Consider the following 288358-nt stretch of genomic DNA (forward strand, 5'->3'; position numbering starts at 1 on the left):
ACGATATGTGAACATGAAAGAGTATCTCTGATCATGTGAAGAAGGCATTTGTTGATGAGTGTGCTCAACTTGCCCTCCTTTACCTCTGGTTGTAGGTAGGTTTTCAGAACCAAGAGCATGGACAGTCTCCATAGACTAATAAAAACCAGGACGGACACAAATCAACAAGATTTTGATTTGACTTGGTATTTTCAATTTTGTTGCACTTTTCTTTTTTTTTCTTTTTTCTTTTTTTGGAAAAGGGTAAAAGTGCAGTTTGCATGCACGCAAGTTAAGAGGGCACAAGGTTTCTGCCAGCAACTGAACTCTCAAATTGGGCTGGGAGAGGATGCCCTGTGCTGAAATTTGAGGGCGTTTGTTTGTTTGTTTGAGGTAGGGGAGGTCTGAAAATTCTAACCAGACAACAGAAACTGGCTAAGTTTTGGAGGGCAGGGGTGGTAGAAATAATTTCTACTACAATAGTTTTAAGCACTATTTAACAATCCTGAGAACTAAGGCTAAGACTACACATAGGGTTTTGTTGTTGTTGTGGGGAGGGTTTATGGAAGATTAAGAGTAATGCACTTGATAAGGAGGTTTGCAAAATTGGGAAGGGGGTTATTTAGTTATTTACACTGGGGAGAACTGATTATCCTTTTGCCTGTGGGCAGTTTTGCAATCAAAGCAATTGCGCGGATTTTGATTGCAAAAATGTCCTGCGTGGAAAATGTTCACCACCACTCAGTACCACTGCTGCATTAAATTGACCAGATTGGTATATTAAAACAAACAAACAACATGACAAGCTGTATCACATATTGCTGCCTTCCCCAGCCGGATGCCCTGCAAACGTTTTGGAATTCAATTTACAGAATTCTCCGGCTGTGGGATGCTGGGAGTTGTAGTCCAACACATCTAGACTACAACCAGGATGGGGAAGGCTGTATCACAGCTCCGTCGGGATCGCACGACCAGCATCCAAAAACTGCAACATCCGGAAGACATCACGAGCCCTCATTCTTTGTGCGGGCCCCCCTCATTTCGCCCGTTCTACCAGTCCCGAAATGCTTTGCGCCGCCACGAAAGCTGTTTAAAGGCAGCCGTCGCGCACAGCACGCTGGGAACTGTAGTCATGGGCTCAGCCAGTCATTCAACTAATGTTTTCTCGCCGTTTCTTGCACCTGCGCCTCAGCTGTCAGTCTTCCCCCGAATTCTCTGTCGTAGCCAACATTACGGGGCTTCCCCCCACTTCCTTTTCTTTTCAAAGACGAGCGCGTTTACCTTAATAATAGGATTTCGCCGACGCTCCTCGGAGCGGCTGGCGGCCTATCTTCTCCGTCCCCGGCTGAGAGAGCGTCGCTGTAACTATAGCAACCAGAAACTCTCGCGAGACCATTGGAGGAGACGCGCGATCTCGCAGCCGTAGCTTCCACGGCGCTCAAAGGCCTGCTTAAGTCGCGCAGGGACAGGAGGCAGAACGGCCAGCCGTGAAGAGAGCTCCCGGTAGAGCACACCGGCGCCACAGTTCATGTATAGTGCCAGGAAAGGAGCTCAGGTGGAAAAGACGCTTGCTGGTTGTGGGGGGATTTTAGCTGGCTCATCTACTGAAATTCCCTCGAATGCCCAGCCAGACGTCCATATTTTTGCGTTTGGTCACTTCCAATGCTCACTGAATACGAAATAAATCCATTGAAAGCAGCAGCACTTACTTCCAAATGACTTTCGTGTAGGTGGGGCAGCGTTCTCTTAATATGTTTAAAATAGAGTGGCCATATGAAAAGGAGGACAGGGCTCCTGTATCTTTAACAGTTGCATGCAGCACTTGGTGAAATTCCCTTTTCCTCACAACAGTTAACACTGCAGGAGCCCTGCTGTCTTGTCCAGATACAGGGCTCCTGCAGCTTTAACTGTTGTGAGGAAAAGGGCATTTCACCAGGTGCTGCATGTACAAATGACACCTGCTGAAATTCCCTTTTCTATACAACTGTTAAAGATACAGGAGCCCTGTCCTTTTCATATGGTCACCCTAGTTTAAACGAGCATTTGCCTTGACAAATGCACATTTCATTTAAAGAGGGACATATAAGCTCATCGGCACTCTCATCGCAAAGTAAAACTTTTTGCTACCAGGAGAGGCTTTTAATGTGTAATCACCCTGTCGAATTAACTGAATTTTCCCATCTTCACCTGCTTGTAAGCCTGCCATATTTTCCCACTACTTTTTTTCTTGCCGAGGGAAAAAATTCATTACAAGATGGAATAGAAACACAATGCCTTGATAGTGCTAGAATCCCATAATGCAAAGTATCAATTGTATCTTGTGTAGTTTATTCCATACTCAATGCATTGCAAAAAGCGCTCCAGTACAGTTTGAGTTAATATGATTACAGTATGAAATATTTCACAAGTAGAACAAGAATAAAACATGCCAGTAAAAAATAAAGCAAGAGATGGAAGCCATCTCCAGAAAACGTGAATAGAAAGATTAAATACAACAGGAATATTTAGTTCAGTCACGTTTCATCTTGATGAAGCATGCAAGAACATTTGTTTAGAATTCATATTTTTTTTTCAGCACTGACTGAGTTCTCATCTTCATCCAGCATACATTCTTTCCAAGTTTAATTGCTTATTACTTTTTAAGACATGATGCCCTCTAGTGGCTTTTCTTCTAAAACATGCACAATTTTTGCAATATGGCAGAGGTTGTTGGGACAAATCTGAAAACATCTTTCCTACATTGTCTAAGCTGGTAATGAAAAGAACAGTGTCTATTGGAAGAAAAAGGTTACTTTATACAAAGTAAGCAGGCAGACTTGCTGTCTCAGTGTTTGCAGAATGAAAGTGAACGCTGCTTATCCCACCAGACGGATACAAGATTTACTTAGTCCTGCCTCTGAGGCAGTGACCCTTCACAAGGATGTCTTTCATCATCAACACAGAATGTAGAATATTAATAGCTGCATATTCTAGAATCTACTAGACCCAATAACCCAGCTGAAATGCTATGCTGGTGTATGTTGCCTGATCGTTCCCATTTGGCTCCTACAAGCAGGAGTGGCTAAACAAACCAGACCCTTGGTCTGTGATTTGGTTATTCTGGCATCTAAACCATGAACTCTGGTTTATTTTCCCCAAAACATGCCAAGAGTCATCATTATTATTATTTATAATATTTATATACCACTCAGTTATCTAACACAGATTCCAGAGCGGTGAATGTAGGTATAAACAGTAAAATAAAGATTAAAGAAGCAAATTAAAATGGTTCAATTTAAAAACAAAGGAACCAGAAAAACAGTGGATACTCAGTTGAGGAAGGCTTCTTGAAACAGAGTTGTTTTCAAGAGGTGCCAGAAGCAGCCTAGTGTTGCCACCTGCCTGACCTCCAGGGGCAGATAGTTCCACAGAGAAGGGGCCACTACACTAAAGGCTCTTCTCCTGGTGGATTCCAATCAGGCTAAAGGTCCACGTGGAACCACCAGGAGCATGCCCTCCAATGACCTCAGTGATTGGGTAGGATGGTAAGGGAGAAAGGCACTCTCTCAGGTATCTTGGTCCGAAGTTGTTTAAGGCTTTGTACACTAGTACCAAAACCTTAAGCCTGGTCTGGTAGCCAGTAAGTAGCCAGTGCAATTCCCTCAACAAAGGAGTTACATACTGAAAAGAGGCAGCTCCTGACAACAGCCGACCTGCTGCGTTCTGCACTAGCTCCAGCTTCCACATAGAGCGCATTGCAGTAAATGTTGGCTTTATGGCTTTAGCTTGGCTGGAGAGAGAAGGCAAGGTTCCTAGTTCAGACCACACAATCAACCACAGACAGGGTTTGTGGTTTGTTATGCTCCTTGTAAATAATAAGCCAGGATTCTCTGAAATCCTGACTTATCATTGCATCCAAATGTAGCCAGTATTTCTCATGTGAGCACAGTGCCTGTGCATATAGAATGGCTGTGAAAATACAGGGCCTAGTGGACTTCCAATTTTACTATCCTCCCACCTGAATGCACCAGCATGGGCACTCATACAAGTACTTTACCAGAGCAATCCTCACTATCCCATCTCAATCCACTTGGTCAAGAACCCAAGCATATGTGCATGATTGTTGTTGAGAATGGAAACAGTGTGCTGTTATGCACTGTGAAAATTCCTACACATGTAGTTATCCATAAAATTTAAGATTATAGTGGATAAACTGCTGAGATCCAGTCCTATGCTACCATAAATTTACAGTGATCTTCCAATTAATATTGAGACAGACAAAAATCTTAAAAGACAGTTTTCATTCATGTCCAGCATAGATTTAATGAAATGTTTTTCTATTCCCAAAACTACAAATAGTGGCAACTATATTGGCCATTTCCACTGGTCAGCTGGAGGTTCTTCAACTAAAGGCTCCCATGGTCGCCACTGTACCATTTTCCTGGCTAGGGAGAGCTCATTTTCAGCCTGTTGACAACATACAAAATTATTTTTAAAACTCTCTCAAAGTTGGTGCACCAAAACTGGTCAATGTACATTTTGATGAGCTTGTGAACTCACATCACTTTAAGAGGGGTCTTAAAACATCCATGAGATCCAGTCATCACATATCTTAGTTGACATTGTTCCTTACTAAACAGTTTCATTTGTACAGCATATAAATAAGCATTGTATATATTTGGTCCAAAGGAGTGGTGCCAGTTCAGAAAATGTAAATACATCAGAAGGTTGTGCATGCAGTTCTGCACCTGCTATTTGGGAAAGCCTATTCAGAACACCATAACAGGCTAACACAAGAAACTTATAATTCTAGTAGTAAAGATTTTAATACTAATATTTCAAGCAATAGTACCTGCAATTTTGAGGGGAGGTATAGATAGAAAATTATTCTGACCATGTGGTTCCGAGATTGAAATGCTGTATTACTTGTTTTGTATGCCTTACGTCTCTAACTTAGTGTGTCACTTATAACAATAGAATATTTAGTTATTTGGGCAACAATCCTATGCATGTTTTGACAGAAAATAGTTCTACAACTCCCAGTATTCTCCAGCCAGCCAACCTTGCTGGGGAATACTGGGGATTGTACAACTATTTTCTCTCTAAACATGCATAGGATTGCGCTCTTGGTGACTAAAGTTCGAGTTGTCTTCATGAAAGTTAATGATGAATATCTGACCAAAGCACACTGAGGCTACAAACCTATATAGACACTTACCTGGGAGTCTCATTTAATATGTCTAGGGCTGTACTATAAATATCACTGTTACTGTTATAGTGATGTTAAATATTTCATTATAATTTGCTGTGTAGGAAAGGTCATTGCCATATTAACAATAAACTGCCTTTCGCTACAGAGTTAAAAAGAAAACAAAAACCACACCCACATCTTCCAGCATTCAGTATATTAAGCAAGCATTTGGGATTCCTTTCATTTTCCTAGTATAGCCTATGCTTGCCACAATAAAAGAAACAATTAGGTCTTTGCTATATATTGTGCAATTTTACCTGCAAAATCACTTCTTCTATCTGTCCACCATTGATTTTGTTTTCCAATTTTTCCACACTGGGTTCCTGCAAGTTCGAGAACAAATGAAAAGCTCTGATGCGTTAAACAGTACATTCAAGCAATACATTCCTGGATCTGATACTGAATGAGAAGTAGCAAAAAAAAAAGTCTTTTCCAAATACTGGCATACAGACTAGCATAGTAGAGCTTTCTTAGCACGTCAAAAGAAAACAAAACAATGCTTAAATATTCCCTTATCAATATTGGATAAGATCTACTTAATGGAAATAATTTTAACATAATTCACAGTTAAGAAACATCTTTAATTTATTGAAATACCAAATACAATAAGGGAAATGAGTTGCTATATGTTGCTTGAATCATCTAATTTGTGATGCTTAAAAGATATGATGCACTTACTGTTTTTACCATATCAAACCGATCACTGATAATTCTCTCCGTATACTTCCTATACGCTGCATCTCTGGGCATAGTCTCCAGAGCAGTAAGAATTTTTGTGTAGAGTATCCTGAGGCGCTGAAAAGATCATATGACAATGAGTAAACTAATGTAAATTTAACCATTAAAATCTATACATTGAACACTAAAGTGTAACAGAAATGACAAGTTTAGTTTTCTTCAGTGGCAATACCTATGATGGAAACAGGGCTCTGCTGCAAAACTACTTGACAACCCCAAATTCAAGATATGTATACAATTATATGTATGAAAGATTGTTTAATGTTAATGTTCTCTTTCCACAAATATTGTACATGTGAAATGAGCTATTTTTATTAGCCTACTTAACATTATTTATGTTTTAATTGTGTATGTTTTAAATTGAGTCCAAGTACTGGGGGAAAAGCAGGATTACTAATACTAGATGCCTGCCCTGATCAAGAACGCTTAAATGCTTAAATAGATCCAAATAAATATCTTATTTTCATTTCCACAGTCCTATCTACATTAAGATAAGATCTCGATTGGAATTTCATCAATATCTCCCAAATTTGTTCATACTTCCAAGGTGCCACTTTTATTTCCAGAAACATTTTCTTCCAGCAGTTTGAACAGCACTGATCTCCTAATTGCCCTCATTAAAAACTCTGATTGCTCACTTTTACACAGCAACACATGCTTTATATATATATATCACACTGGACTTCCGTAAAGTGCTTTATGTGGAGCTGCCTCTGAAAAGCATCCAGAACCCAGTGGTTATATTCATAACCAGAGCTGAATGTCAGGAACATGAGTCTTGCTGAAAAACATCACTCACTTCCAATTCGTTTTCAGGCCCTAGTGCTCTTGTAGATCTTTAAAGCAGTTTATGGTTTGGAACCAGGATACATGAATGATGGACTGCCTGTTCACTATAGTAATCAGGGAAAGTTATCTTGTGTGTTCCACTGACATCTTAAATATGTTTTTTTGAGAGCAGGAAGAGGGCTTCTCAATTACTGCAATCCTATGCATGTTTAGACACAAAAAAAACCCCTACAACTAGGGAAGAAAGTTGTAAATCTTTTTTCTATCTAAACATGCATAAGACTGCGCTTTTAGTGTAATTTATTGACCAGGATGAAACTACTTCATAGAATTTTTGTGAACCGCCCAGAGAGCTTCAGCTATTGGGCGGTATAAAAATGTAATAAATAAATAAATAAATAAATAAATTTAAGTTATGAATCTCAACTAATAAGATTTTCTTTAATTGTCTAAGAAACTAAGATTTTCATGAATCTTATTTCATAAACATTATATTTGGAAGGCCAACACTTCACTTTCGTATATTTCAGTTTCAAATAGGCAGATATGTTATACTTACATCATGTGGAGTTTCACATACAGCTAGCCCCACTAGCCCAGTGGTCTGCAGAGATTAAAAACATATGCTTAATAAGTAGGACTGCAGCCCCATTAAATAATTTTTAATTGAGTAATTATTTGTTTCTGGTTGAATAATCAATTAAATGTGCATATGGATGAAAATAATGTTTCTGAAGCCGAAGATTACTTTGTGGATACTGCTATGTGTCATAGCAAGCATCATCTCAGAAGAGGCTTTCCCTCATATAGAAGAGAAAGGGAACAAATAATCTGCCCAATTAATGAAAGTCACCTTTTTAGTTGATTTAAGGCACAAAGCTATGCATATTAAGGCAGAAAAGGGGCCTACAACTCCCGTGCTGGTTGCAGCATACTGGAAGTTGTAGGACTTTTTTCTGTCTAAACATGCATAGGATTGTGCCCTTAAAGTTATTAACCAATGTAACCAATTATTGATAAGCACACTAATTTGCATCATCATTAATTTCTCAATTTTTCTCCTCCCACATGCTTAAAACAAGATAGGAAGTCTGAGAATTGTAACACTTGCTCCATAGGCATGGCATATCAATCAGAAATACACAAGCATCCATAGCATCCCATCACATTAGAGATCTGCTTGGTTTCTTGTTTTAGTGGAGATCTAATTCATTCTTGTGAATTTTAACCATTTTTTAAAGCAATATACGATAAAATACCAACTTTATTGTATATTGCTTTAAAAAATGGTTAAAATTCACAATGATAAATGAATTAGATTTTCATGTTTTAACGTATCAATATTGACTACGTTCCCACGAAATAATCAATCAACATATTATTATTATATTTATTTGTATCGCGCCTTTTGCCCAATACTGGGCCTCAAGGCGACCTTACAAAGTTTAAAACATACATTGAAAAGAAAAAAAGAAAAAGCATTTAAAATTCACAAAATTGTAAGTCAACATAGATGGAGGGACAGATTATTCTCCAAAGGCCTGCTGGAACAAACAAGTTTTAGCCTGCTTCCGAAAGCCCATCAAGGAGGGAGCCAGTCTAGCTTCCCTGGGAAGAGAGTTCCAAAGCACTGGAGCAGCCACCGAGAAGGCCCTCCCCCATGTTCCCACCAAGCACGCCCATGAAGATGGTGGGACTGAAAGAAGGGCTTCTCCAGAAGATCTCAAAGCACGGGCAGGCTCATAAGGGAGAATACGGTCTTTCAAATAACCTGGACCCGAGCCATATATGCCAAACAGCATTATAGAAAGGTCCCTACAAAGGGTATCCGTAGGTGATTCAGTTTACACACACAAAGAATGCATGAGGTGGATCAGAGGCATGCACTAACCTTGTCCTCATGATTAGTGGACATGAGGTGGCTTTATGCACACAACAATGCATGTGCATAGAGACCCTCCCACAAGAGAGGTATCTTGATTGCGCCAAGAACCCCTAGCATATAGATTTCTATGTGCATCTTCTCACGCATACTGAATGTGCAGATGGTAAGGGAAGTGGCTACTTGGCACATTCGTGGGGTGTGTGGGTAGCCAACAGAACCCTGTGACCACTCACATCATCTGACCACATTGGGGGGGGGGGATCTGAACCTCCCTATTGCCAACAAGCTATTGATAGATTACAGCAAAATAACCATCTGCAAACAGTCATTCAAGGATATGTCAAGAAGTGAGGTGCGAGGGAACCATCCCACCCCCAAAACTTCAGTTTCAGGTTTGGAACAGAGGTGAATCATGCAACATTATTGAAATGCAAACCAGAGTTCAACAAAACAAATATGGAAATTACGCATGGCATACTGTATAGAGTGACCATAAGAAAAGGACGACCCGGCTCCTGTATCTTTAACAGTTGCATAGAAACGGAAATTTCAGCAGGTGTCATTTGTATGCATGCAGCACCTGGTCTGTGGCTTTTTAAAACCAAGAATTATTAAAGCATGTGCTCTCACGAACCCGAGTTTAAAGGAGACACAACTGCCCTTTGTGGGGGCGCTTGTTCTGCCAGGGAGGTGGCCACAGAAGAGCCTTAGCTTACGGGGTTCGTGGCAGCATTTGCCTCTCTCGTTCTGCCTTGCAGGACTCGGTGTTGAACTACAACTCCCATCAGGCCCAGTCAGCACGATCATATTGGTTGGGCATGATGGGAGTTGTAGTCCAACACATCTGGAGGGCACTTGGTTGGGGAAGGTTACTTTAAGGAGACACTGAGTTCTGGGGATGGGGGGGAGGAGTGCTATATTGGGAGTTTCCATGGAGACCAGAGATTCCCCTTTGACAGGGCCAGACCAGTCTCTCTTTCAAGCCCCCATTCCCAACCCGCAGACACTTCTCAGCCCCTGAATGACCACAGCCCCCTCACCTTCTTTAGAATTCCAGCCATAGCCACTGCTTCAGAACCTACATGAAAAGAGAATCTGGGCAAAAATAAGGTTGACCAATCCCAAGAATCAACTGAGACATGCGCGCGCAAGCTTCTGCCTACAAAGACTTTTATGCCAATAGGCAGAGGACAAGGCTAAGGACAATGGAGTGCGCATGCGTTCGAAGCGCATTGTGGCGGAGCGACGGACGACATGAGCAAAACATGCCGGGAATTGGTTTTGACTTTCGATTTAAGCATGCGCAAAAGGTTGCGTCACGTGCGCGCAGGGAGCGTCATTCAGGGGCGGGGACGCTGAGCCGAGCGCCGCCAATCAAGTGTGCGCTGGGAGAAATTATTTAGATTGTTGCGGGGTGGGGCTGGCCTGCCGGGCTTGTTTTCTTCTATTGGTGAAGCTCATCTTCCCTAATAGTGGCTGGGGGTTATGGGATTTGTAGTCCAACCTATTTGGAGCGCTTCCGCTTGAGGAAGGCTGGTGTGGTAGTGTTAGGGAATTTTTGCAGCGACGACGAAGGCTGCGCACCATCGGAGTTAAGATACTGGGTGGGGAGGAGAAGATTGAGCGATAGCGGAAACTGCAAAGGAGCATCGTCTCACCAGAGGTTTCGCAGCAGCTTAGTAAAGGCAGTACAAGAGAATAAAACACGGATACTGACACCCGGAGAATGAGTTTGGTAAATAAAAGTAGAAATAGCCTCTCTACCAACATGGATTGTTTTATTTGATTGCTACTCTGTACGCAGCCCATCCCCAACCAAGGTATTTTAGGGCGCAATCGTTTGTAAGTTTAGACAGAAAAAAAGTCCTACAACTACCAGCATGCTCCGGCCAGCATTGCTGGCTGGGGAATGCTGGGAATTGTAGGATTTTTTTTCTGTCTAAGCATGCAGAAGATTGCGCCCTGATTAGCCTAATACTTAAATTCTGCCTGCTTCTGGTACCATTCCGCTATTGCCTGTACATAAATATCCCCTTCCACTAATCTACAGCATCCATGCCTGATATTTGGAAAGCACAGAGCAAAACAACCCGGACTACAGCTGCTCCACAACTGGAAAGCAGGAAAATATCATATGTGCAGAGCAGTTAACTCAAAAAAGCTATCTATGATGCCCGTTTATGTAGAAGATTTTCCAGGAAACATGTTTACATCTCTCAAGCCTAACACTTAGGCTTGAGAGATGTAAAACAATCTTTTTCAGCCTGAGAGATTGTAAGCCTATTCGGCAGGGTCTTGCTATTTACTGTTTTACTCTGTACAGCACCATGTACACTGATGGTGCTATATAAATAAATAAATAAATAAATAAATAATAATAATGAGTCTTCTCTCTCCAAATTCCTGATGATGGAGGGAAGACAATAGGGGAATGCTATTGAGATAAGGAATAAGGAATGTTATTGACCTTATCTCCCACTTGCGTATGTCTCAGGGACACATTTCATTAAGTTCATTTTTATTCTGTCCGTTTCTCAAGGAGTTCAGGGTTTTCCTCTATCCTTATTTCCCCTATGCTTACTGCTCGTTTTATCCTCCTCTTAACAACTTTGTGAGGTAGGCTAGATTGCAAAAGGAATGACTGGACTGCATTTATCCAGTAAGCGCTGTGGGTAAAAGTATTTGAAGTGAAGTCTTCCCAGTCCAAATTTGGCACTCCGACCACTGTACCACATTTGACTGATGAGCACTGGAAACAGGACATATGACTAGAACAGCCTTCCTTACCTGTGCATTTCAGTGTTTTACTACAACTCACATCACCCCAGCCAATGTGGCAATAGTTACTCCCATTAATTTACTTTCTAGATATTCCCTACCCTTCTGTTTATCGCTCAATTCAGGATATTCCCAAATTCATGCATATATAGATCCTCTTCAGACGACACACTGAGCCACGGTGGTTAAGCATTTTGAGCTAAACATTAAGGCTTAGTGTGTTGTGTGAACAGGCCCATGGGATTGTAATATAAATGAGCAGTATTTAATGGTTTGGCTTATGTCCAATAAAAGATGGGGGTGGGCAGAGTAGCAGAAAAAGAAAACTATCATGTTGGTAGAACGAAAACTTAGTTTTATTTACAAAACTCCATAAGTTAGTTGATTGCTCTCTCATGCTGCGTTTATTGAACTGAGCCTGCTGCTGCCCTACCTCCTGGAAGGGTGAAGAATAGTTGCTTGGTTACAACCTCCATATGAAACAGAGCTTCTGAGGGGGAGAATACCTGCTTCCTGCTCCTTTTCAATTTCCACCCATCACCCGTTCCTTCCTTCTTCTGTTCCTTCTCCCCGCAGGGCCGGCCTGCAACCTCTACAACTGCACGAATAAAAGAAAGCACACAAAAGCAGACAGCCCACCAAAAAAAGGCAACCACACATTTTCCTTGCTGCACAGTGAATTGGCAGTACTGCCACTGGGTTCCTCAACCATTTGCAGCTGCCGTACAACTGTTGTGCAGCACTATCTTAGCCTTAGCTCTTCCCCTCTGCTGCATTCAGTTCCCAGCCCCTCAGATTCAGGGAATTAGTGCAAAAAGTTGAGGGCCATCCCAGCTGGAGGGGAAGGAAGTACAGATGACTTTCTGCTAGAGAAAAAGGAAGTGCCTCCTGATGTTGTCTTGCTCTAATGCGGTATATGTACTGCACTAATGCAATAATGTATCACTGCTCCAGTACTGAAAAGGCACAGATATGTGATTTATGGAACTACAGCAGCATTTATGGCAGGGGTTGGGAATCTCAGGACAGGGGAGGGGGGCAAATCCGAAACATTTAGGGTCCCCTAGTGGCCATCTTGGGTTTCCCAGAAGGCCACTTTCCCTTCCCAACAACTGGTCATTTGGTGGTTGTCTGACTTTTGTGCAGTCCCTGCCCATTTACCCATTCTAAATGGTTGAGATGACTCTTAAAGCTTAGTTATTACCAGTATAAACTACAATATACTGGGATTTTTTTTGTATTTTCAGGCCCATCCTTTTTGCCCTGCCAACCACTTCTCTGAAACTGAATTTGGTACTTGGGCTGAAACTGGTCCCCCATCCCTGACATAAGGTTTAAGATCGAGTGCAGAAAAAATCTCTTCATATTCTAGTATACCAACTCATTTCTTTCATGGATCGGGCTATATGTTAAGCCCTCTGAAGTAATTTGAATATGGAAGTCCCTCCATTGAAGTACCCTAAACAGCACTTGGAGTCTGGCTGCCTAGATTCAGCCCTTTCTCTATTACAGTTAATGGGAATGTTATGATTGCTTTACACTTTTAAGATGATAGATTATTTGTTTTCTTAAAGAGAGATGGCTGAGCCAATCAGGGCGCAGATCGTCTTATTATACCAGTCACACCACAGATTACTTTTGATGAGATTTGAGAGCAATCGTGTGTCATACTTTCCTGCAGGCTGCTTGTGTTTCAGTTGTATAAGGTCAGACCTTAATTTAACTACCAACTGTGTAGTTAATTTTAGAAATACCACATGACCCAACCGCTCACAAGGCCTATGCCTGGATGTTTGAAATTCAGGGCCCAATGAAACAATGGCAAGATTTTGAAAAGGTGAGAAACTCCCATTATCTGTAGATTGCTAATTAACCTAATGGTGGTATCTTAAAACTAGGAGTACTATGTTAGGAGTAAATCCAAACAGAGATTGTGGTTAATGATAGATTGCGTTGCTATGAATAATCAAAGCCTGCATGTTTATTACTGTCTCTATTATCATGAAGCTAAGGGTGCTTAGTTTGCTTATGCGTTAATCACCCCAGATTAACAGATTTCATCCCTTTCACATTAAAAAACCTATCCACTTTGCTTATTATTAACATCACCTTAGTACATAGAATGTCCTGTTCTGAGTATTGAAAATGTTTGTGGCCAATCACTACTCTTGGGGCAATTTTATTTTTAAAAATATCCTCTCTCACTGAAATCTGTGAAGTGCTTAGCATTAGCTGAGTTATAAGAATGTTCTAAATTACAAGAACACAAACGTTTGATATATTTTAAAATCAGTTTGAAGGAGAAATGGAACAATGGTGTTATGCGCTTGCTATCAGATTTCTGTGGGGTGCACAGTCAATGTGCATTGTCCTGAGGCATTACCTGAACTTGGCAAAAGAGTGTTGAGAGCCCATTCTGTTCCAGTTATGTGTCTCCATGGGAGCTGAGAAGACTAGGTGATGGTCAGATGAGATGACTGATTTGGATAATCCCACCCCACACCCCAATGTGTGGTGTGAAAGAAGAACAGGCTGCAGTTTGAGTGAGGCAGAGGAAGAAACAGAGAACTGAGTTTGGACTCTGTAAACATCTTAGCATCCTGGCTGTCTCCCTAGAGATCTGGAATGGGAGAAGTTGATTTTGGCTGTCTGTTGGGGTGTTTAAGTTGTGTCTCTACTTATGCTTATGTTTGTAAATAAATGCAAATATTACAAAATGCTAATAAGCCACCAGTGACCTCCTTCTGAAGAAATCAACCCTGTGGAAGCACTGTGCTCTCTGGAACTTCTCAGCGCTTGGAGAAGTGGGACAAAAGATCCATATTGTTTTGTGCTAACCACTTCAGTAGATATTCAACTGCCATGTGATTATTACTTTTAAAAGTTGGTTATGTTAAAAAAAAACTCTCCTGAATAAAGGAGTCCGAATGGGGATGGGGATTCACATACATTATGACCTACAAAAAGCCATATTCTTCAGTGCTAAAAATTAAGAGATGTACAATTACAAAGAAGCTTTATTTATTTATGGAAATTATTGTGGCCAAAGCAAAGTCCTGTGTTGGATGGGAAAAGAGATGTCACAGTGGTGTTTTTATTTATTAAAAAGAGTTCTTCATAGGAGTAAACTTCACATCCTTAGAATTCAGAATTGGGAGATTCAGCAACTCCTGAAAGTGTCATAACAATCGGATGTACTGTTTTCGAGTCCATTGAGGAAATACAAACACTTCCGTTTATATAGACAGATAGAAGGTAGATGACATTTAATCCTGCTGTTGTCTTTTAAACCACTGCTAATGCATTCGAGTGGCATCTGGCACAGTTATGTCAAAATGTGACCTTTTCTTTTCCTTTTCTTTTTTTGTGGTTTGAAAGCAGCTCATTAACATATGCCCCTAAAATGGAAGGAAATGAGGACTCTGATGAAGACCACCTCACTGGTTTCGCAGTTCAATTTAGCATCCAGGAGTCCCTTGAAAGTGAAAGGAATCGGCAAACGTCTTCCCCCAATCATGAAGCAAGGTATTTGTAGCCCAGTTCTGAATTTCTGGTGCTATAAACCCTGAATAACTCAATACATCTTTCCCACCATCTCTCCAATATCTATGGTGCTTCTTTTATTGTTTTGATTCCTCTAGAAGGCTAGCAATGGCTTTGTTGTTGGGTGTCATCCCTACTTATTCAGCAAGTTGGGCTATAGGGTCTGGTGTTGTTGTTTACTATTTAAATTTATAGGCTGCCTCACTCACTTGAAATGGTTTTGGGTGGGTACTAATGGTTTTGGGTGGGTATTAATACATTTTAAGGGATATATAAAAACCCATTCAAGAGGGATAAAATTCACTCATAGCCAACCTTCTTTTGGTTCAAGCTTGATCTCCAAAACCAGCCCCAAATACTAGGCCTTACACCCCATCCAAAAGATGTGCAGCATTCACTGAAAAGGCTTCTCTGAACACCATGCCCTCTAAACTCGCCATAGAGACAGCAGTGAGAAGGCACCGTTGGTTGATTGCAAATGCGATCGCAATAGGACAATTTGGAGACATGTTGAGCCCAAGTGCAGAGAAATGTAGTAATGCTTTCCTTTGGATGCCCCTGCCCTTTGTGTTGACTAGGGATTGCACAGAAATGCACCCCTACCAAAAGCATTCCAGCCATTCTTAAGATTCAGGCTGTGAAAGCTATAGCTCCTAGTCTTGACAGACATATAGGACCTCCAGTATCAGATGCAGTATGCCTCTGAATGCTAGTTTCTGGGAAACACAATCAAGAGAGTGCTATTACGCTCATGTCCCACTTGTGGGCCTCCCTTAGGCATCTGTTTGGCCACTATGGAAACAGAATACTGGACTAGATAGGCCTTTGGGCTGGTCCAGCAGAACTCTTCTTATAGTCTTAAATCAGCAAGTATATTTAATGTGATAATAGCAAGTGCTCCGTAAATGTGAGATGTTATTATATTTTGTCTCTTCTATCGTCCTTTCAATAGGTTTTTACCAGTCAGTGATCAAAACAGGAAACTTGTAGCTGCCATAAGAGAAGGTACAAGTATTTTATTACTATCTCTTACTATTGTTTGGAATGATCACTGTACTTGGGTTATTTTTTTCCACATTTAAACCTTAATTGTGAAAGATCACAGACTGTATTCTTGCATTTCTTTGCCATTTAACCCCAGCCTTCCCCAATTTTGTACCCTCCAGTTGTTTTGGAGTACATTCCCCATTTTCCCAGCCTATTGGCCATACTAGCTGGGCATATGGGAGTTGTAGTCCAAAACATCTGGTAGGTCCCAGGTAGGGCAAGGCTGCTCTGCAACCATCTGTATATAGACCTGCCAACCAAGGATAACTCATCATTCATCCAATGGAGTAGACACTAATTCATGAAGGCTTATGCCATACTATATTAATTAGTCCCTAAGGTGCTACAAGACTTCCTTGTTTTTGAAAGACAACCGTTGCTCTTCATGGGCATCTGGTGATCATTTGTTTTATTTCACAATGAACTATTATTTTTTCCTTTTAGGCCAAGTATTTGATCTGCAAAACTATGTGAAATACAAATATGCTTTGGATGAGGCTGATGAGAGAGGTTGGTTTCCTATACATGAAGCTGCCATGCAGCCAATTCAGCAAATACTTGAAGTAATATTGGATGGTAAGTTGGCACAGAGTTTCAGATATGTTAGCAGAGATGGAAAATATACAGATCTAAAGCATGATAGGATCAGGGCTTCCAGGATTTATATATATATATATATATATATATATATATATATATATATATTCTAGTCCAAAGATTGTCTGGATTCTCAACTGTATGTAAAAAGGTATTCTTTGATAGTATATTATGTCTACATGAGTGTAGAAGAAAATGATCTTAGGACAAGATTCAAGGGTAGTAGTTAACTTGGATAGGCAGGAAGCACAGTCTGAATCTAGGTCAGAAGGTGGGCACCAGAAAGCCTCCAGAAACAGAGGCAGTATGCCTGTATACACCAGTTGCTGGGGAACATAGATGAGAGGGTGCTGTTACATCACATCCAGCTTGTGGGTCTCTGGTCGACAGGTAGTTGGCCATTGTGGGAACAGAGTGCTGGACTAGATGAATCCTTGGTCTGATCTGGCATAGCCCTTCTTATGTAAGCCTAATTAGAACCTGGATGTGGGCTCAGAGCAAAGGTGGGCAACTTGGGGCCTTCCAGATATTTTGTCCTACAACTCCCATCAGTTCTAGTAAGCATAGCCCATGGTGAGGGATCTTGGGAGTTGTAGACCAAAACATCTGGAAGGCCACAAGTTGCCCAACTTTTTTTTTCAAAGGCTAGGGATGGGAAAGTAAATTTATGTCTGCAGTTAAGCTGTGATGGTACAAAAAGAAGGGAGCCAGAGGAGGCCAGAAAGCTAATAACCAGGAGTCCCGGAAGGAAACAGTGGGTCTCACTACTGTGCAAACAGAACAGGTTGATGGAAGATGGACCCAAGTAGGAGACCCTCTGGGGCATATGTGGAGGCTGTGAAAGGGAAGGAAGGTAAAGGAAACTCCCATTGCCTGAGCAGAAGTCCGCTCACATAACATTGGATTTAGCCAACTATGCAGCATTATATTATATGAGCAAGGTCACATCCAGGGAGCCGGTTTTGTTTAGGTTAAAAGCATGTATTCAATGCATATATGTTCTCTATTGCAGTAGCCTATGGCTGATGCATATGTGTGTCTGTGTATTCATGAGTCTGATTGATAAGCTAGCTTTAAAATTTCTAAAATAATATTCACATGTATTTTCACAACTGTAGAATTTATAAACTTACTGTATGTGTGTGTGTTTTTAAAATTAAATCTAGCGTCTTATAAATCGATGTGGGAATATAAAACGTGTGATGGAGAGACACCGTTAACTTTGGCAGCCAAATCCGGCCATGTGGAGAATGTCAGGACGCTATTAGCAAAAGGAGTCTGGCCCAATACCACTAATAGAAAAGGAGAAACTCCTCTTCTGATAGGTAATTACTTTATTAATGGCTTCCAATGTTTTAGTTTTTTGCCAGAAACGAAAGCTGAACATCACAAGGAAACCTGGAAACTGAACACACAAACCTTTAATTGCATGAGCAATCAGTCCATTGTCTGCTGAACATTTTGTTTTGTTTTACTTTGAGTCTTAATTCCTTTTTGTCCCAGTACTAATCTTTTTTCGTTTTGCGCGCGCGCACACACACACACACACACACACAGATACACCTATACAGGAAGACAAAGGGACAAGCATTTCAGACTGGGGTATTTCTTCAATTGCAGAGACACTAAAGGGTTTTTTCTGCATTAGGCTTTTAACCTGCAGCTTTTTCAAGGCTTCATCTTCCGGATTCTTGGCAGGATTGGTTCTTTACACGTGCTTTTTTTCTTGGGGGGTTTCTTTCTCTGCCTTTCTATATGTTTCATTACACAACCACTAGATGGCACTGTGTTATATAGGAATTGTGCAAATCCACAAGAGTCCAATTCCTCCATTTCTAAATAATACCACATTTTCCTTGATCTTAAAAAGAAGCTGGGAAAGGGGTTGCAAAGAATGGGAGAGGTCCTGGAAGGTGACGATATCATATACAAACAAACACAAGAGAGCAATCAATGTAAGTAACTAACCATGGAAGACAATGAGGATCAGGACCATGGTGGGCAGTGAGGTGGGTAAACCCTTTCCACCCCACACAATGCATCCATGATGAAAATCATCAACCCCTCTCTGGAGCTACTGTTAGCCCTGTGAGGTAAGCTTCCACTAACACCAGTGGAGGCTATCTTCCTGGGGCTAATAGCAGCTGCAGAGGGGCAGTTTTCATCAGGATCATGGTGTGGGAGAAATGGGTTAATTTCCTGTTTTGCACACTGTAGCTTCAGTCCAAGCGCGCACCCCCCCCCCCACAGTTGCTATTTACACCTGGAAAAACTAGACTTGCTAATTGAATTCAACTGCCCTCAACCATAGACTTCATTTCTAGGCTTGCACAGCCTGTCCAGTTCCAGTTTTTATAAATCCTTCCCTGCTCCCCTGGCAGACCTGAGAACTGTCCACAGAATAAAGGAAAATAGAAAAATCAGTAGATTTGAGCATAGCTATGCTTCGGCAGCAGAATGTTCCTGCACTCCCCAAAACACATATCAAATGGTTGCAATAATGATAGCAGTCCCCGTCGTCAGCATTCGATGTGAACCCTGATGCTTACTCTTCAGCCAATGAGTAATTATCTTGTCTTTGCTTTTCTCTATGGTCCCAGCATTCCTGGAAGTTCAAAGGTCCTGGATGCTCACAGAGCTTTTTTGATGATGGTGTTTTTAAAGGCTGCAGTCCTAAATACACTTCCTAGGGAGTAAGCTTCATTGAATATTGTGGAACTTACATTTGAATAAACATTTTTCTTGCTTTCCCCCCTTTTCTTCCTTCAAAGGATAACATGCTAAACATTATTTTTCTTTTAATTTACAAATGTATATACTTTTGCATACCTGGTGAGTCACCTGAGTGGGTAGAAACCACTACTTTGCCAGTCCCTTTTCACTTCCAGACTGGTAGATACTCAGCCACCCAAGTTCTCTATTGGAAGAAATGATTTGTCTTGAAAATCAACTCAAATAATTTCTAAATAACATGTTTCCTTTCAAATTATTTATTCTCTGTTGCCATCCCTTGACTCAATTACAACTTGTTAATTTGGCCTTTATTTCCAGATCCTGCTTTTTCAACCTTGATTGTCAGGACTTTGGTTCTGCCTCCAGTAAGAGACTCACTCTAATCCGTAGCTATAACCATGTAAAATAGTAATTCTTCATTGTTATCAGGAACTGTATTTGTCAAATAAGTTAGAAGAAATTTCTTAGCTCTAGAACTAGAACCCTTGTAAAATTTCTTATTGCCAATATAGATTTTTATAGTAAATCTGAAAATGTTGTTGAATTCTGAATTGCATGGAAATCTCTGAACTAAGCCCAGTTTTTCATTTACCGTGTTTCTTCATTCATTAAAAACAAAGTAATACTTTACTACGCAAATGACAATTTGTTCTTTTTAAGCATAACATCTAGAATGCCATCTTCCTTTTTTCTTTTTTTGTCTGTTAAATTTTTAAGCAGTAAGACAGGGCTCCTATGAAATGGCTTCCACTCTGATTGAATACAACTGCACCATCAATCAGCCATGTGTAAAACGATGGTCAGCTATGCATGAAGCGGCAAAACAGGGTCGCAATGACATTGTCGTTCTTCTTCTCAAGAATGGTGGGAACGTACACCTGAGAGATGGATATGGGGTAACTCCATTAGGCGCAGCGGCTGAATATGGTCACTGTGATGTGCTGGAGCATCTAATTCATAAAGGTGGGTTAAGTATTTGTACTTCAACAGGTAGCATCTTCCGCTATAACAAAGGTTGTCTGTCTCTTTTTCTCATACCTGGTTCAAGATGTTTATGAGCCTTCTCCCTCCACAAATCTATCTGGGCAATTGAAACCTAGCATCACTTTACCAAAATATACTCTGGATGCTTAGCCAGGATCTTCTTAAGTCCTCTCCTCCCACTTCTTGTATTTCTGAAATATTTTTTTCTGTTCCATGGTATATTGCAATAGCCATTGGCCAAAAGCAATAAAAGTTTGCTTGACTTTTGTTTCCACCCAACTAAGACCTGCTAAACACAATTTCTTTGCTTTTAATACCCATAAAGAACCATCAGCGACAGTCAGTGTAGTATACTGGATAGAAGGATGGACAGACGGGATAAGACTGGGTTCCATTGCCCCCTCAAAGTGTTGGACTATAGCTCCCATCTGCCCCATGACCATGCTGGTAGGGGCTGATGGGAGTTGCATTCCAACACACCTAGAGGGTACCAGTTGGAGAAAGCTGCATTAAGGTCTCAATCATCAAATTCTCTGGCTTTGGGCAAGTCATTGAAATTACCTCACAGGGTTATAGTGCTGGTATAGTAGAATAATTCACTTGTGCTATCTTGAAGTAGGAGAAAATGCTGTCTTATAGACTAGCCTTTATTAGAATTAACAGTAATACTTGTATACTGTTTAATACAATAAAATCTCTAAGGGGTTTACATATAAAATTATTAAAAATCACAGTATCGATGAACCCTTCTACATCCTCTAAAAACTAAATGTAGTGGATTGTTCTCAATGCTGTCTGTCCACCAAGGGAATGAACAGATTTCTCTTCCCCCCCCCCGCCCGCCCACCCCCCTGCAGGTCCACATGCACCAGCTGGGACTCTACAGAGTGACAGGGAAGGAGGCCGGGGAGGCCAGAGGGTTCTTTACAACCTGGCCTCCTCAGTCTCCTCCCCTCCCATGGAAACACCCCTTTTCCCTCCTCTCTGAGGTAGCTTTTGCAACCTTAGACATTCAGCCAGCTTGATATATTCTGCACCAGCTGCAACGGGGAGGGGAACTTGGACTCCTGGGTCTAACCTCAGATCCAGGAATTCAAACTATCCTATGCTCCCCGCCCCTGACAATCCTATGCTTAGGGGACATAGGATTGCTTTCAAAAATACTCAAATAAGACATGCCCACCTTCTCTAAGATGGCAACCCTACCACAAAAGAACTTTGTAGAGGACATTTCTTTTTTGTTTTAGTTCTTCGCATTTGATTTTTATGAAGGCAACAAGAAATGGATGAGAACGTTGTTGTTTTGAATTCCACTGGCACGAAGCAAAAGCTAAGGAGCTTTTAGCCTGTATAAACCTGGCAGAAATGCTAAAACAAACCAAAATGCCAGCCGCTGACATTTGGAGATAAGCTTAGAATAGATGGTCAAATCCTGCAAAAAGTTGTGTTTGCCTTTAAAACGCAAGCAGTAGTTCAGTTAGGTAATGCAAGTCTCTGGACTTAATGGCCTTACACCCTGCTGTCTTTGATGGCAATATGTTTTACTTTACGTACTTCAAAATGTGGTAAGCCAGCCCAGCTGCCTTCCTGGTCTTTCGACTGATGGAGTCCCAGTCTTCTGCCCCAAAGGCCTGCCCTAATGGCGCCACTGAAGACAAGTAAACGATCATCACATAAAGTTGGAGATACCGGTGGAGGCTGGTGGCTCCAATGTCAGTGGGGTAATGAATCCTCTTCAGGTTTCTGTCAGAACAAGTCAGAATTCTAAAGGAACTGTCCAAGGTGGACCTTGGAAAGCTCCGTTAAAGTTGTGATTGAAACCCAGAGCAGATTCACCATCTCACCAGCCTCCACTGGAAGATCCCTCCTGTTTGACTCTTTAAGTTCTTCATTTTTTATTTTTTATTGTAATTTTAGGGAATAATAATAATAATAATAATAAATAATAATAATAATAATAATAATAATAATAATAATAATAATAATATATACAGCGTAAGGAATTCCTGGTCTTGTTGATGTGAGCATTTTCATCCTTTTCCTTTGGATTAATTGGCTAGCTTGTCTTCCTCCACTAGGTGGCGATGTTTCTGCTACAGCAGACGATGGCTCGTCCATACTCTTCGATGCAGCTGGAGGTGGTAATCCAGACTGTATAGCTTTGCTGTTGGAATATGGGGGAAGTGGTAATTTGCCCACTAAGGCAGGACACCTCCCTATACACAGAGCAGCCTACGAAGGGCATTATCTGTGAGTATATTGCCTGCATCTTTCCTAGCCCAAGACATTTGTGTGAGAGGTTGCAATACAGCGTTACGAACGATGATGACAATTTTCTTTTTTATATTCCATGATCAATGTATGTGGCATCTTACAGGGTAACAGAATCATAAGAAGAAGACAAGGACCCCATTTAGAACTCCATCACATGTGGGAAAACACACTCCCTACCGTTGCTTCTCCGCTTGCTTTTGTTGCTCAGTTACTTCCTGTTTCAAAAGAGGAAGTACAGAACGAGCACGAGGCCCATTCAGTTGGCAGGTCTAATCATGCTGCTTCTCCTGCACACAGCAGGAGACAGCAGCAATACTGAGTTTTTAAAAAAACATCGGACTTAATGAGGAGTTTTTTTGTCACGCAAGGAAGGCCAGAAGGGGCGGAAGGCACGCGGGAGGCAGACAACGTCATGTGAGGGACCTGAGCAAACTCCGTGAGTGCCCAGTAATGAGCGTGCAATAAACCCCTCATTGGATGAAGCCCTTAGAGAAGCTCACAGTCTAAAACTAGTTTTTTTTCATACTTACCTGGGAGTAAGCCCCATTCTGAGGAGACAAGTGTAAGACTGCACTGTTAATTATGTGTTTTTAATTAATATGTTTTCTTTCCCAGCCTATCTCTAAATACTAGCTTTGGCTGACTTGTCAACCACAGCCTTTCCTGGACAGGGATAGCTTGTCCACAGTGGTATAAGTGCTAGTAACCCCAAGACTGGATTACTGCAATGCGCTCTGTGTGGGGCTGCCCTTAAAGCTGTTCCAGAAGTTAGAGCTAGTGCAGAACACCACAGCTTGCTTCTTGTCAGGAGCTGCCCCTTTTCAGAAAGTAACTCCTTTGCTGAGGGGACTGCACTGGCTGCCTATTGGCTACCCGGCCAGTTTTAAGGTTTTGGTGCTAGTGTACAAAGCCCTAAATAGCTTGGTACCAGGATACCTGAGAGAGAACCTTCTCCCTTACCAAACTGCCTGGTCACTGAGGTCATTAGAAGGCATGTTCCTGGTGGTTCCACATGGACCTATGGCTCAATTAGAATCCGCCAGGAGAAGAGCCTTTAGTGTGGTAGCCCCTTCTCTGTGGAACTCCCTGCTCCTGGAGGTCAGGCAGGTGCCATCACTGTGCTACTTCTGGCACCTCCTGAAAACAACTCTTTTCCAGGAAGCATTCCTCAACTGACCAGCCACCGTTTTATTGGTACTTTGTTTTAAATTGAAGAATTTTAATGTGCTGTTTTAATCTTTTTATCTTTACTGTTTTATTCCTATGTTCACCATCTATTTTAGATACAGAGTGGTATACGCATATTTTAATAAATAAATACCAGGTTTGGTTACAATGCGCTCTTATCATACTTTGTCAGTGGTGTGGTGGTAAATGTGGATGTGCAGGTGCTCATCATGACAGTGCCCATAGCCACACTCGCAAGGGGTCTGTCTGTACACGCTCAAAGCCCCGCAGTGGCTGTGAATTGGCGCTGCATCAGTTATATGATGCAGGCACAGATTCACCGCCATTTATGGGACTTTTCCATGAAGCTGCATGATAAAAAAAAAGTCGGGTACTTACCCTGACCTTTTCGGTGGGAGTGAGGTCACCCTGGCTCTTCCACTGTCTGACCTCGCTCCATGGCCGATCCTGGGTGGTCGTGGTCCTGGCAGAAGAGCGCGTGGGTGGGTGTGTTTCCAGTATCCGCATGACCTCTGGAAACTCTGTGCTCCCTCCTTGGCATGGGGATTACCTGACGCCACCATGAGTAAGTGAAATTGCGGTGTTTAGGTGGAACCCAGCACCAACTTGGCACCAAGGAAAGTCCAAAAATTCAGGCAGTTGTGCTTGTCCATATCAACAAACAGGTTCTAGCAGGTTTCAGCTCCATTGGAACAAGTGTTTTGTTAAGATAGTGGGTCTTAATTACCTATTGAAGACCAAGTCACTACAAATACTTTGTATTATGACTGGGAACACTATATTTTTGCTGGGAACATTCATTTCCCTCCAGCTACTGTGAGGGTTGCAGCTAAGTCAGAAGGAACTAGGATGCCTGAAAAAGGGGGGGGGGCAGCAAATGACATCAGCATTGCTGGCATTCACCACTTTCAAACTCTGATCTCTAGAATCTCTGATCTCTAGAATCACACTGTCAGATTAAAGATGACTGGATGCATTTAAGGCATTTAATAGTTGGGACCGCTACCCATTGTTCCTTATCGTTCTCTTAAGTCAGTGTTAGGCTCAGGTCCATGTTAGTTGTCATGTGCATCCCTGGCATGCCACCCTGTGGATATCACCACCAGTCACCTGCAAGTGTTCTAATAGTGAATATTACAATTTCCTTATAATGCACACACGTATGCAGATGTTTAGCTAGGTTTCGTTCGGGATCCAGAAGCCAATATAAGCAACGTAGGTAGATTCACAATCAATGCCCATTGGAGTGAAGAGAAAGGGGAAGAATAAGAAGGAAGAGGTTCAATGGACCTTTAATGACTACACATTATGAGTGGCAAACTTTAAAATAACTATCACTATCTGATATTTCACGTTATGACAGTTGTGGAGGTTCATGTTACCATATTTGGGAGCTTGGTCAGAAGAAGAAGAAAAAGCTAAAATGGCAAAGCTTGATGTTTAAAACAGGGACACACGTCTTCTTTGTCATTCAAGTTGGGGTAACTTGTGGCCCTGGCTTTCCTAGCAATTTTGAATCAAACATTTACCCAGATCCAATTGTAAAGAAAACCAGCCATTTTCAAGAAGTGGGATGGGGCAGAGATTTTACACTGTTTACGACCATGAGTGTCTGCAGGATTTTTTCCAGCGGGGAGGGGGCAAAGCAGCTATTGATTGTAATTTGCATCGATAAAAAGCAGCTATTGATTGTAATTTGCATCGATAAAAAGCAGCTATTGATTGTAATTTGTGTGCATTGACTTTTTCGTAGGGCCTTGAAATTCCTTATTCCAGTTACGTCCAAAACTGCAATCAAGAAAAGTGGACAGAGTCCCCTTCACTCTGCGGCGGAGGGCCAAAACCCACAGTGCCTAAGCCTTCTAATTGAAAATGACTTCGATGTCAATGCCCTCCTGGCAGAATACATTTCGCAAAGTTACGATGACGAGAGGAAGACAGCGCTCTATTTTGCGGTTTCCAACAACGACATTCTCTCAACGGAGGTGTTATTGCAAGCTGGCGCAGACCCAAATAAAGACCCCCTCAACTGTCTTCTTGTGGCAGTGAGAGCTGGCAATCACGAAATTGTCAGGTTGCTTCTTTCTTATGGAGCAAATGTCAACTGCTACTTTAACCTTGTGAATGACACCCATTTTCCCAGCGCCATTCAGTATGCCTTGAATGATGAGGTAATGCTAAGGATGCTGCTGAACCACGGATATGATGTGGAACTGTGTTTTGACTGCATGCATGGGGACATCTTTGGGAATTCTTTTGTGTGGTCAACTCCGGAGGAAGAAGTGTTACCAGGGTGGACATCATGTGTGATTAAAGACAATCCAGTAAGCACATTCCTTGATTTTTTCCCCCATTTTGAACGATTCTTAATCAACATTTTTAAGCACAGAATTTTGGGTTGGACTTATGATCACAAAAATTCCCTATGATTGGACTGCCTGCTTCCAGAGGAACTAGAGCAAAGGACTAAGATCCGTATGAATACGCATCCCTTTCCCTATTTTTAACCATGATGACAAAGGTCAAGTGTAGACTGAGATCGAAGTTGCTAGCTAAAGCCTGTCGCAAGAAGAAAATGTTGACACATGGTTTGTGTTCTTTCCTCAGCTGATAAAGGTGCTTAGGGATGCATACATACTATTTGTCAACTGGTCTAGCTGTCCACACATGACTTGAGGCATAATTATATTCAAGGCTAAATAATAATTTTATTTAGGGCCATTGACGTCATTGGGTAAAAGGGATACCCCACCAGTACATAGGATAATATGTACTGGCGGATTGCTGCATTGAGCAGGGGGTTGGACTCAATGGCCTTATAGGCCCCTTCCAACTCTACTATTCTATGATTCTAAGTGTCACATTTTATCACTGGCTACAGCCAAGGGCAGAACCACTCACTGCTGTAACAGCAACAACAGCATGCACTGTGCTATGTGGGAAAGAAGGCGATACTAGATAGCCCAACTGAAAAATGAGAAGTGGAACCAGTGGGAGCTGAATGAGACTGCTGGCAACACCTCTGCGTGATATCCTTGTTGCCTCTTGGCTATTAGGAACAAAGAGAGCTGGACTTTCTCTGTCAGTAGATTAAGGGAGAGTTGCCTTAGCAAGGGCAGATCTGTCTGCTTTTGCCCTCTCTGTTGGTAATAAGATAACACTTTAACTGCAAGAATCTATAGGTTTTTATTTTTTTTATTTAAAGCATTTTTATAGCGCCGCCTCACCATTTCTGGCATCGAGGCACTTTACAATAACATATAAAACAATTCCATTAAAACCCTCAACCCGCATTAAGACAATTCCATTAAAACCCTCACCCTCAAACCATTAAAAGCCCTCAAACCAATTTAAACCACCCCCTCCCCAAACTCTTGTGAAAATAAAAACGCCTTACAAAGGCGTTTGAAGCAATTGAGAGTGGGAGCCTGTCGAATCTCCAGTGGCACATTGTTCCGTAACTGGGGGCCAGCCACTGAAAAAGCCCTGGCCCCTGCACATTCCAATTTGTAGCGGGAGACTGTCAGGGCACCTTGCTCCTGAGAGCGAGTCTGCCAATGGTGAGACACAAGAGAAAGGCGAGTGCTCAGGTATCCAAGACCCAAGCAATGCAGGGCTTTATACATAGTTAACTAAGACCTTGTAGTGCATCCTAGCAGCCACCAGCAGCCAATGGAGCTCTTGAAGCACCAAAGTGATAGAAGACCACTTTGGGAGGTTCTTCTTGCTAATAAATTTAAATGATGATGATGATGCAATATTAGTTTAACTACTTTGTGGACTGAGATTTCCATAGGACAAACACTGATAGATATCAAATAATGTATTGATTTTCATCTCAGAACATGGCATCCCAATTTCTCCCAAACGAATTTAAGATGCAATCCTGTGCATGTTTAGACAGAAAACATTGTACGAATCCCTGTATTCCCTAGCCAATCTTATGAGTATTTTTCTTTCTTTCTAAAAATGCATAGGATTGCACCCTTAGAGAACTAAATGAGATGACACTATAACCTTTTAAGAGTTTTGTTCAGCCTTTTAAAGCAAAGTGACATAATATTTGGATTATTGCATTGTGTTTTGCCTTCTGATATGTGAATTCTGCACAATATTATTAACTCTCAGAGGAAGTTTAATATATTGCTGGATATGTTTCCTTTCAGTTCTGTGACTTTATGACTGTTTCTTGGATGAAACATTTAGTAGGATCCGTTGTTCGTATTTTGGTGGATTACATGGATTACGTTCCTCTGTGCCCAAAACTTAGGTTTGTCTTGGAGACCCAGAAGGAATGGGCAGAGATCCAACAAATATTAGGTAAATATATTGTATTGTTTTGGAAATATTTCTGTTATTTACTTCTATAACATAATAACTGTGTATCTCAGCCAAGTTGATTCCACTTACAGTAGTGTGTTCTGCTAATATCTCCAGATCTTAAGCATATATACTTAGAATAAACAGATTTTACTCCCATGTAGGTGTGTTAAGGATGAGGAGAATAAAGTTGGACTGCTAGTTGTCTAACGAAAGATAGATAAGAACACAGTTGGAGGGATGCATCTTAGGATATATATATATATATATATATATATATATATATATATATATATATATCTGGTTGGAACTCGGGTTGTAGGTGGAAGAGGATGTGGAAAAAGAAATAAATGTGGAAAAAGAAATAAATACTATCCACACCCTGAATGTGGAAAAAGAAATAAATTCTATCGAAATGAATGGCAACCAGGGGAATGGTTGCTTTTGTTTTCTCCCGACCTCGTAATCATTAAATTATAGGGCAGTCTAAGTGAATGTTCACAACCAGGGGTAGGTAACATTGGGAGGTTTTGCCCTCTTGACACCTCCCACCCTCGTGCTACACACACACACACACACACAGGTATCCGGAGCGTTGTTTGGAAGCTAATTTCTGAGCCCTTTCATGCTTTTTAGTACAGACAGACCAGTAAAAGGGCCAAGAAAGGGTAAAATGGCTGCTCTGGATGTCTTTAAATAATAGCAACAGCAGCAGCAACAACAGCAGTTTTGAAGGGATTGGGTTGTCAACCCTTGGTTTATGCTACTGAAAAGATGCTTCTCCATTTGTCTAATGCCAACATGGGAAGTATTGTCCTCTTAAAAATGAGTTGTAGCAAATCATCCCTTATGCAGTCCTGCTGTGAAGATTTTTTTACGCTGCATTGTCAGCCATATGTCATAGCAGTCACCATAGCAGTCACCTATGTGCTAAGTGAGTTGCCTATAGCGTTGGGCCATACCATGACTTGTATTTTGCTTTGTCTCATACATAGTCAGGAAGTGAATAGGATATATTTTCCATTGTATTTCTCTCTCTTGCTCTCTTTGTTTTTTGTATTTTAGAGAGTCCTCGTCCACTAAAGCACTTGTGCCGCCTGAAAATACGTAAATATATAGGACCAGAGAGGACACGGAAGCTGCTGTCAATGAAGAAGCTTCCTCTTCCACCAGTTCTTAAAGCATATATCCTATACAAAGATTATGATCTTTATGGAAGGGAGCTCCATTTGGCATGATTGCCAGAATTGCTGACACTTCCACTTTGCTGTTAGACCTAACTTAACATGCTTTGGAGTTACCGTGCTGAGGATCAAGGTGTCAAAATGGTAACCTTCATGGATGGATCCAAGGTGCCCTTCCTACTTGAGCGCTGCATCAGAAAATTGAAACCAAATGCAAAAGATGTTCTCTCCAAGTGCGCAATCGTAAGCATGAAAAATGCTATCCAACATGACCTATGAGTGAACTGGGTGAACTCTTGCACAAACTCTTAAGCATTTGCCAAACAGCTCTAGTAGCTGTTTTCCTTCGGCTCATGGTTCCAACACTCACACATGTGCACTCGTACAAAGAAGGAACTGCCTTTCTCAATACATATCACAATTAAATTCCTGATATTCTAATTTGAATATACATGCTACAATGTTCGCTGTGTGTGTGTGTGTGCACATGTAAAACCTGGCAACGTTAAGGAGATTGTAACTGTTACCTAGCCCTTTTTGTATGGCGGTAAGAAATCCAAAAAATGCACATCAGGGGTCTTGTCTATCAGTTCAACCATGACATTTTTTTAATTGTCCTTTCAGTGGGATTCAATCCATCAAAAGGCAGTTTTATATGGGGGCAAAGGGCTGAATGGTCCCAGTGGCTTTTTTTTTTTATGGCAGAGTGAGGTGTGATGCCCCTGCAGCCTCTCATATTTGCACAAAGGATTCCATATAAAATCTGCACTTCCCCTCTCACGCTCTTTGTTTTCCTCACCTGGAGATCCTGTGGCAGGGAAGGAACTTCCAGGTTGTTGACACAGTTGTTCATCACACATATCACAGCATAGTGGAGGGCTCTGCACATTTCTATTCTATGCTCAGTTTGTGATAAGCAATAATGGAATACATTTCCTTTTCCAAAATATCCACCGAAGAGAGGTTAGTGTGCATAGTAAAAAAATGTGTGGACTAGATGCAGAGATTTAACAAAGCAATAAGTATCTCTAATTAAAATGCTTTCCTGCTAGTGTTCAAGAGCATGTTACCCAGCCTTAATTTCCTAGACATAGTTACATTACTGGACTATTACTTTAATCATTACTCAGCTTCTGTTTCTATGTGTATGTTGCTATAAAGAAACACTTTACTGTTGCTTTGTAATTATTCCCATGTAGATATTCCTGGCTTTCATCCAGTGTTCTCCTTCTGAAAATAGCTAAACTTTAACTGAGACATAATTGTAATTGGGGAAACCCAACCTCCATCCTCTCTCCAGTGATAGAGGCAGTTGAAGTGCAAAGTTGAAGTGCTTACTTATAAACTCTAGATCATTTATGAGATCTCAACTGGTACAAGTGCAATTAAGATGAATGGGATTTGTGTGTGTGCATGTGTACTTTGAGAATTGGATTGTGCATTATTCCAACTTTTCCTGTTCTTCTCCTTTCTTCTGACTAGTGTCATAAGAGATGCTTTGCTACCCTAGTCTACTTTAGCTGCAACGTTTCAAGAGAGCTGAAGGTGGGTTGACAGAGCCAACATATTTCCCATTCATTTCTTTTGACCCACTGCTGTTTCTGCTCATCTCAAACTGGTTTGCAGCACTGCACAAACCCAGAAAACTTATGAACAGATGTTAGTGGGTGAGTGTTCATCCCATGGGCCATGATGCACTTAGGCATCAGGACTAGTAGCCATTGATAGCCTTCTCCTCCAGGAATTTATCCATCCCCCTTTTAAAGCCATCCACATTGGTGGCCATCAACACATCTTGTGATAGTGAATTCCATAGTTTAACTATGCACTGTGTGAAGAAGTACTTCCTTTTACTTCCTTTAGTCTAATGCAACTTCCTATTTTCCCAGCTTTTAACTGCTATAGATGCTTTCTGAGCTAAAAATGACAGGTGCCATTTCATGATAGTTTCAGGTCATGACTCATTAGCTGGAAAAGAATACCTTGAAAGCACTCAAAATTTAAGTGCAAAGATAAAATGGGCAGGAAGAGAAGCATTTGTACAAGGATAAAATGGGCAGGAAGAGAAGCATTTGTGCCTGAACGCCTTAGAGGAAGGTTAGGATAGACATGTAGTGAACGTAATTGCATTTTAGACTTAAATGCAATTATGTTTTATTACACTTCAATTCTAGTCTTTCTTTAAGGAGTTCAGGACATCATGCATGGTTCTCTTCCTGCCCATTTTATCATCGAAACAACCCTGTGAGGTAGATTAGGCAGTGGCTGGTCCAAGGTCATCCAATCATCTATGTGAGGGGTTGAACTCTGGTCTCCCCATACCTAGTCTTCACAGGCATCACAATAACACAAATGAAGGAAGAGATACATTTGGTGATATACAGCTTTTACTTAGCACTTATAGTGCTACTTGTGTATTCAAAGCACTGGATCTACATCATCTCAGCAATCCTTATAACAACATTGTAAGGTTGATCAGTATTTATTATCCCCAGATTATAGACTGCAAGGTGGGTAGATGGCTGTGAGGAGTGAGGCTGACAGAAATCCTAAATCTTTTAACTACTATAAACTGAATAGATGAGACAGTGGGAGATTTGTGTATGATCCTGACACCATGTCTCTGAAGTTTAAAACGGCTGCAGGGAGCTCTGTATTTGATCAGAGTAGTGGGCACTGGGGAAAGGTGTGTGTGTGTGTGTGTGTGTGTGTGTGTGTGTGTGTGTGTGTGTGTGTGTGATTTTTATCTTCCCTGAGTCCCCCAATGCCGTTTTTCCAGTCTAAATCCATTCCCCAGAAGTCAATGTTCACCCTGCTGGGAAAATACACTACCTATACAGTGCCTGTATTTTCACCCAGTTAGACTAATAGAAGCTTTGGAAAGGGGATTCAGAGCAGGGAAATTCAACAAGAGGAATAGTTAAACACCCTCTCCCCAAGCACAGGTGCTCAGATAAACATTGGATCCTGCCCCCATGACTGCTTTGAAGTTTAACAGAAGAACTGATACCAAATCTTCCACATCACCTCTGTTTTGGCCCTGCACTTTCTGTGAAATGTGCGCTGCCTGGAGTGTGTTTCAGGCAGAAAGGTAATATATTGTGTAAATAGGTAATATGCTACACCAGTTCTTTATCTGAAGGTAATACAGATGGGAGGGGAAGATTTTTTGTTTGTTTAATTAGTTTCCTATCAAACCTAGGTAAATGTGTCGAAATCTGTGAGAAACAGTCTCATCAGGGTTTGTTGAATCCTGTGCCAGTGGCATGAAAGGTCACGGCCTCCAGATGTTGTTTGACTCTAATTCTGCAGTGAGCATAGCAAATGGCCAGGGATGATAGGGTCTGTAGTCCAACAATATCTGAATGTTGCAGATTCCCCAACCCGAGGTCTAAGGGCAATACTCACGTTATAGACTCTATATGAAAGTATCCAGAAAAGCTTCTGTACAGCTGCATGAGATGGCTGTAAAATATAAGAGATATTTAATCAAGATATGGACTGCCTCAGCCAAGTAGAGTTTCTCCATCAGCAACCCGCATTCCAGGTGCCTGTCAGTAGTCGTAACTGGCCTGAGAATGAGTAGTCCTCATGTCTTATGACTGCTGTTTAGAACCAATGCCATGCAGAAATATTTCCAGGCCTTTAGGATGAGTTCACTGCTGGTGGCTTGTTTGTGGAATATTTCATGGAAATGCTCCAGGATCTGGTCTCTGTACTGTAGGCACACTGTAGATCTGGGTATGCAGATGACCCACAGGTGAAAAAGTTAGCACTCAGGCAGAGTCTCTTGTAAAAGGCCTAAATTGTTGGAACTGTCATGGTGAGAGCTTCCCCTCTTTCTTAAATCTTTGAGGAGAAGGCTATCATTGGCTAGTAGTCATGATGGCTATATGCTACCTGCAGTATCAAAGGCAGTTGCTGGGGAACATGGGTGGGAGGAAGCTGCTGCACCATGTCCTGCTTTGTTGGTCCTTGGTCAACAGCTGGTTGGCCACCATAGGAACAGAGAACTGCACTAGATGGACCCTTAGTCTGATCCAGCATGGCTCTTCATATGTCCTTAATCTTCTCACAGAATCCAGTTACGACCTTTTTCTTGGAAATTATTAGCGCTGTGAATCATAAAAAAGAAAGAAATACAGTGCATCTCAACATAGTGTGGAAGTCTGTGACAGGGCCAGACCTGCACCTTGTGCCATCCCATCATGGTAAAGTAATTTATACCTCGTAGAAAACACAATGACATTTGTTGCAGTATTTTGGATAATGTGGAATTAAAAAGCAGGAAATAACACTATGAAAGTGGTATATGGAATGTCTAATGGGCCCCAAGAGTTATCAGTGCACTTCAATACCCCTATAAACCCATAGTGTAGATCTAGCCCCTGTGACCTCTGTGTCTGTTTAGTTTCCTGTTCAGGTGCTAAGGGTTGATGGGCAACCTCAAGACCCAGCTCTTCCTTCTGATGATTCTTTATCTTCAGACTTGGACTGGTCAGACCTTCAAACAAAGGACTGCCCTCTGCAAAAGAGGGCACATGACCACCCTAACACCTCATTGTAAAAAGTTTAATTTTGAAAAAAAACCAAGGCAGTGACAGAGCTGCCTTTGTGGGGAAATGGCAGCAATATGAGTATTTAATATAGCGAACTAGGAAGTGAGCAGTGTTTGACTCCTGGTAACTCTGTTTTTATGCAAATGTTTAAGCATTCACTATTGAAGGATGAGAAGAGAATAATCTGTATTTCACATCTGATCAATTGGATACATCTGGAGTAGCCTAGGTGGAGCTTTGAATACAAAACATGCCTTGTATGTTTTATTTTAGCTCCCTCCAATTTGTATGTGCTTAAATTATCCCTGTTGACAGCACCAGGAGCAACCTAGCTGGGTGATACACATACGAGGCATGTGGTTATAATCTCTTGCTGACTCGTGCCTATTTTGGAGGAAGGGAGAGACGGTATGGCTGTTGTACAAGACCAAACTGCTAGGCCCAAGGTTGTTGGGGGCAAACATGGAATTATTATTTGGGGGGGGAGGGAGAGGGGGAGATAAACCTATGGGTAGTTGAGAGTGGTAGTCGATTCTGTGACAAGAGAAAGAGAGATGAAAGACATGCATACAATTTCTGCTAAATTCCTGACTGGAATAGATGAAAGGTCTATTGTTCGTTTATACTGCATGCAAAGCCTCCTTTGTGATGAACCATCACCAATGTTGTTAATAGCTGTTTCCTTCAATCTCCACCACTGCAAAGGCAGGGAGTCCCTGCAAAGATTTAGGATAAGCTTCTGCGTGCATAGCTGTGTTCCTGCGTAAGAGAAAACACCACCATGTGCCTTGCCATGAATAGTAATGTGATTAGAGTTTCCTACTTCCAAAGAAGCAAAGCATAATGTTTACTGGGAAAACTCACATTGTGTGTGGGGGCTGTGTGAATGTGTGGGTGATATGCTTTTGAGTAAGTAGAATAAGTTTTGATATCTCTTCTTTACATTTAATCCAACACTAACCGAAATAATACCATTGCCACACTATTGTTAGACATTTTCCCAGTGTTTTTATAGATAAGGATTCTGGTAGTGGCAGAAGGCATTCGACTCATCATGCTCAGTATTACCAAATAGGTTGTTTCTGCTGTGTCTTAGCATGCAAATCCTTTTAATATGAATTGAAGTTTTGCAATTCAAAGCATAATCTGTATCCCTTCCTTGTGGTGAATAGCATTCCCATTGGCTAAAGTTCTGCAGTATTTCATTGTTCAACATTCAGAAACTGCAGCCAATTGTTTAATGTATAGCTCTGCATGTATACCTCTCATCTCAAGAGACTACATTCTTTGCCCAACAGGATCTATCGATCTATCCATATCAGAAAGCTGCACATTTGAACAATAACTGGGATTGTACAAAGGGATGAGTTACCACGAAGCATCCCAATGATCATTTGGATCTCCCTTCAGGTTTAACAATTTTAAATAAATGCTGTTTATCATTTTTCACATTTCCCCTGCATCTATAAAGGCTAGAAACATAATAGGTGCCTTTTCCCAGGTATTGCAGACCACTGTCAGAATTTTAAACAGAATTTTAGAACAAACTGGGTAATGAGTTCTGTTGGTTTGCCCCAAAGATGACAGGTTTGAAGCCTCCAGATCAAATTGATTTTTCTAAATCATTTGCCTAGTTTTATGCAGAGGTGACCTTTCCCACCTCTGTTACAGACATAACTTGTCACGTACAAGGATTTCATTTTGTTAAGTTAAGCAATGCAAATTGTCCCAGATAATCTAGAACTCAGCTGCCACATACCAAGTTCATTCATAATGGAGGCAAATTATGGGTTAATTAACTCATGATTTAACACAATGTCAGATGTGTTCTGCCACCATTTTGAATATTAAGTCCCCAGTCAGGCCAATCAAGGGTTGCTACATGATGTCTGAATCTAAACACTATAGGTTAATGATACATTAAACAACCCACAGATAACCTACAATTAGTAGTTAGGTTATCTGTGGGTTGTTTAACCCACAAATAACCTATGGTGGCCCTGTTCAGAAAACACGTTAAACCACGGCTTTAACCACGATGAATAAAGCTTGCCTTATTCACTATCGTTAAAGCCGTGGTTTAAGGTGTCTTCTGAACAGGGCCAATGTCTGAGTTCAGATGTCATATAGCAACCCCAGATCAACCTGATCAGGGTTGAATATTCCAAAAGGCTGTGGAACACACCTGGCACTCACCACATCAAATAATGGGTTAATTAACCCACAATTTGCTGCTGTTATATGCAAACAGCTCCTATTAGTTAGTTACTCTTGCCTAAACCCTCTTGAAAACCAAAGAACAAATCAGATGTGATTAACTCAATCTCATTGCTTTCAACTAGAGCTAGATTGAGGAGCCTGTGTTTACTCCTCCACTGGCCAGAACGTTCCTCAACAGTGATGGACATTACTGCTCTTTCACTGTAAGCTCCAAGCAGAGTTGCAATTGAATTTACACACTTCAGGACAGTATATAACTCTGGTTTGGGACATTTCCAGATAGATGGTTCGTGGAGCTACCAATCAAAAGACATTGTGCAGCCATTCAGTCTTTTTGTCATTAACAATTTTTTTTTGAAGGGGGGGGAATTAACAGAAGAAGCATTGGCAAAATATATTTAGATTACAAGCAGAAGAGAATGTCAGCTGGATCTCCATAAAATGCCTTGAATGAGGCAGGGTGGTTTCTTGATAAGGAGGAAAAAATAGAATAGATTATGTTAGATGTTTTACTATATTTTTATGCCGCCTTTCAGCCAAAAGGCCCCCAAAGCGGCTCACAATGGCAGGATCTACACTATTGCTTTAAAACAGTTTGTAACAGTAGTGACAAATGTTGGGGCCCAGGACACACTCCATGTACAGTTTTCAAAATGTTTTCAAAGTGTCATATCCTGCTTGTTGTAAATCTGGCTACTAAATGCAAGTTTACAGCAGAGCAGATAAGAAAAAAATAATAACTTGGTTGGAATAGCCTCTCCCCTGAAGCAGCGGCTCCCACTTTGCCGCTCCAGCCTTACTTGTAAAGCCTCTGGGTGGGGAGCAGGTGAAATAGCTCACCCTTGATGGTACGCGAAATGGTATTGCTAGGAGACGCCTGCCTGGAAGCACTGAGAGACAATACAGGGGAGGTCTTCTAATGGCTCAAGGCATTTTGATACCTGAGGCATACAATCCAAATGGAGTCCCTCCTCAGTGATTGTTAACATAACGTATAACACTCAGGAGTGCAAAACCTCAGGCCCAGGAACCAAATCCAACCCACCTGGGCGCCTTATCTGGCCTTCGGGGATATACCAGATAGCCACATCCTCTTTACCTGGCCTTGTCCCTTTGAATTTTCTCTTCACACATTTTGAACTTTGGCCCATTCATCACTGGCATGCATCCTCCTGAAAGCGCCTCTGAAATAGAACTTGGCCCTCAGGCTGAAATTGGTTCAGCATTCCTGCACTAAGTGATTGATAAGATGCTGTTCTTTCAGAACACTCCATAATTTTCTGCTTGAGTTGGGCTACGTCACTCTGCCCAACAGTAGGACCGGCCCTGGTTTGAATTTTACATCCAGTGCTGGAGCCTTTGAAGAGGAAGGTTCACACAGGAAATATTTTGTTCATTTACTAACCGTAGTTTCTGTCTTCCTTCTATCACAGATAGAAGGGGAAAAGGCCATTACCTTCACCCGACTTCAATGTTTACAATATCATCAGTGCAGATGACCTGAACAATGGGATCATTTGGCAAAGAAACCCAGCTGAAAAGTTATTCCTTCACATGCCTCTAGCACATGTTTTGCTCTGTTTGCTGATACTACTGTTAAATGTAGGTGATGACACATCATTCACAAGGACAGCACAGCCACAGTATGCACAGTTTTCAACAGTCATATTGACTTCTTGGGCAAAAAACTCATCCAGCTTGTCCCATCAGTCTGTCTGTCTGGCATCCATGTTTAGATGTCAGAAAGGCTTGACTTCTCACACCATTTTGACCTTTTTCATCTCCTCCTTCCTTAAAGAAGGTGTGCTGGAACACAGATTTACAAGGTCTACTTAAGGAAGGGATAGTCGCCTGAAAATGGATCACAGAAAAACCTAACAATATATCAGGTCGAACGGACCAGGTCCAATCTCAGAGGCATTTTTCCTCAAAGGCATGAATACACAGCCAGCACAGTGGCTTATCTGGGTATCAGATTGCAGAGTGCAGCTGTTAGGGTCTATGGGGGTTCAGGGTTTGTAAGAGGTAAGGTACTGTTATCAGGAGAGTCTGGCAGAGGGACAATTAAAGAGAAAGGTGAAGGGTTCACAAAATGAATCTCTGCATGAAGCAGATCATAATGTCCCCCCACCCCACCCCCATTCTTCAGACTGGAAAGCTGAGGAGTTACAGAGAGAGAGAGACAGACAGACAGACAGACAGACAGACAGACAGACAGACAGACAGACAGACAGACAGACAGAGAGAAGAGTGTTGTGCATATGCATCCACAGACTTCCTGGCTCAGTGAGTTGAAAGGCAAATTCTGACCAGGCTGAATTATCTGTTGTTCTCTGACCGGCTGTCTTGTTGGTGCAAGGAGAAAGAATCAGAGCCATCTCACTCCTCAGGGTCTAGGGCAAGGGTTGTCAGGAAATTCCTGAATCTATAAAAGACAGCATGTCTTAGCAATGCCTGTCATGTCCGTCTAGAAAAACCACCATGAACGAGAAAGAAATAATAATAATAATAATAATAATAATAATAATAATAATAATAATAATAATAATAATAATAATAATTTTGGACTAGAATTATAGAATAGTAGAGTTGGAAGGGACCTATAAGGCCATCAAGTTCAACCCCCTGCTACCATAAGGCCCAGCCAGCATAGCCAATGGTCAGGGTTAATGGCAGTTGTGGTCCAAAATATCTGGAGAGCACCAGGGCAGGATCTACTGCTTTAAATAGTTTATAACAGAAGTGATAACTGTTGGGACCCCGGGCACATTCCATTTACAGTTTTCAAAACATTTTCAAAGTGTCATCATATCCTGCTTAATGTAAATCTGGCCCAGGTTGCCTACCCCTAAGAATAGGATTTGAGACCTTTGGTAACTGAAAACAACACTGTGGCACTCTCTGGTCTACTAAATCCGAACACTATGACAAAATCACTTCAGGAGCTCTGTTAAGAAGGTATCTTGGTATGTTTGTAGAGTCAGCAAAATCAAGTGGCAACACTACTATCATATTTATTTATTTTCTGGACAGTACTATTTTATTTATTTCCAAATATTTATGTATCATATTAAAATAAAATTCTAAGCACTATACCAACAATATGTTATAAAACCATAATAAAATGCTGCATGACAGCATGGAAGACATGATCACCATTCTGGGAAAGCTTGTTGGAACAAGTATATTTTTATTAGGCATCAAAAACCCAGAAGATTTCGTGTCTGTCTAATTAGTACCAGTAGGAAGTGGGCACTTTGATACGAAACGCCGTATTTTGAGCTGTCATGGATTGGACTTCCAGAATCTTAGGCACTTCCAGGAGAGTGTCTCCAGAAGACTGCAGCTACAGAACAGGAAAGTAGGGGATCAGGGGATCTCTTAAGTGTCCTGCTCCCAAGTTGTTCAGGGCTTTGTAAACAAGTACAAAACTGAGACCTGGCCCAGTAGCATATATGCAGCCAATGCAAATCACTTTGCATAGATGTAATAGGCTGGTGAGAAGCTGCTCTGTTACCAACCTGGCCATGGCATTCTGCACCAATTCAGCTTCTAGACCAACCTTAATAGCAGCCCTTCATAAATTGCATTGTAGGAATCGAGTTTTGACGTTATCAATGTATGGGCAATCCACAGTGGTCAATCTGTCCAGGATGACTGTAGCTGATTTCCCTTTTATTAAATCTGGTACAACGCAATCCTAGCCAACACCCTGTTCAGATGACACATTAAGCCATGGTGGTTACGCATTTTGAGCTAAACATTATGGCTTAGAGTGTCATGTGAACCATTTCTAGCCATAGTGGCTACATAACCATGATTTAAACATGCTCACTAACCATTTGCTGCAGAAGGGTTAGGAGCCTATCCATGGTTTAGTGTGTTGTCTGAACAGGCCCAAAGACACCTCCACTGACAATGGATCAAGGAGTATCCCCAGACTACACAACTGCTCCTTCAGGGGAAATGTAACCCCATCTAGGCGATTGATCCAATTCCTGGACCTGGGAACCACTTCATCTTACCAGGTTTCAGACTTCATTTGTTGAGCCTCACCGAGCTTACCACTACATCCAGACACTGGTCCAAGGGTTGCACAGTCTCCACTGATTCAGATGACAAAGAGAAATAGAGCTGGGTGTCATCAGCATACGGATGCATCTTGTTCCAACAGCTTAATATAGATATTAAATAGCATTGGGAAGAACAAAATGCTGCATGGCACGCCATAGTCTAAATGCCAGGGGGTGATGAGCACTCCCCCAAACTACTTTCTTCAAAGACTCTGCAGACTCTGTTTGAATATGTCTTAGCCAGGACAGGGCTGTATTTAGAGATTTATACAGGGTTCCCGAAATCAAGAGCTGGAGTCTTCAGTGCACGTGTTTCTGCTCCATTGAGCATAATATTTATACTTGACTTGGCGTTTCCGGAAGATCTGTACTCTAGTGGAACAGAAAGACCTGAAGACAAGCATACTGAGCATGTCCTTAAGATTTAAAGTTCATAAATCAAACCTTGACAGTAAACAAAGTGTTGCTATCATATCTTCTACCCATTGGTACCAGTCACTTTCCTTGTAATGGGTGCATCGATATAAATTAAAATATATATGAGGACATATATGTGGATATATACTTAGGGCACAGCCCACTAGAGAATCAAGCTTGCTTAAAGCCAGTGAAATAATTGAAGTTTGTAAATTCATTCTTTTCCATTTTACCGACATGTCATTAAAATTAATCTACAGCTCATGTAAAAGAAACATTGAAAAACACCCCGACCACACCCCAACATTGATATGGTTGATCATATTTTTTTTAAATGCTAAAGATTATGATAAGAGGACATTTTATGGATCCATTAAAATGTAATTGACATTCACAAGTTATAAGGAAAACGCATAGCTAGCTAGCTTTATATCCCACCTTTTCCCTCCTGCAAGGAATACAAGTAGTTTTATAAGGTGCCCCTCCTCCTCTCCATGTTATCCTCACAACCCTGTGAGGTAGGTGTTAGCTCCAGCAGTGAGCTTTCAGGTTTTTGGAGCTAACAGTAGGCTAGGCCCAGATCTACACGTGGTTGCGAAGGCGCTTCCGTGCGCCTTTTTAAAAGACGTACCTAAAAGAAGCGCCTCTTTCTTTACTGTGTGTACTGTGAGCTAGGCAGCACCGCCTGCGGAAGAATCTCTACCCCATTCAAAGACGCTGCTCTGCTCTGGCCGCTTCCCCCTCGCGTGTTCTTCCATTCGAATAATCCCCCCTCCTACCCGGCGAGCGTCAAACACACCGAGGGAGAAAAGTGTTTTGCAGGAGGAGCCACCGCCGCCGGGACGCGCCAGAAGAGCCGCCAGGTGGGAGGGGAGATTATTCGAATGGAAGAACACGCGAGGGGGAAGCGGCCAGAGCAGAGCAGCGCCTTTGAATGGGGTAGAGATTCTTCCGCAGGCGGCGCTGCCTAGCTCACAGTACACACAGTAAAGAAAGAGGCGCTTCTTTTAGGTACGTCTTTAAAAAAGGCGCACAGAAGCGCCTTCGCAACCACGTGTAGATCTGGCCCAGGCTGAGAGTTAGTGACTGGCTCAATGTCACCCAGTCAGCTTCATGGCCAAGTGGGGACTAGAACTCCAGTCTTCCAACTCCCAGACCAACACTCTAAACACTACACCACAATGGCTCTCTATTTTTGGTCCATTTCACTTTCTCATGTTTTTCTTACTCATAAATCTGTTTCATTTTTGTATTAATCCAAGATTTTTTTTGGGGGGGGGGAAATCTCTCAAATTACATCACTAAACATATATTTAAATGGTATTTTTCTCTAAATACGTATTTAAATTGATATTTACACATATATTTTGATAGGTGTAAATTGCTGAGAACTGTGTCACAGCACTCAGAGAAGCACAAAATCCAACGGGTAGCTAAATTCTAATCCACAGGGGCCAGATCATTTCCTCTGGGAATTTGGAAAGATCGAATTCCTCAAGCATGCTTGCAAGATGGCCTCTGTAATTACACCTCTTTTGCTCCCTCAGATATTAGGGAGCAGTTTCAAAAACTGAGGCTAATCAGAATTTGGATCCATTGTCATACCTTGACAAATCCTCAAAGAAATAAAAATGCTATTATAGTTGATCACAAGTTCTTTGCTTTTGTCTAATTTTCTTTTAAAAACCATGCCTGACATCTGCTGAGTGGCAGTCTTAGGAATGTGTATCCTTTTGGCTTCATGTTACATTCCTGAAGATAATAAATCCTAAGTCTGGCATAGTTACAGAGCCTTCCTCCCACCCTTCCCTTCCCAATAACCATGAAAATGAGGGTGCTACAGCTGTGAAAACCTTCCCCCACCCATCTCCTCAGAGTGACACTTAAGCATACAGGAACATAATGCTCTTTGGTCTCTGTTTGGGTGAGAATGAAGACTTTGTGAGTATGCTTGTCATTTCCTAGCTTCCTCCCGGCCTTGAAGTACATAATGAGTGTACATTTTCCTTGTATCAGGGCTGTTCTAAATATGGTTGTGGTCAGTATGTCAATAATCCCCGTGTTTAAGAGACGTACAGACACTGGTGTGTCGGGACATTCTTTCTGTTCAGCTCTCTTGCTGACGTCTGATGCTTAAAACAGAGCATGCTTTCATCCTTCCGTACATTGTCGCAACCCCCTAGGAATACTTTTTAAAGGGTGCCGCAGCTACTTGGGGGAAACAGTTGCTGACCAAACCAGATACTGTTGGACACCTCGATTTGAGCTTTCGTGAATGCGGCATCGTAGTTTCAGCTTTACCTCAGCCTGACAAAAGAAGGGACCATGTCGACCTTTGGCTACAGGCGAGAGCTGAGTAAATATGAAAGCCTAGATGAAGATGAGCTCCTGGCTTCTCTAACTGATGAGGAACTGAAAGAGCTGGAGAGAGAATTAGAGGACATTGAGCCTGACCGGAACCTTCCAGTGGGGCACAGGCAAAAGAGCCTCACGGAGAAAACTCCAACGGGAACTTTCAGCCGGGAGGCACTGATGGCCTACTGGGAAAGGGAGACCAGAAAACTTCTAGAAAAGGAGAGGATGGGGGCATGCGAAAAGGTAGGCTAGCCATCGTAGAAGTGTTTCTTCTCTTTTTAAAAAACTCTTATTCAAGCAAGTGTTTCTCCCCTCAATATTTTCTAGTGAACCAAAAGGACAATTGATCAATAGCAGCCATATTCATTAAAGTGAGATTACTGAAGAATGTCAATGAAAGATCTCTTTTGCTGAGAGCAGTGGAGGCTGGTGTCTCCAATTTCGTTGGGGCTGTGAATCAGCGCTGGATTTTAGTCAGAACCAGCTAGAACTCTAAAGGAGCTATCCAAAGTGCTGACAGCTTCTTTAGAGTTTTGGCTGGTTCTGACTAAAACCCAGAATGGAATCATAGCCCCACCCAAATCAGAACTACCAGCTTCCACTGGTTGAGAGCAGGCTGATTGACATATTCACAGTGGCAGAATGCTCCTAAGATTGTATCTCTGCTGACTGTAGATGGAAACACTTTTTTAAAAATCCCCTGATGTTAACAATACCTTCTTGTAGAAAATTAGCACATTCAGGAGAGAGCTAGATGACAAACTTTCTGCTCAGTGTTTGCTGTGTGCTAGTTTGCTATGCGCGGGGATTCATTTTTTAAATTTATTTACATGAGGGAATATTAAAAAATGTAGCCAGGCTCCACATGAAGAAGTCATTCTGTTATGTCTTATGTAAACCACCCATAGAGCTTCGGCTATGGGGTGGTATACAAATGCTAATAATAATAATAATAATAATAATAATAATATCTGAGATTAGGAATGTATGAGTCTCCAAATGGAGTTCCCCTTAGTCCTCACCATTGACTATGCTAGCGAGCACTGATGGGAGTTGTGACATGCAACATTGTTTATTTATTATTTATTTATTACATTTTTATACCACCCAATAGCCGAAGCTCTCTGGGCTGTTCACAAAAATTAAAACCATAATAAAACATATAGCTCAAATCTCTCAGGCTTCAGTAGCACATTTCATGTACAAAATGATTTAGAGTCACTGTTCATTCTCTAGAGCAGCTGAAGTTCTAGATTGCTGGCTTCTGGGATCTACTTTGCTTTATTTACTAGAACCCTGAGATCCAACAACCAGGACCAGGTGCAAAATGGTAGCTTAGGGAGTGGAGCCAATGACCAGCTGCACCCAAAGCAATCTGGGAGAACAGGGACATATGCACTAGCTGTGCTCCTTGCTATGTTCCTCCATGACTTCTCAGGGTTCTAGATCATGGCAGGATCTACACTATTGCTTTAAGACAGTTTATAACAGTAGTGACAACTGTTGAGGACCAGGTCACACTCTATATAAAGTTTTCAAAATGTTTTCAAAGTGTTACATTCTGCTTTGTGTAGATCTGGCCCATGTGAGGAACCTTCACAAGTAGAGAATGCTTTCCATTGTAGACATTCATTTCCGACCTATGGAGGGCAACAAGATTGGGGTTGGAGCAAGGGAAACAGAGCTAGCATGTTCATCCCCAGTTCCCCAATGCCATCGCATAGATCATTTGAATAGAGCTCGATACAAAACTATTTCTGAGTTAGCTCATATCAGGTATAATCACAACTTAGGTTGTATCCAGTAGTGTTGTTCCATCAGCCGAAGGGAACTGAAAGGGGAATGGATTTTCCAATCCCCTCTCCAGCTCTCCACATGTCCCCCAACTCTGCTTTGATGGATTGAGAAACCCTATGGAGCAATTTGAGGCATGTTGTGGGGGTGATGCAAAGGGGAGAGGCGGACAGGGACGTCCCATTGCGTGGGCTGGTTCTAGGGATGTGCAGATTTTATAAAATCCATTCTGTCTGTGTTTCATGGATCATCAGATGCCTTCCATTCCATCATCCGTTCATTGATGGAATCAGGTGTTGTTGTTTTTTCAGTTTCCCAAATTTGAACAAGTTTATATTTGCTCTAACTCGCACTTGCGAAAATGTGCAATTCCCTGCCCCCAAAATACACAAGCTTCACCCCGCATATTTTCATGATTTAGCCAATGGGAGAAATGTGCATTTTTGGCTGATTTTTTTTTTTTAATTTTACATATTTCTCTATGGTTAAATTTGTGAAAATTCAAGAAAGTAAAATAAAAATGAAAATGGATAGCAAATCCCTAGAATAAGAACATAAGAAGAGCCATACTGGATCAGACCAAGGGTCCATCTAGTCCAGCATTCTGTTCACATAGTGCCCAACCAGTATCAATGGGAAACCCACAAGACCCTGCAACACTTATGTGCCTAGCCTGGCACTGCCTGCTGAAAGCAGCCACAACCACTGCCAAACCAAGCGTTCCCAGCACTGAAGGGAGTTTCTGGTCTGCCCTATGTTCGCACACATTTGTTTCGCCTTTACCTTGTTGTGCAGTAGTACAACCTGGTAAGATAGATGGAGGTGTATTCTTCCAGATTTTTAAAATTAATTCTTGTCTGGTGCAGATGTGATGTTCCCAAGCTGAGCCCTTGGTGGAAAGAGTGGGATTGAGCATAGGATCCTACCCCTCCAGACAGTCCTGTTTTGTGTGTCAAGTCGGCCCACCTTTACTTGGACTGTCCTCATCACAGTTTATTCTGACCTGGTTCCATCTTAATTTTATTTATTTATTTTTATTTATTAAAGCATTTGTATCCCGCCCTATATTACTGGGATCTCAGGGCGGTTTACAGATAAAATCAAACCATTAACAAGCTTAGGTTTTTCAAATCTGATTAGTGTTACATAATGGTTAAAGGCTGGTGCAGAGAACAGCCTTAACTATGGCCATTTCTACACCTGCCTTTTTCCCTGGGATCATCCTGGGATCATCCCTGTGCATCCAAATAACACACAGGGGATCCCGGGAGCAGGCAGGGACGATCCCTCCATTCTCCTGGGATAATCCTTAGGTGTAGAAAGGGCCTATGTTTAAGGTTGCCACAAGACCCCTCCAACACTTATGTGCCTAGCCAAGTTTCTGGGAGAAACTATATTTGCTTTTCATTTATTTAGAAGAAGGTGTCTGGGGTCCATGTTCTATTCACCAAATCAGTCGGGTAGGGTGGGGAAGTCATAAGTACCTGGGTAGGCAAAGTAATTACTAAATTGAAAATCAGACTAATGAAATGTATTTGCCAAAATTATATCCAGGAGTATATCAACAACTACCCAACCCCACAGGCTCAAAGGGCTTGTCATTTTTCTCCTATATGCCTTTGTTTCCCTTTGTAACATAATCACTTGTTTTTGTTGAGCAGCAAATTGGAAAAAACCCAACAACAACTAAAGAGAGAATAACATTCCTAGCAGTATACAGATTATAGGGCTATATTTACCACTGAACTGATAGGGCTATGTTCTCTACCCGTGTAAAGCAGCACCATTCCAGCTGACTTCCATGGAATTATCTCGCTTCTCGATTGGCGCTTATCAGAACCCAGCTGGAGGAATGTAACCAAGCACTACAAGCCAGGGTGTTGGTATGCAGTCAATCAAAAATATTAATATAGTCTTGGTCATGCACTCTGCCTAAAGGTAACAAATAAATGGTAATAAAAACAATGCTACACTATAAAATAATAAACAGTAACAATCATGATGCAACAAGGCTTTCAGAGCTGTGTAATGCAATAGGCACTCAAATAGCAACCATCGTTGTATTTGATCTGAGAAGGTACGAGCACAGTTAATTCTATACTTAATTTCAGCCTACACTTGAGGCTGCTTGGCACTTCTCTGAAATTGTTCTCTGTTTCAAGCACAATAATAACTGGAATTTTAGCTCCAAACATTTAGGGCACAATCCTTCTCCTCTACAGGCACAGGGCCCAAGTGCAGTTGATTCCAGTGGGGTTCAACAGAGCCCTGGTTCTCTACCTAAACACACACACACACACACACACTTGTGTGTGTGCACCAGCAGAGATAGTGCAGTGGACTCTTAGGCAGAATAAGCAGTCCTCCCAAATCCTCATTCAGCCCTCCATCCCCGTGCTTCATAAATTACTCATGTTTGGAGCAAGAGTGTATCAGGCATAGACTGAGGGTACCTGGGGACTCCTATTCTCCTAAATGCCCCACACGCCAATGTGCACAGTATTGGCATCCTCAGTGCACAAGTGCTGCATCCACAGTCTAAGTGGACTGAAGCCCCCAAGTCTTTTGCCAGGCTTGTTTGGTACGAATATTTATTTATTTATTTAATAAATTTATGTACTGCCCCATAGCCAAAGCTCTCTGGGTGGTTTACAAAAGTTAAAAACAGTGACCATTAAAAAGTATACAAAATTTAAAACCATCAAAAATATAAAAACAACAGTTCTGTGGTCCATTAAAAAAAAAAACTTAGCATATGTTGTTAAATGCTGTTAAATGCCTGGGAGAAGAGAAAGGCGCCAAAACGATAACAATGGCGCCAGGTGAACCTCATTGGGGAGAACATTCCATAATTGGGGGGCCACCACTGAAAAGGCCCTCTCCCTTGTTGTCATCCTCTGAGCTTCCCTCAGAGTAGGCACTTGGAGGAGGACCTTAGATGTTGAGCGCAGTATATGGGTAGGTTCATGTCAGGAGAGGCGTTCCGTCAGGTATTGTGGTCCCAAGCTGGGGACTTTGTTCTTCTAGGATTTCCACTTCTTATTTCAATCCAGATAAACTGATGATCATGCAACTATTGCTGGCAGCTGGAGTAAGGACTGCAGAACTGGATTACCAGTTAAGAGAGTTGGCTTGGGTTTCAAATATACTCTTTGTGGAATACTGGAGGTTGAATATTGGAGTTTAAAAACAGATAAACTTGTCCATGTATATGTTGTGGTTAATGTGAGTTAGACATGGAAGCTGTGTAAATGTTTCTCTTCCATTCATGGGTCTATTTTGGATGTTCTCCCACTTTTTCACCTCATATTTTTACATTGATAATTACTAAATCTTCATTCTGTTTTAGGATTCTAAACAAGAAGAAGAAGGTGATGATGATGATGACGATGACAAATCAGAAGAAATTAATGAAGAATATTTCACAGAAAGCAACAGTGAAGTTTCTGAGGAGGTATACACTGAGGAGGATGAAGAAGAGGATGACAAAGAAGAGGACAAAGAGGAGGAGGGGGTAGAAGTGGAAGAAGGAGAAGAAGTTGTTGTTGATGATGATGATGATGAAGATGAAGAAGAAGGAAAAGGAGAAGAAGAAAGTGGTGCAGAGAATGATGAGGAAAAGGAAGCTGTTGATGAGGGCAAAAAGACTACAAACACTGAAAGCAGAAGAAGTTCACTCAAGATTAAACTAAAAAAATGCAACAAGAATGAAAATGAGCTTGTTACCAATGGTCATAGCGAAAAGGATGCAGAAGACTTGAGCTACAGAATGGGTGCCATGCACCCATGTGGAAATCCAACTGTGATTGAAGATGCATTGGAAAAAGTTAGGGACAATGATCCTGACACCACTGAAGTGAACTTAAACAACATTGAAAACATCACCCCACAGATGCTTACATATTTTGCTCAGGCCCTCAAAAACAACACTGTAGTCAAAACCTTTAATCTAGCTAACACTCATGCTGACGACAATGTTGCAATGGCTATTGCAGGTATGCTAAAAGTGAATCAACATATATCAAGTCTGAATCTTGACTCCAATTTTATCACTGGCAAAGGAATACTAGCTATCATGAGGGCTTTGCAGAATAACAAGGTTTTAACAGAATTACGGTTTCACAACCAAAGGCATATAATGGGCAGTCAGGTGGAAATGGACATCGCTAAACTTCTGAAGGATAATACTACTATTGTGAAGCTAGGCTATCACTTTGAGCTTGCTGGACCAAGAGTGAGTATGACAAGTATCCTGACAAGAAACATGGATAAACAAAGGCAGAAACGGATGCAGGAGCAAAAACAGCAAGAGTCCAATTGGGAAGGAGCAATCAATCCAAAGACCAAAGCTTTGCAGAAAGGAACTCCTGGTTCTTCACCTTATTCATCTCCCCGAAGTTCTCCTTGGTCTTCTCCAAAACTTCTTAAGAAAGTCTCACCTGTTCAAAACCAGCCTTCTCCAACCAGTTCACCTCGGACTTCACCAAAGATTCCTAAAAATGTTCCTCCTGCTAAGAACCAACCTCCATCACCACCACCACCACCTCCACCACCACCACCTCCTCCACCACCTCCTCCTCAAATAGTTCTAGAGAAAAAGGCACCAACCAGAAATATTGCTGAGGTTATCAAACAGCAGGAAAGTGCCAAAAAGAAGTCTGTACAAAACAAGCAGAAGAAAAAAGGCAAGAAGAACAAAAAATACGAGAATGAGATCTTGAAAGAAATTAAACATTCATTAAAATCAGTCCCAGACAAGAAGTCAGAAGAAGGTTCACGTCCCTCTACCCGACCTTCTACCCCAGTGAGATCCCTCCATGGTGATCTCATGGATGCAATTCGCGGAAGTAGCATAAAACAGCTAAGGCGGGTAAGTATCTTCAATCAGGAAGCTTATTCAGATTTGGAAACAAGCTGTGTTTTGGGTACATGATAATGAATTAAAAAAATACATAGGATGATAGATATTTCCTTTTTAAAATCTATATTAAACGATATCATAAGATAATAATCAAATTTGCAAGACAAATTTTGAAATGCAATACATACACAGAGAGACACACATTAATTTGACAGTTTGTATCATCATGCTATTAAAAACATCTAGTGCCTGAGTTAGCAATTAGGAGTGTGGACCAACTTACACTTTCTACTAACCACATCAGTGTAGCTGATGATGTTATTTTTCTTTACTTTTGCATAAGGGCATATGGTCCCAATCCAAACCAGGACCAGAGTACTTTGGGAGAGGAGGGTTTAAGCTACCTCAACCCATTTCCTCCGGAATATTCCACTCCCCCCATGGGGGAGGGTTAAAAAAAGGCTTCATTGGAATATCACAGAGAGAGAGAGAGAGAGAGAGAGAGAGAGAGCGCAAGCCAGACAGGCAGACAGACAGACTGAGTTTGTGTATAGGCACTGATGAGCCTGACACATCCCTGACAAAGTAACTTCCAGTAACCTGCTCTTTAGAAAATTATGGAGATTTGGACAGTTGAAGATGGGGGGGTGGCGGCGGTGATACCAATAAACAGGTGAGTCCTCCAAAAAGTGCTAAGGATAATGGACTTATTTAGTTGCAGAAGCACACTGCTTTCTTGACATGTTTAATACGTCTCAGGATAACACACTCTTTGTTAGAAGTGGAATCCATGTTTCCTTTATAGTTCTTTATCTTTGGGAGAGCAAATAGCAGAACAAGGGTTTTCCCCCAAAGTGAGAACTGTTCAATCGAGAGAAGAGGACCCTGTCCATACATGGCCAAAAACCCAAGAGAAAGGGAGGAATATTATATGACAGAGTGCAGATTTCTCATGAAGCTGTGCTTTGAAAAAGTCAGAGACTTACCCCACTTTTTCAGTGGGAGCGAGGTCAGCTCTTCTGCTGCCTGAACTCACTCTGAGGCCGATCTGGGGGGTGGTTTGGGTGGAAGGTGATGGACTATTGGTCGATGGAAACCAGGAAGAGGGCGGGGGGCAGCTCTGGTACCTGTATGACTGCCGGAAACCCTATTCTCCCTAGTTGGCATCGGGATTACCTGACACCACCCCAAGTAAGGGAAACTGTGGGGTTTGGGGGAAGGCGGCACCAGTTAGGCACTATGAAGACAGGGCTACATTGCCATCTGATGGAGTCTTCTGATCTTACTGCTCCCCTCCTTATCACTACAAACAGTGACAAAAAGAAGGAGATGGAGCCAAACCCCCCACTTACTTTGTGCTATCCCTTTGGGTGGTTGTGGAGATTGGTGCCAGAGGAAAATGGCAAAAAGTGATGCCTTGGAGAAGAGGAGGGTGGTGGCTCATAGGAGGGGTAGCCTAAAGCCTCCCCCCCATAAATTATTATTATTATTATTATTATTATTATTATTATTATTATTATTATTATTATTATATTTATTTGTTACCCACCTCTCCCTCTGGATCTAATGGAGCCAACCTGGAGACAGCACTGTTGGGCTTGACAACAAAATAGAGTGCTTCTGCAAATAAACATATTTTCTCTAGCATTTTAGGGGAGTGTGAGGGATTGTTCTGTGTTGGATGGTTAACTGCTTACTCCAGACTCAAACTTCCTGCCTATTAAAGCGTAATTATTTTAGCAAGTTGCAATTCCTAAGGGCGTTCGTGGAGTAGAGAGAGCTTCATGACACTTAATCAAGGGCTTGTCTATATGCCCTCTATACCCTTGAGTGGCTGCACAGTGGGGTTGCATTGTTTATATAATGCAGCCGCGAATGCACAGCCACATTGGGGTTTTACCTTTGAAACTGTGCTTCCTCATGGTGTCCTTTTACCGCTACTTTTCCATTTGCTCTAATGCCACCACATCGTTTCTCCTGTCTGTCAGTGGTGGTTTTGGTTCGGGGGCATTCCAAGGGGCAGATCCTAGTGCAGGGTACACCTGGGACCACAGAGGATTGGGCAGAGGGTAGGCCTGACAAGCAGGATGGCCACCAGATAACCCGTGCTCCCTCCTGCCTTCTAGATTTAGTGTTCTCACCCTGCAGCAGCAATGCTGTGGGAGTTTGGAGGGAAGCAGCTGCAAAGTGGCGGCATATAGACACCCCTCTAGTTTAAAAATGTTTGTGTTGTTTAGATGTACCCATAAAAATCTCTAAACCCAGACAGCTCATTCTTGAGCTAATGTTACAGATCCAGAAATAGCCCCTTTCACTTTTGTTTTATCATCCCATCTATTTCATGCCATTCTAATAAAGTACATTTAATGCATGCCGTTATGGCAAGCCCAGTTGATGTTGTTGATGTTGGGGGACTTAGAATCTTTATGTGGCAAATGACTCTTGGATACAGGGATGTTTATGTAAGCATAAGCATGTGCCAGGTGTGCCCAGGCACACCTTAATCTCTCAAGTGATAAGTGCTGAATTGAGGGGGCCATTGAATCCAGAGGGGGATCCAGACACAGTGAAAATGGTCCTCTAGCTTTCTGCTGCCACCCCCCCCCCCCCCCAGCATGCTGTTGCTCCTGGCAGCAGGAGCGACAAGTAATTGCTCTGCTGGCAGCCTCTTTGCCAGGAGCCATGCTTCAAAGAGGCCAGGGCAGGAGGAGGGACCCCGAAGGCTAATATTGCCTTATAAGCCCCTCCTCCAGCCAGTGTCACTACAAAGCCCCACCAATACTGGGGTTTGAGGAGCGTCTCCTCATTCCCCCACCTACAATGTCCCTCCAAGCCAAATGGGGAGCAGGGCTTCAGTGTCTACAGTATTTAAATAAATAAATGAATAAAAATAATGTCTTTTATGATTGAGTATTCAATAAATGTTTGCCTTTTTAAAAATAATAATCTCTGGGTGCAAACTGTAATGAAATGTGATGTGCAGTATGTATGTAAGGTATTTCCATGCCTGACCTTGCATCATGGGAAGAGTCTCTACTCAGCTCAGGTCTTTCTTTTGTATACAGTTTCTTCCCGCATTAGGGTTATAAAGAATGTGTGAGAACATGCCTGAAACTGCCCCTCATGGCAGCAATCCTAACATCTGAATTTGAGGTGGTGGCATCCAGAGGCCCCAGATATTGGTCTGGGAGCGAGATCAATAGATCTCGCTCCCAGACCAATAGACCAATAGACCAATAGATCAATAGATGGCTAGGTTCTGTGAAGTTGGCCATTACCTTTCAGTAAGAGCTTCACAGGTATGGAACAGATGGGCTCAGACAGGAGGTTATTAATTGGCAGACTAAAAAAAGAAATACTTCTGGTAGTGGCCGTCATTTGGAAGATGTGAAGTGGGTCTTTGCCTGAGAGAATAGATGAGAGAAAGAAACATAATCATATGTATACCATGTCTATGAAATACTTACGTAATCTCATGTGTATTCCTTACAAGTGTAGGTGGAAGCAAAAAATGAAATTTTAAAAAGATTGATTTAACATTGGGGTTAATATTTGCAGGCCAGATTCAGTCACTGGGCCATCAGTTAGCCAATCGTCCCATATACATTGATCAGGATGAGCAACAGTGTTCCAATACGATGGAAAAGAACATTTCCTTTACACAAATACTGTTCAACATATTAGATAGGCAGAGTGGTCCTATGGTGTAGTTGAGCAACCACCATATTAAAAGCCCTGCTGGGTTATTTCAGCAAGGGCAGGAAGTTGGGGAGAGCTTCTTCCGCCCTCACCACCGGTTGCCTTTCTTGGTTCTGAAACACCCAATGTTGACTCCCGCCACCAGTGTGACACTGCTGGTTGGACATCTACACTCTTGGAGCTTTTCACAGGGATAATAGGGGCCCTTTGCTTCTAACAGTTTCAACTGGCCTTTTCCTGACTTTAGAACTGATCCCAAAGATAATTTTCACAATTACAACCCCCTAATTGTTTCACTTCCAGTCAATATTCTTCTATTATTATTATTATTATTATTATTATTATTATTATTATTATTATTATTATTTTAAAAAACCCTTCCTTTTTTAGGTGGAAATCCCAGAAGCTCTACGATAAATAAAGCCATGAAATGGAGAAGATTGAGAATACATCTGATGATTAAGAGAAAGGTACCAATATTTTCTGCGGTGATAAAACAGACTAATGTAAATTGGCTTCAGAAGTGCGCTCTTAGATTTAAAACATGAAGAGAGAGCGAAAGACCGATGGAACGTCATGTAACACTTTTAAGGATGCATTTGCATTTTTCATTTGTAAATATGGAAAGTACTTTTTTATCTAATGAGATTTCTATGAAGAAATAGTTTATTTAGATATTCTTGTTGGTATCAAGCAGCACAGAACAAGTTCTTTCTACAGAGAAGTAATTGTTTAGTGACCTGTGTTGTTGTTGTTTTGTCTGACTCATGAATTTACAATAAAGGTAGTTTGAGTTTTCAAGTGACAAAGCAATCTTTGTCCAAGGTTGTTGTGTGCCTATTAACAATGTTCTGTTGGGTTAAGGGAGCATGTAGCAATGATGTGAGATAATTCTTCATACACCTAAGATTTAGGGTAGACTCATCTGGCAAAAGGTCACCACATGAAAAGAACTGCCAGAAATGCCATGTGCGTGCATGTGTGGTGGCAAATGTAAATTGTAGCTGCAAAATCCAACACTGCACAACACATGGTCATGTGGATCATGTGGCTTGTCTCCACACCAGTGCTGGTCATTGTTAGGAATGGGAGATGCTGGCATGGAAACCCTCCATTTAATCAGAGGGATTGAAATGTTGTGGCTTGCATGTTCTGGCTGCCAAAGACCTGATGCCACATGGAAACCCCACGGTTTCCCTCTCTTGTTGTGGCATTGGGTAATCTCAACACCGAGGGAGCACGGGGTTTCTGGTGGCCATTTCGGTACCGGAGCTGCCCCCCTCCTCTTCATGGTGGAAGGTGACCAATTGCTGGTTGCCTTCCACCAGGGACTGCCCCCAGATTGGCCCCAGAGCGGTCAAACCATGGAAGAGCCGTACTGACCTCTCTCCCATTGAAAAAGTTGGGGAAAGTTCCTGACTTTTTCAATGCGCAGCTTCATGGGAAAGCCCTGTGGTAGCTCCGAAGCTGCAGCTGCATCATTCGCAGCCTAGGGAAGCCAAACAGGATTGCCGTTTCAAGCCTGTGCCACACCTATGGAGCCATTCAGAGTGGATCACATTACACAATGGTCATTTGCATGGTGGAGAAAAGAGAACAGTGTGGGCATAGGACCCTTGTTCCTTTCAGTGAGGTACACACCATCACATGATCATAGCAAAATGGTAGCATTGAAAAAAATGCCCTTTAGCCATAGGACTTATTGTTGGAGAAGACTGAAACAAGAAGCAAGAGGCAGAATGAAAACCAGGGAAAAGAAGAAAGGACTAGTGAAAAATGTCATCTCTAAGGTGAGTTAATATTATTCAGGATATATCTTTTATTTGGGCTGCCATAATGAGGACATGGATACACACCAGGCAGACTCATGCTGTCAGTAAGACACTGAAAACCATCTTCTTATTGTGGGTATACACTATGCTGCTGGGAATAATTCAGATCTGTTCATAACAACCAAAGTTAATAGTGCACACTTCACAGCAAGGTTTTCAATCTGTATCCTGACTATCCCAGGTCGTAATTATATTCTGCCCAGAGCAGCATCAAGGGAAACTTCAAACGTGGAATTCATATGAACAAAACTCAAGAGAAGTTGGTTGTTACTGAAGACACAGACGTCTCAATGATATTCACTTTGGCAATACTTCCCATGATGCAAGGGGGTTCTTTCAGAGATGTTTACAAACATGTGCATTCAGAACGCTATCCATGCACCATGTTGATTTCTCCTCAGCATAACTGACTCAGGTGAGAAGTGATTCCTAATTTCGTAGGTGTACCCTCTTCACAGTATTATTGAAATGAATTCTAGTCACAGTTACTGTATGGGAGAAGTTTTCACCCCTATAATGTAGCACTGGTTGTCATCCCAACAACAACAATAAACAAGAACAGGGTATGAAAAATTATTTTTCATATAAAATAATTTAGTAATCTTAGAACATGAGCTCAGGAACACACCCACACATACATACAGTGTAGTTTTTTGTCTAATCCAGAAGTACATTATCCTTCCACCTTTCTATGCCAATGGAATTGCTTATTGAGAAGAATTGTTTTTGTTTTTATTTTATTTTTTTATCACAAATACAACATAACAAACATAAAACACAAAGGGGGGAAACAAAAGAGAAAAGAAAAAGAAGAATCTATCATGTAACATATCCATGCACAATAATAATTTACATCACCCTTAATAAAAAGATATAGTAGAAAAGAAGGACTTAATATTTCCACTTTAAATATATACATTAATACAAGCAGCCCATATATCTAAATAAGCATCTGTACAAGATTGACGAATGTAGGAGATATGTTCAAATGTAGCAAGAGCAGTAAGATCTTCGGTCCATTGAATGATGGGTGGGTGTTTATCTGTCCAAGTCTTAAGTATAAGTCTCTTTGCAACTGTAAGGGCTCACAGCATCCACTTTTGCTGTCTATCTGTTAATCCCCACATCACAGGGATGTAATTTAAAAGTGCATGAGCATCCACAATTGTCATAGATTTTTCAAGAACAAAATTTATACAAGCAATGACTACCAACCAAAAGGCAGCCACTGCAGGACATATCCACATCATATGCCTCAATGAGGCATTATCCTCATTATATCGCCAGAATCTGCCAGCTCTACAGGGATGAAAAATGCCATCCCTGATGTAAACATTCTCCTCCCCAAATTTCTGTCAGGAAAAATATGGTTAAGAATCTTTTCTTCAGTGTAATTATAAAGGGAAAGGTATGTTGTGTTGAGCAACAAGAGAAATTGTTAGATCATGTCAACATCTCCTTCAAAATCTCAGAAGAAACGTGAAACACTAGCTGTGTTAGCTTTCCCTAGGGCCTGCATACCAGTTTAGCTTCATGTTCTATTCTATTCCCTTGAGTCATCATGAGGGCAGGGGAAATAGTTTTCTAGTTCTTACTGTTCGACCTACAGTGAATCACATGGTTCTTTGATTAGTTCAACTGCGCTATTGCCTGACCACTTTCATCAAGACCTCAAGAAATGTAGTGACAGTACTCCACAATAGTATTTTCTGAATGCCAGAATCACTTAACATTACTGAGGTAATTCTTACAATAGTTATGGAGTTTAGACCAACAATAGTATTATCATCCTGGTATTGAAAATGAGGGACTGAAGCTCAAAGATAGGAAATGATGTGAGATTTAAGCTAGACTCACCAGCTCAGGTCAGGTTTAGCCACCACATCCAGTACACTAGATACTCTGAGGTTTCACAGCAGACAGGGAAGATGCTACTGATTGCAAAAGGCACCTTGGTTGACTACTAAAACAAACAGAAGTTATATAAAATGTAATGCTACATGCTGAAAACTGTTATTTCATATTGAAAATGTGTCTATGGGGTGGCTGCAGCTAGTTTACATATTTTAGCACACACAAAATTCAAGGATCCGCAAGAGACAAAAAGGTAATTGCAGCAGCTATGCCTCAACCCCGTTGAAATCCTCCATAGCCCATAGAAGGCCAGAAGCAGGAAATTATCAGCCGCTTGAAAGCATCTTTGCTCCAGCCATTTTCAGCTAAGGCTCAGTGCTCAAATTACACCATCCTCCCATTTTGTGATAACGTTCTTAGCTACTGCTTTTTAAAAAAGATATAGTTGGGGAAGAGAATGACTTGGGGGGGGGGAAATGTAGGGGATCAAGGGGCATAGCTAGAAAAATTCATAATGGCCCACTCGTTTTCCCCTCCTAGAAGAAAAAGACACCCCCCGTCAGGATACATTATCCAGCTAGAGTTGTAGAAAAAAAGGTCTCCAACTCTAACGTGTGAAGCAAAAAGACATCCACTGAATTTCCTGAAGCGTGACATTTGAGGAATGTCAGGCCGTGACGTAGGTGGAGGACATATTGAAAGCCTCCTGCATTTTCATACAATCTGTGCAGTTTCTTGATGTGCCAGGGATTTTTGGGGACAGTGAGAAAATATTCCTGAGTGTGTAGGCATGGCCAACATTTACCAAAGCTACATGACATTTTACTTCTGCTTTAAATAATGCCATGGCCCTTGCTTGCACTAGCCTTTTGCATGAAGACAGCCTGACCAGGTTGCTGCACAAGCAGTTCTAGTGCTCTAACGTTAAACATGGAAGCAGATAGAATCTCTCAAGAAATGAACTTCTCACTCCCCATTCCATCATCATCATCATCATCAAATCATCTTTTCTTCCTGTCTGGGCTTCCTCCTTTTATAAGCTGCATAGCATGTAGGCCCAGCATAAAGATTCCTCTATTCAAGGCATGATAACATTGCTGAAAAATAAATGTTGGAAACCCTAGAAAAGGGGTGTTGAACCTCAAGCCCAGGTTCCACAGGTGGTCCATTATCTATGTGGTTTCCACTTTTTCATCCTCCTCGCTGATGGGTTGGTCTCTCAGCTTTTGTGGACCTTCTGCTCAAAGAGGTTGAAACGTCTCTCCAAGGATTAGTTTACTGGATGCAAGAGCTTGAAGCGAAAATATGCTGGTCCTACTCCGCCACACCAGAATGCAGTCCCTGAAAGCTTCTCTGAAAGTGAATTTGGCCCCTGGGCTGAAAAATGTTCTGTGCCTTTGCCCTAGAACTACAGGCATTGGAACATCAAAAGCCCTTCCAATTCAGAACACATAGGTTTGTACAGAATTCAGGAGTTGTACATATATCACCCCTTAAAACACTGAGTATGTTGCTTCACTCCACCAAAGAGTGCTTCTTCCGAGATTTCTGATGAATCAAACCCTAAATACAGAGAACAGAGATCTATTTTAGGGCTGTTTCCTCATTACAATGATGATTCTAATGTATGAAAGTAAAAATAAAAGATGACTGCATGTATATATGCTGTGATGGCCCAGCTATCAAGTCATGTTACCTCATGATTAGTGCTGGGCCGAATCCTGCCCCCTAGTTTTGGGAACTTTCTCTCTTCCTGTGAAAGAGGCTTTGTTTTTTCTGCCTCTTTTTGGGAGGGGGGATTTGGAGAATTTTCTATTTGGAGAGAGGGCCAGGGTTTCCACGTACCCTTTTAAGCGTAGCCTGGAGACAAAGGCTATCAATGGCTACTAGCCCTGATGGTTGTGTGCTACCTCCAGGATCAGAGGCAGTATGCCTATGTTCACCAGTTGCTGGGGAACATGGACAGGAGGCTGCTGTTGCACTCATGTCCTGCTTGTGGGCTTCCCAGAGGCAACCGGTTGGCCACTGTGTGAACAGGATGCTGGACTAGTTGGACCCTTGGTCTGATCCAGTGTGGCTCTTCTTATGTTCTTAAGTGTTTGACACAAGAACGACTTTCCAAGTCTGTAAAGGACTTGTTACCTTTAAGATCACAATGAACAATTTGTTTTCCTCTTCCCCTTCCAATGGTATGAAATAGATACTACAAAATTAGAACGCCAACCACTGTGGAAATAATAAAAGCAGAAGGTCATATCTGAAGAGCTGTTTGCCCTTGTGTTTCTTGGAAGAACTCCTAGTCTCCAAAATGACAGCACAGCTGTTCACAGAAAATTATGCCGAAAGATTACTAAAAATCTGTATCTAGTTCTTAGACTATGCTGCAAGTATGACAACTAGCAGCACAGCATCGATCAAATAGCAGCTGCTAGGACACGCTGGCTATATTTCAAGAACACACTGGCAGAATTTTCAATTTGATCGACAGTGTAATATAAATTATATTGGTGGGGGAGGGGCATGAAACTTCTCTCAAATTTTACTTAGAACACAATATTTTAGTGTACAGCTCTAATGCAGCCAATAGGCCGCCTCATTCAAATGAAAGATAAGCATGTAATTGATAATAAGGAGAAATCAGCAGGAGCCAGCTTACATGTTGCTGAAATATATGTTAAATAGCATGGAGGACAAAACAGAACCCTGAGGGACTCCACAGGCCAAGGAGCTGAACAGGAGTCCCCCAGCACCACCTGGGTCCACCCCTCCAGGAAGGAATGGAGCCACTGTAAAACAATGCCTCCGAGGAGTCCCATCCCAGCAAGGCAATGGTCTTGAACGCCGCTGAGAGGTCCAGCAGGATCAACAGGGACACACTCCCCCTGTCCAGTTCCCGGCATAGGTCATCCACCAAGGCTACCAAAGCTGTTTCTGTCCCATAACCAGGTCTGAAGCCAGACTGAAATGGATCTAGATAATCCCTCTCATCCAGGAATCTCTGGAGTTGGGAGGCCACCATGTGCTCCAATACCTTGCCCAGAAATGGAATATTGGAGACTGGCCAGTAATTATCCAATACAGTGGGGTTCAATGAGGGCTTTTTCAATGTGGGTCTTACCACTGCCTCCTTCAAGCAGGTTGGCACACTGCTTTGGCGAAGGAGGCATTGACCACTCCACCTACCCACTCAGCCAGTACCCCTCTGGCTGCTTTTATAAGCCAGGAAGGACAAGGATCTAGTACACAAGTGGTAGCTCTCACCTCTCCAAGGATTCTGCCCACATCATCAGGCTGTACAAATTGAAAAGTATACAAGGGTCTGTATCAACTATAGCATCCAAGTCAGAGCAGATTGGAGTGATTTTGTCTGCAAAGTGCTGGGCGAATTGGTCACAGCGGGCTGTTAAAAATCTGAATTCTCTTCCTGGGGGCCAGTGTTTAAAAGGCCCCTGACCACCTGAAACAGCTCTGCTGGACGGCTCTTTGCAGACACAGTGGCAGAAAAGAATTTTCTAGCTGCCTGTACTGCCACAGAGTAGGCCTTCAAATAGGCTCTAGCCCGTGTTCCGCCAACATCACGCTAGTCTCCATCTCACTTGTTTCTTCGCTGCCAGCTCCGTGGGAAACCAGGGGACTGGTGTGGCTCCACTTCATGAGAGAGGGTGCTCAGGAGCAATCGTGTCCAGAGATTGACCAGGGCTTGGACAGAATCGCCTGCCAAGGCAACAGGAAAATTCCCAAGAATGGATCATCTTAATCGATCCTCCACCCCTGCAGAGGCTCTTAGTGCCAGCAAGTCTAAACCCCACCAGGTAGTGATCTGTCCATGACAACGGAACTGTAGAAAGTTCTTCCACTATTAGATCACTGGCACCTCATCCAGCACAGAAAACAAGGTCCAAAGTATGCCCAGCAGCATGGGTAGGGCCAGACACTATTTGGGACAGCCCCATGGTTGTGATGGCAGACATGAAGTCTTGAGCTGTTCCTTATGTCCTCATTTTAGTTTCTACCTTATTAAGATGCAGTCCTACACATGTTTAGACAGAAAAAAGTCATATAACTCCCAGCATTTCCAAACCAGCCGTGTCTATAGCATCCTGACCTTTCTCCCTGTTTTGTGTTCATCTTGGATGCTCACCTGCCTTGCACCCTTATGTTGTAAAAGTCACCACTGTCTTCTGAGAACAGAAGATCCAAAAGATCTTCCAATCCTCTTTACAATACATGTAAATCTGCAACTTGCAAGAACCACCAAGAATTCCTTTATGCTTATAGTTAATGATCTATGATGGCAGCAGACACACTTGACTCTTTAAAAGGTATTATATTGTGGATCAGAAGTCTCTTTCGTGAAGTTTCTACAATTTGGTAATCAAAGTATTTGCAATAATTTAAGGTTTTATGCAAATGAGAGAGCCGGTAGTGTACATACATACAAGCCCCCCCCCCCGCCAAACATTTGGCTTTGTTTTGGAATGCTGAATAACCCTTTAACCATTGCTTGACCTTGCAATAATAATGCATATTGCTGGCTTGTAGGAACAGTGGTTTCCATGGGAGCAGAAGGCTATTATATTTACCAGGGAAGGTTTTATACGGTCTACTAACAGTTATTTAGAGACACCATCCAATTTGAGCTAGTAAAACATGAAAATTATTTGCTGAGGGAAACGGTGACTATTGTGGTCTTAGTCCTTGACAGATGTTATTTTCAAACAGCATAACCAACATTCTAAGCTGAGTTCAAATCAGCACATAAAAGTCACACCACACTGTAATACCGAGTCAAATTAATTTTATTATGCTCCGTGATGAATTGCCACCAGTGCAACATCCTATTCACTGTACATTTCAGAAAGAAAGGAAGAAAGAGCCAAAACGAAAATTCACATACCAAGAATTTCAATTTGTTGAAATGGAAAACTGAACGATTGAGATGTTTTCAGAGTACAAGCGGCTAGCTGATATTGTCTAAGCGTAGTGTTGAGATATAGTCCTCATGCTCATTTGCTAATTGCCAAGGCTACTTGGGCAGTCAATTTAACAGGTGCATGAGGCTGCCTTGTTACAACAGTGAGCAGTAGTGATTCAATGACATGAAACACCACCTCCTGCCCACAATGGAAGCAGGAGAATGCGAAACATGCAGCTGTGATTTTTTAGCCTTATTGCAACTGCAGTCATGCCTTAAATTAAAACCATACAATAGGCTATTGAAAGCAAAACATTTGAACTCTTGTGCAATTATGGGGATACACTTTCTATAGGAAAAAACAAACGAACAAAAGCCTGTTGGGCAAGTGATTAATGGATTACACAAGTATCCCAAAAATATTAAATCTTCCCGAATTCTCTCAACTCCAGAAGTATGTGCTTAATTTATGCATATAAAGTAACATCTTTGGAGGCCACCTGAGCAGTATCCACTTTAAAAATGCCCTTTATGATATCAGAACTACAGAGACAACACTAAAAACTGTACCGAAGGCCATTAATATCCCCCTCCCATGTGCACACATTCTTAATCCCTCTATATAGCATTTACTCAGGCTTCCGCCACACTGCTCAAAGTCCTCAAGCCATACTAGCAGCAATGCTAGTTGAAAGTCTTTCTGGCAGCAGGCCGTGCTGTGAAGGAGAAAGATACTTTGAAAATCTCCCATCCCATGTCATCTGCTTAAAAGAAGAAGAAAAAAGATTCTCTTCTGAATAATTTAGCTTCTGCTTTACCACACTCTCTTTCATCAACATAACCTTTTAGATCCTGTTCTCCTTATGCAATTAAAAATGCTTGACATACATTATAACTGCACTAGATATCAAAGCCATATCATGCAGGTCCCGCCTGTCAAGATCAGGCCAACACTGGATTTCAGTAAATACAATTCTATCCAATATACCATGAATAGAGTAAGAAGAAAAAAAAAAGAAAGAGAAAGGAAGCATGTGTTAATTGTACTCCAAATATGTCTCACTTGAAACATTTTGCATCAGTGTGACAAGTGATATTTCTAATGTTTTTTTTATCTAAGTGTTGTCTTGCTGCAAGTACAGTATTAGCATTGACAATGTCTATCTTAAATGCAGTACTGCATGAAAAATAGGCAGATACTCCAAATATTTAGTATTAGTAAAGATGAAAATTAAGATGAGAACGCATTTTCCCATCATGTATTGGAATGCAATTCCAAGCATAGGGCCTTCCATCTTTTAAGATCATATCCCTTGGTATTATCTCTAAACACAAGACAAATCGAACATTGCAATATGCAAGTTCGGTACATATAAAAAAGCAGTGGCTCACAAACTCTGTAGGAGCCTCTCCCAAAAGGCAAAAGGCAGTTCAATTAACTCTGCCCACTCTCGTTTCATGGTCTAGAGATTTAGAGTCAAGAGGAAGCAGAGCACTGACCTACAAAGCTTGAGGAGCCATAGGGAAGCCTGTGTTGAATATTGAACTGGACTTCAGCACTGTCAACACAAACAGGTTGATGAGCAGAGAAGTCACCCACTCTCAACTACCTGGCCAAAAGAAATACAGAAGCCTAGGTTGAGGGAAGAGGCAATGAAGTGAGGAACTCATGCTTCTGCCATTCCTCTCTCCTACTAACTGCTCCCATCACCTTAGGGGAAGCCTATCACAGTTAGAAAAAGCATGTACTTAAGGCACCTATCCCTGATTAAATGCTTTTTTATTTTTTAAATGTAGGACCTGGTGCCTAATTGTGTAGGTTTGTACCATAATCCATAGACTGCAGAGTTACACCACTTAAATCCATTTATTAGTATACCAATGACCTACACATTTTAAAATTTAAATCTATTATTGATCAGAACAAGCATTAACCACAGCCCTTCAGTAAAAAAAATCATTATATAAAAATAAATAATGACTGCAGCAGTTGCCAGAAACGTAGACTCCTCTCTTCACAGCGAAAGGTAGCTGGCAAAAATCACAAAGGTCGTTTACATCCAAAAATGCGACCAACTGGGATGTTTCTAGATTCAGTAGTCAGTTCTCAACGCTCTCCAAAAAGCAGGCAACACTGCTCTAGAATCAGGGGAAATTTCCATAACTGCTTAATTTTTGTAGTGAGTGTTTTATGCATAGCTTAAATGCTAAATTTGAACTGTAGTGTCAGGAAGTGAAAATGTTCTTTGTTTTATCAGCCTCATCCATATAGCATAGTTTCCAAGATGAAGGGACTAAAACTAGGAACTGCATTGCTTAAAGAATGTAGTGTTATACTAGGTTTTAATAAGAAAATTTAGATACAGAAAAAGTAGGGTATGAAAATAGTGTTTTCCTTCTTGCATTATAACTAAATACATTTAAGGTGTGTTTGTCAATTTCGCATATTACATTAAAACTCCCTTATTGATGGAATGGAAAGTATTCACATGTACATTGAGCAACCTGATGTAAACTTGTACACATTAGGTAGGGAGTAACTTTGTATAGGATTATGACAAACATTTACAGATTAAATGAGGTATTGCACAGATTAATAAAAAAAGCAAAAGGCAACAAAAATATACAGCAAATAGGTAGAACATTTACATGATAATTTTACAGAATCCATAGACAGAAAGTAGTTTAGTATTTCACCTTAAAAATATATATATATGATATAATATATTGATCAGTCATCCCATTCATCATCATCTTCAAAGTCTTCTTCATCTTCTTCATCCTCATCTTCATCTAATGGTAGGAAATAAATCAGAAGAATGAACATAGCAAAAACTAGTTTAGGTATTATTTCTTTTAGTATCTAGAAACTGGTACTGCATAAAAAGATATAAGCATATATGGAAACGGGAAGGAAACATTATAATATATGCTTTAGATGAAACATTCTCACAACTACGCCCTTATCTGGACAGAGATAGTCTAGCTACACTCATCCACGCTCTGAAAACCTCTTATCTGGATTACTGCAATGCATTATACGTGGGGCTGCCTTTGAAAACGGTCCAGAAACTTCAGCTGGTACAAAACAGGGCAGCACATTTGTTAACAGAGACTGGCCAATGAGACCACATTAGGCCAGTGCTTTTCCTGATGCATTGTCCTGATGAACAATGCTGTTCATACCCCTTTCCAAAGATTAAAGAAAGCTCCAAGTATACCCCTCTTCTTCATAATAGAGTGCCTACACATTATAGAGTGCCTATATTTGTACTTAGCCATGTTCTTCCATCTTTCAGCCAGATGTGATCACTAAAACAGTTTTTTTTTCTTCAGAGGGTTAATACCCTCTGATGCAGTATCAAGATGTTTGCAATATCCCTACTATTATCTATACACTCTTGTGCAAATTAACAAGCTAGTCAGTTCAGAAGTACAACAGATAACCTCTTCTTCCTGAATAAAGGATGCCTATGGAAATGGGGTGAAAAGAACTATGAATGACATCCATTGGGTTTGTTGTTTAGAACTGAGGTTTAGAACTTTATACATTATTAGTAAACTTGTTTAATGGAATTTTAGTAGTTGCTACAGGCCTACTTTCAATGAAATATTTACTAAGAAATTATATGTGGACATTTCCGGAGAAAGGATGTTAATCAATTTCATACTGCAGATATGAAATATAATATGGGATTCTATATTAGCCAGTTCTTAGATATTATATTAGTACATAAAACACATAAAACATGAATATTAATTAAAAGAGTTCATTCACACTTAGTAAAACTTGACTGAACCATATCATATACAGATTTAACAGCCTACCTGAAGAATGAATGGCTTTGCTCCTTTTCTGCATAACTTCCATTAGTGCTCCCACAATACCCGAGGTTGGTGCAGCCGTAGGTGGTGCAGTCTCTTGGCCATCATTCACCTTGGGAGAAGAATTGAACACATAAGAGTGTCCATATCACATTACATTTGAGAAACAACTTTCTGAGAAGCCTGAAAAATGAGCAGAAGATCCCTGAAGAAACCAGACTGGTAAAGTAAAACTTGAATAAAACTGAAACAATTATAGACTATAGGGGTGTGCACGGACCCCCCGCTCCGCCCCACGGGCTGATCTGAAAATTTCGGATCGGCCCGCTCTGCGCCGCTCCGCTCCTCTTCGCCGCGGAGCTCCGGGAGAGGAGGGCGGGGGGGTTACCGGGCCCTGCCGCTGTCGCCGCCTGTGCGGCGACAGCGGCAGAGCCCAAAAAGGGACAAAGGGGGAGGGGGGCCTTACCTGCCTCCATCCGCGGTCTGTAAGCTTCTTCAATTGAGCCCGCGATTCAACCAAGAAGTCTGGGCCGCAAGTGCGGCCGCAAGTGCGGCCTAGACTTCCTGGTTGAACCGCGGGCTCAATTGAAGAAGCTGACGGACCGCGGACGGAGGCAGGTAAGGGAGGGGGGGGTTACCGGGCCCTGCCGCTGTCGCTGCATGGGCGACAGCGACAGTGGCAGGGCCCAGTAAACCCCACTTACCTTTCCGGCGGAGCTCCGGATCGAGGCGAAGGATCCGCCTTCACCTCGATCCTCTTCGCCATGCTCCGCCGGCCCCCCAATCCTCTTCGCCTCCGCCTTAAGGGGAGGAGAAGCACCCCGCTCCGCTTCTAATTTGCCGGTCTGATTAGAAGTGGAACACATCCCTAATAGATTATATGCCTCATATCACTGAAAGTACTACTTAGGTGGAAGAAAGCACCAAATGTTTAAAACCAATGGCGTTTTAGAAGTATAACTCCTGTCCTAGAACTGTAAGCCATCTTAATAATTGTTGAACTGGAATCTACTACTTTTGTTAACGCTTTTTGACCAGGTCCTTGTATACTTAGATACTAGTGTCAATTTCTTATTTTAAACTGACCCTGTAAGGAAGGGAGGGGGGTATATTATGGAGTCAAAAAACAAAGCAGCAGAGAACAGTCTGAAAGAGGATGTGCAAAATACACTTTATACAATTTTAGCATTAACACTTCAAATCATATTCATGCCCTTTTCTCCATGCTAATTCAGATGTTAAGAAAATATAGTTCTGAAAACCTTTGTCAATAGCAATATATATTTTGGCTCATCCTTTATTTTTGCTAGAGGCTTAGAAATATGTAAACAGAACTAAAACAAACCAATGATACTCACAGACTTCAACTGTATACCCTGTCGTATCTGATCAAGTAGTGCATCTCTTCCCGAGCAGGAGACTGGACGGCTGTTTTGTTCTACTTTTTTTAATTGGGCACCTTCTCTGATCTGATCTAAGAGAGCTGCTTTATTTCCTGAAGGAGCTGGAAGTTGATGGTCAACCTCTACTGGAAGACCAGGTGGGGGAGGAGGACCGGGAGGGGGAGGGGGTGGAGGCGGGGGTGGAGGCACAGAACCACCTGATGGTGGTGGAGGGGGTGGAGGTGGGCCTGAAGGTGCAGAGGAAGAATGAACTGGAGGAGGGGGAGGATACATCCTATTTGGCGGAGGAGGGGGGCGCAGCAGCACCAGGTCTAGAAGGAGGTGGGGGAGGTGGTGCTGCTGTTGGAGCTCTTGAAGGAGGGGGAGGGGGAGCTCCTCTTCCCCGGGCAGGAGGAGGAGGTGGCCCTGAGCTATGTGGTGGTGGAGGAGGAGGGGGAGGGGGACCGCCCCGAGAGGGCGGAGGTGGTGGAGGAGCTGAAACACAAATCAAAGATATGGAACAATGTTTAGTTACTTAGAAGGCAGACCTTGACCACAAAAGATTAGCAGTATCAAAATACGGTCCGAATATTTTACAAGAGATTCATTCTTACTTTGCCTTTCCCCTGTGGAACCTCTCACGCAGTTTGTAGTTTGACTTCTGCCACACGTTTTACAGAATATGCAAATCCATCCATCATATCAAGAATAGGTAATTCTGCAATGTCAGTACTGTGATTTTATCAGTTCAACTTCACGCCATTTTTTGAGTTTTAGATTGGTTTCCATCTGAGCTTAAGCTATTTAATAAAATTATTCACTTATAAATGTATGAGTCACCTTTTGGCCTGAATAGGGCCCCTGAGGCAACGTACTCATTCTGTTTCCATCATTACTTAAACAAAGCATTCTTTGCACACAGAATAACAAAATACATATTTATTCTCAAATTCTTGCATGGGGCAATGTCCTTATTTAAAAGTGATGTGCTACTTGTAAAGCTTTTATCTAACAGAAATTTTACACTCTCAGGGATGGATCCAGACTAAGTCATACTAGATACTTGAAACCAATAGCACTTAAATTAGTCAGTGGGTCTATTATTCTGCTTTTCACTAAGTCTAGATCCAACCCTCAGCATTTCGAGCAAATCTTTTTAATACAGTAGTAGCACATATTTAAAGGAACCAACTCTACATAAGTAAGGCTTAATACTTCAGGCTTAATACTTTGCATTTAAATACACTGATTTGAAATGCGTTGTCTAGAATAAAATTATTTCTGCTAATTGACTGGGTTACCCAATTGTTACCCAAAACGATTTACATTTTCATATAATAGAAGAATGGGGGGGGGGGTCTTTTGCCCATATAAACTACCCAAGATTATTCATTTGTCATTATAAAACAAACTTTGTGGATTTAATACACATCTAACTGCAACATGGAATCTTATACAGATGGCAGGGTACAAGTATTTAATCTCTATTCCCACTTCAAGTAAAGCATCTTGAACATAACTGTAGCTCCAAGTCAAATCCAGTAAATTAGCTCAACGTTGAGGCTACTGAGACATGCGGGCAAGTCATGCATTTGTGAAGAACTATGAAGTAGTAGGGAAGTGAGGCCTTCTGATTAATTCATCACAGTGTTTCATACATTACAATACTTGAAGTTAAACTTGATATATACATTTATGCCACCAGTGTCCATTTAAATTTCATGTAGCTGTTTGACTCATCCACCTCTATTTAAGGAGCCTGGGGGGAAGGCACAGAGGAAAGATGCAAAACACCTGGTAATGCACAGATGAAAAGAAGCCTAATGTAATTTCCAGACAGTTAGAGTTATCATTTCAGAGACTGTTTCAATAGTGAAAGGCCTCAGGATGTCTCACAACATTAAGATTTGTTCCCCCTTCTGTACACAATCTCCAGTGGTAAGCAGCATCTTTGTGTCCAGAATAATTACTCAGCAGTTCATTCACAAAACCTATTAACAAGCCAGTTATTAGCAAATGCATTCCATTTAGCAAAGACTAATAACACCAATTGTAAGTATAGAGGCTCTTGCTATTAGAACACACTAAAAAAAAAAAAACCTCAAGAGGAAAAATCCATTATTCAAGATAAGCCAATCAAACTCTTAAGATATATGCATGCTTCAAACAGTGATATATTCTTATTATGTATGTCCTACTGTACAATAAATAGGGAGAAGCACTGAGATAAGTTAGTTGACCTAAGGAAAGATTAACTGCAGGATAACCATATATTAACCTTTGTTAATGTATAGCAATAATGTATATTGCTATACATTAACCCTCAGTTAACCATATACAACATAAATGCCTATTTGCCAATTTGTAAATCTGATGTGAAGTTGCCTAAATGTTTATGTGTCACACACCACTGCAATGTGAAGAACGAGTTTATACATACCACTCCAGCGTGGTGGACCTAGATCATAAATATGACATACATTAACTTTCTCTGAAGCATCCTAGTCTCATTTACTTCCTGTACTCAACCTTCCTGAAACTTTCAGTCTTTGACCAATTCGGCCTGCCCAATAAGGGTTAAGCAATCAGGTCGCAGCCAGCTCTGTGGTGTATTTTATTTATTTACAGCATTTATACACCACTCCACATCTATATAGATTCCGTATGTGTATTCAGTGTTGGTGCAATGTTAAGTGTTGAATTGTAATAACAATTATCTGCCCTCTAATTATACTTGGCCATTAGAGTTACTTGCCAAAAAACTACAGGAGCCAAGATCAACAGAAGTAATGCACTCCTAGGAGATTTACACACACAGAGAACTCAATATGGCAACAAGGGAGAGGGCCTTTTCAGTGGTGGCCCCCCGACTGTGGAATGATCTTCCCGATGAGGCTCCCCTGGCGCCAACGTTGTTATCTTTTCGGCGCCAGGTCAAGACTTTTCTCTTCTCCCAGGCATTTTAACAGCATTTAACAACATTAAGTTTGTTTTTAATGGACCCCAGAATTGTTGTTTTTAAATGGATACTGTTTTTATACTGTTTTTATGGTGTTTTTTTAAAAAAAATTGTATACTTTTAATGTTTACTATTTTTAATGTTGTAAACCGCCCAGAGAGCTTCGGCTGTGGGGCGGTATATAAATGTAATAAAATAAATAAATAAATAAATAATATCCATATTTTTTTTAAAAAAACTTTTGGCTCGGTAGTTCCTAGAGGCAATCTGTTTTTTAAACAGCAGCATTTGTTGTGGTCTGTGGAGCTTGCTACTTAAATACATTAAAGTAAAGCATGCTGCATTCCTTTTCAAATTTAGCTAAACTTACTCCCAAATAAATGTGCCCATTATCTATTTAACAAATATGAAAATGTATTTCTTTATTTTTAGCTAGAGAAACGTTTTTCAACCTGCCATGAAGTATTTTAAATGTTCTAAACATTTTGGAGTCGGTAAAGAACATGATTAGAGGGCTGTATGGAGTAAAGAGAACTCACCTTGTCTACGTAACTCATTTTTAACGGCTTCCACTCCTCCTGTTTTTTCAATAAAATCATATATAACCTTGGATGTTTCTTTGTCTTTCAGCTGAGCCTCTGAAATTCCACACATATCAAAGAGGTTTTTCAACTCTGGATCCAAATTGTTAACCTACAGGAAATAGTTATTGGAGCTATTTGTAGTTAGTTTCTTTTCAACAGACAATGACATACAGATTCTTGTATTAGGAAAGAATTTCTCCATAAAACAAAACAACATAAAACTAACCTTGAGCTCTGTGGCAACTTGCCATAGTTACCCAAACGTGCTTGTTTTCTGGAGACATTTCTATTTTCTATTTCTATTTTCACACATGAAACTTAAAAGCATTTTTCGCTTTGGCTCATAACATAATTGCAAAACTGTCTTGACCAAAATGCACATTCAAATGACTATTGCCCTTCTTCAAATTTTTGTTCCTTGTGAACAAGGTTCACCCATGCACATAACTAGTAAGTAGCCAAAAATTTAAGCCTCACATGCTAAAATGTTGAACAGCTAGCCACCATTGCACTTACTCACATCAAAACCTGTGTTTGGATCCCAGCCAACGTGTCCAATGTGTCTGGGGGGAAGGAAAGCAAACCAAAAAAACTAAATTAGAAGACATATGGGAATAAAACAGCTATATTGTAATACAAAAACTTCAAAGTGAAGAAAGTCAACTTAGAATTATTCAATTTATACAGAGAATCCATGGGAAACGATGGGATGAGTCAGAACTGGATGCTATACCTAAATGAATCCAAAGATTCTGCACACACTGTTTGGATTATCCAGTGGCAAGAGCTCTCCTGATAGCATTTTATCTTAAACGTTTCTTAACTGAGGTCAATGGTTTTTAACACCTTTCAAAAGCAGACATCCTGAAGACTTAAAAGAGCCTCGTGTGGCGCAGAGTGGTAAGCGGCAGTTACTGCAGCTGAAACTCCCCCCACAGCCTGAGTTCGATCCCAGCGGAAGCTGGTTCTCAGGCAGCCGGCTCAGGTCGACTCAGCCTTCCATCCTTCCGAGGTTGGTCGGTAAAATGAGTACCCAGCTAGCTGGGGGAAAGGTAACTGTGACTGGGGAAGGCAATGGCAAACCACCCTGCTACAAAGTCTGCCAAGAAAGCGTCAGCGAAAGCAGGCTTCCCTCTAGGAGTCAGCAATGACTCAGGTGCTTGCACGAGAGGTTCCTTTCCTTTCCTTACTGGTTAAATCCATTTTTAATTTTCAATAATTCAATCATCATGGACAGTCTGTGTGAAATAAGGTGCAGAGGTTTTAATCAAATTGCACTTTTGTTGTATGTCAGACACAGCTTTGAGTATTTTGTTATCTCATTTTTTGGCATGCAGTAGTGCAGTTCCTATGAAGTTCCGAACACAAGAAATTATGATCGCCATTAGAAATCATAGTTGCCTTTGGATGCTCTTATTTTTTTAGTAGTACTCTAAACAGTGGATTTCAAACTTGCTATACAGTAAAATCTTCCCTTTCCCACCTTGATTGGTATGCTGAGGAACACATGTCAAGGTATAGCATGCTCCAAAAGGATTGTGTGGTAAATTATAGGGTGCACCTGCAAGACCTCACTAGTTTTGTTAGTTCCTAAACTACACTGGTTGCTCCTTCATTTTGGGGCCCTAAATGATTTGGGACGCTGCACTGCCTTCTACCATATGAATGTGCGAAGATCTGTTTTCCCTTCAGAGGTCTTTCTCAGAGTATCTTAGGTGGTTGGTAACTGGGGAGAACGCTCTCTCAGCTATGAGGCACCATACATGGAGGTATAGAATTTGATATCTTTTTACTGCCGAGCCAAGGCTTATTTTCCCAGGCTTTCCTGCATGTTGCTAAAGCTGGTTTTAATTGGTTTTATTGGTTCTGCTGGATTTCACTACTCTGCCTTGTTTCAGTTGCTTTCTGTGAATTTTAATACTGAGTTTTATTGACGTTTAAAAAATTGTTTATCTGTGTAACCACCCTGGGAGCTTTTTTTAAAACAACAACAACAACAACGGCATCCTAAGTTTTAAAATCAACTGACCAAATATGGTCAATTCCAAAATAGATACCATGAGACATGGACCCAATTTATTACCTATATGGTGATTATTAGACATCAATACAGGAAATTATTTCTGCCCACATAAATGTAAATAACTTTCTACACAAATGTATGTGTACAAATAGTTATGCATATCTGTTATGAAATTTTCAAAAGAGAATAAATAAAAAGTAGGCAATCTTACTGGAAGTTGCTTGGAGTTCCAATGTCTGCTTTTGTCAGTCTCTTCTTTTTTGCTTTTCCTTTTTTCTTTTCTTTGGTATATGAGATATTGTTGACTTGTGAACCATAAAATCTATTAGTAGTAATTTCTGGATTTTTGATGTCAACAGTTGCCATTGGTAGGCTTGGACCTGTAAAGAGTACAAACAGACTTTATACTTAATTTGTATTAATTTGACCAGCTTTCTTATATCCCTTGGACTTAATCCAAGTATGATAGAATCAGGAAAGAGGAAGTTTCAAAAGCAAAGTTAGTACAAAAAAAATTGGCTGGGTATTGTGTAATACAAAGGTCAGAGGATTTTCATCGACATCTTTTTCGATTCTTTACAAAAACTTCAAAAGAAATACTTCTACCTCATTGCCATGTTTCATTAAAATGTAAAAACTGTAACAAGATGTAATGATGTTTTTAACTCAATCAAATATACAATCCTGAATGCCCCCCTCCCATTTCATTTACTAAACCGTTTAACCGATTTCTCAGAGTGACAGTTCCAGTTTAAGTGCCAAGGTTTGTGCATATTTAGAAGAAAAACTCACTATTTCTAAGGCTGCAACCCTATACCCACTTATTTGAGAGTAAGCCCCAATAAAATATAGGTTACAGTTGTGTAAGCCTAGCAGCATAATTATTAGTATTAAGTGGAAAAAATAATAAAACTCAAGATTTGCCCTTAATAGTGCATACAAAAGCCTTCAATTGTACGTTGTTAATAGTGGAAAATGACCAGACTCTTGTTTTATTATGGTTTTAATTTTTGTGAACTGCCCAGAGAGCTTTGGCCATTGGGCAGTATAAAAATGTAATAAATAAATAAAATAAATAAATAAATGTGTGCACACATTTTTTATCCATATCTAATTCATGTTGCTCTCCTCTGGACCACTTTATATATGAAGGGCATGCACAGTTTAGTTAACAAGCCCCTGTGGCTTCTTAACTATCTGTCAATTTACAAATCCAGTCATTATCATATACTATGATAATCTACCTCAGAGAGTTACAGTGAAGATAAAAAATGGCGGGAAATGCCTCAGGTTCAATACCATGAGCTCCTTGAAAAATAGATGTTAATCTCAACCCATTTTTACATGTAATATATATTTGTGTGTGTATATACACACATAAATAATAAAATTGTGTTCCCATAGCCTGGTATTATCAAACACCCTCAATCAAACACACACACACACACACACACACACACACACACAAAACATTAGTACAAGCACAATGCGGATACCAAATACTCAAATGAAATTTCTGGCTATTACAGAAAAGTGAGCCTCAGACTGCCTGTTTAAAGACAATCTTGAGGGCCAAAGATCTGGGAGATGCCCCATGTAGACAGTGCACTGAAGCATAAATTTTATTTGGTAACTGTCGTTTATAAGCTAAAGAACTACAGTTTTATATTATAATAAGGGAAAACCACAACAAACATGAATAACAATGATGAATAATTAATGAATTACAATTAATAGTGAATATTAACAATTACTAACAAAAAAATTAATAATAATTAACAAGTCATGTTCATTTAGCTTGTGGCACTGTAATAATGAACCTACTAGAACATTTTAATTGAAATAATTCATTGGTTTAGATTTTGCATCCTGCTGAAGACTATATTGAAGCTACTACAGTCAATTATTTATGTAATTATGTCATTTTACTAGGTATTTTTTATAGTGCAATCCTAAGCATATTAGTCCCACTGAGTTCAATGGGATTTATGCCCAGGTAAGTATGTATATGATTGTAGCACTCTGTTAATAAGCATCACATCTTATAAGTAATCTATATACATAGGCAACTTTCAGCTGTTGCAAAATCACGCTTACCATTCTCATTAGACTTTGGTTGTCCACGAGGAATACATGTGTCTAAGGAAGTTCTATTTTCTTCTAACACTGCCATATTTATATCCAACAAAATTTTCCCCATCATAACACAGGCACCTTCTCCATCAGCTGTAGATAGCTCAATTAATGAGGATGAAAGAGGCCTATAAAGTTCATCATTAGGAAGAACTTGACAATATAGTGGTCTTAAGCATCCACTAATGTTGATGTCTGTCACATCCTCAGAAGGGTTCCCCGAAAAGGTAGTACAAAACATTGCAGTGTTTTTAAAAACTGTGTATATTCCTCAAGTCCTGCCTACTGGAAGGCAGTCAGCTGCAGACTAAATCAGATTTCAGCTCATGTGTTAAAATGAAAGTGGGCCATGTGATTCCTGGCAAGTCTTTTTAAAACTAATTCTGATAAATCCCCATTTTCATCCCAACCATTAGATGAAGGGTCAGTAAACCCACAGCTAACTGCTTCACATTGAAGAGACTTTTCCATTACAAACAAGAATAAAAACACAAATCCCAGGAAATTACAGGCTAATGCATTTTACATAACCATTAATGCCAATTTGTTTAAGCCTAGAATATTTACTATGCATTAACCAAGCACTGCAACAAAAGAAACAGCTAAAGACATTTATTGTGCCTTTACAGCAAACACTCAACTGTTGAGTGTGTACAAATAAAAATATAGAATGTGTGCAGACAAAAGCAGAATGCTATTTTTTTCTTTTTATCATGAAATTTTATTTTGCTTTATAATATGGTTAACAAAATAAAGGTGGCTGAAACATCTGATTGAATTCTGCAGATAATAATCTAATGTCAGCATGCCAAGGTTTAAATCAGATTTCCTAAGCCATTCCCACATAATCAACATATGCCAAGAAAAGTAGTTACCACTACTACACCAACCATTTGCTAACTAATTTTACTCACAATCCTTTACACCATTGTGTTTGTGGCTTTCCACTGTTCCATTTATATTACAGTTATAACGTATCTTTGAGCTAAACATCATAAGCAGAAATGCACCTTATATATTTAGATACATATGTCAGGTAGACAATTTTGTGAACCGCCCAGAGAGCTTCGGCTATTGGGCGGTATAAAAATGTAATAAATAAATAAATAAATAAATAAATAAATTTTGTTTATGAGTAATGAGTTATGAATGATGAGTTAGGAGTAAGTGATAGTTGTTTAAATAGGAAATTACGTTTAGCAAAAATCTTACCATTTGGTAGATCTCTCCTTTTCTCTGTTAAGGGAAAAAAACACAAAACACTGTAATTCCATCCATGCATGAAGCTAACATATTTTTCTTAGTCTTCAGAGTTGTTATATGTGAATTAAGGTTGCCTTATTAATATTTCAAATGCTGCTTTAGAAATTTTATTCATTTTAGTAACTGGAGGTTTAAGCCTTCTCTAATGACCTGTGAATAACCTCAAATCTTCCAAATAATCTCTCAGCAGGACTGCTATTGCTCCAGCTTGAAGGCTGGCTTAGAAAGTTAGGCTCCCAGTGAAAATCACAATTCAAAGTGCAGTTCCAAAACAGAATGATGATTTCTTCAAAATCTCAGTGATCAAAGACACTTTGCTTATTCACTTTTTCTTGTCTTAGACGTGCTCTTAGTATTTCAAGATGATAAAAATAAAGTTGACATTTTACAACTCTGGCTAAATAAATAAAAACACAGCAAACTGGCAGTGGCCACAATTCTAACTGCAATGTTTTGGAAGAAAGAAACTATTTCTACAATTAGTTTAACTTCTAAGATCTAGTAATTTCTAGAGCTGTTAAAGCTTACATACTTTCTCAATGTTCAAGAAAGAAATGGCGATGTCTTGGAGTAATAGAAAAGTTTGTATAATATTTTGCAGAGCTAAGAACAACAATACTAGCAGTTTATAATAAAAAGCTGTTTTCAGAGTTTGCAGGTCTAGGGTCTAAAAGAAAGACTGATGTATATAGTTAGAGTAGAAAAGACATGTACAAATACATGATACATGTCTAATATGTAGCAAGTAAGTATGATTTGCAGTTTGTTTCTCTTGACACAAATGATGTACATATGGAACATTCTATGGATGCACATTTTTAAAAAAGAAAAAAAGACACCAGAAGTGCAATTCTATACATGGCTATTCAGAAGTCCCCATTGAGCTCAATATGGTTTACTCCCAGGTAAGTGTGGATAGGATTGTAGCATAAATCTGATATCCTAATTTGAATGAACTGAACTTTAAGATCAATTTTTATTCTTGTTTGAAACCTCTCCTCTTGAAAATCAACTGGGTTCATACCTGTATGGAGTGTTTTTGGGTTTTTTAATGGAGAACTATTCTATCATGCAAGTTTCTATAACTGTATTCTGAAGCAGTTCTAGCCTAGTTACAGGTTTGCTTCCTTATCCGCTATTTGTGAGGAATAGGGTTTAGAATCATACATCACCTTGGAATAGTCATTGGATGCACTGTTCCAGCTTCTTAGATTTAACCCTAAGGGTCCTAGGATTGTCTTCCAGCAAACCTTGAACATTATATTAGGAGCTGTATTACACATCACAGTGCAAATGAAATTATCCAGTCCTAACTGCCTTGTGGGAATGGAAGAGCTACAGCAACAATTCTATATCAAGAAGGATATCCAGCAGTGCAATATAGACTTAGGACTCCATCTAGTGGCTTAACAGAGAAGCATTTTCTCTCCAAGAAAAGAAGCGTAGGATCTGCAAGATTGCTCTCCTGTGTATAACAACTGTCGGCAAAGTTAACATATTATTCATGTAAAAATAAAACATCCAGATCATATACAATATGGAAAGCATAGAGGAAGTAGGGAATTGATCTATCCTTGCATTGGTATTTAAACAAAAGGCTATTAGGTCAACTGGGTTAACCTTTCTTCCCCAGCTGTGATGCGCCCCCCCCCCCCGCCCATCACCCCCTGCCTTGCTATAGGCTTGAATAAAGCCTGCCATTGGTTGAATAAAAGGCATTTTCAAGCTTAACTGCTGCACGAAGGAAGGCTGCAAGCCGATTGAGCCATAGCTTCCCCATCCATTCTAAATTACACTTAAAATATAAAAGTGTTGGAAAAGAGTATATCTACCAGATTTTCGTTGCCGTCGTCCAAGCAAGTCTGTTAATGCCTTTTGGAATTTTTTAGCTTCTTCTTCATTAGCAAAATTAAGACCCACCTGACATGCCTGAAAAACAAAAAAGCCTAACTTTTCAAAGAAGTTTAATAAAGACATACACATGTTCTGCAATCTTGACAAAGTCAGATGTACTTAGGTCCCAGAGCAACCAAAAGGACTTCAGTGTTTGACTTCACAATATGATTTAGGGAGTAACTTTTTCATTCGATTGTACACATTAAGTTACAAGCAAACTGAACACAAGACTGTAAAATAACAGAATAAGCTGTCAAATATGAATTTTTCAGGAAATAATTTAAAACTGCATAGTTCTTTTATTATTTGGTTGATAATAAAATATCCAAATACAACCAATTCTGTCAAAAATATCACTTGACATTTTATGCAACACTTCAAGAGAAAACACACTTTTTAAAGAGGTAAGAATTAAAAAAAACGGTGAAATACTTACGTCTCCAGCAAAGGTATGAAAATATGTTCTAGGACTATTATATACAAAGTTATTATACAATTCTTGTTCCCACAATTGTTTTCCATCCTGAAAGGGAAGGGGTGAAAAGATACCGACAATGAGACCATCAGGTGATTATAACCACATTCTGATGTGATTTCTACAAGTTAGTAAAAACACATTTCCTGCATCCCATCAGATAACTACACCTCAGAGATTCTTAGGAGAGAAGTCAATGCTATCCTCTTGGAAAGCAAAGTGGTAATACTATTCCAAAGACAGAACCACAAACCTGCAGTTTCTTGGTAACCTGCACTTTGCAACCATTTCTATATCATTGATTTAAAAATGTGTTACAACTGGGTAACAGCATGTGTTCTTTATTAATAACAAAAATTCTTCAGGTGGCACAGACATGTGCAGAGCTAGTTAAAATGAGTTTGGGCAAAATCCAGAGACAGGACATGTACATGTCAAAACAAGCTTGATTCATTATTGGACCTTTTCTTCGCAGTTCTTATTGCCAAAAAAGTAAGTGACATAGCATCTTCCTCATTCAGTAAGGTGAACTTCTTCTGCAACAAGATAAGGAAGCAAAGCCCTGGCTTTGCACATGGTTTTGAATGTACACAACTATCTTTGGATTTATGAGTATTTTTTTTAAGTGTGACACCATGCTCCCCAGAGCAAACACACACTGCACATTTATTCTGGTTTTAGGGAGTTTAACAATTCCTTAAGGATATCCAACTCATGCATGTTATCCAACACATTTTGACAAATTACGATAACATCAACACAAATGTATATTAGGAATGGCAAAACGAAGAGATTCTCACCTTGATATCATATATTCTAATAAAATAAGACCTTTGTGGATTGTCCTTTACAAGGCAAGCTACACCACAGCACTTCTTTGACCACATGGCATTGCGATCTGCTGCATAAATCTGAATAACTGCAGAACACATTGTCTGAAAAGGAAAAACAACAATTAAGACTTAGATCTTGCACTCTCCTTCTGTATAAGCACACAATTTCATTCATGAAGTCAGACTTAGCTAGTCTCCTCCATTAGTTATAAGGAGATTTGTTTTTGTTAACAACAGAATTCTAATATCACATATAAAAATATAAAGGCAGCAGCAGCTGCTACATTTATCTGGTTAAAATTGAGTGACGTTTTTACACAGATTTAGTGCCATCAATAATGTTCAAAAGCACTATAAAATCCCACCTCAGCTTGCTATTACTGGGCAGCAAGATTTCATAGAGATGAAGTATAACAGGGTCAGGAATGAATACTTTAAAGCTGATCAAGAATATTCAACAGAAGAAACCCTTGTTTAAACAGGTTATCTAGCTTCTCATAAGTCTGTAGGTAAGACAAGCGTTGGGCCACTTCATACAATATGACAAGCCATCACGGGTTAATTTATCTGCAAGGCGCTATGGTATGTGCTGACGCCATTAAGAATATGCAAGACCCAGCTGGGGGTTGTCATAGCTTGTGCAAACTCAGGCAGCGGAGGTTATTTGATGGTTAAACAATACTTGCATAACCCTAAAACTGACCATGGGTTAATAAAGAGTTGTTTGACACCACCACCACCCCAAATAACTCCTGCCCCACAGATTTGCATGAAACAGCAACCTTTGGCTGGGGCTTGCATGTTCATAATGGCAGACGGCACATATCACGGTACCCCGAGGGTTAATTAGTTCATGGTGAGCCCTCATATCTTCTGAATCAGGTCATTGTGCAGTTGACGTACAACAACATGAGGATAATGCCAGACGCCCACTATGCAGCAATGCATTTTAATTGGCAGATGTATGATCTCTAAACTTCATTGACCTGAAGGAAGTGAAAAATATTTATTTAAAAAACATCCAATTTTTCATTACGTGGCAACAGGGATAAGAGGAATATAGATCTTACAGAAGGAACTTTTCTTAAGTGCTTCAGGAAACCTACCCACCCACCCACCCCACTCTTTTCTCCACGACACTGAACAAGTGCATGTAGCAGTACTTTTATGTGTACACTGTCTGAGATACCACTTAACTGATATAAATTAAATTTCACAAGTTTTCAACAAAACAGTAAAAGGCTCTCCTTCAGGGGCTGCCCATGACAACGACATCTAAAATCTGAGCGCACCATGACAAAGAACTACAGGCTATTTTGTTTTTGCAATTTTTTTACTTATTACCATAAATAACTTAGGAGCCAGCTTGGAAGCAGGAGCCTAAGAGCAACAGTTAGAAGAAATGTCTTGCTAAGAGCCTTGCTGGTCACTGTGACAGTATGTCACCATAAAGTATTTCAAAGGCGGGCCTTCTCTGTGGCGGTGGCCACCCTCTGGAACCCCATGCAGTTCAGGAGATAAAAAAATGTGGTATGTTTCAAACATCTCCTCAAACTTGTTCACCCAGACATTCTCTAGCTTGTAATTAATTATATACTGCTTTATCTTATCTTCTTGTACTGCTTTTATTGCAACTCAAGTTGAAATTGATTTTAATAGTGTATTTTAAATGTGATTTTAATATTTATATGCAAACTAAAGAGATTTCCTTAAGCAGTAAACAAATATTAATTAATAAATAATAAAAAATATTCCAATTGCTTTTCTCTTCCTTCTCCCCTCGCCAGCATTAACACTTTGACCCAAGAAATGCTTATAATGAGAGAGGCAGGACTTAAAGCTACCTAGAAATTAATTACTGCTTCTGACTTGAGAGCCCTTCCATAACTGAGTGGCTGCTAGTTTCCATTAGGAACTAAGGAAGCCCAAGGACTGGTTGGTCCCACACATAGCAGCACACATGGATGGTGAAACCCAATTCCTGCTCCTAGAAGCAGGGACCAAGTTCTTACGTGCCAATGGTGACTGGGTAGCTGGAGTTTTGCAAACCTGCTTTTTATGTTTGCTTCTGTTCTACAAAATCAAACATTAACTGCTTCTGGAAGCAGACAACTGTACACTGTAGTTTATAGACTTCATTGCAACTCTAGTTCTGCAAGACTGGGTAACATAAGCTATTTGTACTCTCACATTTCAGGGTTCATGGAAGTCTGGATACTACTGGCAGAACTTGCAATTTATTCAGAACCGGCTGTCCATCTTAAGAACTAGAGCTGCCAATGTGAATCCTTGACAGCATTTAAAAACATATATTGCAAATTCTGTCTACCAAAATATGTCAGTTATTGCTAACATATTAAATTTATTTTCCTTATACTGACGTATCTTCGTGGTGAAATGAAAGATATACTTCCTAAGAGCTGGGTTCTTGTACAGCATTCCAAATAGTCAGCAATTTCTTTTGAAGGAAAGTTGAGTCCAACAATTGGGGCGTAGTAGTAAGCAAACGTGCACATGTGCCATTCTATTCTTCAAAAGGATTAGATTGTACACCAGAAAAAACTTTAAATTATGAAACTGGTAGAACAGCAGAAAGGTGTGGAAGAATTACTAGAACTTTATATTAGACTAAACAAATGTTTGATTGGCTTGGTGGACTCAGGCTTATTTTTCACCAAGGTGGGTAACTTCTACTTCTAACTTTTAATTTGTATGCCACTTTTCCACAAGAGATATTGTGCTCAGAGGGGCTTACAATATACAAAATCTGTGATGGGGAGGTACCACTCAAGAATACAAGTGAGGCTCTCATGATTGCAATGAATAAATAAAATCCCTATATAGAGAGAACTACTGTGTCACAGAACATGGCTAGAACGCTTTTTGCTGTCACAATAGTTTTCTCTGTGCATTTGGTTATTTTTGGTATGGAGACTATTTAATCACAACGGCCCATGGTTGCAGTCTGAAGTTGGTCAATGTAGATACAGGTTTTCCAGCTCAGGGAGGACCAGGCTTCCGTCTGAGTTGGGAAGACTGACTGTAAGGTCTAATTTGGAAAAAAAACCCAACCACACACACTGCCAGGCTGTATCGGGAACACAATGCTTCTGTGGGAACAAATGTCCACATGCAGTAACGCTTATATTTTATATGCAGTTAACTCTCACAAATCTTTGATACAGAAACATTTATAGTTCTCAGAAAACTTGGAGAAAGCTTTCACGAGTTGAAAGCAGCTGTTATCTCCCAACCCCACATAGTGTTCAAATGTGCAAACTGATTATAATGGAATGAACCTGTAGCAAAAAGCAATTAGCAACAGGTATGCACATTCCAAGAAGCTGTTTTGGCAAAGAGAAACAAGAACAAACAAATAGTTCCTAAAATCTAAACTTTTGATCATTAATTTACAAGATTAGCATATAAATCACAGTCTTTTGAAAGCAGCCTGAACAACCAATCTCTCTCTTCCCCTTCCACGGGCGGAAGGTCACCTTTGGATTCAAGTGAATGTGTGCAGCACAGAGTAGGTTACACAGCACCGTGAAGTGAAACATCGTTTTTTAAAATAACATGTTTTAAGATAATTTTTAAACATTACAAATGAATTAACGTTTAATCTGAAAGTATTATTTTGTGACATCACCAAGCATATGGAAATCATAACCCAGGAAGTTATAATTCAGTTTTAATCTAATTAAACCAGTACTGGGATTTAAGGAAGGGTATAATGGACTAATGTTCCTTTAAATGTAGAAAGATGCTTTTTAAAAATACAAAAACACTTTACTATAAAATGTAAATATTTTATTCCATCTAATTATTTAAGGGTGAGTTAGTAAAGAAATAATTGATCTCTTGAACCACCTCCTCATTCATTATGAGGGAAATCACTGGTCACGGAGCAAACATAGTTCTCTGGCCCGTTTGGTACGTATCGCTGAGAACATACAATTCATACAAAGAGCTGAGGGCTCACCAGCCTTATTGGGTTTCCATGTATGTAAGGTTTGAACTGAATCATGTGGGATTATGTAAGATTTACAGAAGTCAATAACCATAATTTAAACAGTGCCAAAAAATTTTTTTGGGGGGAGGGAATAGGGAAGTTCACATGTCCTCAGCTGTAGCACCTCTATGTCACAGGCAAATCTGCAATTATTATATACACTCTTGGGTTATAAACGAACTGGAGCTATTTTACCGAACCAATTAAATAATAAAAAAAATCAGTTCACAAGTTTCCTAAGGCTCAGAAGGAGTCATAATATATTCAGCAAAACTGGAGAAGGGGAAAGAAAGAAAGAAAGAAAGAAAGAAAGAAAGAAAGAAAGAAAGATGATGCAATTAAGACCAATTGTTTGTGCTCTGGGCCAGAATCTACTTAAGTTATACAATGTAAATCTTGGATTCGTTAAACCAATTATGTTACAGGTGAGCAGAAAAAAAAAGTTGTACACCTAACATGATGAACCAGCAAAACATTCCAATTTTGATTTTAAGTGCAAGCAGAGTTCTTAAGCAATGGGGCTCTTCCACTTCCTCCTTCCTGCTGCAGCACCCTCTGCCCTCTGGAAAGTCAGCTGATTTTGATGAGGAGACATGGAAATATGCAGAAATCGGCCACACTCTCACTCTAGCATGAGCAAGAGTCTTCTGCATGTGTTATAACACTGTGGGATCTGAACCACTACGCCCCAAATGAATTAGACATAAATATTTCTCAGGAAAGTGCCAACTCCCCGTTTTAAAATAACCTAATGTAATAGTTGAGTACACAATGATTTATGGCATCTTCTGTTCCAAAAGTTTATGAAAGGGTCAAAGGCACAGCAACTTCTCTCAGCTTAATGTAATAATGTTAAACTATGCTTAAATAACCCAGGATTTAACACAGCTTCTTATTCTTCTATAAATTTGGTGGGTAAGTTCTTTTCCCTTATTTCCTAGAAAGGGATATCCGATACTTCTAGATCAGCTTTCCTCAATGTGGTGCTTTCCAGATGTTTAGGATTATAGCTCCTATCAACTCTAGCCAGTATGCCCAATGGTCAGGATGATGGGAAAGCTTTGGCTACTGGGCAGTATAAAAATGAAATAAATAAATAAATAAATCTACTTAGCTGCAATCCAAAAAACAACATTCTATTTAACTTAATATAGATGCAATTATTCTCTAAAAAGAATCTAACTTTTCAACTTATACATTTAGTTCTCTGTGTTAAAATTAACCATGAGTTCCTCAATTACGTTATCTATTCTTGTATACTCAAATGGAAACGGGGCTGAGCGGAGTGAAAGAAAGCCATTTGACAAGGATGTTCAATAATAAAATACATAACTGGAGAATCAAAAGTACATTTTGATATGCAAGAAGCTAAATTTTGTTCTTCTATGCTAAATAAATTTCTGCTGTTTTTAGATAATAAAATTTACTTGATAGATTATATAGACATATTTTGAAAGAGACATTCAAACCATGAAATATTACACTTTGACTAAAACTTCTGAATCTGTTTAGAGTATACTATATTAGAAGGACCTAACAGACTTTGAAAGGCATAGTTTTGAAGGATTTTTCTATCAAATTTGACCATTTTCAAGGAACTTAAATTACTATACAGTACTTCCTTGTACAGCATTTCCTAGGAATAAGACTAAATATATTAGCCAATTGTTAAGCAATTTTGTTTATGTTTTTGAGACTCTCTTCCAGGTTAGTCATCTAAACCCAGTAGTTCCAACAGGATAATCCAGTCTTCAGTTTTGAAGGTGTAAGGAAATAGCAAATTCAATGGACCATGGTTAGAGCACATGATCTACATGTAGCTAATAGATTTCAGGCTTACTCCTCAACATCACCAGTTAAATTATTACAGGTAACACAACTGGAAAAGACCAATGCCATAAAGCTTAATCAGGGCTGAGTCAAATCCTCCCCAAATAATAATAATAAAAAAGATGAACTTAAGGAATTCCATTATGGTATTCCACAGTATCCCCTTACGTGAGGGCCTTTCCTCCTTCTCTATTTTTCTTGTATTCAGGGTCTTGCATTTTCACAAGGGAATAAATATCAGAACTTATAGGTCTGCTCTAATATTGCTCAGGCAGAGATTATGAAACACAACAAGCCATTTCCTGTGGACCACAGCACTTTTCTTCTTGAAGACTTGCTTCCAATTGAAGTTCTTTGTTGATAGGGCAGAAGCATTTCACATTCATTTAAAGTGACAAAAGTCACACACTATGAATACAAGCTACTATCAAATTACAAAGAAAAAGGAAGTTAATTTGTGGTATTTCACTCAAAGCCACAATATTACAGAATGTTCCTTTTCCCCCTCAATCTTAACCACAGAAGTTGGGCATTGTAGATTGCTGCAGTCTACATAGCAATGCCTTTATCTGTTATTGTAATAATAAATATAAAGAGTCAGTGTGGTTTAGTGATTAGAATATTGGACTGGGAGTCAGGAGATACAGGTTCTAGTCCCCACTCAGCCATGGAAGCTCACTGGGCGACTTTGTGCCAGTCACAGACTCTCGGCCCAACCTATCTCACATGGTTGTTGTTGCTGGGAGGATAAAATGGAGAGGATGAGGATTATGTACACTGTCTTGGCTTCCTTGAAAGAAAAAAGGCAGGATATAAATTCAATAAATAAATAAAATAAATAATAAATCAAGTAATTTCAGAATGATTTGGTTAATTTTTTATCTTTTAACTTATCTTGCTCCAAGTTATCAGAAACTCCACATTTCCCCTTCTTTATATACTATAATACAATCATGTGTTTATAACCTATGTTAAAATGAGAAACTAGGTACAATGATCTGTCACTTCTGTTACCGGATGTTGGAAGACTGTTTAGGAACCTATTCAAGGAATGTTTTAGAGGCATGAAGGCTTTCTTCAGAAAAAAGAAACATTGCTCAAATGAAGCGAACCAACAGCTACATAAAACTTTATAAAAACAGAACAAAAATGGATGCAAAAAAGGAATCTGAAGATCATTAAAAACAATACCGATAATCTAAACATTTTTAAATACATCCAAAACAGGAAACTGACTAGGGAAGTAGTTAGAAGATAAGGGAGCACTAAAGGAAGATAAGAAAATTGCAGAAAAGCTGAATGAATTATCTGTGTCTGTCTTCAATGCAGGTGATGAAGGGCAGATATCTACACCTGATCCAATTTTCAGGAAGGCAGTTCGAAGAACTGAGGCAAAGAGATAAAGTTCTAGATGTGACTGAAAAATAAAAATTAAATGATCAGGCCTAGGTGGTAATCACCTGAGAGTTCTTAGAGAACTTAAATATGAAATTCCTAATCTAACATAAATATTGGTGTCTGTACCAGAGCACTGGAAAGCAGCCAATGTAACACCAATTTTTAAAAGATGGATCCAGGAGAGATCAGGAAATTACACTCTAGTTAATGTAACATCATTTCCAGGTAAACTGGTGGAAATAATTATTAAAGATAAAGTTGACAAGCATATATGAGAACAGGTCTTGCTAAAGAAGTATCAGCATGGCTTCTGTCTCACTAACCCTTTAGAGATTTGAAAGCAGCAAGAGGCAAGTTGATAGGGATGAACCAGTAGACCAAGTTCCCCATCAAATGTTACATACATTTAGCAGTCACTTACAGATGGTTAACCTATTAAAAGAAAAAAGTAAGCAGGGAGTAGGAATAAATGGACAGTTCTCACAATTGCTGGAAGAAACAAGTGGGTTTCCCAAGGATCTGTACTTTTAATTTGCTCATAAACTATCTGGAGTTAGGGGTGAGCACTGAGGAGGCCAAGTTTATGAAAGAGATCAGGATAGTATAAAGAAAAAGGAAATGCAAAGAGTTCCAGAATGATCTCTCCAGAGTGGGCGAATGAGCAATAAAATGTCAAATGCATTGACTTTTTAAAGAGCCTGAGCCAATGTTAAATTAATCAGTAAAAGTGGATGTAAACAACTAGGTCTTTAAAATCCATTTAAAAACACACAGTGAGGGGCTGGACAGATTCACCTGAAGCAGGTAGTCCTGTAGTGCTGCTGAAAAGATCACTTCTCTTGTCCTCACCAGCCTAATGGCTTTTATCGGCATGCTGGAGAGCTTGGCTTCAGAAGCCAATCTTAGTGGCTGGGCAGGCTTGTATTCAAATATACTGGTCCCAAACCATTTAGGGCGTTAAAGGTAGTTATTAGCCCCTTCAATGAGTCATGGAAGGGCACTGGCAACCATACAGCAGATACAGAATTGGTGTTATATACTTCAATTGTTTGGCCCTTACAAGCAACTGGACAGCTGTATTCTGTATCAGGCGAAATTTATGATCAGTCTTCAGATACACCCCCATGTACTGCACTTCACAGTAGTGCAGTATGGTTGTAACTATTACATGGATAACTGTAGCAAAAACTGCTTTCTCCAGCCAAAGCTGATAAAAGGCATTTCTGGCCACCAACACCACCCACCACTCCATCAGCAGCATTGAGTCAAGGCAACACCAAGCTACATGCTTGGTTCTTCATGGGGTATGCAACTCCATCCAACCTTAGCTGTAACCCTTACTCCAGATGGGCAATTTTTTCCACCAACACACTGTCTTATCAGGATGAAGCTTTAACTTTTAGCCCTATCCAACCAAGAACTGCCTCTAGATGCATGTTAAAGACTTCCACAGCTTCCCTAGAATTCATAGATGGAAATGTGAGGCAGAGCTGTATCATCAGCATAGCGATGATACTTTAGCCCAAACCTTTGGATGACTTTTACCAGTGGCTTCATGTATATGTTGAAAAGCAATTGAGACAAGACGGAACTCTGTGGCACCCAACAAATAAAAGGCCATGGAGTGCAACAGGATTCCCACAGCACCATCTTCTGGGTCCTCCCCTCTATAAAGGATCTGCTGTGATTTAATACCCCCCAGTCCCATCCCTGCCTGGAAACCCTTAAAGAAATCATGGTCAATCATACTGAAAGCTGATGAGGTCCTGGAAAACTAACAGGATTGCACTCCCACTGTCCATTTCCTGGCTTAAGTCATCTACCAGTCTGGCCAAGGCCATTTTTGTTCCAAATGCAGATTGGAAACGAGACTGAAATGGATTCAAATCATCCATATAATTCAAGACCACCTTTCCAGTATCTTAATCAAGAATGAAACACATGATACTGGACAATAGTTATTCAGCACCAAAGAATCCAATTTGGGATGTAAAAAAAATAGAGGTCTAACTATTGATTTTTAAAGGCATTAGGCAGATCACCCTCCTCAGAGATGTGTTAAATGTTGCAGATTTTAATAGCCAGAAGGGCATGGATTCAAAAGCCAAGCAGTAGGCCTCACTCCTCCAAGAGCTTGCCCACATCCTTAGGCTGTACAAGCTGAAACATATCCATCATACCACGCTTGACTGTTTCTTAGTTCCACCCATCTCCAACTCTGTCAGAACTATGGTATCAAAGTCAGAGCGAATTCAAGCAATTTTGTTCATAACATATAATACAACTTGGTCAAAGCAAGCTTTCAAGGGTTCCTTTACCTGCTTTCCCCATCCCACAGCCAGAAGGTTCCTCACCACTTCATACAGTCCAGTAGGCTGACAGTTTGCAGATGCAACAGCAATGAGGGAATTTGTGCTTGGTATTAAGGCTAAAGATTGTGGTTCCCGGCTGGTAAATTAATTTATGATCAGAGCCTACGATTTCTAGACAATCCCACACCCATAATAAGGTTATTCATGATCTGCATCAAGCGGCACTGGGATGTTGCAACTGTAGTGTATATGCAGGGAAAAGGCATCCTTACTCCTACAGGCCTTAGTCTTGCATTTGCTTATGAATTTTAATGTAGGTTTTTGTTATTTTACATTGACTTCTGGTCTCCCACTCCTTCCCATGTATGTTCACGCATACCACAGCTGACTACATGCCTGTAAGCAAAATTATCAGTCAACTGACAATATTTGACTAGTCAGCACTTAGGCAGTCCAAATACAGGGTGTTTGAACTTACCATTCTATTGTTTCTAAAAAAAAGATGTTTCACATAGGAAGTTTCTAAGAATTGTTTCTACAATATTAACCCAAAGAACTTCTGAAACTCCTTAGCATATCACTCTATAGTGTCCACACATACTGTTGTTCTTCAAACTCCCAGGAACAGGAACTTCCCAGCCGTCAGGGAGTAACTCTAGACCCTCCATACAAAGCATGCATGGAGTTCCTGAACACACATCCATTCCAACAAATGGTTAACTAATTCTAACATACAAACCTATCATGGGCCAACATACAACAGGACTAGCAGGCTCAATTTAAGGTTTCCCCAGGTCCAAGGTATCTCAGTCTATGGTGTGATTATATACAGAGTTATTAACAAGACTAAGATCAATTTTAAAAAAGCAGCTGAATGGACTCACTATAGGCTTCCGAGAAATGAGACAATCTGTCCAATCTTCTCGTCCTGGCCCTGCCTCACTCTTTTATTCACGGTATGGAAGAAAAAGGAGGCGGTAAATGGCAAGTATTCTGAAAGCAATGCCAACCCACACACCAGAAAATACTGAGAGTGTAAATAATAGACACCCCTGCTAAGTTCCAAGCACTGTGAATTTATATATAATGCTGGAATAGATTTTAACAATCCCACTGGAATGACATCTTTAAAACACAGATCACATAGAGTTCATACTCACTTTTCTGAAAATACTTTCCTTAATTCTATAAGGGTGGTCTATGAAGTCTAGATGACACAGAAGTGTTGTTGCTGTTTGTACAAAGACTACAGCATTAACAATGAATAAAATGCACAGACAGATACCATATAAACACAGCCTGAAGCTTCTTCTTACAGTTAATAGACAGACAGCATATGCACTTTTGTAGCTCGACTGTTATTGTTAAATTGCTACTAGAATATTGAGATGGTGATGGGAAAAGAGCTCAAGCTGCCTTTCCCAGTACTCAAGTCTGTGTGCAACTATTGTTTTAAGACCAAGTTCCATGCTTGAAAATAATGACTATTAACCAATCCCATCCACCCCAAAGAGCTCAATGTGTGTCCAATGAAAACTGAGTAGATTGACAAAAATGTATCTCGGTCCTGCTCATCTAAGAATGAGGAACATTTTGCTATCTTTGAAACTGAGAGTATGCCTTAAATGTCAGCTTGCAACACCAGGTCTAAGCAACAGATCTCATTAACAGTAGAACCCAGACATCTTTGATTATATGAAATTTCTGCAGCATAGCAGGGTGCCAGGATTTAGGGGGAGTAAAGGAACAGTGCGAAAGTAAAAGTTAACCATTTGGAGAATATATAACGATCCAGATACAATCAGTTCAAAACATAGTGTTGCAGGCCATGAATCCCCGCTACAGCTAGAAACCAGGGTCCATTAAGGTTATTTCACAAGGCCAGGTCATTGACAGAGCTGTCAGCAATATACAAGTGAAGGATACTAAATTGTTATGGCTATACAATACCTGTTTCTTTGACGATCACTTAAATAATCTAGCATCACATGCATATTCTGCAGACTTGTTTTGCATTTACCTGCAGGATGAGGTAATCAATATTATTTTTGTCCAGAACCTAAAGCCTTCTAATGATCATAATGAACTGTATATATTTAATAGTTTGTTATGAAACTGAAATAACATGTTAGAGCAATGTACTTTGTCTAGTAATGGTGGTGGTATTAAAAGAATGGAAGAATGCAGACCACCTAGGATACTTTTGCTTTGATAAAACCAAGGTAAGCATATAGAGGCATAGTCTTAAAATATTCCTGGAACACAATTCCAGGAAGTTGACAAGAATGAAATAAAAATTGCAATGGAGATATCTGAATAAAACCGAAGAGGGTTAAGATGGGAAGAGGCAAGTGTTAATAGATGTATCTACTGAACTTAAAGATGGATTTGCCTTTTTGGAGTAATAGGTTAGTTATTATTATTATTATTTATTTATATAGCACCATCAATGTACATGGTGCTGTACAGAGTAAAACAATAAATAGCAAGACCCTGCCGCATAGGCTTACATTCTAATAAATCATAATAAAACAATAAGGAGGGGAAGAGAATGCACCAAACAAGCAGTATAAAAGTCCGAACAACATCAAGTTTTAAAAGCTTTAGGAAAAAGAAAAGTTTTTAGCTGAGCTTTAAAAGCTGCGATTGAACTTGTAGTTCTCAAATGTTCTGGAAGAGCGTTCCAGGCGTAAGGGGCAGCAGAAGAAAATGGACGAAGCCGAGCAAGGGAAGTAGAGACCCTTGGGCAGGCGAGAAACATGGCATTAGAGGAGCGAAGAGCACGAGCGGGGCAATAGTGTGAGATGAGAGAGGAGAGATAGGAAGGAGCTAGACCGTGAAAAGCTTTGTAGGTCAACAGGAGAAGTTTATATTGGATTCTGAAGTGAATTGGAAGCCAATGAAGAGATTTCAGAAGTGGAGTAACATGGTCAGAGCGGCGAGCCAAGAAGATGATCTTAGCAGCAGAGTGGTGAACAGAAACCAACGAACTGATGTGAGAAGAAGGAAGGCCAGTGAGAAGAAGGTTAGTGCCTATATTTGGTCCACACAGAATTTGTTATAGTTCATCAGAACACTAAATGACTATTTGTGTGTGACATTCTTCATTTGGAATATAAGAAGTTGTGTTAAAATAGATCAGACAATTTGATCATCCAGACCAGAATAGTCTACTTTGACTGGCAGTCTTTCCCCATCACCTTTTCCCTGGTGCTTTTTTACTTGAGATGCCAGGGATTGAACCTGGGGACTTCTGAATGCCAAACACGTGATTTACTACTGAGCTACAGTCCCTCTCCATATGCTGTGAAGGATATGCAATACACTTATACCACTTTGCATAGTAACTTTCAGCCTAGTGGTCAATGCTGCAGAACAGATAGATTGGCTGTTTTACGGCACAACAGCAGCTAGGCAATACTGTGCCGAATACTGGTTTACATTTGGAGCCAATAAAGACATGAATTAAGAATTTAAAAAGACTCAAATTTATAGTGGCACTATCAAGAAAGGCTGAAGAAGATTCAGATGCCTTTCTGTCAGAATGTTAAGATCCCCGTCAAAATATACATCTATAAATAAATCCAGTTTTTAAAAGGATTTTAGCAATCTCTTGAATATGATGCAGAGCTGGAAAAGTCTCAATTGCCATATCACTGAGTTGCCTAGAATTTCCAATGTTTTTCAGACCTTTGAAGGGCTGGCACCTAGAATTTGAAATATTTTCCACAATCTAACTCACATTACGAATACTACCTACCACCTAATTTTCATCATAAAGTGCTGTATAGATTTGTTGAAAAATTGCTGCTCTTGACACATTTATGAGAGGACCTCAGGTAGCCTGAACATTTTTTTCTCTGCAGTTAATCACACAATCCATTTTGATTTTCTGACGTTCTTTCATCTGACTAAGACTACATTGATTAAATTTGCATACAAATAAAACAATTCTTCTGAAGAAAAACATACTTTTGGGTGGGCAATGCATGCACATTTGTAGAAGAGGCATTTCCTTGTGTGCATAGGAATCCACTTTGCAATAAGTCAGACTGTTTTTCCATCTAGTGCAGTACTGTCTACAGCAGCCTGCCACCCTCCAGGTAAGACTGGACCACAACTGCCATCATACTCCAGCCAGTAGTCCAACATATCTGCTGGAGGGCATCAGGTTAGGGAAGGCTGATATAGACAGTGACAGGCTTTGGCTCTCCAGGCAGGAATCTTTCCCTGTCCTACGTGGACTTATTTATTTATTTATTTATTTCATTTTTATACCGCCCAATAGCCGAAGCTCTCTGGGCGGTTCACAAAAATTAAAACCATTAAGAACATAGGAAATGAACCTGTGGGGCTGTGCATGCAAAAGTACAACCCTTCCCAAGAAAGAAATACGTCTTTGAAGATGGTACTCACCACCCACGTTGAGTTCTAGTATTTTTAAGTAGTTACTTTTTTTAAAAAATCTGTTGCCGATTAAATTAAGTTATATGTTTAAAACCCATTAAGTGAGCTAAACATCGTAGTCCTCATTTCCTACAACGACCAAGTATTCTCTCTACCAGTTGAACCTAAGGCAGTGGCTACCATACTTTGGGGTAAAAAGTCCAAGATTTGTTTCACAGCCTTTAAGTCAGAATAATAATGAGTTTTCACTTAGTTATTGGTCCAGCTATCTAACCCTCAGTCTAAAGTAGTGACCATGAAAAAGGTGAGGGTTGCTAACAGCACTGTTAACATAAAGGGTGGGGCCACACTCTCCTGCATTGCACCAACTACCAAGCAAGCTGCCGTTCAGCCACTTGGCCTAGATAAGGAAAATACTGCACAACACCCAAGAGGAATTTACACGCACACAACTCTGCACTCCCTTTGGGAAAGTTAGTATATTACTAGTGCCAAAGTTCTAAAAGACAATGTTTTAAAATCCATTAACATTTAATGCCTCTAAACTCTAGTGCACAAAGTGTTGAGATGAAAACAACTACCAAATATAACTCCTTCTGCTATTGAAAAATTAGAATTTTAATCCTTGTTATTTTGGCATTATATTACGTATATATGCAGAAAACAGTATATGAAATTTGTTAGGGTCACGATAGTGCACGGGACAATTTAGTTGGGGTTAGGGGGAGCCACAGGTTAAAATCTCTGCTCAATCATGAAAACATACTGTATAGATTGGGGGGGATGATACCTATTACTACAAAGTGTTATAGCAATAATATGAAGAAATACTTAAAATCACGTGTATACCTAAAATCATGTGTAAAGTGACTAAATAGTCTTACCTATAGTCTTAATGCGCTAGATAACAAACTCCAGATTTCGAATACTCTGTACTGAATAGTGAAGTTAATCCTTCACTGATTCCCACTAACTTTTAAGAAAAGATGCAACAGAACTACGGTGTATACTAGCCTTTATTTACTGAGACATGGTTGGGAACAGACCATGAGCTACAGTGTGCCTCATCTATTCAAGTGTTTTATTATGCTTTTCATGGTTTTAATTTTTGTGAACCGCCCAGAGAGCTTTGGCTATAGGGCAGTATAAAAATGAAATAAATTAAATAAATAATAAATAAACCTAGTAGAGACAAAAGCAGGCTCTCCACAAATTTCAGTGTATTACTGTAATCCTTACTGCAGCTTGTAACTTTCCCTAACATGGTACACCTTCATTAGCTTTCAACAACCCCCTAGTAGACAATGACATTTGCAAATCACTATTTTGATAACCTGTCCAACTTCTAATTTTTTTTTTCAATTTTGCCTTTCATCTAATCAATAGTTATGAGTTTTCACACATGCTATTTCCTAACCAATAAGATTAAAACTCAGCTGAATCTGAACATCTCTGTAGTGGTTTATGACTATGAATAGATTTGTGATTTATATTTACATTTTAGAAGATAAAATCATGCCCCAGAAGGGTAAAGGGTTTCTGTGTAAATCAATTCAGAAGATAACAATGTCAAGACACTAAGTGCTAACTTTGGTATTGATTTCATCTAAAAAAAATACCAAAAAAAAAAATTGAAAGCAGATTATCTCAAAGTAATGTTTTATGGAATACCAATGACGACGTTGGCAACCTTATCCTGTAAAAACAAATGCTGAACTCTTAAGTCTGCACATACTTGCATAATGTCTCAGGATATAAATAATTAGGACTAAAAAAAATGACATCTACCAAGATTCTCAGTCTTTTTACAGTCCTTCCTACTTTCTTCACTGAAGTATGTCTACATGGGAAATTTTGCATCTGCCAAGTGAGCCAATTGTTTAAATAGAAACAAAACACAGTCCAGTCCTACTTTGTCTGGCCCAGATCATACTACCTCATTTCCTGAAAGTTCACAAAATCCTACAGGTGCAAATGAGGCAGATTTATTCCAGCCGCCTAGAACTAGCTGAACTTTTCCACAAAAGTGTTGCAACAGCTCTATTGCTGACACACTCATATTGCAAACCGCAGAGCATTACTGGGATGGTCCCTTCTGAAATATACCTGTCAGACAGAAGCAAGGAGGAAGCGGAAGAGAGAATAACCTTTTCAAGAGACCTAGCCTCACTAAACACACAGATGTGAAACCAACCACATGCTATAACTATACACGGGTAAAAGACTCATCCCTAGAGAGGGGCACCTGGCAGAGAATACTGAAAAGGGGAAGAAGTCACTGCATTGATCGCTTTTCCTTTTGCAATAGGATCGCTTGGAACTGCAACACTCAGTTATGCCCCAAAATTTCTCCCACTCTCAAACCTGAAAAGAGGGGGAGGCCAATGGCATGCTTGAACTCGGAAAACACCCCCCACCCTCTCTCTCTCTCTCACACACACACACACCTTTTAGCACTGGTTCGGCAGAGACTGTTATTCCCTGGCTCATTTCCCACTCCAACAATGGGGAACCCACGGGGGTGGGGGGTGAGAAAAAAGGATGCAAGCAGCTGTTACGTGGGAAAGGCTTGGCAAGGGACGTGCTTCCCTCTGCGAACCAAGGTAGGCCAGCAAGGAATCCCCCCACAGAGCAGGGGAACAGGACAGAAGAGCTGGCAGTTATTCCCTCTCATAACCCATCGTGAAGCCTCCCCACCAGTCGTTGCCTCCGTTTCCCCCAAAACAAATGCGAGGCACAGTCCCATCCTGAACCCATTTTACGCAGCAGCTAGTCCCTGCAGAACTTGCTTCCTGGAATCCGTACTGAGGACTGGAGTCGCCCCCGCCCCCCCAGAAGTCACACGCGCGCACCCCGAAACCATTCACTACGCCTTGCTCCTCCTGTTCCCAAGGTTGGATCCCGATCGAGTCATACTCCAGAGCAGACCCACTCAGCAACTGCAGTCCCACTGACGTCAATGGGTCTACTCTGGAGTATGCCTCAGTTGGGATCCAACCCGCTTTACGGCTCTGGGTCCGAGTACTCACACAACTAGCAGGAGCAAAGGCTCCCTTGCTTCTGCGTTCCCAGTTTCTCCGTGCCCACTAACTGGCTTCGGTTCTCCTCAGCCACCCACCCACCGACCCGGAGTAGGCAGGCAGGCCCAGGCGGCCCGGCGAAGCCTCCTTCACTCACCACGCATTTCTTGCCGAGGAAGCCGAAGAGGCTCTCGTTCTCTTGCGGGGTGAGCAGCATGGAGCCCACGTTGGTGACCCGCCGCGGCGGCGGGGGCTGCTGGTTGTTGCTCATCGCGGCGGCCGCCGGCGGGGCCCGGCCAGGACCTCCGCCTCCACCTCCTCCTCGTCGTCGTCCTCCGCCGGCCGCTCCTGCTGCCGGCTGTGGCTCGCCTGCGCGGCGGGCTCGTCCCGGGGTCGGGCCCCGCGTCCCCTCCGAGGGCAGCAGCAGCGCCGGGGCAGCCTCCCCTCACTACTGCAGCAGCATCGGGGCGGCAACCGGAGGCAGGGCTGGGGTTGGGGTCTCGCCTAGTAGGCCGCTCCCGGCAGGCTGTGGCAAAGGAGGTGGAGAAGGGAATTCTGCTTCCTCCTCGCCCTTTCTTCTTCTTCTTCTTCCTCCTCCTCCTCTTCTTCCTCCTCCTTCGCCTTCCCGACAAGCACTAAACTTCCAACTTCTCCCCGGCTCCGGCCGCACAATCCAACATGGCAGGGACTGAGGCACGGACGAGACCAAGAGGCGCGGGCGGAGAGGGGAGGACGGCGCTCGAGCCTTCGCAAGCCGGCCCAGCGAGCAGCTCCGGCGGCCCCGCCGAGCGCTCAGCCAAAGGGCCCGTCCAGGCCACCGCCTTCTCCCTCTGCGCTCCCTTTCCTGTTCCTTCGTCTTCTCCGCCGGCCCGGAGGAGGATGGAGAGCTGGTCCGGGGGTGAGGGGAGGAGGAGGGGTGTGTGTGTTCGCGTATGTTGCTACTGGAGCTGCCGCTGATCCACGGCAGAAGCGAGCCGAAGAGCAGCGCTACTTGCGGCCTTCCGCTCTTAAATACCAGCCAGGCCGGTAAAGCCTGATTCTTTGGGCTGGCAACAGAGGAGGAATGTTTGCCAGGAAGAGGATGGATGGAGATGCCTGCTAGGAAAGTCACTATATAAGTCAGACCTGCCAAACCCACCAACAAAAAGCAGCTGATAGCTGTGCTAACGGATTGCACTGTCAAATTATATGCTTACGCAGGATGTACTCATTGTACAATGATATACAATGTGCACATATACAATATACAGTATGATTACAAGGCTTTGTGGTGAAAAAAACAAACCCTAGATCTGAAACATGGATCCCCATGATATTTGTACATGGAGATACACCAAATCTACTGTCACAACATAGATTGCAACCATGTTGGTAGACTTGCAGATCCAGGGCTTTGCCCCACTGTTGGAATGCCCAAATCTAGTTCCAAGGCAAAAATCCTCAAGATTTTTACATGGATATATACCAAATGCATCATCAAAACGAAGTTCAGGGCTCTAGCAGTGGACTTAAATCATAAAAATCACAGATATAAAACTTTGTGGTGTCACAGTGGCACCAAAACCCCATTGACCTGAGTCACAGAAACTCATGTCTTTTACAAGAAGACACAACAACCATCAAATCACAGCTTTGTTGAAACACAGCAATGGTCATAAACTGCCATTAAAAAACCCAAAAAAACATCCAGATCCACAAGCATGTCAGTATTTTTTACAGACACAAAAGTCCATCATCTAATCAAAGCTGTCGTGAATTTGTACAGACTTGATGCATACAAAAAAAAAAAAAAAATGAAGCCAGCATCTCATGATGCAAAATCATAGATCCAAAGTGCAGATTCCCATGTTTCTTAGAAGCAGGCCACACAAATCAAGGAACAAATGATTTGTGATAGTGATGTGGTGGTGGTGGTGAAGAGAAGAAGAAGAAGAAGAAGAAGAAGAAGAAGAAGAAGAAGAAGAAGAAGAAGAAGAAGAAAGGTTTTGAGGCCTGGATGCTCATAATTTTATATTGAGAACACCACTATATGCCACCTAAACATTGCTCATATCCATGCCCATGTATTACGTCATGAAAAGATACAGCTTCCCATGACTGAAAGACCTAGATTACAGGCTGGGATTCTGATTATTTTTTACATACAAATACCCCAAATTAGTCATCTAATTATAGTGCACATCCATGATAATGGCGCTAATCATATAAGCTTGTTGGATTGGTAATACAGTGCAGGCAATAGGACTGGATGTGAGCTGTAATTTGACAATGGCTTTGGGGTGTCTTCCTCATGTAAACATCATTAGGATCCATGCAAATCTGTGTTTATGATCAGGGCTCTTGCACCATGGTGGTGCTAGGAAACCCTGGATCTGTGATTTTTATAGTCTAGTCCATGGATACAGATTTGAACTATATTTTATGATCGATTTGAGGTGATGCTATTAGATCCTGCTACTACTACTAGAACATTCAGTTCTTTTCTAAACAGAGAGAAGTGTCAAAGTTAAATCCTGTCTGAAAAGCATACTTTCTGGCCATGACACTCAGCTTATTAATTCTAAGGCTTATGCTCTGCTTATTTACTTGAGAGTAGGCCCCATTAAACTCAGTAGGACTTACTCCCATAACCATGCATAGCATCGGGCTGCATATGTGACTATGGAGACATTATGTACATGAGAATACAGTAGTGTAAGGCATACTACTCGAGATCTGCCAGACTGATTTTGCTTGTTTTTGTTTTGAACTGAAGTTTGAGCAGTGTAGATGTGCAGAAAATTTTGAAATTTCAAAAAACTTCAAAGCTTGAGTTTTAATAGCAATTAATTTCCTCTGCACCAGTCAGGGTGCACAAGGATGGAGGTGGGTAATCAGAGTGCATGAGGGAAGGGGTGGGATCATGCCACATGCAAATTTCAAGTGGGGGGACTGAAGGCCAAAAAAGTGGGAAAGAAGCAGAACTACTAGTGCCCATGGCAATATGGCACTAGTAGTTCTGCTTCTTGTACTGTACTCTGCATATGCTCAGATACTTTCCTTCATTATTACTTCACATATTCTCTTAGCTCTGGTACTGCAAGCTGATTCTGCAGACTGAGCCCTGGCACAAATAAAACATTGCCAGGAATTGTTGGTGGGGAAAATATTGGGGTTTGAGTTAGAAATGTCAGGAGAAAGGGGAAGTATTTACCCCTTAATGGTCTTCAGGTACTGAGTTACTCCCGGTCAGTATGGTAAAAAGATTTCCCCACCACTAGCATTTTATCACCTGTCCATGTACAGATTTTTACTAGAGTTTTGAAGAACATGTAAGAATAGATCATGTGCACTCTATACATAAATATATTTTCATCTTTGCCTCCTTTCCATTTCTTTCCCACATAAGTTATTTCCCCACTCCCACCCCAATGGGAGAGAATTTCTACAGGCAGAAGTATTATTCATAACAGAATGCATGTGCATTATGGCTGTATATGATACTTTATGGGAAACATTGTTTTGTGAACCTGTGATATTGAGCATAAGAAACTACTAGCAATATGTTGCTATGGGAACTAAATAGTTAGCCAATTGTTTCTTGATGCACGATCGTTTTGGGGAATGTTCTGAATCCAGGAAAACTGAGCAGATAAAGGGACAGACCTTCTCCCCCAACTCCTCTGCAAAAGATGAGGTGACCCAGGTATCTGTGTGTAAAGGTCAGACTGCAGTTGGAGTGAGACAATAGCCCTGTTCAGGTGGTATCCTAAATGTGGCTGGGCTAAAACTGTGTAGGGAATAGGGATATTCATGCAAGCCCCACTTTATAACTCTGCAACACATTGTGCACGAAGGTCTGAAACCTCCGTGTGATCAGGAACCATGATTAAACAGCAGAGGTAACAACCCTATGTCCCTTAGACAGCATCTGGGGGACATAGGATATTTCAAATGCCTGGATCCAAGGCCAGAGGCCGTGCTCCAACCTCAGAACCAGGAGTTCGAGCACCCTTCCCCTTCCCCCTTGCAGCTGGCATAGAGAGAACCATGCTGAGGAGTGGTGAAAAGGTATCGTTGGGTAGAGTGGAGAGGAGACTGGGGATGCAGGGATCCGAGCTATCCCCAGCTGTCCCCAGGGCGGATCCAATAGGATTGCGGCTTAGAAACCCAAACATGCTTAGAAATCCATCCAGACCTTTGAGCTCAGTGCATGAATATCTAAAGAGGAGATTACATGCAACAGAACATCTGGGGTGTGGCTTGCATGCCTCTGCTCTCTATACAGTTTTAGCCTATCCATGTTCAGGTGAATCTGAATGGATTAACAGGGCATAAGAGGGAGCTGAATTTGGGATGTATAAGCATCGAAGGTTGCTGTCTGTCTACACAGATGTGGAAGCATGGGACTTTGGTCATGTGTTCCTCAATCAGGTGCCCTCCAGATGTTTTGGAGGAGGAGTCTGATCTTATTTCATTTTTTGATGGGGTAACTTCCTTAGTAGATGGTTGAAATTCTTTTGACATAATATAGCTTGACTTCAGCATGGCAGTTGACAAAGTGCCCCATGTTATTCTGATTAACAAGCTAGTTAAGTGTGGGCTGAATGGCATAAAATGGATCCGCAGCTAGCTGGAGAACCATACCCAAAGAGTGTGCATAAACTCATTGGTTGGTATCAGAGAAGTGCTGCAGGAGATAAGTGTTGGTTGGGGTGCTGCAGGACTTGATATTGATAGGTTAGAGGACTGGCCAGAAAATAACAATACAATTTAACAGAGACAAGTGCAAAGTTCTTTTTTTCAGGAAAGAGAAATCAAATGTACAGGTATACAATGGGGGACACCTGGCTTGGCAATAATATGTGTGAAAAACACCTTGGAGTTGTTGTTGATCAAAAGCTGAATATGAGTGAGCAATGTGATGTGGCTACAAAAAAGGCAAATGCAATTTTAGGTTGCATCAACTGACTCAGATCAATAGAAGTGTAGTTTCAAAACCACAGGAAGTATTAGTTCCATTCTACTCTGCGTTAGTCTGACCTCATTTCAAATACTGGCCTGGTTCATTGACCTTAATGCATTCCATTAACCATTTTGTGGTTTAGCATGTTGTCTGAACCAGGCCACTGTGTCAAATACTGGACACCACACCTTAACAAGGATTCAGATAAATTGGAATGAGTTCAAAGAAGAGCAACAAAGAATAGGGGACTAGAAACTAAATCCTACAAGGAAAGTTGGAAGAAACTGCATATGATTAGCCTTGAGAAGAGAAGATTGAGGTGATCTATAATAGCACTTTTCAAGTACCTGAAGGGTTGTCACACAGAAGAGGGACAGCAACCTGTTATCTTTCACCTAAGACTTCAGGAGACAAAATAATGGGTTTAAGTTACAGGAAGGCAGATTCAGGTTGAATATCAAGGAAAAACTTCCTAATGTTCACAGAAGACAGAGAATGTAACCAATTGCCTAGTGAGGTGATGGGCTCCCCACCGCTGGTGGTATTCAAGAAGAAACTGGACAGCCATCTGTTGGGGATGCTTGAAAGTGGATTCTTGCATTGAGCAGGGAGTTGGACTTGGTGGCCTAAATGACACTTTACAACTCTATGATTCTATAAGTCTGGGTCCAACCCATTGGACTGAGTGGTAATTGTTATACATGCAGCTCAAGTTGTAGCTCCACTGGTAATATTAAAGCCATGGTACTCTGTAATTTACACTGTATGTGATATGGTCAATGGAAGCACTGAAACATCTCTTTTATGTTTGCTATCTATTGTTCCAGTAGAATGCTTAAAAATAAATATCCTGAAATTTCTGGGAACTACCAAATAAGAACAGTGAATCTTTTACAATGAGTCAGGAGAGAGGAAGCATCCACACACACAAAGAGAGAAAGGAGTTTACCCACACATACAATTTCCTAACAGGTAATCTGAAGCCATGAGGTGGGTTGGGCTGAAAGACTTAAGACTATGGGAAGAGGACACCAGTTCTTCACCCACTGGCTAACAAGGGTGGGTCAACTATGGCACTATTTATCTTTGCTAAAGAATGATGGGAGGAGAGTTTTAAACAAGGGAAGCATTATGCTTTGGAACATTTATTTACACTGTACACTTTACAGTATGATGAGGGAACACCCATATAACTTGAATGATCTGCATTCGAAACAAAAGGGAACCTATCCAAGTGGTTTCTTCTGCTGGAACTGGCTTGATATATCTAAACAGGCTGGGGTTGAACTCAACTGACTCAGATCTGGGAGTCCTGTTCTACACTTCTCAGTAGACATGGGGAACACATAATTGAAAGTCCTTGTATCTGGACTTTTCCAGCTTCTGTGTAATGCCTGCAAAAGGAGGGTGGTATGGGGGGAATAATAGAAGAGGGGCTGAGGGGAATAAAGAGAATAGGAGGCAGTGAAAACAGACAAATCTTTGTTGCAGAGGGAATAACATTCTGGAATCAGCTATAGTATCAATGGCAAAACCTACAGTGGTTCGTGAGTTATGGTGGAACTGAACACACACAAGCTGAGTTGTCTGATTGTGCCCCGGAATCAGGTACTTTTTAAAAAGGTGTTGGTGTCTGGTGTTTGTCTTTCAATCACATTGTCCTTGTGGAATAAAACTAAACTCCTGGAGGTCTACAACCTCTTGCCATGGAAGTGGTGTGCACAAACTAGAAGGACTATGGGGGAGAAATGGTGGTGGAAGCTATGCATCCCTCCAAATAAAATGTCTAGTCTTTCAGCAACATATCACTGTCCACAATGTCTGCCACAATGTAAATAAAAGGCAAAACCTTCTCCAGCAAAGCTTAGCTTGGTGAGAGATGATGGTGGAATTATGGCAATTGATGGAGAGCCAGCAAGGGGCAGAGGCCAGTGCTTACCTCCCATGTGCCCCAGTGCTTCTAAGTCTGTTATCATGGGGCAGCTTTATTGCTAGAAGAAAGATGTCCTCTTGCTCCACTGCCGCCCAGGTTATGGAAAACGTGTTGGTAACGTGATAATGTAGTCCAATCTGAGCGGAGCTTTTAACTTTGCTGCAGTGCTAGTAGGTCTTCCAGTTCTTTATCTATCACTTAACAAAATATAGATCGATTAATAGACCAAGATATACTTGACAGACAATTCTAACTTGATGCAAATAATTTGTAATTTTGGAACTGATATCTCAATTAAGTTGGCTTGTGTACTTGGAGATAGTGCTGCATCATATTTTGTACAATTCAGCTGGAAATTGGACTAACTACAGACTTTGACCCTGGCGCTTCAGAAACATTGGCTTAATATAACTGGAAAAGTACTCTGAATACCAGCTGTTTCCACAGATGACCAAATTCAACTCTGATCTAAGCCAAAACACTCAAAGAATTTGAAAAAGCTTGCAGAAAAACTTCACTGCATTTAAAACCAAAACCAAAAAAACCAACAACTTGGCTTTGACATTTACAGAACTGTTTTGAATACACAGGCTTGGATCATTAAATATTTTATTTTATATTACACAACACTCCAACTTTAGGAACTCCTTGAGCTCCATCAGATGAGTGTTTTATTGCACGCTCGTTACTGGGCACTCACGGATTTTCACAGGTCCCTCTCATGACGGCGTCTGCCTCCCACGCCCCTTCCTCCCCTTCTAGCCTTCTTTGTGCCACAAAAAAAGAGCCCAGTAAGTCCAACTTATTTTTAAAGACAGAAGTTGCCACTATCCCCCGCTGTGTGCTGGAGAAGCAGGATGAAAACAGCCCACTGAATGGACCATGTGCAAGTTGTTTACTTCCTCTTTCAAAAGAGGAAGTAATGAGGGACATACACGTGGCTGGAGAAATGACGTTAAGCAAATACGATCTCCCCCTCTGAAATTCACTCTTATTGCTTCATGACAAGTAATTATATCATCACAGACTGCATTCCTAAATGTACTTACTAGGGAGCAAGTCCTATTAAACACACTGGGGCTTACTTCCAAGTAAACATGGGTCAGATTGCACTGTACATTTCTCAGTAATGATTTCAGAATGTACCAACCAATACACTTTGGTTTTGACTCAGCTAAGTGTAAAAGCTTTTCGCCAAGGGTGCAGAACCTCAGGCCCAGGGGCCAAATTTGGCCTCTCTGAGGCTTAATCCAGCCTTCCAGGATTCCTGAGGTGGCCATGCCTCTTCCCCAAGCCCCACTCACTTTCCTCGACCCTTATTCTTTGGTGGTTTCCCAACTTTTGTGCAGTCTCTCCCCCCCCCCATTCTAAAAGGTTGAAATGTCTCTCCCAAGGCTTAGGCCGTTGCTAGACGAGGTCTTAGCCCAGTGATGCACAGGGGATCCCAGGGTCAAGCCGAGCTAAGACCTCCCTTAACCCGGGATAAGCGGATTCACTTATGGCCCGGCTTTTCCACAGCCCTGGCCTGAGGCCGGGGCTGTGGAAGGTCTAGCAGGGTCCGTGGCTTTTCCTGGCTGCTCGCTTACTCGTGAGTAGCCGGGAGAAGCCACGGACTGGGCACAGCACTCATAGGAGTGCTGTGCCCATCAGGCTGGGGGGGAATCATGGGGGGAGGGGAGATGGGGGCCGGGGGAAAGACCGGACCTGGCAGGAGAGGGGGGGGAGAAGAACGGGGACGGGCATCGGGGATGGGGACAGGACCTGGCGAACGGCAATGGGCATTGGGGACCGGGGGGGAAGAAGGACAGGGACAGGGCCTGGCGAGCGGTGACGGGCATTGGGGACTGGGGGGGAGAAGGACAGGGACAAGGCCTGGTGAGCGGCGAAGGGGGACGGGCAGGGGGAGCGGGTAACCCTTTATTTTTTTAAAAAAAAACTACCTTCTTTGGCGGTGCGCTCCTGCGCACATGGCCCTTTAAGGGGGGAAAAACCGGAGCACGTGACGGGGCTTTCCCTTGCCCCATCGTGTGTTGATGTCTAGAAAAGGGCGACAGCACGCGCTAGCTGTAGCGCGCCGTTGCCCCTCCTCCCAGACGGATTATCTGGTAGGTCTAGCAAGGCCCATAGTTACTGTCAGTATCAGATATAAACTAATGTTGCAAAATGTTGTAAACCGCCCAGAGAGCTTCGGCTGTGGGGCGGTATATAAATGTAATTAAATAAATAAATAAATAAATAAATAAATAAATAAAATATTTCTGGCCCACCCTTTTGCCTTTGGCCCTGCTTACCACTGCGATGTCCCCCCTGGTTTTGACCATCTTTCAATCACTAGATTTTCAGTGGATAATTCTGAACATGTATGTTTTTCCGTTTTTGATCCCTTAGGAAAGTAACAATCTTTAATTCAGCCATGCAGCACCAGCACAAGAAAAAACTGAAATAAGAAAAGATAAAGGTATAGGTGCAATATTGTATGATATAGCCAGCATGATATAGTGGCTAAAGTGTTGGACTGGAAGTCGGGAGATCCTTGATTCGAGTCCACACTCGGCCATGGAAATCCACTAGGTGACTTTGGACCAGTCATAGACTCTCAGCCCAGCCTACCTCACAGGGTTGCTGTTGTGAGGATAAAATGGAGAGGACGAGGAGGATTATGTATGCCGCCTTGGGTTCCTTGGAGGAAAAAAGGTGGGATATAAATGCAATAAATAAATAAATAAAATGGCCAAGCTTGCTCCATCACATTGTACACTGCTAATTGCCACAGAGGGATGAACGTGCGATTTTTGGGGGGATCATGGCTGGGAAGGAAAGGGTTGAACATCTCTTCCCCATGCACTGCCATGCCCCACACACTGCAAATTGCTCCCCACAACAACAACAACAACAACAGATGACACTGTACGCTAGCATTTAACGTAACGCGTACTTAGGTGTAGGGATGTTGGCGAAATCCACAACGGATCAAAAAAGACACCGGATTTCTATGACTTTGCCCCCTTAGCAATCTTTTTTCACACTGATTTTATGCTGACCTAAGAAAAGTATGCAAAATGTTCTGTACCAGTGAACATTCTATAAATTTTGATGGATGTATTTTCTAGAGAGAGGGGGGGAAATCTGTATCTGGTGATGAGCAGACAATGGAGCGGTCAACATCTAAGAATCCACAAAAGACAAACAGAATGGATTATATAGGATCCTTTCATCCCTTAACCCTTAATGATTAATGAGACTCACTGAGATGTATGGGGGCAGTTCTTCCTCAGAAAGGAGCAATTATGAGTGCCATCACATGGAGGAAAACCATGTTTCCTTACCCTTGCTTCTCTGCCCCGCTTTTGTTCTTCATTACTTCCTCTTTCTGCCCAGAGGGGAAAGAGGAAGTAAACAAAGACTACATGGCCCATTCAGGGGGCGTTTCTATCACACCACTTTTACTGCATACAGCAGGAGATTGAGGCACATTCTGTTTTAAAATAAAAAGTTGGAGAGGCCTATTTTGCAACGGAAAAACGAGCGGAAGGAGTGGGAGGCACGTGGGAGGCGGACTTCGTTGTCTAAAGGACGCATGAACGTCCGTAAGTGGGCAGTAGCAAGCATGTGATAAAACGCTCGTCTGATGAACCTATCAGTCTAGTGGAATGTTTAAAAATAGAATGCCTGGAACTTCTGCAGGATCAAGTTCTAAGATCTTCCCCATTTGCTGTTAGGGGGAAAAAACGGGCTTTGAAGACTGATAGCAAAATCCATTCAGCCCACCTGGGAGCATCTGATGGCCAGAAGTCTCAGAAACAGCCTGACACAACGGTAAAACAATTGGAAGTTTTCACCCTAACTCAGCCTCAAAGCAGCTAGAATGTCATTGGAATAATTACTACAGCGAGTATCCTACTAACTAGTTACTGTATTTTGTCTTTAAGCTAGCTTTCCCCTGCCCCCAGGATAACAAAGGAAGGATCATCATTTTCCTGTGTGCTGTTCTCTACCTACCTCAGCAGATGTTACCAAGTTACTTCTTGATATCGAACCAGGAAAAATTACTGCTGACTTCAGGTATGCTAGTGAAGGATGCAGTCAGACAGAATATTGATTTGACTGTGACATTTCTTAGCAATAGAGGGCTCTTATTATTCCTCAGAGGCGGGTGCAGATGCCAGCTACAGGATTCCTAAGATATACTGTTACTGAAAACATTACATTTTAAAGCAACTCCAGGTAAAACAAATATGGCATGTATTGGTTAAACTGATATTTTCTGAGATTTATCCAAGAGTAAGGACGTCTCTTAAATAATACATGTGAAGAGACAGGGTTTTCCCCTCCTCTGGTGTTACCATTACATTCCTTCCACCTCAGAACTGCTCTTGCTTCTACTATGAAGAAATACATTCAGAGAGGAGAATGGAATATGGATCTTGTTGCCAATTGAGCTTTTATAGTCCAGCTGTTACTTCTCACATGCACCCCTGACTATTAAAGGTGGTGTTGAAGTGACTTGCTCATTTTATGTAGGCATCGGATAAACAGGTGTCCATTACCAATATATATTTGAGGGGGGATGTTGTAAGTTAATCACATAGCACTGCTTTCACTGCCGTAGCCACAAACTGGGTTAAAATCACTGAAACCTGACACTGAAATGTGAGGGCAGGTTTCTACCTCTGCCTTCCACGAACGCCTTGTACTATATGCTTCAGTGAGTGCTTAATGGCCTGGATTAGGAGAGAAAGCAATGTGGTAATGTAATATGTGTGCTCTGTTTTCCTCTGAATTGAATTCAGTGGTATGATCCGGCATGCGGCAGATCATCCATAAGTCCTGGGCAGTTTGATGTCTCAACTGGATGACTAAAAATACCCTTTATGCAAACCATTGTGCAAAAAAACAATGCGCTTTAGACCACCAGTATGGAAGTACTAGAGATGATCATAGCAGGGGTTCACCCCAGGCTAACCTGTGGTCTAGCAAAGGCCATTGTCTGTTCAAAGGAACAGAAAAGTATGAGCTGATGTGATGGTTTAGGGAACAACACTGGCACAATGTTTGCAGTTGAGCTTCTTTGGGGGGAACAAACCGTTGTCAGTCTGGCTAGTTTTATAACTTCTCCCAGGCTCAAGATACAGGGATAGCTTTGTGGGCCAGGCGGAGGACTGGCAAGAGGTCGATGCGAACCAGCAGAAGACAGAGATACCAGTGGGTACTAGAAACTATACTTTACTTTCAAGGTCTCACCACTCACCACAGTCTCAGGCACTAGAAATAACAACATCCTTTTTTTAAGGACTGCTTTTCAGTAGCTGAACTGGGCTAGCAGCCACATTACCAAGTCCATGAGCAAAAATGGTGGTCAGCAAGAGTTGCGGCTATAAGGACTGGTTCATCAGAAGGCACCTCTCTATTACTTCCCCAATCATTTTATGCTCATCTTCCAGTGCTCAGCAGAAATAGCAATGTGTATTACCCTTTGGGATGCAAATCCCCTGTTCCCTGACTTGGATCGGTTTGACTCTATGGACTTCTCCGAATGAAGCTAAAATGCTGAAACTTTACCAGGGCTTCTGCTTCCAGAATCCTTGTGGGATTATGATCGGCTCCTCTCCATGTGTTTTTCCCCTCCCACCTCCATTCTAGGCAGTTTCTATATGTTTTATTATAAAGCCACCAGATGGCACAGTGCGATCAAGTGCCATTTCATTAGTACACCATAGATCAACCAGGGTTCATAGTGGGAGGAGAGAAAATGCAGCATTTTCATCGTCATGGGGGAAAAAACCCACAATAAAGCCTATAAAAAGTGGGAGGTGCCCTGGAGGATGACAACATCAGGGCAAAGCTCCTCACAAGGTGGTTTACGACAATAAAACACATATTAAAAGCAGTAAAATATTAAAAAGCAATAAAATATTAAAAGCAATAAAAACATGTTCACAATAAAATAGCAATTAAAACAATAAAACCAGCAGGATATCACTTGCCTTGCCTAGTCAACGCATTTCAATCACTGGATGACAATGCTGTTTATTTTAATGAGAGCATGAGGTCATCTTAGCATGTGGGCTGTCTAATTTTGCAATGTGATGTTTGGGCTGTCTTTAGGCACTGTGTCACAGCTCTGTTTCCCCTTCAGGATTTTTTGTTCTTTGGTGGATACAGTGATAAAAATAGCATGCATTCACCATATGGAAGGAATCCTGAAGAGGCTAGAATACTAACAATTTGATGTTGCTGGAAATGAAAGCCATATATCCATAGAATGTTACAGAACGGTCACTGTGAGCTCCAACAGATGAGCGTTTTATTGCACACTCGTTACTGGGCACTCATGGATTTTCGTGGGTCCTTCTCACAACAGCCTTTGCCGCCCATGTGCCTCCCGCCCCTTCTGGCCTTCCTCACACCACAACCCCACCCCACCACAAAACACCCAGAAAATCCGATACATTTTCTCCACGTGAAATAAAAATGCCCTTCCGTACCATGTATTGCCATCCTCCCACTTCGTTGCTTTTGTTGGGGGGCAGTACTGCTGACTAAAGAGGAGGGCTGGGCAGTGCTCCTCCAGCTTGCTGAGTCTGTCGGTCGAATGAACAGACTTGCGCTGAGCTGGTGGAACAGACTTTTGCTGCTCCAGCCCCATCGTTGTTGCCTGCAGAAATGGCGCTCAGCCGATTAAACACTGAATTGGTAAAACTCTACACAACAAAACCAGAGCAAGGGAGGGGGAAGGAAGGCAGCCACATCCATCACCAATGAACTGGAGGGGGAAAGAGAAGGGGTGGGTGCAATAGCAGAAGAGCAAATAACAGTGGCAATCGTGTAAGGGATCAGCGCTTGCCGCACTAATGAAACGGAGGTCAAAATTGCACATGCATATTTGCTGCTCTTTCATGACACCCAAAATCAACTTCCTGGAACGACCGCCTCACTCTGCCTAATGGTAGGACTGGCCTTACACTCAGCCTGTGTATAGTGTTACTTCAGTACTGTGATATTTTCAGGATAGCTCCATCTATGTGTAGTTTTGGAATAAATGAACTGTTCTCCTACTACATGCCAACACCCCTCTCATTGCTACAGTGGGCTGTTTTGTGAGTTGCCTGTCTTCTCAGTCCAGATGTATGAAATGCTTCAACAGGGTCCATGCTGGCCCCTGAGAACTCTGTGGATCAGCTTGAAAACAACTTGGACTGTGCAGGTGGGGGAAATGGATGCTCACTGTCTTTTCCTGGGCACTTTCTTTTGCCCCAATGCAGCAGCAGAAGTTTAGTGGAGCCAAGGCTTGCTGAGATGCAGTGCTGACAGTTGTTGATGAGCAGAGATGCTAATGCCATCTCCCGCCCCCTTACAATTCTTCTTTTCCTCTGAGTTTAGTTGTAATCCTCACAGTAGTTGGGTGGGTGGGATGAATTTTCCAAGCAACAATATATTGTTCCCTGTTGTAATGCAAAATATTTTGGGGTGACTTGCCTGGAGAAGAGACGAGGAAGAGGCCTCCTTGCTGCTGCCGCCGCTGCCACCACCCACCTACTTCCTCGTCGGCCGGGACGGAGAGCTCCCCGCTTTCTTCCGCCGAGCTCTCCGACCCGGCCGAGTCAGAGGTAGGTGGGTGGTGGCAGCAGCGGCGGCGGCAAGGACGCCTCTTCCTCGTCTCTTCTCCAGGCAAGTTATACAATCGCTTTGGGGCCGCACTGGGGGCACATGGAAGCACCCTCAGTACTACGTGTGGAATCCCCCTTGGTCTTGAATGGACAAGAAAGGCCTATTAGATTTGGAGATGAAAGCAGAGATGAAAACCGCTGTAACAGATTTGTTGATATGAATCCACACAGCTGCCTTTGGTTTGGACTCTGCTTGTGGGTGTATGTGGCCATGGTGACCGTCAGGATGACCACCAGCACTTCAACATTTACCACTACACCACTGTGTAGCACCCAACCAAGAGAATAGAACACTACTGTTTAAATATGCCTTTATTCACATCAGAAAATCACTTAATGACTTACATCTATGCCATGTTAATTCAAACAATTCTTCTTAGACCTGACATTTCTTCATTTATTGCACCATCTAAGCTTTTCCATCACCCTTTGTGTCTCTGTTTCAGGGTCCAGAAGGAGTTGAGCACTGACCAGTCAGGTCTTGGAGTTCAGCAGGAGCTGGCTTGAGATAACTATGATCCAAGAGCTTGAGATAACTATGATCCAAGGCAGAAATGGTCTGGGTCTCATAAGTAACAATGAAAGATGGGCCAGAAGCAGGAAGCGTAATCCAAGACAAGCAAAAATGCAAGTTTCATAAGTAGAAGTTGCCCTAAATTCATTTCTGCCAAATTGGGAATACTCTGGACCTGTGTTAATGCATTGGTTTTTAATTTTTATTGTTACTTGCCTTTTAAAACTTTTAAATGTTTTTAATATTACAGTTGGTTTAATTTTATATTAAATTTTGTATATTTCTATTTATGTTTTAATTGTATTTGTTTTGATTTTTTAAAGCCACCTTGAGTCCCTGTATTGGGGAAAAGGTGGGTAAAGATGACAATGACGACGACGATGATGATATAACACATGGTCAGCCAAATGAATTCTTCGCACCCTTCTGAGAGCGAAAAGACTGATATTACAATATTGGAAGGATAAACGCTCACCTCTTGTAGTGCAATGGATTGAAGACCTTACAACGCCTTCAACATCTGAACAAGTGGTGCATAGACACCACCTTCAAATGGATACTTATTTGGATAATTGCTCTGCTTTTGTTGTAGTTTATGTACTGTTCTTAGAAAGCTGTATTTTCAGCATATAAACATATGTATGGATTGAAATTGATATATTCAAATCTATGTAGCCACAATTTTCTTTCTTTTTCTTTCTGCTAGTGAAATTTTACAATAATAAATAAATCCATTTGATAAAATTTCTTTACCACAGCTCTTACAAGATGAGTTTTGTTTTTCAAGGGTGATGCCGCAGCTTCCTACCACCTGACTAGTGCCCAGATCTACATCAAGCATGATATAACACGATGAAAGCGGTTTGATAACAGTACATGGAATATGTCCTGGGCCCCAACAGTTGTCAGTGCACTTCAATACCATTATACAGCAGTAGCATAGATCCTGCCTTTCTCAACTGACCTCAAGGGAGCAGGCACTCACCCTGACAGGATCCTCTCAACTCTGAGCATGTGCGGTTTCATATTTTAAATTCACATGAATCATTGCATCATCATGACTTCAGGAATAAAATGGAGTTGACTTCTGCTGCCCGGATGTCCTCATCACGTGCCGCTCTCTGAGAAGCCATTTGAGGGCCTCCTGGCCTGCAGGCCCTAGACTTTGACTCCAAGGGCCAGCACTAGCTGCACCACTGCAATTCACTTTGTAGGATTAAAAGAATTAAATACCAGGCATCAGTGGAGGCTGGTGGCTCCACTTTTGGTGGGGCTGTAATTCCATTCTGGATTTTAGTCAGAACCAGCCACAATGCTGAAGGTGCTATCCAAGGTGCTGAACCCCACTGCCAAAACTGGGCCAGCACCTTGGATAGCTCCTTTAGAGTTCTGGCTGGTTTTGATTGAAACCCAGAATGGAATCAGACCCACCGAAATCGGAGCCACCAGCCTCCACTGCCAGGCAAGGTATTGAATTGAAGCTTTCCCTCTATTAGTTTCCACGTGCAGGAGGTAATGGAGGTGTAACTTTCCATCCCCATGTGCTGCATTCCTGAGGACAATCTCCACCCCTCCCCCACCGGACTATTATTTCAGTTAAAAAAACACACACAGTATGATTGCTAACCACATCATTAACATCATGTGCAGTTAGGTTCCCAGTGCTGATGGCGTAGGAGGTACAGCACTGGATCCTTGCTGCATGCTGCAGGGAGACATGGTTTGAAAAGATCCACCTCACAGTGCCTTACAATCTAAGATCTTGAAACAATAACCCACTTTCCAGCAACCACAGTCTGATATCTCCTCATTTTCTTACTGAAGTGTTGCCTAAAGGAGTTTTTTGTGAAACAGACATTAAATTATATTGGTGTTTGCCTGTAAATATTATGGCATTTATTCAGTAGATTGGTTGAATACAAGACATAACTGGTAGGATCCAATTGTGCCCCAGCTTAGTGCAAATGATGTTGTGTTAACACAAACCAATGGTTGCACAATCTAACTAGCACTTACTAGGGCAATTTATTTATTTATTTATTTATTAAATTTTTATAACCCCCCCCCCCCCCCAATAGCCGAAGCTCTCTGGGCGGTTCACAAAACTTAAAACCACAATAAAACAACCAGACAGGTTAAAAGCACAATTACAAAATACAGTACAAAAAGCACAACCAGGATAAAACCACACAGCAAAATTGATATAAGATTAAAATACAGAGTTAAAACAGTAAGATTTAAATTTAAGTTAAAATTAAGTGTTAAAATATTGAGAGAATAAAAAGGTCTTCAGCTGGCGATGAAAGCAGTACAGTGTAGGCGCCAGGCGGACCTCTCTGGGGAGCTCATTCCACAACTGGGGTGCCACAGCGGAGAAAGCCCTCCTTCTAGTAGCCACCTGCCTCACTTCCTTTGGCAGGTGGCTACTAGAAGGAGGAAATGGGAAAAAACAGTGGTTTGGTATTGAATTTTAGTTGCAAATCATAGATTTTCTCTGTTACCCTCGCAAGGGCTAGTTATATTGCACATGTGTTGGTTTACGTGAGCACAATGTCATTAGCCCCAGTGCTGGGGCACAGTTGGATCTTATCCTACTGTTTGGCCCGATTCAGAAGACACCTTAAACCATGGCTTTAACTACAGTGGTTAAGCCAGAAAGATGTGCTGTGTTCAGAAGACACCTTAAAATCATGGCTTTAACCATGGTAAACAAAGCAAAAAGCCTTATTTGCCATGGTTAAAGCCATGGTTTAAGGTGCCTTCTGAACACAGCCTGGCTTTCTGGTTTAACCACCATGGTTGAAGCCATGGTTTAAGGTGTCTTCTGAATGGGCTCTATGTATTCCATTGTGTAATGCCAATAAATAAATAAAGGCACTATGAATTGACCATAAATACTTTTTGAAAGCTATACATGTAATCATTTAATAATTTTGAAGTTAGGATAATCAAGTGAAAGAGCCTTAGAGACAGGTATTGCCCAGTCTAACTCTGCCTAAATGTTTCTGACAAGTTGACCTATAAAATGATTTCCCAGACAGTGTCAGAACAGATCAAAATGCACCCTGCTAAAGGTGCTAAAAAGTTTTTAGCAGCCTGAACATATGCAGAAGGCTCATCCTAAAACAACCCATGGGTTCTGGGTTAACCATGGCAGCAGGCCTCTCTTGTAGGGTTCACATGACACAGCAAGCTGCAATGAGGGTAATTATGCAAATCCCCTCAGTCTGTGACTGGTACATGCAGTGGGGAAAATAAGCTACTGTGGCTTATTTCCCCCTCTTTGATCACGTGAACCCCATTTCTGACTGATTTCACACAACATGCGAACCCACACTCAGTGGTTAAGTGTGAGTTGGTGTTGAACTGTGGGTTGTTTGCTGAACTGTGGGTTAGCATGCTGTCTGGACCCAGGACTTTTTCCTCAGGGTGGCTTGTTAACTATGCAGTGTGGCTTATTTTTCCTCAAACAACAAACCACCTTGAGAGCCCATGGTTTCTTGTTGGTTTGTTCAAGGTGGCTTAACAAGCCACACTGCATGGTTAACAAGTATTAACAACACGCTTAACAACACAGTTCAACAAACAATCCAGGGTTCAACAAAACCCATGCTCAACCACCCCCCTAGTGTGGGTTAGCGTGTTGTATGAACAGCCTCACTGAATGCAGTGGGAATTACTTGCAGGTAAATGTTCATTGGATCAAACAAAAATGAGTTAAACAAATAGAGATGCCCCATGCCAAGGAAGGTGTAAGGGTATGCTGAGCTATTATGGATCAACAAGTTGGAAAGGCTGGAACATAGGAAGCTGTGATAAATCACTGGTCCATCTAGATCAGTATTGCATATACGGATTGTGTCCCAAATGCAGACAGGTGCATCTGAACTGGGGGGAAATCTCCAATATGATAGTCAGGAGAGTGAAAATGAATGCAAATGTATATGTAACATTTTAAGATACAAACTAATTAACCACAAATTAAAAATTCAAAGCACAGAGCAATCCCACAGACAGAGGAGGGGAGAGATCTGTGGTGTAGCTGAGGTCTGGGTGGCTTGTTCTTTTCTTTTTGGGTTCCTCTCTGCTCCTCAGGAGCTCTGTGCCCATCGGGGGTGGGGTTAGGGGGAGGGTGTGTGGTTTTTTTTTTTTAAAAAACTTACCTCTTGTTCGAGCGCTTTTGCACTCATTGTCCTTTAAAAAACAAAACAAAATGGTGGCCGCAATGTCGCGCACCACATGTAGATCAGGGCAATGATCTCACGATCATAAAATCGCAAACTCGTTGCCCTCCTAACCCCTTGTTTAGCCATGGCCTAAAAGGAATAATAATAATAATATTTTCATCAATTTGAAAGAACTGTAATTTTATTTGTTACATTTATACTCCACCTTTCCTCCAAGGAGCCCAAGGCGGCATGCATGTAATTCTCCTCATCTCCATTTTATCTTCACAACTGTCCTGTGAGGTAAGTAAGGCTGAGACCCAGTAACCAGCCCAAAATCACCCACAGTGAGCTTCATGGCTGATCGGGGACTCAGACCCAGGCCTCCCAAGTCCCCATCCACACTGGCTCTCTAACTTTAGCTAGCTTCTAACGGTAATTTTCAGTACTTCATTTTTAACTAGGATAGAAACTCCACACTCCCTAGAATCAGCATTGTCTGACTTATTCAGGTCTCTTTCATGACAAGTGCAGACAGGAAATAATATGAGAAAGGGTTTTGTGAAAGGCTTCCTCTTCCTTCATATTTGTGGTTGGGCAAGAACTACTTCAACAGCAATCTTCTGTTTTGAGTCTTCTTTGGCACTGGGAAATAGTTAGCTGCTCATAAGCATGGGTGGACTGGTAGGGTATAAATCAGCACCACTTAAAAACATCGAAGTGGAACTTGATCCAAGGATATTTAGAAGTCCTAGCTGCATTGTTCGCATTACTACCTGGATTAATTTAGGGCTGTGCATATTGAATAATAATAATAAAGCATATGAAGCTGCCTTATGCCAAGTCAGAACATACTTCCATCTAGCTCAGTATTGCCTAAACCAGCCTTCCCCAACCCAGTGCCTGCAGATGATTGGACTACAACTCCCATCATCCTCAGGCAGCATGCAATCAACCAGTTGTACTGACACTTTGGTGTCTGCTTCTGAGTAGACATGTATAGGATTGCACACCCCACATTAGTTGGAAAGCAGCAATAAATAGTTTAGCCCTGACTCATTTTTCATGAACTAATAATGGAAACTATTGTTACATTGCACATTAGCTTTCACAATCGCTTTAGAAGTATATTTACTGGAGGGCAGAAGGGCCATAAAATGTAAAGAAACAGTGGTGCAAAGGTGTCAGTCTACTGCACATGGGGTCCCAATCCAGCATACCGTTAAATGTGCCTAAACTCATTAACTGCTTCTGGATTGTGGACTGTCTGTTTCATAAGGATATCCCTTTATTCAGGGCTGGCCCTAAACCTGATAGGGTTCTCAGTACCTTGACCTAAACTAGTAGGGCATGGTAGGGTTAACTGGAAGTGGTGTTAGGCGGTAGCAGCAGTGCTACAATAAGTGCTCTGTAGCTTGGTGTCACCATTTGAACATCCCACAATGCTCTGGAGTGATGCCAAATTGTGAGACATTATAGGCGGAGGCTACTAAACAAGAATTCTCTCCCATCTGCATGGGCCAAAATCAAAAGGTACAGCTATTCCCAGTATGGAGAGGACCCTAATGTACCCAGTAAGGAGCCTGCCAGAAAAAAAAGAGGTGGGAATTCTAATGCAGCAGCACAATCATGACTGAATATGCAGGGATTCAAAAGCAGACTTTTAAGAGCTAAGCCCTCCAGGTTCCCTGCCTGGATGGACAAATTAGTTTCAATTTCTCCCACATGTTTTTAATGGGCCTGTTCAGATGACACACTAAGCCATGGTTAGGCCACTAACTCTTGTGCAGCAAACGGTTAGCAAGCATGTTTAAACTGTGGTTATGTAGCCACCATATTTAGGAATGGTTCACATAACATGCTAAGCCATAATGTTTAAATCCAAAATCCTTAACCACCATGGCTTAGTGTGTCATCTGAACAGGGTCAATTTCAATTTCTTTCTGTTCCATTTATGCAAGAATTTGAGAGTTGTGGTAAGTTCTTATTAAAAACAACAACAACCAGATAAAGTTCTCACCCATCCATAGTGTAAATAGCATTATATTTTTCTCATTTGGCAGAATTCTCACAACCACACTGAAGAGTGAAGTCAATAAATGGGCAAAGAGGAGAATGAATAGCATTTTTTTTCTTTCCAAAAATAAACACAATGCTTTTATTATCAACCACCAGATGGTGCCACTTCCTCAATTTAAAATGCAGTGATCTTCTGAAGAAAAATATGTAAAATGACATGAATGAATTTAGCTCAACTGGAAAGGTCTGTTCTAAGAACTATAAAAGACTTTAATCCCATTTAAGTTCAAAAGACAACATGAAGATTTAAATGGTGTTTACGTGCACAGGAATACAATATTCCATGTCTCATATTTGTTGACAAACTGCAGTTAATTTTCTTCCAATTTGCCCAGTAGGGGCCTAATTCTACCAAATTTGCATCATATTCTGTTTCCTCTGTTATCAAAATAAATCTAATAGGTTCCCATTCAGAGTTTTATCTGGCATTAGCAGCACAATCCTATACGTGTGTACTCAGAAGCATAGAACTTTATTCCAAGTAAGTTCAGATAGGATTGCAGCCTTAGAAACCTATATAAAGGTTTTGATGACTACTTTAAAATGGTTCAGGATGTAGAGAGGCATATCTAACTGTGGCAGATGCCACAGTACTAAAACCACTGAGTTGGATTGGGGTGAATTTGGATTGAGGGAAACTGGATTCAACTCCTGGCCTAGTCAAGCATGGTTTTCATAAATTCCCGTTTCTCAGTTTAACACTGTGGACATAAAATGGGATAATCTCATCTATGCCACTGTGAAGAGGAATTAGTTGGTATGGACATGAAACCCAATCATAACACATTCTAGGTGTGATGTGAGGCTTACAAGCTGAAAGAATATGATATCTCTAGTTCTGTACGATGCAGGGCTGAGCCCAAACTACATATATAGTTTGGGTTTTGCTATTATCACTTTTGCCAAATTGACCCTGCTTTTATTGGGTTGGTTAAAATATGAAGCCATGCACCATGACTGGAGTATGGCTCACTTAGGCCTTAGCTAGACCTAAGGTTTATCCTGGGATCATCTCAGGGTTGTCCCTGCCTGCTCCCGGGATATACTGTGTGTCATTTACATGAACAGGGATGACCCCCTGGACGATCCAGGGATAAACCTTAGGCCTAGCTAAAGTCTTACATTGCCAAGGCTGATGTTCATAGTATTTTGTAAGGAACTCCATGTTGGATCCTATTAAAGCATAGGAACATTCCTTGGAATTGAGTAAGGGGAGAGGATAATTTTAATGCTTAACTAGCAAATGGGCTCAGCTTCACATGGGTTGGAAGAGCCCTTAGTTTGATGCTGCAAAGTCTTTAAGCAAACCTCCACAACTGTCACAGTTGGATACATTGTGCCAACCCTGTCTGAGTGAAATCCTTAGGTGCAACCCCTACCATGGTGAATCCACATAGACCCCTGATGGAGGGGTCTGTTCACTCTATTATCCTGAGGGGGATGACCTACAGCATGAGGAAGAGCGGGGAAGGGCCAGGCATATAACTCTGTTCCTTGGCCTACTGAATCTTCCCTGATTGCAAACTGGGAGCTCCATCGCACCAGCATTTTATCACACTGTCATCCTGCCTTGTTTACTGTTTTGCCCTGCGGCCCTCACACGATGTCGTCCCTGTCCTGCAGTCATCTCGCCTCTTCCCCTCCATTTTTCGTGTTTTTCTAGGGTGGGGGAAGTGCAGCAGTTTTTCTCCACAGCGGGATAAACCCGCCCTTCCATCCCTGTGTATGGCTGTCCTTGCGCTATGTCGGCGCAGGTGAAAAGGTAAACAAGGAGAAATAGCGCAAGAACGCATGCACGTGAAAGTGACCAGTGCTTGACGTGCTAATGAAATGGAGGTGGAAATCGTGGATGCATACAAGGAAAAGAAACATAGGTGTGATGGAGTTCTGGGTAGACTGAAAAGCTAAGTGCTGATTAGGGAAGTCTACCCCTAGTGGCTGAATACATTACATCAGGCTTCAGCCACATGGACATATTGAAATTGAAATTCATTTCATTTTAAATGGATAACACACACAGAGAGACAACATATATCTAAAAACAATTTGTTAAACAATCAGGCAAAGATGATCCAGGGCCTAATTAAAACTCAATTAATTAAAAATTAACTACTGCATTTTAAAAACCAAATAATCCTGAGTTGCACAACCCTGTATGCCAAGTTCCTAGGTTTCATGGTCTTGGTCTAATGGTGTATGGGTCATGGAAATAGACAGGTATGAAACTGCTTCAATTTTAAGACAACCTGTTTTACTAATCGACTTTCCTGTTCCCGGAAACGCAGCAATTGCTGCCCATATTTTAACCTTTATACTAACGAACAGCCAATGCATTCCAACAGGGATCTTACTGAGCAGCATTCCTGCCTACGTGGAAAGGAAAACACTCCTGCCTACTGAGAAAATATAATTGCATCTGCTACAGTAGTTTAAATGACTCAATCATAAGTACAAAGACACAACAATTAACGGTGCAGTCCTATGAGTTGTGATCTGATTGGACAGAAGGCTCTGATGTCGAGGTTTCCGAGTATCCAATACCCTGCTGAGTTGCTGCCAACAGGGCAGGAGGAGCAATGGAAGTGATTTTCACCTTCATCTCCCACCTTTAGATGGGCCTGTGAGCCGTATAGAAGAGGTGCCTGGGAGAGGTGGTACTGGAGCTGGAGAGGCATAGGATTTCTCATATCCTGGACTTTCCTCTTTCCTCACTCCTCCCCCCCCCATAACATTTCCTTTCCGACCAACCTGGGGTCCTCCAATGACCTCCTAATGTGGGCACCACAATTCTTTCTGCAGCTGCTGTAAAGGAGCAGAGGGAGGGATCAGAACTCATACTCCCCCTCCTGAAGTCCTAGCAATATCTATGCCTTGAGGAAGAGGGATCCCAAAATCCTGTGATCCCTGGGACTGTAGATGCTCTCCAAGGACTGTAGAATTGCTCTTTAAAGCTTGGGTGACTATTACATTGTGTCCCTGAAAACACATGTGACCCACTCGAATCTTAGGTCAAAGTCTGTAGCTCATGGAACCATCAAATAGCTTATAAACATTTGCAAATTAAAATTGCATAGAGCTTAATTTCTAATGATTTAATTCCATAGCTAACATCTTTTGTGTATTTAGCTGCTCATGAAGAATTAGAGCTGGTTTCAGATAGTTTAGCTGCTATTCTCTTTGTAGTAGAGTATTGAGTAGGGGCAGTAAAATACCCTGACTTACCTGTCCTATTCTTATTTTAGTACTGAGTCAAAGGTTCTCCTACCAGAGCTTCCATTTTAAATTTGGGACGGGTGGGGCAGGTGAAAGTTGTCCCCAGACCACCTCCCAACTCACTACTTTATCACACTTTCCCCCCACAGAAGTCACCAAGGAATGATGCTATGTGGTGCTGCAGTGTCATTTCTGGGGCGGGGGGCAGGGGAAAGAGAGAGAATGGGAGCTGCCAGAAACTCACAGGAGAAGTGGTAAGGCTACATTTTCAATAACTTTTCACCCTAATTTTGCTTCCTAAAATATTGCCAACATTTTTGATAAGCTTTTATATGTGTTTTTAATGTATTTGTGCTTCGACCTCAGAAGGGGGGAGTCAAAGGTCTGACTTCCCTGCCCTGCCCTCTTGCAGCCAGTGTGGAAAGAATCATGTTGACTGCCCTCCAAGATTGGAAAATCAATCTTGGGGTGGGGGAGGGGCATTCCCATGAATGGGAAGGGGAAAAGATCAGAGAGGCCAGGATATGAGTTCTCCTGAACCTCTACGAGCTCCTTCCCTCCTCAGAAGTGCCATTGCTAGACTGGCTAAAAAACCCATTTAACGAAATAGGCAGGGCAGAAGGACAGGGAAGCGAAGATTGCTTCTGCTGTCCAGCATTCTATGACTGGAAGCCCCCAGGTTTGGGTGCTTCCAGTCATCAAGGGGGAAAGCCACAGGAGTACTAGTAGGCACAATTAATAGGCATCATCAATCCTATAGGATGCACCCTTAAACTCTCATGTCATTTGGTCTTGCTATGGTGTCTGCTTCCTGTCAGAACACTGGGAAACTCTAATTAAAGAAATAATTATGAACAAATAACTGCAAGCAGGAGACAAAAACAAATCTGTCAAGTATCCACACATTCTAAAAATACATATCCTCCTTCTAAAAATACATTTTTTATCTCTTCTTTCTTCCTCAGGGAAACTGTTCAAGACTGCTTACACGATTCTCTTCCTCTCCTTGTTTAACTTAAAAATCCAATGGTATGGGAGAGAATGAGAGAACAGGGACGTCCTTGTGGTACGTTTAATGCACAGAAAACAATCCATGTTTACATAGATTGTTGATCTGTACAGATGTAGTTATTCATATGGAACATTTAATACATGTCCAACCAATGTACACTTTACACCAATTGCAGAACTATATACACATGCAGTTATTCAGATGTAATGTAGAGTACATGTATTTATACAGGGGTTTCTTGATGATAGCCCAGTATGCTTTTGCCCATCAAAGGCCATTCCTGCATCTGGAAGAGCATGTGCAGAACACTATGACCTTTGCATTTTTGCTGTATTCAAGCTTCCTAATTAACAAACAGTAGAAATGAGAAATGTTTGGATCTTGAGAAAATGAATTATTTTTCTTTAATCCAAACTCATAAAAAGAATGCTGCTAATCCACGCAGAAATAAGCCCTTGGGTTTTAGTGTGGCTTGCATAGGAATGTGGTCTCTAGAAAGTTACTAATTTTACTTTAATCATTATAAGTTTAATGAGTCCAATTGTGTATAGTATTTTACAAAATATATCCACCCACCAAAAAACACCATTATGAAATTTTGGAAACTAAATAAGAACACAAATGAGAGTCAAATATATTTGCTGATAAGAATTTATTTGGTACATAGGGGGGAAGAGGGAAGAAAACAATAGGAACAATTCAGATAACAATACAATTTAAGATAGGCCTCTAACAAAATAAAACAAAAAATAGAGGTGGGTGGATTCTAATAAATCAGTTATCCAGCATTAATGAGTGATTAATGACTAATACCTAGTCATACGTGAGGGAAATGGAGCAACATCCCCCCAAATATGGTGGGAGAATTGTTGCAGGTCCTAATCCCCTTCCACTCCCAGTAAGAACGCCTTGTATCCTCTGCCAGGGCACCTCTGTTATATCCGTGAGGTAAATGGAGCACACCCACACCCACCCACACACCAAGCCTGGTTGGAGATCCAGCTGCAGGCACTAATCTCCTTCTACCCCTAGTAAGCAAGCATTGCCCACGAGCTAGTCGCACAGAACCACAGCCAAGTCCTTGTCCACCAGAAAGGGGTACAGTTGGTAAATCAAACAATGCTGAAAGAATGTAATCCAGGCCAAGGCCATCTTGTGTAGCGTGACCATATGAAAAGGAGGACCAGGCTCCTGTATCTTTAACAGTTGCATTGAAAAGGGAATTTCAGCAGGTGCCATTTGTATATATGGAGAACCTGGTGAAATTTCCTCTTCATCACAGCAGTTAAAGCTGCAGGTGCCCTGCCCTCTTTTAAATCTGGTCACTCTAATATATCTCCTGCAGCTTTAACTGTTGTGATAAATTCCCTTCTCTATGCAACTGTTAAAGATACAGGAGCCCTGTCCTCCTTTTCATATGGTCACCCTAATCTTGTGGTCCTCTAATAGCAGCGTGAGATCCAAATTGTGCAGCTTCTCTTTTAGGGACAGGGTGATCCCACCAGGTACAGACCTTTACTCAGAACAGCAGGTGCAGTATCAGTAGCTCCATCTTATCTGGATTCACTCATTCATAAAGGACCATGCTATACCCAATAAAAGGGTATAGCTAAAGCTGAGCATTATCAGACCACCCGAAACATCATGCTCCAAACACTTGAATTACTTTATAACTTGATTTCATGTCGATATTAAAAATCATAAGAGACAAAAATGGGGCCCTGCAGGATCATTCTTACAGGGAAGAGCAACGGCCTTCCAGCACCATCTTCTGGAATTTCACAAGGTAGGAACAGAACCCCGGAAAAGCAGTGCCCTCTAGTGATATCCATCTATGCAGTCTAGATGGATATCACAGCTGTTGAGAGATCCAGGAAAATCAATAGGTTTCATTCCCCCTACCTCTTTCCTGGCACTGGTCATCTGTTGGGGTGACTATCTCTTTCCAGTGCTGTCATTACCTATGGGGGAACAGTAGATCCTATGGGGTTTCTTTTCTTTCTTTCTTTTTTTAGCAAGTGCTTATATTTCAAGGCCTAAGGAACTCTCTGCCACTATAACTTAGAGTTTCAGAAGCTGACCCTTTCCTCTACCACCAATTCTCTTAGAATACTTAAAAACCTCCTAGCAGGTTGGTTTAAGTGGCTTAGCTGTGTGATGGGTACCAATACCAGAGACAATGTGAACTATTAAACTAGTTAATTTATTAAAGGAATATTTTGTACATAAGGATATACTAATATTTACTTAGGTTTTTTTTTAAAAAAAGACTGCTTACTGACACTTCTTAAGGACTCAAGAGACACTATTGATAATATAAACATCTTAATTACTCATTTTACCTTAGGCCAAGTTCCCTAAACCTCCACTCCAGACAAATACACTAACAAGCAGGTCTAGCTTTTGGGTACAGTCTTCTTCTGACTTGCAAAGCTCCTCATATTATTTCTGGCTGCTTTGTCTGTTTATATAGGTTTTAATGCCTGCTTGTGTAACCTTCTGGCAAGATCACAGGGCAATCTCCTGGCATAACATAGCCTGCTGTTCCCTCCTCCCGATCTTTGTCAGCCATGTATGGCTATCCCACAGAGAAGGAATAGTTTAATATCCAGGCCTTAGCATAATACTAATACTAATACTAATACTAATACTAATAATAATAATAATAACAACAACAATAATTTTATTTCTTAACCGCCTCTCCATTCTGATCAGGGCCGGGAACAACAGTAAATATAAAATACATAAAAGTGAATTAAAACATAATATACATTGTTCAAAACATCCTAAAACATCTCAAAATTCCACTGGATAGGCCTGCCGGAAGAGATCAGTCTTAGCTTTCTTGAATGCTAGTAGACTGTTAAGTTGATGAGTCTCCTCCAGCAGGCCATTCCACAGTCTGGAAGCAGCAGAAGAGAAGATCCTCCGGGGAATACTTGTCAGCCTAAGTTTGACTGACTGAAGTACATTCTTCCCAGAGGACCTGAGTGTGTGGGGCGGATTGTATGGGAGAAGGCAATCCCGCAGGTAGCCTGGACCCAAACCATGTAGGGCTTTAAAGGTGATAACCAACACTTTATACTTCGCCCGGAAACTAATTGGCAGCCAGTAAAGTGATTTTAAAACTAGTGTAATGTGGTCACCCCTAGGTGTACTGGTGACCAGCCTGGCTGCCATATTTTGAACTAGTTGAAGTTTCTGGACTAGGCACAAAGGTAGCCCTATGTAGACCACATTGCAGAAGTCGAGACTCGAAGTTACCAGCACATGTCTTTAGGTCTTCCAACTCTAGGAAGGGGTGTAGCTGGCATATCAGCTGAAGCTGATAGTAGGCACTCCTGGCCGTCACATCTATCTGAGCTGTCATTTGGAGTGATGGATCCAGAAGCAACCCCAAGCTGTGAACACAGTCTTTCAGGGGGAGTGTAACCCCATCCAGAACTGGTTGACACACCTCCAAACCCAGGTTGTGGCCTTCGACAGCTAGCACCTCCGTCTTGTCTGGATTCAGCTTCAGTTTGTTTTTCCTCATCCAGCCCATTACCGCCTCTAAGCATTCATTCAGAGGAGACACACTATCCTTAGCTGACACTGTTGTCAAAGGCATAGAGAAATATATTTGGGTGTCATCAGCATATTGATAGCACTCTGCTCCATGCCTCTGGATGATCTCTCCCAGGGGTTTCATGTAAATATTAAATAGCATTGAGGAAAGGATGGCACCTTGCGGTACACCACACAGCAGCTCCTTCTTTGAGAAGCAGCTATCCCCAAGCATCACCATCTGGAACCTGCCCGAGAGGTAAGACCGGAACCACTGAAGCACAGTGCCCCCGATTCCCAATCCCCCCAGATGATCCACAGGATACCATGGTCCACAAGTACCAGCAAGGACACACTCCTCCTGTCTACACTCAGGCGTAGATCATCTGCTAAAGCGACCATAGCAGTCTCAATACCGTATCCTGCTGTGAAGCCAGTTTGAAATGGGTCTAGAAAATCTGTGTCATCCAAAACTGCTTGGAGATGGTTTGCAATCCTTTTCTCATAGTCCTTCTATAACACCACCCACCACCCAGCAGACCTTCTTCCTCTCTCTAATAACAGACTCACTCCATAACTGTCCACTCCTTAACTGTCAACTATCATTTCCCAATTGCTCTTTTCCACCTAGCTAGAATTCCCAGCCAATCAAAACTGAATTTACCTGATCCAGGCCCCATTTATAAATATTGTGATCATCTCTCTTTCTCTCCACCCCCCTTCAGAACGTCACCAAAGCTACTACTAAAACGGGCCTTCAACAGTATAACAGCACTAGGCCTCAGACTTACACAGATACATTACAGCTTCTCAGAGGTCACACAAAACAACAGAAATTAGATACATGGGATTTCTTCTCAGTGATCCAAAGTAGTTTTCATTCTAACCCCTAATGAGAAGATAGATCTAGATCAGTGTTGTAGAACCTCAGGTCTGGGGGCCAAATCCAGCACACCTGGGATCCCAGTCCAGTCCTCTGACATTTCCCAGATGACCACTCCCCACCCCTTTCTTCCATTCATTCATCGTTTGGTGGTTTCCCAGATTTTGTGTGGTTTTCCCCATTCTAAATGCTGAAAATGCCTCCTAAGGCTTAGTAAGAGCTCTAAGCTAAAATATGCTGATTTTTAAAATCACTGCCTTTGGTCCTGTCCCTTTTACCTTCCGCTCCACCCATCTCTGGAATGTGGCTCCTGACAGTTTCCCTGAAATGGAATTCCATCATCAAATTCAATACTGCTGAACTAGATAATCTAGGGTGACCATATTTTAAAACCTCAAACTTTAAAAAAATCCTAAAACTCAATAGATGGACAGATCTGTTTCAAACTTGGCATAGCTAAAGTCCTTGTTAAGAGTAATCATGTTGCCAAGTTTCATCTCCTTATCTTTAAAAATAACTTTTTTTGGAAAAAATTTAAATCCTCAAATTTTAAAAAGTTCCTAAAAATCAATGGATTAACAGATCTGTTTCAAATTTGGTATGGCTAAAGCTCTACCTAAAAGCTATCATGGTGCCAACTTTTATCTCTTTGTCTTTAAAAATGACAATTTTAAAAATAATAATTTTAAAACCTCACTTTTAAAAAAATTCCTAAAAAAATCAATGGATGAACGGATCTGTTTCAAATTTGGTATGACTAAAGCCCTTCCTAAGAGCTACCATTGTGCCAAGTTTCATGTCTTTATCTTAAAAAATGACAGAGTTATAAGCATTTTTGTTAATTCCCATTAGAGCTGCTCTTTGGAAAAATCCGGATTTCCCCTCCCCATCCCAGATTTGCCATCAAAAACCCGGACAAATCCATTCAAATCCAGTCATATGGTCACCCTAGATAATCTGTTTTATCCAGAAGTGCCTGGAGCAGTTAGACCACAACTCTTTCCTCCATCTTGGTTAGAAATGGTCATTTGGACACAGGCCTATGGTTTTCCAATACTTGAGGATTGAGAGAAGGCTTAATAAAGGTCGTACAATGGCCTCTTTAATGGCAGTTGACATTTGCCTTTCATGTAGAGGGCAAGGAGTATGGCGAAAAAATGCACCTGCATGTATGTTTCATTTCATTTCAGTTATTACATTTCTTTACTACCGAATAGTTGAAGGTCACTGGGCAGTTTACATAGATTAAATAATATTAAAACTGATTTACTTACAAGCATATAATCAGATAGCACATGCAGACACACAGATAACTAAACAATAAGGACAACCCAGGTCCTGTTTAAAACCTCATCTTATGTTGCCAAATGCCTTAGAGAGAGGAAGGTCTTAATTTGGCACTGAAAAAATAGCGATGCCATCGCCAGGCAGGCCTCATTGGGGAGATAATTCCATAATTGGGGGGGGGGGGCACGTTGAGAAGGCCTTCTCCCTTGTTTTGACCTTCCAAGCTTCCTTTGGATGAAGCACTTGGAGGAGGGCAGGCCCATAAATGTAGTGTATGGGTTCGTGCTGGGAGAGGTTATGTTTGCATTTGGGATTGTGAATAGGGCAAATTAGAGTTTAAAATGAAGCAAAATGGAATTCTCACAATGCTGTCCTCCAACACATCTGCAGGTCTCTCCTTCAGCAATCCACTCCGACGGTATAGCAAGCTTATGTCACAGTGCAGGAATCCTCAGTTTGAGACTCCTGGTAACTTATAGTAGTAAAAGAGGACATGGTGGGCATGTAGTTCAGTCCATTTCATAAAAATGCAGCAAGGACAGTCCAGCTACCATCAATTTGCCAACCATGTCTTTATTGAATACCAGTGTCACACAACCAGTCAGCTTAGGCTCACATCCACAATGGTGTAAAAGCATTCCAGATGTACTAAACTTCGAGAGTATGATAACAATCACATTATTTTGGCTGTTTCCACTTCATGAATTTATTCAATGCTTGGTAGGTGATCTTTCCCCCTCCCAACCATCTCCAAACTGTCCCAGTATCTTATTAGTTAATAGCACACCCAATAGGAGAAGCAGACTTTAATATAAATGCAGCAATTACTGTAAGTTATTATGCCAAGATTTCCTGTCCTGATTGGCTCTCTAGACGGAAGTACTATTACTGTCTTCATCAATAGATGAGTATAAACAACATCATGCATTGTGTATGCTTAGAGGCTGATAGTTCTTTGAAGGGTTGTTTACTAATCGAACTTCCCATCCAAAGCATATAGCTTTCCTGGTACATGATGCTACTGATCTGTGCAATACTTGCATCTCATAATGTGGTTCACAAACGCTGCATCAGGATAAACCTCACTGGACATAAACTTCACCGTTAAGGAATGCCAGTTGTTTCTAATTTAAATGTTTTAAAAATATAAGCACACTGTTAAGACACATACCACAGTGCACTGAATTAGAGGCGTGGGATTAGAATGATCTATTTTGCTAACAGTTTTAAAAAACTTGAATAGTAAATGTATTTTTGTCCTAATTTTTAAAGAATGCGTGCTGACTTCAGAAGGTCTACTAAACTTCTTATCAGGCATTCAGGAAGACATCAGGTGCCATACATTTTATTTATTGATTAAATTGATTAAATGCCTCATAAAATAAATATCCCTAGACATTTTACCCAAATGGGTGAGTGGGGAAGGGGGGAGTCATTCTTAAAAGTGATAAAATAAATATGGCTAGATGATTGAATTCTGAATTCTTTTTACGTAATCTGAATTAATAGATACTTTATTTGAATAGGAAAAATCCCCCAGGAAACTCTCCCATCCATTTGGAACCTACACACAAACTGAAACTCAGTTATCCTTTGAAATTCACACTTCTCCGAATTTGACAATCAAATTATCAGTTTTAAAAATGCATACGTATATTAGCAGAAAGTGCTCATAAATGTGTATATTCATGAAAATATCATTAAAATCAACATAGTTCACAAAAATAGCCATATTAGGCCATTTGCCTAATTTGGATGAACCAAACTTAAGAGTGGAAAAAAAATTCAAAGTTTGGGATGACCCAAACTTAAGATAAGAAAAATGAGAAACAGAGAAATGCTGAAACTGACAGCATCATCCATCCCTACTTAGGACTGAACCCACAGAACTTAATGGACTTACTTCTGACTCAAAAATCATAAAGTCTTGAAACCCAGGTGAATGGTTGTAGCTTCCTGCAGAAGCAAGCTGTAAAACATGGAAGACTAGCATGGCATTTCCTATATAGTGAATAATAGTATACTTGCCATTATTTTATTTTCAGGGGGATACTGATGTCTTCCCTTGAGGTTATGACACCAATGACTCGGGATGAGAGAATTTTGTATCTTCTGTTCCACTGTTTTTCCTACGGCCTGCTCTGCTCTGTGTTCTAGTCCTCCTGGTTTATCAATTTAACTTAAAGAATTCCAAAATTGATTGCAGAATGGAAGAATGCACTGTTTGCTGCAACTTTCAGTTTTTTCAGTTCATTTGCATCTTTTCCACCTCTGCATTATCAACATTCATATGAATATTAATAAAATACTGCAAAAAACAACACATCTTGATGTGATTCTATGAATGATTACATCAAAGTTCTTTTGTACAGTGTTTTATGTGAGCTAAAACACATATAGAAGTATCTTAATACTACTATAGGCCCAACTGCATAGAGTTTATGTTGGATGAAACACCAGCATAAATAAACTTGAGGCATCCCATGCATTTGGTCACATACGGTGGCTTTTTTCAATTAATACATAGACCATGATAATGTGTGTGTGATGTATGTGCAGAAGCTGCAGCAAGCTGTTTATGCACAATGCTTGGTAGTGTACACAATTTAGGAATGAAAAAATGGAAAGATGGAAGATTTATAATGCACTGGTTCCACTTTGGAAACAAAAATGGGTAACTTGGATCTCCAAAATCTTTAGAGAAACTAGGTTGAGGGAACTATCAGAAGCATTGCTGCAAATATCCAGCACTCAAGGCATAATTCAGGTAACAGCCCGTTTACTAACAGGGACTGGCTGGCGAGATCACATTACGCCAGTCCTTTTACAACTTCATTGGCTGCCAGTCCAGGTCTGGGCCCGATTTAAAGTGCTGGTATTGACATATAAAGCCCTAAACGGTTTGGGGCCAGGTTATTTGAAGGAACGCCTCCTCCCATATGTACCTGCCCAGACCTTAAGATCATCTACAGGGGCCCTTCTCTGTGAGCCCCTGCCAAAGGAAGTGAGGCAGGTGGCTACTAGGAGGAGGGCTTTCTCCGCTGTGGCACCCCGGTTGTGGAATGAGCTCCCCAGAGAGGTCCGCCTGGTGCCTACACTGTACTCCTTTCGTCGCCAGCTGAAAATGTTTTTATTCTCTCAGTATTTTAACACTTAATTTTAACTAAAATTTAAATTTTACTGTTCTCACTCTGTATTTTAATCTTATATCAATTTTGCCTGGTTGTGCTTTTTATACTGTATTTTGTATTTGTGCTGTTAACCTGTTGGTTGTTTTATTATGGTTTTAATTTTTGTGAACCGCCCAGAGAGCTTCGGCTATTGGGTGGTATAAAAATGTAATAAATAAATAAATAAATAAATAAATAACACAATTCTCCCTTTTCCTTGTCCCAACGTTATTGTTAAGGACATGTGGGCAAGGGAGGGCCAGCTTCAGGAACCAGTATTGATGGGCACCTTCCAAGGCCCACATTTCTGCAGGGGGTGCACTGCTGGCCTATGTAACCTCTTGGCCCTAACTCTCTTGGTCAATGCTGTCACAGCTTGTTCCCCACCCATATCCCTGACTGGACGCAGTGACATCCACCCTTGCCTTGTGCTTTTTCTCTGGTTGTGTAAATTGGGCTCAGGAGGAAAGGGTAAGCAAATTGGCTGTGGTAAGGAAGAGGTGGCCTACAAGGGCATCTTACTCAAATGTCCCCAAAACCTGAAAACAGCAATGGTGACAGGCCAGAGGCACCTGTTGGAAAGCACCTATGACATTGTTGATAAAGAATTCTCCTCATCTATATCCTTATCTCCTTATCCCCTTTTCTAAACATAGATAATTCCCCTCATCTATGGCCATGCAAATGTTGCTTCTGCATAAACGAATTTATAAATAAATTCATTCATTTGTTGCTGCATAAACAAATTCATTTATTTATGAATTTATAAGTTTACTTTTATGAAAAAATGCATAAAATCTATTTCTAGTAGCTTTCATGTATATATATATATATATATATATATATATATATATATAATCTTGGCTTCAGAATATTGATGTTACTATAGTTTATTATAATATACTATAACTGATAACAAATTATACACTTTAGACAGAGCTTTTGTTTTGCAAATGAATGAATGAATGAATGAATGGAACTCCCTGACCCAGATTCTTCTTCTCTCAAGCTCAATAAGAAAAAAATAACTATAAATTAATTTTGACATGATTTTTTTATTTGACTTTTCTGATTTTTCACTATTTTCTATTATGGCATAATATACATCTGCATTTATGTATATCAAATGAACATTAATTTTAGACCACATACGCTTCTTTCCAGGCTGAGTGTTTCTTTGTTTCTCTACATGAGTGCTCCATAAAGCCCTACAAAAAAAAAAGAAAGAAAGAAAGGAAAAAAGTGTCAATCGTGAGTGAGATTTCTCCACTATGCCAGCTCCAGGATTTTGAGGACACTCATGCAAGGCATCCTCAGTCGCCCTCTGTAACCTGGAAGAGGTGGGACCTGCAAAAGGAAAATTTTCTCACCCCACTTTTAACCATCTTGGACTGGGGCCGTAGGCACATTTGGCAATTTGAGAAACTCTCCTGGGCACCACCACAAAATGGCTTCCATTGAAGGCATGGCAAAGGACAAGTAACCTGCCCCACCTAAGACTTAAGTACAACTGAAACCTATTTCACAGCAACCTCAGCTGCCGGTAAGAAAATGTGTGTGTGTGTGTGTGTGTGTGTGTGTGTTTGTGTTTTAAGTGGGAGGGTTAGGGCACCTTGTCAAGTGCCAAGAAAGGTGTCTACAGATACATTGGGTCATGTTGGCAATATGTTACCTGCCCCTGGTCTTGGATGTGCCTCTGACCATCTCGGATGCCCCTTATGCAAAGTGAGAATACATTTTTTTGTGTGGAATGCTAGGCACTTTATTGTCATTGGGACCCTAGTAAACGCTTGACCTCATGAACCTCTGGAGCTGGTCCTACGTTCCCCTCCCCTGGGCCATTTTCAGGATATATTTCCTTCTCCCTCTTTTCCTACCCCTTCTTGTTTTGCTTTGAAGGATGTTTACATGTCTGCTGATTAAAACCTGAACTCAGAACTGTGGGGGAAGAAAGCTGTCTTCTCTCCGCCTCCCCCCCCTTACTTCATACTAGTAAGGAGGGAGAATAGTGTTAGAGTCCCAGACAACCTCAGTGCCAAACAACAAAAACAAAAACAAATCCTGTGGAAGCCTTAAGTAAATGATATCAAGTAGAGTGAGTACAAATTTTACATACATTATCATCTTTATTTAATTTATTGATTACGATTATTTATATTCCACCTTTCATTATACAAATCTCACCAAGATTATACAAATCACAATTTAAAAATGTTAACATTTAAACAAAGAAACAAATATCAAGATCCCTCTCACGGGACAGTTGATGGAGAATGTGACTTGGGACAGGGAGAGTCCAACGGGAATGGGAGGAGCTGTCTGGTGTTATCCTCACCTACCTCTCTTTCCTGAAATCCTTCCCACAGGGCCATGGATGGTCCAGCTAGAGCAGGCCCTGATATCTTCTTCAGTGGCATCTCTTTCCTCCTCTCCTGTCCAGCTATATGTAATTAGATGTTGCGATTAGGTGTTTTTTGTTTCCAAAAGGAAAGAAACAATGGTTTGGATCCCGACTTATTCATACTTATAGATTGTAGTGTGAGGTTACTAGTTTTTATTATTAATTTTATTGTCCCCCATGCTGGTTGGCCTTTCCCCTCCCTGTTTGTTTGTTATTGTGATTTCAGAATGTAAGCCATATGGCAGGGTGTCTTGTATTCTGTTTTATTTTGTTCTGTACAGCACCATGAACATGGATGGCACAATGTAAATAAATAAATATTATTATTATTATTATTATTATTATTATTATTAATAATAACTAAATTATGTCCAATTTATTTCAATGGGTCAATTCTTAGTATGACTTTGGCCATGGCTAGACCAGGCCTATATCCCGGGATTGTCCCGGGATCATCCCCGTGCATCCAAATGACACACAGGGGATCCAGGAAGCAGGCAGGGATGACCCCTCCATTTGCCTGGGATAATCCTTAGGTCTAGCTAAGGCCTAAGTCTGGATCCCACACACTTAAAATAATACATCATAGGGTTTTGTGGCTCATTAAGCCACAGAGTAATAACAAATAACACATTTATTATGGCATAAGCTTCCACAGACTGGAAACTATTCTCAAGTTGTAATTGTTCCTTTACACAAGTAAAAACAGAAGACTATCTTTTTCTTCATTCACTGAGGGCGATAAAATGAACAGATTGATAGTTTGACAAACCATATTTGTTTGATGGCTATAGTTAATTTTGTGAATGAAGGAGCCCTTGGAAATGCTCCCATTGGTTTTAATAAGCCTGGGGACAAATCTTTAACTCTTTCCTTTTTATGGGACCCTTTTTGTGTTTAAAATATGGAGCGGAAACATTTCTGCATGATTTTATTTTTGGGACTCTCGTATGACTAGGACAGAGATGTGCATCCTTTGACTGCTTAACTAGGCATGACAATGTGGTATTGACTGAGAAATGTAAGAGAATTTGTACCCAATTGAGAGTAACGTGCCAAAGTGAATCATTAGTGCCTATCCTCATTACAGAGTTTGGGATTAAAGAGCTGCAACAGAGTTGTAAACTCCAGTTAAAAGGAATAAAGCAGCCATGAAAGCAACAAAAGATACTGTTGTTCTTTTGGAGCAATGCACAAGAATAAGTGACAATCATGGGTTTCCCCCAAAAAATGGCTTCACGTTCTTCAAAACATAATTTCCACAGATTAAATTGTGTGCCCAAATGTCACAGTGGTACCAGTTTTTGTTCTTGTTAATGGCACAACATATATTTGAAAGTATTCCTAATATTAGCCTTAAATGAAAATTTGGGCTGTAAAGCCCTCCACAGGTTTGCATATTTAAGAATGCAATCCTGATCCACTGAAACCAATCGAAGGATTGCACATGTGTAATCCAGTCTCATACATAATCATTCAGAAAAAAAGTCCCAGTTCAATAATACTGAGTGTTACTTAGGGTGTTTAGGATTGCAGGGCCGGTGCCAGACTATTTTGAGCCCTAGGCAAGGTGAGCTACTTTCAAACCTCCCCCCACAAAATGCCAACTTTGATTTTTAAGAACATATGTTTCCTGGAAAAAATAAGAAGCACAAAACTTGAAACTGCTAAATTTATTTTAAAGTGCAAGAAATACGTCATGCCAATTATAGCAAACAAATTGGAAAGGAACGTCTATGGGTCTAAAATGCATTATTTAATAGGAATATCACCTCCAAATCATCCCCCCCAACTCACACACACGTGCACACACACACACTCAGCATCACTCACTCCAAACAAATACACACGGAAGTCCGAACGTGGAGCCGCCCCACCCCCACCCCAGCATCCCTGGCTTCGCTTCGGCTGGGCGGGTGCGGGGCGCCATCTTGCCCACCCAGGCCCAGCTGAATCCTCGGGCCGGCCCAGATCACAGCCAACGCATGAGAGTGCTGCGCTGTGCCCGACGCCCGTCTTAGCTTTGGTGCTCTAGGAGGCCACCTGAGTGGCCTCTATGGTAGCACTGGCCCCTAGGATTGCATTATCACAGCCTGGTCCTATAGTCCCATGATTTGCAGCTTGTACAGACCACCGTTGATTTTAACAGTGGGATTTCAGTTGCTGGCCTCAATCACTGAGACAAGAATAGGGTGACCAACTGTCAGGATTTCCCCGGATTTGTCCTGGTTTTTGTTCTTTCCATGGTGTCAGGGGGGGATTTTCTATAATTTTCAATAATGTCCTGGAATGACACACCTTCCCCTTTAAGGCTGCCATTAGCATGGCAGGAGGGAATGACATGCTTTCTTGAGGCACATCATTCCCCCACCCCGAGCTCCAATTGAGGTCTTAAAGGGGAAAGTGGGTCATTCGTGGACATTATAGAAAAGGCCCCAATTGGAGTGGATGGTGGTGGTGCAGAATGAAATCCTTTCCCCTCCTCCACTCTAATCGGGTTCTTTAAGGTGGCGGGGAATAACGTACTTTCTGCAGGACTCAGAAAGCTGCTTCCCCCACACACACTTAGGTGTCTTCTTTTTTGGTTTCCCAAATATGGTCACCCTAGACAAGAAGAGTGTGGCATTTTTCAATGGAGGTGCATGCTATGTGTGCAGGTGTGTTAGCACTGCTCCTGTGTTGTGCACACTAAGGACAGAGTTACAGGTCTAAAGCCCATTATTTCCTTCTGTAGGAGTGGGCCATGATAGCAGGCCTACAACCCTTGCTTAGTTTGGAAACCAGGGGTTGGTTGCCAAGTTCCTTTTTCTTTTCTTTTCATCCCTTTTGTCTGCAGTTTATGTTGTAGTTACAATTGTTCTTACTGTGCCTTCTATGTCCAGGGTCATTAGCAGGCTCCATGTGATATCCAATGGCACCCGCATCTGTGCTAAATTTACATCCCTTCCACTGAGCTCCTGGCCCTTGGTACAGTCCCCTCATTCTATGCCACAAACCATATATGATTGTTTAGGCATAAGTCTTATATACTGAACATTGGGATAGGTTAGATAGGAGACACCAGGATGAGTGCAGCTGGAGGAGCCAGACCTGGTTTCCCCGTGTCCTGTAAGGAAGAGCAGTGCAACATAAATTAGCACTACCAACGCTGCATACTGGGTGGACTGTACTTTGTTTATCACCAGCAATGTGGCACCCATTCCTTTCCCTGGGGTCAGTGGGGTGCTCAGCAGGTTTGTAGGGTTGAGCAACCGGGGACGAAGGGACCTGGGAGCACAACATACTGCTGGTGGTAGGCAAGGACACCCCATTCTAATTTACAGCATCCACAGCACTCAGCGTTACCCTCCCTTTCATCGCACACTTACATTTCCTGTACTGTTGGTGGTGTAGAGTAGTTTTCCCTGTTTAGTGCAGAGGGGTTGTTAGACCACTGCATACTTTCTCCTAAGGAAAGCATAGTAGGAGTAAGTCTGTAGCTATGGTGTTGGGGTGTTCCACAGTCCAATCTGTGATTGTGGAGGGCAGGGCATTGGTCCAAGGGAGATGAGTATGGGATGCTTCAGGATCACTTTATGGCATGGACTCACCTTCTTTCTGGGTCTGCATCCTTGCGCACCTGTGTGGGATGCTTTGTTCTGGTATCTCTAGTCGGTGACGTGGAACTGAGATTCCTGTTGGCTGTCTCTGTCCTAAAGTAGCGTACCTGTAAGGGTTGTGTTCAGAAAAGGTCAATATTTGCAATAAGGTATCCCTATATTTGTTGTCCTCCTCAGCTGCTTCTGCAACGTGCTCCTTTTTATGCCAACTGCACTTTCCCATTGATCTCATTACCAAGTCCCAAGTAGGTGTTGAGCATTCTCTAGAGATGAGCTGGGAATGTTGGAGTGCCATGCTCACGTGCCCTAAGAAAAGAGATGTGTGCTCCCTTGCAGGTCTGGGGTTTATATATTGCTGATGGTGTGCAATGCTTTCAATCCAGATCCAGCGCGGTTGTGTAGGTAGACTGGGAATGAGGTGTGGGGTGGTGATTTTCTTCATTGCACTTTGTCAAAGCTACCTATGTAATATAATGCCAGCATAATGTTTAGCAACACTCTTTCTCATTCTGTATCATACTTAGGTGTGCTCTGAAACTCTTACAGGGATTTTATTGCATTTCTGTTCTTGGAATCGATAGATGAACTTTTACTGAATGACTTGGCACAGTGATTAGAGGTGCAATCCTATAAATGTTTAGACAGAAGAAAAAAACTCCTACAATTTCCAGCATTACCCAGCCATGACTTTTTTCTGTCTAAATATTCATAGGGTTAAATCCCAAATCAATTCTATGAATTAAATCCAGATTAATCATGCTTTATAGGGGAGTTTTATATATGTGTGCTCAGAAGTATGTCTTATTGCGTTCAATAGGGTAACTTCCAGGTAAGTGATATAGAACTGTAGCCTTAATCTGGAGCCAACATTATGAATATTTCGAGTGCTGCAATTCATAAAAAAGTCCTGCCAGTTCTTGTGGTTAATCTCTCTCTCTCTCTCTCTCTTCTCCACTTCGAGAAAGCTGTCCTTGCAGTACCAGAAAACAGCACATGATGTGCCATATGTGGTTTAAACACCTTTCTGTTTCGGTATTACTGATGATGGTTGATGGGAAAGAAAATATGCAGACAAGAGCTCCATTTTTCTCCCACAAACCTTTTGTAGTGGTGTGGAATGCACCTACTCAACAATGCCAGAACCGCTACAAGGTGGATTTAGATCTCAAAGCTTTTGACATCCTGCCAAATCCTGGTGAGACTTTGAGTGGCTCCACTGTGACAATATTTTATCAGAAATCGTTGGGCTACTATCCCCACATTGAAGACAATGGAGATTCCATCAATGGAGGCATGCCACAAAACTTCTCCCTAACCAAGCACCTCAGCAAAGCTGAGTCTGACATTAATGGTTCCTTACCTATGAAAAAATTCCAAGGACTTGGAGTCATTGACTGGGAATTCTGGAGACCCCAGTGGGTTAGGAACTGGGGCACAAAAGATATTTACAGGCAAAAGTCCCTTGAACTTGTAAGGGAGAAGAATCCTAATGCGTCTGAAGCCACAGTAAAGAATACCGCTAAGGAAGAGTTTGAAAAAGCTGGGAAGAATTTCATGAATGACACCCTTGTCCTAGCTGAAGACATGAGACCAAGTGGACTTTGGGGTTACTATCTCTATCCAGAGTGCTATAATTATGAATATAAGGCTTCTCCAACAACATACACAGGCAAATGTCCACCCATTGAAATTCAACGGAATGATGGTCTCCTTTGGCTTTGGCAACAAAGCACTGCCCTTTACCCTTCCCTGTACCTTGACTTGATGCTGAAGTCGAGCCCAAATGCTTTGAAATTTGCACACTATCGTGTTAAAGAGGCCATACGCATTGCTGCTATAGCTAGAAAAGACTATGCCTTGCCAGTTTTCGTCTATGCTAGGCCATTTTATATCAATACATTAGATGAATTGACAGAGGTAAGGGGTGTGTGCATATATTGGAATCCAATAGGCTCTCAGGATCAGTACTCTTAATGACTGCCTTATACATATATCTAATTGTATGGATGAATACTATAATACTGGACAAGTGAACTCATGGAAGATTTCAGGGCACTTTCTGTCAGTAAGATGTGCTCTGAAGCCAGAAATCCCTGCTGGTGAAACTGAACTGCAGTCTTCTGTGAGTTCTGAATATATACTAGTTTCATGAGCAGAGCCAGCCCTGCTGTTAAACAGAGGCAGGGAGTTGCCCCAGGCAGCAGATATCGGGGTGGTGGCAGCAAGTTATTGGAGGAGAGAACTTAAAATAGCTGCTGTCTTCAGATGTGGTGGAGAATGTTATTGCATCACCAGGGTTGAAGGGAGATTCAGCTGCCAATCCAGTGAGCTTTTGTACATGGAATTGGGAGGGGAGTCTTCTTGTTCTTCATTATAGGACTTAGGCTGGTCCTGTACATGAGTAGAAACGAACACAAGCAATTACTGTAGATGCCCCAAAGACCCCCTAATTTATTCAAATTTCCCCTTCCCCAGTTTTTGTTTGCTACAGGTAAACATTTATTTTTAATTTCTGGGCAAGGAACAACCTGAAGTGAGCTGGTAGGGGAGAACGTGTAATTTTACCACCTCAGAGAATTAGGGCTTAGTAGATGCCTCAGAACAAATGCAAAGTATTGGGTCGGTATATTTGCTTTATCAGGTCAAACAAATGTTGCAGTTGATCATGATCAGATTTCTAGAGTCATTGCCATGGTCACAGGCTAGAATGAAATTGAGCAAGGAAGTTAAAATGGCAAGACTAGAGGAAACTAACAAATAAACTTGCCACCCATCCAGCAACAGTACTGAAGCCAAGCAATAATGAGCATTGAGGACCCCAACCTTTTTGACTGGTGAACCAACTTGAAATTTTGAGAGAGTATCATGAGCACTCTCACAAAATGGTTGCTGTTGGGGCAGCACTTGTTCATTAGCCCAGCTGCCTAAATACAAAGCAGAGATGCAGACCCCCACAACACAAACCCACACTTTGGAACCACAGTTTTCTGCCCTGAAACCCATTTTACATGAGGCACAAGCAGAGGTAACTTGACTAAGAAGGTGAGTACAAGGCAGATATGGGATCTGAGCCCCAAATACTGCATCACATATTTGTCCACACAAAGAAAAAGGTAGGGAATCTGGTGGGTAGTGAGGGATATTAATTGGGCTATGCTAGGCACCCCAGAATCATATCATAAAAAAAAACAGAATCAAAAATAAAATAAAATAATTAACCACTACAATACTTTATATTGTATTTTATATTATGGTTTTATACTGTTGTTTTATACTTTGAAAGTTTTTAATTTTTGTGAACCGCCCAGAGAGCTCCGGCTATTGGGCACTATAGAAATGTAATAAATAAATATATAAATAAAGGACAAAAATATGTGTTAAATTAAAATTAAAATTCAACATAGAGATCACTGAAAACAATTGATGTATTCAGTATTCTTGTCCTTTTTGTGTGCATGCACACAAAATGCACATAAATGTGAGAGTATAGAATCACAGCGATTCTACTCTGCCAGTAGAATATTTCTGGTGGTTACAAAACCTCTGCAATTTTAGCATTATACTTCAAAAGCAAGAGCCCTTTTGCTAGCTATCATTTGGGCCAGGCAGGAATATAGTTTTCTGGGTACAGGTCTCTGCAGCAAAGTGAACCACTATAACCAAAATGTTCACATTTACTGTGTTCTAACCAGATCATTTGTTTAGGCCTTCTAGTCTAAAGACTGCCATTGTTGCTTTAACTGGAGACAGACATTAGTACTGTCGTTGTTGTAAATGTCATTTGTATCATTGGTATGAAAGAGGCATTATTGCACCTCCTATTTAGAGTTCTGGTAAAGAGGTCTTGCAGGCTTCAGAGGTGTGTGTTTTGAGGTAGTGCTTCAGAAGTAACCAAAACAGAAATAAATATCTGTGGACAACATGGGCAAGGATGTTGGCTCTTTGTTCACTGGGCATGCTGCTTTACATTGTATGATGAGAATTCAATGCCTTACGTTTCAGGAGGACTTGGTGAACACTATTGGTGAGAGTGCAGCATTGGGTGTAGCAGGAATCATCCTTTGGGGGAGCATGCAGTATGCCAGTACTCATGTAAGTGAGTTTGGGTTAATAACATGCCAATGAGTGAAATTTCATAAGCATTCTTAGGAGTCCCCTCCCACAACTCACACATAAACATATTTTCCTTTTTTTCCTTTTCTTTTTTTACCCTGATAGCTTTGAAAGATTTGCCTAGTGGATGATGAGAGTTTAGGATTCCATTTGGAGATTATTAATGTGTTTATCCATTGAGATGCCTTTTTGTGTAGCAACATCCCTCAGGATTGGAAAGAATATTCAGCAAGTCAACATAGCGCTAAATTGTTTTGCAGTGTTGTTGTCTAGTCATGGAAATAACTCTTTCATCTGCATCACCAGTGGAAAAATGAAAGAGACAAGTCTGGCTCACATAAGCAGGCACACCACATGCTTGCACTGTCAAGTTATGGTTAGATGTGCATAACTTGATAGTTGGACATTTCTGAGCCTGCCACATCTAATTCAGACTGGGCCTGATTAAAACAGACACAAAATAACTCATATTTTAATTGGATTCATGTCCAAATGGCATATCCTCTGAGGGCTCCTCTAAATGAGCCATTTAATGAACTCTTGTGATTGGCCACTCACAGAAGTTTGCGGCTCCATTACATAGTGTCCTCAATGACCAGGATGACTGCCATTATATGTCTCAGAAATCCCACTATTAAAAGAACCACAGGACTGTTCTTTTGACCAAGGACTGCTGCTAGGGTGACCTGCTAAGGAAATATAGCCAGTTCGAAAGTTCTGAGAACTGAAGACTAGAAGCGTGGGGCACAACACAGAGAATGCACAATGTGTTTCTTAGGCCTTAGCTAGACTTAAGGTTTATCCTGGGATCATCCCGGGGTCATCCCTGTACATGTAAATGACACACAGAATATCCCAGGAGCAGGTAGGGAAGACCCTGGAAGGACCCTGGGAGAAACCTTAGGTCTAGCTAAGGCTTTAAACTGTGTGCTGAAAAATTCAAACTCAAATTCTAATACTTCATTAATGTCCAATAGATACATTCACATACATGTACACCTTTTGTGCCCATGTGATTCTCGTTATAAAATGTCTGTCCTAGCAAACCTTGCCATTTTCTATTTCTGTCAGAATTTTAATAGTGTGTGTGTGCGTGGGGGTAACCCCTTCCCTTTGAGAGAATGAGGGGAGACAACTTTCTATTGGAACTATTGGAAGTCAAACACAAGACCTCTCCTCATTCCAAAGAACTTCCAGGGTTGTCATGATTGTGGCTGAATGGATCTTTGGCTCCCTCAGAAAAAACATCTGTGCTAGTCATTTATAGACACAGTGACAACTACTTCAGCTACTCGGTGGTCTAGAAATGAAAGAAATACAATAAAACAACAACAACAAACCCACTTACCTGTGCTGAAGTCCCATTGAACACAATGGGACTGACTTTCAGGTAGGAGTGTGTTGTAAATAATCTATCATTGTCTTTGTTTTCTTTTAGGACAACTGTGTAACTGTGAAAAAATATATAAATGGGCTCTTTGGACATTATATCGTTAACGTGACTTCTGCCACCAACCTCTGTAGTACAGTCCTCTGCAAGAAGAATGGAAGATGTATTCGCAGAAACAGCGATTCGTATGACTACCTACACTTGCCTCCTCAGAGTTTTAAGATTTCGGTCGATAATTCTCAAGCAGATAAAAAAGTCATTGTGCAAGGAAGTCTGAAGCAGGAGGATATAGGTGCCATGAAAGAAAAATTCATGTGTCAGTGTTACCAAGGCTGGAAGGGGATATTTTGTGAAGTACCCTCTTCCACAGATGAATACCCAAGTAATTCACAATAAATGTAATGGAGAGTTAATCCCTTATTTCCTATGCCATTATCAAACTCTCATGGAGACATGGAACACTCATCTGTTTTTAATCAAAAGATGTATTGATTGATGAATTTAATCAAAAGGCAGAAGTTGATTGATTGATGAATTTCCAATATAAAGCAAATTAATTACTCAAGTTCACAAATCAGTCCTCTTCCTCTAAAATCAGCAAGTATGTCAGACAATTCCCAGAACTGTGGAATAGTCTTGAGTGAATGTTGCATCAGGTCCAGGTAGCTAATTTGCCCAGGTGTGTGAGGGAAGCTGTCACAGCCTGTAGCCGTCCCTCAGTCTACAGGATATCAAAGTCCTCCAAAAATGAAATGTTTTTTACACTGTTCTACACACAAAGCTATGATGCAAAGGTGACTCATGTCCTGCTTGAGGTGGAGAACATTTGTGTCCCTCCAAATGCTATTGGTCTTCAATGGCCCAGGCAGCAGGGACAAGGGAGTTCTAGTCTAAAAACATCTGGAGGGACACAGGTTGCCTCCTGCCCCTGAAAGCAATCTGTCAGCTCAGTAAGTATGGTTAAAAACGGGGGGAAGCTGTTTGAGTCTTGCCATAAAGAAATCTTGAGGTGACCACCAACATGGGGGGGGGGGGGAATTGCCTTTTAGATTCTGCCCAGCAACAATCATGCCAAAAGCCAAAAGGCAGCTGGAGGTAGAAGCTAAACCTTCCAATCTTAAGAGCAGCCTTCTTACGATTTAGCTGGAGCAGGAGGCACCAGAAGAAGACAGCAATGGGAACAACAATACTGTTGTGAATAACTGTCTAGCACAGTGCTGGAAGAGGTCAGTCAGGGGAAACGGGTTCCACTGTGGATCCATGATCTGCTGCATGGCTGCAAAGCTGTGCCTGAAGTCCACCTCTTCTCCCCCACATTGCCATCTGCTGGCAGCATCCCCAGCTTCCAGCTGCTCCCTGATCTGCACTCTCCGAAACACTGTTTGCAGCCTTTCTGGAACAGAACCAAGTCTCACTCCTCCCATTGGGCAGGCATCTGCTGCTGCTGCTGCTGGGTCGTCTCCCTGTGGTTTTGCTAATGAATGTACGGACACCCCATGGGAGCAGGACTGTCCTGCATATGTGACTATTAGGTATTAATCACCTCCATTAAGTTGTCTAATCTTTTAAAGACACCCAAGTTGGTGGCCATCACTACATCTCGTGATATCAAATTCCATAGTTCAGCTATGTGCTGTTTGAAGAAATGCTTGCTTTTATCTGTTCTGAAACTCTCACTATTTAAGTGTAATAAATTGGAAAGGGAACTCAAGAATCTGAAGGCCAACATAGGCTCTCCTAACAATAATCGTGATGAAGCCACCGAACAGCAATGGAAGTTGCAGGCCCAAATGAAAGATTACATGTGGGAGCTGGATGAAAGCTCCATTGGTGGAAGCTCCATTGCTGTGGTTGCGGGACATGTATCATTAGAGAGGGGAGAAGTATGTAATGCCTGTCTTTAGAAGAGAGTGGGAGGGGCATAGAGTGGAGGGAGGGGAGAGCAAAACATCACTTGAAGAGAGGAGTTGGAGAGGAAGAGAGAACTGGAGGGAGAGGAGGCAGAAAGAGTGACTTGAAGGGGAAAAAGTAAGAAAGGAACGAGAAATCAGCAGCATTTCGAGAAGGAGAAGGAGACAGTCTGCAGTCAAATGAAGAGTGCACCTCCACACAGAGAGACAAGCAACTAGGGGATTAGAGAAAGCTGCAAAAGGTGAAAATGGATCTGAAGCAAGAACTGAGGGGGGTTGGAGAATGGAGCAACAGGCCGTTACATAGTGGGAGTGACTGATGGCTGCAGGATAAATTTGATGAGGATGGCAGACCGATTTGCAGAAGCCGTGGGAAAGTAGGGCATATTGCCAGAAGATGCATGGCAGAGAAGGGTGATAGTAGCAAGTGTATCCATGAGTTGGAGAAGTCTAAACAAGCTCTGGAGCAGCAGTTGGGGGAGATGAAAATTCATCTGGAAGAGCAGGAGAATGAGATGCAGGCCATAAAAGATGCCAAGGTGCATCTGGAAGTGAACCATCAAGTTATGAAGGCGCAGTTTGAGCTGGAACTATGAGCTTTTGATGGAGAGAATGAAAGAAAGAGAAAGCAGCTGATGAGACAACTGCAAGGGATGGAAATGGCACTGGAAAATGAGAGGATGCAGTGCTCCATTGCTGTGGTTGCCAGAAAGAAACTGGAAAGGGAAGTCAAGAATCTGAAGGCCAACATAGGCTCTCCTAAGAATAATCGTGATGAAGCCACTGAACAGCTCTGGAAGTTGCAGGCCCAAATGAAAGATTACGTGTAGGAGCTGGATGATGCAAGTGCCTTCAGAGTAGAAATGTTGGCACAGGCCAAAGAGAATAAAGCGAAGTTGAAGAATGTGGAGGCAAAGATGGTTCAAATACAAGAGGAACTGGCAGCTTCTGAACATGGCAAATGGCAGACTCAGCAAGAGAGAGAAGAACTGCGTGATGAAACTGCCAGCCAGAGTGGCATGGGAAATTCTGGCTTTAGAGGAAAAGCTTTGTTTGGAAGCCCAGATCTGCTTGAAGAAGAATTGGAGGAAGAACAGTTTAGTACAGAGTTGACCAGATAAGCTTGGAGGGTGGCAACAAGAGAGAGGGCCTTCTCTGTGGTGGCCCCCCAACTGTGGAACAATCTCCCTGACAAGGCCCGCCTGGCACTGACATTGTCATCTTTTGGGCGCCAGGTCAAGACTTTTCTCTTCTCCCAGGCATTTAGCAATATGTAACGAGCCTGGGTCTGTTTTTTTGCCTCATCGTTTCTAAAGTTGTTACAGTGGTTTTAATTGTATGTGCATTTTGCATGTTTTTGTTTTTTACTTTTTGTATATTATTTTAAAATGTTTTATCTCATGTGAACCACCCAGAGAGCTTCGGCTATGGGGCAGTGTACAATCGCAATAAATAAATAAATAAATAAATAAACAAACAAACACAGACCTGAATACAGAGTGTAACAATGCACAGAAGACTGAACCCCTATCTGCCTATCTGCAAGGTTACTGATGTGCCTCAAAGAACTCTGAAAGGTTAGTGACACAGGACTTATCTTTGCAGAAGTCATGTTGATTTGTCTTCAGCAAGACACATATATGTTTGATAATTTTATCTTTAATAATGCTTTCCACCCATTTACCCTAAACAGATCTCAAGCTAACTGGCCTGTAATTTCTTGGATCCCCTTTTAAGCCTCAGATATTGGGCAGTATAAAAATGTAACAAATAAATAAATGAAATATTTATTTATTTAAAAATGTGATGTCATCCAATTTTTAGTGTTTTAGCAAAGAAGCCTATCTTAGAGACATGAAATTTTCCTTTATTGAAAGAAATCAACTGGCGTGGAACTCAGAGAATAACAGAATGGTGGAAGAAGAATGGAACGGAACTCAAGGAATCTCTAGTACACAAATGGGAGAGGTTACTAGTGAAGCGTGATGTGATTGTCAGGATGACGGGGGGCAGCAGCAGTTACCAAACCTGTTGCAAGTATCACAGGATGAAATGTCAGGTAATTACAATGGAGGGCAACAGTTTTTCATAAATGGCATGGTTTAAGGTTGCTGTATTTCCTACATATGTGAAGGGCCACAAAGAATACAAGTGAATGAGAAGAAGTACGAGCCTGCCCAGGATTTAAGATCTTCTGGGGAGACTCTCCTATAGGTACTGCTGCCATCAGAGATACATTTGATGGGATGAGAGAGAGGGCCTTCTCTGTGGCTACTCCCAGGCTCTGGAACTCCCTGCCGCAGGAGGCATGGGCCTAATCTACACCAAGCAGGATATTGCACTATGAAAGTGGCATGAACGCAGTATATAAAATTATTATTATTATTATTATTATTATTATTATTATTATTATTATTATTTATATAGGACCAACAATTAAAGGCAGGAGCCACACCAAAAGCTTCATCCCACCTACACTTTGGTTTTGGTTCTCCCTCGAATTATCTCATAGCGAATGAAAGCTGTTGTTGTTGAGCTCCATCACACCAGCCTCTGCGCCTCCACCCTGCTCCGGCATGCCCCAGGAGGGCTGGGCCAGGCTCTGCAGAGCTCGCTTGGGGGCTGCCAAGGGAGGCCCTGCTCCTCGTCTTTCTGCTCTGGCACCACCACCCCGCCCGGGAGGGCTGGGCCTGGTGCGGACTCCGTGACTCTCGCTTGGGGGCTGCCGAGGGAGATCATCCTTCTGTATCCCCAGTGGCCGCTTGGAGTTCAAGAAGAATCACACTTTCTGACGGGCAAAATACTTCGCCAAGGGCAGGGGGGAAGAACTACAATCACAGCAGGACATAGTCAATGTCATCTGAGTCCTTCGCCGTGATAGCAGACTAAAAAGTGAACGTCATGGGAGTCTTCTGCATGAAATTAACCATGAAAGCACAGTATCAGCCTGGTGTGATGGAGCTCCAAGCAGGATATAGCACTATGAAAGCAGTATGAAAGTGGTAAATGTCAATGGGAGCCAACAGCCATCAGTGCATTTCAATGCTGCTATAAAGCAGTAGTGTGGCTCCTGCCTTTTATATACCACTGTCATACCACTTTCATGGTGCAATATCCTGCTTGGTCTTAGAATAGTTTATTGTCAAGTTTTCATATTTACAGTAAGCACTAAATGTGTCTAAGAATTTTTTCAGACCCAAACAAGAGAGAGAGAGAGAGAGCACTACGTCATCTGCATACATTAAAATAAAATAAAAATTCTATTCATAATTACTGGGGAAGGAGAGTTTTCTTGAGCTAACTGTGACACCAGATCATTAACATAGATATTGAAAAGGATGCCAAGAGGCATCCTTGTTTTACTGCCCATGTTGTTTTAAAAGCTTCTGTTAGAGAACCATTCAAACTAACTCTAACCCTCATTACTGTGTAGCTGTATAATTCCTTTATCAGTATCAAGGGTCTACGGTCAATATTGGAGCTTTGTAACTTTTCCCATAATCTGTTTCTGTTAATAGAATCAAAAACAGTTGCTATATCAATAAAAGCTGCATAAAGATGTTTCTTAGTATTCTTAGTATACTTCTTTATAATATAATTTAGTGTAAAGCATTGATCAGTAGTACTGTAACTGCTTCTAAAACCCTAAAGGTCTTCAACATCAAAACAATAACGCAAATGCTTTATGGGTCTGAAATTTGGGCGTTTGACAACACCATCATTAATGCCCTGGAAACTGTGCAGAACAATCCCCCCCCCCCAAAAAAACCCCTCTACTCTCTTCCATCCAGAACTCTTGCAGCTTTTTTTTTTGCATACAGAATCTGGATGAACATCAATCAGGACAAGAATAGTGTGTGCTCAGTTAAACAAATTTTAAACAAATTGCCACTTTGCCAAACAAATGCCTTCCAGCTATATGTTACCTGGAAGTGAACAAAAATGATTATTGGATGGCAATATTCCAAAAGCACCTGCATTGCTATTACATTCATGAGCTGAAGCCTGTCCTTCATATGGATAAGAAGCAACCAAGGGATTGGCTATTTTGGATAGATTCTAGGAACTAATTAAAAACTCTAAATTCTTCCGGTGGTTCCCTCTTTTAAAATCAGAACACTTCAGAGCCAGCTATTTATCCAAACTGAGGCCTCTTTCCCGAAGAAATTGAACTGAGATTCCAAACTATGCCAACTGCAGCTCTGGATGGACGCTATCACAACGTGCCATTTGAATGCAGATTATGCATCTGTGGCCATCATCAAGTGGACAATGTTGTTCACTACCTGTTAATTTGCCCTCTGTATAGGTACCCAAGAGAGAGATTCCTGACACCCTTGTTAGCACCTGGAAATAGGAATGCCCTTGCAGAAACAGTTCTTTTTCTGCTGAGTGATACCAACAGTTACGTGACACATAAAGTGGCTTTGTTTGCTCTGGCAATAAAAAAAGATTAGGAAGAGAGAGCTAGACAAAATTGCCATAAAATGTCATGGAGATTTAGGCCATAGCTAGACCTAAGGTTTATCCCTGGATCGTCCAGGGGTCAAACCTGTTCATCTAGGTGACACACAGGGGATCCAGTGCTCAGGCAGGGGCGAACGCTGGATGATCCCAGGATAAACCTCAGGTCTAGCTGTAGCCTCAGTCTACTAAGTGAAAGCTGAGTTTTAGTTAAGGCAAATTCGAAGTTATCTATATTCTACTGTTCCAAATATTTTTATTAACACATCTACGTATAAATATTTATTTTGATTTATTTGTCATGGCCTTTGGCTAGTACAATAAACTTTGAATATGATTGATTAATATTTGTTGTTCTCTTCAGCTGCTTCTGCAACGTGCTCCTTTTTATGCCAACTGCTCTTTCCCATTGTTCTCATTACCAAGTCCCAAGTAGGTGTCGAGCATTCTCTAGAGAAGAGCTGGGAATGTTGGAGTGCCATGCTCACGTGCCCTCAGAAAAGAGATGCGTGCTCCCTTCCAAGTCTGGGGTTTACATGTTGCTGTTGGTGTGCAATGTTTGCAATCCAGATCCTTTGTTCCAGCGTGGCGGGTAAGGAAGACTGGGATGGAGGTGCAGGGTAGTGAATCTCTTCATCACACTGTCAAAGCTACCTATGTAATATAATGCCAGCATAATGATTAGCAACACTGTTTCTCATTCTGTGAAACACTTCGGTGTGCTCTGAAGGACTTGGGATAGTGGTTAAAGGTGCAACTCTATGCATGTTTAGACAGAAAAAAGTCCTACAACTCCCAGCATTGCCCAGCCAGTATGGCTGGCTGGGGCATTCTGGATGTTGTAGGACATTTTTCTTTCTACGCATGCATAGGGTTGCACCCCAAATTAATTACTATGAATTAAATCCAGATAGGTTAGTCATGTTTTACACTGGAATTTTCAATGGGGTAACTTCCAGGTAAGTGATATAGAACTGTAGCCTTAATCTGGAGCCAACATTATGAATATTTCGAGTGCTGCAATTCATAAAAAAAGTCCTGCCAGTTCTTGTGGTCATTCGTCCCCCCCATTAATCTCTCTCTCTCTCTCTCTCTTTTCCCCTTTGAGGAAATTGTGTGCAGTACCAGAAAACACCACATGATGTGCCATATGTGGTTTAAACACCTTTCTGTTTCGGTATTACTGATGATGGTTGATGGGGAAAAAAATATGCAGACAAGAGCTCCATTTTTCTCCCACAAACCTTTTGCAGTGGTGTGGAATGCACCTACTCAACAATGCCAGAACCGCTACAAGGTGGATTTAGATCTCAAAGCTTTTGACATCCTGCCAAATCCTGGTGAGACTTTGAGTGGCTCCACTGTGACAATATTTTATCAGAAATCGTTGGGCTACTATCCCCACATTGAAGACAATGGAGATTCCATCAATGGAGGCATGCCACAAAACTTCTCCCTAACCAAGCACCTCAGCAAAGCTGAGTCTGACATTAATGGTTCCTTACCTATGAAAAAATTCCAAGGACTTGGAGTCATTGACTGGGAATTCTGGAGACCCCAGTGGGTTAGGAACTGGGGCACAAAAGATATTTACAGGCAAAAGTCCCTTGAACTTGTAAGGGAGAAGAATCCTAATGCGTCTGAAGCCACGGTGAACAATACCGCTAAGGAAGAGTTTGAAAAAGCTGGAAAGAATTTCATGAATGACACCCTTGTCCTAGCTGAAGACATGAGACCAAGTGGACTTTGGGGTTACTATCTCTATCCAGACTGCTATAATTATGATTACAAGGCTTCTCCAACAACATACACAGGCAAATGTCCACCCATTGAAATTCAACGGAATGATGGTCTCCTTTGGCTTTGGCAACAAAGCACTGCCCTTTACCCTTCCCTGTACCTTGAATTGATGCTGAAGTCGAGCCCAAATGCTTTGAAATTTGCACACTATCGTGTTAAAGAGGCCATACGCATTGCTGCTATAGCTAGAAAAGACTATGCCTTGCCAGTTTTCGTCTATGCTAGGCCATTTTATATCAATACATTAGATGAATTGACAGAGGTAAGGGGTGTGTGCATATATTGGAATCAGGATCAGTACTCTTAATGACTGCCTTATACATATATCTAATTGTATGGATGAGAACTATAATATTGGACAAATGGACTCATGGAAGATCTCAGGGCAGTTTCTGTCAGTAAGATGTGGTGGAGAATGTTATTGCATCACCGGTGTTGAAGGGAGATTCAGCTGCCAATCCAGTGAGCTTTTGCACATGGAATTGGAGGGGAGTCTTCTTGTTCTTCATTACAGGCCTTAGGCTGGTCCTGTACATCAGTAGACACTAACACAGGGAATTATATACATAAGACCTCCTAATTTATTCAAATTTCCCCTTCCCCAGTTTTTGTTTGCTACAGGTAAACATTTCTTTTTAATTTCTGGGCAAGGAACAACCTGAAGTGAGCCGGTAGGGGAGAACGTATAATTTTACCACCTCAGAGAATTAGGGCTTAGTAGATGCCTCAGAACAAATGCAAAGTATTGGGTTGGTATATTTGCTTTATCAGGTCAAACAAATGTTGCAGTTGACCATGATCAGATTTCTAGAGTCATTGCCATGGTCACAGCCTAGAATGAAATTGAGGAATTTTTATTATTATTATTATTATTATTATTATTATTATTATTATTATTATTATTATTTGCATTTGTATACCACCCCTTGGCTGAAGTTCTCTGGGTGGTTCATATAAGATAAAATTAAAATGTCAAGACTAGAGGAAACTAATAAATAAATTTGCCACCCATCTAGGAACAGTACTGAAACCATGCAGTAATGAGCATTGAGGCTCCCAACCTTTTTGACTCTCACAAAATGGCTGCCATTGGGGCAGGGCTTGCTCATTAGCAACATAGCAGCCAGGGCTGTTGTAGCCAGCCACAAAACATCCATTTCCCAGAAGGTAGATGTTTATAATGTCAAAACAAAAGCAATTGCCCAGTTGCCTAAATACAAGGGAGAGCTGTGGACCTCCACAACACAAAAACACAGTTTTGAACCACAGTTTTATGCTCTTAAAGCTATTTGACAGAAGGCTCTGAAACCCATTTTACATGAGGCACAAACACAGTTAACTTGGCTAAGAAGGTGAGTACATTGAGGACCCCAACCTTTTTGACTGGTGAACCAACTTGAAATTTTGAGAAGGTATCATGAGCACTCTCACAGAATGGTTGCTATTGGGGCAGCGCGTGCTCATTAGCCCAGCTGCTTAAATACAAGGCAGAGATGCAGACCCCCACAACACAAACCCACACTTTGGAACCAGTTTTCTGCTCTGAAATCCATTTTACATGAGGCACAAACAGAGGTAACTTGACTAAGAAGGTGAGTACAAGGCAGATATGGGATCTGAGCCCCAAATACTGCATCACATATTTGTCCACACAAAGAAAAAGGTAGGGAATCTGGTGGGTAGTGAGAGATATTACTTGGGCCATGTAGGCACCCCAGAATCATATCATAAAATAAAATAGAATAAAATAAACTTATTAACCACTACCAAAGGACAAAAATATGTGTTAAAATTCAACATAGAGATCACCGAAAACAACTGATGTATTCAGTATTCTTGTCCTATTTGTGTGCATGCACAATGCACATAAATGTGAGAGTATAGAATCACAGCGATTCTACTCTGCCACCAGAATATTTCTGGTGGTTACAAAACCTCTGCAATTTTAGCATTATACTTCAAAAGCAAGAGCCCTTTTGCTAGCTATCATTTGGGCCAGGCAGGAATATAGTTTTCTGGGTACAGGTCTCTGCAGCAAAGTGAACCACTATAACCAAAATGTTCACATTTACTGTGTTCTAACCAGATCATTTGTTTAGGCCTTCTAGTCTAAAGACTGCCATTGTTGCTTTAACTGGAGACAGACATTAGTACTGTCGTTGTTGTAAATGTCATTTGTATCATTGGTATGAAAGAGGCATTATTGCACCTCCTATTTAGAGTTCTGGTAAAGAGGTTTTGCAGGCTTTAGAGGTGTGTATTTTGAGGTAGTGCTTCAGAAGTAACCAAAACAGAAATAAATATCTGTGGACAACATGGGCAAGGATGTTGGCTCTTTGTTCACTGGGCATGCTGCTTTACATTGTATGATGAGAATTCAATGCCTTACGTTTCAGGAAGACTTGGTGAACACTATTGGTGAGAGTGCAGCATTGGGTGTAGCAGGAATCATCCTTTGGGGGAGCATGCAGTATGCCAGTACTCATGTAAGTGAGTTTGGGTTAATAACATGCCCATGAGTGAAATTTCATAAGCATTCTTAGGAGTCCCCTCCCACAACTCACACATGAACATATTTTCCTTTTTTCCCTTTTAATTTTTTTACCCTGATAGCTTTGAAAGAGTTGCCTAGTGGATGATGAGAGTTTAGGATTCCATTTGGAGTTTATTCATGCCTTTATCTAATGAGATGCCTTTTTGTGTAGCAACATCCCTCAGGATTGGAAAGAATATTCAGCAAGTCAACATAGCACTAAATTGTTTTGCAGTGTTGTTGTCTAGTCATGAAAATAACTCTTTCATCTGCATCACCAGTGGAAAAATGAAAGAGACAAGTCTGGCTCACATAAGCAGGCACACCACATGATTGCACTATCAAGTTATGGTTAGATGTGCATAACTTGATAGTTGGACATTTCTGAGCCTGCCACATCTAATTCAAACTGGGCCTGATTAAAACAGATTCATGTCCAAATGGCATATACTCTGAGGGCTCCTCTAAATGAGCCATTTAATGAATGCTTGTGATTGGCCACTTACAGAAGTTTGCGGCTCCATTACATGGTGCCCTCAATGACCAGGATGGCTGCCACGATATATCCTGAAAATCCCACTATTAAAAGAACCACGGTACTGTTCTTTTGACCAAGGACTGCTGCTAGGGTGACCTGCTAGGGAAAGATAGTTGTTGGATGGACAGATCTGAAAACTGAAGCCTAGAAGCATGGGGCACAACACGGAGAATGCACAGTGTCTGTCTTGCTGAAGAATTCAAACCCAAATTCTAATACTTCATTAATGTCCAATAGACATATTCACATACATGTACACCTTTTGTGCCCATGTGATTCTCGTTATAAAATGTCTGTCCCAGCAAACCTTGCCATTTGCTATTTCTGTCAGAATTTGAATAGTTTGTGTGTGTGTGTGTGTGTGTGTGTGTGTGTGTGTGTGTGTGTGCAAAGAACCCCTTCCCTTTGAGAGAATGAGAGGAGACAACTTTCTATTGGGACTATTGGAAGTCAAACACAAGACCTCTCCCCATTCCAAAGAACTTCCAGGGTTGTCATGATTGTGGCTGAATGGATCATTGGCTCCCTCAGAAAAACATCTTTGCTAGTCATTTATAGACATGGTGACAACTACTTCAGCTACTTGGTGGTCTAGAAATGAAAGAAATACAATAAAATAACAACAACAGCATACCCACTTACCTGTGCTGAAGTCCCAATGAACACAATGGGACTACCTTTCAGGTTGGAGTGTGTTGTAAATAATCTATCACTGTCTTTGTTTTCTTTTAGGACAGCTGTGTAACTGTGAAAAAATACATAAATGGCCTCTTTGGACATTATATCGTTAACGTGACTTCTGCTACCAAGCTCTGTAGTAAAGTCCTCTGCAAGAAGAATGGAAGATGTATTCGCAAAAACAGCGATTTGTATGACTATCTACACTTGCCTCCTCAGAGTTTTAAGATTTCGGTCGATAATTCTCAAGCAGATAAAAAAGTCATTGTGCAAGGAAGTCTGAAGCAGGAGGATATAGGTGCCATGAAAGAAAAATTCATGTGTCAGTGTTACCAGGGCTGGAAGGGGATATTTTGTGAAGTACCCTCTTCCACAGACGAATGCCCAAGTAATTCACAATAAATGCAATGGAGAGTTAATCCCTTATTTCCTATGCCATTATCAAACACTTGTTGAGACATGGAACACTCATCTGTTTTTAATCAAAAGATGTATTGATTGATGAATTTAATCAAAAGGCAGAAGTTGATTGATTGATGAATTTCCAATATAAAGCAAATTAATTACTCAAGTTCACAAATCAGTCCTCTTCCTCTAAAATCAGCAAGTATGTCAGACAATTCCCAGAACTGTGGAATAGTCTTGAGTGAATGTTGCATCAGGTCCAGGTAGCTAATTTGCCCAGGTGTGTGAGGGAAGCTGTCACAGCCTGTAGCCGTCCCTCAGTCTACAGGAAATCAAAATCCTCCAGAAATGAAGTGTTTTTTTACACTGTTGTACACACAAAGCTATTTGCGGGAAGGTGTAGTGCAGAAATAAAGAGGCGACACACTGTAGCTGGGTTTAAATAAGGGCCAACATTTATTTGATGGATCTGTATAGGGAAAACCTAAGCGGGCATCTATTTCAACGGCGTAAGCCGTAACTAATGAGGGCGAGTCCTTCCGAGCCCGAGGGGTGGCGCGTAACCATCGCCATCCCTGTGCTCCCCCATTTTTGGGTGGTAGGCCTTCCGGTGTCGCCCCTCCTCACGCCGCCAGGCTCTGAGTGGGCGAGAAAGGTTGGCCTCAAGGATAAGCCTTATTTCAGCCGCTGTACCGCTGGGCTTGTAGCTGCTGAACCTCAGGCGTTATCCTTCACCATTTGGTGCCATGGAAAGCTCACCGACCTTAAAGAGCCTCAGATGCCCGCCTACCCGCCAATGGGAGTGACAAGCCTCTTGCTTAGTCGCTACCTACTCCCCATCTGGCTAATATAACTTCCTGTAAACCCTTACGCAGATCCATCAAAAACAAATCATTGCCAAGGTCCGATAAATGGACCCCGTCAGCCCTATAAAGCTCCCTCCGCGATGTTCTGATCGAGGGATGCTGTATACTAGCATCCCCGTGTCCCAGGAGTTCATTATAAATTTCCCCATTGACCTTGCGACGTGCGCGTTCAATGGCGCGCTGGTCGCAAGCCCATTTCCAATTTAGCCTGGGAATGATGCATGACCATACGATAACTATTCCAGGCCACTGGTTACGAATGGTCTGGAAATCCCTGGCTGCCTGCAGAATCAAAGCCTTGCCCTTTAGAAGTCCGAGATCGTTACCTCCCAGGTGTACAACCAACACCTGGGGCGGAGGGTTACCAGCACACTGCTTCAAAAGTGTGAACAGGAGTTGCTCCCAGCGCATGCCACGCCTTCCCAACCACTGGATGCTGGCAATATTGCTAGATCGGAGCTGTGTTCCCATGCTCGATCGGGAGGCCCTCCTTCCGGCCCAAAAGACAAAGCTGTGGCCGCAGATTAAAACACGCAGTGGGTTCTGTCCCCTCCGGAGATCTAGGAAACAAATGAAGACCGTTAAATCGGTCCAGGAACAACAGGTTCCTTGGGCAGCTGGCGAATGTAGGAGCGGTATGCTCTAGACTGCCACCTACCAACATGCTGAATTTGTTCAGAAGAGAAACCGATAGCCGCAGCGGTGGAAGCCGCACCGATCCTAAAGGAATGGGTACCGAATTGATGGTCCTTAAAGCCGAGGGAATCAAGAGCTCGCTTGGTCACCGTCCAGAATTGGTGTTTGGTGAGTGGGGTGCCATCGAGATGACAAAACAAATACCCGGGGTTATGACCACGCAGTTGTATGAATAAATGCATAGCTAACACCGGACACAATTTCTTCTTGCGAGCTGGAAAAAGGGAAACAGTGCGACCTTTTCCAAACTGATCCGTTTTAGACCTCCGAAGTTGAAGGGAAATACCCTGCTGAGTACATTGTAGATCAGCCAATTGCAAAGCCCTAGCTGAGGAGTCGCCTTTTCCGGCTGCTACCAACTCGGAAATGCGAAAGGCGCCAAAAAATGCTGTCAGAGTGGCGGCCTGAAATAAACGTGCCTCAAAGATAGAGGAACAGATAGTGGGCCAAAGTGTACTTAATCCTGACAAAATTTCTGGGGATAAAGGGGTTCTATTGTCTGGCTGGGGCGGTCTTAGCCTAGACCAACCTCTCAGGGTTCTTCTAACTCTAAAATCGTCTGTGTTGTCTGCTACTCCTTGTGACTTTGCCATGAAGGCAAGTGCCGCCAACTTACCACTGATTGTTCTGGGTGCCCTACCTTTCTGCTTTTCGTCAACGCAAAATTGCAGTATGTGTTCCACTGGTATAGGCCATGTCTGTGGGAGCTGTAACTTTGACCTGAATAAATGGAATTCGCTACCTGTTCTTAGATAGGCGGATCTTGTCCTGGGAGCGACAGACTGCCATATTGCGGACTCAATTTCTTCCTGCCAATTTCCCACAGACTGATCGGCATAACCTCCGGCTTCTGTCGTGCCCGTGGGGCCAGTAGACGAAATCTTGCTGCCTGCTGACGCGATAGAGCATCAGCGATAGAGTTGTCTAGGCCCGGTATGTGCCGGGCACGGAACAGAATGTTATGCCGAAGACAGTGTAACGTAAAGGCTCTGACTAACTCCATGACACGAGGGTTGTGTGAAGACAGCGAATTAATGACTTGGACTGTGGCTGAATTGTCACACCAAAAATGAACAACGGAGTTCGCGAGCTCCGCAGCCCACAAATGGGTAGCCACATAAATTGGAAAAAATTCTAGGAAAGTCAGATCTCGGCAGATGTCTGAATCACGCCAGTCAATCGGCCATCTTTCGGCACACCACCTGTCTCCCCATATAACTCCGAAACCAATGGTGCCGGCTGCATCAGAGTGGATTTGCAGTTCGCTCTCAAGTAGTAGTTCTTTCCTCCAAAAGGAAATTCCATTGAATTCCTGCAGAAAACTTAACCAGACGTTCAGGTCATCGCGGATATTGTGCGTGACTCGTACTCGATGTTGAGGGTGAGAGAGGCCCTTCATGGCGTCACATAAACGCCGAATGAAGGCCCTACCAGGCGCTATAACCCTGCACGCGAAGTTAAGATGACCAACCAGCTCCTGAAGTTGAACTAAAGTGACCTTCTTAAGTCCGCGCACGTATAATAGTCTGTTCTGCAAGTTAGACAACTTGTCTGCAGGAAGCCTGCAACATTGGGCAAGAGAATCTAGTTCGATTCCCAGATATTTGATGGAAGTGATAGGTCCTTCGGTTTTCTCCTGTGCTAAGGGGACTCCTATTTCGTCTGCTAACTCTTGGAATTTCTGCATGATGTAAGCACATTGCGGGGATCCGGCAGGACCCGCGAAAAAGAAATCATCCAGATAATGGGTGACCGCTTGGAGACCAGTTCGAGCCTCCAACGCCCATTCTAAAAAGGAGCTGAAGCGCTCAAACATTGCGCAGGAAATGGAACAACCGAAAGGGAGCGCTCGGTCGATGAAATATTGTCCCCTAAATTGAAAACCCAGCAAATCAAAATCCGCTGGGTTAATGGGCAAGATCCGAAAAGCGGATTTGATATCACACTTGCCCATTAAAGCGCCTGGACCTTGTTTGCGCACTATCTCGACGGCTGCGTCGAAAGGTGCATACTTTACGGAGCACAAGTGTTCGGGTATAGCGTCATTCACTGATCTGCCCCTAGGGGCAGACAGGTTGTGAATTAGTCTAAACTCACCTGGAGTCTTCTTAGGCACGATGCCCAGGGGAGAAACCCGGAGATTTGGGATGGGGGGGGGGCACTGAAAGGACCTAGGACTCTACCGGTTTCCACTTCCTTATTAATCTTTGTATGGACTAGTTCCCCCATTACGGCTATGGATTTCTGATTCCTGACAAAGGATGCTTGACGAGGACCAACGTAAGGTATCCGAAAACCGACTGAAAAACCTTCAAGTAAATAAACTGCGTCTGAACGTTTGGGATAAAACCTAAGTAAACGCCGCAAAGGGTCAAGCTTGACCGGGCTGGGGCCCTTTAGGAGGGTGTTGTTGACCCCCTTGTTTCCGATTACCCTGTCTGTCCTGGGAGTTAGTTCTTTTCCCTCTATTCCTAGTGCAATTTGAGAGTGGATGGTGACCTCCGCAGCGAGGGCATTCATGCTTGTATCTGCACTGTGAGCGAGAACAGCTGCCCTTGGAGGAATACTCCCAACACAACAAGCGGTGTTGAACCGCCTGCCCCGCCGCCCCGGTAGCGGGGGTTGCGGGTTGTTGTCTAGACAATAAATGACCACTATCGGCTCTGTCGCCGAGACCCGGCTTGGAGGGGGTCATGAATTGGAGCCATAGGTCGTTGTCCTTCATGTCCCAACGTAGTGAAGGGTCCAATGCAGCCCGCATACGGAAAGATTCGTCATACGCAAGCCAAGCACCGCCCTCGTACTCTACGTATGCCCTGTATATCATGTCGAGGTACTTTGTTAAAGTGCAGCCTCGCTCAGGAAATTTTTGTAGTGTGATACCCATATAAATGAGGAATCCAGGTAACCAATTGGCCCAGTTCCTGATGACCTTCTTACGACGGACACGCTCATATTCCCTGTCATTGGATTTATCTTTATCCTTTAGCTCGGATTCGCGGAATAATAGCATAAAGACATCTATATATTCACCGCAAATGATCTTTTCCCGGGTGGCAGGGAGTAGGTGGAAGCCCAGGGGAGCTGCAGTGTTACCTGTGGGTATAGCGTGAGGTTCCACGCCCGCGTAAGCGTCCTTATTGGGTTGAGATGGGGTATCCTGCTTAGTGGCCGTAGTCGCAGCAGAGCCCTGCCAGACATTAGCACAAGCCCCTGCTGTAGTGGGCTGTGTGCTAACTGTAGTATTGCCTGCGCTGGGGGCTGTGTTATTGCAAAGTGGTGTGTCCTCCGTCTGAACCCCAGCGTCGGCTGCAGTGTTATTGGGTATACTTGAGGGCAAAGTTAGATCCCGTGCGGGTGCCACGCTAACTGTAGATACCGTAGGAGTATCTATGGGTGACAGTTGGGGAATAGAATTCCTTTCCGTAGTTGCTTGAATGCTTACAGTCCGCATTGGCTCAGGTGGGGCGGATTGTAAAGGTTGGGTAGCCTGTGAGTTATTTGTGTTAATGTTTGAAGACCAGTCAAGGCTTGATAGCCATTGAAGCAAAGCCATAGGTGTTGTGATTCCCAAAGGTAGTGCTGTGGGTTGTGTGATTGTGGGCTCACCTTGCGATGTAGATGGGGTGGGGCCAACAGCGGAGGCGATGCCACTAGGCGAGTGCTCTGGGCTGGTAGGCGGTGCAGGTTGCGTTAGCGGAAGATCGCCAGAAACCTGCGGGCTAGGAGCAGACTGCGAGGAGGATGCATCCAATCTGGGAGTTGCTTCAATTGCCTCCAGGCGTGCTGTGATAGAGGACCAAAGGTTATCCTGGGTTTGTTGTCTAGTGGAAGGTCTACTCCCTATCCGTTTGCTTTGAATGATAGGTGGTATAGCCATTGGAGATGGAATCCCCCTATCCTGTTCTGCTGCCTGAAGCCTATTCAGAATATCCATGATATCAGGGGAATCGCTATCTTCAGATGAAGATCCCCTGGAAGGCCTCGTTCGTTTTTGAGGGGGTGGAGGTGCTTTCCCCTTCCCTTTCTTCCCTCCCATTCCCTTCTTGGGAGGCATGTTTATGGTAGATATGAAGTTCCTAAAAGCGAACTGCAAACCTTGATAAAAGCAAGAATTGTTTGGTATAAAGTTCAGGAATACTTAAAGCAAGAACAGGCCTCGGTTATCCCAGAGCCCCGGGGCGACCTAAATACTAGGCCCAAACTGAAGCCTGACTGCTAGTGAAGCCGTGTGTCTGCCCCAAGGCAGAGTTAATAGGGTGAGTAGGCTGTGATCAGGAGCCAGCAGGCCTGCTGGCCGAGGCCCACAAGTCCCCCCAATAGGAGCAAAACTCCTCAATTTGGTCTCCCGTCCAACCTCTCACCAGACCCAACCCTGCTCAGCTTCAGCAAAGTGGCTGGCTCTTGTGCGTTCAGGCAATTCCCTGGGACCTAGAGGGCGGGGGGGGGGCCCCGTCGCAACCCGGGCCTCCGCCAAATCTCCTCCCCCAAGAAAGCCGGGCGGAATAAGGGCGAAGGAGGCGGGAGGCCCCGGTGCAGCCCGAGCCTCCCAAACTCCCCCGCGCAAGAAAAACCCGTTCAAATGGGGCAGAGGAGGCGGGAGGCCCCACCGCTGACCCAAGCCTCTTCAAGTTCCCACCCCCCCTAGGCAGCAGGGTGGGCAAGGGCGCGAAATGCCCGAAATCGCCGCCCGTTACTCCCCCCGCGCTGTCCGAGCAAGCCTGGGAGGAGCCGCAAACACGCGCTTTCCTCGCCACGGAGAAAGCGCTCCAAACACGCGCTTTCCTCGGCGCCGAGAAAGCGCTCCCGTCGGGGAGAAGGAGGCGAAGGAGAGTGTGGGGAGGACCGTGGCCGCTCCCCCAAACCTGGGCCTTTCGGCCAACAAAGGTAAGCCGCTGCAAGGGGCCGCCTCCACTTGTGGACGAAGACGCTCTCTCCCTTGCTGCTCGATCCGTTCGTCGAGCAGCCGCTTCAGGAAAGAGGGTGAGAGGAGGGAAAACGGGCGCTTTGTAAGCCCATTAATCCCTCCCCTCCTCTCTCGGCGTGAATCGCCAGCCAATTGCTGGCGTCCACGCTGCCTCTTTTTCTTTCCCGCCCGCAATTAGCTTCCCCGCGCCCAGGCTATGCCGGGCGCGGCAGATAGCATATTGCAAAGGTGACATCTTCATTTCACTCATGTCCTGCTTGTGGGTCCCTGGCCGACAGCTGGGTGGCCACTGTGTGAACAGAGTGCAGGATTAGATGAACCCTTGGTCTGATCCAACATGGCACTTCTTATGTTACCTTTAAGCTGGACTTGGACTGGACGATTCTTCAAACAGAGGAAGAAGAACTAGACCTCTAGCCCTTCAACTAGAGGGTTATCCTCTGAAAAGTAGGAAACCTGTGGGGTTGTGAAAAGAGAGAAATGGTATTGTACAATCAATATACCCTTCAGATCACATCATCCTTCTTTTCTGTTTTCAAATGTCTCTGACGTTTGGAATCCACCATGTTAACTCCAAGCATTTTGGTCTTGGGGACGATAGCACATTCCTAGCACTACATTAGTTTTGGGGCCCTGCATTGTCACCCACAGCACTTCTGTGGAAGAGTCATCCATGTTTAGGTGCTCTAGTCTACTTGACGCAATGCCCTCTTTGACGTATGGAGCAACACCGCCTCCAGTACGCCCTTCCCTGTCCTTCCCGTAAAGTTGGTCTCCAGGAATGACCGTATCCCACTGGTTCTCTCTATTCCACCAGGTTTCTGTAATGCCCACTATGTCCAGGTTCTCCTTTGAAAGCAAGCCCTCCGATTTTCCCATTTTGACTTGCAGGCTTCTAGCATTTGCATAGAAACACATATACATGGTGTCCCTCCCTAGATGTCTCTGCCGTGTCCCTTTTTTCCTGTTGCACTTTAGCCTCTTTGATTGGCTATCATGTAAGCAAGTGTAAGGTGATGCACGTTGGGGCAAAAAACCCCAACTTCAAGTCTAACCTAATGGGATCTGAGCTGGTGGTGATGGAACAAGAAAGAGATCTTGGGATTGTGGTGGACAGCTCGATGAAAATGTCCACCCAGTGTGCGGCCGCTGTAAAAAAGGCAATCTCCATGTTAGGCATTATAAGAAAAGGAATTGAGAATAAAACGGCCAGTATAATACTCCCCTTATATAGATCTATGGTGCGACCACACTTAGAATACTGTGTACAGTTCTGGTCTCTCAAAATACTAGAACCCGGGTTCATTTAAATGAAGCTGATTGGTGGGAAATCCAGGACAAATAACAGGAAATACTTCTTTACACAGCGCGTAGTTAAATTATGTAATTCACTACCACAAGATGTAGTGATGGCCACCAATTTGATGTCTTTAAAAGGGGATTGGATAAATTCCTGGAGGCTAAGGCTATCAATGGCTACTAGCCCTGATGGTTGTGTGCTATCTCCAGTATTTGAGGCAATAAGCCTGTATGCACTAGTTGCTGGGGAACATGGTTGGGAGGGTGCTGTTGCACCATGTCTTGCCGTGTTGGCCCCTGGCCGATGGCTGGTTGGCCATTGTGTGAACAGAGTGCTGGACTAGATGGACCCTTGGTCTGATCCAGCATAGCTCTTCTTATGTTCTAATGTTGTGGAGTGAGTGGGTTTTTGTTAATATACATATCACTAGAATTCAGGGTGAACCAATGACCATTACGAACACTTAATGCTTCTTATTAATATTTTGTCATATTCTTTGTCCTTGGTTCTTCTTCTGGTTCAGAGGAGGGCTCTGAGGTGGAGGAGACATCATCCAGTCAGCCATTGTATGTGACCCTGGCACTTCCAGACAAGAGGACATGGCTTTAGCAGACTCTCTGAGGAAACCCCTGATGAAATCCTCACAACCCCTTATTGGATGAGCTAGGGACTGTGGAATCAAGCAATGGCACATTAAGGGATGAACAACTCCTCAGAGAGGTTGTGGTTAACAGCAGGCCCAGATCAGCCAACCTTCATGAAGCCTCAGAGGATCTCTGTGTTGCTGAGACAACAGCTCTTCTTGAGTGAGTTCCTGCCCATATGGATCTGTCCAGGGTCCTGATAGATCCTGACTTGTCATCCTGCCTAATCAGACCTTATTGTAGGCACATCAATACCCTTCGGGGATCGTGGGGGTGAGGATCTTGGGTTTTCTGGGTTCCGGGATCCTCCCCCATGTGCACATGAGTGACATCCTGGAAGGAAAGAGGGATGTCACCGGTCTCTTTCTTATTATTATTGAAGAGGAGTTGGTTGTGCAAGTGTGAGGCCCCAATCCTTAAAAAAAGTAAGGTGTTTGTTTGTTTGTTTGTTTGTTTTAAAAAATCCCTGCCAATATTGGGCCCCAACCCCCTTGCCATTGCAGGGATGGCGAAAATGCTGCCCCCCACTCCTGAAAGGCACAGAGCCTCCCCCACAGTTCTGTGCCCATTTCCAGTGCCACACTTATGATGAGTCAGGATCACATGCCACACCTCCCACAGTCCTTGTGATGGTCCCTGTGGGGAAAATTAAGATAACAGGGCAACCAGTTATCCTGCAAAAATGGAGGGGACCCTGGTTGCCCCCAGGAACTGCTGTGCATCATTTGGATGCATAGGGGTGACCTAGGGAGGACCCTGGGAAAAATGGCTAGTGTAGACATGGCCTATGTCTCACCCTTCTAGAAAGTGCACATACTTCAGATCAGCTCCCTGGGAACTATGAGCAGAGCTAAACAGAACATATCTGGTTTTAAAACTTCTCCACTTTTATTTATTTATTATTTATTTATTACATTTTTATACCGCCCAATACTGCCATTTTTATACCGCCCAATAGCAGATTTGTTTGCTGGCAAGAGCTGCGTAATGTCTTCAAGATTTCCCCCCATTGAGGAGTGCCTCCACTGGGACTGCTACAGGGAAATATTCCAAATTAATTCATTGGTTTTAATATTATGGCCCATATTATTCCATTAAACATCACACACAATCGTGCTTACCAATTTATCACAGTGGTCTCTTTAAGATAATGACACATTGGGGGGGGATGTTAAAAGCAAGCTTGTGTAAAGTGGATGCTCTGCATTGCAATCCTATACCCCAGGCTTCCAATCTGGTGCCCTCCAGATGTTTTGAACTACAATTACCATCAGCACCAGCCAGCATAACCAATCATCAAGGATGATGGATTTGGTAATCTAACAATTTCTGGAGGGCATCAGGTTGGAGAAGGCATCTATACACATTTATTTGAGAGTAAATCACATTTATGTCAGTAGGACTTACTTCTGAGGAGACATGGTTAGAACTGGGCTATATGAGTCTGGCTCATAATAGAATGGTAATGAATATTTTAAGTCAGTAATGGCTAGTTTAAAACGAGGCATTTAAGTGGGACTGACCAGTTAAATAGAGATTTAGTGAAAGCCTCCAGTTTTACTCTTTGCCCTGAGTCACCTCTGTAATGACACGGTTTGTGGAAAGAAAACAGAAAAGGTTTTGACATTCAAGCTCTCTTCTGCATGGGATAGCTGGCACGACCGATGGCAAACCGGAAGGTAATCATCATTGTATTTTTCATTTAAAAGGTTAAAAAAAATGGATTTGTTCTTTTGAGAACTTAGTTGGAACGCTAGACTTTTGTTATTGATTTTGTCTATCTAGTGTTGCCTTTAGTATCAGTTGTTTTTTTTAAAAAAATAGTGTATTGCTAGCTTAGCTAAATCTATTTGTTACTTCAAGACCAATCTCTATGGTATTTACATAATTTCAGTGATAATGCAAAATTAAGCTGATTTGTTCTTTTGAATTTCAACGTAACATGCAATGTAATTTACATCAGGGGTTATAGTCTTGGATCCTAATGACATCCCAACAACATAGCAAACACTCTTGAGTGCTACATTCACCTTAGAAGCCATGGGATACCTTCCCTGAATAAGGCAGACATATTACTACATCAGGAGTCACTAAAATTGGCATCAACAAGTAGCCTTAGGGAATTCATAGCTGAGAATTATTCACTTTTTGATTCTGTCTTATGAAGATTTTCATGTAATTCCAAGGTTTGCATACTTTAGTACCAGAAGGTGCACATTTTCCCCCAAGTGACATCTGTTGTAGTTTATGATTAGTATATAAGAAGTGAGATCTGTAACAAAATGTTGTAGTGCATTGCCCCTCCTAACAGGAATGCTATTGCTAAGGGTTCCATCCAATTATACCATCTAAGCAGGTCATTTCACTTCCCCCCACCACATTCCCCATTGAACTTTTCCAGCTGACACTCAATGTTCTGTAGCTATGGTCAAGTTTTTGTTTTGCTTTTTGGGCCTTTTAGGTTTTTCAAATTGTACTTCTGTGAATTTTGGCCTCTGCCAAGGAAGCTGATACCTTCCTCTCCTTTTGCACTGGCCCTGTTTTGGCTCCAGTCCTGTTGGCACTCACTACCTGAGTTCGCTATTATCATCATCATCAAATAATTTTATTGTATTTCACTAATAGCCATTACAAAGAGAACAGCTTGCTAGACCATGCAATAACAGAATATCATCATACAATAACAGAAATCAAATTAGTGAATTGCCTGCAATAGCATTCAGAGTGATTGCATGAAAATGTTTGGCAGCTTTAGCAAACAAAGCTGTTTCATGTGTAACATAAGGGTTGCAATCTGACAATAAATAAAGTGTAATAAATAAATAACCAGCAAATTTTCACATAGGAACTGTCCCCCTTTAAGGATGCCCAAATCTGCCCCAGGAACCTCTCCCTGAGATTTTATAGGTGACAATACGGTGAATAACGTGAGATATCCTCTACCTCTCCCGTACCACAGATACAGAACTGCAAGTTTCTTGGAACATGTCTATATCTGCCATCCAAGAATGCTGTGGGCACGGTTTGGAAGTGTATTTCTATAAATGTTCTCAAAGAAGCAAAAGTAAGGGTTTGTAGGTATTGAGCTCTTTCATGATCTGTTTTAAACAGGTAGTAGCATGGAGAAAAGTTTGAAGCTTTGATAAAATTTAAATTCTGACTGTTATCTATTCCATATATGCAGTCTCTCAATTTGTTTTTGGCTCCTGATGTGGTAAAAAATGTCTGGTAAAAGGGTTTTGGAAATTAGCAGGTCTTGGCATGATTTAGCCCAGCAACCCTTCTTCATTTGTTCTCTCAAGCAAAGCTTGGCGAGGCGGTCTTCTGGCATATCCAGGACCCTCTTATAATACACAAGGGTCTTCTGGTATATCCGGGACCCTCTTATAATACACAAGGGTCTTCTGGCATATCCGGGACCCTCTTATAATACACAAGGGTCTTCTGGCATATCCGGGACCCTCTTATAATACACAAGGGTCTTCTGGCATATCCGGGACCCTCTTATAATACACAAGGGTCTGCTGCCATATCCGGGACCCTCTTATAATACACAAGGGTCTTCTGGCATATCCGGGACCCTCTTATAATACACAAGGATCTTCTGGCATATCCGGGACCCTCTTATAATACACAAGGGTCTTCTGGCATATCTGGGACCCTCTTATAATACACAAGGGTCTTCTGGCATATCCGGGATCCTCTTATAATACACAAGGGTCTTCTGGCATATCCGGGACCCTCTTATAATACACAAGGGTCTTCTGGCATATCCGGGACCCTCTTATAATACACAAGGGTCTTCTGGCATATCCGGGACCCTCTTATAATACACAAGGGTCTTCTGGCATATCCGGGACCCTCTTATAATACACAAGGGTCTGCTGCCATATCCGGGACCCTCTTATAATACACAAGGGTCTTCTGGCATATCCGGGACCCTCTTATAAAACACAAGGGTCTTCTGGCATATCCGGGATCCTCTTATAATACACAAGGGTCTTCTGGCATATCCGGGACCCTCTTATAAAACACAAGGGTCTTCTGGCATATCCGGGATCCTCTTATAATACACAAGGGTCTTGTGTATTATACACAAGGGTTATAATACACCCTTCTGAGCCCTGGCTTCTACAGATACTACACCTGCCTCTGTTCTGAGAAAAGGAGCTGGGGTCCCTGGAGAGTTTGCTATTATAGGTAGTGATTGTCTTTTTATTATATTATTATTAATCTTTTCTTTTTACCTTTTATTGTGAATTTAACAAAATAAAACAGAAAATAAACCATGGAAAGAAAGAGAGAAAAAGAAGAAAATTACATGCATAGTAATAACAATATTCCATCAAATACAACATTCTTTAAAAAAAGAAAAAAAAGTGTGTCTGGGGCGGGTGGGGGGGAGGATTATGCATACATTTCAAGAAAGGCACACCAAAGATCTATATATTTATCCACTTGCGAGTGGTGCCTATATGCCACCTGTTCAAATATTGATAACGTTGTTAAGTCCTCAGTCCATTGCATTATGGGAGGTGAACATTTATCCTTCCAATGTTGTAGTATCAGTCTATTGGCTGTCATGTGCACTCAGAAAACCTGCTTGCACTGACCAAACATTAACTTGACCTTCCAAGAAACTGGTAAATAGGCAGTGATTGTCATGATGACATTTATTCCACAATTGCTATGTTATCCTACATTGTATGTGTTCTGTCTGTTTAGGTTTAGAATAATAAAATATTGAGTGAAACACACAGTAGTCATGTACTGTAGTAGCACAAATGAAACTAAACTTTTATATAGAAGATATATTCAAATTATCAATGATATTTTTTCTCAGGTCTTAGCTAGACCTAAGGTTTATCCCAGGATTGTCCCGGGGTCAACCCTGTTCATGTAAATGACACACAGGGGATCCCGGGATCAGGCAGGGACAACCCCGGGATGACCCCAGGATAAACCTTAGGTCTAGCTAAGGCCTCAGTTGTTCCTTAACAATGCAAACCATCAGTGACCCAAGCTGTAGATAGATGCATTTCTGATTTTTGAATTCACTGTATGTCACCAACGTTAATAAGTATTTGCAGTGTGAAGGGCCCGCTTCTGAAGCAATGTTAATAACACCTTAAGTACACAATCCTATGCATGTTTAGACAGAAAAAACATCCTGGAGTTTCCAGCATCTCTCCAGTTAGCCATACTGGCTGGGGCATGCTGGAATTATAGGGCTTTTTTCTGTCTAAACTTGTATAGGATTGTGTGCTTAATAGCATTCCAGTCATTAATCAGATACATGAAATTCTCTGCTCTGAGGGGTTAGGTGGATACCCTCTGTATCAGTGTTTCATCACAAGACAAAGACCTTCCTGTTTAGGCAGGCATTTGCTTTATCAGATCGGAAAGCTTTAGCTGATGCCTTTGTTTTATCTGTCACATCTTTGTAGTATGATGTTATTATTGTTTTCAAATTATGTATTTTTATTGGTTTTAATTATTAGCCACCTTTTTATTGTATTTTATTATTGGTTTTAATTGTTAGCCACCTTGACTGGTGCATAAGAGTCTCTCACACACACACTTATTTATTTATTTATTTATTGCATTTATATACCGCCCCATAACCGAAGCTCTTCAGTTCACAAAAGTTAAAAACAGTAAACTTTAAAAACATAAAAAGCATAAAAACAACAATATTCATATAAAAACAGCTATTCTGGGATCCGTTAAAAACAAACTCAGGATACTGTTACCTTCACTGTACCCGGTGCCTGTTTACACTTCCCTGTGCCTGTTTGCATTCTCCTTCCCTCTTTATTGTTTACTACAACTTATTAGATTCTAAGCCTATGCGTCAGGGTCTTGCTATTTACTGTGTTATCTGTACAGCACCATGTACATTGATGGTGCTATATAAATAAATAAATAATAATAATAATAATAATAATAATAATAATAATAATACGTTGATAAATGTTGTTAAATGCTGTTAACTGCTGTTAAATGCCTGGGAGAAGAGAAAGGTCTTAACCTGGCGCCGAAAAGATAAACAATGTTGGTGCCTGGTGAGCCTCTTTGAGGAGATAATTCCATAATTGGGGGACCACCACTGAAAAGGCCCTCTCTTGTTGCCATCCTCCGAGCTTCCCTCAGAATAGGCACTCAGAGGAGGACCTTAGTTGTAGAGCGCAGTGAGTGGGTAGGTTCATGTCGAGAGAGGCGTTCCATCAGGTATGATGCTTACGCACATGTTCTATATATAGTCTTATATATCTAATGTTAGGTTTTCCTGGAACTAAGCCCAGCTGAACACACTTCCAAGTAATTGGAACTTATTTCCAAGGACATATGAATATGTATCTGGACTGTGCCAAATACAAGTACGTACAGTTTGTGCTATGCACCTTGTGTAAATAGTGAAAAACATGAAAGAGATGTCAGTTTAATGTGGATGCTGATTTATTTTCATTTTGGCTACTGCATGCAATAAAGCTAAGTGTCAGTCACTTTCCCCCCTTCCCACAAAAAGAAAAAAAAGAGGACAGTGGAATAACAGATGTTAAAAAGTTACTTTTTAAAATAAATAATTCAACATGGCTTAAGAGTAACTCCAAAGAATAGTAGGAAGGAAGAACTAAGAAAAATCTCCTGCTGTTCAGTGAGATCTCTAAGGAAATAAAGAGAAGAACCATCTGCCTTAAGGGCATACAGTAGAGTTATTCCATCATGTAATAAATAGAGAAGTGGTTGATGTACAATTAAATATGAAGTAAGGATCAAGACAGGAATAATAACAATGCATATAAGGTGAAGCTATATTAGATGAAGACAATGTTGTTTAAGAAGTAGGACTTTAAGAGAGATTAAGGGTGTGATCCTAATTCATGTTTAGACAGGAAAAAAGATCCTACAACTTCCATCATTCCTGAGCCTGCCATAGTGGCTGGGGGATGCTGAGTGTTGTAGGACATTTTTTCTGTCTAAGCATGCATAGAATTGTGCCTTAAGGGCTTGTTCACAGTGCACATATTGCTGTTTCAACATCCTATATCTATGGCCTCAGCTAGCACAACGGAGAGGTGAGGATCTCATGATATTTTTATCTTGAGATCTCCCCCTCCATTTACACGTGGTGCATGATGACCTTGGAGGGAGAGGACTTCACGATCACCATTTTTTTTTGTTAAAGGAGCAGAGTGCACGAATGCTCGTGCACAAAAGGTTATGGTTTTTTTATTTAAAATAATTTTTCCCGCTCCCCCCACCCCATTTCTGCAGAGCTCCTGAGGAGCTCTGCGCCCTGTGTGCAGAATCCAGCTCCTCACGAGTAATCAGAAGGAGCCGGGACAAACCACAATGCTCGCCCACACGTTCTGCGGTCTCAGGATCAGCCCAAGACTGTGGAAGAAGCAGGCTCAAAGGGTAGGGCAAGATCCCAAGGTAAAGGAGGGATCATCCCTCCTGCTCCCAGGATCCCCTGCATATCATGTGGATCCATGGGGATGATCCCAGGGATCGCCCCGAGATATCACCCCATCTAGCTATGGCCTAAGTCATGAGAAGACTAGGGATATGCTGTTTTAAATTAATTACTGTATTTTAAAATCTCTGCATTGCTGCTAGGTTTTATTCTGGTTGCATTTCTTTACTGTAATTTTAAGTGTTTATATTTTATATTGTTTTTATGCTCTACTTTTGGTTTTAGTTTTTGTGAACTGCCCAGAGAGCTTTTGCTATTGGGTGGTACAGAAATGAAATAAATAAATGAATTTTATTCTGAGTACTATACTACTTAGCTAAAAGGAAATTCATGTTAGGATTCTAGCCTACAAATCACTGCAACAGTGGAAGATTTTGTTATGGTTTGATACACTTCGATACAGTTTGTATGGAGCAGTATTTTGAAGTCTGGGCAGTAAATAATAAAATATGGTTAATGTTAGACTTTTGTATGATAGAGCCAGAACCACATGATGAATGCATTCTATTCTTTCTTTCTTTTTTTGAGGTGAAGAAAATTACTATTGCCTTCTTAAGACAGTGTATATTTGTGCTGTGTATCTGTTACACAGGATTAATTGTTCTGGGATAACTACCATACTAGGCCCATAAATAGAGAGATGATTCATAAAAATACCTTAGTAGTCTGGGAGTACTGAAATTACAATGATCATTTCAAAGCCATTTAATACACTTCAGAATGGCTTGTATTGATTCCTTGATTTTTTGATAAAATGGGCACATGCTCCTGCTGATTGTTCATCCTTGCATCCTCACGTATTATTCTGACTTTGTCCTCTTGTGTTTTGGTTAAAAATATGCTATATTGGGTATAGTTCTATGGGACAGACAGCAGCCAGGATTGCAGTGAGAATTCTGTAGTGGGGAAAACTCTACAGAGGGGAACTCTGCAGTACGAAATAGTTTCCCCTAGCACAGCATTTCAGCTAAATTCCCCCAGTCATTCATGTTCTTGTGCAAGATCTCCACTACTGCTTTATAATGGTTTATAACAATATTGAGAACTGTTGGGGCCCAGGACATATACCATATTTACCCCCTTAATAGAGATAAGTAGTCTGTAGAAATGCTTATAGATATGTGTCCCAAACAAGTATGGTAACAGATAGTGGACAGCAGTTGAATGTCTACAGAAAAATGATTTTTTTTACAGATTGGGTGCTCCAGCAGCTCATTTTTTTGAGAGCAGCAATGTTAAACCCCCTCCAAGGAAAAGAGAGTGATTGAAGAAAACTTGTTAAAAATTAAAAGTCACAGCATGCCATTCCATACAACCTTATTTTTAACCCTGTAGTACTATGAAAAATTAAATATGCTTTGTTCGAAAGAAGATCCAAAGGTTTAAAAGGTATGATGTGTCATTTTGGGAGTGGAAGGGATGGAGCGGGGAACCAGAGATTAACAGGTGCAATTCCATGTGAGTCTAATCAGAAGTTAACCCCATTGCTTTCTATAGAAATTAACCCCAACCAGTGAATCAGCAGAATAAATCAGTGAAATAAAGTGTGTGTGTGTGTGTGTGTGTGTGTGTGTGAATTACATGAAATCACTTCTACTCAAATTATTGGACCATTTTCATGATTTGAGGGTAACGTCACTCTCTTCAGCCCTAATTTGTAGGAAACAATCATGTGGGTCAGGTAACTGATGTAGGTACATCCCATGTCAGTGTCAATGTCAAAGTGACATTGGCATAAGAAATAACTGTATCAGCCCACTGAGTTTGTTCCAGATTTCTGGATTGTGGGAATTGTTTTTCTTTTCTTTCTTTTTTTTAAAAAATCTCTTCCTCCTGCATGTTATAAAAAGCTCTTTGAAGCCAGTTCTATGATGTGTCATAAAATAATTCCCATGTGCTGAACAACTTGTCCACATTGAACTGATAGAAGGCCGTTTGGTTTTGCTTGTATATGAGAAGAGTTCTTGTAAAAAGGTTCTGCACCTTAAACTGATTAAAAACAATGCCATTTTTCCTCTAAGTGTTACTCGTATTGGGAAATGCATTCTAAACATTTGTTTAATGAGACATTTGCCAAACATACTGGCTGCATGAAATGTGACAGAGCCTCTCCGTAGCCACAACCAGAACACATTTTACTTTACATTACAGGAAAAGTCATTTCCTGTCAATCTGTGCCAGGTTCAGAGAGTGGGAGTATTTGCAAATACAGGTTGTGCTAAAAATAAACTGGAAATGATAGTTTTGCACACAGAGAATGAAAGTCTGGAAACAATTTGAGGCTTTGAAAGAAATGCAGAAAAATCCTACCTTCTACAAAACGCAGTTGCTCCAATCCAGGTAAGAAGATACACGTGTGGAAAGAAGCCTCCATGTACACATCACTTGCTGGATCAGGAACCGTGAGTGGAAATTGGATGCAGATGTTACCCATCTACACTGCATTACTTTCAGCTAAATTGGGGTCTGGATGCATTCCCCCACCCACCCCATATTCTTTTGCAACTAGTCGGTCAGATGAATGCATGGATCAGGATGGGTGTTTGGGTTCATGGCATTAGATCAGCCTTCCTGAACCTGATTTCCTCCAGATGTTTTGAATGACAATTCCCAGTATTCCTGACCATTGTCAATGCTGGCGGGGACCAATGGGAGTTGAAGTCCGAAACATCTGGAGGGCAACAGGTTGGGGAAGGCTGCATTGTATTAAGTCAAGATCTCTTTACATGGAATATAGACAGAGTGCTGGACTAGCTGGACCCTTGGTCTGATCCAGCATGGCATTTTTTTTGTTCCTGATGCTTTTATATTTCCTGTTGTACCATAATGGATGTGCTAGTTTTATTGCAAGAACACTTGGTGGTGAACAGTTCAGTTCCAAGTCCTTGCAAATACTCATGCATACACTTGTGGCACCTGTTTCTTTTTCCTTTCAGCAACAGTAGCTCCTCTATATGGGAAACATCATCTGAATCATTCACCATGGACCCCAGCTGACTAGGGTTGCCAACTTTATACTGCCCTTTGCTCCTGTGTCTTTAAGAGTAGCTTTATGTTCAAATGTGTGGGGCTGGGGAAATTATGCCCTGAAAAAGCTTCACTTGCTGATTTCTGGAAAGCTGATGGTAGATTCTCATAAACATCTAGCATAGATAATGAAGCTACCGTGCTCCTTCGCTAGTAGCATGGCATTTTCTGATATGAAATATTTTGATTCGTAAAATATTTATATACAGCCCAATAGCCAAGGTTCTCTGGGCAGTTAATAGTAAAAATAAAACAAAGCAATTAAAAAGAAGCGAAGTATGAACATGGAAGATAGTAGCTGGCATATTTTGAAGCATGAGAGCAGTGAAGTAAGAATGCTAATGATATGAGTGTTGTGCATTGTATAAGGAAGGATGAATCCGTCAATTGTGGTTTCTCTCTATTTCTCATTTTTCCAAACTTAACTTCATAGAATCATGGAATAGTAGAGTTGGAAGGGGCCTATAAGGCCATTGAGTCCAACTTCACAAATTTTGAGATTTTCTTTTTTTAAAGTTCACACAAACATTTGTAAGCATTATTGTGGGCATTTCTCCTTAATACATCCATTTTGTATGTATCTTGCCTAATGCACACATTTTTGCAATCAAATTTCCTAATACAATACTTTTTAAAATGCTATTTCCCCTAATGTATGCATTTCTGTATGCATTTTTAAAATTATTATTAGAGAACTCCATTGCAAAAATCTTATTAGAGAACTCTACTGCAAAATTCAGAAAAGTGCAAAATTCAAAGTTTTCAGTTCAAATAGTGGTTTGAAAGTGCAAAATCAGGTACATTTGTATTATGAAGTGAACAAATTCTTAGTCTTATGATCACTGAGATACAGGATATTGAAACCGCCGTATGGCTTGGGAATGCAGGAAGTTGTAGGATTTTTTTCTGTTTTAACATGCATTAGGATTACACCCATAATCTCTCTTAAAGTCCTACTTCTTTAACAACACTGTCTTCATCTAATATAGCCTCACCTTATATACAATGTTATTATTGCTCTCTTGATCTATACTTTGTATTTAGATCAACCACTCTGGCAGGATCTACTCTACTACTTTAGAATGGTTTATTACAGTCATGACAACTGTTGGGGCCCAGGACACACTCCATATACAGTTTTCAAACTGTTTTCAAAGTGTCATATCCTGCTTGGTGTAGATCTGGCCTCTATGTCCTTAAGATAGATTGTTCTTCTCTTTAGTTTCTTAGAGATCTCACTGTCTAGCCAAAGTTTTTTCTTAGTTCTGCTGCTTTCCTGCTGTTCTTGAAATTACTCGTAAACCATGTTGAATTATTTGCTTTATTGTAATTCCACTTCCCTTTTTTTCTGGGGAGAAAGAAAAAAAATCACAGAAATGACTGACGCTTAAATTTATTACATGTAGTAGCCAAAATGAAAATAAATCAGCACCTACATTAATCTGACATTTCGCTCATATTTTCACTATTTACATCATTGGGTAATCCAATCTACTCCATAAGTATTATTGCTGATTCATCCAGTTTAAGATGAGCAGCAAATTCCTGATCTTTGATATATTTGGAAACATCTTCTATACACATCTTGGAATTATTAGAACTTTCTCCCTAACCCAGAGGACTTGCACTATGGTGAACATCCCTGGTCCATGTCTCAAGGAATGATACAGTACTGAAATTTGAGCATACCAGGGAGAAGTTACTAACATTTAAACTAATATCTGAGCAACTGATGATTGCTAATAGAAAATTGCACTGTTCCAGGCCAGAAAATGGAATGTTTAGAAGGGGGGAAATGAAGAAATTCATTATTATTTAGGAAAGATCCTTGATGCGCTCAGAGGCAAAAGGTGTCAACAATATACTGCCATTTTCTTATAAAGATAGATCTGAATCTTGAAGAAGCCTGTTGTTTAAAGAGCAATTCACATAACATTAAAAAAAAGAACTCTACAATGCCACTACCTCCCACACAAGGCATTGACACGCACACCTCCCTCAGGCTAAGCACCACCACTAAAATACCTGAGGAAGGGGTAAAAAGAAAAGTATAACCTTTCCCTTATAGCAGAGGGAAAAGGTAAGGAGATTTGGAAAAGGCTTTTCTGTGAATATAGCAGGCTGAAGGTTTAATGTAATGTGTTTATTCATGAACCAATAGAGCAGGAGACACAGCCAAAGTGACATGTGGTTTTATGGTAGCAAAATAAAGAAAATGCAATTGTATGAACATAGCAAGCTGTCCAAGTAGCTCAGTTTTATCTACACACTGGGTTGTATCACCCTGACCATCTACCAGCAGAATAACTGTCAGAATGGTTTCCTCCTCCTCCTCCTCCCTGCAACTTCCCCTGTCTGCTCCAGAGGATTTGCGGACTCCTCAGAGCAGATTTGGGATGCTGGGAGACATTGTGAAGTGCCAGGGTGAGAGAGAGCAAGGGAAAGTCCACTCATATGATGTTGAATTTAAGCCACTGACTAGCAACAGCATTCCAGGTTTTCAGACTGAAGTCTTTTCTTACCCTACCTGGAGATGTCAGGAAATGGATTGATTCTGGGCCCTTCTGCATGTAAAACATGGACTTTGCCACAGAAGTACAGCCTTTCACTCCTCCCCCACACCTCCTATACTAACTCCAATACAGTAGATAGAGGACACAATAGAGCAGAGGTGGACAGAAAGTAGATCTCCAGATGTTATGAAGTTCAACTCCTGGAAGCCTCTGCCAGCATGGCCAATGGTCAGGAATAGGAATGCTGTGAGTTGAAGTCAAAAACATCTGCAGTAGAGTACTCTAGGGTGAGAGGCTTATACAGTTCCAGGAAGTGGATCCATATTTTCCGTTCCATGTGTGAGAACAACAGCCCATGCCAGATGTCCTTAAACAATTCAGCTATTTATTATTTACAACTCACTGGGAGAAAGGAAGGGTAGAAAACTTAGAACTCAGAAAATCAATGAATGAACCTTAAAGCAGCATTGTCCAAAGGCTATTGGTTTATCTAAGCTCAGGATTGCTCTTGCCTCTGAGGAAACTATGCAGGCTGCAGAAGTGAAACTGTACTCTGATGACCTGTTTCAACTTGCGGACTCCTGGACTTTCCTTTTCAAGTGGTGGTTCACAACATTCACTAAGGCCACAGCTAGACCTAAGGTTTATCCTGGGATCATCCAGGGTTCGCCCCTGCCTAAGCACTGGATCCCCTGTGTGTCACCTAGATGAACAGGTTTGACCCCTGGACGATCCAGGGATGAACCTTAGGTCTAGCTATGGCCAAAAACTGCTCTGAGTTCTCTCACCTATTCAAACGAACCCTTTCTTGCCCCATCTGATTTGCAACTTGTCATAAGAAGTTCACCCTTTTGTTACCACAATAGCCAATGCAATGCCTATGGGAAGCCCACAAGTCCTACCATTACAGAGTTCTTTACATTCCAACACTGATGAGTCTTAGTAATAGCTGCAGCACAGATGCAATTGACCACCTGTAATGAAAGCACGGGATGTGGATAAAAGGGGGAGATGACAGCCAATAGAACAAGATGAATAAGGGGAATACATCTTCCTTTTGACATTTGATGGGATGAAGAATGTACTTGTGCTCATCTGGTGTTCATAATTTGACTTTATAATGCAATGCCATCATTTTAAATTGTTGGATTTTTTTTCCTTGTGCACAGGTCAGTTCCTCTTGACAGTTGAGGAGCCTGGTAGCCCAAAATTGATCTATTTATATAGCTCAACTGATGTCATGTTTAGTCGCAGCTGCTCCACCCTGCCATAACAGGGCAGGTAATAGCCACTGACCAGTGGCAGTTCTGAAAATTGTTGTTTTTCTATTTTAAAACGTAGTGTTGAAGAACCATATATTTTTAAACAAAGGCATTCCCATCCCACTGTTTGGTAAGCACCCAAATTAACTCAAAGCCATTCATCTAAGTAAAAATGCTCTCAATGTTTTCCTTAAATATGGTCGTTTTATTTTAAAAGCCACATGAAATAGGCTTCCAGTGACACCAAGTGGTGAAAGGGAACATCTATAACTATACTGAGTTAAGTATTTATTTTTTTTTAAAAAAGGGTAAAATCCAACCTAACTGCATGTAAAGTAGACCCATTGAAAATAATAGGAAGTTAGTCATGACTAACTTAAGTCTCATTCATTTCAGTGGGTCTACTCTAAGTAGGACTTATGTTGGATTTTACCCATAGAATGAACAGCGTCTCTTCAAAATAAAAGGATTGAGGGGATCATCTCAAAATCGTGTGGCAAATTTGAAAGTTATAACAATCAGTAGTTTGCTGTGCAGCATGATCCTATTGATGAGAAGTATTTTGTTGTGTCCATGCTCCAATGGGAGAAACTTTTTGTGCCTTGGGGATTCAGCGCTTCATAAAGCAAAGCCAAAATATTGTGCAAAATATGGCAGCCAGGTTGGTCACCGGTACATTTAGGGGTGACCATGGGCGGATCTACACAGTGTACTGAAGGCACTTGCGTGCGCCTCCAGTGCACCCCGAAAACGATTGTGTAGATTCTGCCCTGGAAGAGGTGGAGGAAGAGGCGGAGGAGGCAGCGGCTGGGGAATCCGGCCGCGTCCTTGCTGCCGCTGCCACCCACCTCCCTGCCGGCCTCCTCCTGCCGGCGAAAGAGCCACCCGGGTCAGAGAGCTTGGCAGAAGAAGCCACCCAGCCTTCTTCCGCTGAGCTCTCCGACCCGGGTGGCTCTTTCGCCTGCAGCAGGAGGCCGTCAGGGAGGTGGGTGGTGGCGGTAGCAAGGATGCGGCCGGATTCCCCAGCCGCCGCCGCCGCCGCCTCTTCCAGGGCAGGATCTACACAATAGTTTTCGGGGCGCACTGGAGGCGCACATAAGCGCCTTCAGTACGCTGTGTAGATCCGCCCCATGTTACACCAACTTTAAAACCACTACACTGGCTGCCAATTAGTTTCTGGGTGACATATAAAGTGTTGGTTATTACCCTTAAAGCCCTACTTGGTTTGGGTCTGGGTTGGGTACAGGATCGCCTTCTCCCGTACAATCTGCCCCACACACTCAGGTCCTCTGGGAAGAATTTACTTCAGCCAGCAAAAACTAGATTGACAACCCAGAGGACCTTCTCTTCTGCTGTTCCCAGACTGCGGAATGGCCTGCCACGAGGGATTTGCCAACTCAACAGTCTTTCTGAATATAAAAAAGCTATGGTCCAGCAGGCCTACCCAGTTGAATTTTAAGAAGTCTGGCTGTTATTTTAACAATGTATTGATTTTATATGTTTTAATCAGTTTTATGTATAATATTTTTGTATTCTATGTTGTTCCCTGCCTCGATCTGGAGGGAGAGGTGGTTAAGAAATAGATTTATTATTATTATTAGTAGTAGTAGTAGTATTATTATTATTATTATTATTATTATTATTATTATTAGTAGTAGAAATGCTCATTTATGGAACAAAGCAAGTCAGCAGAGGTCACAAATTGGGAGCTCTGCTAATATGCACCAATTTGGAAACAAACTTTTCCACTCATTTCAGGGCTTGGTTTATGAACTGCTTAATTCCCATTGTGCAAGTGGTCCCTCCCGCTGGCACAACTCAATCAGTGAAAGCACAATGTTCCCATTGGATACTGCCACATGTTTAGATGGAGGCTTCTTAGAGGAGAAGGCTATCAGTGGTTACTAATCCTGATGGCTATATACTACCACCAGAATCAGAGGTAGCATGCCTATGAACACCACTTCCTGGGGAACATGGGCAGGAGGGTGTTGTTGCACTCATGTCCTGCCTGTAGGTTTTCTCTGGACACGATGTGAACATAAAGCTGGACTAGATGAACCCTTGGTCTGATCCAGCATGTCTCTTCTTATGTTTTTACATTCTTAGAAGTAAGCCCCACTAGGTTCAATGAGGCTTCCTCCTGTGTGGGTAAGACACAATCCTGGGAGTTGCCTTAGGTTTACTTATGAACAAACATGCATAGGATTGTGCTGCTAGTTGCGTTTTGGCTTGAATTTTTCAGTCTCAATAACTTTATATTTTCAAGTTTATCCTGCAGCCATGAGGATTGGAAATCTGTACAATTAAACGCAATATTCTTTGGATTTTTAACTGAAGCTGAAGGAGCCAAAATTATCTCATGGGCTTCATGCAGCTTGTGAGGTATCTCTTGATGCCTAATGTCTTAGATATGGATAGAACTTCAAAAATAATACTATTGTTGTAGTTGTTGTTATTATTATAGTGTCTATTTTCTTTTGTTCTTTAAAGGCCATATGAAATTAAGATATATGTATTTGCAACAGCCACTTCCTATCATGGGAGTTCTACTGAAAATTCAAATATTGTTATCTATTCCCCAGCAGGTCGACTTTACAGTCTGGTTACAGATTACATTTATGTGGAGTTCTACTTTCGCCTTGAAGCCAGCTCAGTTGCCTATTTTCCAAAGGAAGCCTTTTATAGCAGCCTGGAATGCACCAACAGATCATTGCTCAATCAGATATAATGTCAAACTTAACCTGAAAATGTTCCATGTGATTGGAAGCCCGTTTGCCAAAGCAAGAGGACAGAATGTGACAATATTTTATTTCAATAGGTTAGGATATTACCCATGGTATACTTCACAGGAAACTCCCATTAATGGTGGCCTACCTCAGAATTTCAGCTTGCAAACACATCTGGAGAAAGCTTTCCAGGACATTAACTACTACATTCCTGATAAAGATTTCACTGGATTGGCAGTCATTGACTGGGAACATTGGAGGCCACAATGGGATCGCAACTGGAATAGAAAAAATATTTACAGGAGGAAGTCAAGAAAGCTAATTTCCAAAATGCAAGGGAATGTTTCATCAAATGCCATTGAACGTTTAGCTAAACTATCCTTTGAACAATGTGCTAAGGCCTTCATGAAGGAGACAATTGAACTGGGGATTAAAAGTAGGCCCAAAGGCCTGTGGGGATACTACTTATATCCAGACTGCCACAATTATAATTTCCATGACCAGAACTACACTGGCTCTTGTCCAGAAAGTGAAGTCTTGAGGAATAATGAGCTGTCGTGGCTGTGGAATAGCAGTGCAGCTCTGTATCCTTCCATTGGCATTAAGAAATCCCGTGGAAACCATGAAAATGTACTACGCTTTTCGCAGTTTAGGGTGAATGAATCCATGAGGATTTCTTTGATGACATCGCATGAGTATGCTCTCCCAGTATTTGTATATACCCGACTAGACTATAGAGACGAGCCTTTGTTATTTCTTTCTAAGGTAAGCTGTTTTGGGGTGGTGGTGGTAGCAACCCCTTTAGAGCTGGTGTAGTGTAATAGTTAAGCCAATGAGCTCTCAACCAGAGTGAACTGGTTCACATTTGACATCAGCTAACCACTCACTAGATGGACTTAAGCAACCAGCTATCTTTCAGCCTCAGCCGTCCATCTGTAATGTAGGTATAACTAGCTTGACTCACACAGGCCCTCTGCGCGCTAATACTGTATTGCTCGCTATCATTCTTTTCCATATTTTTCGCAGGCACCAGAAAAGCCGAGCATGAGGCCTGCTGGGAGTCCATTGGACTCCCCACATTCCAGCAACTACCCCCACTCCCTCCCAGCTGCTCACCTGCCAAGCGGGTCTTACCTGAGGCATCTGTGCACACCGGTGAGACACCCAGCCTCCTTTTGGGGCTCTCCTTCCCAGCATCTCCCCCCAGTCCCTCTCAGCCACCTCCCCCAGTCTCTTCCAGCCACTACCCCACTCACTTCCAGCCACTGCTCCCTCGCCCCGCTCCCCTGCCTGCTGACCTGCGGGACTTACCCAAGGCCTCTGTGTGAATCGCTTTGGCAATATGTTTCAATGCTGCCACTCCCCGCCTTCCCTCCCAGCTCCTCCCCCCCCACTCCCAGCTGTGCTTTTATATCCTGTCACTTAGCAACACAAATATCTTCTCATTGGAGTCTCCAGCATGTCATAGTTTGGAACCTCCAGCGTACAAAGTTCCATGTGACGCATTGCCACGAATCACCTTAGCATTTTATAGAGAGAGCTAATGCCATCCTATTTGATACTGGCTATTGTAAGGACTACTCAATTAGTGCCTGCGAGCTGCCTTGAATATTCAGAAGAAACAATAGATAAATGCTATGTAATACCTGTTTACTTATAAGTAAGACTCACTGTGTTCAATGGGACTTACAAGTAACTGTATGCTTAGCATGCTAACACTATAGGTGTAGGCTATAGGTGTAGGCAATACATGCTATAGGTGTAGGCAAGACATGTTTACTTAAAATGTAGAGATGTCTGAGAAATCTAGTTATCTCCTAATCTATATACTTCACACAGTGCATAATTAAACTATGGAGTTTGCTTCTACAAGATGTAGTGATGGCCACCAACCTGGATGGCTTTAAAAGAGGTGTAGACAAATTCGTACAAGATAAGACTACAATGGCTAATCATGATGACTACATATGAACTCTAGCATCCGAGGTGGTATGCCTATGAATACTAGTTGCTAGGAAACATGAGTGGAAGGGTGATATTGTGCTCATGTCCTATTTTGAGCTTCCATTAGGTACCTGGTTGACCATGTGAAACAGGATGCTGGACTAGATAGGCCTTTGGTCTGATCCAGCAAGACTTTTATGTTTTTAAAACTATACCCACTCATCTAATTTTCTCTACCCTCCACCATCTTCCTTCTCCCATTCCCAACTGCCAAATTTCTACCCCAACTATCCTTTTGTGCTCCTTCCAACTCCAACTCACTTAGCTAAACATTCCATACTCCAAGGAATCTCCTCCTCTCCCCAATCCTGCAAACATAAAGTGCTAATTTGATTCATTACAACTGTGTATAGCTGGGGTGGGGAACATCTTTGTTTGAGGGTCATCTGGAGCTTCTGGATGGATCACCATCAAATTGGCACACTGCAATTAAGGTAGCAAAGTACGCTTGCAAAGGATATGGAATTGATAGATTTACCATGAAAACATCAGATAATATAAAATACGAATGCAGTAAAAATGTAAGTAGGACATAGAAGATCCAGTACTGACAGCCTAGTTCTTCCAGGTTTGGTGCCTCATAATCTGCACACTCAATTTTTCCATATTTAGTAAAATAAGTGGTGAAAGAATTGCAATAGATAGAGTGATAATGTTTTCTTCTGTTTCCAATGTAGCAAGATCTTGTTAGCACTATTGGAGAAAGTGCTGCCCTGGGAGCCGCAGGAATTGTTATTTGGGGAGACATGAATTTAACTTCATCTGAGGTAAACCAATGCCTTGATTCTAACTTGAGGATATTGTTTAATGCAGTAGACAGGATTTCCACTCTATACTATTCAGCTTTATTGTATTTATGTTTTGAGTTCCTCAGCTAGCCAATCAAAATGATACATAGATTTTCTCATATGACATCAATTAATATAAACTCAAAGGGAATATCTACACCAAAAACATAATTCATTCAATTGTCATTCCTTTCCCCCAGGAATTCTGAAATATTTAGTTCTTTGAGGGGATTAGAGATTTCTAACAGAGTTCTCAGCACCCTTCCCAAACTACAAAGCCCAAGATTCTTTGAGAAGCCATAGCAGTTAAACTGGTATAAAACTGATCTAAATTTATTACGTAGATGCAACAAAATTTGCTGCTTACTTCAGAGGCATCAAGAACGCCCCCTTCCAGAGGCTGTGGAGTTGCATGCCATTGCCTTCCTTTTCACACCTAGTATGTAGTTTCGCTATTTCAGGTCCTCTCTAGAGGTCTGTTCCTGGAAAGCTTTATACTTTCTCCTCCCTTGAAAACAAACAAAAATCTCACCTTGGAACTAGACAGACAGAAGCATTAGAACAGAATGCAAAATCTGTTGCACAAAGCATCACACAATTTATTACAACTTCATTAGGCTAGGCCATTTGTGGGCGACTTGTGACCTTCCAGATGTTTTGATCTACAACTTTCATCAGCTCTTAATATATCCAAAGGTAAAGAATGGTGGCAGTTGTATGCCAAAACATCTGGACGGCCAGAAGTTGGACCAGGTGTGAGTTGTGCTAGCTGTTCTACTAACAGTTGTGCAACCGTGAGTGGAACAATGACAACTGCTGTAATTTTTCTGCTAGCATAATGTTGGATATAATCTTTAGTCTACACAAGAAATACAATAAGACTTCAGGCTTCCGTATTTTTAAAGCTTCCCTGAAATTCAGGGAATTTCAGTAGTTGCAGATTTTATCACCCTTGCATGTCAAACTATACCTGCCAAAACCAAATATGTGCTCAGCTGAAGGATCCAGAAGACCTGTTCTTCCCTATGTAGCATTGGCCTATTGGTACTTCAAGAACACCTGGCATTTATAAAATTGAAATGTTTCTGCAGAGCAACTGGGCTTTTGGGGTGAAACACAATATGGGCACCATTTTAGTATGTCATGTTAGTGGTAACGAAGATGACAATGGTGATGCTTTTACATGATTTGAAATGTCTTATTTTTCTTCTTGTTTCTCTCCAGGTCAACTGCACAAAAGTGAAGCAATTCATTTCTTCTGAGTTAGGTTTCTACATCACCAATGTAACCAAAGCAGCAGAGGTGTGCAGCTGGCATCTTTGCCAAAACAAAGGGCGGTGCATAAGAAGAAACTGGAAATCCTTGGACTACCTTCATTTAAATCCTCACAACTTTCAAATAGAAGCCTCAGAAGACCAGGGATTTACTGTGAGAGGGGATGCGTCACTGATTGACCTTCAACAAATGGCAGAGAAATTCACCTGTCATTGTTATCAAGGGTTTGGAGGAGCTGATTGCAGGGAAGTTAAGATCACAGGTAGGCAGCCAGGACACTCTGCCAATTTAGCTTCATCCAGAATAGTAGTTATGATAAACTTGGCTTCCTTAATCTTTTTAAATCCTGCGACTTCAGTTTTAACAATCAAAGCATGCTGAATCCCTCCAGGATCTGTTACATCAGAAGTCCGAAGGAGTTTTAGAAACCAATTATCCTATCCATTCTTATTCCCACATAAACATGGATAGGACTGCAGCCATAAATGTTATCAAGTGAGATAAAACATGATGCATAGAAAAAGTTTGGCTCACAAAAGGCACCGGCCATTCGTGGTTTTCAAGATGGTTTCAAGGAATGCTGCTGGTAGGGGTTTCTGCATGGTTACTTCCCACTGCTTTGTGGCGAATGCCAAAGCATGAGAACTGATGCTCAGTCCATGCACCAGGACAGATAGGGTCTGCACACTGGTTTTACTTTCATCCCCATCCATAGCACAGCCAAACTGAGAACCTTGCGCAGTCAAGGGCCAGGTATAAGCATCAGCTATAATTTTTCTACATATGAGGTTGTCTGATCATAATATAAGGTTGTCTGACATTTTAATTGATATGATTCATTATGTTTTGCAGCCAGATCAACCCATTATCCTGTTTCAGAGAGAATGGTTGTAAGCAACAGATACATTATTGTATGTGATAGCACTAGAGGCTGCTGGCTCCTATTTCAGTGGGTGGGGCTGTGAATTAACTCTGGCTTTCAGTCAGAACCAGCGAGACTTCTAAAGGAGCTCTCCAAGGTGCTGAAGCTATTTTGGGGATAGATTTCAACACATTGGATAGTTCCATTAGAGTTCTGGCTGGTTATAACTGGAACCCAGAATAGATTCACAGCCCACCGATGTCGAAGCCTTCAGCATCCAATGTGTGGTAGAATCTAGGCATAGTTTATTTCAGTGGAATAGTGGAACCAGGACTCACAGGGATTTAGTGGCAGCACTTTTTTATCATCTGCCACCACCTAATCCACAAAGCTGGTATCAAGGGTAGACTAGGGGCCCTTCCACACGCCGTACTGAAGGCGCATGCATGCGCCCCAAGTACAACCCCAAAATGATAGTGTGTACTACAGCCAGAAGAGACGGAGGAGGAGGCGGCTGGGGAATCCGGGCGTGTCTGCCGCTGCCTCCCCGCCGGCCTCCTGCTGCCTGGGTAAGAGCGACCCGGTTCGGAGAGCTCGGCTTCTGCCTCCGCCGAGCTCTCTGACCCGGGTCGCTCTTACCCCGGCAGCAGGAGGCCGGCGGGGAGGCGGCGGCGGCAAGGACGCGCCCAGATTCCCCAGCCGCCGCCGCCTCCCCGCCGGCCTCCTGCTGCCTGGGTAAGAGCAACCCAGGTCGGAGAGCTCGGCGGAGGTGGAAGCCGAGCTCTCTGACCTGGGTCGCTCTTACCCCGGCAGCAGGAGGCCGGCGGGGAGGCGGCGGCGGCAAGGATGCGCCTGGATTCCCCAGCTGCCTCCTCCTCCGTCTCTTCTGGCTGTAGTACGCACTATCGTTTTGGGGTCGTACTTGGGGCGCATGCATGCGCCTTTAGTACGGCGTGTGGAAGGGCCCTAGCTCTCCAACTTGCATTTGGGGGTGGGGGTGGTGGCTTCTGAGTGATCAAACATCTAAGTGGCTTCACTCTGAATCTTCTCAAAGTTCTAATGTGATATAGAGAAGTTGACTTTGGCTTGGAAGCTAAGGTAAATTAATTTACCACACTATCACATGAATTTATCTAGTCAAAAGTAGGCCCTACTGGGTTCAGTGAGACCTCCTCCCAAGAGGTAGGATGTGGTTGGCTGCTGGGGGAGGGAGGATCAAGCCATGTCAAACTTGGATCATATAATACATTAACTGGCAGAGCAATCCTACATTTCTCAAAGCATTCTGATGGCAGAGCACTTCAACCAGCCAATGCTATACCAGAAGATGGCAGGCAGAGCAGAAGGAGCGGCAGAGGCAATCTTCACCTCTCCATCCTCCTTTCTACTTCCTTTCTCACTAGATATGTTTTTGAGTGCTTTCTAGAATAACTGGTGGAGCTGTAAGGCTGGGGCAAGAGCTAGGAGGCTTCAAGATGTTGTGTACCTTGGGGCCTCCCCTCCCCACCTCCTTCCCTTTTGTTTGCATCCTTAGCTGAAGTCAGAGCTCTGACTTCAGGTGAGGAAACCACCATGGTTTTTCTGGCAGTGCTGCAAAGGGACGTGAGGTTGGGTGGACAATCCCTGTTCAGATTTCTCCTTCTGAGGTTGTAGCAGTGTTTATGGCCTCAGGGAGGGAGCTGTGAAATATCCTATGGTCCACGAGATGCTCTCCCAAGACCTTAGGACTCCTCTCTTAAGGAAGTACACATAAGAAGAAGAAAGTAAAGGTGGTAAAAACAGAAACAGAAGTCAAAGGAGCCCTGTGTGTTTTGCCCAAGTTGGAAACATGTCTGAGTAACACCTGTATTTTATATTAATAATAAAAAGGGGGGTTTCCAACATTTTTCCTTCACAGTAGGGCCAGCACATGTGTGGTCCATATGGATGGATGAATCTGTCCAGTTTCACACCTGATCTACATTTGCCCTGGTCATTTGTGTAATTTGAAAGACTCTCATTAGCTGGGAAACAAATATTGACCTAATAAAAAGAAAAAAGAAAAAGCTCATTAGTTTTATTACCTAGCAAAATCGCTAGGAATATTTCCGTTTCCAGGATGGGCTCAGGTCTTTTAGAGGATCCAAACCTAATGAATTAGGGCATCAGGCTAATTGGTAGATCAATTAAGTAAAGCTTATTATTACAATTATTACACTTTTTGGTTATATTCCAGCTTGAGTATTTGACAGAAAAGTGATGGATTAATGGAGCAAATAAAATGGAAAACAAATAATGACACTTCAGTGGATTAATTAGTGGAGGCAAATTTTAATTGGTAAGAGAGCATTAAATGCTACTGAACACACATCACCAAGCAGTGGTTTTTGATTTACTAAAAACTGGGGATGCTTCTTCCTAAGAAATCCAAAGCATTAAAACAGTCTCACCAGAGGGAAGATGCATGATGACCAGCTGGTGCATCCAATAATATAAGTAATCAGCAGTCCCATCTGTCCAAGGGTTGAAGGATGGAAGTCTCCAAACTTGGAGGGTTCCAAGAATCCCATCTCCTGCCAGACTCCTGCTGGCAGGATGGGAGGAGTGATGGAGACGATGCTTGCGTCTCTGTCCTCCTTTCCCATATTTTCCATGAGGCGAGACTCTGATCCTATCTAGTAGAGCTGTACTGCCGGGGGTGGAGCCTGTTGGGAGGCTGTTGTATCTAGTGGAGGCTGCTGGATCTCTTCCCCACTCACTGGCACCCCCCCCCCAATCCCTTCCCTTCCTTCCCTTCCCTGAGATCGTGACACTGACCTCAGGGAAGGTATCTGCCATGGAGCTTTCCACAGCAGCTGGAGGGGAGTGGGGTGTGAGAAATCAGTGTTCAGGTCTCCTTCTCCACACTCGGCGCTCTGTCTCCAGCCATCGAGGAGGGGAATCTGCAGTATCCTTTGGCACCCAGTTTCTGTTGGGAGCCATAGGATGGCTTTGATAAGTACTGCTGTATAATTGGAGGCATACCTTGATTTTATCAAGAGGAAGAAAAGCCTTTTTTTCCTGTCTAAGAAAGCTAATTTGCACAACATGGATCAAATTTCAGTACCTGGTTTTACAAGACTCCAGTTACTGTGAGAACATGACTGCTGAGAGCAGAAAGCCATTATACAAAATAATAATGCAGAAGGTAATTAAAGTATGCTCATTACAATGAGTGTCATCAGACAAGTATTTTATCGCATGCTCGTTACTGCCCACTCACGGGGTTTTTGTGCATCCTTTAGAAAATGACAATGTCCACCTCCCATGTGTCTCCCACTCCTTCTGGCCTCCGTTCCATCACAAAATAGGCCCCGGTGAATCCATTAACTTTTTAAATGAAATGTTCTGCTATTTCCTGCTATATGCAGGAAAAGCAGTGCGATAAAAACGCCCACTGAATGGTCCACGTGGTTTTTGTTTACTTCCTCTTTCTTCCCCTGTGTGAAGAAAGAGGAAGTATCATGGGACAGAAGTGGAGAGGAAAGCTACAGTAAGGAAAAATGATTCTCCTCCATCTGATGACGCTCAATGTGTACAATATATTACATACATTTTAAACCATGTTATGAAGTAGTCTGAAAGGTATTTCTTTATTTTTATTTTGGACATAAAATAATGTCCAAAATAATGTCCAAAAGTAGTTTCAACAGGATACTGAACTATATGCTTAATTCTTTAGTTGGAAACAACTGGAATTACATGTGCTTTACTTTGATTGGAAAGTGTTGAGCTTGCTTTGTGTCTCTATGATAAAAATCATGAACCTACTTGTATATTTGCAATTTTGTAATGAAATAGGGCCTTCTGAACTTTTCAGATGAAAATATTTGACTGTTAAGAATGAAATGCACCACCAATATAATTCAGAAAAATAATACTTCAGTTATCAGAAACTTGGGAACACAATTGCCATGTGAAAATGATTTTAAAAGTCCATCACTAGAGGGCAGCAAAGTAATGAAATACGAAGATCTGTACCATTGAATGTGAAAGGTGAATTTCTAATGTCTATTTATAGCTTTCACCCCCCCTCCCCCATGACATGTCTGCACAGGTGATTTTGCACATCCTTTTTGTATTAGGAAGTAATTGCAGGCTTTTGAGAAATCTTATTTAAACAGGAATAATGTGATTATTTATTATATTTGAGTCAATCTATAACAAGAATTTTCTCAGAGTGCCAAACAATAAACAATTTTAAACATACAACAGTGTGTTTATGTGTGTGTCTATAACACTAAATTCAATAACTAAAAAGCAGCTCAAGCAACTGTACTTCTATTAACTAATACATCACAAACATGAGATCAATCTTATAGGGCAATATTCTGTTGTGCCCCTGAGCCAAAGGGTGGAACCACTTGCACAAAGGGGATTTTACAGTTCTGTAACAACCTGAAATGGGTGAAAATGCTAATTTCCAGAACAGGTCAGGTCAGTGGAGGTCACGGAATGGAGTTCCACTGACCTCTCTCAATCCGGAAACTAATGTTTTCACTCATCTATATAAGAATACGAAGTGCTGTCGGATTAAATTGATATTCAAGTGGGAAACTGCCTAGGAAGTCCAACACACTCACATTTGACTTTAAAAGAGGAAACTTCTCTAAAATTAGGGAACTGGTAAAAAGGAAGTTGAAAGGGGAAGTCAAGAGGGTTAAATCTCTTCAGAATGTGTGGAAGTTACTCAAAACCACAATAACAGAAGCTCAGCTAAAATGTATAGTACAGAAAAGGTAGCACCAAGTCCAAGAGGTCACCAGCATGATTAACTAGCAGTGTCAAGGAAGCTATTATAGAAAAGAGGGCTTCCTTCAGAAAGTGGAAGGCTTGCCCAAGTGAGGAAAATGAAAAGCAGCACAAGCTTGCACAAAGGCGATGCAAGCAGACAATAAGAGGAGCAAACAAGCATTTTGATGAGCGTATCACTAACAATATCAAGGCCAATAATAAAGAATTCCTTAAATATATCAGAAGCAAGAAACCAGCTAGGGAAGCGGTTGGACCGCTGGATGGCAGTGGACTTAAGAAGGTACTAAAGGAGGATAGGGAAATTGCAGACAAACTGGATGAATTCTTCGCATTGGTGTTCACTGCAGAAGATATAGGACAGATACCTGTGCCTAAATGGATGTTTTCAAGAAGGGAGCCTGAGGAACTGAGGCAAATAGTGGTGACAAAAGAAGAAGTTCTCAACCATATCGACAAATTAAAAGCAAATAAATCAGCAGGCCCGGATGGTATCCATCCTAGAATTCTCAAAGAACTCAAATATGAAATTGTGGACCTCCTCACAAAAATATGCAGCATGTCCCTAAGCTCAGCCTCTGTACCAGAGGATTGGAGAACAGCCAATGTAATACCAATGTTTAAAAGGGGATTCAGGGGGGATCTGGGAAATTACAGGCTGGTTAGTTTAACATCTGTTCCAGGTAAATTGGTTGAAATCATTATTAAAGACAAAATTAGTAAGCATATAGAATGATGTCCTTCTAAAATAGAATCAACACAGCTTCTGCAAAGGTAAGACCTGTCTCAATCTTTTAGAGTTCTTTGAGAATGTCAATAAACATGTAGACAGGGCTGATCCGATGGACATTACTTACTTGGACTTCCAAAACGCTTTTGATAAAGTCCCTGACCATAGCATCCTGAGCAAATGTAGCAGTCATGGAATAAGAGAAGAGGTCCTCTTATGGATCAGTAATTGGTTAAAAACAGAAAGCAGGGAGTAGGAATAAATGGTCAATTCTCCCAATGGAGGGCAGTAAATAATGAGCCCCCACAGGGATTGGTATTGGGACCAATTCTTTCCGACTTGTTCATAATTTGACACCAAATTATTTAAGGTAGTTAACACAAAAAGGGATTTTGAGGAGCTCTAAAAGGAGTTCTCCAAGCTGGGAGAATGGGCATGCAAATAGCAGATGAGGTTCAGTGTAAGCAAGTGTAAAGTGATGCATGTTGGGACAAAATATCCTAACTTCAAATATAACCTGATGGGATCAGAGTTGGCGGTGACCAACCAAGAAAGAGATCTTGGGGTTGTGATAGAAGAACTTGATGAAAATACCAACCCAGTGTGTGGCTGCTGTAAAAAAAAAATATGCAAACTCCATGTTAGGCATTATTAGTAAAGGAATTGAGAATACAACTGCCAGTATCATACTGCCTTTATAAAAATATATGGAGAAACCACACTTAAAATAATGTGCACAGTTCTGGTCACCACACCTAAAAAAGGATATTGTAGAGCTGGAAATAGTAGGGCTGTGCACCAGTCCCCCAAACTGCTTAGAGGCCCGATCTGGAACTTTTGGATCAGGCCCGAACCAGTTTGCGCCGATCTGACCCTCCTCCAACCCACTCCGGAGCAAGATCCAAAGGATCGGATCGTAATTCGCCCGCCATTTTGCCCCCTTCCCCACTTACTTGCCTCCACAGCGGATGGAGGAGGGCTTTCTCTGCTGTGGCACCCTGGCTGTGCAACGAGCTCCCCAGAGAAGTTCGCTTGGCACCTACATTGTTTTCCTTTCATTGCCAGCTGAAGGCCTTTTTATTTTCTCAGTATTTTAACACCTAATTTAACTTAAATTTAAACTCTGCTGTTTTAATCTCATATTTTAACCTATATTAATTTTTGCTGTGTGGTTTTATCCTGGCCGTGCTTTTTATATTGAATTTTGTATTTGTGTTTTTAAATTGTTGGTTGTTTTATTATGCTCTTCATGGTTTTAATTTTTGTGAACCGCCCTGAGAGCTTCAGCTATTGGGCAGTATAGAAATGAAATAAATAAATGAAAATAAATAAAGTTGGGAAGGGGGGGACAAAATTGGGGATGAATAAGTCCTCCTCCCCCCTTATCTGGCTCCACCATCCACCACTGCACGGACCACAGCAGCGGTGGGTGGCAGAGCCAGGTAAGCCCCCCCCCAGTTACCTGCCTCTGTCGTGGTCTGGCGGCGGCTTCAACTGAGGCCTCAAAGTGGAAGAGCAGGCCGCGACTGCGGCCTGCTCTTCCAGTTTGAGGCCTGGGCTTCAGTTGAAGCTGCCACTGGACCGCGACGGAGCCAGGTAAGCCCCCCTCCCCCCTGCCCCCTTACCTAGCTCTGCCGCTGTCGGCACACAGACTGGGGCAGTGGCAGAGCTAGGTAAGCCCCCCTCCCCCTGACCACTTACCTGCCTCCGTCACAGTCCAGCGGCAGCTTCAACTGAAGTGGCTACAAAGGAAGTGAGGCAGGTGGCTACTAAGAGGAAGGCTTTCTCCACTGTGGTACCCGGCTGTGGAATGAGCTCCCCAGAGAGGTCTGCCTGGCACCAACACTGTACTCCTTTCATCGCCAGCTGCAGACCTTTTTATTCTCTCAGTATTTCAACACTTAATTTTAACTTAAATTTAAATTTTACTGTTCTAATTCTGTATTTTATTTTTATATCAATTTCTGCTGCGTGGTTTTATCCTGGTTGTGCTTTTTATACTGTATTTTGTATTTGTGTTTTTAGACTGTTGTTTGTTTTATTATGGTTTTAATTTTTGTGAACCACCCAGAGAGCTTCGGCTATTGGGCAGTATAAAAATGTAATAAATAAATAAATAAAAATAAATAAAGTGGAAGAGCAGGCCGCGACGGAGGCAGGTAAGCCCCCCGCCCCCTTACCTGGCTCTGCCACCATCGCTGCATGGACTTCGCCACCACCAGGTAAGCCTCCCTCCCCCCACACTTACATTTTTTTTGGAGCTCCGGATCGAGGTGAAGGATCCGCCTTGTCTCGATCCACTTTGTCTCGATCCACAGCTCCCCCGACCCAATCCGTCTCCACCTTTGGCGGAGGTGAATCAGGCCACTCCGCTATCGCTTCTATGAGGCGAAGCGAAGCAGACCACAGCCCTAGGAAAAAGTGCAGAAAAGGACAACTAAAATGTTCAAGGGACTAGAGCATCTCCCCTATGAAGGAAGGTTGCAACAGCTGGGATTGTTTAGCTTGGGAAAAAGGAGGCTAAGGGGAGACTTGATAGAGATGTACAAAACTATGCATAATACTAGAACCCGGGGTCATCCCATGAAGCCGATTGGTGGGATTTTCAGGACAGACCAAAGGAAGTACTTTTTCCACACAGTGCATAGTTAAACCATGGAATTCACTACCCAAGATGTGGTGATGGTCACCAGTTTGGATGGCTTTAAAAGGAGATTGGAGAAGAAGGCTATGAATGATTACTAGTCCTGATGGCTGAATACAACCTCCTATATCAGAGGCAGTATACACTAGTTGCTGGGGAACATGGGTAGAAGGGTGTTGTTGCACTGTGTCCTGCTGGTGGGTCACTGGTTTATAGCTGGTTGACCACTGTGTGAACAGAGTGCTGAACTAGATGGACCCTTGGTCTGACCCAGCAGGGCTCTTCTTATGTTTTTTATGTTCTTATGTCAGGTGACCCTCAAGGGGCAAAGCATATGGTTCAAGCTGGAGGTTTTGTCTTTCAATTTTGCCTTGATATTTATTTTCACATTATTTGTGCTTTTATTGATTTTTTTATTGCTTGTTCTGACTTTTATATTTGACTTTATTTTATTAAAAATTGCTGAGATGGCTTCGCTGTGGAGCGGTGTAGAAATTTAATAAATTAATAAACTCACCAGTTCTTTTCAAATGTACAGTGACCCTGCCCGTGTCCCCCAGTAACAAACATACACCTTGCATTGTGACAGTCTTTACATTCAGTATTACAAAGTTTCTTTTCCTAAGACCTGATGCCACATCTGACCTTAGCATTTAAATTATTCAAGATGGAATAAAACTCCCTGTTCCACAGAGAGGCTTAAAATATTTCATTTCCTGAGATTTCTGTACAAGAAAAATAAAAAAGAGATGTCACTACACAATCTGTTATATAGATGGAAATCCAAATCCATTTTTGAAAAACCATTCACTTTGGAACTAACAGCTCTATATCTTGAAGCACAGCAGAAATTACACAAGAATGTAAGGTTGAATTAGCATTCACGTGAGATGAAAGTTTCTCTTTATTTTAGGAATTGTATTTCTATGCAGTTCAGGATTCAAAATCTCTTTCTTGTTTTAAGTTTTCTATCTTACACTGAGAGAACTGATTAATATTTATTTGGTGTGTGAGTAATCCCCTTCAGCTATAATCCCCTCTTGCAATTACAGTCCTGCCATGACAAGAGCAAGGCTGTACTTGTTGGTCTCACCCTTGCTGTTGCATTCCTGGTGTCATGACCTCTGGGTCTGCAGGATCAGTGCCGCCCCAAAGAGGACTTAATGATGAAATGGTCACCTCACTCCAGGAAGGAACATCGAAAAGACCTGCCTCATCCCCTAGACCAAAGAGCATGCCCTGTCATAAACCTTGGCCTCCAGAAATGACTCTCCAGATGCCTTTCAGGTCCTTCAGTCATCCAGGAGCTTAAAGCTACAGAAATGACCATAGGTAAGTGGAAATAAGTACCCAGTGGGAGGGCAGTTATTTCCCCTTTTCTAAACTAATACACTCTCTCAGGCGTTGTAATCTTTCCTCACAGAAAAGCTGTTCCAATCCCTTGGTTATTTTGGTTGCCCTTTTCTGCACCTTTTCCAACTGTTCAAGACATGATGCACACACTCTCTTCTCCCACAAACCTGAGGGACCTTGTCTGAATGCATCTATAGGCTTCCAGTTTGTCAGTCTATTGCTGTGGATCTACTGTGGGTTGTGGGCTAGATGTAGGAAAATCAGAAGGCTGCTGCTGTCTCCTTCAATGTTTCTTATAGCTTTTCATTGGACAGCTCTTTGTGGACATAGATAGAGAAATGAGAGATGAGACACAAGTAAGGGGATGAACTAAAGGCCACATTTATTTAATTAGGGATCTATGGAGAAGGATATAAGAGGCTGATGTAGGGGGAGGAGCCACCTTAAATATGGTGTGACTTAACCTCCTGCACGATGTGTGGATGCACGTCACGTCATGTAGCCTTGTCTCTCCTCTTGTGCCCCACCTGCAAAATTCGCTCCTGGACTAAGCCTCCTGGACTAAGCCAGGTTGGGCCATAAAATGAGATTCTGTTTAATCAAGCAAATTGTTTTTCCCTCATAAAATCATCTCAGGCCTTTTCTCCACCTAAGGATTATCCCAGGGAAATGGAGGGATCGTCCCTGCCTGCTCTCGGGATCCCCTGTGTGTCATCTGGATGCACAGGGATGATCCTGGGATGATCCCGGGGGGGAAAGGATGATGTAGAAACACCCTCATTCTCTTGTCACTGGCTCTTGGAGGGTTATTTCCCTAATAACATATGAAATGGAGGTTCCTCTTCTTTTAGTAATCCGTGCATGCCTCCGTTGCTTGGAAGGACAATGGTAATCCCTTAATTCAACAATTCTTGTAATGACGAAATTGAAAAATTTGAAAGTTAGCACAGACATTCTACAAACATGGGTTGAGGCTTCTAAACCAACTGAGGGAATTTATATTAATTTCAATATGACTCGTGCAAGCTTAGATACTTTTTGAATATATCAGCTCCAGTTATCATGGGCTTCTACCCACAATGTTCCAATAGCTTCATTAAAACCTCCCAGAAATTATACATATTTAAACATGCTTTTGCTCATGACTTCAGAGAATTAAAGCCATTTTGTAGCTTATAAATTATTTTTCTGGGTTTCCCCAGACAAACATCCTGCAAAACAACATCAATTTTTAATATCCAGTTCCTCGATATTTTTGGTATGTTGCTAAACTCATCAACTGTTCATAAAGTTAGCCTGGAATACATCAAAACTTCCATCACCCCTTCATGCTTTCGCCTCACTCCTGTAAGGAGATTCCCCTGAGAGGCAGGCTTCAATTCACAGATGATAAGGATGCACATGTACTCCTCATATTCTCCATCATTTCACAGATGAAAATAAGGATAGTCTTGTGTATTCGGGTTACTCCTATATTCACTGCCTGACATCCGTAGCTACCCCAGGGCTTTGTTTGCTTGCTTGTTTCAAATATTTCTGTGCCACCTTTCAGGACAGCACACGTCTATAAATAAAAGCCACAAAGAATTGAAAACATCTCATTACAGTTGCAAAATAAAATAACAGACTAAAAGCATTGCACAGCAGAGCCCAGCATTCATGTAAATCCAATTAAAAACAATTAAAAGGAAATCAACAACATTTTAAAGTATAACACTACTACTACTACTGCTACTACTCAGCTCAATTTCATAGCTAAAAGCAGATTGAAAAAGGTGGATTTTCAGGGACCAATAAGGATGGACCCACATTAATATCCCTTGGGAGGTAGTTTGACATACTGTATAAGCCACCACCAAAAAGGCTCTGTCCCTAACACCTGCATTATCAAAGCTGAAGGCTACAAACCGCCCACTATTCAAACTGGTTTCTGAAGCACAGAAACCATCTGGATAGGTGATTATGGGGCATTTGACATTTTCTGTCATTTTACATACACTACATCAGAATGCACACTTATGACAGCTGTCATCAATAGGTTTAAATGTTTCTACGCCTGAGTGGAAATATATTCATGGGCATAAATACAAATCTGGGAACCTCAGGTACTACTTGTCCACTGCCAAGCGGAGACATTTTTCAGCAGGGAAGCAGCAGGGGGGGGGTCTTTAATCCTTTCCCCATCTTCTGCTTTCATCCTCCAACTCCTCCCCTATCCATTTTATTCCCAGCTTGTTTTTTAAATTTTATTTGTTACGTTTACAGTATATTCCTCTTTCCTTTCAAGGGGTCTAATTCTCCTCTATCCATCTTATCCTCCCAACAACCTGTGAGGTAGGTTAGGCTGGGAGTCCAACGTTCCCAGATACAGGATCGCTGAGTGGGGAAAAGCAGCTGTGGGGAGAAATTCAGCAGAAAAACAGCTGGAAGAGGAAGAAGGAAAGACTCCTTCTTATCAGAATCACCTTTCTATCCTGCTGCTTTGCAATATGGGAGCAACAGCAGCCATTCCTATGCCCATATCTGTCACCACTACAGTAGTTTCACTTTGTGTTGGTGTGTAAACCGTGTTTATTATGCTTGGAGGGCATCTCCTGTGTGTTGGGGGGAATCCACACGTCGTACTGAGGCCGCTTCCATGCGGCCCCAGTGCGATGTGAAAGCGATCGTGTAACTTGCCTGGCGAAGAGACGAGGAAGAGGCGTCCTTGCCGCCGCCGCCGCCGCTGCCACCCACCTCCCTCCTCGCCAGCGGCGGCGGGTGGCGGCAAGGACACCTCTTCCTCGTCTCTTCGCCAGGCAAGTTACACGATCGCTTTCACGTTGCACTGGGGCCGCATGGAAGCGGCCTCAGTACGACGTGTGGATTCCCCCTTGGACTGTGCTTAGTTTCATTGTTAGGCAAACAAAACAGAAAACCCCAGTCTACTACTAATTAGGAATCACCCAGTCACAAAACTGATACAAAAACAAAAAACAAAAAAACCCCACACACCTCAACAAACCCAGTTTGTTGAGTAAAGCTAATTGCTTCCTATGCCCCTCTCCCCCAAGATATCACCTCTGTCATGTCACTGAACAAAAGAGACATGGTGAAATGCTGTGACGCTTCATTAAAGTAAAAAAAGGGGGGAAAATACAAAATACACTGTTCCTGAATGATCACAGCAACAGCACACAGAACAGGACTTGTTTACAATTGAGCTTTGTACTTATGTGGTGCCTTTCATCTGAAGATCTCAAAGCATGTTTTAGAAATGGGGAGGTTTTATTAACCTTATTTTTATCAGCAGAGAAAGGAAGACGTCTAGGGAATTCAAGCAGCACTTTCAAAGATGTAAGAGGAGTTAGTACAAAGGATTTATGACCTTCCTCAAAGTGCTTCAGGACTAAGTCCCAGGCACTTTGGACTCTGACGCAGTTTGGAAAGTGTGCGTTTGACAGAATTTAGAAAGGCCAAGATGAGGTTTTTCTAGAAACATTGCTTTCATGCATGCTATTCACTATACAAATCATGAGGTAAATGCAGCGTGGCCACCACCAATTTGACATCACTCCTCATTGTGGTAGAAAGGCCCTTTTCTGTATCCCACCTACTGTGGAATCACAGGGCCTTGCTAGACCCAGTAGAAAATCCGGGGGAGAGGAGGGGAGAACTCGCGTTATGACTAACGCGAGATCTCGCCCTTATGCACACGTGAGCCGCGACGAGCTCTGGAGGAGAGCCGTCACAGCCGCCATTTATTTTTATTTTTAAAGCACCACCAGCAGTGCAGGAGCCAGGAAAGGTAAGTGGTGTTTTTATTTTTTAAAAAAATATTCTTCCCCACCCCGTCCCCGATCTGGTTGCCCTGTCCCCATTCTCCTTCCCCCCCCCCCATCCACGATGTCTGATGCCCCCTCCGCCACCCCCCATGATCTCCCCACCCTGGCTCCGCTCTTCCCCCCATCTCTCCCGCCGGGTCCACTCTTCCCCCCCTGGACCCCATCTCCCCCCCCGTGATTCCCCCCCCCCGCCTGATGGGCACAGCACTCCTATGGAGCGCTGTGGCCCATCCGCTGCTTTCCCCGGCTACTTGCATGTAAGCGAGCAGCCGGGAAAAGCCATGGAACTAACTAGACCTCCCTGCGGAAAAGCCGGGCCACAAGCGGATCCGGTTATCCCGGGTCAAGGGAGGGTTTAGCCCGGCCTGACCCCGGGATCCCCTGTGCGTCGTCTCCACGCACAGCAGGGAGCCCGGGCTTCGCACTGGGCTAAACCCTCGTCTAGGAAGGCCCACAGTTGGCTGTGACTAGAGAGAGAGCCTACTCTGTGGCAGCACCCTATGACAAGGGAGAGGCCCTCATTTTCTGTGGCAGCGCCCAAGACTAGTGGGGAAGGCCTTCTCTGTGGCAGCACCTTGCCCCATGATGTTTGGCTCCCTCCTCTCTTGCTGTTTTATATTGGCTAGTGAAGAATATTATTTATTTATTTATTACATTTATATCCCATCTTTTTCCCCTCCAAGGAACCCAAGGTGGTGCACATAATCCTCCTCCTTCCGTCCATGTTATCCTCACAACAACAACCCTGTGAGATAGGTTGGGCTGAGAGTATGTGACTGGCCCAAAGTCACCCAGTGAGTCTCCATGGCCGAGTGGGGACTAGAACCCAGATCTCCCGACTCCCAGTCCAACACCTTAGCCACTACACCACACTGGCTCTATTTTGGCAGGGTTTTGCTTTGCTGGGTCACTAAATATTTTAATTTAAAGACTGTTTGCACCTGTCATGCCTGCTTCAATTGCAGTGTACTGATGTGGTGGTTTTGTTGTGAGACTGCACCTTGAGTGATATGTAGGTATCAGAAAGGTGGGGTGTTTTCTTTCTTATAAATAAAATAAACCAATCTTCTAAAGACCCACAGATTTGGGGCCCATTTCATTCCGCTCTGGAGTTGCATCTCCTTTGCTTTTAATAACTGCATGGAACGCTGCGTTCAAGTGGTGAAGCTTTCCACACTATGCCTCATGTGCCAGCAAAAGCAGCACTACTTCCCTCAAATCTCTGGGCATCCCCAGCGACAGTGAATGAGAAATAAGAGAGGAAAATGGAAAGAGACAAAAGGGCAGCACCATGATCTTTCTTGTCACAAACCCCCCTGAAACAGCATCCACTATTGTTATTAACGGTGGAAAATGCAAAAAGGGAATACATTTCCGTTCTGCTCTTTACAGGGCATTAGAAGCCATGAGTCCGTTTTTGTTATTTTCAATAAGCATGACAGCTCCTTGTTACACCATGAAGCAACACAGGGTTTGTTTGTTTTACCCCTCACTTTGCAACATAACTTGTCACAGATATTGGGTTGAGGGCAATACCCTTTGTGCCTCATGGGCCTTGGTTCTCTTCACTATCAGGAGACATCCATGCTACGTGAGGAATTTTCTAGGAAAAAGGAGATGTCATTGAGGATCCTTTGTCCTTTGGACCCACCCACCACTGGAATGCACCCTCCTAGAGCTGATACAAAATGGAATCCAGCTCTCAGGCTGAAATGGGTTCAACACTCCTGTCTTAGGCCAGATCTACACCAAGCAGAATATAGCAGTATGAAAGCAGTATGAACATGGTAGATAAGAGGCAGGAGCCACACCAAGCAGGATAGAAAGCAGTAGAAAAGTGGTATATGGTATGTGTCAATGGGCCCCAACAGTTGTCAGTACACTTCAGTACCGCTATAAAGCAGTAGTGTGGCTCCTGCCTCTTATATACTGCTTCCGTACTGCTTTCATAGTGCTATATCCTGCTTGATGTAGTTCTGGCCTTAGTGATTGAGCTAGTGAGCCTCACAGTTACCATGCTCTCCTGAATGTTTTGTAGGGCCATGCATATGTCTGAGCATGTGCACAACAAGGCCATACAAAAGTGATGGTTCTCAGTGGAAATGTCCAGCATATTTGGTCAATGGTGGGTACCATTTGGTAGTTTGTGGGCCCTGGCAGATGGCCATGAATAGCTGATGCGAGGCTTGAGGAAACCTGCCTCATATTTACTCATATTTGAATAAAACAAGAATCAGGTAAAGTTTCTCATCCTCTTTCTATCCAACCAATCATTAGCCCAGGGTGTGAATCAAGAAACAGGGGGAAGAGGGAGCCTGTGCAGAGAGCTCATTTTTACAATTGCATCAGAGATTGACTTTTCACCAAGATGGAAAGGAAGTCAATGAAGAGATACATCCTGAATACTGAATGATAGCTGGGGAATATATGCACACAGAGCAAGAGCACTGAATGTTTTTGCTTTAGGCAATCTTGCTGCCTGTCACATTTCCCAATTGTTTGACCCAAATTCAAGTTGCCACCGTGTACTTTGGAGCACCTGCCCAAGGACCGCCTTCCATTTGCGATGAAGCAATCTATGTTGTGATAACTCAATGCACTAGAGCATGTTCTTTACTCAGCCAAAAGAAAAGCCATGCCCAAATGGATCATTTCTTTGCTGTTCTCAGTTCTATAAGCTCTTGATGATTCTTTATTTCAGTACCACCTGACTGAACCAGAATAGCAGCCCACCTATGGGGTGTCTTCAGAGCGCCAGGTTGGCGTCATATCTCTTGGAACCCCTGAACTTTCCCTTCCCCGGGGTGGCATTGGGTAATCCCGATACTGAGGAAGTTGTGCGGGGTTTCTGGGAAGCCTTCCATTGGCTGGTGTCCTCTTCCTGGTGGAAGGCGACCAATCGCAAGTCGCCTTCCACCAGGCACCGCCCACCCACGCCTCTGCCTTTTTTCTCTGCAGCTTCAGTAGAAAGCCGCAGGGTGGGTGCATAATTACAGCTGGGTCATATAATCGAAACCACGCCACTGTGCACCCACCCCAGGGCCTCCTGAGCATTTAGACAGCCCCCTAGTTTGTCTCTAGCACTTGAACAACAATGCAATAATCGAGAGGAGGATGGGCCTGAACTATAAAAGATCAGTGACTCTTATCACAAACATTTAATATTATTACTAGTCTTCCACTACAAATCATAAGATTCCCTGAATAATTCTGGCTGAGAAATGCTGAGAACTGTAGGACTTCTTTCTGTTTAAACATGCATAGATTTGTGCCCTTAATATATCCTCTATCATAAGTCTTTCTATTTACTAAAGGCTACAACACATTACTAGGGCATTTCTCTGTATTTTGACAGCACAGCATATTATTCACACATCTTCTATAATTCTTGAAGATGAAATGTGCACATGCAAACAAACAGGAGATACATGCCTGGCTTATGTTCTCACATACTTTCATACCTCTCCCCTTTAAACATTACAGAAAACGTATGGCTGGCATATGGTAAAACTCCTCTAGCTATAATATATGGGCACTAGTCAATGTTACATTGTTTAGTGGGTCTAGGTTATACTAAACCTTCAGGCTTTATTAATGGGCTATAGAGTGCCAAAAAGATTGAGTGTCAATGATAAAGATGGATGGAAATTAGTAACTAGGGATGTGCTCCGCTTCTAATCGGACCGGAGAAGCAGGAGCGGAGCGGGGGGCTTTGCCTGCCCATAAGGCGGAGGCGAAGAGGATTGGGGGGCCGGTGGAGCGTGGCGAAGAGGATCGAGGTGAAGGCGGATCCTTCGCCTCGATCCGGAGCTCCGCTGGAAAGGTAAGTGGGGTTTACCGGGCCCTGACGCTGTTGCTGTCGCCCATGCGGCGACGGCGGCAGGGCCCGGTAACCCCCCTCCCCGCCCTCCTCTCCCTTACCTTGAGTCTCGGCGTGCATATGTATCCCTGGACAAGCTATCATGGTGGCGAGTTTGAGATTTTTAACGTGCAAATTGACGGAGCTATGGAAAGGGGTGTGAATGGGGTGCCTGGTATTCATAAATTCCCCAAAAATCAGGGGATGATGGGACTGCCTTGAGTCTCGGCATGCTTATGTATCCCTGGACAAGCTATCATGGTGGCGAGTTTGAGATTTTTAACGTGCAAATTGATGGAGCTATGGAAAGGGGTGTGAATGGGGTGCCCGATTTTCATAAATTCCCTAAAAATCAGGGGATGATGGGACTGCCTTGAGTCTTGGCGTGTGTGTGCACCCCTGGATAAGCTTTCATGGTGGCGAGTTTGAGGTTTTTAACGTGCAAATTGACGGAGCTATGGAAAGGGGTGTGAATGGGGTGCCCAGTTTTCATAAATTCCCCAAAAATCAGGGGATGATGGGATTGGCTTGAAACTTGGCGTGCGTGTGTATACTACCATGAGGTGTCATGGTGCCAAACTTGAGGTTTCTAACTTTCACAGAAAAAAAGTTGTATACTTTTTTAGCTTAATGCAAGCCTATGGGGGGGGGGGAACGGAGCTCCGATCCGGATCCTGAGCTCTGAGCGGAGCGGAGTGGACATAGGCAGAGCGGGGGTGGGGCGGAGCGGCCCGATCCGCAAATCACGGATCTGGAAGTGAAGCGGAGCGGGGGGTCCGTGCACACCCCTATTAGTAACTAGCTGCAGCTACTACCAACACTTTCCCAAACCAACAACAACTGGATAAAGTGTTGAGCCAAGAGAACTCACCTAGAATGTTAGAATGCTGCTTAGTGATGAAAGCACACAAAGGACTCCATTTATCAATACTGACACTAGCCAGTAAGGGAAAACCTGCAGACCGTGGAGTGAAAAGTAGAAAAACCATACATGGTCATGATGCATTCCATCGCTTTCAAGAAAATAATGGGCTGCTCAGACTATACCAGTGATACAGTAATTAAGAATAAATTTCTCCTTATTCTACTCCTACACTGAAGTTGCAGTCCTATCCCACTTACCTTGAGGTAAACTCCATTGAACTGAATGGAACTTGTTTTGGGGGAGATCTGTATAAGATTGCATTCTCAACTAGTATCTCTCTTGACCACTGGGAATCCTGCACAGGGCCTTTCTGTGACTGCACAACCAAGACGAATGTCATTGCCATAAGGTAGAGGCACAGAACCTCAGGCCCTGGGGCTAAATCTGTCCCTCCTGCAATTCCAATCCAGCCCTCTGGGGTTCTGCAAATGACCCTGCCCTCTTATTTGGCTCCACCTCCTTTCCCCGACCACCAATCATTGGGTGTTTTCCCCCCATTCTAAATGTTGACCAGCTCTCCTAAGGCTTAGTTATTAGCCGTAAGGGCTTTAAGCTAAACTATGCTGATTTTTATTTTTATTTTTATTTTTATTTTGGACCTGCCCACCATGTGACTATGGAACACATCTACATGGCTTTGGCAGTGATTTATAGCCAGAAAACACTTTCATCTCTAAAAAAATATATTACTGTCACAGCTGAGAGGAATACTAGTATGCAAATTCTATCCAATGTAGGGTAAACATTGTTTACATCCAAGTTTTTTTTAAAAAAATATTGCTGTCTACAAATATTGTCATAGCTTGTTGTTAGATTGTGTCAAATATGAGAAATTAATGTGATTTTGAATGTTAGAAATGGGTGTGTGATATATTACTTTTTAAAATATTATGATGTGGTCTTGCTTTTGTTAGCCATGTTGAGTGTCTTCTTTTGGAAATAAGGTAGGATATAAGTTTTAAAAAATAAATTTAACAATATAGCTTGCATATACTTTTTGCCTTTTAGGCTGCAATCCTACACCACCTTATTTGGGTTGAATAATGCCCTATTAACAACAACAGCTCTCTAAACTTGGACTATCAAATGAACAAGTTGTTGTTGTGGTCATTTGACAAGGCATGAAAATGGAATAATCTGGAAAATGTTCTCTTTTCTAAGGTCCTTTTCCATTATAATACAAAAACTACAATCAGATATTGATAGTCTGACAGATTTTCAGTTTAATAAATATTTTTGTTGGGAGGGTTGTCTCTCCCCTAGTTCTAGATGGTTGCCGCTTGTTTGCTGGATCCCATGGAACTTAATGAGAGCTATTAAGTATCAAGTGTGCTTTTCTACATTGTTTCTTCCTGGATCATATTAAAGATACACTGGCCATGGCTAGACCAGGCGATATCCCGGTGATCGCCCCAGGATCATCCCTGTGCATCCACATGACACACAGGGCATCCTGGGAGCAGGGAGGGATGATCCCTCTCTTGGCCCAGGATATCGGCAGGCCCTTCCCCCCCCATTTTTTCCGCAGTCTAGGGATGATCCCGTGACCATGGAAAGTGTGGTCGGGTGTCGCAGGTTGTCCTGGTTCCTTGCGAGTTTTTAAAAACACTTTATCCTTCATTCGAGTGCTCGTGCGCTCCTTTTCCTTTAAAAAAAAACCCAAGCCAAAATAGCAGCCATGATGTTGTGTGCTGCGTGTAGATGAGGGCAATGATATCACGATCATAAAATCGCAAGATCATCGCCCTCCAACCCCCTCGTCTAGCCATGGCCACTGAAATATGACTGAACCCTGGAATGGACTTCAATAGACTGATGTGAAAATGGTCCACCCATCAAAGTCCACCAGACTGTTTTTCTTTGGAATTATATCATTGGTCCTCCACTGTGCCTCAAGACAAACAAATGTTTGAATATAAATACTGTAACTGGAAGGTTTTTAAATGCTCCTTTTTTTAATGCTGGGTGATCTTCAGAAGCAATAATTGAAACCATTTGTTGGAGGGCATCCTTCTGTGTTTAAGCATGAGTAGGTGGCACTGTAGATGTTCATTCTGTAAGAAATGTGGACGCATATGTAATTTAACAGCATGGGAAGGTAGTCCTTTTTTAACTAACAGTAATTGTCAAAGGCAGAACTGTACATCTTCGAACCACTACTCAAACATTCACTATCCAATTATTTCTTCCTTTGCAAATAGTAGTAGAAAATTAATTGGTGGTGGAGGCTGTAAGGAATAGACTGTGTTAATTTATTCCAGCCTGTTTCTTCAGCAACCTATGCTGAGATTTTAGGTGACTGAACATGTTCAGACAATTCACCTGGGCAAAGGAAAGCACTACATAAAAAGAAGGCAGATATTTGCTGAATTTTAAGGGATTCAGGTCATGGCAAGATAATGATATTATTTGCTAAAGTCACCTTGGGATGAAATACCAAACTCAGATCTGTAACCACGTGTGTGTTACTTTATCTAATTTCCCTCTGAACTGATTTGCTTCAGGGAGAGCCTGAAACTAAAAAAAAGTGGTCCCCTCTTTAGAGTTCTCCTGACAATACATTTACCTCTCCTATGTGTCCTTCATTTAAAAATAGACCTAGCTCAGAGCCTTGTATGATTTTTTTTAAGACAGTGATTTTATGTATGGCTTCTCCCATTCATTTTAATGGAAGCACCACACCTATGCACACACAGTGACATGCAAATAACTCAACTGTTGCTCTGTGCTGCTACATCTATAATGGACGGTTAGGATGATTAACTCTGCAAGAAGACATTCACCCTGGACACAAGAACAGGAAAATGGCCACCACCATATAGTGACTTCCTGAAGGGTAGCCCTGTCAAACTGCTGAAGTAAAAACAACAAAGGCCTTAGCTAGACCTAAGGTTTATCCCGGGATCATCCCGGGGTCATCCCTGTTCATGTAAATGACACACAGGATATCCCAGGAGCGGGCAGGGATGACCCCGGGACAATCCCGGGATAAACCTTAGGTTTAGCTAAGGCCAAAGAATCTTGTGGCATCTTAAAGACTAACAAATATAGAGGCACAACAAATACAGGGGCCTGTCCTGCACCTCCTAAACTAGCCTGTTTCCCTCAGATATGTGGAGGGCCATTGCTGCTAGTGGTGAAGTCCAGTTGGCTTCTGTGTGCGGAATGGAAGGGAGTGGCATCTTGTCCTTTGCCATGTCTTGGGGGGTTCTGGGCCTAAGCCTTTATGTGTTAGAGACCATTGTGTGAAGTAGTTTACCTAGCTAATGTAGAGTCACCCAGATTAGTTAGCCAGTAGACTCTTCGTCATTTTCATCATATAATAGCTTTTGTATTGGATTGTTCATGAGTGTCATACTTCAAACTCTCCAACCCCAGAATCCCACTAATACATAGGAAAGAATTACACTATGCTGATTCAAATGCCATCTAGATACGATTTCTTCTTCAACTGGGTATTACTCATGGAGCAGAAAGGTGTCAAAGGCCAGGGGAGTTTTAGAACGTATAGTCATATTTTAGGATGCAGCACAATAAATCACATCATGAAACTCTTGACATTGCTGCCCGTCTCATTCTCATGAAAGATCTCTCTAGGGATCCTTATACATACTGTTTGGCATGAAGAGTTTTCAACCCATTACGCTTCTTTTTATCTCTTTAATATGTGGGTGTAGGGCCCTGCAACATTTGTCTACCTCTCAGAAACACAAAATGACTTGTTATCTTCAGTTTTTCAAATCCCCTTTCCCTAACAGCTGGAACAACAATAGAAGCGGTTATTATTTACAAGTATTATTTGTGCTTCATAGGGGCATTTTGATATGTCCCCAGCAAACTTTTCATAAAGGTAATAACCAGCTGGTTTTCGAAGGATAATTGGCAACTTTCCCCAGGAGGCTCTTTCTTCCCATCCTATCCTTTTAGTTTCCTTTGAAACTATTCCATTCACAGCCATTTGCATGCCATTTTTTAAAAACCAACCTATGAAGCACAGCTTTTGTGAGGCATCTCCTGTCAATGTTTGCATTGTTAAATTTAAATCAGTATTATGAGCTGGAAACGAAATGAGCTGTGACTCATTTATCATGCTTGTGAAAAAAAGAAGGAAAAAAACTGGAAGCATTCTAGTGGAGCTAATAGGTGCAGAAGCTTTAAAATATGTACATTTTCCCTCTTGAATGAATACCTACACATTATAGGAAGGGCAGCTTTTGCTTAACCTGCCTTAAAGCATTCTGAGCAAAAGAAGCTCCAAATGCAAACTTTATCATCTCTTGGAAGGCAGATACTATATCTTGACCTCTTACTACCTATATTTTTTTAGCCTTCCCCCCAAAAAAGAAACAGACATCAGAGATATAGCAGCCTTCTGTGTTGCTGCTCTTGTTCTTTTAAATACAAGTCTATCTGAAATGTCACAGTTTATGTGGCATGTATAATGTGATCGCGCTCTGCTAGGAGATTCATTTACAACGTAGTTGTGCCTGTTGCTCATGTGCTCTCACCTTCACCAGGGGGGGATCTACACATCATTGTGAAGTCACTTCCATGCGCGGTTTTTTAATATGTACCTAAATGAAGCGCCTCTTTCTAGACTGCCTCATGTGCTTTTTCTTTCGTTTCCTTTCGTTGGAGCGGTTCACACTCTTCTAAATTCCTGTCCCTTCCGTCGCAAGTGGGCGTTTCTTAGAGGCTGGCTTTGGTGGATGCTTGTGAGGTTCTCCCTTGCTCCCCCCCCTTTTTTAAAAAAATCCTCAAATCCCAGAATTCCCTGTTTGGGTCGTTGTGCTCGTTGTAGAGAAGATGGAGTCCATGGATAGCCAAACGGAATTAGTCAGCACCATGGCTGTTTCTATCAATTTACTTCTATGTGCTCTTCGAGCAGAGCAGTTTGGGGTTGGCCACTCGACAGTTGGCGAAGTCTTCGTTGAAGTGTGCTTGGCAATGGAGCTAGTTCTTCGTCGCACAGTCTATCTTGGCGATTTTCGGAAGGTAATTTTTTCTTCTTCTAAGCTAAATTGGATGCACACGTGCGCATGTGTGACGAACGAACGAGTGTTATGTATATAGGATTTTTTTCCCCCTTTGGCACATAGCTGGATGCACACGTGCGCATGTGTGATGAACGCGCTATTTAGAGTGCATTGCATCCAATGTTAATCCTATTTAGAGTACACCCATTGAAATGAATGAGGTTTAAATCAGTCATGACTACTTTGTCCCATTCATTTCAGTTGCTCTACTCTAAGCATGACTGGATTCAACCACTGCCAAGTCCTACCTCAGGATGTTGGGCTGGGTTGAAACAAAAGTCAACCTTGACTACAACATATTGCTCTCCCAGGAAGGAATATTGAGGCCTCAGGATAACAAATAATAATAATAATAATAATAATAATAATAATAATAATAATAATATTTTTAAAATATCTAAAATTCTTAGCATTTAACTTCTTGTACCAGGCTCTCTGTGACAATTCCATGCAAGAATGATTTTTTCTCCTTTTAACTGCCATAAGTTGAAATAGCTAGGAGAAAACAACATAGGAAATAGGTTTGGGAGAGGACCAGCAGATGCGTAGACAGACTTTGTATATTGTGTACGGCTTCTCGCCCTAGAATAGTATTGGATGAGATGCTTATGGGTTGTCCTTCTATCCCTATATGTAGGAAAGTAGTCAGGAGTTAGGGAAGGCCACAATTAATATTAGTTACAAGGATAATGTTAGTCTTGAGTCTTCACAGTTTTTTTTTTAAAAAAATAGATTGTACACATTAAGTAAATACAAAAAAAGCAAAACATTTAGAATTAAGCTGAGTCGTTTCATTTCTGACACAGCATGAGATGATTGTACATCTGGGGTGAATTTGGCCCATTGCTTTAAAACGTTTGCTTCTCTAAAACCAATGTCCTTGTAATTCAAGCCAGCCTTCATGGCTAGAGAAAAGGTCTCATTTATCAAAACAGTACACTGACCTTTCTGGTGCTAAAATAGCTCCTGTATTTATTTATACTATACTGCGAGAAGAGATTAAGGCCACGAACATGCCCATCTTGGCCACTTCAATGGCATTTTGAAGAACCATTTATCTTCTATTGAATACATATATATATATATATATATATATATATATATATATATATATATATTTCATTAATCATGCTAGCTTGCAAAGATAGGTAGTAACACACCTCCACTCTGGAGAAGAACAGATGGTGGAAATAATTGGCTATTCAACCTGAGTGATGCTTTTGATAAAATGATGATGAAGTCATTAGCTTGTGTGATAAAGGAACTATCCTCATAATCAAGTAAAATGTTGGTACCAGGTTAGTAGATGCTTTGCCAAGGATTCTAGTGAATACAAATGATCTCCTGTGAGCCTATGGGCATGTCTACACCAGGGGGTGGAGTGGGAGGATCTCGCGATATGCTGATCATGAGATCCTCCCCCTCAGTCTACACCTGGCGCATGACATCCATTTTGTTTATCAAAAATGAGCGCAGGAGCGCTCCAGCAACAAAGGTATTTTTTTAAAACAACAACAACAACACCCAAACTCTCCCACTCACCCCACCCCACCCCCAATGGGCACGGAACTCCTCAAGAGCTCTTGGCTCCTCGCGATTACTCATGGCCCAAACCTCCCACGGTCTCAGGACAATTCCAATACCATGGGAAAACCCGGGATTAAAGCCATCCTGGTTATGCTGGGGCAAGGGAGGGATCCCCTGTGCATCATGTGGATGATCCCCGGGATATCCCATCGTCTAGACATACCCTATACAGATTCCAAACAAAAAACACATTGAAGGAATAATACTATAGCATTTCCTTCAGGGATGTATGTGTGCAGGTGGATATAATAGAGGATCTGTGCCCAGTTTCTCAACGTCTGGAAAGTAGTGTGATGAAGTCATCTGGATAGCTGACTGAAAGAGGCAGCAGTGGTTCAGCTGGCCTTTGGGGGTCACACTGACCTCCAAATAACTACCCAGACAATGGCAGGTGATGGTGAGAGTGGAGAACGGTTCAGCATCAATCCATATGACATCTTTTTTTTCTTCTTATCCCAGAAAACATTTTATAGTTGGGGGCAGCTGGGCAGGCATTTACATAGATACGACAGCTTACTTCATTCTTCTTCTTTTTCTTCTTCTTCTTCTTCTTCTTCTTCTTCTTCTTCTTCTTCTTCAATTGCATTATCTCTTTCTATAATTCCCAAATGGTACATTATTTATTCCTTGTAGTCATGGCACTGCTATGATTTCAGTGAGCCAGTGTGGTGTAGTGGCTAAAGTATGGCAGTTGGGAGTTCCTGGTTCTAGTCCCCACTCAGCCATGGAAACTCACTGGGTGACTTTGGGCCAGTCATAGACTTTCAGCCCAACCTACCTCACAGGGTTGTTGTTGTGAGGATAAAATGTAGAGGAGAAAGATTATGTACGTTGCTTTGGGTTCCTTGGAAAAAAGGCAGGATATAAATGCAATAAATAAAAATAATTAAATGAAATGTGAAACTGCATACGCTCAGAATATTTCTTTCTTTCTTTTTATTTGCATGGTTGGCAAACAAACTTTCTGGAGTGGGATGGGGGTTGATCAAGATATTAGGACTGTAGAAGTGATTGCAAAGGATGGATTGGCAGTCAGTGGATATGGGAGAAGAGAAATATTAACTGGGTGCTTCACAACTGAAGCAATACACCTAGTTATCAAAAGCTTCCCCCACACCCCAGAAAACGATTACGTCCAGGGTCTTTAAATTACCAAGAAGCATCTCTGAATTTAGCAGGTTGTAAGTTGACCTATGGGAGACTCACATGACCTAGTCAGCTAACCCGCAAAGCATTGTGTGGATAAGCTTTGGGTATAGCCAGGAGGCAGGATTAGATAAAGACACAGGCCATTGCTAGATCAGGCTTTAGCCCCGTGTGAGGCCCGGTCTCCCTCCTGTGCATCCAGATGATGCACAGGGGATCCCGGGGTCAGGCCGGGCTAAGTCTTCCCTTGACCCGGGATAACCGGATGCGGTTATGGCCCGGCTTTTCCTGCGGAAGGTCTAGCAGGGTCCGCGGCTTTTCCCAGCTGCTTGCTTACTCGCGAGTAGCCGGGAAAAGCCGCAGACTGGGCACAGCATTCCATATGAGCGCTGTGCCCATCGGGCCAGGGGGGCTAATCACGGGGGGGGGGAAGATAGGGGCCGGGGGAAAGAGCGGACCCGGCAGGAGAGGGGGGGGAGAAGAACGGGGACAGGCATGGCCGACAGGGGTGGGGGAAGAAGAATGGGGACGGGGGACAGGCATGGCGAGTGGGGGGAGGACAGGCGAGAGAGTGGGCAGGGGGTGGGCATGGGCGAGTGGGCAGCGGGTGGGCATGGTAAGTGGGGACGGGCATGGTGAGCGGGGGGAGGACGGGCGAGCGAGCAGGCAGGGGGGCATCAGGCATTGTGGGGGGGGAAATCAGGGGCAGGGGGAGCGGGGAACCCTTTATTTTTTATTTTTTTTAAAAAAGGACTTACCTTTCTGTTGGTGTGCTCCTGCACACATGGCCCTTTAAGATCCCAAAGAAAATGGCTGACGCGACGGGGCTTCCCCTTACCCCGTTGCATGTTCCGTCTAGAAAAGGGTGATGGCATGCGCTAGCTGCAGCGTGCCATCGCTCCTACTCCCCACTGGATTATCTGGTAGGTCTAGCAAGGCCCACAATCTTATGCATGTTGAGACAGAAAAAAAGTCCTACAACTCCCAACATTCCTCAGACAGCATAGGGTTGCATCCCATGGGACACAAAAAGGTCGACTAGGGTCATAGCTAGACCTAAGGTTTTTCCCTGGATCGTCCAGGGGTCAAACCTGTTCATCTAGGTGACACACAGGGGATCCAGTGCTCAGGCAGGGGCAAACCCTGGATGATCCCAGGATAAACCTTAGGTCTAGCTGTGGCCTTTGTATCTGGAGACTGTCTTGGGCTAGGGGAATTCCAATCCTGGCTGCTTTTTGAAGCCTTCTGTCAGGCTAGTTTTGGAGATACCATTTGGTGCTGTATAGTGTATAATATTAGTGCTTGTAAGTGAGGAAATCTCTGGGATGAAAGTCATAAGATGAAAGGAAAGGATATTTATTTTTGTTTTCGGATGCACGAGGGCTTCATTCGATTGTATTTTTCTCATCCCTGATAAATCAATTGCCAACAGGATACAGAAAAACAATGATACAAAGAAAATGGTTATAAATAAATAATAATAATAATAATAATAATCATTGGCTGCAAGGTCTGTTCTCCTGAATATGCTTCTTGAGGACCGTAGCTTAAATATTTAATCATAAATAATATGGTTAAAAGCCTTGCAACTCAATCTAAATCCTAGTTAAGAGAAAATACATGAGCACTGAATCATTCCCACTGGTGTCAACAGTATTAAACTTGTTTAAGTCCATATATTTCCTAATAGTCAGGTTATGGATCAGACTGCTAATTAAACAAAGGGTGTAATGATTTCATTAAGGACTAATTAAGTGTTGGCTTTTATTCAGGGCTGTCTCTTTTGAACGTGCATACAGTCCTAATGGAATTGTTGTAAATGTTGAGTTCCAGGCAATACATTTACAAATTCAGTGACATAAATGCTTTTAAGTGAATAGAAATATTGGTCTTAATCCAGGGAACTAGGTATGCAATGGAAAGGTGAACAATACGCAGAATTTCCATTCTCCCAGCACTGTCTCAGGAGGATGGGAAGAGAGTGAAGAGACCCAAAGCGCCCATTACTTTAATGACTTACATAGCTGCTATGTCTTTTTTTACTCTAGAGTAAACCAAGTAACCCCCCCCCCCATCTGGATAAGGACTTTAGCTTTGGGTGGGGGCAAGGGACCTTTAACCCTTCCTCTTGCTGCAGTCTCAATTTGGATCAGGGTGCCCATGCCTCCAATTTATATTGCCAAATAGTGATCTATTATCACTATTTGGGCACCCTGTTCTAGAATGAGACTGCAGCCAGGGTGGGGGTGGGGAGATTTAAAGCCCCTGTTAACCTTTCCAGCCCCACATGCTAGAGACTTAATCCAGATTGGAATTCTTGTGCTTATTCTAGAGTAAAAAAGAAAATTAAATAGAAGGTGTGGGAGCTGTAAAAAGTAACACCTGCTCTTCACTTTGAGCATCATCAGACGAAATTTGTTATTATGAGGAACCATAACCAAAAAAAACCTCCAAGCAGCCTATGGATTCCACCTACATCTTTGTCTGCAAAGTAAAGGGGGGCATTAAATGTACTACATTCGGTCAATAACTATATTTAAATTCAATGTATTTGTTTGCTCGTGTTTGTATTTGGAAAATAAATGTTTAAAAAAACAAACATGGCCGGATCTACACTACTGCTTTAAAGCGCTATAAAACTGCTATTAAGCGCTTTAAAGCAGTAGTGTAGATCCGGCCCATGTGTCTGACAGTGGCCTGTTGCTTGAGGCAGTAACCACAAAGCTACCATATTAGCCTGCATTAAAATAGGAGGTGGTGGCATATTTGTGCATTGCGTGAGGGAGGATGTATAGATTGGATCAAGTAACAGGATCCCTGTCATTCCGGCATGTTGATTGGTGTCTTCCATGCATGGCTAATTATGGGGCACCATCAGGAGTGATGTCATGGGCTGGGAAAGAGTTGCTAAGGCTTCCTTCCCTAACCTGGTGCTTTGGACTACAAATCCTATCAGTCCCAGGCAGCATGACCAATGGTTAAGGATTATGGAAATTGTAGTTCAGAAAATCTCAAGGTTGGGGAAGGCTCTGCTAAGGAGTACATTGCCTCCCCAACCCTTTCTACTTCCACTATAGTGTTTTTGACGTTGCTTCCGGGAAAGCACAGGTTACAAACTAGTTAGACAGCGGTAAGCTCCAGAGTAGCAATAATCGTCTTATTGTGGCCTGCACAAAATTCAGATACAACGCCGGAGCTATTTCCATAGGCTTAGGGCATTTAGATCGATCAGCGCATACTGCTAGCCAGATAACCCTAAAGCAATTAGTGTTAATAAATTCCAGAATTATTGACTTTTTGACAAAGACCGGGCTGCTTTATTGCTCGACTCACTTAGATGCGAGACTCTCAGAAAGAGCAACATTTATTAGGCTCGTCATGATTAAGCTGGGCCAAAGGCAATCCTTTTAAACTGGGAGCTAGCAGGTAAAAATAATCTATTAACTTTAACACACAACTCCATTATGGAAAGACCCAGGGGCCAAAAAATGTTTCCTAACAGTCAAGTGAGCAAATCTTAGTGAAACTGACAAACGAAGCAAATTCCCAAAGGGTGCTGGTGTTTGTCTCTTGTAGCAGGACCAAGGAATGTTGGGATTAGAGCATTGTTTGGATAACAAAGTAGGACTTCCAACAAAAAGTTGCATCCAATGTTCTAGTAGCTCCTTTGCGTTCCTCCCCTCCCTGTTTTTCTCCCTGCCTCCCCCACCACAAGTCAGTAATTGTTTTGGGGTCATTGAGCATGCTCAGTCCTCATGATTTTCTTTTCGGGGCTTCCCAACTTAAGCTTCCCACCCAAACTATATTTTCTGCTCCTGCAAACCCTGGAGTTTGTGCATTGGTTATTGTTGTTTAGGTTACATAAGCAATGGCACTCACAGCCTGAACATCAGAAATATAGGCAATGATACCTGCCAGCAATGTCATATGTCTGGGTGACCATATGAAAAGGAGGACAAGGCTCCTGTATCTTTAATAGTTGTATAGAAAGGCGGATTTTAGCAGGTGTCATTTGTATGCATGTAGCACCTGGTGAAATTTCCTCTTCATCACAACTGTTAAAGATAGAGGAGCCCTGTCCTCCTTTCCATATGGTCACCCTATCATATGTGGGGCTAGGGTGGTGGTGGCAGAGTGCCGCACTGGAGGAGGGCTATCGAGGCTGCATGCAGCATGCAGCACTCAGGCCACATGCTACCCACCCCTAGTTGAAACAAGCCAGAATCAAACTGTGTTTTATGATCCTGCCTTGTTAATAAACCATAGTTTACATTAACTAGAGTTTCTCCATTTCAGACATAATGATAAACTCTGCTTAGTCTAAAACAGGAAGTGGATGCTTCCAATGTCCTCTTCACAACCACTCTGAAGGAGGAGAGCGGAGAGTCATTCATTCATGTAGTGCTAAACTACGCTTTAGCATTACATCAGACATGGGCTGGTATCTCTAAAGAATGGCAAATTTTAAGAATCATCTATTTATCACCTTTCTTCTCCCCACCTCAGATCCAATCCCCTTGTGATTTAATAGTAGGGAGGGCTTCTGCTCGAAAAGGTGGAACAACAACAACAGAAGATCTCTCTACAAGGGTTCGGAAATCACAGTTAAGATATCTCTTATCCCACATGGTGGAAGTGAAGCACAGTGGCCATTATAAACTGTACTAAGCCTATGGAGCAGAACATCATTTACAATATATCCACACTACCCTAGTTTAAAGAAATAAACATTAGCCATTGAGATGTGCCTGTGATTGTGCTCCATTTGCTTAGCATTCGAAAAGTGTCCTTCAACTCTTAGTTCACCAACAGCACACTTCAGAGTATAAAAACCTTCATTTTAGATGCATTTTCGCTGTGCTGTCGTCCACATGGCACAGCGTATATTAGCAGCTAGCTGTGTTATTGTGAAGGGAGGGGGGCAAAAAGGGTGGGGACATTCAGCCAGAAGACTTTTCCTTGGAGCCTAAATTATGACAAAGTGCTACTTTCCTTCTGAATCTCAACTAGCCATGATTGATTGGTATGCAGGCAGACACAATCCAGACAGAAGTAGAGAATAAATGGAGCTATTCAATCCTAATGCTTATGTTGCAAGGAGGGATAAAGCATCTTCTTGGCAATTGACTCTGAATATGAGACAAGGAGTAAATAAAGGATCAGTAAGCAGGCAGAATTGTTTTCCTGGAAGGCATGATAAAAGCACAGAAGCACAGTTTTTCAGAGTTAACAGTAAATATCAGAATGATCTTGTCATGGGTTTGTTATCATGCATAGCCAACTCCTGGCTAAAAATGTCCAGAGGGATAAGCTCTGCAGGAAAAACAACATACGTGTCTCTGTAGCATCTTAAAGAATCCAGTGGGAAAGAGTGAGCAAGTCTCAGGATGGAGGAAAATAAAGCTTTTTTCTTCAAAGTAGCCCAATGCATTCTAGCCCTGTGGCATATATTTCTGGGCCTTCTTCAGGGGTATAAAAATATGGACAATACAACACATTAAAATGCATTTATATACATGATCATTTAAAAAATATCATATTAGCATCCATGATACTATATCTCTGTATAGTTACTTAAAATTAGTATGTAGTCTCCAGAGATCTCTGAAAAGGTGTCACAATGAGCTTCTTCTGGCCACTTACGGATGTTCACTGGCCATTTTGACATTGCCGTGTTCCTTCTGAGCATCTCCCTCTCCTTCCACCATTTCTTTTCATTATAAAATCATCCTCAGTAAATGTGATTTTCTAAGCTATAGTGATATTTGTCGCTATTTCCTGCCACGTACAGACGTTTCACTATAAAACACCCACTAGAAGGCACTGTCCCAATATACTGAATGGGCCATGTTGTCCCTGCTTTCTTCCCTCTGTGGACATGTCTATACCAGTTGATATCCCTGGGATCGCCCTGGGATCATCCTTGTGTGTCCACGTGCGCATAGGGGATCCTGGGGGCAGGGAGGGATGATCCCTCCATTTCCCCGGGATAACCGGGATGGCTTTAATCCTGGCTTTTCCCGCAGTCTCGGGATTGTCCCGAGACTGTTGGAGGTGTGGGCAGCTGTCCCAGTTTTGTCCCAGCTCCTCGTGAGTAAACTTGAGGAGCCGAGAACCGGGCATGGGGAACGAAGCTCTTCAGGTCGCTCTGTGCCCATCAGGGGTGGGGAGCAGAGCGTGATAGTTTTTTGTTTTTGTTTTTTACCTTTTGTAATTTTCGCTGGAGCACTCGTGCGCTCCAGCTCCTCTGTCTTTTTTTACAAAATGGCCGCCGTGATGGGTGCGATGCCCAGGATGTCACATGGCCCATGTGGACTGAGGGGGAGGATCTCGTCATCAGAATACTGTGAGATCCTCCCCCTTCCCTCCCGGAATACCAGGAGGTCTAGACACGCCCTGTGATTTTGCTCGCCCCTATTGCAAAAGAGAAGCTGGAAACAAGAGCAACAGTAAGGAAGCACGATTCCCCCCATCTGAAAATCCTTGTAGAATAATTCCTGTGACTGGCAACATTATATATATATATATATATATATATATATATATATATATTCATTTCAGCTGTCCCTATAATTGTACTGGTTAGATTCAAGGTCTTTCAGTTTTGGACGTACGCCACACTCTTATGGAGTGTCTGCAAAACTCTGTACTTTAAAGGAAGGGGAAAACACTTTCATTGAGGTCAGCAGCACTCAAAGTTTTCAGCCTTAAGACCACTCAAATTCTTTTTTAAAAACAGGATTTGTTCATTATCTGCATGGAGTTTTTGTAATGCCCCAAATCTGATATCCTGTGTAGTGTAGTTTTGTTCTAAATAGAAATGGGCCACTCCCGTGGTAGGCCACTTTTTAGAAAATGGGAACTCTGGGCATGCATTAAACTTGAACCCATGGCAGAACCAAGAAGTACAGAAGGATATAAATGTGTGGTGTTTTTTTTAAAAAATGGTAACAAAATGTCCCAGTTGCATTTATTTGGCAAGTGTCATTAATCTTTAATTTTGATAATATAATTAACTAGCTAAAGTGCTGAAGGCTATTATTAAAAATTAATACTGCTTCAGATATACAAGAACTCACGAGAATGCAAACAAACAAATAGCTGTGATCCAAAGAGGTCATTTTTATAGGAATAAGGGCACTGGATGAAGTTTTCCTGTACAGATTCTTCTCACACTCCCAGCTGACCAAATGGTTTTTCAATGGGAGAGTGGGCAGTTTTGCTCTTCAGGAGTAGGAACTGCTCTGGAGAAAATTCCAAAGGAACCTCAGCTGTTCCAGCAAGATGACTTTACTGGCATGGCAGTGACTTCGTTGGACTGTAGATCCACGTCGCTCCAGCATTTAGGAGGCGAATAGTCCTTTTGTGCCATGACCTTCTCAAATGCCGTCAAACTTAAGATGGGTGGATTAAGAAATCAATGCAAGGTTGAGGGGGGGGAACCATCCCTCCCTCCGTGTAAACACCCAGGCCAGATTGCAAGTAGGGGAAGAGCCATTCTGTAGTGGCAGAGCACTTGTTTTCAATGCAGATGATCCCAGATTCCAGTTTCAGCTTTTCCATGTTGGCATGTGAAAGACTGTCTAAACCCTGGGGGTTGCTACTTTCTCCAATCTGGTACCCCCTCATGTCATAGAATCTCAGGGCCTTGCTAGACCCTGCCGAATAAGCCGGCATAGAGGCGGGGCGACGGCGCGTTAACTTTAGCGCGTGCCGCTCCGCCTCCTAGACGGCCGACGTGCAGGGACGACGGAAGCCCTGCAGCGTCGGCCATTTTTTAATTTTGTTAAAGGGACCACGTGCGCCCCAAAGACTGCAGACAAGGTAAGTGGTTTTTTTTAGTTAAACCCCCCCATCCGCTCCTGATCCCTTCCCATGCCTCCTGCCCACTCTTTCCCCGCCCTCCCTCCCCGTCCCCGTCTCCCGTGTTGCCTTGTGCTAGCCCTCCTCCGCCGTCTCCCGTGTCGCCCTGTGCCAGCCCCCACCATGTCCCCCCCGGATCCCCCCCTGGCCCGATGGGCACAGCGCTGAACGCTGTGCCCAGTGCGTGCCTTTTCCCGGCTACTTGCCTCAGGCCGGGGCTGCGGAAAAGGCGCGCCATAAGCAACTTTGCTTATGGCACATTAAGGGAGGCTTTGGTGCGGCCTGGGGCCGGATTCCCCTGTGCGTCATGTGGACGCACAGCAGGGAAACCGGGCCTCAAAGTGCGCTAAGGCCTCGTCTAGCAAGGCCCATAGAATAGCAGAGTTGGAAGGGGCCTACAAGGCCATCGAGTCCAACCCCCTGCTCAATGCAGGAATCCACCCTAAAGCATCCCTGACAGATGGTTGTCCAGCTGCCTCTTGAAGGCCTCTAGTGTGGGAGAGTCCACAACCTCCCTAGGTAACTGATTCCATTGTCATAATGCTCTAACAGTCAGGAAGTTTTTCCTGATGTCCAGCTGGAATCTGGCTTCCTTTAACTTAAGCCCGTTATTCCGTGTCCTGCACTCTGGGGGGATCAAGAAGAGATTCTGGCCCTCCTCTGTGTGACAACCTTTTAAGTATTTGAAGAGTGCTATCATGTCTCCCCTCAATCTTCTCTTCTCCAGGCTAAACATGCCCAGTTCTTTCAGTCTCTCTTCATAGGGCTTTGTTTCCAGACCCCTGATCATCCTGGTTGCCCTCCTCTGAACACGCTCCAGCTTGTCTGTGTCCTTCTTGAATTGTGGAGCCCAGAACTGGACGCAATACTCTAGATGAGGCCTAACCAGGGCCGAATAGAGAGAAACCAGTACCTCATGTGATTTGGAAGCTATACTTCTATTAATACAGCCCAAAATAGCATTTGCCTTTCTTGCAGCCATATCACACTGTTGGCTCATATTCAGCCTGTGATCTACAACAATTCCTTCTCATTTGTAGTATTGCTGAGCCAAGTATCCCCCATCTTGTAACTGTGCCTTTGGTTTCTATTTCCTAAATGTAGAACTTGGCATTTATCCCTATTAAATTTCATCCTGTTGTTTTCAGCCCAGCACTCCAGCCTATCAAGATCACTTTGAAGTTTGTTTCTGTCTTCCAGGGTATTAGCTATCCCACCCAATTTTGTGTCATTGCAAATTTGATAAGCGTTCCCTGCACCTTCTCGTCCAAATCATTAATAAAAATGTTGAAGAGCACTGGGCCCAGGACTGATTCCTGCGGTACCCCACTCGTTGCCTCTTCCCAGTTTGAGAAGTTTCCATTGATAAGTATTCTTTGAGTCCGATTCTGTAGCCAATGTGAATCCACCTAATAGTTGTTCCATCTAGCCAACTTTTAGCTAGTTTGTTAATCCGAATATCATGGGACACTTTGTCAAAAGCTTTGCTGAAGTCAAGATATATGACGTCCACAGCATTCCCACAGTCCACAAGGGAGGTTACCCAATCAAAAAATGAGATCAAATTAGTCTGACAGGATTTGTTCCTGACAAATCCATGTTGGCTTCTAGTAATCACTGTGTTGGACTATGAACTCCCATCATCCCAATCCATGCTTGGAGGAAGGCTGGTGTAGACAATACTGACCTAGGTGAACTGATGGTCTGACTTTGTATAATTTCCTGGCTTTGTAGAGTTTGAGCCAACATGAGACAGCCTTTACTCTGGTCTTAAACCAGAGGCATTTTGATCATCAAATAGCAATTGACATTGACACTATCCATTGATTCTCTTCAGTTTTTCAGGTTCTGTTTAGATTAGTGGCATTCCCAAGCTAATCATCTGCTCCTTTACTGAATCCTTGGCATGGAAGAAGGAGGAATGAAGTGATACGATTTTAAGGGTTTTGTGAGCTGGGTATGTGAGACAAGTGAGTCAAATATATCTGTTTATTAAATAATAATGCATTATTAAATAAATAATACTCAAATAATCATCACATAATTATTTAAACATTTAAAGAATGCAGGGGCAGGGCATACAAATAACGATAACGATGATGATGATGATGATGATGATGCCTTGGTCCTGCAAACACTATTTTCCCTATTAAACATAATTTATACTTTGTCTGTTTATATTACAAAATCAAACTTTTGCTGGCTTCTGAATTTGAAGAAGGGAGTGATTCTTTTGGCGTTATTATGATGCCTTTTGTGCTAATATCAAAATTATTATTATTATTATTTATTTATATAGCACCATCAATGTACATGGTGCTGTACAGAGTAAAACAATAAATAGCAAGACCCTGCTGCATAGGCTTACATTCTAATAAAATCATAATAAAACAATAAGGAGGGGAAGAGAATGCACCAAACAGGCAGTATAAAAGTCAGAGCAAAATCAAGTTTTAAAAGCTTTAGGAAAAAGAAAAGTTTTTAGCTGAACTTTAAAAGCTGCGATTGAACTTGTAGTTCTCAAATGTTCTGGAAGAGCGTTCCAGGCGTAAGGGGCAGCCGAAGAAAATGGACGAAGCCGAGCAAGGGAAGTAGAGACCCTTGGGCAGGCGAGAAACATGGCATCAGAGGAGCGAAGAGCACGAGCGGGGCAATAGTGTGAGATGAGAGAGGAAAGAGAGGAAAGAAAGATGGACACGATGTCTCCATCTTATGGTGAGTCAGACAGGAAGTGTGGGTTGAAAGATCACAAAGCACATTGCTATTCTTTCAACAACAACAAAAAATTAAACAGGTGCAGGAACAAGAACAGGGAGGCCATTTGGGGAGACATCACGATGTAGGGCAGATGGTGCTATTGAGCCTAAGGAATGACGAGTGCTGAAGACGGAACTGCCGGGTTCTACACCTGTGCCTAGACCACCTGCTAATTCCTAAGGTGTGAATGGGAATACAATTGCCAGGGGATAGCTCCTAAATCACTGACAGGGCCAAGGAAATCTGTATTGGAAGGAGGAGGTGCATTTTATGAGCCTATTAAACCATCTCTCTCTCTCTCTTGCTTTGGTTATTGTAATGATTCCAGCCTTGCTCAATGTCACAGCTGCTGTACATTATTTATCTGAGTGTAATAAAAGAGACTGTTTAAAAAAGAATCCCTGTAATTAGCATGTTGATCAGCCTGTTCTTTACTAGCAATAACGACAATTCGCTGTCCAATAAAGGGCCATTACTTAAGAAATAGAAATAAATTAATCATGATGAGAGTAAAGGGATGCTAAAAACATCAAGGTGCTAAGGTTTACATGCTCACACACACACACTGTATTAACATGTATTTTTAATGAAACAGCTTTCAGCCTGCAAAAATGTGCACTGAGCATTTATAACTTCAGCAACATATATAGAGTTCAAAAAGGGTTACAATATAGGCGTAGTTTGGCATTGAGAGAAATGCATCTTCCGTCTCTGTTCTTCCTCTTTCATTCATTGTATTTCTTTCTCATTCCCTCTGCCTCACTATGGCTCTGGCTGTCATTCACTTGAGACACACAAGGCATGCAGGGCTTGGGAGCAGGGATGGAATTCAGATCCAGATATTCGACACCACGTCACAATCCCTGCCCGATAAAATGGTGTCTTGCCTCTTTATTTCCAGATGTGAGCACAATGTCTGGTCCTGACCCAAGACTCCAAAAAACCGTCTGGCAAACAAAATAGCATTTAGAAGAGCAGGTGTTTTGGTTAGGAAATCCTCCCTGCTTACATATCCTGTCCCTGAGGTAAATCCCTGTGTTCTGTAGAGATACTAGTTTCACACTTCGAAATTCTTTGGCTACGGAGCAATATTTTCTTACTAAAGCCTCTCTTTTGATTATGGAATGCTAAATTGAACACATCATGTTGACATTTTGTGGCATGCCTTCAAATATTTTAAGGGTTTTTTGTTCCGACCCCCCATAGTCTTCCACAGATTGTCATTGTTCCCTGCTTGTTAATATCAAGAATAATGGTATAAGCCATTTTGGCAGTATTTTGCCCTCTGGGCAGAACATAGCCAATCTGTGTGTGATGTCTGTATTGGCCAAGGGTTTAGTCTTCCCCTGTGGAGTTGAGTTTCTGTTCTATCCAATTTACATTTCCTACTCAGATGAGTATTTTTGTTTCAAAGAAACGTCTCTGGATTTTCAGTCATTTGGGGTGCCAGGATGGGTTGGGGAATAGAAGTTATAGGAATAGAATGGCACCCCCAAACTTTTTAATTACTGGATAACACTCTAGCTAGGAAGCTGCCTTATCCTGAGTGAGACCATTGGCCCATCTAGCTCAGTATTGTCAACACTGATTGGGGCAGGATCTATACTACTGCTTATAACAGTTTATAAGGGTTATGACAACTGTTCAGGCCCAGGACACATTACATATACAGTTTTCATACCATTTTAAAAGTGTTATATCCTGCTTGGTGTAGATGGGCCCTGGCAGTGACTCTCTGGGGTCTCAGGCAGGAGTTTTCCATCAGCCCTACTAGGAGATGCTGGGGATTGAACCTGAGACCTTCTGCATGCAAGCTGTACTGCTGAGCTATGGTCCTTCCCAAATAATCTGTGCATGAACAAGTTGCCTTCTGACTCATAACTTTTGAACCCCTGCATCGTGTTTATTAAAAATTTCTCCCCCCAACCAATAAAATCATCGGGGGAAGGAGGAGAAAATGAATAGCCACCTATCCCAAGGAGATATTTGAAGACCAGGATTTCATAGATCCAGAGGAAGGTTGAAAGAGACCTTTCTTAGAATCCAGGGTGTAGAACTCAGTAGGATATAACACTTTGAAAACATTTTGAAAATGGTATATGTAATGTGTCCTGGGCCTGAACAGTTGTCAAAACTGTTATAAACCATTATAAAGTAGTAGTGTAGATCCTACCCAGGTAGAGAGTGAAGAAAATATTTTAAAACTGCAGGTTCCAGTCCTATAAGTCACTCCTCAGGGCCCCTGATTTAGAGACCTTGTGGTCTAGATTTAGGTATGGGCACCCATAGCAATAATAATGTAGAGTTATGTTTTTGCTCTATGTAGCACTTGTCAGTAGTAGGAAAGATTGTCTTCCATACAAATAGTTTGGAATAACTTTAACAATTGTTATGTATATGGGAATACAATGTACTTTGGAGATTTAGCTTGAACCACATCTTGTAATTTCAAGTCTTTCTCTTTATGTTGCACTAAGGTAGTAAATATACTTTCTCATTCCCCCTTCCACAAATTCTTGGCTATTTTTATAGGACTTGAAGTATTGGTCAACTCAGGGCAGTGCAACCTGCCTATAAAATGCTGTGAGCATTTTAACGAAGTTTACAGCTGCAACAGGAGAAACTTGAAGTGTAATCCATTTTAAATTCATTTGGGGGTTAATGTTTACTGAAGCTTTCCCAAAGGTTTTCTATTATATACTTTTCAGTTTTGATTGCAGATAAAGGCAAACTGGTACAGTTACATTTATCCTACTCTGTCTTTAGCTTATTAACCACCTGTAAATATTACTTTCGCACATGCACGCCATGTACCAGTCTACACGCATGCAGTATCTGAAGATGAGTACAGTCACTGAATGAGATATACAATGATGGTGTGCAGATGGACCAGATCTGGGGAGTGGGGTAGGGGTAGGAGTCCTTCTGATATTATACCTGCTACAAGGACTACCATGATCAATATTCTTTGGCATTCTTTATGTGTGGGATACAATGCTGAGTTTGTTATTTCCTAGTTTATAGCAGGAATTTGTTCACAATTTCCATATGTATGGCCAGTAGAGATAGATGAATCTGTCACCTTCAATTTCTCTTAGTTTTCCAGGCTTAAGTTTGGTTCATGTTGAACTTTGAGCATTCTTTTTAAAGTTTGCATGAAAATGTATACACTTTTTGTGCACATTTCTGCCAATACATGCATTTCGGTATGCAATTTTGCCTAATATACACAATTCTTATAAGCAATTTTCACTCATCTATGTGCTTTGGCGTAAACTCCCCCCTAATACACTCATTTATGTACATATATTTTGATTGGAGAAGTCTGTTGCAGAATTTGGAGAAGTGTGAATTTCAAAGAATAACTCAGTTTTGGTTTGCATACTTGTTTAAAATTGCAAAATTAAGTAGGTTTGTGTTAAAATGAAAACCACATGAATTTCTCCCCTGTTGCTAATAAGGAGTCCTAACTCTGATTGTAATATGTTTGTAATTTAAAGTGAGATTATTATTTCTTCTTCTTCTTCTTCTTCTTCTTCTTCTTCTTCTTCTTCTTCTTCTTCTTCTTCTTCTTCCTCCTTCTCCTCCTCCTCCTCCTCCTGAGCCGTAGCTAGACCTAAGGTTTATCCCAGGATCATCCCGGGTTCATCTCTGCCTGAGCGCTGGATGCCCTGTGTGGCACTTAGATGAACAGGGTTGACCCCAGGACAATCCTGGGATAAACCTTAGGTTTAGCTATGGCCTTTGTCCTTGTGTGGTCTATGCAGTTGGCATAACTAAGCAGCCAAAGTTGGGAGGTACCTATCATCTTTGCAGATGCTGAAATGTTGCTTAATTAACCCTTTAGTTAGTCCATGTGGATGTAGTCAGTGTGTAAAAAAAAATGGCCAATTATAGAACGATGTGTTGTGGCATATAATTACATTGTGATGTACCTGGGTGAAAAACTAGATATGCTACATTCACAAGGTGTATTTTCAGTAATGTGCAGGCCATGATGCAAAGTTTGGAATAAAGGAAATATATACCACTGCACTGGCAGCTGGGTCTGGAAGCTACCTGCTATTTAAATTTCCCACAATACCCCCAAAGGGACATTATACTGGAGGACAGTATAGATAGTTTGAATGGACTGCACCTCCAAGCTGTCCTGCACTGCTTGCAGTCAACGTGTAAGTCAATTGGGATAGAAACAGATGTAGGAGAAGCATTATCAAAGGGGTACTCAAACCTGGAGCCAGGACTGATTCAGAAGATCACATGGCTGATGACAAGGCTGTCCCAAGATATTTTGCTGCCTGAAGCTAAGAACAAAATGGCGCCTCCCCCATTCCGTGTACAAAAGCTGACTTGTCTGACAGTTAAAGCTTCCATCAACATTAATGATGGGAAACCATCTTCTGCCACACCTGAACGCAGCAGACCAGCTTAGTAGGTGCAGGGCAGACTGTGTGGCATTCAGCTCTCTCCTCCAACACCTTGCAGCTGCTTCTCAGCGTCTGCCACCTGAGGCAACTGCCTCACTCTGCCTAATGGTAGGGCTGGCTTTGGCTGATGATGTAGTCACTCTCCATATCCTGTTCTGGGATCTCAGTCTTTGGGCTCATCTACACCAAGCAGGATATTCCACTATGAAAGCAGTATATAAAAGGCAGGAGCCACACTACTGCTTTATAGTGGTATTGAAGTGTACTGACAAATGTTGGGGACCATTGACACATACCATATACTGCCTTCATAGCGCTACATCCTGCTTGGTGTGGCTCCTGCCTTTTATATACCACTTTCATACCACTTTCATAGTGCAATAATTAGCTTGGTGTAGATGAGCCCTTTGTCTCCTGCCTCTTCCCTGCTATCTTGAGAATACTTTCTCTCTTTCCCCTCACAAATGCAAAGTTTGTGGAGAACTTTTTACAATACAACATTTCTCGATTGCCCTCACATAAAATCTAAGTGCAATACAATATAAGAAGTCCTCACTCTGCCCTGTCTAAAAATCAAATAAATCTACATTTTATGGCACAGAACCGTATTTTAATAGAAATAAGCCTTGCAAGTAATATTTACTCTCTTTGTAATTCCAGATGGTCTGCTTAAACATGTAGGTTTTTGATGCAGTTGTGACTTTCACTGTGGTATGTTGACCTGCCAGACAGGGTGCTTGCTGTGAGAATGATTCATTACTAATTTTTAAGGTTGCGTTTTAATATTCTAATTATAGCACATTCATGCTGTTCAAAATTATGTACAGTCTTTAATTGCACAAAGACTCTGAATCACTTTGAAGACAATACATGAACATCATACATGTTATAATTTGAATACTATGTTTTTAACTAAAGATGAGTAATTGTTTTATTCAGTCTACTTGATGTTTGCTTGTATTTCAAACATTCCAGATATGCAGGGATGCACAAAGCATACCTTCCCCTATGATTTTACGTGTATTACATCAGTTTTCCCAGTGATGTGCAGTCAAATTAGGGCCACATATTTTCTAATTCAAAACTTTTCTTTTCAACGAACTCTAATATTAAAGCCTGGTCATATGAATGCTTACTTAGAAGAATGTGTCATTCAGACTGATGGAGCTTACTCTCATGTAAATGTTCATAGGATTGTAGCCTTAAATGACAATTGCAGTCCTGGAAAAATAACATGATCCCATTAAAATACCTTACATGCCATCACCATTTCCAACATCTGCCTTTTTGACCATTTGTCCATAATTGATGTACTTAATAGGCAAATCGAGAGATGTTCTTAGTGGTTACCCCACAGTTACAGGATTTCCTCCTGTAGAGGTCTACCATAGTTAAGCCTGAGCATGTTTCTGAACATTTACAACTTCTTTTTAGAGGCTGGCTTTTAGTGATGAGAGGGTGACATGAGGTGGCTTCCTAACTTCCAGTGCTGGAGCAGCTGTTGGTGCTCTAACAGTGGTAATGTAAAAAAAGGGATGAAAGAATCCAGAAATGTTCCTGCTCACCTCTTGCTTTCCCAGAGCAAGCCTCATGGGGCTTTGGATTTGGTGGAGACAGCACCAAGGACTTTTCTTCACCAAAATGATGAATATGCCAAGGAAGTGTAGGCCTGGGAATGACAGGTTCTTGTTAACAATGGAAATAAACAGAAAAAGAGACTGGAAATCTAAAAACACGTTTAAGCTGTGTCAGGGGTGAGATTTATTTCAAATCTCATTGAAATAAATGAGATTTGCTTAGTATGTTTTTTAAGTAGGTCTAAAATTTTAGAGTTCAGCTACATTTTTGCTTATTCATGGTCGCTGGTCTCCTGCAGTTTGTGACAGCACATTTTTACCTTTAGACCTAAGGATTATCCCAGGCAAATGGAGGGGTCATCCCTGCCTTCTCCCAGGATCCCCTGTGTCATATTTAATGTTTTTAAAATGTTTTTAGGATGTTTTTAAGGATGTTTTTAACAATGTATATTATGTTTTAATTTAGTATTATGTATTTTATCATTTATTGTTGTTCCCCGCTTTGATCAAAGTGGAGAGGCAGGCAAGGAATAAATTTATTATTATTATCCCGGGACAATCCCAGGATATAGGCCTGGTCTAGCCATGGCCTTCATTGGCCTATTCTGACCAGAGCACTCATTCACATCTTGTAGTGATGTGTCTTATTATTATTTTGTTTGAAGTCAGTAGTATCGAGCTTCTCTTTATTTACTACACTTGTTCTAAGGTGTTATAGATTTTAGCGTAACTTTATTAACTTGCAGGGAGACAGGTTGTGCATTTTAATGGGTTGTAGATATTACTTGCTTGAGATTGCAACTGAGACTTACATGAACGATTATGCCTTCATCGCCACAAACACCTTTCTTTTCTGTGGAAAACTGGTGAGGTGGGCGTGCTAAGAAACAGAGGCCTTAGCTAGACTTAAGGTTTATCCCGGGATCGTCCCGGGGTCATCCCTGTTCATTTAAGTGACACACAGGGAATCCTGGGAGCAGGCAGGGACGACCCCGGGATAAACCTTAGGTCTAGCTAAGGCCTGAGATGCAAATCAGGAAGCTCCTGGCTTGAATCATGCCTCAACCATGAGCTCAATAAGTGACCTTAGAGCAAGCTACTGTCTCTCATCCTTAATCCCCCCCATCAGTTATATCAGAATAATAATACAATTTACCTTTTAAGGTTGTTGAAATCTTTGGATACCGGCTATAAAACATTTTGAAAATTCAAACATACTATATAAATATCATGAGTTACTAGGAAGCTGGGACGGAAGCTGGTGAGCATGTGAATTGTCCCCCGGTCCAACGAAGAAAGGGGGCCCGATAAGGCGTGAAGCCCTTTAGCGGGCCTGGGAGTGGAAGGGGTTTCCCCGGATCGGATCTCCTGCCCCCCGCGCCACCCAAACCTGAGGGCCTAGACCCGGAGATTATTGTTGGCGATGTGTTGATGCTGAGCTAGTGTGCGTCGAGAAGGGGATCCTTCGAGAGAAGCCAAGGTGTCCACGTGAGCCGAGAGAAGTCAAGGTATCCACGTGAGCCGCAAAAGCAAGAGGGCTTGGAGGAGTCAGGCACCTTCTTTTAAGGCCGAAAACCCCTCCCAGCCCCAGTAGCGGGAAATCCAGCCAATGCAGGATCGCCACATCTCTTCCCTGCCCTGCCCACAAATCCCTCCCCATGCCCAGGCTTTGCTGGGCACGGCAGAATGGGCCTTATGTTTATGGCGATGATGATGATTTTCCATGTCATTTGTGTATGTGTGCATGTCTGCATCTTTGTACTATAGCCATAACTTAGGGCAAGTCTACAGAGGGTAGAGAGCCAATGTGGTATAGTGGCTAAGGTGTTGGACTGGGAGTTGGGAGATCCACATTCTTGTCCCCACTTGGCCATGGAAACCCACTGGGTGACTTTGGGCCATTCACAAACTCTCAGCCCAACCTACCTCACAGGGTTGTTGTTGTGAGGATAACATGGAGAGGAGAAGGATTATGAATGCCACTTTGGGTTCCTTGGAGGGAAAAAGGCGGGATATAAATGTAATAAATACAAAAAAAATATAAATAATAAATAATGCATACAGTATGTATATGCATTCATGCACCTAAGACATGACTGACTTAAGTCCAATTGATTTCTACTCTAAGTATGATTATGTCTGGATGTGTTCACTTGTTGTTAGTGATTTTATCTGAGTATTTCCTTTCTGTTGTTGTTGTTGTTAGTTATTTCATCTGATTATTTCCTAGCAATGCTACTTCAGGACCAAAACATCTCTCTCAGTTGTTGGATGAAATGTAGCTTAATAATAAATTGCAATTAGCTACCAAAATGCAAACAACTCTCCCCCCCCTTTAAATCGGGGCTTTCTGAAAATCTCTTGTAGATTTGTAGCAATGGAATATCCCTATTCATTTTATGTTGCTAGATATTCCACTTAGCACCATACTGATATCAAGAATTGTAATCTTGACTGATAGCTAAGCAAGGCTTGACTGAATCTTTACTGTTGTTGCTAAAGTTCTTCTCGTTTCCCAGCAGTGAAGACGCAACATGTGTAAAGACTAATATTTCCTCTTGAAGTACCCGCAGTGCAAGGTGATGACAGTTTTATGCTTGACTGGAAATGGAAGGAGAACCACTTGAAAGTCATGTCCCCAAACTCATTATGGCACGCTACCAAGGCACATGCTTTTGAATTACCTCACAAAAATTATCTTCAAATAAGATTTTACATAGGGAGATCTATCATGCATGAATGAGTCCAATAAAGTAATTATTTTGTTCAAATAAGTGTTGGGGTAAAAATGCACCTCTCATAGCTGAAGTGAACACAGTTAAAGACTGTCAACATAGCCAGTTTCCACAAAAGATTCAGAAAGTAGTGCTGAGATAGTTTTCTATCTAGTTTTAAAAGACCCTTTCAAAGCACCCTTTTATACTGAGGGTCCTCATTGATCTGGCATCAGTGGCAGGCAGCTGAAAACCACCATTTTAAATTCCCTACAGTGCCCCTGGCACAGTATTACTCCAGGGAACTGTGGGGAATTTAAAATGGTGGCTCACAGATCCAGCCACCTGGTATTATACCTGGTATTATACAGGGCAGGCATTACTGCAGGTGTTTTCTGCTGTATTGCACTGGGGCTCTAGGAGCTATCTTAGGGTGACCATATTTTGGAAACCAAAAAGGAGGACAACATGGTCGGCCCCCAAGGGGGCGTGTCCAGCACAAAGGGGGCGTGCCCACCCGAACATGGCCTTGGTCACATGTCTGATTTTACAGCACACATTTAAGACAAATCTGTTCTACATAGCATCTTAATGTTAAAATCACTGAAATAAAGAACAAGTGAGAGATTCAATGTATCTGAAATTAACTTCACTCACTCCTACTTTTGTACGTTTTGCTGTACTTTGAAGCTTTTGCTATGCTTTGTGTGATACAGTCTCCCCTTCCCTCAAATATCTTTTCTGACTGTGTCTTCACTCATTGCAAGCTGCTGTTGTTGTTAACAGGGTTTGCTACTGGCCGGCCGGATGGCTGCCTTTTTTTAATTCCAATTTTTTAAAAATGCTTGTGTATAATTGTCACAAGTTTCTCTACTCTAACATTAGGGTGGGTGTTGTGGCAGTTTACCTAAAGACTGGAGATCCCCTTAATGCCAAGGGCTGAAACTGCTCAATATGCAAAACCCCAAAGAGGAGGTTTGACAACCTGAGTTCGAAGGATATGGCTCCAGCAGTTTTAAAATACAATAATTTTAAAACTTTAAACTTTTTAAAAAATCCTAAAAAAACAATGGATGAACAGATCTGATTCAAACCTGGCATGGCTAAATCTCTCCTTAAGAGCTATCATGGTGCCAACTTTCAGCCCTTTATCTTTTAAAAATGTCATTTAAAAATAATAATTTTAAAACCTCAAACTTTTTTAAAAAATCCTAAAACTCAATGGATGGACAGATTTGTTTCAAACTTGGCATAGCTAAAGTCCTTGTTAAGAGCAATCATGGTGCCAAGTTTCATCTCTTTGTCTTTAAAAATAATATTTTTTTAAAAAAATTAAATCCTCAAATTTTAAAAAATCCCTTAAAATCAATGGATGAACAGATCTGTTTCAAATTTGGTATGGCTAAAGCTCTACCTAAAAGCTATCATGGTGCCAACTTTCAGCTCTTTATCTTTAAAAATGACAGTTTAAAAAATAATAATTTAAAAACCTATTTTTTTAAAAAAAAATCCTAAAAAATCAATGGATGAACAGATCTGTTTCAAATTTGCTCTGGCTAAAACTCTACCTAAATCCTATCATGGTGCAAAGTTTCATCTCTTTATCTTTAAAAATGACAATTTTAAAAATAATAATTTTAAAACCTCAATTTTAAAAAAGTTCTAAAAAATCAATGGATGAACAGATCTGTTTCAAATTTGGTATGACTAAAGCCCTTCCTAGGAGCTACCATCGTGCCAAGTTTCATGCTTTTATCTTAAAAAATGACGGAGTTATAAGCATTTTAGTTAATTCCCATTAAAGCTGCTCTTCAGAAAAATCTGGATTTCCCCTCCCCCTCCCGGATTTGTCATCAAAAAACCGGTCATATGGTCACCTATCTAAAAGTGCTGGGTGTTGCTGCTGGGCCTGGATGAATAGATGGATGGATGGATAGACAGATGAAAGACAGACAGAGACTGATATGGTCATAATGGCTGTTGGTGCTGAAAAATATGCACTGAGGGTGTTTGTATTTTGTAATTGTGTTTTAAACTGTTGGTGTTTTACTGTGTTTTAAATTTTTGTGAACCGCCCAGAGAGCTTTGGCTATTGGGCGGTATAAAAATGTAATAAATAAATAAATAATAAATAAATAAATAAATATCAAAAAATAGCAATAGAGGGACATCATTGTTGTTGCAAGTACAAACGCTAGTGTGAGCACTAATCAAAGCAAAGGAAAAGGAGTTGTTCAGCTGAGCCACACTGGTTGTTTCAAAATGATGTGAGGTCCACCCTGGCAAGGAACAGCAGATCTCAGGGTAGACTCTGAGAACGGTGTCTGATCCAAAGGCCTTCAGTATTGATTGCCCTCCATCCATGTGACTTAGCCTAGACAGAAGAACACCCTGCCTAGCCTGCTTTGGACATAACAGAAGCCCAGGCTGTGCTTGTAAATTTGTAATGAGCATTTGACAGAAACTGTGTGTCTGCACATGCAATATGCTTCTACTGTATATGTGCAGGGAGTGCCAAGTTCACTTTCGCATGCACAGAGAATATAGGGGCTTTGCTTTTGCCTTAATCGTTTTTATGAGACCTGTGTGTCATGGTAATGAACTCACTCTTGATTTTGAGATGTGACTTCTCTCTTTCTCAACAAAAGCTTAAATAAAGGCTTTATTTAAATGGATTCATTCCATGCATTTTAATGCACCAAAGTGCATTAATATACTAGCAATGAGCACATGGGCTTTTAAAATTGCATCTTGTTATAAGAGATTGGAATGTAGCCTTTTGAATGCTAAATGAATAGAAGAATTGGCCTGAAAATGCTTCTGTTATATTTTGCAGAATAGTAAAACTGCTATACAAATTTATTTTCATCATGAACCTTGCTGCTTTTCAGTACAAAAGAATCTGTTTCAAAAATCTAATATGTTGTTGTTGTTGTTGTTGTTGTGAATGGTGATTTAAATGAATTTCACACCGGGTTTTTTTTTGGGGGGGGGTATGAAATGTCCTCTGTGGTTGAGAATATCCCAAATGGCCCAACATAAGGAGATACCAAATTCTTTTTCATTTAAGAAGGGACATAGTTTTGTGATAATCACCTTTGAATATTTTTTCTGCCCAGTACCAAGCAGTTTTGCATATGATAGGATGACATAACATCACCGACCAGGAAAATATCTGAAAGATATGTTTCTCTTAGCTTTTAGTCATCAATACTTATTGTAGTTCTATAAGTGTTACAAAATTCAAAAATAATAACAAAAGGAGAGATGGCCACATCAAATTTCCACAGGTCCAAGAGCTTTTTATGCTAGAGTGGCATTTGAGATTGATCTAGAATGGCAGCTGAGGTTGTGAAAGTCTAGAAATGCAAGTGTCGTTATTTGCATGGGAGATAAAGTGATACAATGTTGTATAGAAGTTCTTAGGTTTGGCCACATCATTAATAACTTTAATTCATGAGACAATATTTTACCAATAAGGCCATAATCCATACAAAAGTGCAATGGAGAGTAGTGACTCTGATGTCAGTGAATCCGCTCCAGGTTTCAGTCAGAACCAGGCCTTAGCTAGACCTACCTGTTATCCCACGACAGAGGAAAGATCTTGCGTTGTGTTTAACGTGAGATCCCTCCTCTGTTTACACATGATGTGCAACGACCTCAGAAGGAAAGGTGTCGCGACCGTCATTTTCAAAACATTTATTAAAGGGTAAGTGGTTTTTTAAATTTAAATTACTTTCCCCGCTCCCCCCACCCTACCCTCGATGAGCACAGCTCCTGGCTCCTCGTTAGGAATCATGTGGAGCCAGGTCAATCCACAGCACCCAGACACATGTTCCACGGCCTCGGGCTCAGCTGTGGAAAAACCGGGGCCAAAGGGGAGGGTGGGATCCTAGGGCAAGGGAGGGATCATCCCTCCCTGATCCCGGGATCCCCTGTGCTTCATGTGGATGTACAGGGATGATCCCAGGGATCACCTGGGGATAAAGCCCCAGTCACCTTGGATAGTTCCTTTAGAGTTTGAATTGGTTCTGACTGAAACTGAAACTGTGAAGCACCCTGGAAAGCTCATTTAGAATGCTGACTGGTTCTTACTGCAACCTGGAAAGGATTCACCACTCCACTGATGTTTGAACAACCAGCCTCCACTGCATGGATCATCTCTCTGAAATGTCAACAGAGTCCTTCACAATTTCTAAGGAAGCTGCAACCATCAAGAAGATCATCAGGTCTTTCTGAAGAAGATTTTTATGCTCATTGGCAAATAACGTTTAATGGTGCTCACCTGGGGTCAGGGTCAATCATTCGTAGAGTAATCTAAGAAATCTCATGAAATATCTCTCCCAACAGAATCTTCTCATGTGTTCACATTCCCACCACATGTGCCAATAAATCCAATTTTTGGCACAGCGCTAATTTTAACCTGGGTTTCCCACATCCAAACTCAACAGCGCCACAGTGGCTTCCCTGCTACCATTGCTCTACAACCTGAGTTCTGGCACAAAAGGATAACCTTTTCAATTGCTTGTTTGAATCCTACATTCCAGTCAACCTATTTCAATTACTAGCATTGTTCTTTAGTCATCTAATGACCTACCCTTTTCCTCAGACCAGGGGTTCCTGCTTCCTGTGGAATCTTTATTCACACTTTATTTAATTTCCTTAATTGCTTGGACTTGCAGTTCTTTGTTATGGCCATCTTAAATCTTTACACTTCAAATGCATATACCAGTTCTTCGTCCTAGAGAATTTCAGTCACAAGGTCTTCCATTATAAATCTTTGACTGCCTCTAAATACTTTTAATTAAATATACTGCCAACAAAAGAGCCTTAAGGCAAATATATGTGTGTGTGTGTGTGTGTGTGTGTGTGTGTGTGTGTGTGTGTGTGTTTTAGAATTCTAATGCTCTGCTGATGTCTTATTCTTCCTTTTATGCATCACACAGGAGACTCTTAGGTTTTTATTGTTATTATTTATCATTGCAGGCCGAACATTACAATGTTCCATTCAGCATTCCAATCAAGGGGAATTACATTTTTCTGAGTTTGGACATTTTGAATTTGCAAATATCTAATAACGTTTTAAAATGCCAAGGCAAATAAATAGATTTGCCTCAGTGTAAAACAGGGGCAATCAAAACATTTGTGATTACATAGTTATAACTTGGAAATGAATTGGCAATTACTGATCATTACATATTCCAAAATTTGTTAGGTTTCTTTTTTTATTATTATTGATGGAGTCAGCTTTTGGAGATTCAAAATTGTTTATGGGAGCTGTTAGATATTTACATATACAACAGCTGAGAAAGCCTGGAAGATAGTAGAATGGTGCAATCTAGATCGGGGTGGGCAGACTTCAAGCTTATCAAATCTAATTCGGATTTATTTATTTTTACTAGACCATAAGATCCACGAACCAGATTCCAAGTGAAAAAGACATACACTCAGTATAAGTTATGTGTTGCCACCTAGTGGTAACAAAACAAAACTGTTTCTCTTAGAATAGTTGGAACTGAGCATGCTCCAGGCCTGAGTTTCTGGGTGTTGTCACAAGATGGACATCAAGCTGAACTTGTATGAAGAAATATACCATTATTCTTTTATCTTACTGGTGTAGGCTACCTATATTACACTTAGAGCTGAAGAACCTAGTGCCTCTGATCATATTCTGAACCTAGCAATTTGTTTTTAGCATTAGAATTGAACTCAGCTTATCTCAAGTTTTCTTCATTTCAGCTGAAAAATGTAATTTTATTTATTTATTTTTATTTATGTATGTATTTATTTTACTTGTATACCGCTTAAATAGTAAAATCTCTAAGTGGTTTTGGGCGCAGTACTGTCAGGTAAGAAACCATGAGAAGAGTGTCCTGCAAATGTTTAAGTAAGATTCAAATGGACAAGTAAGGGCTGAGAGGTGGGGACAGAAGGTACCCAAACTTCAGTTAGCAAAGATATTAATTACTGTATTTCTTCGATTCTAAGATGCACTTTTTCCCCTAAAGTAACAGCTCTAGAAATGGAGTGCGCCTTAGAATCAATGGCGTCTTAGAATCAAAGAAATACGGTATCTACCCCTTCTTCCCACCCCTTCGGCACCAACCAGCTTCCACTACCAACAGAAAACCTAAGAAAGGCTCTCTCAAAAGCCTCACCAAAAAACAGCCAAGCGTTTTGTTGCCAGGACGATGCCTCCGCGTCTCCTCTTCCCCACCTCACCGCCCCCCCGGCCGCCCCCGCTTTGCCAGGCCGGGCCGCTTACTCCTCCTTTCTCCGCCTGCCCTCCGGGGAACACCCCAGTTCCGTACCTCACGCTTCCAACCCTCACGCTCCTGTGCCTTCTTCACCTTCAGCCAGGCTCTCCTAGCGCCGCTTCAGAAAGCGCCTCCCTCGGCTCACGAGGGAGAGGCGGAGCGCGAGAAGGAAGTGCCGCCTCAAACTACAGAGCTGCGGCGAAGGCTTGAACGGGGGGGGGATGTGAGGCCAAGGCATAGAGAGGACAAGGGACAGAAGGGCGCACGGGGGAGCATAGAGAGCGTGGCACAAGTTTGAGGCCTCTTCGGAAAGTGTGTGTGGCGGGGGGGCTTGCGATGTCGTCCAAGCGCGTGCAATCTTGCTCATGACGAGAGTTTTATGCTTTTTTCCCTGTTGGTGGCACTGAAATTAGTGTGCGCCTTAGAATCGATGGTGTCTTACAATCGAAGAAATACGGTATTACACTTGTAATAAGATATCTATAGAGGTGTACAAAATTATGCTGAAGGTGCAGAAAATTATGCATGGTGTGGGGAATGTGGATAGGGAGACATTTTACTCCTTCTCCCATAATACTAGAACCAGGAGACATCCCATGAAGCTGATTGGTGGGAGATTAAAGACAAATAAAAGGAACTACTTCTCCACACAGCCCATGGAATTCACTACCACAAGATGTGGTGATGGCCACCAATTTGGATGGCTTTAAAAGGTGGTTGGATAAATTCCTGGAGGAGAGACTATCAATGGCTACTAGCCCTGATGGTTGTATGCTACCTCCATTATCCGAGGCAGTAAAACTGTGTGTACCAGTTGCTGGGGAACATGAGTGGGAGGATGCTGTTGCACCCATGTCCTGCTTTGTTGGTCCCTGGTCAACAGCTGTTTGGCCACTGTGTGAACAGAGTGCTGGACTAGATGGACCCTTGGTATGATCCAGCATGGTTCTTATGGTCTTATGCATTTTTCATGCAGCTGAGACTTGGTTGCATGGCTGTGGAGTGATCTTTTTGTCCTCTGAGATGTTCATTAGTGCTGGACTAGATGGACCTTTGGTCTGATCCAGCATGGGACTTCTTATGTTCTTATATAAACACACAGCTGGTCATGAGCATGGATGGGCAAATCTGGGTTTCTGTCAGTCTCCCATTTTTCCAGCTTTCACTTCATTCCATCCTGTTTCTGCATCAAAAAACAAACAAACAAAAACCCTCAGCATGGAGCTTAGTATTTTTGTACACATTTCTCCTGATATACTCATCTTTGGGCACACTTTTGCCCAATATGCACATTTTGTATCATTGTTTTTGAGATATGTTTTGCACATTCCATTCATTGATCTACACATGTTGGTGTGCCCCTTCCCCTAATCTATGCATCTTCCCCCCCCCAAGAGAATTGCAAAATCTAGAGAAGTGGTAATACCAAAGATGTGACATTCTTTCTGCAATGAAAACCATGTGGATGAGAACTAGGGATGGACACTGATTACCACCATCATTATGTGCTTGCAGCACACTTCTTTCACTGTAAGTCCTGCCTCAGGGAGCAGAACCAGCCCAGGCGCAAAATCTATTTGAACAGATTGACAGCATTGGGAAGAGAAGGGTCTTCCAGTAGGGTCTGTCTCATTACATGAATTATTTTTCTCTCTCCTGCTGTGGAACCTTGTTCCTCAGCCCCAGGCAACAAGGAGGGCAGACAATGACCCAGGTCTTCTCGTTCAAAGCACAAGTCCATTTTTTTGTTTTCAACAGTCTGCCTTGAAGGTAATGTTTCCAAGTGGGAGTTCAAGGCTGGGTGAGCTCTTGCTGTCAGAAATACTAATGCTGCAAGGGAGCCAGAGTGAACCTGACTGTCAATATAGTCAGTGGCCTTCCATGTGAAGGTTAAAAGTGACTATTCCTAGTCCAAAATAATATTGTATGTGAATGAAAACTGGAATTTCCTAGAGCAGTTCTTTTCAAACAGTTTGTAGTGAGACCCACTGTAAACTACTTTCCCCCTCTACAACAGAAAATATGAGGATCTTACCTCAGTAGTTAACACTGAATAAGTTTCCGTTTCCTTTTCCTTTTTCAGCGTTAACAAAGGCAGTATGAGGACAGAGGGAGTATGTATTAAATTAGAATTTAAGTATGACAGGGGTCTCCAAATGTTTTGGGGCCCTGGTCACATCTGAATTTTTGGTAATGGTTTGTGGGCACTGTCACAAAATGGCCACCATGGAGTCAGAGTAAAAAATGGCTACCAAACACAACATGAATTTACTGCTGCAACAGTAAAACAACTGCGTGTTTTAAATTTGTTGGTTGTTTTTATGCTCTTCATGGTTTTTAATTTTTGTGAATCGCCCAGAGAGCTTCGGCTATTGGGTGGTATAAAAATGTAATAAATAAATAAATAAATAAATAAATAAATATAAAACACTCATTTCATAGAAAGGCAAATGGGTAAAGTTAGAAGACAAACATGAACACATTGTTTTAAACCTATGGTTTTCTGTTCCAACATCTTTCACATAAAAGCATGACAATTTCCCCAAATTACTCTAAATGAATTCTTCTAAAATTAACTTCCCCAAATGTATTCCCCCTGCAAATTGGAGGATCACTCCCAAATCATTTTCCCCAAACACACACATAAAAACCACACTCAACACTGCCAAAATACGAAAAATGAGAATCGTCCCCTCCCCCAACACACATCTGTCTTTCCCTCTAGATCACCCCTGGATCTCCACTACATCTCCCGTTTATCCATCACATCCATCCCTCTCCCCTAATGGTTTCCCCAACTCTTTTGCTGCCCAACATGAATAAATGAACAAATAAATAACCAGGAGAATTAGGTGGTCTTGCTGGGTGCTGAGGGAATTCCAGGGGCACTTTGGTACTGTCTGCCACTGTGTTGTCAACGTGACTCAGTGAGTATGTGAATTTGTCTCTTAAGATGGCCCCATAGAAAAAGAAGACGAAGAAGAACAAAGCAAGAGTACTATACTGGTATTTCAGCTTTGGTTGTGAGTATATTGTCAATTTTGTGGGTGAATTTCAGATTTTGTTCTACTTAAACCTTGAGCCTGGAGTTTCAGGTAAAAATGTAGATTTTAAAGTCAAATATATCATTTCTGTCTCTTATCAGCAAATATTCTCCAAAAGTACATTTAGAATATTTTCGTTTGTCCTTCTTGCTATGCTATAAGCAACGTATTAATGATTTTTGGTCCAGTAATTTGAACTGGGAATGGCATTAATTACAATATGAAAATGGACTCTCAAGTTTTCAATTTCTGTTTTTTATATGAATCACAGAATTTGAAAATTTATTAGATTTTCACAAGACTGAATAATATCAGATATTCTAATAAGTGCTGGATTAGGATGGCTATGTCACTAAAATGGGGCTACTGTGAAACAAGAGGCATGTACATCGGGATGTCATGGGAGTTCAAGAGAGGGATGCAGTCCAGCAGACTCCCACCCACCCCCACCAGCTTGGCCTCCTGGACAAGCTGCTGCCACTTACTTGACCTGTTTGCTGAGCATGGTGTGGTTCACAAGCACCCGACAGCCACCCATCCCCTGAGCGACCAGCCATTTTACATAAAAATGGCGGCTCAGGATTTTCTGGAAATATAATCTGACGTAAATGGCGCCTGTAAAGGGGCCATTTACATAACATTACAGGGATAAATGGTCCATTCAAATGGAAGCTCACTAAGGGGATGGGCAGCCTCATGGCACTCATTGGGTGCTCTCCGGACCATCTAGCAGTGAGCAGGAGTAGGCGGCAGCAGCGGCTTGGCAAGTCCCTGTTGAGAACAGAGGGCTGTGAGTCTGTCCATGTCTACATATAAGCATGTTTGGGGGAAAGCGATAAATAAGAAAGAACCTGGGACCTTCTTCATGCAAAACATGTGCTCTGCCATTGAGCCATAGCCCCTCCATTCCCAGATCCAAGCACACCTTGGCATGCTGGCTGCATGTTGTTGGTAGGAACAGAAAATGGGGTGGTGGATTAAATGGATCTTCGTATCCTGAAATAAAGCACATCTGGCTGGCTGGCTGGCTGGCTGGAACTGTGAGCAGGAACACTCCACATGTCAAGGTTTTGTTGTGGGCCCCACCTATAGTGTAATAATAATAATAATAATAATAATAATAATAATAATAATAATAATAATAATAATAATAATAATAATAATTTTGTTTATTACCCACCTCTCCCTCTGGATCAAGGTGGGGAACAACACCAAACACAATATAATACATAAAATTAGTTAAAAGAGCTTATAAAACCAATACAATATTAAAATAACAATCACAGCATTTTAAAATTCTTAAGTTTAAAATTCATCTGGGTATAAATCCTTATGCCTTTGCTCAGGAAGGCTGCATTTCAAAATTTATTTATTTATTTATTTTATTTTATTTATTTATTACATTTATATGCCGCCCCATAGCCGAAGCTCTCTGGGCGGTTTACAAAAGTTAAAAACAGTAAACATTAAAAAAGTATACAAAATTTAAAACCATCAAAACCATAACAGTATAAAAACAACATCCATTTAAAAACAACAGTTCTGAAACATACGTATCAATTATTCAAAAAAGTAAAATAAATATGTTGTAGATGGTCAGCCATGGAATTTCCTTACTGCTGGAAAGAGCAGCATGTGACTATCACAGGTGAGAAGCGTTGTAATCTCTAAAAAGATGGTGTTAAATTAGTGTAACTGTATGAGAACCTAGAGACAAACAACTCTGCTGCTGTTAACACATTTCATTGTGCCATCTACGTACTTCTGAAGGAATCCAGTAATTAGTCTGACAGGTATTTGTTGTTTACTTGATAAAAAAATTGCACCTTTCAAGATTTCCCCAGCTGACGGTATGGCAGGCTTGCTATACTCCCTTTTCTTTTGTTCTCTTTGGAAGTATAAGATCATAATATTATATGCTGGTGCTGAAAATGAGCACCAGGCACACCTCTCTAGAGAAGGCATTGCACAACTGTGGGGGCTACTTCTGAGAAGACCCCTCTCTCAAGTGATTGCACACTGAATCTTAGCATGACATGCCACTCACGGCAGGGCCTCTGTTGATGATCTCAGGGAGGAATATATGGCAAGATCCAATTCCCTCAAGGAAGGAAAGGAAAGGAACCTCTTGTGCAAGCACTGAGTCATTACTGACTCTTGGAGGGATGCCAGGTTTCACTGACGTTTTCTTGGCAGGCCTTATAGCGGGGTTATTACCTTTACCCCAGCTAATTGGGTACTCATTTTACCAACCTTGGGAGGATGGAAGGCTGAGTCGACCCGAGCCGGCTGCCTGAAACCAGCTTCCGCTGGGATTGAACTCAGCTGTGCGGAGAGTTTCAGCTGCAGAAACTGCTGCTTTACCGCTCTGCGCCACATGAGGCTGTGTAAACTGTAAACAAGGGACTTACAATTTGTCCAAACACAGATGAAGATTGTACATGAAGATGGTAAATATTTAAGTAATTGGATTATAATCCCATACTCTTGCCACCCTACTTTGTACTAGGTGGTCCCAAATACAACACATTGCAGTGATCTAGGGGATTGAGGAGGCTATGGATTACTGAAGCCAGGCTATCTCTATCCAAGTATGGTCATAGATGGCATACCAGCCTAAGCTTTTTATTCCTTATTCGTAATGATTTGACACACGGTGTAGATCTGGCCCCAGTAACCTGAAAAACTTAATTCCTTAACTCTTCCATCAGATTTTTGAAACCCATTGGACCTTAATGTTTCGAAATTTAAGGGTGTTTGCTTCTTCTAAGGTGCAAAACCTGTGCACAAACATTCATCCAGACATCCTTTTAAAGGTTACAAACCAGAGCAATGCTACCTTTCTCTGATAATATGGGGTATGGTTTTATTGATGCTACATTGGGATTTCCTCAAGAACTGGAAGAGGGTTGATTGTATATAAAAACTCCTAGAGGCTAGAATTTCAAAAGTGCTGTGTATGAAACTTCCCAAAGCATTTTATAGAAGATTTAATGAGGGTGTATTGAAAGAAAGAAAGAAAGAAAGAAAGAAAGAAAGAAAGAAAGAAAGAAAGGGGGAGGGGAACTTCCATTAATCAGTTTCTTAAAAAAAATGGCTTAAGGACTAATGCACAGCAGGATTTATTTTCTGAATGCAAAATCAGTTTATTGATGTTTATATTGCTAAGCTTTAGTTACATTAATTGCTAATGCTTAGAGCATTTTCACAAGAATTTGGAGAGGGATGATAGAAAAAGTGGTTTTAAAACATAGGATGTATTATGATGCAGATTACCAAGTGATGTTAACAGAGGGGGGAAATCAATGCAACTCCTGTCTACTTAGCCTTCTTCACATTTAGCAAATAAATCCTGCAGTCTCACTGGGGCTTTGTCTTCTGAAGTCTTTGCAGGTTTAACTATCGGCACAATAAATGCACTGCCGCCCCCTGGTTTTGCCAGTTCCTTCCCATATATTTCAATTCTACGTCCAGGAGATGGTGCTGTTTTATCACACAATTTCAATTTATTACAGCATTTTCAGGGGTTTATAAAATGACGGAATCCCACTTAAAAACAGGTATCGGAGGTTGACAACATCATGAAAAGGACCCGCAAACTTCCATGGATGAACAACCATGAGCTTGCAATAAATGGCTCATGGGGAGAAGCTCTTAGAATTAGAGCAGCCAAAAAGGTAGCCTTGCTCCTTTCTATGTATAATTCATTCACATCCTTATACATCTATACAAATCCTAATTCATGAAAATGAAATTCTTTGGTTATTCAGATTTAGCATGCAAATGATAAGTGGAAAGTGAAAGATAATTCCTTGGGAGCCATAAAATAGTAACAGTGAAAACTGTAAATGTAACAGTGCAGTGAAAACTTACACAAGTGTCACCCACCACCAATTTATCTCTGTTTTTGTGAACTGCCCAGAGAGCTTCGGCTATTGGGTGGTATAAAAATGTAATAAATAAATAAATAAATAAATAAATAAATAAATAAATAAATAAATAAATAATTTAATAATGTGCCCATCTACTTCACCAAAATATTGGCAGTTTTCTTTTTCTTTCTTTTTTTGCTTAATTTTTTTCTGTTTATTCCCTTGCAATCAGTGACCAGTTCTATGATATTTGTGTAATAATCTCTTTTTGAAGGTCATAGAAGCCTTTGACAGGACTCTGATAAAGAAAATAGATGGCTAATAGCCACAATGATACCGTTTCTCCCAATTCACAATCAGAAGTAGAAAGAATTTTCAGGATATCACATTTTTGTTATCTCTCGGTTGGACTACTGCAACCTTCTTCTCTCTGACCTTCCTTCGTCTCACATCAGTCCGCTGGTCTCTGTCCACCACTCTGCCGCTAAGATCATCTTCTTGGCCCGCCGCTCTGACCATGTCACTCCACTTCTGAAATCTCTTCATTGGCTTCCAATTCACTCCAGAATCCAATATAAACTTCTCCTGCTGACCTTCAAAGCTCTTCACGGTCTAGCTCCTGCCTATCTCTCCTCTCTCATCTCACACTATCGCCCCGCTCGTGCTCTCCGCTCCTCTGATGCCATGCTTCTCGCCTGCCCTAGGACCTCCACTTCCCTTACTCGGCTTCGTCCTTTTTCCTCTGCTGCCCCTTACGCCTGGAACGCTCTTCCAGAACACTTGAGAACTACAAACTCAATCACTGCTTTTAAAACTCAGCTAAAAACTTTTCTTTTCCCTATAGCCTTCAAATATTGAGTTTGTTCTGACTCTATACTGTTAGTTTCTCCCTACCCGGTGCCTGTTTACACTTCCCTGTGCCTGTTTGCATTCTCCTTCCCTCTTTATTGTTTACTACAACTTATTAGATTGTAAGCCTATGCGGCAGGGTCTTGCTATTTACTGTGTTATCTGTACAGCACCATGTACATTGATGGTGCTATATAAATAAATAATAATAATAATAATAATAATAATAAATTGTTGTGATGGCATGGGATATTGTTCATGACCCTTCCTACTACTCCGAGAACAAGGAATGCTTACTATCTTTGGCTAACCTCTCCTATAGGCTTTAGGGCCAGGGGTAGGTTTGTGAGATGTGCTGAGAACAGAGAAGAGATATCAGTTAATTAATATTGGTTCCATGCACTAGGGCAGTACATTAATCTACACACTGGAGGAATATAATAAATGTCTTATTTAATGTGTTCTATTATTTTGAGGACAGTGTATTAAATATCCATCTGTAATGTAGCTTTTCACCCTGCTTTTCTAATGAGGAATTACTATTTTTGAGTGAAAGAGTTACATTCAACTTCATATAATTGAGCTCTCTAGTAAAATTGAAAATATCTTCTCAATATATTTTAAAACCGACTGTTAACCTCGAGCGAGAGGGCATTGTTGCTGCTTGAAGTGACTGCTTCACTTTGCCCAATGGGATGGTTGGCCTTGATTTCTTCCCAGGCTTCGGTGTAATCCTAGACAAAATATTGCCTAGGATTACACACTAAGCTTTGGTTAGGCCTCCAACCCCTGTGCAGCAAACGGTTAGTGAGTGTGTTTAAACTGTGGTTATGTAGCCACCATGGTTAGGAATAGTTCATATGACATACTAAGTCATGGTTCACATGACACGCTAAACCATCATGTTTAGCTTAAAATTAGGGGTGTGCACGGACCCCCCGATCCTCTTCGCGCCCGATCCGCCCTGCCTCGATCCGCCTGGGGGCCACTCCACTCTGCTGTGGAGCTCCAGCTCCAAATCGGAGCTCCACAGTGGTGGGGAGTGGCATCAGGTAAGGTCCCCCATCCTCCTCCCCCTTACCTGTGTCCGTCGCAGCCCATCCCAGCTTCACTAGAGCCCGCGGCTTGAGCCGCGGGCTCTAGTGAAGCTGGGATGGGCTGCGACGGACACAGGTAAGACCCTCCTCCCCCTTGCCCCCTTACCTGGCTCTGCCGCCGTCGCTGCACGGGCAGCAGTGGAGGCAGGGCCAGGTAACCCCCCTCCCTCCTCTCCCTTACCTGTGTCCAGCTGCGGTCCTGCGGCTGCTTCAACTGAGCCCGAGGACTCCTCGGGCTCAGTTGAAGCAGCCGCGGGACCACGGACAGACACAGGTAAGACCCCCTCCCCCTTGCTCCCTTACCTGGCTCTGCCCCCATCACCGCACGGGTGGCGGCAGTGCCAGGTAACCCCTCTCCCTCCTCTCCCTTACCTGCATCCGTCTGCGGTCCTGGGGCTGCTTCAATTGAGCTCAACCAGTCCTTGGGCTCAATTGAAGCAGCCGTGGGACCGCGGACGGACACAGGTAAGAGAGAAGAGGGAGGGGGGGTTACCTGGCCCTGCCGCTGTTGCCACATGGGCGGCAGCGACAGCGGCAGGGCCAAGTAAACCCCACTTACCATTTTTGCGGAGCTCCGGATCAAGGCGAAGGATCTGCCTTCACCTCGATCTGCTCCGCAACGCTCCACGGCTCCCCCGATCCTCTTTGCCTCCGCCTTAAGGGGAGGCGAAGCCCCCCGATCCGCTCCTGCTTCTCTGGTCCGAGGAGAAGCGGAGCACATCCCTACTTAAAATGCTTAACCACCGTGGCTTAGCATATCATCTGAACAGGGTCTTTAACTGGTACTGTTCTGTAAACAAATATATACCAGAACAATTTACAGCTAATCCCAGCTATAGCTGAAAACTCTAGGAAATTTAAGTTACTGCCTAAGGGCGGATCTACACTACTCTTATAACGTTGTTCATGTCCATTTGCAGCGTTGTTATCTGTTTCGCTTTTGAACATCACAGGGCACACTTAGGGAATATAGCATTACTTACCTTCAGCTTTGTCGTTATCTATTCATTATAGCAGGGCACACTGTTTCTTCTATCATTGTAGCTTTTCTGCCTCTGCTCTGGGATTAGCTGAGCTGCGTTGTTTGCTCCGCCTACTTCCTGTTCTCTTTCCTTCGCCTCCCCACCTTTCCTACCTTTTCTGCGCTTCTAGAGAAGTTGCTAAAGGTGGAGAACGGAAGTTGAAACGCCCACAAGGAAGCTATTGGCTGTTCAACTCACTTTGAAATTTCCAGAGAACAACTAATGACGATAGAATGGGGCACATACAATCAATATAAGTGCTACTTCTGCGCAACAATGAAAGGGGACAACAAAATAAAATCGGTAAGTACAACTCATTTACAGCATTAGATACACAGGGTCATGTGACTCTGTGCGTCACAGTAACCAATTCATAACGTTAGAAAACCACTAGTGTAGAATCCCACTTAGTATAAAGTGTGTCTTGTTCATTTCGAGCAATGTTCCATGAAGGTGGCCTGCATACATCCATTTCAAAATTGAGCACAAATTTTTAGAATTGTTCAATAACATTTTCAAAAGGAGGTCATTCAATGTTAACATTGAACGTTAACAAAGAATGTCAACATCCATGTATGAATGTTTGAGTAATCTGTCAACAAAGCAATCAATTTTTAATCCAATGATCAATGTCACTATTTTCAGACTTGCATTATATGTCTAACATTGGGATGTCAAGTTGTCTGGATCAAATATTGAAATACAAACTTCAGAGTTGACATTCCAGCATGGGAAATCAAATTAGACATTTGCATTCCAGCAGGGATATACAATCCTGAATATTTCAACATACAAAGCTTTTGTGCCTGTGGAGGGGGAGGGGGAGTTGCAAAACAAGGTTATTTTGAAGGTGGAACTGATTGTGTAGCAAGGCAAAATTGAATACTGCCCTACTAAGTTTTGTGTTGAAAAATGATATTTAAGTTAGAGAGATTTATAAATAACCAGCTGAGGAAAATAATGAAGATTTTCTGGCCTCAGAAGGTGATGCATAAAGAGTTAAAGCTGGCTGGTATATTGTCATTTGGAGGCTGAAAGAAAGAAGCCAGAAGTGAAGAAAACCTATGTAGAATGCCAGCAGATGCACTATATATATTTTTAAAAAGTGGGGAATGCTTTCAAAAAAGAATGGGATAGATTCTTCAGAAATCTAGCTCTTTGTGGGACCCAGACCTCTGATATTCCTACCCCCTTTCACCCAATGAACCAATGTTGCCCTTTAGATAAAGCGAAATCATATTTGCATACCATCACTCTGCTTCCTGCTTCTCTTCCGCATTTGAAATGAGCTGAATTAAATGGAAAGAGAGCAGTAACCATGTGGCCTGTAATTGAAAACCTCCCAGCTCATATAGTTCAATGGGACAGCACCCTCTAGTGGGCACTTTGTGGCACAACTTTGACTGATCATGGCAGGAAATGCCGACATATTTCAGAAGAATTGTGTTTCCCAAGGTTTATTTTTAAATGGAATATCCGATGGAAAGCGTGGAAGACATGCAGGACAGAAGGCTCATATCATTGTCAGTCATGAGAGTGCTATAAATAGCTCCTTTTTTATATATTTTTAAAAGCCCATTGTTTGGTGGCTTCCCAGCTTTGGGGCAGTTTCCCTGCCATTCTAAAAGGCTGAAATGCCTCTCCTAAGGATTAGTTGATGGCAGGAAGAACTTTAAGCTACAATAAGCTGGTATTGTGGGCCCTGCCCCTTTTGCCTTCAGCTCTGCCAACTCCTGGAATGTGGCCTCTGAGAGGACCTCCAAAATAGAATTTGGCCCTTGGGCTGAAAGACATTCCACAAAGAAGGAGACAAATGAAGGGTCATTTGAAAAGATATGAGAGAGATCTAAGTTGGACTAACTATATAGTCACTATTAAATCAGGTTCCAAGGCAAAGGTCTGAAGGCACATCATCTGGCCACCTTTCTGAATTAAACAGGTCTGGATATGAAACCGCTTGAGAATCCCATGAACAATCTCATGTAGGTTTTTCAGGTTTTCAAAGCTTCTGATTCAAGAGGTGGGGCTTGGTGATATTACTGGCTGTGATGCTTCTGAACGTGCTCAGGAGCTTGCAGACCAGTTAATTCTGAGATGTTGGTTCCAGACTAAGCTAGTTGCTTGCCCTTGATTCCCACTGATACAGCAGGTGCAAATGTAAAGCTTTGTAGATGCAAAACTTATTAAGTAGCCATTTATTCATGGTAATTCAAGACACCAGTACAGATGAGCCCTTAGCATCTGTTTTCATTCCACCGACCCCAAAGAGTTAAACATGTCACCTATCATCTCCAACGCAGAGTGAGCTGAGACATTCTCTGCTTGTGGTAGATGACAGAATGACTGCCCCAGCTGCTGTGTGCTAACAGATTGTATTTGCAACAAGATGTGTCATCTCCAAACTCTGTTTATGAACGCATTTAATTAAAAGCCATTCGTGCAGATGTAACGGTATTAACCCCATGAGGAAGCTATGCCAACACTGTGGAAAGGACTTTCATTCCTAAAGTAACTCTCCCCCACCCCTCTCTCTCTCTCTCTCTCTCTCGCTTCATCATTAATGCTGGTCCCTTTCTGATATGTGTGTGTGTGTGTGTGTGTGTGTGTGTGTGTGTGTGTGTGTACACACACTCCTGGAGTTTAAAAAATGTTTTGGAGAAAATTAATGTATGAATATAATACACAGTAGAGTGTGCAGTTTTATTGTTGGTTAATTTGTATTGTGTTATATTTTTATACTTCTTGTTATTATACCATTGTGATTTATGTTCGCTGCTTTGATGCCATTTTGGAAAGTGGTATAGAATAATTATACATTAATGTAATCCAGTACACATGGGCAACGTGTCTGCTTCTTTAGAAATGTAGAGCAGACCTAATGATCATTACAGTCCTACGGATCTGTGATGTTATGGCTTGGTTCAGATGCTTATCATGTATGTGGTGGAGGAGCCAACATATGGATTACTTCTCCATTGCACACATAGCATAACATGTGGCCCAGGTGTTTCACGTGAAAGACCATACCTGGAGTGCAAATCACATGATTCTTCCTTTTTTAGAATGTAGAGTGCTCACATCATGTTACTTTATGCTGGGGCACAGGGGGAGTTGCAGCACCGCCTGATAAGTATCTGAATCAGGCTACGGGCATGTCTACACCAGGGGAGTGGAGGGGGAGGATCTCACGATATGCTGATCGCGAGATCCTCCCCATCAGTCTACATGTGACGCATGACGTCCTGGGAGGAAGAGGATGTCACACCCGCCATTTTGTTTTGTTTTATTTTTTATCAAAAATGAGTGCAGGAGCGCTCCAGCGACAAAGGTAATTTTTAAAAAACACACACACACACCCTCCCAATCCCCTCACCCCACCCCTGATGGGCACGAAGCTCCTTCTCTATGCCTGGTTCCCAGCTCCTCATTGTAACTCACGAGGAGCCAGGGATGAAACCAGGTGACGGCCCATACCTCCTGCAGTCTCAGGATCATCCCGAGACCGCGGGAAAAGTCTGCACAAAAGTGTAGGACAATACCCCAGGGAAATTAAGAGATCTTTGCTCCCTGACCCCAGGATCCCCTGTGCGTCATGTGGACACACAGGGATGATCCCCAGGATATCCCATCATCTAGACATGCACCATGTTAACTGCTTAGGGCAAGGGTGGGGAACTTCAGGCCATCCAGGGGGCATTTTTATTCATCCCTGAACACTCCCTACACAATGGGCTGCACTCCGTGGGAAAAACCTGGCCACTGAATGTTATTGGCAAACTGTTTGAGTGTGCTAAAAAGGCCAAATGTAGCTTATTCCAAAGCTGAATTTGATCCTTTTAGTGCTCTGTAGCACTGAACCTACCATTAAAAAAAAAAAAGCCGATTTCTTTCACCACAGCAAATTTTGGCCTGTAGGCTACAGTACGTATTGCCCAGCCTTGGCTTATGGCAAGGAGGAGCATGTTAGTCTTTGCTGTACTGGAAGAGCACATTCATTTTGGAACTGTATAGTGAGGGAGCATTGTTTCTAAAAAATAAAATAAAAATGTTTTAAATAGGTTTTCAACACCAAAAAGGCTTCCACTCTTAAAGACAACCCCACCCTTAAAAATGGCTGGAAAATAATTTAAAATAAATAATTAAAAAAAACACCAACTGGGGTTTGCGTAGTGAGGGAGGAGCCGAAGGTCTAGGGTCATTAATCACTAATTGCATCCCAAGTACAATCTAATGGATGCTCTTAATGCTAGTGCAAGTGCAACCCCATCCCATTGGACTGTGACAATAAAAATGAATATGCTCTGTGTCAAAGTATCACATTTATCTCAGTCTCATGTCCAAATTTCACAAAGCATGAACTCAAAACAAACGACCTTGAATTTGGATTTAGCAAATGACCTTGAATTTGAAACAGTTTCTTAATACACACGGTAATTGCCATATTTATGGTGTTTACAGTATTATTTTCTTAGTACACAATATTTTTCTTAGCATGCACATTCCGATGGCTGCTTATGTGATACACCCAGTACTTTCTAGCTGTAGTAAAACTGGAAAGCACTTACTCTGGTGAAATTTTGCTTTCATCTGTGCTCTCCATAGGAGTGACTTCCTACGATCTGTTTTTGTTTCCTCTGAACGTGTCTGTGCAGGTGTACATCACACCTACGTTTCAGAAGGGAGAGAATATAAGCACAGCAAGCATATGGGTGGCACTGATTGAATGAGACGTGGTTTTCCAGATGGAAAGCAAGCAGTAGGAGCATCTGGCTTTAGTATTTTCCCAGATGCTTGAGCCAGTGGAACATTTGGTTTGAAAAACAGAAAGAACTCATGGAGATCACTCACACAGCTGATATATCAAAGCAGGATGAAGCCTGCACATTTTAGCAAATAACATCAAATCACTGATGGCATCAAAGCAAAGTAAAGCCTTCCACACAGACAGCAAACAGATACCAGCGCTGTTCAGTAGACACAATGGATTCTTTTTCTGTGTCTCTCATTAGCATTTAAGGAACTAGGAAACGTTTGGGTCACAATCCTTTGGATTTTCAAACTATAAAAGAGACCTGGATTTAGTTTGAAACAGGTCAGCGGAAAACCTTGAGAATATATTGTTAAGCTCACCCACTTCCCAGAGCAATGAGAAATATTGGGACAGTGTTTACCTGGGTTTAGTTTTCTTTGGAGGAGCGATCACAGGAAACACACAGCGAGCAATGATATTACCCCTAGGCGAATGTCCCAGGGACATAGGATCATTCAGTTCCCCTTTCTGAGGATGGAGACTCGCCCACCCACTCACAACTGTCACTGCCAGCTTCCCTCTGAGGTCAGAAAAGCAACTTTGGAGGAGAAAGGTAGAGGGTGTTCTGGTGGACAGGGAGAGAAAGGTGTTAGGTTTGCATCTGAGGAAGCCTCCTCGGATGAAGAGGAGGAAGACAACTTACCCACAGGAGAGGGAATTTCCTCCGCCGAAACCAGGCAGGAGATCAACATGCAGAGGGAGGCGGTCGCAGGTCCATCAGAGGCGCCACCAGCTAGCCAGACCTTTGCCCTGCCTGACGTTCCGAAGGTGGAGACAGAGATGGAGACGGTGACGCCACCCAGCCCTCAGGAGCGGAGGTGAGGAAAGAGGGCTGAGCAGATGCAGGCAGTGAGGAAGAGTGTGCATGTGAGAAACTGGCAGGGGAAAGACGCTGAGCCTAAATAGGAGGCAGGTGTAACAAGGCACAGCTGAACTCTGGGTGGGGCCAGACTGGCAGGACTAGAAAAGGAGGAAGTCAAGCACTGGGTCATTCTGGCTAACACCTTTTAGCTTTCCCTGGTTGCCAGTACCTTGCCTCGCTTCCTGACTCTGATCTTGGACTCTTGACTTGGACCGGTTGACTGACTACGCATATATCTGACCCTGACATCCTGGACAATGGACTCAGCTCTAGACTTGGATTGGACTTCGGACTGGCTATTGACACCATGATATCGGCATTCCTCATTTCTGACTGGTGGGCTCGGACTGGTAGGCTTAAAGTTCTAGCTGAACTGCTTGTTTCTACTTAAAAGACTGGGATGTTTTCTTTACGCAGTCGGCTTGTGTTTGCATTCCTGGCCAGAGATTTATGGCCGGGTAATTGACCATGTAATAAAACACTTAACAGATAACGCTTTTGGCTCCCAGCTGTTTCATAAAAGAGGAGACCAGAGAGGCCAGAATACAAATTCTTCCCTTACCCTTTGAAATGCCCTTGCTAGATGGGCTTAGAAAGCCCATCTAGCAAAATCTGCAGGACAGGAGGACAGAGTAGCAAAGATTGTCTCCACTGCTCCTCTGCTCTGCATTGGATGATTGGATACCTCCAAGTTTGGGGGGCTTCCGATCACTGAGAGCACAGTCGCTAGGAATGTATAGTTACAAATATATGGAATGAGGGGAAGGCAGACAGCCTACCAAGAAAAATAATAATCCAGAGCCTTACATCAGATCTCAGGAGATGCAGCCCCAAATAGTTATTTACCAGAGTTCAAAGTTATCTATCCTGAAACCTGTCTGTCAGTGTCTTAGCCTGAAGTTGTTGTTGTTGTTTTACAGTGGGCATTACTCACAAGTAGATGTGTCTAGCATTTCATCTTAAGTCTCTCCCATTTGCATCCAGAAAGCTTAAAATTTGCTTAACTGGCTGAATCATGCCCATGACCTGAAGAAAGCAATTTCCAAATAGTAATGAGTTTTTGCTGTTCGTCTAGAGTTAGTCAAAAGGATTGTGAAAGATAAAGGGTCTATTTCTGACAATGGAAGTAAAATGCAAAGGGAAGTTTGGCTTTTCAGACGAATGATAAAAGTATCTCCAAAGGCTATGAACAGTTTTTGAAAAGCATTTTCTCCTTTTGGGAACTAATGATGAGGCTCATCACCAGCCAGTCCTATAGACTAGAACATGTTGAGGAAGCTTGGTTTTTAGGATTATATTAAATATTGCTTTCCTAATCTCCCTGCTGTCAGTCAGAAGAGCATAATCGGACAATAAATCAACACGTTCATGCCAGAAATATAGGATGCATAGTGTTAAAGCTATTGCTGGAACAGTCTTGTGATAGTAGCTATATTTTATAGTACTGTATATATCAGTCATGTCTCAAGTGCCTCTCAATTTAACAGTGACAGAAACTGCTTGCATCTCACAGCAATTGTCCAAATTGCCTGTGTCTGTCTGTCTCTCTCTCTCTGTGTCTGTCTGTCTTTTGACATGCACACACATGCAGATTGAGAGGAAAAGAAAGACTACTTTAGAAGTGATAAATATTTTGGGCATTTTGTTAAAAACTGTTAAAGTTAATGGCGCAATCTATGCATGTTTAGACAGGGAAAAAGTCCTACAACACCCAGCATTCTCCAGAATACTGGGAGTTGCAAGACTTTTTTTCTGTCTAAACATGCATAGGTTTGCATCCTAAGTCACTGTATGCCAAATACAGTAGAAGTAATTACCTAGCTGTCCTAGAGAAGAGGCTTAACTCCATAAATACAGTACTAAAGAGAGACAATTAGCAAACCAGCATTCACTTTTATCCAGAGCCCAAGGATCTATTTAGACCTTTTGGGTATTTTCATAAGCCCCACTGAGTTTTAGATAGGAAATAGTAGGGGTAATTATCACTTACTACAAGCTTCCAAAGGGTGCACCTTTCTCCAACCAAAACTGAACAAAAGCTGTTTGAGTTATCACAAAAATCACACTGCTGGTCTGTGTAGTTACAGAGAAATCAATGCATCTATTACTGCAGGCTGAAGTATGATATTGTGGATAAAAACAGAGGAACGGCATTGGATATTGTCAAGTCTGATGAAAAGAAAAATTAAATTTCAGCACTGAAGATTCAGCCCATTTTTCTAACAAGGCCACATCCTGTGCCTGAGTGTTTTGTCTCTCTAAAGAGCTGATGTCCTTCCAATGCTGTGCAACCTCTCAGTGAGCGGTGGCAGTTTTATTTTTCATATCCATAAAAGATGACATTTACTTGGACTCAAAATGCTACTTTGACCTTTCAGCTTAAAGGAACAAAAACAAACACAATGGATAGATTGACTCAGACACCTAATCTCAGCAGATGTATGAAATGATCTAGGCAATATTTTTATTAGCTCAAGTTCTGTTGATAAAGGAATATGCAGGTTTCCAAGGGTATAACTGAAAGGAAACGTACGGCCCATTTCTCTGCCATGTTTTATTTCCAGAACACATAAGCGTCATTCAGGTGTTCATACTCCATCATGTGAGGGGAAGAATGGGGTCGTACATACTGTTGCATCCCTCCCACCTGGCCTGCAGGCTTCCATGTATTGGAGGGGAAAGATCTGAAGTATGGAGCCTGTGTTTCGTGCATGTGGTCTCCTCATGTGGTTTAGAACTCTGTGTGATCAGCCAACATGATAGAAAGAGCAGAGCCAATAAACGAACACCCAAACAGAACTCCAGAATCAACTGGGGAAAAAATGACAAATACTATTGTGGTGCCTTAAAAACTAATAGATTTATTATGGCATAAGCTTTTGTGGACTAGAACATATTCCACAACACATCTGTTAGTCTTTAAGACAAAACTGTTTTCTTATGCTGTTTGTGCTGTAACAGACTAAAGGTGAAATCCTCTGCTTGTTTACTGTAGATAAATAAAAAAAGTCCTGTAATTCCCCGCCAGCCATGCTAGTTGGGGAATGTTGGGGGTTGTAGGACATTTTTCAGTCTAAACATGCTGAGGTTTGCACCCTAAGATGACTACCACTTTAGAAATTGGAAAGATCTGGACTCTAAAGAATGAAGTATGTCCAAATGAACATGATCTCATATCTTTAGTAGGCTTTTGCCCTGACATCCTTTTAACTAATCACCCTTTTAACTTTATTTTCTCCTTTTCACTCCACCCAGTTGTTTATGTTACTCATAGTAAGATGAAACAGACACTGTATGCAAATTTCCACAAATTTCCATTAAAATAAACAGTAAGGATCCAACAGACTTCAAGAGAATCAGATCTTTCCTTTTTATTTTTAGCGTCTTTCAGTTCTGTAATTGTCTGCCTCTTTTCATCTGTGTTCATTCACTCAGCAGTCTTTTTTTTTATCCATGTGTGTTTCTTCATCATCTCCTGTCTATCTTTACAGTGTTACCCCAATTATAGAATTTGCTTCACCCCTTCCTATGCCCTTGCTAGCAGCTTCTCTGCATGGACATCCATTTATCCCCTTTTCTTTTCTCTCTCTCTGAACTTCCAACTAAACTCTTCCTCTTCTGCTCTAATCATTATTCACTTTCATAAAAAGATAACTGTTTGGATAGGACTGTAACAGGATGATGTAGAGTCACCAGCAGCTACATTCAGCAGTAATAAGTACATGATGTTGGACTGGAATACATATCTACTTCCCATAAACCTATGTCTCAGAGATTGCTACTAGGACATACTACAAGCACCCCCAAAGCCCTGAATTCAGCCTGTTGGGTTCTCCAATCAATATGCTCACACCTGTGCTCACAAAGGAAATTAAGATATTTCTATCATGGTAGCAGGGGTAATCTCCCCCCCACACACACAGTTTCTAGGGATTGGAGAACCAGTGAAGTTCAAATTTTATTGAGGTTCTCTGAGTTTCACCTGTAAGCATGGCCCACCTTGCTCCATTTTAGATTATGATACTTTTCTTTCAATCAGAAATGTGCACATTTTGGAACACATTTTTAAAAGTGTGCACACAGCTGTGTGCACTCTACCTCGATAATCTAAAGCCTGAAAGTAAGTGTGTGTGTGTGTGTGTGTGTGTGTGTGAGTGAGAGTGATAAAGATATTTGGTCAGTCTGATATTAAAGACCTTCTCATAATATTTATTTATTATGTTGATTTCCCACCTTTCACCCAAGGAGCTCAAATTCATGTACTGTACATGGTTTTCCCCACTCCCATTTTATGTTCAGAACAATCCTGGTTGGTACATTAAACTGAGAGAGTGTGATGAGCGCAAGGTCACCCAGTGAGCTTCATGGCTGAGTGGGGAATTGAACCTGGTTCTCTCCAGTCCTAGTCTGACGCCCTAGCCACTGTACCACAGAGGCTCTACGCACCAGGTTTTATTGAAGTCATTTTAGTCTGACTTTATAAAGGATTTCTGTGGACTTCGGACTTCTACTTCACAAGCTGAAGGCCTGCAGCCAAGCGCACTGAGTGACTACTAGCAGCACTAATCATCTCTAGATATCAACATATGGCATAATCCTGTGATTCAAATTGCAGTTTTGGAGCAGATGACATTGTGCAGGAGTTGAACTCCCACACAGACTGAAAAATCTGGGCACGATTCCCTGGAATTATTTGGTTCAATGTGGACGATGCATTATTTTATCCTTTACACTCCAGGCTTGGCTTCTAGCTGATATCCCATCACCAACCAGCCTGGGTTGGATCCAATGCTGCTCATCTGCTAGTGGAATGGAAATGGCTAGCGGAATTGATTGCCTCTCCCCCTCTGGAGCCCCTCCCCCAAATCTGCTCCAGAGCAGCTGCAGGGGGTGGAAAGGACGGGAAACTCCTGGTGCACTGGCAAAAGTTGCATGGCACAAGCAGACTTTTGCTTGCACAAAACTCTTGGATCCAATCCTCTATCTTCTATTTCAAAGGTGAGCAACTTCTCTCCCTGCAGATGTTGTTCACCAACTCCCATCAGCCCCAGCCAGCATGGCCAGTGGTCTGGGATGATGGGAGTTGTAGTCGAGCAATGTCTTAACTACACCTTCTACTTCAATGGCTTCATTTTTTCCCACCCTGTTTTCGCTCTTCACATGTTATTAGAAGGATTCTGAACTATTCAATTTATAATTGAGAATGCTTTTATTTTCTGGTACTTCATTTATTCCCCTAGTGCTGTAGGAACTCATATTATTGCATGGTGCTTTTTTAGGTGGAAAATCTAATGTACTAAACCCATTGTAAACATTTAAACACTTGCTTGACACGCACCAGAAATTTCACTGCCTGCCAGCGATCACATATAGGTTTAAAAAGGGTTTAATAAGCTACCCTTTGACACCATGCACTCATGTGTCAGGCCCATGGTTTTACCTGCTAAATTGCTATTAAAATTTGAAACACAAACCGTCTAGGTTATGCTGTTGCCTTAAGTCGTAAAACTGTCACAGAGAGAATGCCTCTGTATATTGACCTACTTTTACATACTGTTACCCAGAAGCTCCCCCTCCTTTTAGCATCCTAATGATCTTGTATGCAAAAGTGATCCCAGTCCATGTGCTGAACAAGCTTGATAAATAATACACTGTCAAAACAGCTTTTGTGCGGCACTCCGAGACAAACAAATGAAATACTTCTCCCCCTTTTTTTAATTGAAAAAAGCAAAATGTTTTGCTCCATCAGAGGCCTCCTGTGTTCTTGGCCCACAAGGTTGGAGTTGCTGAAAGTAATTATGAAAGAATTGATCGATAACCTCATAGAACATTCAGTTTCACCCCCATATCCTGAAATGGAACATACCTGACCTAAAGGTGTCTGCTCAGCCATTTCTTGAGACCCCCCTCAAGGAAAGAAATGTTTTAAGCAGCTTGTTTCATGACTGCTTTCTTCTTCTTTTAACTCCAAAGTCTCCCTGCCTTTCTGCTTGTACTGCTCCCTCTTCCTGCAAAAACAAACAAACACGTTCTTGCCCACCTACTTAGCTTCTTCTGGTGTCAGGTCAGAACAGTTGCATTAGCCCACAACCAAGCCACACTAGATCTCCAAAAATGGTGATCTTGCCTTATGGTCACTGTTTGCTGGAAACCCATTATCCCAGCACGTTATCCCCTTCACCTGGCCCTGGTAGCACAAGGCCATCAAGACAACATCAGTGGCCCCAGTGGATGTCATCCATCTGGTCCCTCTCTATGACCCGTTGGGACGTGGGAATGCATTACAGCGAAAAGGCATTAAGTAAGAAGACATTAAGAAGACAGTGGGTGGTAACCTTTTCCTGTGGACTCTGCTGCTCTACTTGGCTATAGCTTCCATTCATTAGTCTGACCCTTGCACTCACTACTGAATAAATAGCTCCTTCAAACTGCATTTGAAACACAGCTGCTTTTTTCTTCTTCTTTTAAAAAGCATCCTGTGACTCATTCTGATCCCATGACTATCGCTCAATTTTCCATTTACGTCCTATGGAATGCTACTTACTCTCACTGGGCCTGTTCAGACGAGACACTAAACCTTGGATAGACTGCTAACCCTTTTGCAGCAAATGGTTAGTGAGCATGTTTAACTGTGGTTATGTAGCCACCATAGTTAGGGATGGTTCACACAACATGCTAAGTCGTGATTCACATGACACACTAAGCCATAATGTTTAGCTTAAAATGCTTAATCACCATGGTTTAGTGTGTCATCTGAATAGGGTGAAACTCCTTTTCTTGGGCCCCTACAATCTGGATTCTGCACTCTGCACTCAACTGAGAGGACGCTTAATAAAACCATCAAGAAAATACATAGTCGGTTGGACTATTTGTCTGTCCTGTCTTGTGATCTCCAACATGGTATCCATGGGCACCAGTGAGCACCCCGACACCTCTCTTGGCATTCACCAGACTCCCTGCCACTCCTGATTTTACTTTTATTTCTTAAGATTTTTAACATTATTATTTTTAACTGGGAAGCTAGCATGTTGCAAAGTGAAGTGCTGCCCTCCAACACTGTCTCTTATTTGGGTTCAAAGAGTGCTTGTGTGTTTTGGAGCTCAGGCCATAGCTAGATGGGGCTTTATCCTGGGGCAATCCCTGGGATCGTCCCTGTGCATCCACATGACGCACAGGGGATCCCAGGATCAGGGAGGGATGATCCCTCCCTTGCCCTGGGATCTCACCCTCCACTTTAGGCCTGGCTCAGCCCAAGACCGTGGAATGTGTGGCTGGGCATCGCGGTTTGTCCCTGTTTCTCGCAAGGAGGCAGAACTCAAGAGCTCTGCACCCATTGGGGGTGGGGGGGTGGGGCAGCAGGGTTTTTTTTTAAAAAAAGGACATACCTTTTGTGCACGAGCGCTCGTGCGCTGCTGCCTCTTTTAAAAAAACCAAAATGGTGGGCGCAACGCCTCTCCCTCTGAGGTTGTCGTGAGCCACGTGTGAAAAGTGGGGGAGATCTCATGATAAAAATATCACGGGATCTTCACCCCTCTGTCCTGCTAGACTGCTAGGTCTAGCTGAAGCCTCAGACTCCACTTCTGCCTTGTACTTTGGTTCTTGGACAAGTTCCTTTCCTTTTATCCTCACCTATTTGCATTCTGGTGTTTTGGCAACCATTTTATGAAAGGGCAAAAGGCCAGCCACTTTGTGTACCCACAACACTCTCACAAAATTCCAAATGTGCCCACTAATCCCAAAAGGGTGGGGACCCTTGATTATTGTCTATTCTGAAAGACAGTGGCTCTCTAGGGTCTTTCACATAATCTACTATCTCATCATCTCCTTATCTCCAGTCCACTGGAGAGACCATGGACTGACCCAGGAACCTTACGCTTGCAAAACATATGCTCTACCACGGAGATGCTGTCCCTCTCCCAATCGTTACGGGTTTCTTCAATGGCAGATCCAAAGGTATCTTTGAAGGGATCTACACTAGTCAAGTTAGAACGTGTCTTACCATTTTAAAATATGGATTTGGTAGTATTTCGCCACATCACATTCAGTTTGAGACGTTTTATTGTTGTCTGTTCTCCATTTTTTATTTTGAACTTCTCTGAAATAAGTCATTCTATTTGGTATGATGTGGCCAATTTCATCGTATTAAATGGGTTTCCTGTAATTCTTAATTAGCCAATCACATTCCTGGGGGCATGTTTATGTAATTTCCGTGCCCAAAGTTGGAGCCTTCCCCCCCCCCCCCAAGCCTCTTTTTTGCAGCCTTCTTTTTCAGTTTCAGTTTTGAGAGGCTGCTTCCTGGTTTGTTTGCTGGTGGACAGAAGAGGAAGTGGGAGGGGAAATTGGGAAAAAGAACAAACGGATTTGTTTTCTTAGTGTGGCCAAAAGGAATGCATTCCCACGGAAAGAGAAAAGTCAGTAAACATTTTAAAAACTGCTACGTTTTAAATCGTTCAAAAACAAAACGTTCAATGACTGTAAAAACAATGTTTCATGTACTAATGTAGATCCCCTCTTTATTCTGTTCTCAGTGCAATTGATCGGTCTCCTGCTTGACTCCCGTCATGCCCTAAATGTGGAGGCTCTGACCTCAACTGGTCCTCTTCTTACCTGTCCAACTGCTCCTTCAACATTTCCACTGGAGGAAATCCTTCTGCTTTACCCCATTCCACTGGGGTCCCCGCAGAAGGCTGTTCTCAGTCCTCTGCTGTTCTCCTTCTACACACTGCCCCTGGGTGCTCACATAAAATTCCATGGCTCTGAGTAGTACTATCTATAGATTTATAACAGAGCCTTACTGCTCCCTTGTAGATCGTCTCCTTCTAATCCCAGATCTCCAGCTGTCTTCTCTGATATTTCTGCTTGGATACTTCAGTTGTCATCTCAGGGATGAGGGTGCAGAAGAGAGACTTGTGGTAGAGCAGAGAGAACTGAAGCCTATGGGGTGTGTAGAGAAAAATAAGAGGCATCTGAGAAATGGGGCTGCAGAGAGGCCTTTGAGTGGGGAAAGAAAAAATAATAAGTGGGTTAACTGGAAGGTTAGCAGAGATAGTGTGCACATGCTAAAGGGTGCAGAGGGAGAAAGTGTGTGTGTGTGTGTGTGTGTGTGCGTGTGCGTGCGCGTGCGCGTGCGTGCGCAAAGGGATGTAGAAAAAGAGAGAGAGGGAGAGAACTATGGAGTGGAGACAGAAAAGGCAGGATAATTAGAGGGGTTCAGAGAGAGAAAGAAAAGTGTTTGTGTAATGGGGTACAGACAGCCAAGTAGCAACAGAATGGATTCAAAATCAAACGACATGTTAAATTGTAACAAAAGTGCTTTCCTGTCGTTAATGAGAGTGGGCATCTTGAGTTCGTATACAAATAAAAGTGGTCCTCAGTTGTGTGCCCTTGATCTACTAGTAAAAGGCTTGGTCTTATGCACACTTACCTGGAAATAAGCCCCAAACTGGGACTTATATCAGAATAAATGTGCACAGGATTTACATTACTTTTCTAATGCCTCAGGGAGTATATAAGGAGTTTTATGGCTATAGCCTTGCTTTGTATTTGAAATTCTTTTCTACCTTATTTACTGTTTAATTTCTATATGTTTAATGAGATGCTTGCTTGTTAGTTTTGCTTTCTCAATATATGTATCCTTGCTTGAATGAAGCTCTTCTGAGCATAAGTTCAGTCTTCGTTTCTATAAATAAAACAATGTGCATTTGCAGTTTTGTTCAAGGAAACAGTAGCATCATTCTATTAAAACAACAACTCCACTGCACCAGCTGAATTTTGTCATCCTGCAAGCTTTGCGTTATGCAAAATCCTGCATGTTCTGTCGCTAATCTCCAAATGCTGGAACTGCTATGTCTGGACACAAATAAATAAATGCTAAAAATGAGGGAACCATCATTTGAGTCCTGAGGAAGAGCTTTTCATAGCTTTGGAGGCCCTTGTCTGAAAAGGCCCTTGAACCATGCTCCAAACAACCATGCCTCTGAAGGCTGAGGTGTGCAGAACAAGGCCACCAATGATGACCATAAAAGGCAGGTTAATTCATGTGGGAGAATCCTTCAAATGATATGGCCCAAGGCATTTATGGCTTTATAACATGGGTGGGCAATCTCTGGCTTGGAGGCCTGATCTGGCCCATGGAAGACTGGGCTCTCTCCAAAAGCCCTGCCCATTCCCCTCTTGAAGCACTGCCCTCTAGAGGCAGGGAGAAGAATCCTCTTCTTTATCAGAGATAAGGGGATTGGAGGAGTGGCAGCTACACACTCTTACGATGTTTGCAGGAGCTCCTGAAAGTGCTGACCAAGTTGCCTTTGTCCGTCGTTTGCTTTCCTCTTCCACGGAAGGTGAAAGTTGGGATAAGTGGAGCAGAGTTGCTGTACCTCCTCTGCATCCTCTTGCAATTGGAGAGAGCATGGGGCAGATGACATGGTTTTGCTGTGCACAGTCCTTCTTCAATGGGAGAAGCCCCACATGCAGTGAAGCCAGTTCCCAGTGGAGGGGTTTGGGGAATTATCTTATTGGCACACCCCACCATGGACCAATTAACATCAGGTGGTACTGCCCCATCCCTTTGACATCAATCAGCACACAGACAGCTGGGTGGGGGTTATCCATCCCCTCACCCCTGCTTTATGGTGAATCACCAGCCCTATAAATTGGGCCTGGAAATGAATTGGAAGCCAGTGCGGTGCACAGAATTCCAAAGTAATATGCTGCATGAAGTCAATCCACGCCAACATCTAACAGAAATTTCTCAACACTTTTTTCAGGTGGAGTAGCACCATAGAACTGCAAACCCTACAATGAGGGGTAGGTTGGATAAATTCCTGGAGGAGAAGGCTATCACTGGCTACTGGTCCTGATGGCCAGTATCAGAGGCAGTAAGCCTGTGTACACTAGTTGCTGGGGAACATGGGTGGGAGGGTGCTATTGCACTGTGTCCAACTTGTGGGTTCCTGGTCAACAGCTGGTTGATCACTGTGTGAACAGAGTGCTGGATTAGATGAATGTTTGGTCTGATGCAGCATGGCCTTCCTTATATTCTTTTAAGGTGTGGGTGGGGAGCTGAGGTTCAGTGCATGCGAAGATCTCCAGTTCAACCTCCTAGTATGGCAGGGAAAAAACCCTGCCTGAAATCCTGGAAATCTGTAACTGGTCAGTGTTGGTAATAACTGGACTACATGGACCATTGTTCTCACCCTAGTTAGGCCTCATCTTAAGTTCTGTGTCAAGTTCTGGGCACCACACTTCAAGAAGGATGCAGACAAGCTGCAGCATGTTCAGAGGAGGGCAACTAGGATGATCAAGGATCTAGAAACAAAGCCCTATGAAGAGAGAATGAAACAACTGGGCATGTTTAGCCTTGGAAAGAGAAGGCTGAGGGGAGACATGATAGCACTCTTCAAGTACTTGAAAGGTTGTCACATAGAGGAGGGCCAGGATCTCTTCTTGATCACCCCAGAGTGCAGAACACGGAATAATGGGCTCAAGTTACAGGAAGCCAGATTCCGGCTGGACATCAGGAAAAATTTCCTGACTGTCAGAGCAGTATGACAATGGAAACAGTTACCTAGGGAGGTTGTGGGCTCTCCCACACTAGAGGCATTCAAGAGGCAGCTGGACAACCACCTGTCAGGTATGCTTTAGGGTGGATCCCTGCATTGAGCAGGGGGTTGGACTCGATGGCCTTGTAGGCCCCTTCCAACTCTACTATTCTATGATTCTATGATAGGGCACCTTCCTGTGTTCCTGTGTAACTCCCAGCCCTACCCCCCAACATCATGTGCCTTTCTGGGCCCACCTTGGATGCTGATGGGCATGCCGTCCATGCCCCGGCAACTGCAAAAAGCAGCATCAGCCTGAAGTGGGCCTCCTATGTGTTTACAAATGCATGCCTTCACGCTGCTGCCGGTGCATGGCCACTGGAGGCATGGCCAACAGACCTGCTGGCATGCAGGGGACACTGCTAGTGGGCACCATCCCACTCCCCCTCATGCACTGGGTGAACACACGGACTGACCCTCACTCAGTATAGTCCAGTGTTGCCTGTTTGGAGCTGCAGCTGCTCCCCACGGCCTCAGACAGGGGTTTATTTTCCAGCAGTCCTACGTGAGACCTGTAAGTGGAGATGCCAGCAAAAAACCCTCTTGAATTGCCCATTACTGCACTGCATCCCTTTGGAATGCAGGAGAGAGATCTGGTGTTTGAATCCTCCCTTATGCTGTTGTACTTCTCAGCTGGTCCACAACTGTCAGTTGTTTATGTGACAATGCACGGCAGAGCCTAAAGAAATCCAATGTCTCCTGTTGACAATTGCTCTCTTTTAACAGTAGAGGGAAGTGTTTGTAAACTCTGCATCATGCATTAAAGCAGGTAGCAACTGAGGTCAAGAGGTAAATGTGTGTCTGGGCTGCAACTACCCTGTTTCCCCGAAAGTAAGACATCCCCCCAAAATAAGACCTACTTCCAGTTTTGCCTCTCGCTGTAATATAAGGCATCCCCCCGAAAGTAAGACCTTTTTTTTTGTTCAACAATAAATGTGTACCGTATTCTTCTTCATGGAAAAATAAGACATCTCCTGAAAATAAGACCTAGCGCATCTTTGGGAGCAAAAATTAATATAAGACACTGTCTTATTTTCGGGGAAACAGGGTAGAATTTACATGGTGGAATGTTCCCTCATGGAAAAAGATGATTCCATACCGGGGAGGGGGGAATGCTATGTCAAAGAGAAAGTTAGGATAGAAGCCTTTTTCTTGACATGTTTTCTATATACACGATTTTGAGTTGGGGGATGGGGGTTCTATTCTCTTACTGTCCTGTGAACCCATACATTGCAATACACAAACAGTAGTGCATTCCAAACAAAAGTTTACCATCTTAGTGAGAACTGAAACTAAGGCCTAATCTACACCAAGCAGGATATTGCACTATGAAAGTGGTATATAAAAGGTAGAAGCCACACTACTGCTTTATAGTGATATTGAAGTGCACTGACAACTGTTGGGGCCCACTGACATACACCATATACCACTTTCATAGTGCAATATCCTGCTTGGTGTAGATTAGGTCATTGTCTCCATTTTCTTCCTTTCCCTATCCAGAAGCAGTTTAAGATGGTGGAGCAGGGAAAATGTGTTCTGCTTCACCAGCCTGATCAGCTATATGGGGTGTTGAAACAAAACACTCTCTCCCTGCATTGTTAGCTTAGCCGGCTCCAGCACTGGCCGCAGAGGAAGGACACAGAGCAGAGCTTATGAGGAGGTAGGACACTCATCCAGCGGGCTACATTGAGAAGCCTGGCCTGTAGACTGTAGCTTCCCAACCCTGTTCTCTCCTGTTCTATTACTGCCTTGAAAATAAGCTGAGTTCATTGTTAATCACAGAATATGTTCTTTTATTCTGGTACGTGCAAATAGCAAGGAGATGTTTGATTCCCTAATCATAGGGTGGTTTCTCACATTTCATATTCTGGCATAAAGATGAGTGTCAATAGTCCCCTTCACATATTGATTGAAAGAAAGAGGTGTACACATACCATATACCACTTTCAGAGTGTTATATCCTGCTTGGTGTAGTTGTGTCATGGGCCCCACCAGTTGTCAGTGCATTTCATTACCACTATAAAGCAGTAGTGTGGCTCCTGTTTTTTATATACCGCTTTCATACCACTTTCATAGTGGAATATCCTGCTTGGTGTAAATGAGCCCTAAGGTGAGTTGCATGATCCTTTTCTCTGGTCTTTTTTTTTTAAAGTGCAAAGCAGTCTTAGAGTCTGCATTAAGTCAGGAAGAGCTGCAAAGGAAGGGGCTACCGCCACTTGTCTCCTCAAAAATGCCTTCTCCTAAGCTACTTCCTTACATTCAGAGGAAAAGATACAGGATGCCTATGGGCGTTTCTACATACAATTTTTAATCCACACCTTTACCAAGCCTTCTGCTTTGGGCTTATTTACAAGATTAAGATTTCTCTTGTTAGGAAAAAAAGATGTGATAATGGTCACAAAGCACGAGAAAGGTCCTGGAAGAGGATGACATCATGTAAAGGACTCTGAGTGAGCAATCATGAGTGCATAATAAAAGCCTCATGTAGAAAGGCTCCATATCATTTTGCCCTGTAGGTGAGAAAACAGCTTAGAGGAGGGCATTTTGAGTGGACGCATAATAAGAAGGGAAAGCGTAAGCACTCTCTGCCCCCCTCAATGCTCTTGATCAGTCTCTAGGGTGGCTTTGCTCTTTGTTCATTTTTTAGCCATTGGTCAAAAGAATTGTATAATTAAAACATCATGGTTGTTAGTGAACCTGAAAAAAAAAAGATTTATCATTGAAACAAGATTAAGAAGCAGTTGAATCATTCAGTCACTAATTTTGAGTGGAAAGCATCATGGATTTGGAGTGGGAAGCTTAGTCGCTCTTCCCATACTCCCACCAACCTGAGCAAAATTCTGTGATGCAGTGTACCTCATTTTGCTCTTCACAACATGTATCTGGCATATAATTAATGCCTTCACAGAATGGCCCAAGCTAGCTTCCTTGCTGTTAAACATAGGTAGCACTCTGAGTAGGCTTAATGATTACTGGACATGCTTGCTGTAGAACTAGGGTGTGGAACCAGTGGCCTTCCAGACGCCGTTGGAACAGAACTTCCACCATCATTGACTGTTAGCTGTGCTTTCCTGGGCCTGATGGATTCCGACAACATCTGGGGAGCCACAAGGTCCCCCATCCCTGATGTAGACCAACACAAAGGGGCTACTTGGGTGGGGAATCTGGGAAAGTGCGTAAAGAGTCCTCAGGGCCAATCAGGTCGTCATGCTATAGACTAGTTCACATCCTCAAATTCCTTTTACAAACGAGCGATCTCAGGAAGAATCATTCACGTGAACTTGATTGTTCATGACGATAGCTGTCAGCCATCCTAAGCATCCAAGAAGACTGTGGTAGGGTCAGCTCTCAGAGCCAATACATGAAAGTAATCTGTTAGCCAAACTGCAGTGATGCACTTCCATAGTTTTAGACTCTGGACTTAATGGTCTTGTTTGGGAGTGGAGTGGAGATGGCAGTGTATATTACAACGTGTATTAAATGTGGTAAGCCAGTCCCACAGCATTCTCAGCATTCTGCTGAGTGGGGCCTAGATTCCTACCCGAAATTCCTGCTGTGATGGCACCAGTGTCTACTTGGTTTGTAGAGCTTAGAACCCAAGTCTATGATCTCCTACTGTTGAACTGGAAGAGAAACAATGATTACAATGAAAAGCTTCAGAACAAAATACTTTGTTTTTTTTAAAGGTCTAAGGTAACATTAATCTATTTTAGTACTCAGAGAGGAGGAAGGACATTTAGATGTAATGTTTTCAGTGTCACATGTGATGGATTAGATATACAACAACTAACTAACAATAATTGAAACTCAGCATTTATCCTTGGGGAGCTGAAATTTTACTTCTTAAGTACAATTCATCACTATTTTTAGGCAGACTGGACAGGAGACAGAGAAAAGTCAACTTTCTTTGGAATTTTAGAGTGATAAATTTCTAATACAGGACACATATTAACCTCAGTGGGTGTTGGCTGTGCACTTATGAAATGAGCGATTATGTAGAATCATTGCCCTAAAGTGATTCCCCCCCCCCCCGAAAAAGTGGTCAAATGAAGTAAAGGACTTTGAAGTCACTTTCACAAGATAAACGAATAAATAAATTCAGTGATGTGGGAAGAAGAAAAAATCACCTCCTGATCCACATGAAAACAGTTGCCAAAGGGAGCCATCTGTTATTTTAGTTACCTTGTGGAGTTGCATCACCCGAGACCTTTTTTCTGTCTAGGGAATGGAAAGCTAATAATTTATTTTATATTTTTTTTTTATTATTACGTTTATATCCCACATTTTCCCCTCTTGCTAGGAAAGAAGAAACATGGCCCTCCTCTTGTTTTTTACCTCACAACAACCCTGTGAGGTAGGTTAGGTTGAAAGTCAGTGATTGGCCCAAAGTCACCCAGTGAGCTTCACGGATGAGTGGGGATAAGAACCTGAATCTCCCGAGTCCCAGTCCAACAATCGCATCTCTACACCACATTGGCTGTCACGATCATAATAATGATAATTTCAAAATTTAAAGTCACTCCCTACACTTTTATAACCTACCTATGTAATCTGTTTAATTCTTTTTGTAGCAAATTTCTCATGTGGGCAAGTCTAAACCATATAGGAATGCATGTACATGCATCTGTGCCCACTTACACTACAGAGTTTGCAAGTTGTATGTGTGTGCCTCACTGCCAGGCCATAAAATGCCAGGCCATGCAAAACCCATGATGCAATGTGGATGTGCAGGAAGTATATAGTAGGAAAAAAGATAACTGGGCATAGCAACATTGACTTGACTAGGTTTGTGTGATGGCACTAACCTTCCCCCATAGTTCTTTCTCTACTGCTTCCTGAATGACAGGAATGCCGTATTGACATGGCTGTGTGCACAGTGCTTCAAACATATCAGTTGTGAATTTCAGGAAAAGCACATGTTTGTTTTAATGTTGCTTGGCCTTTTAGAAAGATGGGATTTGTCTAGCCACTCTTGCTGACAATCATTGACAACACTTTAACGAGTGTACGTTTCTCCCGAGAGCCAAATTAATTTATGCCGTGTGCTTCTTAAAATTATAGATGTTAGTGTTCTGGTTTCAGGACCAACCATCAACATAATGAATTGAGCAAAGAGAATGTATTTATGCTGATTCCTCTCTAATTTTGACATGCACAGCCTTCATTCGCGTAATGAGGCAAACACATCCAGGAGAGAAATAATGAACAGTCAAAGAAGGCAATTGACATTGAAGAAGTTATTTTGGAAACTTATCTGCCTAAATGTCAGAAAGGCTGATAATCTGAATGAAATTGCACTGCAAGCTGTGGAAAATATCTATTGAATATAATGTCTCTGTATGTGTCTCTACTTCTCAGATAGCTCTTCAAAAAGAACGGAAAGAGCTTGTACCCTTTAGATCCTTCCCATTGCCTCTTGAAAAACTGATAACTTTGTTCAACCCTTTCAGAGGAACTTAACGTCTCAAACATCTTAGTAGGATTGGTCTCTGGTTCTCTCAAAGCTTAACAGATGCCTAGTATTTAGTGAAGGAACAAGCCGGCTGCATCTGAAATGTTCCACTACAGGCTCCCGGTGGGCCTCGCGTCACTGATTCCTCCTCCATATTAAAGTACTTCTTGCTGTTGTTTTAAGAACAGTCATTTAGACTGGTAACTATGAACGTTGTTATCTGTTTTCTGCCTCAAGTAGGCCTTTGGCATAGAAAGGGGGGGGGGGGAAGTGAGCAAGCAAGTCCAGATCTACACTACTGCATTTTATTGGGATTGAGGCACAGTGATATCTATTGGAACACATTTTGTATTCTTCTGTCCTTATTTCCCACTTTTTTATTCCATATTATCTAAAACAAAAGAACCCCGCAACACATGTCATTGTGCATGTGCAAGAGAGGGTAGAGCGTCACCACGATGGGATTGTATCGACATGACACAAGTTGTAGATCTGTCATATATATATATATATATATATATATATATATATATATATATATATATTTTCACTGCACAGTAGTGGGTGACAATCTTAGCTAAGTTTGGGGCCAGATCTTTTGCTTCAGGCCTGTGGGTCAAATCCAGCCTACCTGCCTGGGGTATCAATCCAGCCTTCTGGGGTTCACCAGTTGGCCATGCTTCCTTCCCTGAAACTGCTGATTGGTGGTTTCCTAGCTTTTACATGTCCTCTCCCACATTCTAAAAGGTTGAAATGCCTCTCCTAATGCTTAGTTACTGGCGCTAAGACCATTTCTACACCAGCCCGAAAACCCAGGCTGGTCACGGCCGTGTCCCTCTGCATCCAAATGACGCACAGGGACTCCTGGGAGGAAGGAGGGATGAGAACGGGTTTTTCCCAGGGATAAGTACTCCTTGGAAAAATCCAATTCTTCCCACAGTCTCGGAATTGTCCTGAGACCACGGGAGGTGTGGCCACCTGTCCCGGCTTCTTCCCTCCTCCCTGCGAGGAGAGCGGGGAGCAGTAGAGGGAAGGAGCCAGGCTGGGAGGGGTCAGGGTTTTGGGTGTTTTTTTTTTTTACTTACATTTGAGTTGGAGGGCACATGTGCTCAGCTCCTTTAAAAAAAATGGTGGGCACGAAACCCTCCTTCCTCCCTGGATGTCATGCCCACATGTGGACTAGGAGGAGGATCTCGCAATCAGGATATCACAAAATCTTCCTCCCTCCCTCCCTCTGGTGTAGAAAAGGCCTAAGAGTGTTTAGCCAGAATATGCTGGTATTTTTGGTTTTTTATCCCTGCCCCCTTTGCCTCTGGCCTCACCCCATTTAGACTTCAGCCCCATCTGCCACTGGAATGTAGTCCCTCAGAGTTTCTCCAAAATTTAATTTGGCCCTGAGACTGAAAGAAGTTCAATATCGCCATTCTACTTCTCTGGGTCCCTGAGAGCCTTTTTCAGCAACTCCTTATCTATCAGAGAAAGGGTTACAGAATGGTCTTGCCCCATCTTGAATAGCAAATGTAGATTTTGCAGCAGTGCCAGTTCACCACTGGATTTCAAAGTCATCAGATATACTGAGTCAACATGGACACCTTCTTTCACTGCTCCAGGTGCAGAAAGGGCACAGGTTATTCTCCCTGATGCATTTTAAGTTTTATAGATCCTAGTCTCTAAACAAGGTTAGATCTTGCAATGCTGTGCTGGGATACTACTTGTAGCCAGGCTATCTTCTGAGTAAAAGGCACCAGGAAGTAAAAGCATATGCCACAATATGTACATATTGCTTTAGCTTAAAGATGTTTGGCTTCTTTAGATTATGGGGAAACCACCTTGCATTACCGGGGCTTTGCTTCCTGGTTCTCATGAGCAATTGTAATGGGCTGCATTACACTGGCAGAGAAGGGCAACCACGTGGTCTGTAATTGATAACTTCCCCCCCTCTCAATGTTCATAGCCTTGAATGGGACAGCAGCCTTTAGTGGGTGCTTTGTAGTGCAAATTTGGCTGCACCTGGTAGGAATCCTGAGATATTTCAGAAGAAATGGGATATCCAGGGAGCTTTTTAAAAACACAATAACTGGAGGAAGGCATAAGAGATGTGCAAGAGGTTGACAGCATTGTCAAAAGCACCCAAGAAATTCCATGAGTGGCCAGTCACGAGGGTATCGTATTTCGCTCGTGAGAAGAAGCTTGTTAGCATTCTAAGGTACAACATCAACATATATTTTTCACAGAAGAAGTCAAACACATATGCACAAAACTTTATAATCCCATAAAAATGCAGATTCTTTGAGTCAAGTCCACAGCAAATGGCCTAGGTTCTATTGAGGAAAATTGTTCCCCACTGAACAACTGTAGTTATATACGTTAATATGAACAAAAGAAACCAGTTCAAAAGGCAATCACATAACTATATAAGAGAGAAAAAAGAGAGAAAAAACAGACAGCTAGAAAACTGAGAACAGTTTGATAATTCAGTGCACAAAAACAAACATCATAAGGCAAACCTTCTGTCCTAGTACTTTATACTCCACAAGCTTTGAAGGCATCAAAGAAAGGCCCTGTGAAAGACACACACATAAAGAAGGAAACCCCACAGCGGTGCATTTTTAGCTAAGTGCAAAATACCGCCATCACAGAGAGGCCTGTTTTGCTTTTGAAGGCAACAGGATCGGCCCTATAAAACAAACCTTCTTTTGTGCACAGGTTCTTCTCACTCAATCGCAAAAGTCAAAACCAAGAGGGTCAGAGCTAATATGAAGCATTCCACTCCTTTACCAGTGAAGATGAAAGGCTGGTTTACCAGCCAACTCTTTCTGCAGGTGCCAGCTGAAATCAGCATTTTAAACATGGCTCTCTTAATATACAAGACAAACAAAGAAGCACAGTGAATTATAGAGCCATTAAGCAGCTTGACCAAGGTCATTCCTCTTTTCTGTCAGTACCGTCTTGCACTTTGACTGAACCATAATGGACATAGGGGGTCCATGAGCATCAGTCGGTTGGTGCAAAAGGTGGGGTCTTGTGCAAATCATTCCCCTGTGCCAGCTTTGACCAACCTGGCACCCTCCAGATGAGTTTCATGGACTACAACTCCCATCACCCCAGCCACCATGGCTAATGGATCCTGACCTTTTATTTTTGCATTTATTTATTCCTCTTCTATCTGTTATAACTGAAAACAATAGGACAAAACTGGTCAGCCATTAAACAAAGCAACCCAAAGAAGTATACAGTACATAACAGTAATCCAACTCCAGCTTATTACAAATCCAGTGTAAGAACAGATAAAACCTAAAACATCAGGAGTAGATCTTCCAAGGGCTGAATGGAACCGCCCAGAGAGCTTCGGTTATGAGGCGGTATATAAATGTAATAAATAAATGCTAGCAGTGGGTGGGGCCAAAACCAAAGCCATTGCACATGCTTACACCAACTTGTGGGCATAGATGCATACATTATGCAATCTCTCCCCCATTGCTCAGTTGGCTGGGAAACAGCTGAACACACATACAACACACAAATACACCCAACATACTGTGGCATCCTGTTGCTCAGCTTTTCCCCATTCCTCATCTGCTTCTACCAATCAGTGGAGCAGCCAGAAAATGGTGGAGCAGTAGAGAAGAGGGGACATTGTGGGGAAGGGGAGGAGCTATGGAAGGCAGCATGTCCTGGCAGGAGAGGCCAGCAGCTTGACGGAGAGTCCTTGTAGGCCATATCTCACCTGTGGTCCAAAGGTTCCCCAGGCTTGGCCTAGGAAAGTAAAACAGAAGAATTCTATAGAAAGTTATAAAAGCACACAGTATAGAAAGGAATAGCAGAATGAAGCCCATCTTTCTGTCTGTCTCTCTGTCTCTCTCTCAACTAGGGCTGTGCACAGATTCGAAAATAGGCACCATGATAACTTCTAAACAGATCCTTAGTCATGCCAATTTTGAAGCAAATCAGATCATCCCCTGATTTTTAGGGAATTCTTAAGGTTCCCCCCCCCCCCACATTTATCTCAGTCTATCATGGTGCCCAATTACACGTGTGTATCTTGAAAAATAAAAAAAAGTTATAGGTGTTTTTCTTTTCCAATGCAATTCTATGGGAAAAAATTCAGACTTCTGAATCTTGCTTCGGATTCAGATCCGAAGCGGTTCGGGGGAGATCCGAATCGACCCAAAGCAGATCGGGCCTGATACGGAAGGTCTGAATTTGGATCCAAAGTGGATTGGGGGAACTGTGAACAACCCTACTCTTAACACATTTAAATCTTCATGAAATTTAAATTTCTTGCTGTGGCAGTGAAAGGAGCTAAGATATGGAACTTACAGATTGCATATTGCAGTGTTAGTGGCCCCACAGAAAATACCTTACCGAATGCTCCCACTGATCATTACATAAAGGTCATGGAGCAGTGGGCCCTCCACAGATTTTATGGGACAAGGAGATATTTTTGGAGAAGGTTGCTCTTATGGTATGTGGTGTCCATTTAGGACCCTAAAAGGAATAACTAGAACATTAGTTGAACAGCTGGAGGCTGTTATTTGAACACCTGACTATCCAGATGCTTTTAACGCTAGCCTGTCATTTCGAGAGAGATATCAGCTTGTACTGTCTTCTGTTTTATTAGTGTAGTTCTGGTGGCTTACTTGCCTGTTGAGGATACTTTGAAGATTAATTGGGTTAATGGTTCTACAGTGTTTTTAATCAGCAGTTACTATATAAATGTTTACTACTCTTCTGAAAGCTGTGGTTTAGAGGCAAAGAATGGCAATATGTCTCTTTTTACAGGCTCTACAGTCCAATAAGTGTCACTAAAGTCAGTGTGGGGTTATTTTACCACCAAGATTAAAATTAATTTCTTATTATCCAATTGGCATCACAACCTTATGCATGTTCACTCAGAAGTAAGGCTCTCTTGTTACAGAGGAGTGCCAGATGCCCTGTCTATCATGTATAGTGAGCACTATGGACAGAACTGAAAAATCAGCATTCTGCTTCAAATAGAGGGTCTCCACAAATACAGGAGAATCTCCTTTTTAGACAGCCATCCTCCATGAGTAAAGATGCCCTAAAGGAGATGGGCAGAGCTGGCACACACTCTCTCCTGGCCTACTTGCCCAATTCAAGTGCAGAATGCCTGAATAGGGCTATATTTGCATGACTACCCAGAAACAAGCCCCATTCAGCTCAATAAGATATAGGCCACAGCTAGACCTAAGGTTTATCCTGGGATTATCCAGGGGTCACTCCTGCCTGAGCACTGGATCCCCTGTGTGTCACCTAGATGAACAGGTTTGACTCCTGGATGATCCAGGGATAAACCTTAGGTCTAGCTATGACCTTAGGCTGCACTCCTATACATACTTACCTGAGTGTAAGTCCTACTGATCTCAATGGGCTTTTCTTCTGAGCAGACATGATCAGGGTTGGCTCTGAAATGTTGCTTCACGCTAGAGAAATGGTGCCCTATAAGTAGAACATAATTAAAGGTTTGCACCTCACTTACGTTGTGCTTTTACATAATTAATGTTTTAACATGACACTCCAAATTCTCACTGCATCTTTAAATAAGTGTGGTGTCTAACTACAGATGCGGCAGTATAACACTCATCTCATTCTGCGAGACAAGAAGTCACAGCCCCGCCTCACAAATTAGCACCATCCCTAAGCATCTCTGAATTGTTACGTTGTACATATTTGTAAACAAAAACAAAAACAACCTATAACTATAGATACGTTGGTGCCTGAATATTGTCCTACTTGAAGCTGCAATATTTAAATAGCAGCATGAGTTCCATCTAAATGGCACCTAGCATAACAAGCCATGATTGATTGCTTAATTTGTTTTGTTTTTTAATGGGTTAGGAAATGGCAGGTTTTGCACTCATTTTGGCACTACCCTTCAGTATGACATTAAAAAGAGGCTGATAAATATCATTGTGTGTGCATTAGCGTGTGTGCATGTGGTTCATTATAAACCACTCAAATGTACACGCATTAGAAAACCAATAGACGCAAGCACTAATTTAACATTCACAGCCTGACTCCAGAAATGCATTTCCTTTCAGTCAAAATATAAAAAAATCAAAGAAGATGGCAAGAATGGGTTTTCTGTTGATTTTTAGAGGAAGTAGAAAAGCTACATTTGAAGAAGACAAGGATAATTAAAATACAAAACTGAGGGGAACAGTTCAATGTGGACACATGGGTTTGCATGTGAGTCAAGCATTTGCAATTAGTTTGAGAAAGCAAGTCCTATCATTTTATGTGGACTTACAGGGCCTTGCTAGACCTGCCGGCTTACGCCGGCAGGGAGGTGGGGCCGAGGCGCGCTACTGTTAGCGTGCCTCCCCCAGGCTTCCAGATGGCGGAGACGCAGGGAGGACGGAAGCCCTGCGTCGTCCGCCATTTTTTTTTTTTTTTTTTAAAGGGGCCGCGTTTGGCCCGAAGACTCCGGAGACGGTAAGTGGAGTTTTGACTTAAAAAAAAAAAAAAACGGGGGGGGGGAAAGATGGGAGGGTGGGTGGCACGGGGGGAGGGTGGGTGCGCTCGTGCCGCCGCCGCCCGAGCAAGCAGCCGAGCGGCGCTTGCCCGGGCAATGCCTGGGATAGGGCGGCATTGCCCGGGCAAGCGCGCTCGCCTGCTTGCTCGGGCGGTGGTGGCGCGATCGCACCCGCTCTCCCCCCGTGCCACCCATCCTTGCCCCTGCCATCATTCACCCCCCCCGCCGATGGGCACAGCGCTCCTATGAGCGCTGTGCCAGGTCCGCGGCTTTTCGCGGCTCCTCTCGAGTAAGCGAGGAGCTGCGAAAAGCCGCGGAAGTCTCCACACTTTCCCCAGCTCCGGCCTGAGGCGTAAGACCAGGCCTCCCCTGCGCGTAAGACCAGGCCTCAGCGCGGCCTGGCTCCGGATTCCCCTGTGCGTCATCTGGACGCACAGCAGGGAAGCCGGGTAGAAGGCGCGCTAAGGCCTCGTCTAGGAAGGCCCACAGTTTCATGAGAAAGTATTATTTACTTTTGTATTTCCTTATTTATATCCTCCCTTTCTGTACACAATGCCCAATGTGGCCAGCAACAATTAACATGAAGGAGGCAGGAACCGGTCAATAAAACAATAACATGGCAGACTCCCTCCCCCTTTATATTTCAGCTTCCCTGTCGGTGTATACGTATGACAAAACAAACACTATGCAGTTCATAAGTGATGTTGAGTATAGATATTTCTACACAGATATTTTCCCTGTGTGTGTGCGGGGGGATGGGGTGCTAATGTCTTATGTTCAATAAAGTTGTGGCTCTTTTGTCTCCGGTGTCTTCATTCCATGGGGTGTGGTGCGGTGTGTGTGTGCAAAGCTACAGAGAAAAATGACACCAAAGGGACAATTGCAGCCATGGGATGATAATTCTTGCAGATCAAATTCAATGTTTTTTGTTCTCCCTGTTAATCTCCAGGTTTGTGTGTAAGATTACACCTCATTTGTGCAGTAAAAATGGGGTTCTTTCTTTCTTTCCTTCCTTCCTTCCAAGTTTTATATTCCGCTTTTATGGGTAAAAGCCTCTCAAGGTGTCTTCCACAAAAGAAACATTTGAAGAGTAATAAACTACAGTATAATAAAACTTTCAGAAGGGACGTACTAAACTGAAGCCATTCAGTGTCCTTCGGTTTAGTACGTCCCCTTTCATAAAAGGCAACACAAAAATGAACACACTTTATTGAAGCTTCCAGCCACAAAATACTAAAACCAAAAAAATAAAACAAACAAACAAAAACAACTTAAAATTACATCTCAAACCAGCCAACAGTTAAAACCAGAAAACAGAAGCCCAAAATAAGGTGACCATATGACTGGATCTGCCCGGACTTGTCCGGGTTTTTGATGGCAAATCCGGGAGGGGAGGGGAAATCCGGATTTATCTTCAAAGAGTAGCTCTAATGGGAATTAACAAAAATGCTTATAACTCTGTCATTTTTTAAGATAAAGACATGAAATTTGGCACAGTGGTAGCTCTTTGGAAGGGCTTTAGTCATACCAAATTTGAAACAGATCCGTTCATCCATTGATTTTTTAGAATTTTTTTAAAAATTGAGGTTTTAAAATTATTTTTAAAATCGTCATTTTTAAAGATAAAGAGATGAAGCTTTGCACCGTGAAAGGATTTAGGTAGAGCTTTAGCCACACCAAATTTGAAAAAAGATCTGTTAATCCATTGATTTTTTAGGAATTTTTTTAAAATTGAGGTTTTAAAATTATTATTTTAAAATCGTCATTTTTAAAGTTAAAGAGATGAAACTTTGTACCAGGATAGGATTTAGGTAGAGCTTCAGCCACACCAAATTTGAAAAAGATCTGTTCATCCGTTGGTTTTTTAGGAATTTTTTTAAAAATTGAGGCTTTAAAATTATTATTTTTAAAATCGTCATTTTTAAAGATAAGGAGATGAAACTTTGTACCATGATAGAATTTAGATAGAGCTTTAGCCACACCAAATTTGAAACAGATCTGTTTATCCATTGATTTTTTTAGGATTTTTTTTAAAAATTAGGTTTTAAAATTATTATTTTTTAAAGATAAAGAGCTGAAAGTTGGCACCATGATAGCTTTTAGGTGGAGCTTTAGCCATACCAAAGTTGAAACAGATCTGGGGCCAGTAGCAAACCTTGTTAACAATAACAGCAGCTTGCAATGAGTGAAGATACAGTCAGAGAAGATATTTGAGGGAAGCGGAGAATGTAATACACAGAGTATAGCAAAAGCTTCAAAGTACAGCAAAACCTACAAAAGTAGGAGTGAGTGAAGTTAATTTCAGATACATTGAATCTCTCACTTGTTCTTTATTTCAGTGATTTTAACATTAAGATGTTATGTAGAACAGATTTGTCTTAAATGTGTACTGTAAAATCAGACATGTGACCAAGGCTATGTTCGGGTGGGCACGCCCCCTTGGTGCTGGACACGCCCCCTGGGGGCGACCATGTTGTCCTCCTTTTTGGTTTCCAAAAGATGGTCACCCTAACTTGAGGGTCAGATTCTTGCTCCTCAGATTCTGACAAGCCTTCAATATTCAGCTTGAGCATTTCAAGTTGAGATCTTGCTACCTTGTGAGTGGAGAATAAATGAAGTCTTGCTGTCCTTGTGGGTTATTCGTTTTACAGGATCACCGCATTGTTGAATGTTAGCTCTGCAGAGTTGTTCAGTGAAGAAGTTAAAAGATTTTCTTCTGTTGAGGGTCTCAGGACTCAAGTCTTGGCAATGTTGCACCGTGGTGCCCCCTATTAACAGGGGAGGCTTGTTTCTTGCAGCTTTGAAAATGGCATCTCTTAGTGCTTCATTTGACAGTGTGGCTCTATGATCTCCTTTCCCTCAGCTGATTCTGTAACTGAATTCTGAGGTTAGCACGTCTGTTGGGTTCTCCAGAGATTCTCTCTTTTGGCTTAGCTCTTCATTTACCAAAGTCAGTTTTTAAAACTGCTTCTGGTGTTTCAGCCCCAATTCCAGCTGACCTTCTTTAGGAAGGCTCTCCCAACAGAGTCTTCCTCTTGCTCTGGCCACTTCTCTCCTCCTGCCGCGTCTTCTTCTGGTTCTTCTCTTGTAATGTTCTCCAAACCCTTATTTACTTCTAGTGCAACAACCCACCTGGTTCTCCATCGCTCAAAGTGGAGTCCTTGAAGTCTGTTCTTGGGTTTGCACCCAGCATTTCCTTGCTCAGGGTTTGGCAAACCTGGAGGCTGCTCTGTATACAGTTCTTCTGTTACATCTTAATGTCTCCAGGTGCCTGGCTTGCCTCTTCCTGGGCGTTGCTGGCTTCAGGAATGTTCCGATGCTGCTGCATTTCACAACCGGGCCAACAATTTCATTGACGTCTTCTCCATGCTTTTGCACAAATCTTTGGGACACTCATTCCACCTTGAGGTGTTCTGCTTCACCTTCCACATTTTCTTTTCTCTTGAATGCCCAATGACATCTCCTGGCATTCTTGCCTGGCGGTCGTTTTATCAGGATCGACGTTTGGCTCCTGTGCAGGGCCTCTCTTTCCTCTTGGGCTGCTCCCTCCATCAGCTGCTCCAGCCTTCGGCCTTTCTTCCGTTACTTCACTGGGAGGTGTCCAGACACCTTGACCTCAAAGGTCCTCAATGATGACTGCCTCTGGATGAAAGGGAAGAAAAGAAGAGCTTCAGAGCCTGAAAGCAAGCGGAACTGCAGAGGTCACACTGAAAAGCGACAGTCCTTGGGAGTGTTTTAGTGAGATTGGGGAAAGAGGTTGTTTAGCCTCATTGGGGGAATCTCTCTCCTCAAAAGTGGAGGCTGTGGGGTGCTAGGGGCAAATATTGATGAACTGTCTTGAGACAAGGAAGGCTACGGTTCCTTCTTTCCTTCTGGACCTCAGGTAGCCTAGAACAGAGCCTCTTCCGTGCCCCTGCTCTGCATCTCCTCCTCCTCTGTTGCCAACTTACCCCTTTGGCGATGGAGGAGCTCTTGATAGGCCAGGAGGGCTTCGCTGGCCTGCTGCCGGATCTCCTCCCTCTTATGAGAGAGCAGCCCTCCAACTTCCCCCAGGAGCCTCCGAATAGTGGATTCTTCTTCTAACATCTAGGGGGAAAGAAAACAAGACAGATCTCTACCCACACTTCTCTCTCGGGTGGACCCTTAGCCTCATGGGGCCTCTGTAGAAAAGGCCCTCCATGGGAGCTGTAAGGGGACCTGGCAATGGGATGGGGGTTACCCTTTGCCCCCTGACAGTGGCCCTGGTTTGGTGGCCCCCAGCCCTGCTCCTTCCATGGAGGAGACAGCTCCCTTTCCTCCAAGAGCAGCTTGGGTCCACTGCTTTGGATTCTCCTACGGTCCCAGTCCAGGGCTCCAGCCATGCCAGCAAGTATTGCTACTCACATCCAAATTCTGCATCTTCTGAGCAAATTGGAGGAGGGCTGTCCCACATGTCAGGGCCCTCCACCTCTCGACGTCATCCACGGACTGGGCCAGTAATGGATGTGCTGTGGAGAGAAGCAGGAGCTCAGAATCCAGGCAGGACCTTCCCATTTGCATTCAGAGCTTTGAATTGGGCATCCTCACATGCCTCGCGAGCAAAATCAAAGTCCTCCTGCAACCCCACTCACCTCCAGAATGAATAGTAAATGGCCGACGGTTGGCTCTCTGGTCAGCAAGCCAATCAGCATGAACTCAGCATTTTCAAATCCATATGATTTGAAGAGGCACTGAAAGGAAAGCGAGCATTCGACCAGAGTGTCGGCACTGAAGCCCCTTCCTGCCATTTGCCCATGAGTCTCCCTTCTTCCGTCTGTACAAGGTCAAGGGAGCCATGCTATTCCTTCGTCTTTGACAGAGGTGGGCGAAAGCGCGCCCTGCTGGAAAAGGGTCTGAGAGCGGAAGAAGCTCATGCCACACCAAGGAACTTTGGGGCATGACGGTCTCCTCCCTCCAGCCACGTTCCGGCCAGGAACCCCTTTCCCCCTCTCTCTAGAGGTCAAGGAGGGGCAACGGAGACACAACATCATCAGAGGGGCCTGCAGGCCTGAAGGTTTGGCCTCCCCCCAGGCCGCAGAAAGCCCTGTGACTCCACTTCTCCAAGGAACCCACCTTCCTCTAACAGTTCCCTGGGCAGATGCTGCAGCTAAGGAACGTGGGGGCCCTTCCCACTTTCCCTCTGGAACAGACACCTGCCCCTGAGCCTATAGCAGACGGCCACAACTTCTGTTCCAGAGGGGAGCCAAAGCTCCGGAAACGGCCTCTGCCCAGCACCAAAGCCTTTGGGGAGGATTTACCTGTTGCCGAGGGGCTGCTCCAGGCCTTGGATGGCTGAGGACCTCATGGAGAACCAACCTCAAGACGTGGGACTCCAGCTCCCGGTTGTAGTGTCCCCAGATTTGGCTGGGAGGAGAAAAGAGAAAGGAATTGGCTGTTATTCAGGCTTGTCCCAGGACCATCGTTTGGATATACCCCCAGCCCCACTCACGCACACAGCCATGTCCTTCGAAGAGGCCTTCCATGCTGGCAGAGAGTACTGCCTAAAAAGCTCTCCTCCCTCCTTGACCAAAGCCGCCAGAGGGGTGAGGGTGAAGAGACCAATCCATGACCCCCTGCAGACCCCATCAGCCGTCGTCGTACCTGAGCCCGTAAATGGCTTTCGTGGCACATGCCAGGAGGCAGTGTGGCAGCCATTGTCCTGGCCTGGTTTCCATGGCTACCTGGGAGAGATGTTGACAGGGAGAAGGCAAAAGAGGAGATTCAAGGCCCTCTCAAGCCCCAGCCTGCCCCAGGAGGGAGATTTCACCACCCTTCCCAATGGCTGTCAGGGGCTGCATCGCACTCACCGCTATGGCCTCCACCAATTCCTCCATGGAGCAGGGGAACGCCAGGGCCCTCCCCCTGCTCTTCCGGGTGGCTCTGCACACAGCAATGATGGCCCTGAGGAAGATGAACTTCGCCTTGCAGTCGAAATGCTGGAAATGATAAGGAAAGGATTGCTAGTAAAACTCTACCAACCCTCACCCCTCCGTCCCCTACCCCTCAAAAAGCTGTTCACAGCCATTTCCCAGGTCATGGAGGATGAGAAGAGGAGAAGAGCTGGGCTCCATCCCCCTCCCCGAGCGTGACCAGGCCTTCTGCCCTATCAGTCCTGGAGGCACCAGCCACCACAGGCCCTAAGTGACATGGACCTTTTCTCCAGCTTGGACCTGCTGTGCAAAGGCGAAGACGGTGTTCATCAGGTTGGCCAGATCTTCCCCGGTACGGCTTGGCGGCAAAGATGTTGTGGAATCCAAGCCTGCCGTAGATGCAATAGAGGGAGGTCAAGGCTGGAAGAACGGCTGGGTCCTTCCCTCTTCCAAAGACAGGCGGCTGCTGCCTTCCTGTGAGACCTTTGGCCTCCGGACATGCCTCCCCCCAGCCCTCCCCCCAAGCCCTGGCCATCACCTCACCTGCTCCCTCCGATCCGGCCTGCTGGTCCACTTCCAGGGCCTCCAGCCTCCGGCGCAGGGTGCACAGGTCCAGGGCCTTCCTCTGCGCCGGAGGTTTCAGCCCCAGTGGGGGGACTTGAATCTTCCTACAGCAGCAGAACTGCCTCCAGAAGGGCCTTGGAGGGGCTGCAGGAGATGCCGACCCGTTTCTGAAGCTGCTCCCTTCTTCTGGCCGGACTTTAGCTGTCCGATGGGAAACGGCTTGCAGCTTCTTCAGCCTAAAACAGAAAAGGCGGAAAGTGAGAAATGGGGAGTGCAGGTCCTATTCCCCAGGCAGGCGGCCCAGACAGAGGGCAGAACTCCAGGTATTTTTCACTTCCACTCCCAGAAGCCCCTTTCCAGCATGGCTAAATAGTCAAGACTGCTGTGAGTGGAGGCCGAAACACCTGGAGATCTTGCTTTCTCCCCCTGCCTCAAATTCCTAATCTGAATCCTGTTTATCCTTGTGTTCCTCTGAGGAATTGTGGGACTTCACATATGTAGTGGTCTTGTAAAAGAGCAAAAGCACACTGGGTTAAAATACCTGTATTAATGCAAAAATAATTAAAGACAAACATAGAAATGAAACCGGAATTGTTTTTGCTTGGACTCGGGGATGATCAATTTCAAGAAAAAAGAGGGTTATTTCAACATATGGTGACAGCGGCAAGACTACTCTATGCGCAATATTGGGGGGAAACACAACGACCAACAAGGGAAGAATCACAATGCAGTCAATCCACTCTGAAGCAAGGATCACAAAGCTTTACTCTTATCCTCCTAGCCTCCTGGTTATGGGATGCAAAAGAAAAGGCATCTCTCTTGCTGCTCCCGCCTCACAGGGATGGTTTGCATTACTGGCTTTGAAACAATCCTTCGCTCACTTCGTCGTGCCCCCAGAAATGTCTGCTGCCTGCCTGCCTGCCTTAGGATGGTTTTAGTTGAACCTGTTTTAGTTGAACCTGTTGGCAAATTGTTTAGAAAAGAGTAGTTGGCATATTCAGGTATTTTCCCATGTAGAAAATTCTGCCAAGTGTCCTTTTTGTTGTTGTTCTTACTGTATTTCGACAGCACCCAAAAGCCCAAACTCTCTGGGCTAATTACAGGGTTCAACAGTGGGTACCCTGGGGAAGGGGTCTCGGGTAAGATTAAGAAACCACCCCCAAAAAACCCTTCCAGCCCCACCCTAGGTCAGCAGTAGGAGCTGTGAAACAGAGGCAGGGCAGGCCTTGGACCTCAAGCATTTATAACACACACACACACGTGCACACACATATATTGACCTGGCCATGAGAGAGAGGTGGGAGAGCCCCCATAGGGTGAGAAGGAGACTATAAATATTGTACTCACATCTTTGCGGATTCAATGTCTCCGTCTAGATCCAAAACCTCCCTCTAACAACTGCCTCTATAGAATTCTATAGAAACTAGAATTCTAACTCTATCCTACGATGTTTCTATAATCCAAATGACACTAACTCTCTAAGCTGTTTCTATCACCCTCTACCACTCTCTACCACTCTCTCTAGCACTCTCTAATCTTCAAACGCACTCCCACTCTCTACTCCGCTCCCTCTCTCTCTCTCCTCACTACCCACAATGACCTCCTCCCCCCACACGCCTCCTGAAGCCCTTCCAGCTGGGGGTCGTGTCACAATGGAAGACATGCCGCCATCACTTAGCAACCTTCCTCAGCCATGGCCAGTGTTCCACTCAGTACTGGTGGTTTTAGTGGGGGGCTATGGCCTGTGGTTTACAAGGGTGCCCAACATTGGGCTGGCCTCCTTAGCCAGGCCCATTTTGTGGCCACCCGAGTTCTGCCCCTCTCTTCCAGGCAGATGGGTGGTCCTGCAGACTCCTGGATGTGTTGTCTGTTCAGAGGGAGCATCACTAAGGGAAACCCTCCAGCCAGCTAAGGAGCAGACTGGGTGCTTTCCTTGCAGGGGAGGCGATCATGTGGCTTATGGGAATATGACTATGAGGGGATGAATTTTACAGCTTCCTCCTTAGAGGTCTGATGCTTAGGACCTCTTCATATTATTAGCTGCAGGAAGATTCTGTCTTTACACTTCTGTTTCTTTCAGTCCTTCCAAACTGTCATCAAGCACTTTGGAAAACCCCCAAATAAATATTAATGTCCCCTTATGTACAGAATATTCCTTTAGTGAATCCACTTGCTTCACAGTTCATGTTACCTCTAGTGCTGGTGCCAGTGTCATACTTTGGATATAACTGGAAAGACTGTCTTCACTTGTATCAACCTGCTCACATGCTCCAATCAGCAAGAGAGTCCTTCTCCTTGACCCACCTGTGAGAGTAGTTGATCACAAGTGGGAGGCCTGCTCTGCAGTGACCCCACATCTCTGGAAGAAGTGGCCCTCTGCGATCCTCCATGCCCCATCACATCAAGCTTTTAGGAAGGCTGTGAAAACATATGCCTGGAACCTAATGGCACCCATTTAGAGAGAGGAACAGATAAGAAGATTCCCAAGCTGACCATGATGGAAGACCCAGTGCAAACAGGAAAGACCCAAATGCCCAGGATCCATCCTTCAGTCAAGGGAACCTGAGGCGAGCATAAACACCAGCAGGGGAAATCAACCGGACCCAAACTGACTCAAAACTTCTCCCCTTCCTCTTCCTGCCATTCCCCTTCCCATGTGTGTCATTACCTAGGGTGATCATATTTTGGAAATCAAAAAGGAGGACAACATGGCCGGCCCTACGGGGCATGTCCAGCACCAAGAGGATGTGCCCACCTAAACATAGCCTTGGTCACATATCTGATTTTACAGCACACAATTAAGACAAACCTGTTCTACATAACATCATAATGTTAAAATTAGGGCTGTGCATGGACCCCTAGATCTCTGGATCTGAATTGGAGCGCCATGTTTTCCCCCATAGACTTGTGTTGAAATTGAAATGCTTATAACTTCTTTACTGTTAATATTACAAATCTCAAAGTTGGCACCATGAGAGCTTAGCCATGTACTCACATTCCTGCCAAGCTCCAAGCAAATCTGAGCATGCCCGGATTTGGGGGGAATTTTTGAAAATCCGACACCCCATTTACAGAAATGGGATTTACTCTGACATTTTTACAGATTCAAACTTGCAAATGGGAACTCTCACAGATGTCATCTAGATCCACATTCATGGCATGCTTCAAGCAAATCTGAGCATGCCCTGATTTTTGTCGATTTTAATTCATTTTGAGCATCACCCCCTAACCCCAATTCACACCCCTTTCAAGAACGCTGTCAGTTTACATGTTACAAACCTCAAAATTGGCACCATGAGAGCTTAGCCATGTATCCACCTTCACACCCAGTTGGAAGCAAATCCAAGCCTCCACTGATTTTGGGGGAATTTTTGAAAATCCTACACCCCATTTTCAGAAATGGGATTTACTCTGACATTTTCACAGATTCAAACTTCCAAATGGGCACCCTCACAGATGCCACCTAGATCCACATTCATGGCATGTTTCAAGCAAATCCAAGCATGCCCTGATTTTTGGCCAAAAAAAAAAAATCATTTTAAGCATGCTAATAGCTCTGACATCTTTCCATACCTGCCCATAAGGATCCATTGCAAAGCACTTGCCCATAGCAATTAATAATTAATTTCGCGGAGCGCTCCGCCTGCCATTTTAGATTTTTTCGCCCATAGCATTGCACTGAGGAAAAGATTAGTGGATAACTTTTTTGTTTTTCAAGCTATTTGAAACTCACTGTGCTTAGAGAGTCGTGGATGGGGGTCATTTTGAGCCTATTTTCAGCACTCTGCGTGGTGCAGTTTGCTTGCTATAATTTTTTTTAAAATAGGGTAAAAAAAGCGGGAGAGGTAGATTCAACTCCCAGTCATGATCACCTGATGAAGCATCCTCCAATCCCAAAGTTGGAGGGGGGATAGGCAAAACAGGATACTTAGTAACTTGGAATACTGGGAAACTTCTCTTTCTTAGTCTCCGAACAGACTTTTCCCAGTGTTTTTTTAAACAGTAGCCCCACCAAATGCACAAACACAGCCTGAAATCATATACTAAGTAAATAAATAACAGATAGGAAACACAGCACTGCTACCCACCCTAACCTTGGTGAACAACTGAATAGATGTGGTGCAAGGGGATGAGGTCCCCTAGGGCATGTGGACGTGCCCAGTGCACACACTCCTGCTCTTGCAGGGTCATCCGAACACTCCAAAGCTTAAACAATCTAGAACTTCTAGAAGCTAATGCCTGTCATGAGTTGAAGTGTCAGGTAGCTTCTTAAAGACTGGTACTAACTTAGGGCCAGTCAAATTGGCATATCCCCCTCCCCCTGGGCACGTGCCCTTTCCTCTTACTGGTAAAAGACAGACATAGCCTTTTTAAAAAAATTCTTCTTGTTGTTTATTCAGCAACACTGCTGCTTTTATTTCCACCCCTCCTTTGTTTTTGTTTTTGTTTTTATTTATTACATTTTGTATTTATACACCCCATAGCCCAAGCTCTCCTGGTTTTTCCTCTTCAGTGAAGTCAGGCAGGCTTTCATTGTGGTTCAACTCCTTATTGTTGTTGTTGTTGCTATTAATATTAATTAGTACTTCTATTATTAGTGTTATTATTTTGTTCTTTAATAATGGCTGTGATGATCACAATGCAGTCAATCAACTCTGAAGCAAGGATCACAAAGCTTTACTCTTATCCTCCTAGCCTCTTAGTTATGGGATGCAAAAGAAAAGGCATCTCTCTGTGCTGCTCCTGCCTCACAGGGATGGTTTGCATTACTGGCTTTGAAACAATCCTTGGCTCACTTCCTTGTGCCCCCAGAAATTTCTGCTCCATGCCTGCCTGGCTGCCTTCCCTCCTCCCGCTGTGTGCTGCTGTGGTGGGGCATCTTCCGGGACTGACTTCCCCATAGATCTATGGCATATCTCTGCCTGCCTCTCTGCCCACCTGGTGCCTGGGAGCTGCACTACATGATGGGCTTTGTGGTTCAACCCCACAAGCCTCTGATATGCTTGTTAAGTATATGAAAAGAAATACTTGCTTAGTCATTAAAATTGTGTGTGTATGGCTATCTCAGGGTTAAACAGAGAAAGTCTATCTGTGGGCAATTACCTTGAGATAGAGGCTGTTCTGGGAACCTTGCCAAGATTCTAAGTTAGCCTCATCACAGCTGTATGTAATGTAGATAAGAATTGTGTAGATCTGTATATAGTTTCTCACTTGTGTAAAATGGAACTGATCACTGCTTACTGATCACTGCTCTATGATCACTGCTCTCTGTGTATGCCTCAGTGTGCTGATCTGAACTGATCTGAATTGAACTGCACAGAAGCCTGAAGGAAATAAACCAGCTCTGCTGTGTAAGACCTGTGTGATGTGTGTTTGTTTCTGAGCACAAACAGAGTTCCAGAAGGAGAAAAGTTCTGGCACAATAACCCAACAATGCTTGCTCCCAGTGCTACCTGTCCTCCTCTGTGCCCGCCTCACAGGGATGGTTTGTGTGTGTCTTGCTTTGACTCAGGAGATAAGTCCTTCCTGCTCTCACTTAGACTTTTTGAAGTTCCAAATAAATTTTTCAAGTGTGGAAGAAGATTCATATTTAGGTTTATCTACTCCCCAATTCATGACATGTTGGGATTTCCTTTGAAATGGCCATGAATAAAGCCCATTGAGCTGCCTGCAGCTTCCCTGAGATACTGGGGTGCCCGATTTTCAAAAATCTCCCCCAAAATCAGGGGAGGCTTGGATTTGCTGGAGGCTTGGCATGCATATGTATACATGGATCAGGTGTCATGGTGCCTAATTTGACATTTCTAACATGAAAATTGATAGAGTTCTAGCATGGGAGTTGCTAGAACTCCGCAGAGCAGAGCAGACCTGATCCAGAAGTTGCAAATCTGGAAGAGAAGCGGATCGGGGGTCCGTGCACACCCCTACCATTTACACAGACCATTTTTTAAAAAATTCCATGAAGCAGATCAATAATTTAAAGGAGTGTGTACATCAGTGGATATTAAAGACTGTTCCAGTTCAATTTTTTTCTGTGAAATAACCTCCCCGCACCAAAAAAGAAGTGACTACTGGACATTGCCAATATATATGTTTAAAAGAAGCATTAGCTGTATTGCACCACCAGCAATTAGCTGAATTAGAGCTCCATCCAACGAGCATTTTACTGCATGCTCTTTACTGGGCACTCACGAATTGCTCACATGACATCGTCTGCCTCTCACACATCTTCCGCCCTTCTGGCCTTTGTTGCACCGCAAAAAACCCCAGAGAAAGTCCGGTTGCTGCTCTCTCCTACTGGATTAAATGGGGCTAATTACTTCCTGTTTTCAGTAAATGACACTGGAGCAGCAACAGAGAAGGGACAGGAGCTGCATGTTTGATCTAGATGTGATCCCTTATTCAATCCGTTATTATAGAGACATTGTAGCGACCAATAGACACGAACCAACGTTGTTGTTTTTTCTGAATAAGATGCAGCCAAAGATCCATAGACACGAAAAGTAGACATCAAAGT

The 288358-nt window shown here is 42.3% G+C and overlaps 7 protein-coding genes and 1 long non-coding RNA gene across 11 annotated transcripts; 5 read left to right on the forward strand and 3 right to left on the reverse strand.

Annotated features, from left to right (window-relative positions):
- Positions 1–4255: 4255 nt before the first annotated feature.
- Positions 4256–9798, reverse strand: NDUFA5 (NADH:ubiquinone oxidoreductase subunit A5). Its single transcript, XM_063134883.1, has 5 exons — positions 9662–9798; positions 7296–7340; positions 5888–6004; positions 5467–5532; positions 4256–4425 (listed from the first exon to the last, which is right to left on the reverse strand). Exons 1-5 carry the CDS (start codon positions 9680–9682, stop codon positions 4324–4326), a joined length of 351 nt encoding a protein of 116 aa, XP_062990953.1. The 5' UTR covers positions 9683–9798; the 3' UTR covers positions 4256–4323.
- Positions 9799–13092: 3294 nt separating this feature from the next.
- On the forward strand, positions 13093–29865 carry ASB15 (ankyrin repeat and SOCS box containing 15). 4 transcript variants are annotated; one of them, XM_063134878.1, is made up of 10 exons: positions 13093–13236; positions 14781–14924; positions 15895–15947; positions 16434–16565; positions 17753–17911; positions 20037–20282; positions 22382–22553; positions 25519–25936; positions 27932–28085; positions 29151–29865. In XM_063134878.1, exons 2-10 carry the CDS (start codon positions 14803–14805, stop codon positions 29321–29323), a joined length of 1629 nt encoding a protein of 542 aa, XP_062990948.1. In that variant the 5' UTR covers positions 13093–13236; positions 14781–14802; the 3' UTR covers positions 29324–29865. The 4 variants fall into 4 exon arrangements, with proteins under 4 accessions (XP_062990948.1, XP_062990947.1, XP_062990946.1 ...); XM_063134877.1 differs by having other exon boundaries at positions 20040–20282; positions 25519–26089; XM_063134876.1 differs by having other exon boundaries at positions 13094–13236; positions 25519–26089.
- Positions 29866–42699: 12834 nt separating this feature from the next.
- On the forward strand, positions 42700–54054 carry LMOD2 (leiomodin 2). The gene is made up of 3 exons (XM_063134882.1): positions 42700–43136; positions 48037–49557; positions 53638–54054. The coding sequence occupies exons 1-3, from the start codon at positions 42864–42866 to the stop codon at positions 53662–53664; spliced, it is 1821 nt and encodes a 606-aa protein (XP_062990952.1). The 5' UTR covers positions 42700–42863; the 3' UTR covers positions 53665–54054.
- A 7662-nt stretch (positions 54055–61716) lies between these two features.
- On the reverse strand, positions 61717–96505 carry WASL (WASP like actin nucleation promoting factor). Its single transcript, XM_063134073.1, is given in 12 exon segments — positions 61717–64641; positions 65677–65785; positions 67032–67370; positions 67372–67550; positions 70554–70707; positions 71119–71161; positions 72833–73001; positions 75967–75990; positions 77850–77946; positions 78350–78436; positions 79189–79323; positions 96358–96505. Coding segments are annotated over 12 exon segments (1512 nt in total). The 5' UTR covers positions 96472–96505; the 3' UTR covers positions 61717–64579.
- LOC134403691 (uncharacterized) lies at positions 61717–133552 on the reverse strand. Its single transcript, XR_010025833.1, has 2 exons — positions 133423–133552; positions 61717–63539 (listed from the first exon to the last, which is right to left on the reverse strand). It is a non-coding gene; the product is annotated as an uncharacterized LOC134403691 (long non-coding RNA).
- Positions 133553–137611: 4059 nt separating this feature from the next.
- LOC134404291 (hyaluronidase-1-like) lies at positions 137612–144624 on the forward strand. Its single transcript, XM_063135007.1, has 6 exons — positions 137612–138532; positions 140618–140707; positions 142167–142500; positions 143690–143697; positions 143804–144001; positions 144358–144624. The coding sequence occupies exons 1-6, from the start codon at positions 137612–137614 to the stop codon at positions 144622–144624; spliced, it is 1818 nt and encodes a 605-aa protein (XP_062991077.1).
- Positions 144625–149633: 5009 nt separating this feature from the next.
- On the forward strand, positions 149634–154443 carry LOC134404293 (hyaluronidase-1-like). The gene is made up of 3 exons (XM_063135008.1): positions 149634–150554; positions 152689–152778; positions 154096–154443. The coding sequence occupies exons 1-3, from the start codon at positions 149634–149636 to the stop codon at positions 154441–154443; spliced, it is 1359 nt and encodes a 452-aa protein (XP_062991078.1).
- A 6238-nt stretch (positions 154444–160681) lies between these two features.
- Positions 160682–184338, forward strand: LOC134404294 (hyaluronidase-4-like). Its single transcript, XM_063135009.1, has 4 exons — positions 160682–161017; positions 179750–180655; positions 182572–182661; positions 183907–184338. The coding sequence occupies exons 1-4, from the start codon at positions 160682–160684 to the stop codon at positions 184336–184338; spliced, it is 1764 nt and encodes a 587-aa protein (XP_062991079.1).
- The last annotated feature ends 104020 nt before the right edge of the window (positions 184339–288358 follow it).

The sequence above is a fragment of the Elgaria multicarinata genome, chromosome 9 (assembly GCF_023053635.1).
Source record: "Elgaria multicarinata webbii isolate HBS135686 ecotype San Diego chromosome 9, rElgMul1.1.pri, whole genome shotgun sequence".
NCBI classification, from domain to species: domain Eukaryota; kingdom Metazoa; phylum Chordata; class Lepidosauria; order Squamata; family Anguidae; genus Elgaria; species Elgaria multicarinata.

What these genes read in the sequence shown, in the direction of transcription:
- NDUFA5 (XM_063134883.1), bottom strand. Translation starts at nt 9,682, where the DNA reads ATGGCTGGAATTCTAAAGAAG. An exon ending in TATGTGAAACTCCACATGAT is followed by an intron (nt 6,005 to 7,295) that starts GTAAGTATAACA and finishes TGATCTTTTCAG; the next exon opens with CGCCTCAGGATACTCTACAC. An exon ending in TAGAAGAAGTGATTTTGCAG is followed by an intron (nt 4,426 to 5,466) that starts GTAAAATTGCAC and finishes TGTTGTCAACAG; the next exon opens with GCTGAAAATGAGCTCTCCCT.
- ASB15 (XM_063134876.1), top strand. Translation starts at nt 14,803, where the DNA reads ATGGAAGGAAATGAGGACTCTGATGAAGACCACCTCACTGGTTTCGCA. An exon ending in TCCCCCAATCATGAAGCAAG is followed by an intron (nt 14,925 to 15,894) that starts GTATTTGTAGCC and finishes TCCTTTCAATAG; the next exon opens with GTTTTTACCAGTCAGTGATC. An exon ending in GCCTACGAAGGGCATTATCT is followed by an intron (nt 22,554 to 25,518) that starts GTGAGTATATTG and finishes ACTTTTTCGTAG; the next exon opens with GGCCTTGAAATTCCTTATTC.
- LMOD2 (XM_063134882.1), top strand. Translation starts at nt 42,864, where the DNA reads ATGTCGACCTTTGGCTACAGGCGAGAGCTGAGTAAATATGAAAGCCTA. An exon ending in GGATGGGGGCATGCGAAAAG is followed by an intron (nt 43,137 to 48,036) that starts GTAGGCTAGCCA and finishes ATTCTGTTTTAG; the next exon opens with GATTCTAAACAAGAAGAAGA. An exon ending in GCATAAAACAGCTAAGGCGG is followed by an intron (nt 49,558 to 53,637) that starts GTAAGTATCTTC and finishes TTCCTTTTTTAG; the next exon opens with GTGGAAATCCCAGAAGCTCT.
- LOC134404291 (XM_063135007.1), top strand. Translation starts at nt 137,612, where the DNA reads ATGTGCCATATGTGGTTTAAACACCTTTCTGTTTCGGTATTACTGATG. An exon ending in CATTAGATGAATTGACAGAG is followed by an intron (nt 138,533 to 140,617) that starts GTAAGGGGTGTG and finishes CTTACGTTTCAG; the next exon opens with GAGGACTTGGTGAACACTAT. An exon ending in TGCAGTATGCCAGTACTCAT is followed by an intron (nt 140,708 to 142,166) that starts GTAAGTGAGTTT and finishes GTTTTCTTTTAG; the next exon opens with GACAACTGTGTAACTGTGAA.
- LOC134404293 (XM_063135008.1), top strand. Translation starts at nt 149,634, where the DNA reads ATGTGCCATATGTGGTTTAAACACCTTTCTGTTTCGGTATTACTGATG. An exon ending in CATTAGATGAATTGACAGAG is followed by an intron (nt 150,555 to 152,688) that starts GTAAGGGGTGTG and finishes CTTACGTTTCAG; the next exon opens with GAAGACTTGGTGAACACTAT. An exon ending in TGCAGTATGCCAGTACTCAT is followed by an intron (nt 152,779 to 154,095) that starts GTAAGTGAGTTT and finishes GTTTTCTTTTAG; the next exon opens with GACAGCTGTGTAACTGTGAA.
- LOC134404294 (XM_063135009.1), top strand. Translation starts at nt 160,682, where the DNA reads ATGCCCGAAATCGCCGCCCGTTACTCCCCCCGCGCTGTCCGAGCAAGC. An exon ending in CTTTGTTATTTCTTTCTAAG is followed by an intron (nt 180,656 to 182,571) that starts GTAAGCTGTTTT and finishes TTTCCAATGTAG; the next exon opens with CAAGATCTTGTTAGCACTAT. An exon ending in TGAATTTAACTTCATCTGAG is followed by an intron (nt 182,662 to 183,906) that starts GTAAACCAATGC and finishes GTTTCTCTCCAG; the next exon opens with GTCAACTGCACAAAAGTGAA.